The 246,594-nt window shown below is 33.3% G+C and overlaps 17 protein-coding genes and 1 non-coding gene across 31 annotated transcripts; 8 read left to right on the top strand and 10 right to left on the bottom strand.

Annotated features, from left to right (window-relative positions):
* The first annotated feature begins 4,042 nt into the window (after nucleotides 1-4,042).
* On the top strand, nucleotides 4,043-14,226 carry LOC123708057 (tetratricopeptide repeat protein 14 homolog). Of its 3 annotated transcripts, none has more exons than XM_045658533.1 (19): nucleotides 4,043-4,254; nucleotides 4,368-4,679; nucleotides 4,930-5,006; nucleotides 5,268-5,390; nucleotides 5,594-5,814; nucleotides 6,906-7,046; nucleotides 7,191-7,867; nucleotides 8,023-8,249; nucleotides 8,492-8,661; nucleotides 8,873-9,019; nucleotides 9,132-9,203; nucleotides 9,402-9,587; nucleotides 9,966-10,053; nucleotides 10,249-10,416; nucleotides 10,895-11,118; nucleotides 12,136-12,318; nucleotides 12,624-12,860; nucleotides 13,133-13,258; nucleotides 13,579-14,226. In XM_045658533.1, exons 2-19 carry the CDS (start codon nucleotides 4,376-4,378, stop codon nucleotides 13,718-13,720), a joined length of 3,513 nt encoding a protein of 1,170 aa, XP_045514489.1. In that variant the 5' UTR covers nucleotides 4,043-4,254; nucleotides 4,368-4,375; the 3' UTR covers nucleotides 13,721-14,226. The 3 variants fall into 3 exon arrangements, with proteins under 3 accessions (XP_045514489.1, XP_045514490.1, XP_045514487.1); XM_045658534.1 differs by having other exon boundaries at nucleotides 4,044-4,254; nucleotides 12,181-12,318; nucleotides 13,552-14,226; XM_045658531.1 differs by having other exon boundaries at nucleotides 4,044-4,254; nucleotides 13,552-14,226.
* A 778-nt stretch (nucleotides 14,227-15,004) lies between these two features.
* On the bottom strand, nucleotides 15,005-16,458 carry LOC123708986 (mannose-P-dolichol utilization defect 1 protein homolog). Its single transcript, XM_045660048.1, has 4 exons — nucleotides 16,035-16,458; nucleotides 15,759-15,957; nucleotides 15,418-15,622; nucleotides 15,005-15,299 (listed from the first exon to the last, which is right to left on the bottom strand). The coding sequence occupies exons 1-4, from the start codon at nucleotides 16,120-16,122 to the stop codon at nucleotides 15,045-15,047; spliced, it is 747 nt and encodes a 248-aa protein (XP_045516004.1). The 5' UTR covers nucleotides 16,123-16,458; the 3' UTR covers nucleotides 15,005-15,044.
* Nucleotides 16,459-17,071: 613 nt separating this feature from the next.
* Nucleotides 17,072-20,385, top strand: LOC123708063 (UPF0430 protein CG31712). The gene is made up of 5 exons (XM_045658542.1): nucleotides 17,072-17,325; nucleotides 17,591-17,747; nucleotides 17,882-18,082; nucleotides 19,101-19,184; nucleotides 19,691-20,385. The coding sequence occupies exons 1-5, from the start codon at nucleotides 17,165-17,167 to the stop codon at nucleotides 19,850-19,852; spliced, it is 765 nt and encodes a 254-aa protein (XP_045514498.1). The 5' UTR covers nucleotides 17,072-17,164; the 3' UTR covers nucleotides 19,853-20,385.
* Nucleotides 20,386-20,460: 75 nt separating this feature from the next.
* Nucleotides 20,461-24,964, bottom strand: LOC123708060 (tubulin glycylase 3A-like). 2 transcript variants are annotated; one of them, XM_045658538.1, is made up of 6 exons: nucleotides 24,825-24,964; nucleotides 23,820-23,899; nucleotides 23,644-23,724; nucleotides 22,448-23,561; nucleotides 21,865-22,380; nucleotides 20,461-21,411 (listed from the first exon to the last, which is right to left on the bottom strand). In XM_045658538.1, the coding sequence occupies exons 2-6, from the start codon at nucleotides 23,856-23,858 to the stop codon at nucleotides 20,675-20,677; spliced, it is 2,487 nt and encodes an 828-aa protein (XP_045514494.1). In that variant the 5' UTR covers nucleotides 23,859-23,899; nucleotides 24,825-24,964; the 3' UTR covers nucleotides 20,461-20,674. The 2 variants fall into 2 exon arrangements, with proteins under 2 accessions (XP_045514494.1, XP_045514495.1); XM_045658539.1 differs by having other exon boundaries at nucleotides 22,448-23,552.
* Nucleotides 24,838-28,566, bottom strand: LOC123708061 (tubulin glycylase 3A-like). 2 transcript variants are annotated; one of them, XM_045658541.1, is made up of 11 exons: nucleotides 28,511-28,566; nucleotides 28,077-28,224; nucleotides 27,672-27,868; nucleotides 27,276-27,451; nucleotides 26,769-27,209; nucleotides 26,437-26,648; nucleotides 26,031-26,121; nucleotides 25,795-25,965; nucleotides 25,475-25,728; nucleotides 25,064-25,404; nucleotides 24,838-24,980 (listed from the first exon to the last, which is right to left on the bottom strand). In XM_045658541.1, exons 2-11 carry the CDS (start codon nucleotides 28,198-28,200, stop codon nucleotides 24,930-24,932), a joined length of 2,058 nt encoding a protein of 685 aa, XP_045514497.1. In that variant the 5' UTR covers nucleotides 28,201-28,224; nucleotides 28,511-28,566; the 3' UTR covers nucleotides 24,838-24,929. The 2 variants fall into 2 exon arrangements, with proteins under 2 accessions (XP_045514497.1, XP_045514496.1); XM_045658540.1 differs by lacking the exon at nucleotides 28,511-28,566 and adding an exon at nucleotides 28,347-28,395.
* A 637-nt stretch (nucleotides 28,567-29,203) lies between these two features.
* LOC123708110 (serine/threonine-protein kinase 26) lies at nucleotides 29,204-99,903 on the top strand. 5 transcript variants are annotated; one of them, XM_045658623.1, is made up of 12 exons: nucleotides 29,204-29,638; nucleotides 48,734-48,955; nucleotides 89,444-89,660; nucleotides 91,904-92,196; nucleotides 92,555-92,700; nucleotides 93,019-93,164; nucleotides 93,624-93,736; nucleotides 94,322-94,489; nucleotides 94,986-95,078; nucleotides 95,341-95,451; nucleotides 96,905-96,975; nucleotides 97,341-99,903. In XM_045658623.1, exons 1-12 carry the CDS (start codon nucleotides 29,627-29,629, stop codon nucleotides 97,348-97,350), a joined length of 1,602 nt encoding a protein of 533 aa, XP_045514579.1. In that variant the 5' UTR covers nucleotides 29,204-29,626; the 3' UTR covers nucleotides 97,351-99,903. The 5 variants fall into 5 exon arrangements, with proteins under 5 accessions (XP_045514579.1, XP_045514578.1, XP_045514576.1 ...); XM_045658622.1 differs by having other exon boundaries at nucleotides 48,731-48,955; XM_045658620.1 differs by lacking the exon at nucleotides 29,204-29,638 and adding an exon at nucleotides 42,691-43,323.
* A 1,003-nt stretch (nucleotides 99,904-100,906) lies between these two features.
* LOC123708752 (integrin beta-6-like) lies at nucleotides 100,907-136,263 on the bottom strand. The gene is made up of 7 exons (XM_045659616.1): nucleotides 136,011-136,263; nucleotides 116,920-117,105; nucleotides 115,927-116,231; nucleotides 114,834-114,912; nucleotides 114,167-114,548; nucleotides 112,980-113,193; nucleotides 100,907-102,446 (listed from the first exon to the last, which is right to left on the bottom strand). Exons 1-6 carry the CDS (start codon nucleotides 136,155-136,157, stop codon nucleotides 112,985-112,987), a joined length of 1,308 nt encoding a protein of 435 aa, XP_045515572.1. The 5' UTR covers nucleotides 136,158-136,263; the 3' UTR covers nucleotides 100,907-102,446; nucleotides 112,980-112,984.
* A 2,234-nt stretch (nucleotides 136,264-138,497) lies between these two features.
* On the bottom strand, nucleotides 138,498-143,410 carry LOC123709049 (integrin beta pat-3-like). 2 transcript variants are annotated; one of them, XM_045660137.1, is made up of 9 exons: nucleotides 143,263-143,410; nucleotides 142,612-143,009; nucleotides 142,397-142,547; nucleotides 142,037-142,317; nucleotides 141,425-141,765; nucleotides 140,863-140,994; nucleotides 139,782-139,956; nucleotides 138,905-139,262; nucleotides 138,498-138,759 (listed from the first exon to the last, which is right to left on the bottom strand). In XM_045660137.1, exons 4-9 carry the CDS (start codon nucleotides 142,064-142,066, stop codon nucleotides 138,548-138,550), a joined length of 1,248 nt encoding a protein of 415 aa, XP_045516093.1. In that variant the 5' UTR covers nucleotides 142,067-142,317; nucleotides 142,397-142,547; nucleotides 142,612-143,009; nucleotides 143,263-143,410; the 3' UTR covers nucleotides 138,498-138,547. The 2 variants fall into 2 exon arrangements, with proteins under 2 accessions (XP_045516093.1, XP_045516092.1); XM_045660136.1 differs by having other exon boundaries at nucleotides 142,037-142,547.
* Nucleotides 143,411-143,896: 486 nt separating this feature from the next.
* Nucleotides 143,897-148,095, top strand: LOC123708818 (integrin beta-PS-like). The gene is made up of 8 exons (XM_045659729.1): nucleotides 143,897-144,044; nucleotides 144,285-144,694; nucleotides 144,827-145,316; nucleotides 145,382-145,716; nucleotides 145,800-145,910; nucleotides 146,090-146,297; nucleotides 146,443-146,836; nucleotides 147,525-148,095. The coding sequence occupies exons 1-8, from the start codon at nucleotides 143,913-143,915 to the stop codon at nucleotides 147,728-147,730; spliced, it is 2,286 nt and encodes a 761-aa protein (XP_045515685.1). The 5' UTR covers nucleotides 143,897-143,912; the 3' UTR covers nucleotides 147,731-148,095.
* On the bottom strand, nucleotides 148,000-158,842 carry LOC123708820 (integrin beta pat-3-like). Of its 2 annotated transcripts, XR_006753658.1 has the most exons (7): nucleotides 158,695-158,842; nucleotides 158,044-158,441; nucleotides 157,469-157,979; nucleotides 156,856-157,196; nucleotides 156,293-156,425; nucleotides 149,083-149,218; nucleotides 148,000-148,289 (listed from the first exon to the last, which is right to left on the bottom strand). XR_006753658.1 is itself a non-coding variant. In XM_045659731.1 (6 exons), the coding sequence occupies exons 1-5, from the start codon at nucleotides 158,815-158,817 to the stop codon at nucleotides 156,338-156,340; spliced, it is 1,461 nt and encodes a 486-aa protein (XP_045515687.1). In that variant the 5' UTR covers nucleotides 158,818-158,842; the 3' UTR covers nucleotides 148,005-148,289; nucleotides 156,293-156,337. The 2 variants fall into 2 exon arrangements, 1 of the variants encoding a protein (XP_045515687.1); XM_045659731.1 differs by lacking the exon at nucleotides 149,083-149,218 and having other exon boundaries at nucleotides 148,005-148,289.
* On the bottom strand, nucleotides 150,047-174,298 carry LOC123708817 (uncharacterized protein PFB0765w-like). 4 transcript variants are annotated; one of them, XM_045659725.1, is made up of 22 exons: nucleotides 173,790-174,298; nucleotides 173,673-173,714; nucleotides 173,569-173,601; nucleotides 173,476-173,499; nucleotides 173,379-173,402; nucleotides 173,195-173,218; nucleotides 173,004-173,027; nucleotides 172,914-172,937; nucleotides 172,768-172,852; nucleotides 172,513-172,598; nucleotides 172,319-172,438; nucleotides 171,291-172,139; nucleotides 171,015-171,201; nucleotides 169,480-170,939; nucleotides 169,218-169,346; nucleotides 168,890-169,091; nucleotides 166,133-168,804; nucleotides 165,401-165,658; nucleotides 164,968-165,115; nucleotides 164,483-164,618; nucleotides 164,091-164,205; nucleotides 163,430-163,695 (listed from the first exon to the last, which is right to left on the bottom strand). In XM_045659725.1, exons 1-22 carry the CDS (start codon nucleotides 174,135-174,137, stop codon nucleotides 163,579-163,581), a joined length of 7,107 nt encoding a protein of 2,368 aa, XP_045515681.1. In that variant the 5' UTR covers nucleotides 174,138-174,298; the 3' UTR covers nucleotides 163,430-163,578. The 4 variants fall into 4 exon arrangements, with proteins under 4 accessions (XP_045515682.1, XP_045515683.1, XP_045515681.1 ...); XM_045659726.1 differs by lacking the exons at nucleotides 163,430-163,695; nucleotides 164,091-164,205; nucleotides 164,483-164,618; nucleotides 164,968-165,115 and adding an exon at nucleotides 150,047-150,266 and having other exon boundaries at nucleotides 165,624-165,658; XM_045659727.1 differs by lacking the exons at nucleotides 163,430-163,695; nucleotides 164,091-164,205; nucleotides 164,483-164,618; nucleotides 164,968-165,115 and adding an exon at nucleotides 150,047-150,290 and having other exon boundaries at nucleotides 165,648-165,658.
* On the top strand, nucleotides 159,329-163,433 carry LOC123708819 (integrin beta-PS-like). The gene is made up of 8 exons (XM_045659730.1): nucleotides 159,329-159,476; nucleotides 159,716-160,125; nucleotides 160,258-160,747; nucleotides 160,815-161,149; nucleotides 161,215-161,325; nucleotides 161,505-161,712; nucleotides 161,858-162,251; nucleotides 162,940-163,433. Exons 1-8 carry the CDS (start codon nucleotides 159,345-159,347, stop codon nucleotides 163,143-163,145), a joined length of 2,286 nt encoding a protein of 761 aa, XP_045515686.1. The 5' UTR covers nucleotides 159,329-159,344; the 3' UTR covers nucleotides 163,146-163,433.
* A 98-nt stretch (nucleotides 174,299-174,396) lies between the features above and the next one.
* On the top strand, nucleotides 174,397-177,339 carry LOC123709054. Its single transcript, XM_045660146.1, has 6 exons — nucleotides 174,397-174,732; nucleotides 174,840-174,962; nucleotides 175,044-175,895; nucleotides 175,969-176,077; nucleotides 176,659-176,831; nucleotides 177,257-177,339. The coding sequence occupies exons 1-6, from the start codon at nucleotides 174,514-174,516 to the stop codon at nucleotides 177,272-177,274; spliced, it is 1,494 nt and encodes a 497-aa protein (XP_045516102.1). The 5' UTR covers nucleotides 174,397-174,513; the 3' UTR covers nucleotides 177,275-177,339.
* Nucleotides 177,328-181,064, bottom strand: LOC123708393 (lipase 3-like). The gene is made up of 5 exons (XM_045659068.1): nucleotides 180,930-181,064; nucleotides 180,133-180,331; nucleotides 179,077-179,438; nucleotides 178,550-178,708; nucleotides 177,328-177,705 (listed from the first exon to the last, which is right to left on the bottom strand). Exons 1-5 carry the CDS (start codon nucleotides 181,062-181,064, stop codon nucleotides 177,328-177,330), a joined length of 1,233 nt encoding a protein of 410 aa, XP_045515024.1.
* A 1,578-nt stretch (nucleotides 181,065-182,642) lies between these two features.
* LOC123708109 (protein abrupt-like) lies at nucleotides 182,643-188,290 on the top strand. The gene is made up of 6 exons (XM_045658617.1): nucleotides 182,643-182,889; nucleotides 182,977-183,168; nucleotides 183,452-183,589; nucleotides 183,944-184,277; nucleotides 185,044-185,158; nucleotides 185,250-188,290. The coding sequence occupies exons 1-6, from the start codon at nucleotides 182,707-182,709 to the stop codon at nucleotides 185,464-185,466; spliced, it is 1,179 nt and encodes a 392-aa protein (XP_045514573.1). The 5' UTR covers nucleotides 182,643-182,706; the 3' UTR covers nucleotides 185,467-188,290.
* LOC123708108 (neither inactivation nor afterpotential protein C) lies at nucleotides 187,646-197,886 on the bottom strand. Its single transcript, XM_045658616.1, has 17 exons — nucleotides 197,833-197,886; nucleotides 197,420-197,767; nucleotides 197,235-197,339; nucleotides 195,522-195,901; nucleotides 195,240-195,330; nucleotides 194,731-195,012; nucleotides 194,095-194,483; nucleotides 193,480-194,028; nucleotides 193,096-193,388; nucleotides 192,611-192,909; nucleotides 191,471-191,751; nucleotides 190,795-190,944; nucleotides 190,469-190,572; nucleotides 190,188-190,256; nucleotides 189,685-189,872; nucleotides 189,354-189,550; nucleotides 187,646-189,062 (listed from the first exon to the last, which is right to left on the bottom strand). The coding sequence occupies exons 2-17, from the start codon at nucleotides 197,723-197,725 to the stop codon at nucleotides 188,303-188,305; spliced, it is 4,443 nt and encodes a 1,480-aa protein (XP_045514572.1). The 5' UTR covers nucleotides 197,726-197,767; nucleotides 197,833-197,886; the 3' UTR covers nucleotides 187,646-188,302.
* Nucleotides 197,887-199,979: 2,093 nt separating this feature from the next.
* On the bottom strand, nucleotides 199,980-226,245 carry LOC123708392 (protein Wnt-10a). Its single transcript, XM_045659067.1, has 6 exons — nucleotides 226,163-226,245; nucleotides 221,780-222,015; nucleotides 209,574-209,860; nucleotides 201,182-201,313; nucleotides 200,685-200,806; nucleotides 199,980-200,336 (listed from the first exon to the last, which is right to left on the bottom strand). Exons 1-6 carry the CDS (start codon nucleotides 226,243-226,245, stop codon nucleotides 200,102-200,104), a joined length of 1,095 nt encoding a protein of 364 aa, XP_045515023.1. The 3' UTR covers nucleotides 199,980-200,101.
* A 17,690-nt stretch (nucleotides 226,246-243,935) lies between these two features.
* On the top strand, nucleotides 243,936-244,006 carry Trnag-ccc. Its single transcript has one exon. It is a non-coding gene; the product is annotated as a tRNA-Gly (tRNA).
* Nucleotides 244,007-246,594: the final 2,588 nt, after the last annotated feature.

Raw genomic sequence — 246,594 nt, 5'->3', positions numbered from 1 at the left:
TTAATTGTAGTTTTATAAACCGTTCGTCTTATAAAATCCATTAGGTACGTGATTATGTTTTGTTCTTTTTATTTGTCCTTGTAAATAATATTCAGAAAGGACTCAAGTTTTGATATAATGTAAAAATGTTAGGTAATAGCCAATGACAATAGCGCAAACGACACAAAGCCGCTCGGTATATTGTGTCAAGTCGCACAATGCCAGCACATACAAACACAACCAATTTACTTTACTGTTTAACAAAATTGACAAGCAATTAACAACCTTATTGTACTCTTATACAGACGAAGAGTTATGACAGATAATCCTAAATGGCCATAAAACGTGTTCAATAGGAGAACAATATTTTAACTCTACTTGTCTATATGTAGTAGTTCTGTAAAAATAATGAAGTAATGTTTTGAAATTTTTGTATGTAAATAATTTATTTAAAATAAATCACTCACTTTAAAATATAGAAGGATCAAAAGCTTATCAACTTATAAATTACCTCAAACTAGGCACTAAAAAATCACTAAGGCCTTGACCTGCTGTAACTGTTTCTAGCAATATAGCTCCAGGTCTAAGAAATTTCTATGCCCCTCTATGATATGTTAATGACAAAAATAATTGATTAATTCGTGTTTTTTATTTTCTTTTTAATATAGGTTCGGTAATAAAATTAATAAAACAACTAAAGCGTCAAGAAAATATAGTTATATTAACAAAATTAAGAATATTCTTTGATGCTTAGTGGAAAACAAAACAAAAATCCTCGTCGGTCTTGGCATATCTATCTCATATAGTAGCTAGCTATCTTCAATAATAGAATTGTTACAGTACACATTTAGTCATACTATCGATTGAACACGATTTGGATGACTCACCGACAAACTGTGATATTTTTGATGATCACTTTTTTGTGGACAGCAGTACGTTAACTATCAACACAAAGATTAATTAATTTAGTCAACTATTATACAATTAAACAATATTTAAAATTTTCTTAACCTACAAAGTAATTATTAAAAAGAAAATCAAAGCAAATTCAAAGAGTTTGGTCCCTATGGCAGTATCTTTAACGCTGGCAGCATTTCCTCGCTGTATTGCGATACTTATCTAGTAAACTAAAAAAAAATCAGTGGCGCTACAACCTTTTTAGGTGCGGGCCTCAGATTACTGTATCTATTTCATGAGCATTTGTCAATCTAATAGACGATCAGCCTCCTGTACTTGATACACGCCGTCGACTTTTTAGGTCCAAGGCGATGTTTTCCTTCACTGATAATACAAATGCGCACATAGAAAGAAAGTCAATGGGTGCACAGGCGGAGTTCGATCCTACGACCTCGGGGATGAGAGTCGCACGCAGAAGCCACTAGGCCAACACTGTTCACTCACTCACTCAACTTCGCAAACTTTGTTCATATTTTTTTTATATAGCAACTAGCTGCTTCGTTTCTCCTTAATGTGGTTTAAGTTAGCCTTAATACCGTGACACGAAATAATAATTTCACTGTATTATCGTCACTATAATTTGAATTTGATTTACACTTCGGTCAAAAATTAAAAAAGTAGAAATAATTGAATTTCACGGATATCTTTACTACAAAATAAATTTCATTTATACTTTAGCCTCAATAACACGTGGTAATCATGAAATTGAATTGTAGCTTATATGACATGTTTGTCGGTTTACCATAGCAGTGCCATCTATTGATTACTTACTCAATCCAGTCGAAAAGTATCGACACCTATTACAATCTTTTGGAGTTAACAGATAATTGTGACTGTCAATTAATTATAGACAAATACTTTGCAATAAAATAAAATTGCGACTATAATTAAAGATCTAAGCTATCCTATCTCTTAAGTTGGACCAGACTGCTCACGGTGTGCCAATTTAATTTAAAATCGGTTAAGTAGTTTAGTAGACCATCGCGGACAAACATCGTGACAGGACATTTATATATATTAAGAGTGCCCCATAATGATTACTTTAAGCTAACGATTCAGTGTGCTCGGATATATATCTCTAATCCGCAATGAACAGGATTAAAAGAGTTATGATATGAACTTCTCACTATTTAATTTTTTTCCACCCAATGGATATTAAAATAACTATAAAATGTCTAGGTAAGATCTCTATATCTGTTTCGTAATAATTTTAATGAGCAACTAATTTAATAAGCCTTCTGTGCCTCACACACGCCGTCTATTTTAGGGCTATGCTTGTTGCCTCACGATGTATTCCGTTGTACCAGCGAGTGTTAATTTTATTGTGCACTTCGATTTCACGACCATAACGTTGAGTGGAGCACAATCAAGCCACTAGGCAAACAATGTTCACATTATAATACCGCAATATACCTTTTTAAAAAATAAAGTCTTGTTTTTATTGTTTTTTGAAATAACGCGAGCACTCACGGCTGTAATAATATAGCGGCGTATTTGCTTTCGATTTTGTTTGACTTTTGTTTGACTTTTTTTGATGCTAAGAACTTATTGATTAATAAAAACACCCTCCACAGCCCCGCTTTTATGGGCTGTCGCGGTGTATGGCACTATAGATCAGAAGATTAGGACGGGATGCTGTCTTCCTTTGCGTCCTACCCTTGTTTATATAACCAAGGGTAGGACGCTTTTCGTCGGATGCTCCAGATTCCGTTGCTGAATCTGTCACCGAAGCTTCTGGTGCTGAGTTTGATCCGGTCGTAACGCAGGTGTATTAGCTTTGATCTAACTTTCTAAAATTCTTTTGTTGCTCCTAAAATACAATAAATGTACAATATTTGATGATATTGAATATGTAGGTGTTTCGTGGGATTTTCGCTGCCGGAGTTGCGTCTATGTATTAAAAAAAAAAATTAAAATTTTGTGTAATGTATTGAAATCCGTAAACAAACCGTACATTTTTTTGCGATTTTATGACCCGTTCATTTTCTAATTTTCTATTGGTTAGTAGTCACAGATTCTGCTTAAAACATCGATTTTATTTGGATTTTTTGGAAATTTGGCTATATTTTACAATCGAGGTAATTGTTTTAAAGTACTATTAATTACTATTTACTACATGTTAACTGTGAGTAGTGTTGGCCTAGTGGCTTCAGCGTGCGATTCTCATCCCTGAAGTCGTAGGTTCGATCCCCGGCTGTGCACCAATGGATTTTCTTTCTATGTACGCATAGAAAGTAACATTAGCTCGAACGGTGAAGGAAAACACCGTTTCCGTGAGGAAACCGGCTTGCCTTAGACCCAAAAAGTCGACGGTGTGTGTTAGGCACAGAAGGCTGATCACCTACTTGCCTATTCAATTCACAAACGATCATGAAACAGACACGGAAATCTGAGGCCCAGACTTAAAAAGTTGTAGCGCCATCGATTTATTTATTTACATGTTAACTGTTACATTATTATTTAATTACATGTTAACTATATTTAGGTTAAGTTAGGTCCGTATTTATGACAACATCGATTCAGTCAAACTCAACTGATGTGTTACTAGTTTGTTTTACCCCTAGAGTGGAGGGAGAGCAGCCCCCACCCGCTGCAACTTCCTCAGCTTCGGTTTTTTGGTTGCATTTGGCGACCAGCCGTAGCCGCTTCGGCTTGCATGATGTCTGTGCTTTGGTACGAGGATGCAGCCCGCATTTCTCGTAGCGCCGGAGCTGTCCAAAAACCATATTATTATCACATATAAAATATAAATAAAACTATAATAACTTGACTTTTGTTTACGTTGTTTACTAGCATTGTACAACACAGAGATAGATGACGCCTTATTTCCTTTCTTAAAATTATGAATGTTATATTTTTTTGCGTATGGTTCTTTAGTCACTAATTAATAATAGGAAATTATTTATACAAATCTAGTTAATATTATTATTATTTTAGTCAATAAATTAACTCATACGACGGAACAAGACTAAGTTTATATTAGTGAGCAATTAGCGTAACTGCTATGGCACAAACATAGTTTATTTAGCTTTCTGTGTAGTCTGTGCTTACAGTTGTTAAACTATGTTAATAAATAGTTTGCGCTGTTCTGTGGGTCGGCGGTCCGTGTGGTGAACCCTGACGACTAAGTACTTGAGACTTGTGTGGATTTTACTGCGCCATTTTGTTTGTTGCAGCGAACTGTCGTGCTAAAGAATTAACCGATTGGGCATCGTTTAAGTAATTTTATTGAGAATTAGAGTTGTGTTAATTTGGTGTCATGTTAGTGGACTGAGAATTGTTGTGTAAACATTTAATTGTCATTTTGACCAACGCGAGGTAAGTTTTCATCTCTGCCTCAGCACTCGTGTTTTTCATCAAAGATGGCGGAATAAAGAATATAATACTCTAACCTTACATTAACATTTATTATTCGCCATTTTATCTTCTAGGCTCGACAATGGAGCCCTCGTTGGTTGCGTCATTAGTGGCGCAATCGATTAATTACCATGGTCAGCAGTTACAAAAGTCGTGGGAAAATGAAAGAGGAGAAGATGATCTTACCAAGGTCGGTGTTGGAGCTCTGGACTTTGCTGTCTACCAGTCCCGGCACAAGCACCTTACTTTTCAAGACAGGGCCAAAAGGTTGAAGCTCCATCAATTCATTGCCAAAGAAGCAAATTCGTTGTTCGACTCATCTTTACTAGACGAAAGCCCGTCATCATCGAGTTTAGTAGGAGTAGAAGCTACCGCACCTGAAGACAGTGAGTCAACATTAATGCTCTATATTATTTTAGTATTTTTGATACTGTACCTTTATAACCAAATGCAACTGACTGTATTACTACAACTAAAAAAAAACATAAGTTCCCAGATTTACTATTAAAAGGCCACATGTATTACTGTGATCAGTCCAGATTTTAAAAACTAAGTAAGCTCTGTAGTTAAATCCAAGTCCTTAGTCAATAATCAAATTTTGCTTATCCGTTTTTGTATCCTGTTATATTGTTTCAGACCTTTATGCTTTGATGCCTCCATTTGAAACTTTCCTTAATGTTGATAAGTCTGCAAGGCTACGTCATTTTTTTGATGTGAGTATGGTTTTTAGTGTATACTTAATTCTACAATATCCAGTTTCTATAAATACTGGCATTATCCAATACTACTCTATTATTCATTTAGTTTTTTTACACATAAGGCAGAGTAAAAGCCGAAAACAATTGATACTTTTTTATAAACCAAAATGTAGAATTAAATTTTTAAATGAAGGTTTTACTAACAAATATACAGTTATGATTTTGCATTTATATTATACAAAACCAGAAATTGCTTATGAAATCTTTGCTTAATAGAATGTGAAAACTGGAGAGTTGATTATTGGAGCTGTCATCAACAGAACAGCATCTGGAATGATGTTGAAAGTCCTTTGTACTGCAGGGCCTACCTCGAGATATGTCGCTGATATTAATGTAAAGGTAACTAAAAATATATTCCTTATTATATATAATATTAATTTCTTTCTGTCATGTATATTTATGTGGTGTTAGTTTAAAGGCGTGGTACAAATGAATAATTTTAATGACCATTAAAACTATTGTTTAAAAAAAATTATAACATTCTGAAAGCAAAATTTAAATCTTAAATCAGCAGCGACTAACTCAATTAAATATTTTAACAGGCATTTCTACCAGTGTCCAATATCATACCAGCTGTCGACAAGAAAAATGTCTCAAGAAACTACTTAATGAATGACACAGTTTGCTGTGAAGTGATTGAAGTAATCCCAGACACGGACAAAATGGTGTGCGGCATGAAGGGAGTCACTAGAGGCCCTGATGATCCACCGCCTAAGCCCCCTTTAGGCCTCCTGAGCACGGATGACTTCCCTCTTATTTACAAGTATGTATTAGTTATTATGCAGTTGCTAACTGTCAGATTCACACTTGCAGGTTTATGGATCACAGCTTTCTATGTATTACTTCTTAAATATGAAGACAATGAAAACAAATATAGAATGTGAATGTATAACCATAAATATATCTAGCATATACCAGATGGATCAGCAGATTTGATTGACGAAGTTAGATATGATGTAAACACCGGTGATTTTATTTTTCTGAAGTTGATACTTTAAAGAAAAGGTTGCTTACAAGTTATGTGTGATATGTATGTCACGAATATAAACACTTTTCAGTTTTAAAACACATTACACCAATAATGAAATTGCACCTGTATGTAAAAGTTAAATAATTAAAGGATCACTTGACACTCCATGAAGTATTTTCAAGTTATTTTAGTTGAGGATTATTTTTTAATTTAAAAGTAAAAATAACACAGTATCAAGGTTAGTACAAAAGTGTAGGGTTATCTGTTGTCTGAGAAAGGAGACCATTTCATTCTGTATTAAAGTTAATGTTTAACATTCCAGCATTATATCAAACAATTGATTGGACTTTATTGTAATCAGCATTTTTTGGATGTTGGCGTTATTTAATTATTATCCAGTAAGGAATAATAACCAAGCATACAGTTTTAGCCAGAGCAGAATTTTTGGATATGGAAAAAAAATTATCAGCAGTCATCATCTACAATATGCTGTAACCAGGAATTGCAAATACCCTTGTCAAAAGATTCTATTATTTTAGGATGTTTTTTTCTAGGTTTACGAGTTCCAAATGTCTAAATCTCCATTGTACTGTGACTAGCTGATAATCTGGTAATATTAATGTCACATAGTTGAGGCAGCATCACATATCCTATGATGTTTATTTATGTGTGAAAGCAATAAATACAAGTTAAATAACATTTTTTGAACAGCTTCATGGAACAGGTGAGGATAAGTATGTGAGACATGGCAGTTAGGTTACTGTTGAAATTACATTATGATTAAATTCAACCAATGCTACGTCAATATAATGGCACTGTCAGATACAAAAAATGGCATTTGTTTTGGGTTGGCTTTTGGCTAACACTGAGTTGTCTTTGTGCAGGAAAACCATGGAAATGAAGGGAGAAAGCTATGAAGCCATTTTAGAGAAGAGTCCAGGCTTCAATAACCCAAACTGCGTACAATATCTGTCAGAGCTTCTGGGAATGTCAAATATGCACTGCACCAACTTCATGGCTTTAAGGTATTTTTTTTAATTTCTTAAGAGATGCTAAAAGAAAGACTACTATACGGAAATCATTCAAAATTGGTTGATAAAAATAATTATATCATAAATTTAGAAACAATTTGTAGTATCCTGTAATTAATCAAAATATTCTTTCTACAGAGGGGGATTCCCTACAACCGAATATGCAGATGAATTACGACAGGCACAAGCAAGCAAATGGGCTTTCCGGTCAGTAGCTGAAGGAATAGAACATTTCAAAGCTGGCAGGCATTCAGAAGCTTTCCAATGCCTTAACAAAGCCCTGAGCATCGACCCTAGGAATGTTGAAGGATTAGTTGCACGTGGAGCCTTGTATGCCAATAGTGGAACATTCAAAAAAGCTATAGAGGACTTTGAAACATCATTGAAGCTAAATCCAAACCATGCCAATGCACGAAAGTATTTAGGAGAGACTTTAGTGGCATTAGGGAGAAGTTACGAAGATGAAAATAAAATTGCAGAAGCCCAGAAGGCCTACGAGGACTGTTTGGCGATCATTCCTTTTCATGAGGAGGCACAGAACTCCCTTGACTTCTTGAAGAGTAAGACATCGTCAGCCAAACCACTGATAGAGCCTACAGAATTGCTTCTCCCTGGATTGACTGGTGCTAAGTCATTTGAAATGAAGGAGACATTGAAGCAGTTGTTGAATCTAACTGAGAAGAAAGATAAGAAAAAGAAGAAGAAACGTGGGAAGGGAAAGAAGAAACGATCAAGCAGTTCGTCGTCATCATCCAGTGACTCCAGCAGCTCGAGTGATTCCTCTGAATCATCATCATCGTCGTCCGACTCTAGTGGTATTATGAAATTCATTATTATAGAGAATCTTCAAAATTAGTAACAGTTAACAATATGTTACTCTTATGAGTTTAAGTTTTAACTTTCAATTGATCAAAATTTCATTAAATGCATTTCATCTTTAAATTAACGAGTTATTATATTTCTAACAAAGATTCAGAAGGGCCAAAGAAGAAGAAGCGTCGTTCCCAATCCAACAACAAGCGGCAGAGGTCTCTATCTCCTCTCAGCAAGAGAATGGCGATGTTGGGAGATGGAGACACGGCGAGAACTCACAACTCTCAGTTCAACCATCCCTACGGGTACCAGCCGCCGCCGCCGCCAACCGCTGAAGAACAGCCCCAGATGAGGTCGCAGGCCGATATCGACTATGAGCTTAAGGTACACTCAATTTAGACTAAAAATTCAACAGTACAAATTTAATTCATTAGTATTTCAACTAGTATAAGTACGCCAAAATATTTTTTATTGTATATTAACGAGCTTAAAAATTAGTTTTATTTCTTACAAAACGAATATAGAATTGTGATCAAATTCATATAAGGATATTCCTTCACTATTCATAAACATAATTTTATTAACCCATATTTTTATCGGTAATTTATTCAAATCTTTGAAAATAGGTACGCAAGTTCCTTGAGATGACCAAAGAAGACTCGGACTATGAAGATAAAGTTCGCAACTTTTTGGAAGAGACTGCTCAATACAAACGGAATCGTAAAATGCAAGAGCTTGGACAACAGCCGCAGCCCACAGCTGACCATGACAAGAAGAAGAAGAAAAAGAAAGACAAGTACGTAATTTTAGTGTAATTTATCATATTAACAATTATAATCCATGATTGACTAACTTCTTGATTGAAAAACAAACAAAATGCGTAATGAATTGAAAAAATATGTCCTGTAATTGATTAAGAGTCTTCAAACAAAATATCGACATATCACAGTTGATAAATAATACAATTAACTAAATATTATTGTTACAACCTAAACATATTTTTATAGAAAGAAGAAGAAAGAGTCGAAGCGCAAACGTAAAGAACAAGAAAGAGAGGAGAAGAGAAAGTCCAAGCTGGCGCGAACAGCGAGTTCGGATTACAATATGCGGGAATTGGAGAATATTGGTGATAAGAAACTTAGGGATGCTATCAGGTTCGTTTACTGCTACATTATTTTAAGAAAAAATTCTCAATTATTCTAAGCTTTTTATAAGAATGTTCCTTGTCATTTAATGTTTCAATGCTAATGTGTATATTTTTTTCAGGAAAGAACTAAAGGGAAAATCTAAACGGGATTTGAGCTCGGAGGGCGAATTCGATAGAAAACATGAGAAGAGGTAAGTTAAAAAAAAATATTTTTTTTTTAAATATAATAATTCGCTACATGGTGTTAAACAGTCCTGTCTTGTGTAATGATGTTGTATCTTAAAGAGATGTTCAATTATATATGTATAGAAATTATTGTGTTTTCAGGTCGTAAAATGTTATATTTTCGTACTTTCAAATTTCAACTTAGCAATGATGATATTTTTTAGCCGAATGCTAGACGACATGCATGGCCTGGAGGAACTGGAGTCAAAGTTGAATGCTTACCACTCCATGGTGGAGAAGGAAGTCCTTGGGAAACGCGACCGTTCCTCTCTTAGTCCTATTGACCAGGCCCCACCACCACCACTGGAGAAGCCAAAGTGGAAGATGACTATGGGTGCTGTGAAGGAGCCGTGAGTTTTTATTTCCTGTTTCATTAATGAAAAAGTATTCAAAACACTTTTTCTGTTGGCCTTTTTATATCTTTGAAAATGCAGTTTTACCATAAAACATTTAGTTATTAATATTAAATTTGATTAAATTATCAAGGTACATATTTTATTATCAAATAAATGTGGTGAAGAATAATCATGGTGTAACATGACAATGATTCAAACAAAGTTATAAGATACATTTAAAGATTTTGTATCATTTACTGCAAAATTATGAAACAGCAACAACTATTCCTTGCAGCCTCAAGGGTTACTTCGAGGTTCCAAGATGTGTTACACAAACATCTCTACCCTGTAATGTACAATCTTTTTAAAAATACATTATAAATGTTTTTCCAGAACTAAAAAGAAGGAAACGCCGACACAAAAGGGCTACAAAGAGCGCTACGCCTTTGAAGATAGCTCGGATGAATCACAAGATCATAGGGTGAGTTGAGCATTAGACTAATTATAAAACACAGATTGAAATTAGCACCTTGTACGTATTATTAATTCATTCTATATGAATAAAAATTAAGAATAATAGTACGTTAGAGGAATGTCAAAATTGAGATGTGACATTTAAAATTCTTTCATTGTTATTGACATTGAATTAATATGATAATTGGTTTAAACAACCCAGGGCTCCCCCAACGACAAAAACGTGTCAGTCCGGCGTGCGATGGCTATGAAGGAGCCTCCGCCTCTGCCCACTGCACCTCCGCCGAAGAGCCGAGAGCCTGATCCACCAGGCGTTGACCCTCCGCACTCCCATCACTCGCATCATCAGCATCATCAACAACACGCGCCGGTGATTATTTATACATTTCTCACTTTATGTAATTTATTTAATAGATAAATCGATGTTGCTGTCTCTCTTTAACCAAACACTGAAAAAAAATGTTCAAATTAGCAGCGCTAAATGAAGCGAATCCGGTGGCTCATATAATCTTTGTCTATTTGGTTGGAGTCACAAAATCATTGAACTTTAGTTGACTTTGAGAAATTAATTGTTTCTGGAATTCTTATAAATGTGTATTGATATTGTTAGTCAATTGGAATGGCAAAAATTGATACTAAAACATCTGTTTAATCTCAAATATTTTAATGTAATGTTTCCGATTAAGATAAATACGAGAACATTACATGTGATACGAATTATATATTATTTTTAGAGTATGATTATAGCAATTTTTTGTTTATTTCCACTTACCTTTTAAAATTCAGCTAACAGGCAAGTCATTAAAAAAGAGTATTGCTTAATTTATAATCAAACAAAAACATTTCAGCCGGTGCGCAAAGGCAACATAGTACTCGACAAGTTCGGGTCATTCCGTTTGGCTCAAGAGGGTGAAACGCCAGTGTCAGTTGGGGAGCAGCGACCCGAACAATTCGTGACTCGGATCAAGCCACCATCGCCCACATCGAGGCGCCCTAGATCTCCGCCATCGCCTAGACGCCGAAGTGGTTCCAACTCCTCTGATGATAGGCACTCGAAGAGATCTCGAAGCAGGTTTGTTATCTACATAATTTACACAGGCACAGGCTGGTCTTGTGATAGTTCTCATTTAGAGGAATCAAGGGTTAATTCATGTATTGCATTGCGACTACAACAAAAAATTATTAATCGATTTAAGGTATTTATAACATCTAATTATTTTAACACATAGTTGGTAACTAATTGAAGATATATATCACAACTAGCTGACCCCACAAACGTCGTTTTTCCATGTATATTATTTATAGGAAACATATTTTTACTTCAATAAAAATATATTTTTTTATAGTACATGGTGTACTATAAAAAAAAATGGGGTTACAATTAAGGGTGGTATTTTAGAATACTGTATCATAAAAAATAAAAACAAAAAAAAATGTCTTAAAAATAAAATAAAAATTTGGGGTGGACACCCCTCATCACTTAGGGTTTGAAAGATAGATAGTAGCCGATTCTCAGATTTACTAAATTTGCATTTAATAAATCATAAGCTTCGGTCGAGCTGTTTCGTAAGCGTATGGGAACTAACATTGTGACTCGAGAATTTTATATATATAGAGATTTATTTATTATAAATTTGCATTTTTTTTATTCATATTAAATTATTAACTTTTCCGTCGTATATTATAATTACGAATAAGGAAACATTTTTTTTGTGTGATACTGGTATAAATAAATGAATATAAAGATAAAATATAAAGATTAAACATAGCAAATAAAAATTACAATTGTTGTAAATAAATGTTTAAACCGCTTTAACGTGCATTTCTATAGACAAAGGCTATTATTCGAAATCAATGTGGGTTATCAGCGTAATAACTTCAAACCTTCAATTTTCAATTGTGTAGAATACAAAATATTTAAAGTATCTAAAAAATATGGATAAATATTACTAAAATGTTTGAGAACGAAACCCAATTTTGGTACTCCCTGGGTTTTGGCTCTATAAGCCTTAGATCACATAATCATGTATCAATTACATAAAAATTGCATTTCGAAATCCCCTGTTTCCTAAAATCCGGTCATCCACAGATCCCGACCACGCAAGTACAGATCAAGATCCGGTTCTCGCTCCAGGTCTGGATCCAGCCAGAGTGGGTCCATGGCGTCCCGTCGCCGACGTTCGGGTTCTCCGCGATCCCGCTCCCGTTCTGATGCCAGCCGTAGTTATTACTCACGGAGTCGGTCTCGCTCGCGCTCTGCATCGAGAGACAGGTACAACTATATGCTCATATATGCTAAAAAAATCTTCTTTTAACCATAAGATTTTGCTATAGACGTCGTATATATATATATATAATAGTCCAAATATATATTTTTAAAAGTACCTTATTCAAAAAAAAAAAATTATACTTCTCAGCTTTTGATGGTGGACTTATACGAACTTGATAAATGATCGCCAAATACTGCAAAAAAGCAAGCTTCCATTTTTTGCTTACGCATATTTGCTCCCATAGTTTTTCCAAAATCTGAAAATATAATGGGATATAAGTATCACCAATAATAATAATTTGAAATAGATTCCCTCGCCGATTTAACCGTCGCGGCAACTGGCGTGGCCGTGGTGGCTACGAGCGTGGGACGTACTATCGCCCTCGTTTCAACGCGTACAATGGTGGTGGAAGGGGCAGAGGCCGAGGAGACTTCAGGAGAGATGATGGACGCCGATTTAACCCCGAATGGAGAGATAACCGATCGAGAGGTGGAAGGCCTTTTAGACCCAGGAGAGGGGGAGGTGGACGTGGCCGACCTTTCAGGTATGTCCAATAACTGGCAACTTTATTTGCTAATTATAAAAACATTGTCTAAATAATGTTTTATATACTAAATGTTTAGTATAAAAATATTCTTATATATTTGTAAATTTAATCAATAATTTCTTTGGTAATCAGTTTCTAATATATCATATGTCTAAAGGAGAATATTACATTTAAACAAGTAAACACTTGAAGTGAGCCAACTGTTTGGTATTAATTAATTTAAAACAAAAAGTTATATGTGGATAGTATATAAATTGTTTTTACTTCAGGGGCGGATTCCGTGATTTCCGCGATAATAGACGCGGGGGTGGACGTTACTCGCGTTCTCGCAGCCCTGACCGTACCCGTCGTTCTCGCTCTTACAGTCCCGAGAGGAGGGACAAGGACAGAGATAGGTTAGTATCAATTATTTTTAATATAATTTTGTGTGAATAATTGAATAGTAAATTATTCTTCAGGTTATAATTAGCACAACTTATAATTAAATGGCAGTATTTGATTAGCCTATAAAACTAAGTTTTTAGAATCAAGCTCATCAGGTACTAAAACTAGGTCGTCAAACAAAACGATCCAATTTATTAGAGGAAAAAATTAAATAAATATGTATTATTAATTACATATATAATCACGTCAATTTCTCAATACTAAAATGAGTAAAAAAATGTATTTTATTAAATAATTTTTAAAGCTACTCTCGTTATTCGGAACGCGGCAGTCACCGTAGTGAAGGTGAATACGAAGAAGAGAGATACGTCGATAGGAAGGAGTATGACGGCAAGTGGGCAGATGGTAATGAACCTGACAGGAACCACACTGAGGAACAACCCGAACCACCCCCACCAAAGGAAGATATCTAGACTACGGAGTTATGTATAAACCACTAAAGTAGATTTGTCATTATGTACCACCAATCAGAATGTGTTATGCACTTAGATATCTGTATTCTTATAATATGATTGCAATCATTTCATCAAATTAGCATATTAGTAGAAATTTATTTCATACTTATTAAATAAGTAATGTAAATGTAAGCCCTAAAATAGCAAAATTGTTAATGAAATAAGTTATACCCCAATAACTAGTACATATATAGAGGACATTATAACAGATACAATAAAAATCGTACATTTGATTTGCCTTCAAAGTCAAAATATGAAATCAATTTAATGTAAGGGCTTGACATGACATTGAAATTAATTTTAAGTTTAGAATTGCAATGCACATCATATTTGTAAAAATATAACAAATGCTAATTAATTTGTCTTGGTTTCCATTTTCTCCATGTCGTAAGTAATTTTAATTGTTCATTCCAAGAAATTTTGGTATGTAGTCAACACAATGTGATTTCAAAATAAAAATAAAATACTATTCACATCTTTTATTTTTTTAAATTGTTGTTTTTAATTATGTTAAGATTTTTTTATACTATGTATATTATTAGTGTATGCAAGGTAACCTAAACATAGGCGTATGCCCTCAGCTCTGTCGTAATTTTGGTGTTCATGATGACCACATACGCGACTTTTTTAAAAATCTTGTTCAGGGTAAGTCGAAATTCTCCCACGAGCCACGCTGATACGTAATCTTGAAAAATTATATACCTTATTAAAAGAATTCTGGATATTGGTGAAAACCGCTATATTTCCTTGCAGTAATTTTTAAAGCTAACAGGCAGATATAATACAAAAGTTAGACATGATGTCGCTGAAGAACATCTTTGTAGGATCGTCTTGTATTATCAAGCCCTAATTTTTTTTCTCTAGAGGATGAATCATATATGGTTCAGGAAGCGTTCGTATGACACGTAAATAACGTGGCATTCCATGCTAAACGATATTTTCAAAATGTGTTCAGTTGATATAGAGATTGCCCTTCTACAACCTCTAAACTTTACTACTATATTGTATACTGTGTTTCAAAAAGTACAATGTAGTTTAAGATATGTAACCAGTAGTTAGAGAAACTTCGTCAACTTGTGGGTAGTGTTAGACATTGGTCTGCCCAGTTTTCCTACCCCAAGTATGCGTTATTTGTTACACACAGAAATGAATGAAAGATTCATCATGTGAAAATTTCACATGGTCACCAGCGTGTTAATTAAATTAATCTGGACAATATGAAAGGAAAATAACAAAGTCTACTAAGATATAAATACTTTTTTATTAATCTTAAAAACCTCATCTATGTGCGTTTCTTCTTTTTGTTCTTGTTTTTGGTAGATACAGTTGTGTCAACATTCCAATACCAAAATAGTTGGAAGACAATAGCACCATTGGCTATAGTTGATACACAATATGTGACTATAATTATTAGGTCTCCTGTTTCCTGGATGGATGTGAATATTCTTGCAATACTGCCCGCAAATAGAAGGAAACATGTCACCGCTGATAATTGACCAGTACTGCCATTCTTGTAGTTAGTTATAACTTGAATTGCCTGAAATAATTATTTCCATTAAAGACATTCCCTGTTTCAATTTTAGACCCTAAAAAGTTTATATTAAATAATTGTCTACATAATAATTAATAAATAAATATTGATTTTTATAAATTACCTTGGCAACTAATATAATAGGAACATTAACAGCTTGCATTGTCCATAGAACATCAACAGGAGTATAACCACTGACTAATGCTGAGACAACAGCAGGATATACAGACAAAAATAATGCAGCTTGCATTGGAGACCCACCATAATGCAATACAAGAGCTGCAATTGCAGCTGTTTGAAGAGCCAGAAATGTTCCTTCACCCCATGCACTAAAAATATATAAAACCACATTATTTATAGCATAATTAGACCAGAAATAGTTTCAATATATTCCAAGTATTTCTATTCATATTTTGGATAGCAATTTATAACTGACATAAGGTTCATTATGAGCATAATACCTACCTGAAAGGAAAATTCATTACATAGCTGTAGGTAAAGTTGGCAGTAATCGCAAATAGTTCAAGAGAGACACCATAAATATTGATCCCTTTAGCACTCTTGCTATTAAGGATTTTTAAAATTTGAGGGACTTTTACTAATATTGAGCCAGCAATTATACCTATACCCAGACCTTTGCTTAGACTACTTTTAAAACATGGAACTGAAATACAGAATATTGGTTAATTTTAGAAACATTTGATATGTTTACGCTTTTCTTACATAATGATTAGATATTACCATCCAGGAAATTGTACTTTAAAAAGTATTCGTTGAAGCATTTTTCAGTCAATAAAGATATTAAAAATCCTTTTATAATATCACCCATTATGTAAAACGTAGAGAATCTAATACTTGTTAGTCCTTAATGATACAATATTTAAGATACAACTTTCTTCGAAACACACTCAACTTTCTTCGAAACACACTCAACTTTCTGGCGACGAATATAGATACGGTGATAAGTGATAACGGTATACTACCCTGCACCAAATAATTATTGATGTGAGATGTAAAACATATTTTTTATATATAATTTTGACATAGTAAGTGCGTGAGTCTAAGTATTATTAGGTTGTTTATTTATTAATAACACATTCGTTAAAATAACATTATCAAAAATATTTTTAGAATTAAAAATAGTCGATAAAAATCCAACTTTGTAATTGTAATATTCGACAATTTTTTTACCAATATTCATTGCCATTTAAAAATATTGGTAAAATTCAAATTTAAGCATTCTAAATTCACAATTATTATATAGAAGATCCTAGAGATTTTCAAATTTCGATCACAGTTATGAGATATTGAAATATGAAAACTAATTAAATGAGTTAAAGAGTTAGTAGTATCGCCAAAGAGATACATATTAAAATAATAAAGAAACATCTACATAAAATACATTCCCAACTTTTTCGCAACATTAGCTATCATTATGGTAACATTGACTAGATCTATCTATTTTGGTTTCTCTAGTAAACAGTGTGACGTGTACAATATACTATATTGCCAGTACCAATTACTAAATACATTATTATGTTGCCGACATACATAGCCATAACTCTAAATTCTAATTTATTGAGCGTTGCTGATACTAAAAAAATAATTGCATTTTGCATAACCAAGAAACAGACTAATGCTATGAATATTGATTTGCGACATTATAACGACTAAATTAGGTTAAGGCAACAGACTGTAAAATATCAGAAACGACAAATATATAATCTGAATAAGATGTCCATAATATAATGTAACATGATATGTCAATTGTCAAAGCAGCATCCAAGAAGGTGGTTGCGAAGGTGGTGTTACAACTTAAAATGCTAATGCAGTAAATTGAAATATTTAAAATTTTACTTGAAAACATCTGCATGATAATGGGACGTTCACGCTCTAGAAGTAAATCTCCTCGGCGTCATCATAAAAGCAATAAACATTCGAGGAAGAAAAGTCGTTCAAAAGACAGATCGTCCTCTCGCAGTAGGAGCACGAAACACGCCGAAAAGTCAAGAGAACGGAGTTCAAAATCACGGTACTTTTTGAAGTCAAATAACGTAATACCAGTAGCAATAACTAAGTTTTGATAACAGATTAATCGTGGAAAGCTTTCTCATCACTATTAGTTTTGTACTCTCACATAGAAAACACAGTCAGTTATTTATTGGTCTAAATACGTCTGTTTCACTTACTATGTTGAAACAGAGAAGTAGATGACTTATTTCTATGCTAACTATAATCTGCTCCTTTGTTGCAATTTATGTATGATAATTAAATTGTTTCTCTATCTCGTTTTTCAGAAAAAGGTCACATTCTGTGTCGTCAGCATCAACCACTGATGGCTCATATGATGGTAGTAGGAGTAGAAAGAAATCCAAATGCCGCAACAAAATGGATGAAGTTGACCGCCTTGCAGAAATGGAAAGGCAAAGGCGTATAAGAGAAGCAGAACAAAAAGTAAACATACCTTTGAATTCTTTTCAGATTTTTTACAGATCTATGTATTAGAAGACATATACTTACATTTTTATATAACTTATACCTAATTTATTTCTATTTAATAACAAAAGAAAAACACTTGAAATTTTCAGGTAGTTGAGGAAGAAGCTGCTAAAAGAATAGAACTTCTTGTTAAGAAAAGAGTAGAGGAGGAATTAGAAAAACGAAAGGAAGAAATAGAAAGAGAAGTTGCTAAAAGGGTCGAAGAGGCCAAAAGAAAGATGGAACATGAGATGATGCAAGAACTAGAAAAACAGCGGGAACAACAGAAACGAGAGGAAATTGCTCGACAGGTAACTGTACTTTTTAGCACAAGTCATGTGTAAAAGCAATTCTGGGTTGTTGCTGTTACATATGACAAACCTTAAAAATGCTGTTGCAGCCCAAACATTTTAGCATACATCATTATCTTATAAAATATAACTTTTATAAACTAATTAGTATTTCGATCATATCTGTTAAAGGTCCGGTCAGGTGTAGTTCGAGTTTACAAGAACTTTTTATGTCAGTTTAATATTCATGTGATAGTATCATCTGTGGTTGTCACCTAATAAGTTTCTTAAACTTAAGAAAGGGTTTTAACAAATAACTTCATACACAACTATTATCCATCTCTCCTGTTGTCTTACAACTATTATAATACATATTAGATAGAGACAATTATAACCTTGATTTCCAGTAAACATTATATAAAAAGAAATCTTTATAAAATCTGACAAAAAATATTGCACTTGTGACTGGTTTCATCTTGGCAAGTACTACCTATTTCGTAATAGGTGGCAACCTTAACATTTGCATACATTAGACAAATGTCTCACTCAATCTGATATCACTCTGAGAATGCCATTATGGCTACCAGCTAGCATTTTAAAATTGTTCGTTTGACTGTCCTCGGCAGTCATGTAGTGTATAAGTCAGGTCAGAAGACTGCAAGACGTGATGCTGTAAGAATTTTAAGGAGTCGCTGCTTGTGGACCCTTCCCTGAAGCTGAAGGTATTTTTTGAATCTATTTTTTGTATAACAATTTTTTGTTTCATGCTACTAAGGATTATGTAAATGGATCTATGTTTTCAGCAAAATTTGTAATTACATTTTATTCTATAAACAAATTATTTCGCTGAAGTACTTGTTGTTTGGTGTGAATGATGTGAACGAAAGACTATGAGTTGTGAGATCACAGACCTCAGACCTCCAACAAACAATGGATAAAGGACTGATTCTGTCATGATTTAGGCATATTGGTAGATGTACTGCAATTTGTGACACAATGGGATGTAAACAGACGTTAACATATTTGTTTTATTATACAGGCTGAAGAGGAACGTAAAAGGAAAGAGTTGGAGGATATCATGGCTGAAAATAATAAAAAGATTGAGGAAGCTCAACGCAAGCTGGTCAGTATATTATAAATTTAATTTTTAAATATAAATTCAGATGTATTTATTTAATGTGAACTGGGTCACTCTACAGAAAAGAACTAAGTTGGTAAAGGTTTTTTACTTAATGTCTCCAAAAGTTACTGGGTTGTATACATTTGAAAATCAAATAGTGTTTCGAAGGCTAATCTAATAATAATTACTAATTTACTAAGATTAAATTTATTATGATGAGCCATTTCAACCTAAAGTACGGAAGTTATAAGCTATTATTATTATATAGAACACATAGAGAACAAGGTTTTAATAGTCAGAAGACTGCTGAATAGCTTGTGATGTGATCGCTATTTTAGGCCTGTTTTTACTTAAGCTATTTTGTTTGTTAGCTATAAATAGTTAATAAAAATAATAAATACATAACAGTTTTATTGACTAGTCAAATGAAGTTTGATGTTTACACATATAGTACTGGCCAAACACATCTGTATAGTTTTTGGTGCTTACAAGTCTTTTTAAAATCCTAGGCGGAAGAAAGGTTGGCTATGATAGAAGAACAAAGGAAAATGGACGAAGAGAGACAAAAGTTGAAAAAGGAACAAGAGAAAAGAGTAAAAGAAGAACAAAAGAAAATTTTAGGCAAAAACAACTCCAGACCCAAACTTTCATTCTCCTTGAAACCACTTTGATAGGTGATGGCTGTTTACCTGAGTATAAATTCAGATACTTTCCATGTAGGTCTCCGTGCATTTATAAGTGTTAAATTTCATTTTTTACTTGGTTTTGTCTGGTTTAATATATTCTTTGGATACTTGTAAATATACTGTTAAGTATCATAGTACATAGAATATCTTGGATTACTATAAGTTGTAATTTTGTATAAAAGATAGCTAGCTAGGTTCACCAACAAAATAATTCAGTAAAAATTATTATTAACAACCGCGTAAATTTAAGCCCAAATTAACGAAATCAGATTTAGGTGGTATCTGAACAAAATCTTTTTCTATTTACATAGATTTCCAAATACATAGACAGCTTTTTTTTGTTTGTTATACATGCTGCTTAATATCTGAATGTAAAAGTTTTTTAAAAACTGCAAATTAGGACTAAAATTGTTTGTATGGTATTTTAATAACTTTTATATAGCAACACTAATTAGAAAACAATCCCTTTAATTTTAGTAATTTTATTTATGAAGTAGAAAGCGTTCTTGATATTTTGTGTATTTTATCACTGATCTCCGAATAAATGGAAATTTTGTTATTTACTTTGCTTATTTGTGAATAAGACAGCATTATTCATTGACTTCATTTTATTAGGTTTAATTTTAATAAATTTTGATTTCCATTAAGAGTTGTTTTATTTCTAGTTTATAATTTCAAGTGGGTTTCTATCAAAAACAGTATTTGGAAAGTTGGTAGCTTCCACTCTTAAGAAGCTTGCTTAGTTCTCATTAAATATATCTGAATGAAATAAGAGCAAAATGTTTACTAAGAAAGAACAAGCCTCGACTAATTAAGGTACTCCTTTTCTTTATCCCTCATAAATGATATCAATCTCGAGGCCGCTATTAGGACGGAATCGTTTTGTTTTGTAGATACCAAATTAAATTCTGGGTCTTTGTTAGGTAACGCAGCGGTCTCCTGAACTGCGCACAATTTAAGGATCTCTGTTTTCTTTTTAGGATTAAATTCGATAAAACTCGCTTTGCCCAGAGGTCCATCATCTAATGCGCTAAAACTGAAAGAGTTTTTTAAGTTGGTCTTACAAGGTGTTGTTTTAAGATCTGTGACGCTACATACACTTTGAACGGCAACAGATGATGATTTGGAGCATGAAGCGGAAGTTTTACTTTCTACTTTAAGCACATTTTGAGAAGAAGGATTGGAAATATCATTTACAGGACTCAGTTCATTTTCCGTCAAACTGCTAAGTGATAACTGTTCGCGTTTGTTTGCTATTTTTTCGTCAGATACGTATGTCTGTACCATAACCGTATCCTCGATGTCATAGAAGCGTTTGAGCTTATTTAGAATTGCTTCTACATCTTGCTCAGAACCGATTTCAGGATCTTCATATGATTCTTGAATTTCAATGTGGCCTTTGTAAAAATAGTCATTGGGAAGAGAATACCCCCGCACACCAAGATCGGTTGCACTCCCATATTTTGGTAGAGTCATTGGCTGTCTATATATGCATTCAAAATTACCCGTTGAGGATTCTGGATTATTTGCATAATCGATTACAACTGCAATATTAACACATCACAGAATATAGATTAGGCAACAACTTACAGGAAAAAAAGGGATTTACCATCCACACCATTTTTAGAAAATTAATTACTGTAAATTGACTTACGTAATAAATATTAAATACTATTACGTAATAATGAGCAGTGTTGGCCTAGCGGCTTCAGCTTGCGACTCTCATCCCTGAGGTAGTTGGTTCGATCCTTTACTAATGGATTTACTTTCGATATGCGCATTTAACACTCATTGGTACGGTAAAGGAAAACATCGTGAGGAAACCGGCTTGCCTTAGACCCAAAAAGTCGACGGCGTGTGTCAGACGCAGGAGCCTGATCACCGACTTGTCTATTAGATTGACAAATGATCATGAAACAGATACAGAAACCTGAGGCCCAGACCCTAATAGGTTGTAGCGCCACGGTTTTATTTGAAATTTAATGCATATTTAGTACCTTTTATTATATCTGTTATAACAGCTGGACATATTCGTGCTGTCACTTGTGTTGTACTGTTAAGATCTGGACATGAGTTTATTTCTATCAACCATGGTTTATATTCGTTGTCCAAAATGAAATCACAACCGTACAACTCAAAGCGGTTTTTACTAACTGAGAGGGAGTCTTGACAGCTGAGCATAATCCCTACAATCGATTTCTTCATTCCAGGGTAAATAATAGAATCCCATACGTCATCTCTTCCAGTTTTATTCAAATAACTTTTGTATTTATTTAAGTCCCACATATTGCTACTAGGTAGTTCTAAGTGACGATTTTTGCAGTTGCTATATTTTTTTTGTACCGCATTATTCGTCAAGTGAATTGATTCGTGATAGTTTTTAAGATTATACTTCTGCGAACTGAACTTTAAATAACAGTCTCGGTACATCCATATAACTAGAGGATACGTACTAGTTACCAAATAGTATTGTCGTATGTCAAACTTTGTATCATGAATAAGCAGTGGCTCCTCTGAAATAATAAGATATTAATACATTATTAGACTATTGTAAGATTACTGTTGGTAAGAGTTAGTTACCGATGTATTTCTGAATAACATGTTTCGCATTGGCTTTGCACAACAAATCTGTGATAACTCCTAATTTAGATGCCATTCTTATGCCTCTTCCTCTAGAGCAATGGGCAGGTTTTATTATCCATATATTATGACAGCCCTCGCAACTTAGCTGTGGCCTGTATTTGTGAATTTCTTTTAAAAGATATTTGGCATAACTTAAATATAACGGCAATTTGTTCGTTTTGTCTCTTGTAAATACTTCGTTTCTTGCAATGATACAATAGTACTTCTTTAAAAACGAGTTCCACTGTTCGTCATTTACAGTGTTAAGTTCGCGATCTATATCTTTATGCTGTTTACGAAATAGGTATTCTTTACACCTATTCAAGGCAAAAACAATCACATTTATAGAAATTTTGCCAATATGATTGAAAATGGGTCTCTCATTGGCCACCATTGAAAGAGTCCATTTTAGCAAACTAGTACACGCCGTAATTTTGTAATCATGTATGAACCCTTCAATTTCACCTGGTTCAGGTGTGTTATATGATCGTGGTCCTTTGACTTCGGCAACGTCCTCGATGTAAAACCAATAATTTCTTTTCATTGAAGAACATAAGCCTTGTTTAGAAGTCCACACAGCATCAAGTTCCAGTTTATTAATTATCGTCGTATAGTCCTTTGACATGTCTATAGTTGTGTCTCGTCTATCGTCACGAGATCTCCAAATGAAGTTAGGATTATGTTTATCTACGAAATTAGATAGAAGCAATCTTTCAAGTTCACTTTGTATTTCTAATTTGTTTGAGTATGCACCATTTCTTATTTTTGTTAGATTCATGCGGTTCAAAGGCAACTTTTCCACCCATCCTCGATCTAATAAAGCTTTTCTGACGGCATTGCAACTGCCTTGGATTGAGAATATTTTTGCTTCTTTTATAGCCTCTGCAGCCTTCCTTTTTAGACTTGCATATTTAGTTGATTTTGCCTGACAGCTACAGATTAAGTAGCTTTTTTCTTTCGGTGACAGGCCGGCAGGAGATAGCGTTCTTGAAAACTCCATCCGTATCTTTTTCTTTTGATCAAATTTATGGAAAGGAGTAAATATGCGTCTCACGCCACCCTTGTACAATTTCTGTCGAATTATTTGAGTGTAAAACAATTATAACTAAAGAGTAGTACTAGAGTAACTTGTAAGAGTTTAATTTTTGTAATACCTTTACCACTCTTGGTCTGGAAGCATTTGTGAAGTTTTTTTGGCCAGTGAAGTGGGGATTTGGAAGTAAACCAGTGATTTTCTAAAAGTTGCAATATGTATATAACAGTATATAAAAACCCAAGATGTATCAAAAATATAAAAGAACTTTCGTCTTCATACAGCAACCAGTCTTACCCTCTTTCTTTTGCCGAATTTCTTTTTTATAATTGGCATGATGAAAATATTATTTCACCATCATTAGCCAGGTATTTGATCTGTTGAAATAATTTTAATGATTATTAAATAAATTTGTGTGATAAAATAATCTCTTTTCCGTATTACACATAAATACTTACTAAGTACATCTATAGTTAACTAGCTAACAACTTTCGCTATTTTATATACCAACTATACACTAGATTCTACATATATTATTACATGTTAAATTTTATTTAGTGTAACTTCCCTTTTATATAAAATAATCTTAATTCTTAATATTTGGTATTTAAATATTATTTCTTTATCCTTATTGCATGATTTGTTTATTTGTTATAAAATTACACATTTTCGATTAACAGTGTCACTCAAATTATTGTCAAAAACACAACATAGACCGCCATTTTTTTAAAATATTTTATATACCTTGTCTAAACTGATTAATTAAAGAAGTCAATCTAAGTTTTTGGGATAAAATGGAAAACTAGGATAGGATACATGAACACACAAAACTAACAAACACATACAACGTTTATATTTTAAAATTTTCAGAATATGACAACAGATTTTTAAACAACAATACCTTCTACTTTATTATTACCAACTTATATTCTTGTATTATCTCTTTTTAAAGATGATTTTGCATCAAGTAATGGAGCAACTCGATATGGGGCATAATTAATAGAAGTACAACTTTTAGACAAGGTTATTGATTTATTTTGGTTTTCATTGTGGAGTTTACAAATACTTCGACCTATGGCACTTAACTTTTTAATTGGATTTGACTCTTTTCTATAGTCACCTGAAGCTACAGGTTCTAAAGTTTTATGACTATTTTTAATAACTGATTTAGATTGAATTTGCCCACTACCCTCGTTTTTAATCAACATTTTGTTTTGAATAGAAATAGTTGATCGAAGTATGCTTGCAGTTTCACGTTCCCATTCAGCAGGATCTATATAGCAACGCTTATTACCAACAGACCTGTCAATTTTGGGCATTTCAAACTTTTTCGCGGATTCAGTTCGGTATTTTGTAATTTTCGTGTTACTTGATTGTTCATCTTCGGGTCTGCAGCAGGAGTGGGGCTTAATACGTCGTTTGGATTCTAAATTTTTTTCGCGTCTTCCTCGATGAGTCCTACAAGAGAGCGCAGATGATTTACGCTTTTTGGGTGCTTTAAAAATGTTACTTGAACTCACAACATTAACAGTTTGGCGTACCGTCAGTGAATCCCGTTGACCTATTATAATGCCATCTTTGTTGGTAGGTAAAGCGTCGTATGGATTGAGCCAAGTTAGAAAATCTGTAATTATCGGTCCACTGTATTCTGGTGGAACCGGTTGACCAGGATCAAGTTTAACATCTCCTACTGGTATTGGTGTAGGAAACGGAGTTACAGACTTGTGCTCAGTTTTCTTCTCTTTGGATTTCTTTATAAGTCTTTTACCGTTAATGCATAGTTGTAAACCTAGGTATGCTGGAGCTTTTGGTATAACCTGCCGATAGACTAGTTCAAAGGTACCTGTATCAGCTTCAGGATTGGAACGTCTGTCTAAGACGACTAAAAGAAAGGTATCATAATTAATCAACTTTGTTGAATTAAAAACATTTTTTTAGAAAATTTAAGATACCTTTTATGACATCTTCAAGACATTGCGGACACAAGCGCGCTGTTACTGAAGTAGTCGGTGCCAAATCTGGACTCGAATTGATTTCAATGAGCCATGGTGTAAAATCGTCAGTTAACATAAAGTCAGCTCCGTACAATTCGAAGCTATTTTGCCTTTTATCCATAGACTCCTGGCATGCGAGCATAGCGCCTATCAAACATTGTTTAATTCCTGGATAAATTTTCGAGTCCCACATTTCATATTGTCCTATCTGTCTTCAAAATTTTAATGCCATTAATTATAGGTTTCTAATATTAACGAATATAAATGATAACATTTACCTTAGATAAGCTTTGAAAGTATGACAATCCCACATATTTTCATCAGGCAGTGCTTTGTCCCTTTCACCGTTGTTCTTATATTTTGTTTGGATTGCATTATTTGTGAGGTGAACGGATTCGTGATAATTCGATAGACTGAATATTTGAGAGCTAAATCTTAGGTAACTGTCTCTGAAAGGGTTAAAACGTTAATAATAGTAAGTTTAAATAATTTATAAGTGATTTCTTACGCTTACTTGTAAACCCAAATGGTTAGAGGCTGACAATTTGTGACTAAAAACCACTGTCGTATGTCAAATTTTGTGTTGTATATTACCAAAGGATTTTCTGAAATAAAACATATTAAACATAATTAAATAAATATAGATGGGCCTGTTTCTGAATCTGTTTTACGATCAATCGAACAGGCAAGTAGGTAGGAACCCTCCTGTGCCTGACTCACGCCGTAGACTTTTTCTGTCTAAGACTGGTTGATGTTTCCTTTACCGTTCGAGCGAATTTTATATGCGCACATAGACAAAAAGTCCATTGGTGCAAAGCAGGGGATCAAACCTACGTTCTCAGGGATAAGAGTCGCACGTTGAACACTGCTCATATATTATATATAGTTCAATTATTTCTCGTTTCTTGAAAATATACTACCTATATATTTCTGAACCACATATCTTGTTTTTTGGGCTGGAACATTAATGAGGCCAATAATATCTTTTATATTGTTCATTAGTTGTATGCCTTTTCCGCGACATTTGTTGCCAGGTTTTACAATCCAAATGTTGAAAACTCCATCTATATCCATTTGAGGCCAAAATTTTACCATAGTGGCTAGAATTTTAGACGATTTCCTTTCCAATTGCCTGAAAATATCCATAATTACGCTGATAAGAATGATTTTAATTATTATAAATTAACGATATTTAATCTGTAAATGATTATATTTTAATGCATATTGATTAATTACTGATTTAATTACCTACCGTATATTTATATTTTTGTCTTCAATAAATTTTGCATTTTCATGTACCAGGAGATAATGATGTGTAAGGAACTGATCCCATTCATGTTCCCAAACATGTTGAGCTTGTTCCTCGGTATCATCTATATCCTTATGGGAGAAAAACGCTACGTATTCATTGAGTCTTACTATCGCAAATTCTACGGCACTTAATGGAACCTTTCCGTGGGGCTGTACAAGATGTTGTTCATTTTTGTCTTGAAGTGTATTCGAGAGCCATTTCAGAACACTTATACAAGCCGTTATTCTGAAGTCATCGATAAATTCTTCAAGGCTATCGGAATTATAAATGTTATAACAGCGTGGAAATCGTGTTAAAGCTACACCTGGGTCCGTGAACCAGTGCATTTGGGTCAGGGAAGATGTTAATCCTTCTTTCGTTGTGAAAACTGATCTAAAAAATCTAGAAAAAAAATATCTGTTAGTAATTTAAAAGGATAATAGATAGATAGAGCAAATTATGGTTTACCTGCTGATAACGACGTCTTTGTTACTAAGTAACCAATCGTATTTGTCCCGCTTTGTCGTCCAGAGGAAATCTACTGAATGGTGTTCCATAAATTTGTATAAAATCATTCTTTCGACTTTGGTCAATTCTTTACCCGATACTTTTCTAGCGTCGACGGCTGGTGGTGGATGTCGAACCTATTTTAAATAATAAGTAATTTTACCGTTATGTATCAATGTATTAAGCATGAAAATAGTAGCGAAGATAATCTGGGATGCATATTTTGAAAAACACCTCGAACAGTTATGAATATAAATAAAATGAAGGACTAACGCACTGAGCTACTTAACATGTATATTACATTTCTTAAAACCATAAAAACCCATAATATGCTGAAAATTGTGCTTTGAATTTTACCTTATGTGACTCGTACTTTTCTATCCAGCCACGCTCAGTAAGAGCTCGACGCACAGCAGGGAAACCACCCCCCTTAATCATGAACACTTTGCGGTCTTTCATCGCAGTATCAGCTATCTTCTTAAGTTCATTCCATCTCTCAGGACTGACCCAGCTCTTGTACTGCTTTAGTTGTTCGATGGAAGATGTTGTTTCAACTGCAAAAAAAGATCTTCTTAATTTAGGTAGTTATTTTGAGTATTCAATTGAGTAAACCTTAAAGAAGTTACTTGATTTATTCCGTTCCCGATTCTAGAACTTTGATGTAGGTTAAACACAGACACCAATAAAAAGATTGTCATTTATGAAAACTAATGCCGAGGTGGAAGTTTATGGACGTTTAGATGTCAAATCCACTCTACTAACCTAGACCATGATCAGACTTTGAGATAGAAGCTGCACTTGACGGCCGTAATTCCTTTTTGCTTATACTTTCCTTATGAAGTTTCGAGTCAGATACGCTCTCCTCCAAATCCATAGTTATAGCCATGTGAAATGCTTATTGTTTGGTGTTCTGAAATATAGTTGCGTCTGTGACATGTTTAACTTATAATCAAAACGTCTACATAGAGCGGTTAGTGCCTTAAGACTACCAACCATTGGGTCACGTATTTGCGTTCTGAAATATTAACCTACTTTATGTAGCCTACATTTTCTTCCTGTTAGCTGTTGCTAGGGCCATCGTGCCGAGCTCATCATGGCACCAGCGGCCCTATGTGACGTCATAGGATGCCCGTCCTTCGAACTTCGAAAGGTTTGCTAAATATATGCGGAAATAAACATGCTTGTATTAGTCTTACCTTGTAAAATGTTTTAGTACAATATACAATTTAAAAAACAGAGCTTTTAGCTCGATTTAGAAAAAAAATTAATTTACAAATAATTTATTTCGTTACTTCATGTTGACTTACTTACTTTGACATATTCTGTAAAATATGGGAGCTATCAGGCACAGGCGAAGCAAAAAGCTTTTATATTTTAATAAAATGGCTCGTATGTGTTATTGTGATAATTGAAATTGTATGTGGTATGTGGGCTATATAGGTACATAGTCTAGACATAGTAATCTAATAATAGCTGTAGACATGTAGTAATCCGTCAGTCACGTTATAAAGCAATAATCCGTCTCTCTTTTATTAACATTTCATTCGGTTATCGAACTATATTCTCATATTCAAATGTATTTTATTGTTTCTAATATTATTAAACCACGAAAGAAGAAACCAATCACTATAATATTTATTTAAACAATTGCTAGCTATTTCAGAATTAAAATAAGCTTAAGAGTAAGAACGATAGAACCTTAGGCTTAATTGGTAAATATTAGTTTCCCGCCACATAATTTTATATCGTGACAAAGTCATTATAACGTTACCTTCACAGAATACATTTTATTTTGGCGTGAGGTAACATAGTCAATTGTTATTGACAGTTACCAATGTGTCAATGAAACTTTGACAGATGCGAATCCGTGACATGAATTGAAAGCAAGATGGCGAGTTCATCTCCCGTTGATCGTTCGCTTCGTGTAACTTCTACAAAATAAATTGTCATCTGAGACAAACTAACATTTTATTTTTTTTCGATTAAATTTATGATTTCTTAATATTTTTAAAATTAGAAATACGTGTTTTAGTGCTATTAATAACTTGGGATAATTTAAAACTTTGATGTGCATCTATCCCACCTGAGGAATGTTGGTTTTTTTCAGTGATTTGTGATTTGGTCAGGTGTTTAGAGTTAAATTTTGTTCTTGCGCAGTGACTAGTGAGTGAAGCTAGAGAGTTTAGATGTGTTTGTGCCGTGGGGATGTTAGATGTCGGAATTGTTTCCAATGTTGGGAAACAAAAGCGTGAACTATTTGTTTTGATAGAACGTGATAAATTAGATAAGTCACCCTGGATCCGACAGGAGTGATGGCCTGTGAGGTAAGACTTAAAATTTACTCTAAATTCCTTAAACAAACTTCTTATGTTTTTACATTTTGATGTAAATAAAGTAAAACAGGACTAGCCAGCAGACTATCTAATATCTATGTCAATCTTCACATTTATGATATTATGTTAGTTTAAGACATCTTTATACACAAACTAGAAAAGTAAGCAGTAAAAGGATATCTAGGTTCTTATCAGAATATACAAAGGTATACAATATTATATTATTAATTTAATAATGGGTAATATAATAGTATGTGGAAATATATTATACTGAAGTAGGTAAGTGGACAATTTAATCATTGATGGGCAGCCATGTGATACAGGTTTTTGTGCTCACTTGTGTATTTGAAATTGTTATTATCTACTATAAATTGTTACAAAAATGTGTCATACCAGTGATATCTATGTCTTAGTATTGATAAAATCATATATCACATAAAATAAACACATGTTTGGTTATAAGAGATATGCATACCTATTTTGCACTTTTTGCAGCGTTTATATTAAATAATGATAAAAAAAATTAAACCAAAGCTTTCTTAATTTTTAATAAAAATTTATATGTTGATATATTTAGTAATGAATCTTAAAATGTTTTAATAATCAAATTAATTTATGCAATTGTCACATTTAATAAAACAAACAAAAACATCTTTAAAAGACTCAAATCTTGTTGCTGGTAAAGATAACACTTTGGAAGAAAAACCCTAATTAGTTCATAATTCACAAAATTTTAAGTAGAATGTGTCATGACTGTACAGTGTTACTATTTTAGCATTAAAATTTATTTCCTTGAGATTGTCTATATTAAACCTTTAACTCTTTCTTGCATACCTTTTGAGCATAAATTTGATATTTAAAAGAAAAAAAATGTAGTTCTACATGTTTTATAAGAACCATAAATCAATGACCAATTTTAAATGTTTGATGTGAGAAATAAATTAATTGGTAATATTTATTAGCTTTGCCTAGGTTGTTATTGTTTTTTTCTATTTTGGTATGTAATATCGGCCAAGTAACCACAGCCATTTATCATTTGGTAAATGTTTTTTTTAAGAAATTACATAATTGTAATGTTTACCCAAGAAGAAACAATATTATCAAATGTAGTTCTAGGACCTTTTGTTAGTTCATCATTGCGAAAAAAAACATTGTCCTTCATTTGGTAATCTTTACATTAGCCCTATTGTTTCATAATTGTAACATTTTGCTTTGAGATTTCCCACGATTCAATTGTTATTTTGTAAGAGAGCGTGTGCGTGGCTCGACCGCATAGGCGCCGATATCGGTCGTGAGAGCACACTGTTACGTTTTCGGAGGTCAAATTTTACCGTAACGTTAATAAAATGCCTACTTGCTGACCCTGATAATCTTTAAAAAACACTGGTATTATATACCTCGTATAGAACTACTTCTATTATACTCAGTATATAGGTTTTCCTAATGTAATTTTTTTATAAAGAATAATCACGTTTTGCCCTTTGTGTGAAATAGCAATAAAATTACAATATAGATTTATTTAAATTTATATTAATTAGGTAAATAAAAGACGATCTTGTCTTTAGTTCCTACTATGTAATGCTTTGATTGCTAAGTAATTATGTAACATTCTTTGTAAATTGTCATTCATAATTAAAGATAATTAAGTAAACCAGAAAACATTAGAACCTTTGAGTTTTTACGGTTACGGTTGTTAGGGCATGTTGTTTCGACCCTAAGCAATTATTAATATGCCTAAAACTCATGTCACGGTGTTTGCGCTGTGACTAGAACGTTATCTATATGGGCCGTTGTTTCCTCATAGGGCCTCCGATTGCACCCGTACATGTGCAGCTCGAAAGCCATTTTAACATGAGCTGTTGTGGCTAAAGAATAAAACTATTTTATATTGTAAACAACAATGAAAGGAGCACAGGAAAGTGCGTTCATAAACTGGTCAGGTTAACCAAACAAATGCAGTAAGGTAAACGTGATGCATTTTCGTATGACGTATGATGAAATTCGGTGTGTTTTTGTCCTTGTGTTTTGAGAGTTTTGTATATAGAAGGGTTTCAATCGAGTTGAATCGGTTCACTTAAAACTCTCCTTAATTATACGAGCGCGGTAATATTGATTTTAAATTACCCAACGCTTGTTTTCATTATTATGTTACTTGCAAAACGTGTTAAGGCCAAGTACCAAGTATATTATAATAAATCCTTGAGCTGGGGTTGACAGAACAAAGGACTTTAACTTGACGGTAACTAACAAAACTTGAACTTGTTTCGTCTACACTCGACTGCAGAAATGTAGAACGTGGTTGTAGTAATAAGTAAGTTAGTTAGTAAGTTTTTAGGTGTGTAATATCTATTTGTTAGTAGCCTCTAGTATAATTACTTGGCTATTCAACAATAAAGTTTCGTTATTAGAAACTGTATAATCTAGTTCATTGGTAGCATTTTGTGTTTCTCTTTTTATGACGCCTAACGTGCAGTTGATTAACAAAAAGTCGATTCGATATTATTGTCAGTCATCGCGCAGTTTAAACATTTTCAGTGAAGTAGTCGTGCGCATAAGGACACTGACCCGGATTTAACATAAAATAACTACAGAAACTAACGAAATCAATAGGATTGTGTATCAAAAGGCTTGACAAACTTTCTAAAATATAATAAAAATAACCTTCAGAAGGGCAGTGGTAACTCGACATAAAAACCTCATGCATATACAAATGAAGGTATTCTTTGTTTCATAGTTCTGTGCTATACGTTATAGAAGTACCTGATTTGTTTAACCTTTTTTAAAAGTAGTTACCCTTTATTGAAGTTACAAATGTCGTTTGTTGGTTGAAGAGCTTAGAATGCCGCAATGTTAAAATATGTGTTGCTTACTGAAACGGAAACAAATAGCCGTCTATGGATTGCATCAATCTTAGTAAAATCATATTGTTCATAAATTCTATTTCAGGTAGAGCTAAAATAAATTGACCTTTAATCCCAGTTGTTCGTGATTCATGTGACTTATACCATTGGTGCTGGCGGGTGAAAGGTGGGGTACCGTTTTGTTACAATTTGTCCCCCTTTTTGTCCTACTTACAAACCATTTAACAAGTCGCCACCTATGAATTATTACGGGTAGGGAGTCGTACAGTAACTATAATATAGTGAAGCCTCAAACGGCCAAAGTAAAATACGACATTAAAATAATATAATGGGCTAATTTGTGGCTACTTTATACGAAAACGAAGACACCAATTAGCAATGTAAACTTGATATTAAACTAATGTAAAATTAAATTCTATTTTCATTAATTTCATAACACTCGGTAAAGCGAAATTGTGTTTCAACCGAAATAAAGTTAGTCCAAAATAATATTTCGGTGAAATTTCATCGCGCTAGATTGTAATGTAAATAAATATTAAATGCGAGTTATTCGGTGTATATTTGTGATTTACACACGTTGTTGCACCTACGCCATTTATGTAACTTGCGGAATTTTTATTTGTAATATTTTAGATGAAATTTTATCGTTTACGCGTGGGATGGGTGATTGATTCTGCGGACTAGATTTCTTAATTTGTCGGATTGTGATATCATTATTTTCCTATTCAACTTTTTAAATGCCTGATATTTCAAGGTTATGTTAGTAAAGGAAGAGTTTTTATTATACTTTCAAATATGAAGATTACTAATTATATCTATGGCGGGAATGAAAGTGTTTGACCTATTTATACATAAACAAAATCAAGGTACATGTCGACTTATCACGATGATCTTTAACAGTAATTGATATAGAGTACGCATAAAAACGAAATATCAAGTAACAGCGACCGAGGAGAACTCGTGAGAAAATGTTACAGGTACCACAAATTATATTATGGTGATTTTATTTCCAGTCCCAGTTCTATCAATATTTATAACTTCGCTAGCAATAGAAAACAGCTTCCCTAATAAATCGTGCAACTGCCCGGCAAGTTTTTACTGTCCGAGTTTGTAAATAAATAGTATTAAGCATACGTTAAGCAATGATTATAATTCGAATTCTTTTAGTTGGGCCGTAAATGTTAATATATTACACAACATTTAGCGTTTAGCAAGTCCATAAACAAGTATTTTCTTAACTTAAATATGGTGCTTCCGCGTTAACACACTTGCCGTATATATATATTTCATTATGGTTTCGCTTTGGTGTCGAAGGCCGATGCATATAAAAAGTCTGCTTTATATTGGGTTACAAATTTTCGATAATAATTGTTAATGCGTACTATCATCGGATCTCATACATTCAAGTTTTAATTGGGAATAGGTTGAACATATTTCTGCTTGTAGATTTTAAAAGATTTTAGTTTAAAATATATTTTTCTGGGTATCCCGTACTTCGTAAAAGCACTTGCAATTGATTTATTTTCTTTATGTTCATAAACTCACTACTACAGACACCTACCTACAAATATATATATATATTAAACATCAATTATAGATATTGAACGGTAACTAATAAATTTACAGTATGATAATATGCAATGATGCCACATATTTAAAATTTCTATTGTAAGCTAAGTAATATAATTGCGTAAATATTACATTTGTAAGGGATTATATAATTGGTAACGGGATATAGCATATTATGATTTTAATGTCGGGAAAGGTATTTAAATTATAATAAATTATAAAAATCTGTTTTCATTGCAAAAGATTTTTGAAGAGGTTGTACTATAAAATCAATGTTAAGGTGTTACTGATCATTATTCTTAAATATGTTGGAAACAGCTATTAGTGACAAGGTCGTGTTACGTGGGTTATTATTACATCCGTCTCAGGGAATGCAAAATTACCTCTTTGCAAAATGATAGATTACCTACTTATTATGTCATCAGTTTATACACATCTTGTTCTGTTAAGAAAACTATGCAAAGTGCATAGCAGATGTATTCATCGACTTGCAGAACCTGTAGTACCATGTGGCTATTATCCAGATCTAGAACCAATTTAATGGCAACTATAAAAGTATAATATATAAAAGTAAAGTATTATACGAAATGTGTTCTGTACGTTCAATGCAAAATTTGAAGAAATAAATATCAATAAACTCGATTAAAGTTTTTTGTCGTAAGTACGTGTACGTGTACGTGTACCAAGGACAGTTTTTCTTTGTGATTATTATTGAGACCAGTTTTTCTCTAACATAAAGTAATTGGAGGAATATTAGGAAGTAGATTAGCGATTGAAATCGGTCCTTCGCATGATAAGTTCGGAAGTAATTGGTATAATTATCGTAACTTGCTCAATCATATTGCCTGTGGCGGTGTATTAAAAATCGATTTAATCATTCAGAATGGATACTTTCAGTTACATTCGTATTAGTAATTGTACATTGAGACATTTCCTTGGAAAAGTTTAGGTATTGTAATGTCTTGTATGAATGTTTGTTCTATAAACCGATTTCCTTTTTTTTTTTTCTCTAAAATAGGGGGCAAACGGACAGGATCCTATTGAGAGATGGATTTTTGCAACTACTTCCTTGGTTGATGTTGCATGAAATTTCATGTTAAACCCTGTAACAGGTCGTAGGGCTTCTGCTGAATGATAAATGTAGTAGGACAATAATATACAACACATGCGCAACATTTTTTAGTGGTAAATACAGAATTTCTAATGATATACTACTTGTTTTCCATGTCCGTCTACCCTTGACCTTAAACTTCATTGTTTTGCACGCGATGAGTTGTATGCAAAGTGCGTAATAAACACGTTTTTATTAGCAGTCCTATCTGTTTGAATATATAATAAAAAAAGAGAGCGTAAAAACTAAATGTAGCAACGTACGCAAATTTCCATTAAATTCTTTACGTAAAACGATAGTTAATTCCTAAAGTTATTATTTGACGATTTACTATTAAATAAATGGTGGCGATTTTGTAATACGTTGCTCTACTTCAATGACGGTGTTTTGTAAATATTATTCCCATTAAAACGCACACCCACACACTTACACACCAACCACACACCAATAAATTATAAGTAACTTGTCTTGGTTAGTGTATTATGTTCTTTTTATATATCTTTTTGACTAATTTAAAATTTGTAAATATTATCTTAAAAATAAATAATTGCTGTGGTAAATCAATAATTCTTAAAATAATAAAATTTTCTCGAATGTTCTTCTGAGACCGTCGAAGTATCAAGACGGAAACATTTATTTGTTTATTAATGGTGTAAAATACACTTTTTATTAAGCATTAACGACGCCATTACAGATTACAAGAATTCATAGAATATATATTTTGCTAACTGTCAAGAGGGCGGGTACAGTCTGTGATTTGACACATCTTTAAAGTTAATATTAAGTTAAGGTTAAAGCTTATATTAATACTAAATTTAAAAAAAAATCACACTTTTACGGTTATTATAAAAAGACGTTAATCACCTTACATCTTTCAATAAACAGGAACTGGACATGACATTTCAATAGGTATTTACAACATCTTGCAAAATGGCTGTAATTCATGCTAATTGCTCGGTCAGCAATGTCGCAATGACCTTGCGCGAGCGCAGGCCCCTCTTGTAATACTTTTCATACCATCTCGCTCGTCATCTTATTATCTCATTGTTTGAACAAATACTTTTTAAGTTATGTAATTACACCTACCAAAAAATTTCCGCCTTTAAACAAAATTAGGAGATTATTAAAAATAATTTCTTACACGGCATAGGAGTCTCATATTAAAAACCCCTTTTAAACCACCTCGAGTACTATGTGTAATAACTGGTTAGATTTTTATATGAAACCAGCATTCTGCTTTACTTTTGATTCTGGTAAAAATGCGTTACTTAAAAGGAAAGTGACACCAGGAATGCACAGTTTTTCTATCGTAATCGCTTCACACCCGCAACTCGTCAGTAATTATATAATACAGGCGTGTAATAATTTCGTAAAATAATTGCGCTACACATATAGTTAATACTGATTGCGGCCATTTAATCGGCCGTAGATTGCGTGCTCGTGCAATGTGGCCACTTTCAAAAATTACTTTCGCTCTATTGTTCCGATGTTTAGTTGATAGTTTTTCTTATAAATGCGTGTAGCGATATACTGAATGACAATGTCAATGTAGCTACCAGGATTGAATATAGTCGAGTCTTTGATTAAGCTCTGGACGGGTGGACACTTTTATGATGGTGACCATGTCAGTTAAGTTTCAAACCCTTGATTGTAGAAAGGATCTTGAGTGACCAACAGCAGGATTTGAGTCATGGGGGACATTTTACTGCGCCAAACTCTAATTAGTCAAGGAATGTGCATGTTTATAGTAATAGCGAAAAGCATTTTCTGCCGCGCACCAGTTCTATTTGTTGCCAGCTTTCAGTAGATATATAAAGATTTCGGATTCTATACGTCTTATACGGCCTTCAAGAGAAAAGAGGGAAGGTTTACAATTCCCTTCAAGGTCCACAACATACCCGCAAAACCCCCGGTGTTGCTGGTATCAATGGGTAGAGTTAGTACTTTATTCTTAGTACATGTTCGTTTGTATCCTGTCCGATAAAAAAATAAATGCGTTAAAGTTACATTTCATTGATGTATTTTATGAAAGACGATTTTGTACGTGTCATAACAATTTTATATCACATCCAATGTTATATAATGGCTCCCATTATATAGCCGCTTTCTAAGATATAAGTAATGAAATACGATGTGAACTTTCGTCTCGGTGTGGTTAACCGCATCACCTATCATAGTTTAAGATGTGACATTTATCAAGCGAGCCTATATTAAGATGTTTTAGTCCTTACGCAATAGTTCTACTGTAAGTTCTAGATTGAATATTATAAATATCGTCTAATGAGCTATATATACCGCAAGGTACTATTTTGAATATGGAACTCGTAAAATACGTTTGGGATTTTAACACATTTTTAAGATTAATATATCATTGAATTTACACCTTTATTATTTATTATTGCTACACTAGTAAAATAGTCACGCGTTTTATCAAGATAGAGAGCTGTCTTAGTAAATACCTATTCTAAAAATATTTAGGATGAAAAGCTTATATCTGAAGAATATGTAAAGATATTTCTGCCTACACATCTTATATAAATATTTCATCAAACAAAAAATATTGATAAAATATCCTTTCATAATATCTTTGTGCTACCAATTCTCTTTGCAAAGAAATACCATTTCTATAGATATTGTATCTATATTTTATAAATATACAACAGTATATCATATTTTATTACTTTACATACCTTATCTTTATATTAATTTTGATAGCCACCACGATATATGATTTTAGCTTGATATCGCTACTGATATTGAAATGGAATGATTTCCGCTATATATAATATATACATTTGTATCAATATTTAGAGTAGGGCTTTATCTTTTGTGAATTAACCGACAATTGTCTTACTAGTTTCCGGCTGTGTCTCCCTATAAAATTAGTTTCATAGTTTTGTAATTCCCGGTGTTTTGGATTAGTATATAAATATTCACACACAAAACAAAAGTTGTTAAAAGTAGTATTTAAGTTTTACTATGCATTTTATGTTACAATGCTTATTGAATGGAATTTTTTTATATGATGATATGGGAGGACCAAGGAGCTTATGGACCCTTAAAAGGCAGTTACCGCAGCCCATGGACATCCATGTTAGTAGTGTAAGTTGTCGGCTTTTAAGTAATGGTACCTATGCTTTATTTGTTTGGAAGTCGTATCTTCACGCCAGTGGTAGCCGTTTCGCAAAATTCAAAGCCTAGAGAAGGAGTTTGTAAAAGACTTTCAGCCATCGAGTTAGTGTGTCAAAAATTTATAATCAATTTTAATTCAATAACTGTCACCATTGTATGTTGTTTACCATATTATACGTGTCCCCTCCTGAAAGGATTGATGGCCCGTTCACTATTGTTGCAATTTACGTCGATTTTGATTCATCGAAATGGATTGTTTGGGTACCGAAAAATGCATACAAAATTTAACAAAAATGCTCAGAAGTTTCAATTGATCATAACTCAAATATCAGGGTCAAATATTTAACCTCATTTTTGAAAATAATTGCTACATTAATATGCAGTAATTATGGCATCTTGGTGCAAAGTTCAACTATAAACTGTAGAATACAACTTCATACAATCGTCTCAGTTTGTTCAAAACAGAAACTCAGTTTCAAATGATGCTCGATCGATTGTCTTTCTTCGTGGCACAAGGTGGAAATAGCTGTTTTCGGACCATTGCCGCTGCACTCACTGCACACGGGCCAGTTACGTTGAATAATCGAGTGCTCTTAAATAAGACGCCGTTGGAATGGAAACATTTTATTGGTATTCTATTCTTGAGGATCTGATTTTATCTTTCAATGTTCCCACGTATGTACGGAGGGAAACCTGTGGTACTCTCAATGGCTATAAAGTAAAGGTTTACTCTATGCATTTAGGTTATTATATTTTACATAAAACAAAAAGCTTTTAAACTTTAGAAGCGATTTAAAAACTGAGGAATTTTGGACTCGTAACTTAAAATATTCTTAAGCAATGTTAAAAGGTTACGCAGAAAGCCTTGTAATTAAATCACCAGAATAATAATTTTAGCTTAAATTGTTTAAATCTTCAAACCTTGGAAGGGTTGATTATCATTTATAAAGTACCTTTTAAAGTATTAAAAGGGAAACCGGTTAAAGTTATGAGGTTTTGATTGAATTTGCTGAAGCCATTTCGATAAGTGGATAACTTCTCACTTATTATTATTAGGTATTTCAATTCTTTTGTTTTTAGTATTTATATCAATAAATCAATTAATATTGGTTCCCGTACCCGTTCCTGTGATATGGGTATGTTATTAAATACCCATAGTCAATAATTAATTAATTTGTTAATTTCATCAACATCACCGTGATGGCTGGAAGTCTTCCGCAGTCCGCTTCACTAGACACTTTCTTTTGCGAACTAGCGGACTGTGGTATTGCCTCTCCGTGGGGGTCTTCCCTGAGAGAGACTACCTCCAACTATTCAAAGTGAAAGTGTACTCCTCCCTTAATAATACCACTTACCCACCCACTAAAAATGGGTGTCCATGAGCTGAGATGACTGCCTTTTTGGCAGTCCCGTAGGCTCGTTTTCCCCCCTATTATATTAAAAAAACACTAAGGGAGCGTTCAAGTATTACGTAACGAAATTTGAGGGGGGGGGGGTCCTCTTGTAAAACGTTACGATATTATTTTCGACTTTCCAGTACTTTACACCACATAATGGTAAGTTTTAGGTATAAAGAGTCACTGGGGTTTGTCACAAAACGTTTTACTATTGGATACAGAAACGTTACGGCGTGTTTCGCGTGGGGGGGGGGGGGGAAGAATCTCCAAAAATTGCGTGACGTAATACTTGAACGCTCCCTAACTTCGTCGCAATAAATGTACCTACATACAGTAAACACTGGAGGAACTCAAGCAGGGTTGCTAGTTAAAATTATGTATATAGCAATATCCACCACACCGGTCGGATATTGCGCTCTCATAGTGTCGTACTCGCCTAATGCGTTTCCTATGTGAGGCAAATGGTATGTTTTTTGTCGTTAGGTAGTCAGGTGCAAAGTATCTCGTAGTAGCTACTTTGATTTTCCCTCTTAATCGTAACTTAACAGGTATCAGCAGCTTCCTCGATAAATGGACTAACATATAAAAAGTATTTTTTTTCCTTTTAAATAAGAGCAACGGATATAAATGACTAGGAAATACGTAGTGAACGGAACAATGCAGTCGGTCATTTTAATACTAACCAGCTCTAGTTAATCGAACTCAATTCTCGAGCGATCAAAGGCACGTATGCGGTGAATCGGAACTGTTTCGATATATTTTCTAACGTTTTCCCGTCCAATAACAATGTTATTTAATGGTAAATGAAACTGCACAGCCATTGCCACGTACATTGAATACTTTACGTGCACATAAATTTCGGACCTACAGTGTTAGGCGATTTATGTTCTACAGCGGACACAGATATATCTCGTAGGTATTTCGTCTATTTGCTATTGAGGAATGTTTAGAGACTGATAAGTAATTTAACAACTACAAGATGAAGTTTTAATTTAAATAGATTAACACCTACTGGTCCCGACTGATTTATCAACCGTTGTAATTTTATTATGGATGAAGGAAAGAAAGAAGGAAAGAACCAGCGATGAAACTGTTGCGTGGATAATCCGTTATTTTTAACAGCCCACGGCAGAGCTAGTTTGCGGTCATAGCTGAATAATTAGTTATAACATATGTTATATATCGAATAACCTGATTTTAGACTTACATTTTGCCACACCTTTTAAAGTAGGTAGATTTTTTCACAGCCTTGTGTACATTATTCAATTATCTGCTATAGATAGAACGTGGAATGTCATGAATCATGATAACATTATCATGTTTTGAAGTGAAGATCAATGGGTAGTTGAGAAATTTCATTTAAGTAGACTTTTCGTAATACGTACAATTGCATAGGTTTCGTGTCATTTGAAAACTGTTTATTCCACGTTTTTATTAAGGTGCATTTTTCAATAAATAGCATATAAAATATACGTGCTGTTATCGTCTTTTGAATTTATTGTTAAATGATTTCTTGCTGATCGTTGCCAGTTCTAGTCACGCGTAGTCGTCGTCTATCGGACGGCTTAAGAAGCCTATAATAATACCTTGTTTTGTATTGTTTGTATTGTGTGTGTTTTGTAAATGCCATGTGATCGTCTAATCAATGCGAAGATTGCTCTCAGCATCTCGAAGCGACGATCAGAATGCGGAATGAAAGCAAGAGCGTTTGTTCCAAATTCCCGAACGTATCTTTACATATATGCACACCTGTTGCACCTCTCTTGTCTCGGTATTTAATTTGCTCAAGTTTATTTCAGTTCTATTGACAACAAGACGTTCATTTTGTGTTCCCAAAAAGGTTGTAACGGTATTAAGGCCCAAATAAACAATTTAGGTCACGTGTCGTACGGTTATGGTGATGTGAATCGCTGCCGTAAAAGTATGGAATGTCAGCAAACCGTCGGTATTCCAAGCACGAGTGTGAGGCCGGTGACTCCTCAGTACAGACCTTGCCACTGCCACGAAATGTTGTTAATGGAATACTAATCCTATGTACATACTATGTCTTGAGCCAAACATTTACAACAGGTCAACGAAAGTTTTGTAATGCTTTTGTCTTGCTGACTTTCGCGCTCGTTAACGGGAACGTCTAATACCAATTTGTCATTGTTCCTACATTTAGTTCTTTGTTCTGAGAACAACGTATCTAAATACGCGTTTCGTGTACCATTATTTTAACATGAGGCCATCTATTGTTTTATGTTTAATCTACAGACAGCTATGATTGTATTGCAAATTGTGCCTATTAACTTTCCCTTTCACGTGGCACTCTCCTGTTTATCTAAGTTACAGTTTAAGATAATCGAAGATAAAAAAGAACGTGTTATGTTAGAGGCTGAATAGTAATGACTGTGATTCTATTCCGCCCACGACGCAAGGCTAATGTGAATGGAATCGTCGTTTTGGTAAGCAGTATAACGTAGAGATTCAGTTGCGCCGCCGCCGCAAGCAGCTGGTGCTGCACGGTCTGTTGGCGCCGCCTCCCGCCACCCGCGCAACCGTTGCGCCCGCGCGCTCCCTTGCGAAAAATTATAACGCAATTGCCAGGACGGACGATGTGGAACGTTTTACGAGCAATGCCAGCACGCAACCAGTCTACACTCAAATGCGTTCTAACTCACACGCTATCCATCACTATGGATTACTCGTGTCGGGCCTGATTTCTCCTCTGCTGTTTGTCGAACTGTGAAGTGGCTGTCGATCAAGTTACCATTGGATTACGAAATTCATTGAGTTTAACTCAAGGAAGCCCTTACAGTGGCAGTGTTTGAAAGTGTTAATAAAATGTATAGTTTTGAGATTTCCATAATCGTTCTCCTACCCATATTAGAATACCGATTCTAATTGAGTATCTATGAGTATATATGAGTATCTCTTGGATTGTTTTTGGTGACCGCGTTTTTTTTAATAATACGTTTTAAATGACTTGAGCATTAGTGCCCTTATTTGTCGAAACAATTGTCGATCAAAGACAAATTAATTCTAAACGCGTCTTGGCAATGTCCGGTGGTGCCTTGCTTTCGAAGTGTTCACTGCTTCAAGCAACCTTAATATTTCAAACCGTGGTATGGTTCACTCGTTTCTTGTCTATTGCGCGATAATCATTTAAATTATAAAATATGTCTCTAATCGGCTAATTAAAATATTATCGCTATAAGGTCGATAACGGGGACCAGTGGTTGTGTAGTGCTAAGTGCTTTCAGTTGGCAATCACGATTGATATGATGAGGTGATTGGTGAATTGAAATTAGTGCATGTGAGTGATAAGTGATTAAAATGTGGGGTGCAGCGGTTTCTACTCCTCCACATTATCATTACGTTCAAGGGCACACCGTCCCTATACAGCAACGTGGTCCAGCGGGTCCTATTTTGTCTGGACCAAATGTTAGACATTTAAGGCCCCAGTCTTCATACTCGCTTCCTCACGGTAGCAATGGACCCGGTCGTTGGAGTTGGTCTGGAAGCAATGCGTCTTCGTTTGATCGAAGGCAGATGAAGGCTGTGCCTCCTCAGCCAGCCAGACCTGCACCGAATCGACCGTCACATAATAGGCATGCCGCGAACGTAAGTGATTATAAAGTTTATAAAGCATTAAACCTTTACCGTCTACTACTTTATACATTAATTCGAATATTTTTAGTTTGATATCGAATGAAATTAAATTCTTTCTATTATAATTCTATAAATGTATAATTCTCTTAAACATAGGAAGGCGAATATTTCCTAGGCGTGTTTAATTTACCGTTTTCATATTACAATTTCCAACTTGATTTCCTCGTCTTTCGCAATGCGTGTCGGATGTCGAATGCGCACGCGTCACCCGACACGAATGCATTTCTAATATTCATCCATGGTATGTCGCTTCGATACTCGGTTAATGTAATTCACTGTGAACTTGCTGTTATTCTGCATACTAATTAGCAGATGTATAATACATTATTAAAACATTAAGTATATTGCGTACTGGTATTAATAAGTACGTACAAGCGAAATTTATATCTAAGCAAATTGCGGGTTGTATTTAAACAAGGTGTTGGTTTTTTAAAAGAAATAATTCCAATAACTAGAATTAAGATAATGACTATTTTCGAATCAATTTTAAGCCATCAATAGACGAGTCAAATAATGTAAACACGTTGTATTGTTTCAAATGTATAATGCTGCATTTTATTCCCTAAGAAATAAGTGTCGAGTAACGTCACAATTTGTTACAATCTTTATTGCAGTAATCTCTGTATTGTAGCAATAAATCACCTATTCGCATGTCCAACGATGAAATAAGGAACTACTTCCCTTTCATTATACAGGATGTTCATATGTTAAATTGACAAGAAACACGAAAATTTATACGATTTCCTTACTAAAATAAAACCTTTTCGAATATCATGTTAAATGATACTGTGATAGCCGTTGATAAATTTGTTAAAGTGAAACGCTTTTTAAGCCTGGAACACCATAATTACTTTTAAGTCTGTGATTTCGTTTAAACTGAGGTCATGTTGTACTAACGAGCTAGAACTGGCGGTTTCAGGTCATATTAATATTGAAGGTGTCCCGTGAGCCAAAGTAAAGCGGAAATCTAGTAATAGGTAATAGCTAACAGATCCCAGCAAATAAATAAAAATAATAACAGAAAAAATTTAAGTGTTTTGATACTACTTTGGAATGGGGTTTAATCAGATATGTTATATGACTTGTCAACATTACATCATAAATGTTATTTCTAGACAAATTTTTTCTACAGGGTACACAAAATACATGGATTAGTTTTTTTTAATTTTCTGGGCTGCCCAAATCACTAGATTTCAGCTTGACATTTATTAATGGGACAATCTGTATATTTCACCTAATTCGTTAGGGTTATTTTCTCTGTAACTCCAAAATCCAAGTTCGTATTATTATACATGATTATAGCAGCGTAGTGCCAGTGTGGTACTTAAATTAGACAAAAATGGTGACATTATAACATAAAAACATTTCGAATTTGAAAATTGGTGGAACAAAGTTTTAATAGCAGTTGATTGGCGGATGTCAATGAAGTTATTCGGTCGTGGACGCCCTTACGCTGCAGGTAATTTATCAAGTCCCGCTCGTAGTTGAGGATCGAGGTGATATTATTTATTTAACTGTCCACAAAATCCACAGAAAAGATAAAATGTGTATTTGGCTAAATAAAACTTAACTCAAAAACTATGTATTTCTTAGAATCAAACAATCTGGTTGTATTATACTATTTCACATCAAAAACAACATAAAAAAATAAACCCTCTAGTTTAAAAAAAATATTTTATGTCCACAGAAGAGATTTATTTTCGGTTGACTATTAATTAAATATTACTATCAATCAAAGTGAGCTCAGCTCCTAATTCATTTATAAAATAAGAGATCATAAAAACAAAAGATTACGAAACTATACTCTAGCGTGTTACAAACGTCATCGCTTTTAATTTGCTTGTAGTAAGTACGCTAGAATATAGGTTCGTCATCGTCGCTGTCAAAGAAGTGATTGAAAAATGTTATTTTAGCCTTTAGGTAATCATAATCAGGTACGTCTCTACCCATTGCGAACGAATTGTTACATGCTTTTTGATGCAACCACCTATATATGGAGCACCTTTGCCATGACCTTACTAACTGTAGTAACATTTATACTGTTGAGATCCTTTAATTTGTGTCTTATAAAGTTTACAATTATTAACAAGAGCTTAGATTTGTTTCGGTACTGCGTTGTTGGGCCGTCAAATAATATGTGTAATTCTCTTAAGTTCGGACTAATTTCTTTAATAAGATTGGTTTAATAAAGTTTATATCTCATGTAAATAAAGTTTATATTCCAATTTAAGGTAGGCACAGATCATCAGTAACTGACCACAGAAAAGTTTGTCCACGTAAGGGTAAACCATCAAAACAAGCGTCATAACACGTGACATTTATACGTTAGCTCATAACGAACCTTGTTTTTGGTAAATGGACGCCAATAACAATCGATATAAATATATTTACGTATATTTCAATAAAACACTTACCGTACTATCGACGTCACAGAAAAGTCTTTCGCAACCATCTTTGACATTAAAGTAAAACATAAACTAACAAGCGAGATTTTTATTTTTATTGACGGAGCTCTTGCATACACCGCATGGACTAAGCTATACTTGAATTGACAGGTTGAAATAAAACCAGTTAATTTTGGGACAACGCACACATTTTTTAAATGTTCTGTTTATGACCCACATAACAGAACCTTGAAACGTGATTAATTATTATTAATACCAGATTTATTAATCGCTGCTTAAAGACAGCGGAATGACGCTTTTAAAGCTTATTAAAATACATATTTACCGGCTGATGTAAGTTATTAATTTACGAGTCTGTGTACGGCTGTCTTATAGTTATAAGCTCCACGGTAGCTAAGGCAGTATTACTCATCTGTATTTCAAAAGCTAATGCGTATTCATGAAGGTTTATGCAATCCAATGTAGGTGGAATAAATCAAATTTATCAAAAAGCCCACGCGTTAAAGTTTAAACACTCATTTGTTTATTATTTGTCGATTGCACAGTTCGATCAGCCCCTGTTAATCTTATTTTGTAGAATTTAATTGACGCTAAGAAGTTGATTAAGCTATTTAAATCACTAAGGGATTTCGATTTGGTATTTGTTTGACTTCACTTGGGTGATTTATATACTATTGATTGGGTACATATTTGTTGTGTACCGCGTCAAATAAAACTGATCTACGGTGCTTATTGCTGTGTTTGCACATCTTACGCTTGAACTGTGTTTTAAATACACGACTCAAAATAATTAAAATCTGAGTAAATTACATATATGTGCTATTGAGAAAATCACAACGTTTTGGCAGATGTAAAAATACAAATTACGAATTTTTAAACCATTCGAAATAGTAGTAATATTAAGAAGATCGCTCAGAGTAACCTTATTTTACTAACTTGATTTAACATTGTGAATTGAATCTACAGCTTTCAACTAGTTTGCAAATGTAATGATAATAAACTTGTTCGTAACTCCTAAGTACGGAATTTTAAATAGTCATTTTGACACAGAACACAGTGTTTAAAGTAAGACCAACCTATTTAGCTGAACAATAATTACTATACTGGTATTTTTTTCTATATTGATTATTGCACCGTCATGTCTTAGTAGCTAACGCCTATGGTGTGTAACACGGAGATCCTTAATTCATTTACCAGCTAATTAACAACTAAACCTTAAATGTGTTGTGCTGTACAGAAGTTGTAGATTGATAGATATATGACTTGTAGATATATGTACGTCTCGTGCAATTTAGATCGCAGAAATTCACACACAAAAAAATTTCGTTTTAAAGCAATCAAATATTCTGTTTAAAGTATAGAATGATTTGATAAGTATTTTATCTACTAGTCATTACATTTAATATTAATCAATATTTAGACCATTTTAAAATCGTATGTATTCAATTTATTATCAATATACTGAATATAAATTATTATTGTTTGTGAAATGTCTCATGACGAAATAGTTATTGGCGATAAATTAATAACAATGATAAATGTAATCAAATAACATTGAACACGTAATGGAATTTCTTATTTAAATACGACGCTAATGTAATAATTAATGTAATATAATTATAAATAAAGCAATTCGGCTAAATATGTAATTAATGTGCTTTTTTTAATGTCGATATCATGGCAAATAGAATTAACGCGTTTTGACATGTGTCAATCGAAAATCGGTGAATGATTGGCCTGCACCATTCCTCGGGGTCAGAATATTTGTAGCTTTTATTTTTGTTGGAGACTTACATCTAGTGAATCGTAAAGTTAATTTGCTTTACCGCATTTAATATATTATATAAAATCCACGTCCGGCGAAATAATTCTCATGTTTGTTAAGCTTTGAAATATCCCGACAAAACTCAATAAAACGTTTTTGTTCGTATGTGTCTCTCCCGTTTTAGGATCCTTCACGAGCAGAATTTTAACAGAGTGATAATGTTATTATTGCCGCCTCTTTTTCACGATGTCTTAGAAAAGGCACGTATTGTGTTTTAAATAAGAATTTCTAACGTATATAAGCAGGATATAATGTTTTGTCTTGCTTATATTTAGTGGTACAAAAAGTTAGCTATTAATATATATTAATAAAAAAATGTTGACTACTGTTTAATGTTGAATATTGGCTACATTCAAACGCAAGTATTTCTACCTTATATCGTATTCAAAGGTATATAGAAATACTTTAACATTCATGATATTTTAATTTTTAAACACGTTTTGACGTCAAATAATGTTTTTATCAAAATGTTGTAATCTGATACATCTTAGTTAGATATAGTTTTAACAAGCACGGCATATTATCTCATTTTCTTATCTTATTTGTGTACTAGATATTCACGAGTTATATGAATGAGTGTGGATCCTGTCATATAAATAACGAACAATTATTTCACTGTATTGTGCATTTGAATACCGTAGAATGCTTATTAAAGGTGTCACGTAGAGAAATGTTGGCCCGTCTTCTAAAGCGAACCTTGACTCTGGCGACGTCAGCTAAATGCCGAGGGGCCTCGAAGCTTTTTCAAAGTAAAGTTTCATATTTCATTCATATTATATGATTACAAGACTTGAAATTGCTTGAGCGTAGTTGAAACTTGGATTATATCAGGACATAGCTGCACTCGATAAAAACACATTGCGATATTTAAGTTAATGATAGGAAATTGCGTCGGTAAATTGTGACTATTATATGATTAGAGTAATCACAGCGTCTATAAAAACTTAATCTAGTTTAAAACATTTCACAATAGACATACTGCTTGGTATCATTTATTTATATCGCCAAATTCCAATAATACATATCAAAACATCTGGAGATTATCTTTCATAAAGATAAAATTGAATAAAATCTTTGCAAATTTTAGTGTTTAGTTTTCGGGATATTCAAAAACTCTCCCTTGTTCCAGAAGGTCGACCCGGAGCTGATCTTCACAAAACAAGAGAAGATCGGCAAAGGTTCCTTCGGCGAGGTGTTCAAAGGGGTCGATAATAGGACGCAACAAGTTGTCGCTATTAAAATAATCGACCTCGAAGAAGCCGAAGATGAGATCGAGGATATACAGCAGGAGATTATGGTGCTGTCCCAGTGTGACAGCCCATATGTCACCAAGTATTATGGATCATACTTAAAGGTAAGTTTTACTATAATCATCGGCATAGCAACGATCACGGATATAAATAATAAAAATGGGTTTGTGTAAGCCAGCGCCATCGCTTCGACTTCCACCATTACATTTCAGATATATATATCCAAAATTAATGATTGTTTAATAATTCAGTAGGCTGACTCCCTTTCATACTAATTCCGTGGCTACGATCGCTTGTACGACAGCAAAACTCTTAAATTGCACACAAATAAGCCAGAAAATAATATCAAAGATACCAATATTATACTTTAAGTAGCTCTATTTATCAGTTCCGCTCGATGTGCGCATCAATCATTGTCTCAGGGTCTGTTTATCTCCAACTTTTTCGGCAGGATCACACGTAATGGGTGCCATTATGTTGTGTGATTGACATATTTCGGGCTCTTTTAGTTTCTGTCGAAAAAGGGTGATCGAAAAATCGGTCAATGCTTGGGTGTATTTTATAACATAGTCTGTGCTATGTAATATTGTGTTGATAATCGAATGTAAAATGTTTAGCAATTGCTACTTACTACTCATTCAGTAGGCTGTACACCTACACTCTAAGTACATTACACTTCCACGCAGCACACAGCAAATTCATAATATTATACACAAAAGGCCAGAAAATACTATGAAAGATAACATATTTGTGATGATTGATGAAGAAGAAAAAATCAGTCAATCGCTAGGTATAATCTATGAAATGTAATATTTCGTTGTTAATCGAATGTATATCTTTAGCAAGTGCTACTTTTAATGAAAGCTTGCAAAGTATTCTTGATATCTAAATTTATGAGTCATCATCAAATTTCGTAATAGTTTGCTTTAGCATGGCTTCGCTGGCTTACGTTGTATATACGATTGTGAATTGCGTTTGCGTGATCTATGGTGCAGTAACAGTCACGAACTCTTTGAGGTCAGAACACGACGTCAACATTAAACCAGTTCGTTATATTTACATAATTCTCAATGCATTTAATGAGACCCTAAGTTTTGAATTTAAATAAAGAATGTACAATTTATACCTGCTACCATAACTTGATCTAAGTCTACTACGCGGAGAACGTTCTTGGGTCTCTAAATTGTCGTCTCAGCCCACGTCAATGCAGCTATTGGTCGTTCATTGAGCTATTCCCATGTGGAATCCCACGATCTGTTTGGGTGTCTCATGCTCAGCGAAATCTGTACATTTGCGCAAAATAAGATAAACGCGACGAAATACTAATAAGTGACTCATTGCCAAGCTTACCTGATGGGAGAGTCATGTGGGTGTTGTCAATGGCGTATTAAACAATAGACTGTTGATTGTTTCATAAACATGACTATTCATAGAACATAAATTCGGCGTAATATTTACGTTCCACGTTTGGCGATGTCCCGTTATATTTCTATACCGCTTTGTTGGGTTTATTGATTGTAGTGGCTTGTGGTCGGCGTTTTATGTTATTGTGGGATAGTGGTTACAATCGCTCGATAGGTTTTCATATGTTAATCCCTCTAAGCACAGAATACGTGGCACTCAGCCAGAAATTGACGATGCTTTAGTTTTGTGAAATACATTTTCAGTTTTATCGGCTTGTTAATGTTAAAGACATATTTTCATTGCGTGAGGAACTAGGTTTAATTCTAAAAAGTATGTTTTACGCCTGCTGATGTTTAACATTTATTAAAAATAAACCGATAATCATCATTGCAAACACATTATGGGTTTCAGCTAATTTATAATGAAGACCTACTCAGTAGAAAGGTTTTGATGCATTTCTCGCTTTGTTGATCGAGTCGGGTGTGCTATTGCAATCTTGACACACTTTCGAAAGCTGTTGTTATGCGTGCCTTGCAAAATACGATGCAATGCAAACGAGTCGGCACTCGAATTCGCAATACGTCATTTTATAGGCACTCGCAGTGTTGCGATACTTTATAACGCATTAGTTGGAACCTTCCGAATAAGTTTACATCATCATCAGTAATACTAATCTCGTTTCTTATTTCATCAAATAATGGTTACGACGAATGATTCGTTCAATATTAATGTTTATTAAATCTGTATAAATAAAAAATAATCGCAAAATCTGCCTTGAACTTTGAGAAAAGAATTTAAAATTAAAATTTACATTTTTATTCCGGAAATGCGAGCAGTTTCTATGGCATAGCATAGCAAAATGTTACATTTACTAAAATGGCAGGCTAAGTAAAAAAATCGCAATTATGGTGAGTCGAAGTTCTCGGGGGCAACTAGTATGTAAAAGAGTCAGGAATTGGTCACTGTGTGCTTTGCGAGTAAATAAGTACCTTTTTGCCTCTGTGAGTAAGTGTTTTGTGCAGATGGAGACGTGGAGATCTAGGATCTACCCAGAGCAACAACATTATTTCGTAACACATATCTGAGGCTGATCTAATACTTACTATGACAGTCATACAAACGTGTACCTCATTCTTTTGATTATATATTGGGTTGTATATTTGACTATTTCATTTAAATTTTTGTGCACATAAATGCTTGTTTGTCCTGTAGAAGATGTATATTAATTAGTTATTACAATTAAGAGCATTGACATTAGTATGCGAATATTAAAATTTTCACTCGAACACACATTTCGCTCGACGCTGATAAAATTACAAAACTCATCAATGCTAATTTATGTAAACTGACTGTTCAATATATTTGACAATTGCCTGAAATAATGTGGATTTTTTTAAAGTCCTCAGTGGATAAAATGTTTTTTATATATATTATTATTAAAAAAATATTTTAACTTTGCGACGTTGTCTCAGCGTCGATGAATTTAAAGTACCGTCAATTGAAACGTACTAGCCCATGTATCCAGCATATATGTATATAAATAATAATGTATCGCAAAATATGTTGCTAAGCACAAAACTCGACGGCTGGACCAATTAGAGTCTTTTTTTATTATTTATTCCTTGAACGATGAGGAAAGTTTATTTGAGAGGAAAACTACAAAACAAAATGAAAAATGTAGTTTTATTAACTACTTACGATTTTATTGCGAAAATTCTGTAGGGTAGCAAAATGTTTCATATGTCGGTATGTAGCGACTAAAAGCAAGAGCTGCTATTATAATTAAAGAATTATTAAACGTATTTTCAATTCTTTATTATTGCTATTAAATTTCGTATTAGGTACAATATATCGTAAAGCTATCGATTTTAAAGTGTCATGTGTTCGGTTACAATAAACAGTTTAGTACAAAGATTTATAACGCATTATTGTGACACAGTTTAATGACGTATGAGGGAGGGTGGCTCAATTAGTGAAATGAACTTGAGACACGTGACAAACATGTTTATGGCTCTTGTTACGCCCAGATCCTTTTAGTATCGAGTGCTTTGTCTTATAACCTTGTTAAAACTATAGTCTAATGTATACTGCGAATAGCGTAGTACATATTAGTTTTAGTATTTGTGGTTAGTTTCGAATTTCGAATTCTCCTATTACACTGTACAGCACGCCTAGTTATTAAATTTTATTTATTGTAACTAATTAAGTGCAATCGTCAGGAAAGGGCATATCTTGTCTTATGTACATTTATATACATATATTTTTTATACAGTACCTATGTTGATATAATATAGCAGTTTATAAATATTATGAATCACAGAGCCTAAGCAGCAGAGATCAGGGTTGAAAAAATGTTTTTAATTTTATAAAACAAACTGTTTAAATGGTTCAAACATTTTGTTCTCTTTAGGATTATGGCATTATTCCATCTTTACAATTTCACAGTATTAACAATAACGATAAATGGTTGAATATTTATTATAAATAATGTTGTTCTATATGCACCTTATTATTATGTCCCTGTATGTTCTTAGTAATGTTGATTTTGAAATTTTGTGTCTCATATGTCATATATTCACTTTCCAACCACTAAGATTTATAAAATTCAGAACTACTAAGGAGTTTAAACATAAATCATTTCATTAAAACCGAATAAATAAAACCTTCTTAATGAATAGATTCTAGATGTATAGGTGAAAATCGCAAACAAATTCGTGCCATTGTTTTTGAGGTTATCGAGAACACATAGACATATATGCAGCGGAGGACTTGCTTTTATATATTACTCGTTGATCTGCGACCACTTCGTTGTGCTACCATACCATAATATAAAATTTACCACTTTTTCACTAGAATTCTAGAATTTATCTTTTATTTTTTTCTCCGAGTTATTTTGCGAATTTTACTTCCACGAAATGAAAGGCTTCGATAATAAAAGTAATTTTCCTCTGACAGTCACAATTAACGTGACTCAATTAGTACAAGAGTTTCCAAATCGGTTCGGCTTCACAAACTTTACCTCTTTATAATATTTATGAGGAATTTGGGTGCGACGCAGTCAGTAGGTAGTATGCTTATAAATATAATATTCTACTTTTACGACTAACATCAGGAGATACAGACCTTGAATGCTAAGCTCACTGGTGATTTACGTCATTGCTGTGTAAATGATAAATAACTATTAATATGATGTAAACGCGATGCGGACATTGTGGTTTTATGTATGACAACCAAACCTCTATGTAAATACATTTAGATACATTAAAAAAAAATATGGCGCTACAACCCTAATTGGGTCTGGGCCTCAGACTTCTGAATCTGTATCATGATTATTGGTGAATTTTATAGCCAAGTAGGTGATCAGCCTCCTGTGACTGAGACACGCCGTTTGCTTCTGGGTCTAAGGCAATCCGTTTCCTCACGATGTTTTCCTACACCGTTCTAGCAAATGTTAAATGCGCACATAGAAAGAAAGTCGAATAGTACAGCCAGGGATAGAACCTACGACCTCAGGAATGAGGGTTGCGCGCTGAAGCCACTAGGTCAACACTACTTTTGATACATTCATATAATTCCTAACTAAACAGTTGGACGATTTTTTTGAAGTATTGAAAATGATATAAAGTTCTAGATTAATAAAGCAGGAAGTCTGTATAATTCTGGAAATTGTTGCATGGGGTGTATTAAAGCGGATGTTAAATGCGAGGTGAAGGACGCTGACTCACCGGCCATTCGACCTTAAGGCAAAATGTCGACGCACCGCTTCACGCTAAACGCAGAGCTTAGAACGGGTTCTAGAGAACATCGTTATTTTTAAGTCTTTTACGGTCCGTTGTTATGTTACTTGAATTCTATTATTGGTAGAAAATATGGTTATGGTATTGGATGAAAAACATTCAGGTTGTGAAGTCCGGATGTTCTACATTTGAATACGGAAACTATTTCAATTTCAAAAATAGAATACTGGTAAACAATTACACAAATCGCCTTAGTAGTTTTCAAATTTACGTTCGGATTTCTTGAAAGTTGCAAAACAACAAGCACAGTAAATCTTGCAAGTTACTTGGAGTGCAAGATGTGTTAAGGTATTCGATAATACATGGTATTGTTGGATTGTTTAGTTTGCCTTTACTTTAAAAAACTATATACAATTTTTTTTTATTTAAAGTGGTTGTGTATATTCCTGAATTTTAGGGAGGACTATGCGCCTGCCTGAAAGGCTGGCAACGCATCCACTAAATTTAGTGGGTGTCCATGCGATGAGTGCCATTTTTGACGTACCGTAGGCTCGTTTGACCCCTGTCCTAAAAAAAATCTTAATGGACTTGTAATAGAATCTTTCTTAAGCTACTTCAAAACTCCTTAGGTCATAATTTGGAGGTGATGTGTATTTCTTTTGCCTGTTTTGTATATCATCAAATATATCCGAATTTATTACTAACAAAGTTATATTACTAACATATTTCGGAGAGTTCATTCAGATGAAGTTAATTAACAAAGAGCCTCCCTGACCTATTCACGAATTTACAAACGGTCATGGTTTGTCAATGGCGGTCAACCCTGACACGATATGAAACATATAATAAAGACTAATTTTGTTCATACTGGACTTAGGGGTCGACGAGGGTTTCGTAGGTTCAGGACTCAAGAGTTAAGGATAGTTCGCCCTTGACTTGACTGCAATGCGGTGTTAGAATATGCTACCTTAGGCTGTAAGCGTTGAATTCCTATAGATTTGTTGAGATGTTTTCATTATGATACCAACAATTCCTGCGTCTGTAGATATTATTTTTTTTATTTACAAGCGGACCTAACAGATGAATCAGCACGACAGAAAGCATACACAAAAATTTTATCCACATCGGCCAGGCACATTTTTTATAGAGATTTCATATTGCTGTCTTCTATAAAGCAATTGCACATCAATTTGATATATTGTCAATTGTTTCCGCAGCGTATGCGATGATACGCGGAAGTTTTCAATATTTTTTGAGAATATTTTATATCCTATGCTCATAAGGGATAATGTAGGATCCCTTCTAGGAAGAATTTTTCGAATCTTTTCAATCTTTGCAAACAATTAATACTTCCTTTGATATATTAGTGTAGTAGTCAAATAAACAAGTCAAACAAAAGGTGTACCAAGAGTTAAATTAATCAAATAAAATATATTTTTGATCAACTTTCGTAATGAGTCTTCTTTATGATATGTTTTAGTAATTAAACCAAATTCTGAGTAAATTATATTTGGCTTAAAACTGGAGTATTACAGTATTGCGGCTTACGAAACGAGGCCAAGTGATCGAGCAGACGTTTTAATATTTAAGATATAATACGTATATGTTTGTTACGAATTTCTATAATTTGTGTAAAGAAAAATTTGTAGCGCCTTTTTCTAGTACAAAATACTATTTGATTTGTTTCATTTAAAGGCCTACTAAGAACCACTTTAGCTATTATGCAGGCAAAATATTATATTATCCGACAAAATACTACCTGGAAAATATTGTTAGTGATAATGCCACGGATTTTTAAGAAATTCAAAAGATATCCATTTAAATATGAATGTATATATATATAATGAAGTAATTAATACAAATAATATATAAATATATATTATTATATAAATTAATAAATTTTATGTACATTCAAACATGCCATTAGTACATTCCATGTTCCTATATGTGCGTGCGTTCATCAAATAAACTCAGTGTTTAGACATTTTATATTTTTTATAGAACCGAGGCAAACGGGCAGAAGGTTCATCTGATGTTAAGTAATACCGCCGACCATAAACACAGTCTTTGGCAGAGGGCTCGCGAGTGCGTTGACGGCATTTAAAAGCCTACTATGTATTTATTATTATAACTTAGTTATACAATACAATTACTAAAATTTCAAATAGTACTGTGGTTTTCCCTCCGTACTGCTTAAAAAACTGTTTTTGGGTTTCTTAATGAGTTTTAATTAAAATATTATCTTACTAATAGTCACGAGGTGCCAGACAGTCTTTTAAACGGAACATTAATTTGTTGTATCAACACTCTAAAGGCGCTGTAAACATGAAAATTGATATTAAAATATAATAAAAATCTCCATAAATCTTGATGTCAAACGATATAAAATTTTACAAGGCGAGCAGCAAATTTAACACGACGTTTTGAAGATAAATTTTAAGATGGATTATGCAAAACATTGTCACCGTTTGATGTGTAAGTATAAAATTTCTATTAAAAATCTGACTTAGAAAATGTTTTTACAACCAATAGTTTTACAAAATATTTTTTTCCGTTAATGAGGCGGATAGAGTTGACTTTGCATCTGTACTCAAAGTCAGATAATTAGAAAGTTGCTTCATTCAGAGTTGAAGGAATCGTTTAGTAAAGGCGATAAGTGGACCAGAAGTCAAAAATGTAAAGATTTTTTAAAGATCAGCGATTTCGTAGCTAATTTGCCAAACCTACGTTGGTACCATCACGCAACGCGCCTTAATTACGTATGACTTATAGGAAAGTTAAAATATTCTATAAGAAAAACATGATAGAGATTAACCGTGGTACATTGATGTTGTTTATAGCCCGACCTATGACATACGACATTACAGGCGTTTACGGTACATTAACGGCACTTATGAGATGTAATTCATCCGTTACTATTTGTACGATAAATCCTTGAGATACTTCCGTGTATTGTGTTGACTATAGCATTAAGAAAATTTAATGAGAATGGTAATTACTTTAGTAATTTATTACATGTATATTTATAAATATGAAAGTGACGAATATAGACAAATCCAGTGGCGCTCCAACCCCTGGATCTTGACTTCAGACCTTTGTAATTGTTTCCTTGATCTTTTCTCCGTATATGTTACTTAAGTTTATTAGCATTCTTTGCTAGAATAAAGAGAGAAACAATTTATAAGAGTTTCTAAGTAGACATCATTTGTTTTTACACAATTTTTATTAAAAATATAATCGTGTTTAACTTTTTAAATAAATGTTTGTTTAACGCGGCGTCAAGTTTAAAACAATCCATAAGTATGCTCTCCACTCGAGGATCCGGTGATAACGTTTATTTTAGGAGTTGTATTGTGCAGAAAGAAAGGCGCTCGCCATTATACTTCACAAAGTATTATAAAAAGTTTTTCTTTGGTATTACCGAAGCGACACTCGACATACGACAAAATCGCTTCCGTCCTTTCAATACAGCTGTGGAGGCATTTATGCGTTGACGAAAATGCATTTCGACAAATAAAAACCTGAACATTTGATTTACACTGCAAAAATTGAGGTATTGAATCATAGTCAAATCTGTACCTTTATAGTTTTAGATAGGGTATACCGCGTCGTTTGTACGGCCTATAATTTTGAGACAGTATTCTATGACTATCAACGCGCTATGTTACGCTATATAGCAAATATTTTTCACAATACCCCTGAGGAGCGGTCACGAATTGAAACAACAGTGTAATATTCCACGCGTCGATTCATGTCATGCCCGGATAATCTCATTAGAAGGAGTAGAGAGGCTTCCTTAATAACTTAAACGCTGTGGCCTCTAATACCTTATCACGAGTCAATAATGCTATTGGCGGTTCAATGCAATTCTACCTCGTACTGTCTTCATCTCAATTGATGTAAGTCTAATTTGTTTACGTTAAAATCATTGGGACGAACCAGAAGTTATTACTATAGAAGTGTCCTTAAATTGTTGCACAGATTAGATTTTTTTATAAATAAAGTATGAGTAACCCAAGTGAAAAAAAACAACAATAAGCACGAAAATTTAAACAGCAGTTAATAGTACACGTACACATAAGTCTTGACAAAAGTGTAATTATAAAGCACTTAACAACAGCGTAAAATATACCTAATAATTAAAACGTACTTCGTGTATTGAGCGAATCAGGTCATTGGTTAAATTTTAATGTTTGTAACCTGGTTATAAACGGAGAGTGCATGCCTGCAGTCGGGGGTTATGCTATTAAGGAAAATTAACGTTAACTCGATAACGAGCGCTTTCGTCCGATCGGATTTAACCCGTAAACTCGTTTTATGGTACCTGTTTTCCATCGAATATTCAATCAATTGGTGCTAAGATCAATGATGAGTTAATTTTCTTTTAACGCCATCAGGTAATAGTATTTTCAGTTTATTCCATGGAAGAGATATGTGTGCTGAAAACGGATGTGTAGCCGGCGTACATTCATCGCTTTTTGTTAGCCATTCAATCTGGACTGAATCTGCTTTCGTTTGGATTCAATTATAATCATTGCACTGCCTGTTTCGTCGCATTTGACATCCGATAAATTATTTCAACGGTAGTCGCTCTCTGATTTATAACCGAATGAAGATGTTACCAAATTGTTAATTGGTATTATTCAATTCGTGTTAATTAATGCGGATGAAGTTTGCCGATTACATTTTGTGTATTTTTAACCTAAATGTTTGTTTCGTAATAAGTGGGCCGGGTCGTTATCCTTCTGCGACCTTGCAGCCGCTATAAATTTAGTAAATTGACCGTTGCGCAGGAGGTGCGCATGCGTCACTGGGGCCGATGCTCCCAATACAACATAAATGCTCACTGTCTCCACGGAAAGAAAATAAACCTATTTATCAAAGATGTGTTTAGGATATAGTATCTAGTACATATATATCTAATGTTAAAGGCTACTGAAATTTGTTAATTTAAATAGCAAACATGAGAGAACCACTGGGGATGCCAATGTTACCGATTAGCGACGGAACCGGATTGGTGCGCTCGTTATACCTGGTCTAAGATGTAATCCCACCTGTTGTAGACTAGTTTTTACAGCTACAACTGTAATGTTGATATGTGGGCATTACCTCACGACCACAACCGGTCCGGTCTATTATTTATAGGATTAAAAACACTATCGCTCTTTTATAGTTTGCAACGCCTGTTTTGTCTTCCCGCGATTTGACGGCTTTAAAATACACCAGTAGGTAATAGACACAACGATTATTTGAATAACGTTCTGTTGTTGGATTGTAAAATCGAATGTAAATGTTGCTGTAAAGCAGCAAATATTTGTATTAAGATGGTGCAAATATTTGATGGTGTATCTTTTAACATTTTAATGAACTGATAATGACTCTGGATGAGGTAAAAAAAACTTTCCAGAACAATGAATTACTCTATTAAAACATATTTGCAAACTATTGTTAACATATATGTCCATACTTATTGGTTTTTTTTGTTACAAATAGAGCAATTCATTAAAAACCAGTGGGTAGCGTTTCAACCGTTAGTATCCTTAGATTTCTGTATGATTTTCTTGACATTCGATTGACATTTGTTTTTTTGTGCCTGACACACACTGTTGAAATTTTTTACTTCAGTCTATTGGTGCACTGTTGGTTTGAACCTACGACCTCAGGAATATGAGTCGCAGACTCAAGCCACTAGGCAAACACCGCTCTTTATACTTTATCTATTGAAGATAAAATCGATAACAACGCCTGTCATTTTCCTTTTATATGACTGTCATGGCAGGTGATTGAAAGGCTTCGGCACTCATACATCGCATAAAAGGTTGGATAGGTTTTGGGCTCAGCTGACTGTTCGCACGGAAAATTGAAAATGTTGCTTTTGTTATCGGACCTTATTCCTTTTACTCATACTTGATTACACTCGCCACGTGCTGCCGATGTGAAGAATTATGATCGGGATTTCCTACTTTTTTGTTGGGGGCGTTGAAGCGAAAAAACTCGCGGACACAAGTGATTCACCGGTTTATCCGGTGTCTGAGTTTCAGTTTAAGATAAAAGAATTCGAAAACCGACTGCATAATTATTATCTAGGTCGGTACGAAACGATGTTAATGCGGGACAGAAAGCAATTAGGCCAAGTCAATAAAACATCGCTATTACCGAACAGGGGTCGTTTCTCTGCGACTGCTGCACTGATGATGAAAATCGGCAGTTATTTTTATGTCTTTGATATTAACGATCACAGGAGTCTTGTATGGCGATGAGAACTTTCGAATTAATTGCAACTCGTTACATTTTGATTAGCATAATAGTAAATTCTTTGTGTGTCTTATATTGATTTATTCGGCTTTATAATTGCTGTATATTTGTCTCTGACTTGCCGATAGGGAAGATAGAGGGGTAATGGAGGAAGATATACAACACCAACACGACTTCAGTAATGAGGATAAAAGAAGATTTGACTGTTTTTTGTTATTCTCGATATTTTCACAGCAAATATGGGAAGTTTCAAGGTTTAATAAGTAGTTTTAAATGATTCAGTTAATTAGGGTTGCCCGGAAGAGATTGCTTAGTACCGAAGGCCGCTTGTTGCAGCTTGTTAATGCTTTTAAGCATATTTTTTAAATTATCCATTAAGAATTAAAAAATATATAAAAAAATGACGGTATTGCATAAGATAACCTTAATTATGTTAAAGGATAAGTGTTTTCATTAATGTACAACGGAAGGTATGATTAGTCTAGTCCGGGTTTCGAGTAGGACGTCGTCACGATGTCAAGTGATAAGTGCCGTTGTACTGAACCGCACAATGCGCTCTCACTGCTTTGTTCCGCATCTTTGTTTCACTCGACAGTGCTGTGAAAAACTCGGATCACCACAATCAACCGATTTTACCAATGATCTTCCACGGTAGATATAATTCAGTGTTTCCCGTCCAAGTCCGGCCATTTAAAAGTGTTTCTTGTCTACAAGAAGTTCGTCTACTGCTTGACACCATGACGTACATAATTGAAATATTGGTGGTGTAAATAAGACTGACTTGACTGTGTTCTAAACGGGCTTTTTCTTTTCATAAGCTCTCTTACTGTCAAAATCTTAAAGTTGTACAGTTGGTTTTGTTTTAAAGGCAGTGAAACCAATATTTTTTGCCTACATGATTGATGTATAACACATCCCCAAAGGGATTATGTAGATGAGGCCTTGCGTCGTGACAGTAATGAGGTGCCAAGGTGCGGAAACGATCCATTCTCCTCGGTCCCCGCAAGGGGCTATTTGCGATATAACACGTGTCGTTACTAGTGCTCCCATTTAGCTCAGGGTCTAAAAATATGTAAAACTCTCCGCTGAATGTCTATGCCGTTACATACGTTTCAGTTAACATCAGGTTTTTATAGTTTGAAGGTCATGGCGACAGGCGACGTTAATTATTAAAATAGTTTCTTTTGATACGAAAACCGACTTATGTAAGCCGACTTGTTAGTAAAAGGATTACACGGCACTTGTGATTGTAGAAATGTGTAATAAAACTAATTTGTTTCATTTTTCTTTAAATATACTTCATTCTTTCTAAAAATTAATAAATGCCGAATGCTAAGTTCAGGAAACAGTATTAATTTCTATATCTTCAATAAAATTTCTGCAGCTGGTCTAAAGGTCTGAAGCATTATGCTTTAGAAGAATTACATTAATAAGTTAATCGAAAGTATATTTCTCCATTCACATTAAAGTATTATTTGAATATTTTGACGTTGGTTTCATTAGTGTGATTTTAAAAATTAATACTAATAATAAGTTTTACTTAAAATATTGTTAAATATGAATTGGTTAAAAATATGAACAAAACAAAGTTGAATATTGCGTTGATTCCTCAAAATGTCCTTGGTGGTTTACCATTTACTGATATTCAAATATTTCGACAGTTGTAATTTATATTATATTTTTTGGTTATTGCCTATTTAATCAACTAACAATATACATCTATGTCGGTGAATACTGTCATTCTTAAACGTCTATTAATTGTCTTATCACGTTCGTCACAATAATTGAGGTTTTTTTTTATAATTATTTATTATGTAATTAAATTAATATCTAAAATATGAATTCCACCTGTTCCACCTTAAACGCTTATAAGACACTTCTTGCCGCGCACTTTATGGAACCAGCTGCCATTGCAGGTATTTCCAAACCGTTACGACTTAAGCACTTAACTTTAAATGAACCGCCTGCTCCTGTGCCATAAAAAAGTAAGCGTTAATTGTTATTTCATACCGATGGATATCCAATATTCGAATAGAAATTTTATAAGTGGATTTCTAAAGAAAAGCAAATGTCAAATAACCATTCAAAAATCGAGACTCGTAGTAATATCGAAAATTAACGAAAAACGGCGCCATGATTCGTTTGATTTTGATTGGCTAACGAATTGGAAGGTGATAATGTTAATAACATAAGACGTTGCGTTCGATTGTGATTGGTCAGAAAGTGCGATGACTGGAGATGCTGTTAACCAATCATAATCGAACGAAGCGCCGTTATATCGTATTTATTTTTTTCATTCTCACTAGTGCAGTCCAATTACAAACACGCGACACTGTCTTTTCGATTGACTAATAGGAATCAAAGATTTCGTCTTTAGTTTTACATTTTCAATCCCAGAAAACTTCTCGAAGGCCCTTTCAAAAGTACACCTTTAATAGATAGTCTATTCAGTTATTTTGAAGTCGTATTAAAAGGAAAACATCACCTGTAAATGTATGAATGCCCCACGGGACTTAGAAATAATTAAATACATTATTAGTGTCGAGTCTCAAGTCAACGACCTCAGTTCGCTTGACCGGTCGGTCGCGATCTGATTGTTCAGCCAATAAACGATTTGCATGTCCTTACGATGTTCGAAGACAGGGCTTTGTTATAAATAAAGAGAATCTATCTTACGTTAGTGGATCATTAAACGTTTATTATGCTTTGACTCAGACAGTCCAAATGGCCCTAAAATTGGTCTTACTCTTTTGCTCTTTGCTCGTGCTTTTAAACGTGATATCAAATTGAAGAATTGCTTTTTATGGAATGGAATGTATTCATGATTTCAAGAAACAATTTTGGGTAGTTGGCCTGCTAGAAGCTAGCAAAATTAATTTACGCATTTTTTAAATCATCGTATTGGCTGTGTGTCCAGGTTGACTTCATTCCTAGTAGTCTCGTTCATTTGCGTCCCATATTATTAACTATTAGCATACAAATAAAACAATGATATCGTCCTACATTTCGTGGAAGTCAGTACTTCCGTCTAACAGTTTGTCCTAATTAATTACAATGTTAATTCTGAATACTAAAGTGCAATAGTGAGTATGATACATATTGCTTACTGATATAATTTTATGTTGTTATTGCGTAAAAACGAAATAATTCTTTTTAAAGGTATATTTTCATATTTTTTTTTATAACATATTACACTTATTATATAGTCAATGAAAAAAAAAGTATAGATAAAGCGATTCTGTTTGTGCCTTTGACGTAAACAATACTCTTAAATGGTTAATCCAATTGTACTAATGTTTAGACTTATGCAACACCTAATGACATAATTGTTCTTTATGGTTTTCCTTGAATACATATCAATACTATTTTACGTTGGTGTGTTTCTTACGTTTGTGTGATTATTAGTAGGTTACAATAAATGTCTAGATATTCTGATGCCGGGTCAAAGGGGTGTGGTGGCACCTTGGACAGAACTGAGACGGCCGGCAATGCATTTTGCAATGTTCATGGGCCCGAGCTACAATTAAACATTTGCATATCTGTTTCAGTGGCATATAAGTACACGCATTTATAGTCTACCTTCCGGGAAATTAATATTCCATTAGAATGATGCGTTTAATATAAATTCATATGAATGTCTTCATCTGTGTCAGCTGCATAGGTTTGTTACACCAGGCACTCGCGAGTGCGTTGCTGGCCTTTTAAATTATTTACGAAGATTCGATTTACGAAGCCCTTTATTACCGTCTTACCGAGCAGTGTAGGCCTAGTGGCTTCAACTAGCGAATCTCATCACTGTCGTATCGTTCGAGCCACGGCTGTGCATCAATGGAATTTCATTCCGTGTGCGCAATTATCATCCGCTCGCTTCAATGGTGGAAGAAACTGAGCATTACTTTACTACTCGTAAAAATAAAACAATTTTCCCATAAAAGTTATTACTTTGAACCGCCTCTTAATATCAACAAATATTGTTATAGTGGCTTGTAAGTTAAAGTATTAATACACATGAGTTATGCGTAGATAATTTAGGAATAAATTATTGGGTAGATATTGATCAAGAGTTTGGATGCATTCCAAATTAATTTTATGATGCATACATATTTTATGATTCTAATTACTGTAATGGATATTGGAAAGTTAAATTATAATGCACTTTTCGACTATGTCTGTTTGAAATCGTAAAAGGGTGTGGTAATGAAGCGGACACACTTTTTTTTTTAAATTATATGTTTAGACAATAGGTCGATCAGTCTTTTTCTACTATACAGATCACAGGAAATTAAAGGAATAATATCTATATTACAGATGCAATATTGAAATATAGAACGTTTGCAATTTTTTTAAACTGCACGAATGTAAATTCAAATTTGATACAAGCCTTTATGGGAATGACCGCAGTGAAACTGAACGGATTGTGCCATGAATGGGATTCAATTTCCTTCCCCTCACATCTCTTCCGTTGGCTTATCGCAACAATGGATCGCCCCCCAGGGTGGTACGTGAAAGGGCCTAGTATCATCGTGTGTGGTTATTCATATTACAATTACGTAATTCTAAAGGACAAGTTGGTGGTTAGGTTACTATGTGAATTATTTTTTATAGAACAGTGGGCAAACGGGCAGGTGCCTCATCTGTCATGTTAAGTGATATGGACACTCAATGCTAGAGGGCAAGCGAGTGCGTTGCCAGCGTTTTTAATTAGAGATTTACGAAGCAGTTAATTACCGTCTCAAGCTTAAACGTAACGCAAAATATTTAGTTCTTGTCACTTTGCGAATTAATATAAGACTGACACATTAGGATAATTTAAATTGATTGTTAAAGGAATATTTTTTAAGTAACGAAAGTGGTATTAGTTAAAAAAAATATACAAAACAGGTTATACAAGTTATTATATTATTATTAGGCAACCGGCGGCCTTATCGCTAGCAAGCGATTTCTCCCCGCAACGCTAGTATGTAATAATATATATCATATGAACTGTACTGCTCCATGTACTATGTAGGTTCTATATACCTTAATAGAGTTGAGAAATTGTCGTCAACGATTGCATCTCGTGAACAATAATAGAGGTAGTTTCATCGGAAACAGCTGTTGATTTATGGCTCGATAGTTTGCTGAAACATGTTCGTGTTATAAATAACTGAAATATTATTTTGAGTTTTAATAACGATGTTTACAGTGTCAGTTAATAAATTTTAATATTCACGCGTGGTTTATCCGTTCTTATAAAGTATTTTAATTATTGTATAAATATAATTGAAATTCCTGCCACATCTTATGGATAAAACATTGACTAAGCTTCCAAGTCTTACCTTAATGTTAGTAAATTATTATTTAATATCATTAAAATCTATATTCAGTAGTAGCCGCATAGTACAGTTATCATATAAAAACAACTTATGTATGACTGTATAACGTCCTTTTTGTATTTTCTATATCTATTACGCTAACACGTCTTAGTTGTTATGTTACATTCTTACATTACAAAATATGTAAATTTTCTACTAGATCTTGATAGCAGTTACGCGAATTTTAATTCGACCTTCTTTTGATCTAAAATTTACAAGTTGCGTCAACTAAAGGCACAAATTCTGTTATTGCGGCGTGAAATTCTCCCAATGATAATTTTGTGGTTTATTTATCTACAGTTGTTGATTACAATGTAATTTATCGCCTCTTTATTTATACATTAAGGTAGAGGTCGACGAAATATGATTTTATGTTTATTGTTGACATATTATTAAATTTTCTGTGATAGCAATAGAATGCAACAGTTGATGTAATCATGCTTTTAAATATTGTAGGGCGTGGCGATCCAGGGTTAAGAACCTTTTGATAGTTTATTTAGATATCCATGACGAATGTAACCAGAAAGAAGCTCATTCGTTCCATCTAATCATTCAATTTTTCAGATCATGTTTGAGGGATTAAAGAAAATACCGCCAATATTTTATCTCTTTGCTTACTGATGTCAGTATATATTTACACATGTTCTGGTCAGGCGCGTGTTCTGGCCATTCTTAAAGGAAACACTAGTTATTCCAGTCCTCGAAATAGACTTCACGGAAAGCCTTAATTGGTGAGTTTTAATTTGTATTGCCAATTCCGTTATATTGGAACTCGTTCGGCAGCCCTTTACGGGCTATATAAAAACCTGTCTCAATTATGCGAACAAAATGACCGTTATCGAAATTTTCATTATTCTCTTCGACACTGTACTGATGCCTAATTGAATTTCTCGTTCGGTATTACAGTCGCGTTTTTCTGTCGCTAAACCCAGATTTTAATCAAGTTAGTGCAGGCGCCATAATCGCATTACTTTATAACGGATGAGTTTAATGTGCACGGGAATTTAATAACACGATTACCTATATAACATTTTTATAAATTCTTTCGTTAAGCGGAAATTCGCGATTGATTTCAATCTACCCCGGTTATACTATAGGATATAAAAGAAGTTTGTAAAAACTGCTGCGTTTATTGATTGAGACCTGATACTTGTGCGTATACTCGAAAATTATCTCTTGATGGCTTTATGTACCGTTATTGTATTCAGATGCATTATCCACGCTATGAATCAGCATATTGTTTACCGCCAACGTGTCTCCCACCAGACTTATTTAGTTAACGTACGTGTATGCGAAAATTAATTAGTCATCGGTAATTGCATTATTGTTTGTTGCGATGAAGCGTGGTTCAATTTTGTCATACATTATGATATTATTATCATTATATCAGTTGGTTGATGAATTAGTTTGTGAAACTACTGCACTAATAGGTTATAGTATATGGATCGTAATGTGTGTTAGTTTTCAATGTATACCTGTTATAAATCTAAAATAATAAAAAAAACCTTTCATACTGTCTAGCTTACATGCTAAATATAAAGAAAATGTGTCTATAGTAATGTAATATTTAGTCCCTAAAATCTTAAAATCTTACTGCTAACGGTTATTTATTGATTTACAGCTTTTCCTTCGACAATGGCCTCCTCTAAATGTTACCTATTTTGGCTTTATCTAGCGGTCCGAATGCGCATTGGGCACGCTGCCTTATATATTGTCCTCCCATCTTCGTATCTGCCTGCCTCTATTTCGTTTCTTACTTCGTGGATACCACTCCGTTACGATTATGTTCGACGTTTGCTTCTTTTCTCTAATCATATGATCCGTCCATCTCAACTTTCGTTTTCGGTATGTGGTGTATGCCTTTAAATTTTGTTTTTATTAACATAGCCTAATTTTGTATTTCGATTTAATAAAGATATTTTTAAGGAACATTCTAAGACACAAATATCTTAAAGTATATACGTTGTAACTTGTATTATGTTCACATAGTTGTTTTATGGCCCATGGCATACTTTAGCTTGTCTACATGCAATAATCGATGCGTCAAATCATTATCGGGTTGCAGCAACCCATGTTTAACCTAAATACAGCACCGCAGGCGGCCGTCAGTGACTCAACCGATAAAGGGCTGCTCCCCACAGTAGATAAGAATAATCCAATAGGTTCAATGCGATCTTGTGAGAACTTGAAATTCTATATGGTAAAGTACGGTTTACAATGTTTTGTTTGCCAAGTATTGTGTTACCAAGTATGATACTAAGTATAACCGCTTCATGTTTCAAAGGTGTCCTAACGCCAGTTATGGAATATACCAGAGAATATCCAGTTTTGCAATGAAGTGGTTATCTAAGGTCCCTTTTTCAATTATAGTCTGGCAATGAACATAAAATGAATCTCATTAAAATGAAAATGCAACTCATCAGCGAAGTCTTATCAACCTTAGTGATGAAGTTCATTAAAGGCGATAAAAACATGTATAGGCGTCTGTTTATTTCACGACAAAAACTTAATCACAGTTTCTGGGTCAGCTAGATCCGAGTTAAGCCTCTGATTGAATCGACAACAGTGTTTTTAACTGTATTATTTTTGGTTTCTCTTCTATTTCATCGAGAGTATTAATGTTCTTTTTTATTTTGTGGGCTGATTGGTTACGAAATTTAGTCAGTTTACCAACTGGTCTCTAAGGTTCTTAAAATCAAAATACATTTCCTTTCTTAGTAATGGTGTCATTAATAGTACATTACGTTTTTATGTTTACGTAAGTTTTCTGCACATAAAATATATTTACTATTCAAAATTTATTCAAACTCTTCTAGTTTTTACTCTACTCTACTGCAATAGACGAACATAAAACAGGGTCTTTTACGAATACAGACTACTTGACTAGCTTAAAAAATAATTTTTATTCATTACGATAAGGTCCTTATTGATTTTGCTTCGACTAAGACATGACCTTACTAATCTCCCTTCCATCACGTCCTTCTTTCGAGTGCGTGGGCCGACAACAGCCTTTCTATTCTACAAGCCTCTATCAAGAGATGTATTCTCTAGGCAATCGATAACGATGACGCATTAACTCGCATCCAGACACTATCACAATATCACAATATGTAGATAACAATGATTAGTAATTTCATAGAAAAGTTTTATATACATGTTATACAATTTTCAGAGAGCGTTGTCTCCGGAGATTTTTATTTTACAAATATAGATTTAAGGGATATTATACAAAAGGACATATAAAATAATTACGTCTAAGCTTTAAAAAATTAAGTCGTTTTTTACTATGAAAAAACTTATCGATCGATCGATACTATTTCTATCTATAAGGGTAAATGGATTATATTAACCTGGTCCTAATTAAACTATTTATAATGAATTATTTAACTAAGTTTGAGCAGTGTTGGCCTAGGCTTCAGCATGCGACTGAGGTCCCCTGAGGTCGTAGGTTCGATCCCCAGCTGTGCACCAATGGATTTTCTTTCTATGTGCGCATTTAACATTAGCTCGAACGGTGAAGGAAAACATCGTGAGGAAACCGGCTTGCCTTAGACCCAAAAAGTCGACGGCGTGCGTCAGGCACAGAAGGCTGATCACCTACTTGCCTATTCGATTAACAAATGATCATGAAAACAGATACAGAATCTGCGGCCCAGACCCAAAAAGGGTTTTAGCGCCATTGATTTAACTAAGTTATTTTAAATTACAAAAAGGCCAAAATGTCGACGGCGTGCGTCAGGCACAGAAGGCTGATCAACTACTTGCCTATTCGATTAACAAATGATCATGAAAACAGATACAGAATCTGCGGCCCAGACCCAAAAAGGGTTTTAGCGCCTTTGATTTAACTAAGTTATTTTAAATTACAAAAAGGCCAAAATGTCGACGGCGTGCGTCAGGCACAGAAGGCTGATCAACTACTTGCCTATTCGATTAACAAATGATCATGAAAACAGATACAGAATTTGCGGCCCAGACCCAAAAAGGGTTTTAGCGCCATTGATTTAACTAAGTTATTTTAAATTACAAAAAGGCCAAAATGTCGACGGCGTGCGTCAGGCACAGAAGGCTGATCAACTACTTGCCTATTCGATTAAAAAATGATCATGAAAACAGATACAGAATCTGCGGCCCAGACCCAAAAAGGGTTTTAGCGCCATTGATTTAACTAAGTTATTTTAAATTACAAAAAGGCCAAAATGTCGACGGCGTGCGTCAGGCACAGAAGGCTGATCAACTACTTGCCTATTCGATTAAAAAATGATCATGAAAACAGATACAGAATCTGCGGCCCAGACCCAAAAAGGGTTTTAGCGCCATTGATTTAACTAAGTTATTTTAAATTACAAAAAGGCCAAAATGTCGACGGCGTGCGTCAGGCACAGAAGGCTGATCAACTACTTGCCTATTCGATTAACAAATGATCATGAAAACAGATACAGAATCTGCGGCCCAGACCCAAAAAGGGTTTTAGCGCCATTGATTTAACTAAGTTATTTTAAATTACAAAAAGGGCATGTAGTTATGGAACATGTACTTACTTTTGTAATAAAAAAATGTGGTTTAAATAATAAACACGAGCGTATCACAAAGAAGCCTAATAAAGTAGCAATACAATATTCTCTCTCACATCCTGGCTTGTTTATTTATCTACGTGCTTCAAGCGTCATATGCTGAGAAATATAACTAGCGCAATATTAGCTTTTGATGCAATATTTAATTCCAATATCACTCGTGTGGAATACTGAATGCGAAATAGCTTCATTTTATATTGTTACGCAAATGATGTAATATAATTAGGAGCGGGTGGAATTTTATTTGTGAGAGGAGGCGATGTCGGCTGCAGGCACGCCGTCCGGCTGACCTACATCACGTTATTTATACTCCACCTGAGGATTTTTGAGTGCATTCTAATGTTTCTCTACATTTTTACGTCCACGGAAAATTTTGAATGAGGATGCTTTGAACGAATGCCAAGCTTAGATTTGAATTACGTAATAAATTGGAATATGCTACTCTCACAAGTTGTAGAGCGATTATGTTTAGACGTTTACATATTTAATGATTGCTAATAATTCATATTCTGGTGTATTGAGGTGTTTATTGACTATTATAACAACCCCAATGGTTGACCCCTCGGACGTTGATCGAACGAGTGAATAAACATGATGTATAGAAACCATCAAAATGTCACCGGAGTCGTGTAGTCAAGTGACCGAAAATGTACTGTGTGTCATTGTAAATTATCGTGTCAACGTGATAACGTGATAGAAATGCACTACCTGTTTATTATTTATAAGTTAAAGAATGCAAGCCTTATGAACACTTAATTCTGATTGTAAAATATAAAATATTGGTTTCATTAACTGATGTCATTTCAAAACTAACTATTGTGTAGTCAGAAAAATTTTAATCCTATTGCGGTAAATTGTATGCACATTTTTGTATAGCGGTCTGGCAATGCATTATCATTATCAAGCTTCATACTTCTTCTTATAGTGCCATCTCCTTTGGTTGGAAGGATTGCGAAGGTTGGAATTCATCACGGCTAGTTCAATTTTGGATGCCGCGCTTCTAAACAATGACCTTTGCGTGCTTTGGCGTCTGCGGCCAGGTCTACTTCTAACCTGCCACTTTGCTTTGTATAATTAGTTGAAGGAGCTCGTATATTTCGGTGTTACGTAAAACGTGTCCGAATATTTTTCCAAGATATTTTAAACAAGCGTCATACACAAAAGCCAAAAGAATTTTAGCCTTTTTAAGGCAGTTAAGCATAGAGACGTTGCCAGTATGAAAACGTATGACAATAGCCGGCATCTGCCATGCCGCAGTAAAATCTGGCAGAATCTAGGCAATGCCTATTCGCTATTGTACTCATTGACAATGAATCCGGTGCTAATTCAAGGACAGTGTGCTATTGTGCTATTAGAGGCACTTTTGCTACGCTTTTCGAACAGGTTTCACCGTAATTGTTATAATTTAACCAATGAAAATATTGTAACAATGACCTCGTTTTTTTCAAAATTTCTTGTAGACGATTTAAGATTTTAGAGTGGTGTAAGGGTTAGTGTGCTATGTTAAGCCGTTTTTAATTATTAATTAGGTCAACGTTGATATTATTACATTTATGTGATTGTATGTTTGTCTGTTACGAGTGGTCCCTTCCCGACAAGAAAGGCTCGTAGGAGGCCTCGACACACACTAACGGATCCGGACGATCCAATTACCGTAGCAAACAATAAAAGCCGCCCGCGAGGCCAATAATAATAAAAATAGCCAATCACAGAATAGGGTAAAAAACCGCCTTCACCGGGTAAGGCGAGGACCTTTACTTCGCACTTCGCTTACTCCAGTGAGCTTCCGTCCTTCCCTTCAGGCGATTGACCACCCCACGACGGCCCAAGCCGAGGTTCGAGTCTCACAGGAGATGCCCTTGCGCTAACCGCGGGATAAAACGCCATTCTGGCCGAGCTACGCTCGCTAAAACAGCCCGAAAAGGCCAACAGCTAGATTGCATTCAAAAAAAAATCTGTAACGGGTAGAAATTATTATATAATTACAGAATGGGGTGAATTTTTTTGAATATGTAAACTTTATGTCGTCAGAACGTTGACGGATAATTTTTACAACAGATAATGCTAACTTAATAACCTTTTAAATATCAAAATAAAGTGCTGATTTTAATTTATAACTATCGAGATAGATTAAGAACGAGTTTTTAGTCGCCGGTGGTCGGAAGCCATAAAGTTTGAGGTGGTTCCGGTGTGGGAAGGACGGCCGGAAGGTAACGCCTTGAAGATTTCGGCTCTTTAGTAAATGTCAATGTTCTTGATTTATTGTTGTGATAATAATTTCCTTGTTGAGGTAGGGCATGTCTCCGGTTATTGTATGAGATATTATGTTCCTGGTATTGTGGGAAGCTGACCAAGTAAAGTTGATGCCGTTTTATATTACGCATTCTTAATCATGTCCATGTAAAATCTTCATATATACAGTTTGGAATTTATCTACACCTGTAGGGGAACTCCCTTAAATACTGAAGATTGCAAATTTTATTAAAAGAGTAACAAAGCATTCGATGATTTTTGAAACTGACTCCTGGATTACTGGCTTCGACATGATTTAAATGGCAAACACTTATAGGTACTCTGACTGACCCTGACCTATGTCAATGTTCAGAAACAAATTGAAGACTTTTACTTTCTTAATGGTCTATTGGTACTTAAAGTACTATGTTAAATAAATATTAGTCGTTATATTAAGTAATTAATTCTTTGGTATTTTCAGAAACATACAAAATGAGTAAAACCTATTCATTACTACATAATTTTTTAAAGGATTTTGGAATGGCTTTGGAGTCGACATTCTTCTACCACTTTTTCTTAGAATATCTCAGAGAGTTTTCCTTAAATGAGAGCCTAGACATCCTTATTGTCATATTAGATATGTAGCTTCTAGTATCTATGCAAATATGTTAATATTAATTACCTATTCAGTGAAATGAACTAAATAATAAGCGGGCATATTATTTTACTCTAATTTAAAATTGTCACGACATTTAGCGATGTATAAGGTACGATTAGGATAACGTAGGAAGTGTTACACAGTTGTTCCAGTAATAGTATATTTATGTTTATCAATGTTTATAGTTTCCATACCGTCAGTATGTTTATAGTTTGCACTTTATTGCTCGTGAAATTCGCACTGACTATTCAAGTTTTACGATGTTTGTTAATCTTTTATTCCTCTGTTACAGGTAACGTACATCTTTAACGCTCATCCATTTCATATTCAAGGTCTGTTACTACACAATAACACTGTCCACTTGAGTAAATTCAACTGTTTGTTCTTCGCGTGTTTTACTGTGCGTAGGCTTCGAAATTCAAATACGACAGTATCAACTCACGCATTCAAGCTATTTAGTACATTAGCTACGTACACATTAAAAAAAATGGTTTAAAAGATAAATTATCTTAGCTGTTCCAATATTAAACGAAACAGACCCAGAAACGTCTATAAAAAGTTATGTATTAAAGATTGTATATTGCTTAAATAAAGTTGTAATAATCGAAGCATTTTATAATGATTAATGATATTGATCAAACTAAACTTAAAAACACGTGTAAGCATACATGCTAACTCATTCATGTATGTACGAACTAAAACTATTTTATTATTTCGTGTCAGTCGTATCATTGTCATAGAACTAGTACTTGTTCATTTCTGTAGTAATGATAGAGAATTCTTTAAAACCTTTATTGTGTTTACGAGGATCCCTGTTTTTGGCAAGAATTTTGGTTTCTATGTGAGCAATATACTTATCGTCTCGCTAACATGCACAGTGGGCGCTTCAAAAGGACGTACAATTACGTGAATAAACTTTGCGAAGTTCTTTGGTGCAAAGGCCTTCGGTTAATGTACCTTTAATAGTCGCGTTTATTCGGACCGCCGCGTCGGCTACAGAGTGCTGGGCGATAAATTGTTTACGTCTCCTTGCGTCCGACTTGACGTCCCTACTTATTTGACGCTTCGTTGAAAATTTTCTGCCGCGTTGACCGCGATTTTATTGAGCTGTATCTTAACGTTATTGGTGCTTGTCACAAGAGCGGTGAATGTTTTTCTTTTATAATAATAATAATAATTTATTGCAAGAATACGGTACCAAAAGGTGGTACAATAGTAATTTCGCATATTCTGCCATGCAATGGCGCGCAAATTTGTCTTTAAATGACTTTTACATTTTACATTATTAGTCATATTAAAATTGGTCAATTCTTATATTATTTGTATCGTACATATCATATCAAATGTTACTAAATTTATATCAACTTCAGTGTTTCACGCAAATAATCATTATAATACATTTTTTCCTCAAGTCGATTTTTAAAGACTCTAGTCGGAAGATCTTTTAATTCTTTTGGTAAATTATTGTAAACCTTAATAGCCATACAAAAGGTTTTTTTTTAAACGGTTCCAGATTGATTTTTGGCACAGCCAATTTCTGCCCATGTCTACTTCTTACTTCGACTTCTACATTCGACTTAAAATATGTATGTTTCTGTGCACGATAAGATTTACTTTTAGTTTGAGTAAGACTAGAGTTATTCATTTATAAATGGATGAATGAAGGCCGAAATATTAATTTGTCAGACAGACATGAACAAAGAAAGTGAAAGATAAGGAAAGAGATATCAAACAACAAAATGCATTTATATGATAATAAAAATTGTAGTTATTTGCGGACATTAATAATGATTTTTTAGTACGAAATTCCAAAAGATCATCCTACCTGCAGGTAGGATATAGGAGGTAGGCACCTAACATCTTAATACTTTTTTTTGGTTCTCCGATAACCGGCTGAAAAGCTATCATACTTAATGTTTTACTATTTGCTTGATTTGACCTGTTTTTATTAAGATATTATTTGGATGTCCATTGGGACATTTGACCTTACATTATTAAAACGATTTATTGCTACAGATATAACGTAATAATAATATCGCCTTTCCAGTAGGAAGTCCTTAAACATGATAGTTATGACAGTGTACAATGGTAGAGGCTGGTTAGCAAGCCGTAACAAAATGCACAGAGCGATACCGCGTACCGTTATTTATTATTATTATGTCGCAGCCGCACGCTATACGTACCTTACACAATTAATATTAACAATGTTCCTGAAATACTTGAAAAGATTGCGGTGGCAAAGTGGATATATCAGTGGTTAGTGCTTTTTATTGCCTAACTAAAGAACTACAACTTGCTAATTTACAAGTACATATTTTTAATTATTCTATAAATTAACATTAATTATTACAAATACTGTTGGAAATTTTAACTATTTAGTCACATTATATTTATGTTTTATAATGTAGGTAATATAGACACCTGTGTATAGGGTGAGAAAGTGGAGGGTACGTAATTAATAAGATTAATTTGATAATAAAAGTATTTACGGACTATTAATATTAACTAATCGCGTGAAGTTAAAGCGCGCGTAAGTATTTCAATAAAGTAATTGTATTAAAATTGAGTCAGTCTTTGTTTTTCTAATACTTAATATGTGGATACAGTAAAGCTTCTAAGACGAAAAGGCTTTTCAAATTGATGGTCTACGTCGAAGCCTTAAGATAATAACGGATTTAGTGAACCTGCAACAAAACGATCCTAATGCTATGTCTGAAAATCTGGAAAAACCATTTTCCTTATTACATGCTTTAGTAGATTCAATTTATCAACATTATTTTCTATTGTATTGTATAATATTTTGCATTCAGCATACACATTACACGTATGACCCTAACGACCAACAATATATTAATATTATTAAATAAATTAAAAAAACAAAGTCTAAAAAAATAAATTAATTAAAAATGACAAATTAAATGCCTAAAGTCATTTAATTAGTAATAATAATACTCGTTATGAATATTAATTGGTCACAAGGTTATTATAAACAAAACTATATTTTGAAAATATTAATTACGCGCATAGCTAATCAGCCAATTTTTAATGAACTTCCTGTTTTGAACGAATATTGATATAACAGCTTATATAATGCTGATAATGATGAAAATATATAGTATAACGTCATATAAATCTCCATATGAAGGTTAATTGTATAACTTTTCCTTTACTCCGCTAATGAGTAGCTTGTTTTTGAAATTGTGTTAATAGTTGAGTAAAATTCGATTTACAATTATTAGTTTTAATTAAATTTGGTATTGCTGTGTCGCAATTACATATATTGTTCACCATATTATTTCTAGTAACAATCTGAAGTCCCAATTAGGGCGTGGGACATTTCTGCTTCTTTATTTGTCTTTATAAACAAGTAGATCGAACAACTGTACCTTCCAGATCTAAAAACTATTGTGGGAATTCTCGGAATTGAAACTAGGAACTTGGAATGAAATAATTGAATTGTCCAAGATGAATCAGTGATGAAGGCAGTTTTACAAGATACATAGAAACCAATAAAAATATAAAGCGAACCAAGGAAAGAGCTACGTTTGCTATATAATATTTGGGATATCATACCTTCCATTATTAAATACAACGGGTGTAAATTTTATAAATACTGAAGCGATATGAAATAGGCGTTAGACTAGGCTAATCATAAATCATGTTTATGCAATAAAACAAATTAAGTAAATATCTTACTGTCATAAAACCAGCTTTATTCGCACTGAATATATAACACAGATGAAATAATAGACCATTGTATCGTTAGAAAGTAAGATGTTTCGTAATGAACATTCATTGTGATAATGGGCTGTTAGACGACATCACACATAGGTGTTTGCATAGGAGGAGTACTGTGTACGTTGTTGTTGATAATGTTTACATTTGCATAGGAGTGAAAATTTAATTGTTTTGTAATTATATCAACCATTTTAGTGATTACACAAACTTTCTTTGAAACATATTTAATTTAGACTTAGTTATAGTATAGTTATAAAGGCGAGATTCAGAAACGAGACTTAGCTCGAACTATCACTCGTGTATGTCAAAATCCAATACATTTTTAACATTCGTTGATTATGTAACGAATTAAGTATCACCTCAAACAATGTGTGTGTGTACAAGTGTACACACGTAAGAATTGAAACTTCTTTATGACATTATTTTTGGAAAAATGTTCTTCTAAATGCAACTTTACAGAAATTGGTTAAATAAAGTTAAATTAGATAAAGTTTAACAAAAGGCTTTTATTATTATAGACATGAACAACAAATAATACAATTATTTCGTTTTACCTTATTACTACTAAGATTATTACAGAATTTCATCAATTGTAATAGAATTATTACTATCATTGTTATCGTTATAATATATTTTTGTTATTAATGGCTTCGAATCTCTTAAAATTAACCGTGGTAGGGACAAGTTTTTTTTTACAATGCTGATAAAGGAGTTACACTTCAATAAACGTTAAAACTTAAAATTAGTTATATAGAGCGGTCAAAAATCTATGGGAATTTATTATTTATTAAAAAAGAGACGGTGAAAAGGTTTTTTATTGTGCTAGAAGGTCGCAGATTCTGTCTAATGATGTAATATTCGTTTTATTGCATCAAGCACTTGGCAACTGAGTAATGATTTTCAATGACAATTTGAGGCACTCCTAAATGAAAATTAATTGGTACTTAAGTCGCACAGTGTATTCTGTATTTAAACATTACGGTTGCATACAAAGTTTCGAGTTAATAAATTTTTATATAAATGAAATAGACGTCAAATGCCTATACAGTAAGATTACTGTATAGGCATTATTAGGATTATTCTAGATAGAATTGCAACAATTATTTATACTTAGTCTTTTAATATAGAAACTGGAAGTAGTATTGTGTTGATTGCTAGCGATACGAAGAGCATCAAGAATATATTGTTGGAAGCAACCGTATTGGATTGAGCGATAGATGTGCATACACGATGATTCTAAAACGTAATTACACGGTAATTTTTGACACGTTTATAGCCGTAGTGATTTAATAACACAATAAATAGTTATGAGGCTTATGAATAAGTATATAAGTAATGAAACTGTTACTAAGCTCCATGTTGAGTGTACAGTTTGATAACACCACTATTTTTAAGTGCACTTATTATCTTTGAGTATGGAGATATACAGAGTACATGAAATGACTAGTGTTTTTATCCAACCAAATACTATTAATATCAATATTTCAATCACATTTGTCTAACACAATAACGGTTTCATTATACATCTTGATTATATAAAAAAATGATTAACAAACTATAACTACTTTTAGGAGCCATTAATCAAAAAATGTGCGCGTGTCTAGTACACACGTAAGAAGTGAAACTTCTTTATGACTTTATTTTTCGGTAAATGAACTACTATATGAAACTTTACAGAAATTGGTTAGATAAAGTTTAACAAAAGGATTTTATTATCATAGATATGAATTAATGAAAATAATACAATTATTACGTTTTACCTTAGTAGTGTAAGATTATTACAGAATTTCATAAATTGTAATAGAATTATTACTATCATTGTTATCATTATAAATTTTTTTTTAATTAAAATCTTCGAATCAACCGTGGCAGGGACAAGAGAAATACTGCGCTTAACGGAAAGAACGCAAGCAACGACAATAACGAAGTTCGACTAAACGAAGAACGACTAAAAAGCAATATATTAACATGTACGAAAATAAGCAATAAACATAAACAAATACAATATTATTTACTAGGCGGTTACGTCTAGAATATAGTATTTATATTATAATTAATTAAAAAAAATCAATGGTGCTACAACCTGAAAGTCTGGGCCTCAGTATTCTGTATCTGTTTTCATGATCATTCGTTAATCGAATAGACAAGTAGGTGATCAGCCTTCTGTGCCTGACGCACGCCGTCGAGTTTTTGGGTCTAAGGCAAGCCGGTTTCCCCACGATGTTTTCTTTCACCGTTCGAGCTAATGGACATTTTTTTCTATTATAATTAATTAAAGAAAATTATTTTTAATTAATGATGAAAAAGTTTCGACAAATGAAAGAATACATATTTCTTCATTATGAGAATTTTGTTGTCATTTATACTCAAAAGACTTTAATCCTCTCGAGAAAATTAAACAATGTTTAATCTCTTTTCTACAACCTTTCAAAGTTTTAATAATGTTGACTTAATAGGAAAACCCCGAAAACTTTTAATCAAATATTTTTCGTTGAGAATTTTAATCAAGAAACAAAGAAGCTTTGTGAATTTATAAGCAGGCGAATGTTAAAGTTTGTAATTACAATATTATAGGCTGCAGTTTTGCAAGCTTAGCGCGCAAAATACGTGCGATTCAATAGGTTGCTTAATGGTGTATTTGGAAGAGATCACAAGCGCTAACAGTAGTCCAATAGAATTCGTGCAGATTACTACACATACGAGGCACATAGAACAATATAATTATTGTTCGTACCTTGCTCGAATTATCTGCATTAATCGCCAATGTTTCGGATTGTATCTAACTATGACACCAATTATGAGAATATTGATATTTTCCGAGAGATGTGGGAAATATTTGATCAGTTTTGGCTTTCTATACTGTCTAAGTTTTTTGTTTTAGAAGATACAGCTTAGAGTACTAATAATTAAATAAATAAATTATAATTATATAAATAATCGATTCCAGCCTTTAAAGAGCAAATTACAAATACTTGAAAATACTGTGTTTGTGCTAACGTTGTTACTCTGTAGCATCTAACAGTAGAGATTCCGACGTTTTTGTATGCGGTATTGGTTAAATTCTCTCAACATCCGCGCTTTATCGCAATCCTGTAATCATACGGATAAAACCTCACAGTGTCGTCTCGATCGCACTCACTGTCCATGTTTAAAGAGTAGCTTTGATACGTAAGCCCTAACGAAAGAGATCTAAGAGCCTTAAGGATTAAATTAGATAAAATATATTATTATTATGTAAGTTTACTTATTCTGAAATTTTTGTAAATTACCCTTGGCTGGAATTTATTGTTTAATTTCGACCTTAATCAAGTTGATGCTTTGGCACTAAAAGTATTAAAATACCACTTGCATATACATACACAACTAAAATGGTAATTTCTATTCAGATTTCAATTCTTCTCTTTGTCAAAGAGTGGTAAGGCCAGCTTCTTTAACTAATTACGGAGATCATTGAAATTAATATTAAAGTTGTGTAGTAAGTATACTTCTGTAATCTTTGAAACGAGCGTACGCACACAAACATCACAGTTCACGGAGACTCGTATTAGTGGGTGCATTGCCGACTTTAGAGAGAGGAATATGTTAACTTTTTAAACAATTGGTGGTCGTATCTACCAGGGAAGACTTCCGCCGCGAGTCGAGTCCAAATTTAGCTACTTCGCAAAATATGCAATATATTTGAATAGTGAATCAGACCGCAGAAGCCTTTTGGGGTATCTATAATAAAAACAAAGCAGTTATAACCACCAATTAAGGTCTTGTGTATGCTTTTTCGAAACATAATGAAATGCTGTTAAAACAATTAATACTCGGTTGATATTAAGTAAGAGTTGCTGAAATATGAAGCGAAACCGGCCTGTTGAGTCAAGGACCATGCTTCAACCACATTCACATTGGCAATGATTTGCCAATCGGCTCTAATCGCTCAATTATATTGTGTTTATGCGTAATTAATTGCAATGTTAACGTTGCAGGGACATTGAACTGATAAACTGATATTAATTATTCTAGAAAACTCGACTTATATATATGGTTAACAAGAATACATAGCACTTTAAAAGATGCCCTCAAATACATACAAACAAATGAATAAATATAAACGATAGATTCTGCATTACTTATGTAGCTATGTACATGAAGGCTTTTTTTCAAAGTTCCTTCCCGCAGTTGTGCATGAATACACAGTGAGAGGTAGGTTTATTATTATGAAACCTGTAGTGGTTTTACTATTGACATTAATTGATCCACGGTGATACAGCGTTACAGACATTGAACTCGTTTTAAGAGGGGGCGGGTGAGGAGGTACACAATGTAATTCCTGATGATGATGTTAACATTTATAAAATACTAACTGAAGCTAAGATCCCTAATGGGGCTTTGGCGCTAAACTCAATATAAAAGCTTCATTTCATAGTCTCCTCCTAAATCAGTTTTGTCTTAAATTAATGAAAAAGTGTTTCCAGTGATTAATGACTTGCCTCTTAACAGTTTATGGTGGTATTAAGACATAAAGCTCATTCATTTTTCATAAAATTGAGGAAATATCACGTGCCCGGTCAAAAACGATGCAGGATCTTGCCAGACACTTCTACTTGGAATTCTAAAAATAACGTTAACAAATCGTTATCAATAGATAACACTGAATAAAGAAAACTACGTCGTTTAAATACTGTTATATATACATTAGAAACTAGAAAAATACAATATTTGAAATAATTAAGCCTAAATTATATTTTAATTGCTGTCACTAGTGACAGAATTTCAACGTCTTTCGTGATTGGAGTGACAGCTGTACTAATAATTAATTTGCCCTACAAGACTTCTTACTGTTACTTTGACAATATTATTTAATACCAGTGAATAGTTTGGGCTTAGATTCTAGGTCGAGACTTAGCGATAACATATGCTTCAGTATGCCTCCTGAATGTGACATACGTCTAAGTCTTGATTTTGAATAATTCTACCCTACGGCGGGTACCTCGCGCCTTTATGAGATTACGCTTAGGTCATGCTACTTTATAGCGATAATATCTGTTTTAAATTAAAATTATCTCATTTGTTAAAAAAAAAACTGAATAAATATTTATCACAATTTATAGAAATTATCAATTTTTCCGTATAATATTAATAATATTTTTTTGTAGTGTTCTTTGATGTGCAGTTATTTTCACAATCATATGTTAGAGTTGGCCGCAAATGTTTTAGATTAATACTGTTCAACCTTTGTTTATTCTAGAAAACTCGACTTATTTATATGGTTAACAAGAATACATAGCAATCTTAGATTGCGTAACAAATGTGTTTCCTTTGTCGTGTCTAATGCAACGCTTATTAATTCCAAATGACCCAATTTCATCCTAAATCGTGTACTGCACGTGGCCATAATGAGTCAGCGTATTACCTCGGCATTTGTATTCAGCCAATATCTGAAACCCCGTGTGGGTGAAGTACTATTGGGGTTTCATAAGAATATATACTTTGGGGACATATGGTTTTATATTGATGTCATTGGATGATAAAGGTTTACATTGTATTAAAGAGTTACGCAAACTAATTTAGTAATTTATTTGAAATCCAATTAGTAGCGTTCAAGTGTGAGCAAATCAGCGCGCAAATTATAACAAAAAGGTAACTTATACATTTGTCCCGTTTTTTAGTGAAAATTCTTGTTTTTAATCAACGAGAGAGCTTCTTACCATTACAATATTTGTTTAGTTCAATTCGAAAAACGGTCTGTACTAACTGATATAGTAATGTCTCCTAGTCTTTGTAAAACGTTGTATAACAGAATTTATACGATTAAATTGATGAATATGTCTCGTCTTAATTCATATTTGTACAGAATCTTAATGGTTCGGGAAAGAATTCCTGCCCTACCTATAAAGACGATTTAGTATTGAATGCCAATTGTGTCGTTTCATAGGGTGAGCCCCGACAAAGCCTTGAACGTATAATGGAATTTTTCCTTTGAGTTTGGAATATTTATCATAATTCAGATCGTGGCTTATTTTTAAATAATCACGTTGTTTTGAGGCAACCTTTATGCATGCCTTTTATCGTGTGTATGTGTTATATTTTAATATAAATAATGTTGTAAAATATATCTAAATATCTACTTGAGGTCTACATAATCTATACCTTTCAAAAATGTAAAAAAAAGTATTTAATAATATCACGATAATGGCCGTAAACACACACGTACACATGAAAAGTAGCATAACCCAATATAAAGTTTTTACCGTGAGCTTAATCCCTAAGGCGATAAAAAATTGTATTGTAGTATTTGAGTTATCAAGCATCGAAATGGTGAGGTCAGTTAATTTTTTTTATTATATGTAAACGCGTATACAGGTTGAGTCAATCAGAAATTGAATATTATCTTAATAATATGTTTATTGATCGCCAAATACTTGCTTATAAAATATATTTTTGATAAGATCTTTAAAAAAATACATGCCTTAAACTACAAGAAAATATGACGTTACACATTTGACACTCATACTCATAAATTATATTAGAACATAGAAATTATAAACGAGCAAGAGAACACATAAATGCATGGAGAAAAAAAATGACGAAAATTTATACTAAATTTTGCGTAAATGAATACAAAATTACAGTTCATTGATTTGATCGAAAGTCTATTTAAAATGGTCCTTTATTAACTATGTACCCAGTATCCAGACACATTAATTCAGTCTAGAACAAAGTCACCGAACCCTCGATGTCTCAACATTAAATGGTGTCTACCGTCTACTTTAAAATGTAAGGGTTTCAGATTTTCTTTGTCTTTTATTGTTAGAATTTCGCAACTTGAAAGTGGAAAAAAATAATAAAATCATACGTACAGTTTAACTTACGTATAAATCTTATCTGTCTGTAAAACCCATGAACAATTAATTAACACGTGAACAAAATGCGTGAATTACTGCGTTACTATTTAGGTTGGAATTCTTTAATATGAATCAGCGGTATGATTTACGAATTACGTTTTTATTGAGTTAGCACAATTGTTTTTACATTCCTACAATTCACATTGTTATTTATACCATTATTAATTTATTTTTGCGTAATTCGCTTGACCAAAACTATGTACATCACATTGATAATACAATATATCCAAAAATTAGTACTTGCAGTCCATAAATGAAGACAATTTAGGAGTGTGTAAGGTATTCTAAAATGATTGTTTGTCACCATTTCATACATTTTACTGTTTGTCAAACATTAAACTTTTTATGTTGGCACTCTCAAATGTTATTTGCAGTTTTCGCCTTACGATCAGCGCGGCGAGGGTCCTTGTGGGGATTTTATGGCACGGTACTATCAATGTTTTATGGCGTTGCGCTTATAGGGGTTTATTAATGGCCTCCTTTAATACTTTATACTTTGATAACGTAATCCAGCTGGTTTTAGATTTATCTGGTTTATTGAGTTGAAGTCCTCTTGCGCTGACACTGATCATTCAACAGTGTAACAGCTTTAGATCTGAAATGGTTGAACAGAAATATGTCTTAAATTAACCTTAGCTATAAAATGCCAGTAGATTAAACCTTTAGCTTTTATATACCTTGTATTTATCCAAGTGTGAGTTATTATATAACCTTTAATGCGTTCTCCCTAGATGTCAAAGTTACGCAGTCTAATAAGTAAATATGTACATCATTTAGAGGTGGATACTTCGAAACACGGCCTCCGAGGTATAATTCCGTGTAATCCAGCCTTTAGTTGGGACCAATGCCCGAAATGACAAATGAACAGTATGTAGTTACTTTTGTAGCGTGGGCAAACTTTTCGGACACGAAATTGTATGAACGAAGATTTATTACTGAAGTTAGCAAAATGCTACAATGGTATTTTTGACAGTTTATTCTTATTGATTACATTTCATGTGTGATTTAGAAGTTTTTAACTATGGAAGATGGCGAAAATCGATTAAAAAAGAGGATATTTTCTCTTAAAGTTTGTTTTAAAAATGGAAAATCCAATTTCCATTACTGCAGGTTAGCTAAGGGAATTTGTTTGTACGAATGCTGTAGATTTGAAGTGGATTGATTTAATTTTGTTGTTGATTGAAATGTTCGACTCCCGAAGACAAATACTACGTGAATTGGCTGGATATTTACTAACATTTTGTCGCATCAGCTGGTTTCGTAACGAAATGTGACCTCTCGAACGATAATGGAATGGTAAATAATAAATGCCATTTCAATTTTCTGTTCGCAAACACTAGAAGCGAGTTTAATTATTTGACCTTTTAACTAAATTTAAATTTCATGTACCCTCTGGCATCCTATCTTCCCATTTGTACCTTCTTTCTCTTAGCGCGTATTGGCCATAACTCACCGATATCTAGATTGAGCATTTGGATAAACGAGCTAAGTCTGAATTTCCGTATTTACACTTCATAATAGATTTTCCTATAGTTTTTATAATTTAACTTTTTTATCTCTTCATGTACGTTATGTTTGCTGTAAGTGCTCGTCAAATTAAATATTGTATTTTAATGTATCAGTGAGACGAGCGGCAAGATTAATAAATAATCTCTTTCTATCAACTTTTTATATATAGCAAGAATAACAAACATCACAATGTTTTATCATAATTTAAATAATTTCATGTACATCGGCATATTTGTAAATGGAACGTTCCGTAACTTTGTGATTACTTTCTAAACTGTCACTAACTAGTAACTATTTTATCTATACTTCTAGCAATGCGTATGTATAAAAGATATATCTCATGCAATGTCTTGATTTTAGGAAGCTGTAATGCCTTGGGGTACATAGTAACGTTATTATTATGACAATGATATTTCAAAGTAGCGGTTGTTTACTTACGTTGCAACTAACGTTATCCAATCATCCGGTAAATTATAGAGGCTAGAGGAAGTAGGAGCCCTCTGACGTTGCTATGGTGACGCTCATCTTGAATTAGTTAAACGAATATTCGCCCCTCGCTACTAGTTCGATTGCGTGCAAGCCTCCATGACTACTGAGATATAAAACCTTTTCTTTATAGCGTACGTACAACGTATGTTTCTGCAAACGAAATTCTTGTTACGGTTTTCGCATGAAAACAGATTCAAACTCATAAACTCAATTGTCGTGCCAAAACAATTAAATGTTTCTACCGAACTTAAAATGGGACCATAATGAATCAAGTTATAATTAATTAACGAGTTTGCAGACGCTTTTCATAATAAAAGCTTGCCGTGGCCCGTGTTCAAGTAACGTTAAATCTAAACTGAAAAGTTTGTATAACATTGTTAGACACACCCCTATTTGAATTTCTCTAGGATTAATAGTTCTGTATTCTTGTTTTACTTTGGTGGATGACGCGACGGAGAGGTCTTTGACCGACGCTCCATGTTGCCATGGTTACGGATACCTATGAGACAAACTTGTGTCTCAGCATTTTTTATACCCGAGGGATATTAAATTATCTGCCGTAATCTGTATGCCGGAGCATATCTAGAAACGCGTAAGAGTGCAAACCGCAAATGTATTTTAAAAGGCTTTCGTGCTGACAAACCCGTTTAATCCGATTATGCAAATTGTCTTTCATTTTAATCTATTTATGTGTTTAACCTCCTATTTTGTTCTATTTGTAAATTGCTCGGTATTCATTATTTTATTCGGTCATATTTAATTTGCTTAAGTTTCCTTATTTTTCAAGAAAAAGAAAAACATTGAATCTTTGTATTATCAATGCAAAGTCAAAGTTAAAAGTTCGACGATTCAAGTTATGGATTTATGATGTACATCGACTACATGTACTTTTAACACAAATCATCTGTAGTGTAAATATCTAATATAAGCTATATATGCAATGGAAAACCGGAATTAATGAACTTACCAAAGTGAAACCCCAATCAATAGATTAGCTTTGCAATATACTAGGTTACGTATTTATTCGGATTCAGAAACTGAAATACCTCAGTATGTCTTTGTCTTCGTTTTAAATCGGGCTTTGATGGGTCAAGTGAGGTTGTTAAGGGATATAAGAGATTTTGCTTTGACATATAGGCCCAGTTTGCTTAAACGTAGGCCTTTGATAGCCATCAAAGAATCAAGTCAAGTTTACTTACTAAAAATCTTATACATATATGTTTAAGACTGTTCGCTATTCCACATTTTGTTAGCACAGTTAGACATATATTCTTTAAAAATATAGTGATTCGTTATGAGTAATATTCTCTTATTAGGAATATATCTTTGTCCTGTCCCAAATGAAGGAGAATTATTATTTTTTCTTTTTTTTAATAAGTGACTTAAATAAAAGTATTGATATTATTTCTAAGTAATATTATCTGATTTAATACCAGACTCAATTAGAAATTGTGATTGAATGAAAAAAAAACTAAACAAATAACAAACATTAATCTTATCTCGCCAGAGTAAATGTTACTTTGCGTTGCGGTATGCCGCCTTCTGACGACTTGAGTATTGTGTTTGTTTTTCTCATTTTGTTAAACATTCGTTGAGGTGCCGACGCACTGCGGTCGCCTGATGAGGTATTTAATAGAAAAACTTTTATCTGTAAATCAGAAAAAGCAGTAAGTGTTCTACTGCTAAGCAGCAGTTACAGCATTTACTGCTTTTTTAACAACAACAACAACAACTAGATTACGTCCTAGTTGACTATGAATCGTATAAGCCTTAAAGGAATTGTAACCTCAAATACAATAAGAAGGTCTTAGGTCTAATTCACCTCGCTGTGCGAGTTTAACCTTCCGCAGTGTTTGCAAGAGTATATAAAATGTCATGTTTACACACGTAATCCGTAGGTATTTGCGTTACATCATCACAGCGGACAATTTCTTCTCCCTTATGTTTACATCATAATTTCATTAAAATTACATCCGCGGAAACCACAGGCGGTTTCGGGTTATGTGAAAGCAGATATTGTACGGCTACTTCCGATTCAGGGTTACCAAAATTGCAACAGTTTTTATATCTTTATATAGTCATATTTATTTGGTCTGTGACGTCCTTTGTGATGAAACGTGTTTGACGGGCTTATACTGCATATTATGGTAATGTTATTCGGAAGGTTGAATAACAAATATTGTCTTTTTTTCCTTGCGATTTTCTTTGTACCAAGTCGTCATCCGTTATTTAATATTGCTGACATATGTATGTGTTAAGTAAACAATGTAGATCTCACTGTTTGCAATACGTGTAATACTATTATGATAAATTTCGTGTAGGTTGTTTTTTGCGTTTATTTTAGTGAATATTTTTTTATTGGAATTTTCATATAATAGGGAACTAAATACAGTATATTATTATTCCGTAATGTTTCATTATTTATAAGTTTAGATGTATGTATTCAATCTCTATAAACGAAGCCTGCAACATCAATCTAGTTGTATGAAATGTAGATCACGTAGTAAAATTATGGTGCAGAGGCCCTATTACGAAAGCCGATGGGGCGTGAATTGCGCCGGAGCCGCGCGCGACTGCTTTTCCTGCCATTGTCCTCTTCCGTATGACATTAACATGCGGATGCAACATACTCTCATATAATGCGCTATTATATTATCATGACCATAATTTTGGCTGCATCCCGTTGCGCATTTCTTGTGCCAAGACTTTGCTTACTCTGTTTCGAAGAAAATTCTGAATATTTATTAAAATTAACCTGTCTTCTAAAGTATTCAAATGTGTTATATTTGTACTTACTACTTGAACTGACAATTAGAGAACTAAATATTAAATATTGGTCATTATATTACTAGGGCCCGAATGTTCTGAACGATGCTTAAACAATTGTAAAACTTGTTCTAGAATTATAGGATACGATAGGATTTTTGAAGGCGGTTAAAAAAAATTTCGTCGAAACCTCATTGTTATAATGTACCATCCGTTTTTATTGTAAGAGGGAACGCTTGATGAGGGTCTTTATTTTTAAGGGTTTTGAAGCATTAAAAAGAGTACGAAAATTGTCTTTCAGAAGTTCTTATTAAATACAGACCTGATAGACTACTTCTATGTATAGGTAAACATATATATTACTTAATGACAAAGTTGGCAGAGACGTGAACAGTTCTAAATAACAGGCAATAAATAATATTTCCATAATCACGATAATGAGCTTTCTCTGAATATTAAAATCAATATGATTACATACCAAGTGTGAGTTATAACGTGTTGGAGAGCAGACGTGTGCGCATTAATCTTCATGAGACGCGATCATGTTATCCGCTCGGAGACAGTTCCATAATTGAGCTAACGTCTGCTAATCTCTGCACATTGAATAAGTTTCCATATTAATACACAGTTATTAGTATATACATATATGTATATACCTATATATGCATATTAGTCTGAGTTTAATTAATTTAATGCATATGATAATTTTTCAGAAGGCACCTACCTTCCTTTACGTGACGACGTCAAGGGAAACAACTACCCTAATTTCAAGAAATAATTAGGATTCTTGTTACTAATCATAAGATTACATTTTTTATACCAAAAATGATGTGTATATTTCGTAGTAAGAGCATTCTAATAATATAAATTATAACACTTAACTTTAGAGCTTTAAAGACATTTGTTTCATGACATTTATTTCTACAACCGTTCAATATGGTTCCAAAGAACAGAGAGAAAATATAGTCTTGTGTTAATTCCAGGGAACAAAACTATGGATTATAATGGAGTACCTTGGCGGCGGCTCCGCCCTGGACCTGATGAAGGCGGGCAGCTTCGAGGAGATGCACATTGCTGTGATACTGCGGGAGGTGCTACGAGGCCTCGACTACTTGCACTCTGAGAGGAAGCTGCATAGGGACATCAAAGCTGCTAATGTACTCCTCAGTGAAATGGGTGATGTCAAGCTGGCGGATTTTGGTAAGCAAACAGATTTCACAATTTGTTACATTTGGTATATTTTAAACTACCGCGGATACATAAACAAACATACAAACATAATAGACTTTATTTGATTTTCTTTCATGAGGTATAAATACGATTTGATTGCCTTATCTGCCTCTACACATGGACGTCAAAAATGTTCTCGACAAATACATGTAAAATTATTTTAATCAAAATGTATTACGATGTATTATTTATACTTTTACCTTATGGAAACAATTGTAGTGTAGAAGAGCCAGTGCGGTATCTCGGACACGATTGTAGTTCTAGAACAGACTAAGACTATTGATTAACATTATCTTAGTGTAAACTATGTACTAGTATTATAGAAAAATTAAGTCAGAATAATACTTACTAGTAATAGTTATGGCATTGGTTGGATTCGGAACAAATATAAAATTCCTATACACCTATTCGTATTCGCTTTGTAGTCCGCTAATCGCCTACATTTGGTACTGATGGATCTTTCATTTCCACGAGGAAAGTCGTTACGTTACGATAAGATTGTAATAAAGATAGTTTGTAACTACACCGTAGCTTGCGGAAGTAATGTTATGTCGGGGTTGCATGGGGGGCATGAACGTTAATTAGTGAATCGAAGGCATGTAAAAAGCGAACTTAAATTATGTAAATTTGTAAGAACAAAATGTTTGTATTATACACGTCGTCTGTTATGTTAAACCTACAATTAAACAAATAATTTATTTATAAAATTGTCTTGTTTTTTTTGATAGTATGGAGTTATGTAATCTTTGCTCACAACATATATTTACGGTATTCAAATCTAAGGTTCACAACTCTTCAACAATAAATAGAGAGGCTACAACCATCCATAAGATGGTACCCCATTCAAGTTGTGATAAAGGTACGACATGAGGTGCGACACACGATAAATCTGAGAATCATAAATCACTATCGACCAGCTGAAAGACCACACCTCTTTCTTGACATCGACCGCAGAGATTGATCACGAAAACTGTTGTTATAAATGTATGGGTGTAGAAATAGAAATGTCTCCGTGTCAGAACAATCCTTCGATCGCAATGACAAGGATTTTACATGGAAAAATTACCATGGAACGTGGTAGTAGCTTAAATCTACGTTTTATAATAAGGTCGACAAAGTAGCCATTAATTCTTTCGAATTAGTGTTATTAAAATGTTAGATTAATACCTAATAATGAACTGGTAAATTTTTTAAACAGTTTTGATTAAAATGGAAACATGGAATTTACATTCATATTAATATTCTGAATGCACTCTTTAAAATTTCAAAGAAATATAATTTTCTATACAAGATGTTATATCTCAAGGGTTCGTCTTAAAATACTATATAAAACTTTCTAAATGTTTTAAAAGAAAGTTAATTTCAACATTAAACAGTTTCAACCTGGAGAATATTTTTAATTTAAAAACTTTTAGCTTTGTAGAATATTATATTTTATAAATTAAATTTAAACTCGGGATAAATACACATAAGTATCATTATTTAAAAATCCATGCTCCTTATTTGTATGTTTATGAAAAGTGCATAAAAATCTGCCTAGTTTATTTTATACAACGAACATAATATATACTGTATGTAGTTACTCGCCCTGGAGTATTTGAAAGCCTAAATATATTTATTCATCATATGTGAAACTGTAATGGAAGTATACCCTTCAATTTTCTTCAATTAATCCCGCTGGCTGTCGGCCAACATTCAATATTTGCGCCATTTGGGACGCTGTACCAATACATCGTCATGTCCTGTTTGCAACTTGTCAAGTGTTGCCAACGGTGAACTTATTATGTCTGAGGAAAGAGTTAGCCTTTGAGGCAAAGTGTTTGAAAGTTGGTATTATCGAACTTTCATAAAAGTTAGAGGAAGCGTGCAATTCCGACGCGCTCATGTTATACGACATGCATATTTCTCTAGTTAAATGGCATGTTGAAATGAAGTTAATAAAATTGTTTATTAAATTTTCCGTATAATTAACGTGATAAGTAAAATTATTATTCATTAACACAATAACGCAAAATTAAATAACATTGCCGCATTTGTTTTGCTTAAAATAAGGAAAAAAGGATAAAAAATATTAGCTATTTAATTGACTCCTACGATCCACAAAAATATTACAGTACTTACACAATTATTGTGTACAGTTTTAACTAATATAATACGGAATTTATGATATTTAAAGTAATATAAAATATTTAATGTTGTAATAACAATTACAGGTGTCGCTGGACAATTAACCAATACAACAAGTAAGCGAAACACATTCGTCGGAACACCGTTCTGGATGGCGCCCGAAGTCATCAAACAGTCATGCTACGATAGCAAAGCAGACATCTGGTCACTGGGCATCACGGCCATAGAACTCGCCAAGGGTGAACCGCCAAATTCAGAACTGCACCCAATGAGAGTTCTCTTCCTAATCCCCAAAAACAACCCTCCACAACTTACGGGCAGTTATTCGAAGCCATTCAAAGAGTTCGTCGAGGCGTGCCTTAATAAGGACCCGGAAAATGTATGTATTTGAGGTTTATTTTATTGGTTGTCCCTAGGGCTTTAGCCACGTACAAGACGTAATTTGTTTTGATTGCAGCTATATAACGTTTTATATGAAGGATTGGAGTTTGATCGTTTTGTGATTGCCGCGAAAGTTTATTCGAGAAAATTGTATACATAGTATTTTATTCAGTTTTGAGAATTTTGTGAATATAATATAAATTTCACTGTATCAGAGGTGATTTATAGACATATTTCTAAGTGTTTTATAATATTACTTAAGCCAAACAATCCTGCTGAACAGTTATTAATTATGAGGCAATTTCGATTTTAATTGCGACTTATATTTTATTAACTCGTTATCGTTAACATTTTAGAGACCGACAGCAAAGGAGCTGCTAAAATTCCAATTCATCAGAAAGGCAAAGAAGAATTCATACCTAATGGATCTTATAGATAGGTATAAGAAGTGGAAGTCCCAGAGGAGCGAGGAGAGCGAAACGGAATCTGAGAACTCTGATTCGTGAGTTTTTAATATTTAATTATAAATAAAATAAACAAGGCATTAATATATTACAGAGGGTGGCCTTTCTGGTTAGTATAGTTGCAACAAGGGGTTTGGCTTCAAATTAAATACTAAGCCTAAACACGTTTGTATTCTGTATGTACTAGATGTCAAAAATTTATCTTAATACAAATTTGATAAGTTTATTAAACAATTACACCCCGATTGAATGATTTTTCAAAAGAAAAAAGCTACCCATTTTTAGTTCATAACTTTGTTTTGTTTAATTAATATAAAATAAAATCATTAGCTAAGTAAATGTATTTAATTTTCCAGTGAAGACATGAGTCGCGGCGATGGCGAGGCAGATGAGCCTTGGATAATGACGGTCCGCGGTGCAGCCGGAGCACGTGCGCTTCATGCGCATACGCACGCATCCGCCAACGACGACGACAAACGGCGTACTCTCCATGATGAACCTGGTTAGTTTTAAATAATATTTTTTTACTATGTAACCCAGTTACTTGGTCTTTTTCAAAATCTAAAACAAATAATATAATAATAAAATTGTTTTATAAAATCTACTGTAACCGTACAGCGAGTACTTGTAAGTATGGTTTGATCTTACAATAAAATATAGCGAGATGGTTGAAAATAACTTGTTTTTTTTTTAAATATTAAACTACATATATATGATTATCCCACATCTAATTGTAATTCATTCAAAAACTCATTCTCTTTAGTTGTGAAAATCTACCTGATGTCACAGTTTAAATAGTATAACTAGACATAGACATAACATGTATTACTAACAAAACACACATAAAATAACAATAATCAAAAAATAAATAAAAAAAGAATAATAATAGAGAGACAACAGTCGCAAAACCCAAATAAGAAATAAATGTATACATGTAAAGTAAATGTATTTTTTTTTTCAGCTCTCGTGTCCCCAAGTTCCCCTACAGTGCCCAAACAGAATGGATCTCTCACACGCGGAGACGAGTCGCCTATTGAGAAACCTCTCAATAATAACTCACACGACAATCAAACTGTATGTATACTTTACAAGAAATATGATACTTTTAAGTTATATTATAGCAATTAACCTATGACCCACTTTGTTTAAAGTCCCCTATGTGAGGCAGAGGGTTGTTGGTGAAACGCCAACTATTTTGACTAGTACTGTTATAAAGAACAATAATCCTTATTGACCACATATTTTTATTTAAAAATAATGTTTGCTAGTGTATTGTAATAATTCAGTTCATTCACAAATTAAACCAACATAATGTCTTACGGAGTCCTGATGTGACTAGCCGTGAGGGGTGCAGGGGAGGTCTTTGATTTTCTTATTTTGTTTACGTCAACAGTAATTATTTACTTTTTTACACATATTATCCACACATTCCTTTCGATTCCTACACAAAGACACGTTTAGTACGTATACAATATTATTTTTGAGATTTTTGAGTTATTTTGCTGACAACAGGCAGGGGTGGAGAAGAAATTGGGGAACTTGAACGGCCCCTGATCATTATGTGTTCCCTCTTACCTCTTTAGTAATGTATCAGAACTTGTAAACCGATTAACGAAGTTTCAGAAGTGTATATCATAACATAATGAATTATTTTTTCAGTCACGCCAATCTCCAATAGTACCAACGCCAGTGGAGCAGCGCGTAAAAGAGAGGGATAGAGAGCGCGAAAGAGACAGAGACAGGGAGAGGGAGAGGGAAAGAGATGATAGGAAGGAAAGAGAAAGGGAACATACATCCAACAGGGATAGTGGTGTTTATAACAAACCGGTCAGTTTATCATGATTTCATTAAATTTAATAAATATATGTTCTCTTTAGAATCGTTGATAAGTTATATTGAAATAGTATTATTAATTATATTAAAGCTAGTCATAATATCGACAACCTACACAGTCTGTTCTTGTGATCATTCAATCTGAATTAGAAGATCTTACGGATACTTTTATTAAGGCCGGCATCGCACTTGCGAGCCTTCTACCAATGTGAGTGCCCATAGGCGGCGGTATCACTTAACATCACATGAGCATCTTACTCGTTTGATTTGGATTAACTTTAACGCAGACACGAGTCTTCAACTATATAATTAAATATATATAAATATAATTACTAAGGTTAGCTTTGACAAATCAGTTATGCGGCTAATATATTTAGTAAATAAACGTGAAATCAGGATTTTATCATTAAAAATACCTTTATACTTAGGGATATCCTTAATTTAACGTATTAGTCGTAATCAAAACCTTATCAAAATTTGTGTATTCCAGGCTTCTCCGTTAGACCACAGAGGGCCGAGTGAGGAGAACAAAGTCAGGCGCCACGCCTACTTACACCAACTCATTAATCCGCTTCTCAATGAGGTATGATATCAACTATGAAGTATGAACCCTTGATTAAGGGTCTGTCCTCTCAATTGTGATGTTCACACTCAGGGCTTTTTCTCTAAGAGTAACCCGGCCTGATGACCTGTATACTGCAAATTACTTTAAACACATAAAAAATTACCAAATAATAAATAAACAAATGCAATCTGAATGGCCGACGGACCTAAGATCGTAAACGAATATAATTATTATTTACTATCATTTCATTTAGTCATAAAAATATGTTTAATAATTCCAGTTGTCCCGTAAACACGGTCCTTCGAGCGTGGCAGCCATTGAAGAGTTGCGTCGAGCTTTCGAAGTCGCCGAACGCAGCGCGCCTCATCTCACACGGGCTTTTGTTCAACAGGTATTTATTATATATTTTGTTTTATGTGTTGTTGTATAGAAGGTCACATTGCACTGAGACTAAAATCTGAGTTGGGCTCATATTGAAGATTCTGTTCGTGTTTTATTTGAATTTGACTTACTAATATATATATATTTTTAAACACATACTATTTTTAAATCCTACTTTTTAGTTCTATTGAAGTGAAACTTCTTTATCGGCGGTGGGGAAAAATACCGTCACATTTTTTCGGTTACGCGTCACATTTTTCCGTTACGCGACATCTTTTTCTTGTCCCTACTACGGTTGATTCGAGATTCGGAGCCGTTAATATCAAAAATATACAGTAACGATAGTAATAATTCTATTACATGGAATGAAATTCTGTAATAATCTTAGTAGTAATATGGTAAAACTAAATAATTGTATTATTTGTATTCATGTCTATGATAATAAAAGACTTTTGTTAAACTTTATCTAATTTAACTTTATTTAACCAATTTCTGTAAAGTTGCATTTAGAAGAACATTTTTCCAAAAATAATGTCATAAAGAAGTTTCAATTCTTACGTGTGTACATTAGTACACGCACACATTTTTTTATCTTGAAAGTGTTCAATCAGAAGTTGAAGTAGAAAAACACATCCAGTTGGGTCACAAGAGCTTTTACTTGCCTCTTCAAGCTCTCTTTTATATACAGTAGAACCCGTTTAAGACGATCACGCTTAATACATTTTTTTACGCCAGTCTTTGCAACTTGAGACTATTTGCATACATTTCTTAACGCTTAATACTATTCGTCATCCCGTTTAATACGCCCCAGCCCGAGCCGAGAGGTCTAACTGAGCGCTCTAACCCCCCGCCCGCACGTGAAGAACCCGAAATACTGCAGGGTTTTCCTGCATATTCTTCCATTGATGACAATGTACGAAATTCAATCAATTGAAGATCAAATTGAGAATGTAAATAACACACAAAACGAGGCCGTTAGTGATAATGATGAAGACGAAGATGAGTCAACTCCGGTTTTGTCAAATGCCCAGCCATTATCAGCTGTTAAGGATTTAAGACACTATGTGGCTATTTTGGATCAAAGCGAAGATGCACTACAAAATTTGAATTATGTTAAAAATATTTTAATTGCTAATGCATTTAAATCTTTCTGTCAAACAAAAATCAGTGATTATTTTATATAACGTAATTATAATTACAATACGTATTTAATGTTATTCATAAATGTATAATTGAATACCTATAAATACCAAAATTAGAACATAATACATAATGGTATGTAGTACGTTTTATTTTTCCTATCCCGCATGATACGCTTTCTCGCTTAAGACGCGTTTTTGGTAGGGTCAGTGAGAAATCGTCTTAAGCGGGTTTTACTGTACTTTAAATCTTAAGTGAAAAAAAAAAAGATTTAAAAAATAGTGATTTATGTATGGTGACTAATGTCCAATATGTGATTCCAGGTGGTCCAACGAGTCGCGACCCAAAGCCATGCGCCTACGCCGGCACACAACTCGCACTCTCATTGGATGAGGTAGGTACTGTATCTTATTTTCTCCCTTTCTACATAGTTTAACTTACATTGAACTATAGTAATTTAGATTAGATTGAATCTGATTAGATTTCATATCAAAGATACAAAAAACGACACGATGTCGCGTTTCGTGATTAGTCAATCGAAAATCCAACCATTCCGTAGGACGATTGTATTACTCTATTGTCTATGTCTATGCATTTTATATTAAAATCGTACATATTGGATAAAACTCAAGACTTATTATAAAACGTCATTTTCATATAAAAAAAATGGTAACCATGGCAACTAATACCGCTACACATTTTGTAATGAGATCGTATCTATATATAAATATTATTAATAACTAAGTGATTTTTTTTCAGGGACAAGTAACTTGATCAAAACGGATGCGTCCACTTAGCTGTGCTCTCGCTTCCTTCAGCGGCTACACTGTACCAATGAACCATTAGGTACCACACCGGACCTTATATAATCTATAGATAATTCATTCCTATAAATATCAAAATTAAATCTTTATTACTGTAAAGAGAATTAGAATTTAGAATTCATTTATAATTTTGTACCTTATTCTCGTATATCGGTTAAAATGTGGACCTCGGTCTGTACCCTTAGAAACACTTGTTATAATCTTTTAAATTTCTGTACTACAAGAATATTTAAATGATGTAATTTATTTAAATTTATATTGTTTTTTCAGCATTTAAACTATTTACTTATAAAAAAAACCGTAAAAACCGGTTTTATGTATGTATTAGATGTTATATGTTCTTAGTTGTTTGTTTGATTTCAAAGGTTATATTATAAAATTGTCTTCCCTTATTGTCCGGAGTGTAGCCGCAATGGAGTCACAAAAGTTGCAATGCCATAGAGAAATAACGTAATCAATACTTAAGAATCTTATTTAAACTAACCGTGCACACGAATAATATTCTGCGTTGATTTACTAAAAATATCGTGTCTACGGTGTGCAACTATGTAAATATGAAAACAGTTGTCTGTTTTTTCTACCATTTTTTTTTTCATTTTAGGGTTGTGTCAGTAAGAGAATATTAGAACAATTTTGTACTGAATTTTGCTTTTAATTTTGTTTTGCCGTTTCTTGTGTTTTAATTGTTCTAGTACTGTGTGATAAGGGGCTGAGTTTTTCGATTTTGTCTCTCACGGGCCGTAATAGCCAATCTCGCGGTGATTTTGAAAGGCTACTGAGACTGGCAGTTGGTAACTGATACAATTCACTTAGTTTAATTCGTGTTTCTTTGTACGTCGCAGGACTACGCCAATATTTTTGCCATACGTTCGTCTATCCGTTGGTTATCGCTTATTTTTTGAAATTGTAACGTATTTTAGTGGTATTAAATTTGATCGTACTGAATTTTTCGCTAGTTTCTTAATGCCGTTATGATTGGACGCTGTTTTTGAATAAATCAATTTGTTTATATGTATTAATATTTCTATGTGGTCTGAGACTTAGATCTGTGGTTTAACTAAAAAACCAATGGTAATAGCTAAGTAATTAAAAACAAACAGTTATATTTAACTGTCCATGGAACAGACCCGTAATTGAGATTAAGAAATTTGAATTCGAATACAAATCATAGTGTAAAAATTGCTCTAAGGTCCTACTTGTATGTAATCTACAGTACTAGCTTTATGACGAACTGTTAAGCAGAATTTGCCATACAATTTGTTAATATCATCTTATTATAAAACAAAAGATAATTAAAAAAAATACAGCGTCCAAACAAAACCGGCACCTAGTGTCATTCCAGACAAAAGACAGATTTGTCAGCATTTATAGATTTTATTATTTCCTTTTTAAATTACGTCTGAAGGCGCATCGTTCTCTTTGTTATATTTATAATGTTCGAATCACGTTGCATTAATTTGGGGATGGATTGTTTAAAATGACGCCTTATGGTGTATGTAAACATGCTTATATGCGACAATATTTAGCGATTCGATATAGATATAAAAAAAAAACAATTATTGCTGTGTAAAATATGTAAACCATATGTAAATTGTGTAGTATATAAAGAGAAGCTGTTTATTGAAGTGTTCTTATAAGTGTATGAAGATATATTAGCAATAACTCGTGTTGTGGAAGAGTTGCGGGATTATAACACAATCATATCTAAAAACGGAATTTTGGTTAATTTGTAATAAAAACTAATTATTTAAATTTTTTATAGTTTTTTTTCATTCTGATGAAATCGCTAAAATAGAAATCGCCTGCAAAACATTTGCGCATGCTAAAGGCGCAGTTTATCTAAAATAAATTGATCTCGTAGCTCTCCCATGCCACGTCTCGCCTTGTATTTTGTTTTGCCATGTGCGTCCAGCATGGAAGATGTTATGTTAATTTTGTTTGGAGAAAAATCAGAAAATATTTTTCCACTCGATATTAAAGCGTGTAGTGTTAGCGATGGGCGGATAATTGTTGATTATTGATTAAATTAGGGTGTTCAGGCGATAGTTTGATCGACGAGGCCGGAAGGACCAAATCGACGTTGCATATAAACGCCTCTTAACTGTTACAACAGTGAGTTAAAGAGGAACGTAGCGTGAAAGCGTCAACGGCCCGTCGGTAGTGGTTCGTAGTTGTTACCGATTCGCGATTTGTTCGGGTGTATGTGAATGCATAGTTATTAATATTAATTAAAGTCAATAGTGCTATAAGCGGCCTCGTGCGTCACCCAACGCGGGTAAAACATTCTTATGAAACATCTGTAACTGTGATATAAAATAAGCGTTCGTTGCGAAATGCATATGGCGGAAGTGGTGACGCGCGGGAACGCTCTTTAAAGCCCTCCACAGTGCACTTGTATTACCATCGCGTACCGAGACAGCCAATACGGCGTCCATTCTAACACGTTTATGTAGGAAACAAATTTGACTCTGAAATAAATGAAGTTATTTAATTTTGGATGTTTTTGTTTTATTTTCCTTGTTAATACTAAATATTTTATAGGTCTTAATTGAGATGTCAATGCCGTTGTTCTAATAATGCTTTGTCTGCTAATTATATCATAAAAGATAACCAGAAAATGATAATGGTTTTATAATTACTTGGTTAGCAGTTAATGGGTAGAATACATGTCTTAGACTATTCAAATAGCAGTCTTTGCACCTAGTAACAAATAATATCTAGGTTTAAGGTAAAGTATCATTATTTTCTTAACTTGATCTGTGTAATTCAGTCACAATGCTCATTTATAGATCAAGGGGCCAGGCGCAATACCTTCTTGGCAATTCCAAACCTAAGTAGTTAAAACACACTAAGTACGTTTCTCATTTACCCTATCTTGGATGAATATAGATATGAAAATGATATTAGTTTATACCAAATGCATTTCTTTGTCTATTTATTTATTTCCTTTGGATAAATGGATAATGTGTACCTGCAAGAACTAGAAACAACTATTGTTTATAGTATTATTATTTTTTAGACACAAAAACGTCACAGTAGTGAAGGTTAATGTGACGAGTGAAGAAAAACTACACGAGTTTCCATAAGGGTATAGTAACGAAATTGCACTAAATTATTTTCCAAAGCATATTGCGTCTTCGAACCGCTAACACGAACGAACGGCTTACGTAAAATAACTATTACTCATGGAGTCAATAGAATAAAACCTGTTTAAGTGTTAAATATTTATCTACATATTTACAATAGACATCTTTTCATTATCAGAAATTATTGAAGCTTTATTTCTATTAAGAAGTTAATTTTTATTTATAAAAATGTAGCACTGTAATAGGGAAACATTTATGGATAGCTACCTGACCCTGACTTTTTTAATTCTTTGTTGGTAAGTACTTCTGCTTAGAGATCACTCTAGGAAAGGTTCACTAATAAGACCTCTTCTGATACTATGAAGTCACAAAATACGGTCAAATTGGTCAAAAAACGCAAATCAAACAAATAAACGTTTCTTTATGTTTTATTGACTAGTTGATACATACGTTTCAAAATTTGCAAATGTATAAAATCTACCTTACAAAACATACAAAAATTACAGAACAGTCTTTTTGGCCAGATTCTTTACCGAGAAACGTATGTCCAGTAAAATTATGTGATGTTATTATATTAAGAATTTCCCAAAGAGTACATCAATAAAACTAACTTAGACGAGATTGTTAGTAATATTTAAATTAGGGTTAACAATATATTTACATTATAGCTATCAAGTACAATGCAATCATAGCCTATATACTTATTTATATAGATAGACAAATAATAGTTTAATAATTTGCATTATAATATGGTAAGCTTCAGTTCTATTATTTAATCTTAGAACACACACATAATATTTGTTTATACTTTTCTACTACTACTACTAGATAGTTCATAATATTACCAATATATACTATTCTATATTGGAACTGGTTATAAGCCGTGTATATGAAATAAGATAGGCTTAAATGTTGCAAGACAATTTTTTTATTTATGTTTAAAATCAAGTACTTTTTGAGTAAATCTTTGTGTATTCGAAAAACGATATTCCAAAAATACAATTCTAAAAAGATAAAGATCAAAATTAACGTCTTAACGATCAATTAATTTTCAATAATAGGTATTTAATTGGAAGAGATAACTCAAACGTGATAAATCAGAATTCGACACCTTTCGTGTGTCAGAGTTCGTATAAGCCGTTAGTCATAAGTTCCGTTGTTGGTATTCATCCCACACGTAGGAATACAGCCTTAAAATTCACTACAGTAACCCACTTTCATACTTTCTCGATACTGATTCATGCGAATTGATTATCATTGCAATGTAACTGATGTTTCTATCTCATTAAAGTTTTGAGCAGCTTATGAACCGACAATTATTTAGGCATATACATCTATATTTTATAGGTAACATAACTAATCTAAACATAAAGGACGAATAACTCAATAATATACTAGGCACTTTAGGTGACAGTGGCATCGATTCTTAACCATCTAACGCCTACTTATTCTGTATAAAACAATAAAACCCGTCTACGTCACCCCCCATACGTCATATCACGTCAGCCCCCCAAGAGAAATATTTAGTACCTTTTCGCTTAAGAGTTTTCAGACCATGTCACCTGAAACGGGTTTTACAGTTTTGTGATAAGGGAATTAACATAAGCACCAAGATTTAATAAAAAATCCTCATAGTAAAACTCGGTATCTGAGATCACATTGTCATTTCAAAGAGTATTTTTAGTTTATCCGTCCAGTTATTACACTATAAGTAATCATGAGCTCACTAATGGAAATACTACCTTTCTACGCAAGTGTTAGGCCACGATGCGTCAACCTATTACATTAAAAATCAAACATGAGTCACACATTACTTAATCATTTTAAATATCACAGAGATAACGAACTTAATATATATAAACTGCATGGATACCGGACGATCTCAATTTTTTCATTATAGCTCGTAACTGTCCACGATGGAATTGGATTCTCGGCCTAAGGTGCAGCCGGGTTACCTGTAAACAAATAAATTTCTTATAAACGTGTGCCATTTGTATTAGTCATTTAGTTTCGTGACGCAGATTGAGTCATCTTGAGCGATTCATATAGGTATAATAACGTTTTCCTCTATGTATATACTATACATATATGTAAATCTTAGGAAGCGTGGTAAAAATCGACTCATAGCTTCCTCAAACATGAGATTTCGTTTAAATTGACAATAATTTAATGATCACCGATTTTGTCATCAATTACGTAATGTCTAGAAACGTGTGATATGATCTTGTTATGTTATCAGTAGACTAGAATAGATTCAGCGAATGCATATGATCGAATCTGAATACCATTTATTGATTGAATTTTCTTTATGTCTATTTGATGCCTTTCTCAAAACAATTATTTTTACGGGAATGGAACATACGTTCTTAATAGACCAAGCGCTTAATAGATTCAAGAAAGCAGTCAATATAATATTGAGTTCGCAGAATACAAAATGTAAAACCAGATAAGCGGGATATTAGATACATAAATTCAATTGTGATAGTGTATAAACAACTCAATTCATTCTATTAAAGTATATTGAGTAGTTTTTACGACCCAATAAATAACACCTGATTGGTTCGGAAGGGAATCATTTACAACACAAACACGGTACTGTATGAAGACATCCTGCGATGTTTGACCTTTTATCTGGGTTCGTATCAGACAGACTGCATAAATGACCACGTTCATATTTAACTAGGGCTGTCAAGCCTGGATATCCTTATCTTTTATTGCTTTTTGTGGAATCATCGCTGATATTATGATGAACAACTTCAAAATAATGCAATTTCTAGACAACAATTCTATTTAAATTTGAGTTAAGGACTATATAGTGAGTAGTAATATCATAATGAAAAACTGTAAAGATTAATACCCAAGTTAAAAGTTTGATATAGAAATATATTTTTTGTACGATTAACACGCCCTTGACACCTTTTAAACTTACTTAAGTTTCACTTAAATACTTAAAGATCAATTTGGATATTAAGTTACTTGTCTTTTAATTTTAACACGTAATAATTTAACTAATTTATTTTATTGTGTGAAAGTTTAAGGCCAAATGGCATATTTGCATACTATCTCTCGATATATGCAACCTTGTTTTGTATTTTGATTTGCATAAAACTATATGGGTGGTTGAAATCTTGGGTGGTTAATTGCGCACTTTAAGGATGTAATATGTTGACATCATCGTGGAGATATTGGTTAGATTTTAAAATCTTTATATGAATTATATATATATGCCTACCCACATCCTTGTATTTCTAAAATAATTAGATTTTCATGAAACAATAGTCTCGCCAGTAATCGAACATAACAACGTGCATTAACCACAAAGGAATTAATGCTGTTAACATATTTACATAGCACCAAGTTTACCTAATTGCAAGCAATAGTTCTATGTTGTTCTCTTAAAAGCTATTTTGACATCATGTAGCATTTAAGTGCTTTAGTTAAAAGATTTTGTACCTAACAATTAATATTTTTCCATGTAATCATTATCATTTAATTCGCAGCTGCTTTATTCGATTGAGAATCAATTATGTATCGCGTTAAAGATGACTCACTACGAACGAATATGTGAATGTTTGTTTTCTGTTTGTACGATCGAAATACCTCAAATAACCAAAACGGAATGTCAACGAATGTTGAATTCAAATAAAGCGAAATGATTAATTGTACATGTGTTTACAATCAGCTGCTTATCTTTATTACCCTAATTTAAATACTATAGTAACAAATGTCCATTTGGACGAAGCATCCTAAATACTGTACAACGTTAACGATAATACGACTGCAATTAATAGTTTTTTTTTAATATTCTTACACCTACGAAATCGTTATAAATCAAAATCATTAAATGTTTTATGACAATTGACAGCGACTTCGTGCGCGTGGAAACAGGAAAGTGTAATTTAAAAGAACTGCGTACAGCGCCGGGAAGCGACTTTATTTTACACTATGCACAGATTATCAAATATATCAGCTTTCTAATAGTTAGTCTAGACTATATACAAATCAAACTATACAGAATTGAATTGAAGTGAAACTAATGTTTGCAGTTAATATTAGATACTTAACTTACACAAATTGTCAGTAAATATACAATCTCAACGTTATCAAATCTACAACGTATCTTGAAATATGTATCATAGTAATTGTATGTTTGAGAACTGGATTCGTCCCACACAGTGTCGGGCCAACGGGATACGAACACAAATTGCCGATGCGTGGGCGTCCGATACAGGTACTCTTGTAATACTAGTACTTGCTATTGGCTTGTTAACTATTAAATGGACATGAAATACAAGATTTAGAAAGTGTTAGTTGCAGGAATGCAGATTGCTAAAGATTTCGTTACAATTAGTTTATGTAATTCATTTTATAGTTTTTTGTTTTCAAAGTCAGTAAGTGCTAAAGAATCAATTTAATAAAATAATATTGACCATGATTAATTAATTTAATTGGTGTCATAAAATCTTCATAGCGTAGTATTACGACTTAAAGATAGAACGCACAGCAGCTTAAATAATAATTGGTGTTAAACTTAGTCCCCTTTGACTAAGTTTAACACGAGGTTTCCTTATTTAGACAGTTATATAATCTTAGAAATAAGGTTACGTTATTAAGAACCATGGTCCTAGTGCCTCAGTTTTCCTTGTGCGGAAGGTTGATCGCGATCGAGTCTGTCGCGATATTCCCATGACAATTTTATGCACGACCGGCCTATATATATCTTTGTAAAGAAAAACTGATCACCATTACTTTCTATATATTCTCATTTCTCAAGACATAATCTGGTTTTGAGATTTGCTAAAAAATATTCCATTGAATAAAATAGTTTAACCATCTTTAAAACTAGAATTCAGTTTCATTTACGTTTTGTAAAATGTATACAGGCCCGTAAATTATGCAACGTTTACAACGAAGACCTTTCCCTTAGCAGACGCAAATTGTAAATTCGAATAGGTAACGTAATGGTATAGCGACGGTAGATTTTGTATAGAAAAGGCGGCAAAAGAGCGGCGCTCTTGAGAAATATTAACATCACAGTGTCGAATAGAATTGGCGGTCGAGCTACAAGTATCGCAAAGTTCGTGCTACGACCACTGTTCTAGTCTTGTTCGTCAAACTTCTAAGAAATCTTACGATTCGGATTTTCCGTATTGTTATTAAAACTAATTTTATTGTGAATTTTAGTCACGTACTCAATTAAATGAACGCATTGTTATTGCAATTTATATGACTAAATCAGAATTATGCACAAGATAAGGCGCGTTCCTAACACAATTATAACTTAATTAAGTTAAACGATGAGTCCATTAATTTATCTAAACGTTTAGGTATAAAAATTTATAATAACTATGATCTCGAATGCGTCTGATGGAACCCCGTACCAATGATTAGATTTCTTTCAATTTGAGCAATTATCGTTTGCTCGTACGAAGGAGAACATAGTAAGATAATTGGTATGTCTTGAATGAGATTCAGAGTTTCGACTTAGCATTTCATTCGAATCCCATCAAATTGGAATCATAAGCTAAGACCCAAATCGTAGAAGGGGATTTTTAATTATATTTTCTGTAGCACTTGTAATATATTTTAAGATTGTATTCGTCATTAATAAAATAATTATCGTGAAGGTTGTTCTTTAATCTGATAGGTTATAACTCTTTGTTGCTCAAATTGATTAATATTGCTCCGGTCGGTGAATTCTCTTGGGATTAAACTTTCTATTACGAAGATAATATTATTACTGTAATAAATCGAGTACCGGTTGAGGTTACTAAAATATTTTAATTTTATCCTTATTAACATACCAATACAGCCTTTTCACCATTACCAATTTTGGAATTACCTGTCGGAGAACCCTTGCAAAAATTAAAATATACTAAGTTAATTTTTATTTATAGTTTTCGATTATATAATTTACGCTTGTGATAAATGGCAAAAGAATTTACTAAATCAAATTAATTTCGTAATTATTTTTCGACGACGTAAACGTAATATTATCAAAATTAGTTTACTAAATGCAATATAATAACAATTGTGGTTTATTTCATGACGAGTGTAACTGAAGTGAGGTCATTGGTTAGTCAACTGTGGTCAGGGGAAGCTTGACACATGTTCTAGACTTTAAACACATGCTTCCGGAGATAGAAAATATTAATATTGCTTTTCTAAACCTAATATAGGTGATAAATAAAATTAAATAGATTTATTCTAGTCTTCTTTAAAGAAAGACATCATTATATTTATATTAAATTTTCTTAATATATTCAGCACGTTAGATATGTTTTGCTTTAGTTTACTATGCCTACTACAAAAACCCCCGAATCCGAAACGATGATCCGTACAGCGAACCTAAGACCTCCTCCATACGACTGCTTTGTCTACTAAAACGTAAAAGCAATAGGAAAAGGTAACCGCCGAAGTAGGGATTTCAGTCCAGTACAGGAAGTTCCGCAATGCAAATCCATTTCTCACACAATATCTATTATATATAAATCTCAACTTCTTAAATAGCGCGTTTCTTGTCTGCTTTATAAGGTGTTATATCAGAAGGAAATGTCTATATTTTCAATTGATTACCTTTTATAGAATGTCGTTTGTCGCCATTAGACATAACATTAATGATCAAAGATTATAGAGACGAAGTTTCATAACAAGTTAATTTATAAATGCGGCTGAGGAAATTATAGGCTTTGTTCAAATTATCTTTCAAGTTTCAACACGGTTCTTATTCAGAGCTGTGTAACGTTTTTGTACTCTTAAGAATTGCGGGGGTCATGAGGGGTATCTACGCCTTGTTTCATCAACGTACGAGCCTTGTTAACATAAAATTTCACTTGATTTTCTTTTGCGAACTAGCTAGCTATGGCAACGGCTCCTAGTGCGGGCTGATCCGTAGGAGACCTTCAGTCCGTCCGTATGACCTTTGTTTAAAAAAGAGGATGCACCCCTCTTAACGTACCTACTAAAATGGACGTTTATAGGAGCTGTCTGCCCTTTTTGGGCGTCCCGTAGGCATTTTTTGCCCCCTATCCTATAAAGAAAACCTCCGTCGCAACAAGACGTTCTCCGGTACAAAAACACAATATTCAAGTTAAGATTGCAATCACTAGAGGGAGTTACAGGTTCTATTCTTGAGCATCAAGGAAAAATAATTATGGAATTCGTTATAATTATTCTAGTATTAATTGTCGTAAGAAAAATATAGTCTCACTCGTTAGTGCTCTACTATAGAACAGAACTTGATTCAATGTGAAGAGAAACATTCTTTGCAATTACTTGTCACTTTACACCAAATACCTTTTAGTTATAATTTGCTTCATAAAACATAGACTCGTAAACCTGATTTACACCTTATAAGGCCATCATTACTTTAAAATGCCGATAAAATTGCTATATTTAAGGATCTATTAAGGACATAATTTTTACGTTTAATGACGGGTATTTAGACACTTTATACTTTAATCAACCTTGAATCTATAAGCAAGGACGAAACTTTTACACTTGTTTAAATTTGTTATTATGACAGCAGATATTTGCAGTCTATACAATTATATTAAGGAGAAGTGAAGTAGTTTGCGTTAAAATATTTAAATAATCCAGTAACTAAAGTTTATAAAGGAACAATATTTTTATGTACCATTTTAAATTATCAACTACCCGCATGTTTGCTTATATATGTACTATCTACAACTTAATTTAGTAAAGTAAGGAAAATACAGTGATTTAATTTTACCAAATATATATTTTAATCAGATCAATAAAATCTTTGTAAAAATAATAAATGGTTCGCTACATTACATTTCACACTAAGAGGTTATCTATTACCTCCTTTAAAATTAAAATGACAACCTAATTTGTTCCTAAAAGCTTCGACGACCGAAATTAATCTTGAGAATAGTTGAAACAAGTGCAATTTGTGACTGTCAAAGGAAATCTACCGTTTTGGACGTATTCGTTAATGTCCAACATTAGAGGACATTTAATAAGATTTATGAGTTAAGATAATTTTGTATTGAATTAGAAAGTAATAAATGGTCACTCAGTTGTTATAAATATGTCGTTGTTACATTTTAGAGTTGTGCAATTGTGACATTGACAATTATAATTTTCGATTTTTAGACAGTGTTGCCTGCACTGTTATTTCGTTTTGAAAGGCAGAGCATAACAATAGATGATCATGTCACTCCAAAAAAAATAGCTTTCTCGTGGTTTTAAACTCTCTCTCACACACACACACATTTCAAAGTCAAAAAAAAGTCAATCTAATCCTCCTGTGCTTGACAAATGCCGTTGAATTTAAGGGACTTAGATTTGCCAGTTTCGAGCAAATGTTAAAATGCGCACATATACCGAAATTCCATTGGTGGGGGGATCAGTTCCCGGGAACCGAAGAATCGAACTTATGACCTCAGGGGTCAAACGCTGAACCCTCTAGGACAACACTGCTCCAAAAAAATATTTGGAGTATAATATTTAAATGTAAAATTGAAGTTACATACGATATTTTTATGAATTGCGATAGCATAATATTTAAAATCTAGCGATTTATTTTTTATTTAAGTGTCTCCTTTTACTTCATGAAAACAAGGAAGTCTTTTAAACCATAAGAAATGGAATATCCTAGACAGTTAATCTTGTTAAAGGAAATAAGATTAAACTTATATCTGTAAAGGTCAAATAATTGCGTACATTGAACTCCGGAAGGCTGCATGCTTCCCCGGTGAGTCTTTGGAGACGATAAACATGACAAATAATTGTGTCTGGGCTGATTTGCCTCAATACGCACTTCACATATATATAACACTTGACGGAGAAGAAGAGATGTGTATCAAAAATATATAGTCAAGACTTATATAGAAAAGAAATAAGACTACTTACAATCTCAGTTTATATTTTTTTAACCTTCACAACGACAATTGCAATAATTACTTTGTAAAAACTAGTTTCAATAAGGATATACGTCTGGCGCCATAGTTATGAAAATTAATAGTATGATACAAAGAATTTCATTATTAACAACATATAATTACGAACGCATTAAACCCTTATCGAGCATCCGACGTCAGCGAATTCCTTTCTAGCTGTAATTGATTTATAAGACATAATAATAAAACATGATACATATAACATATATGTAGGAGATTTTAACCCTATAAAAAGTTAAATTGGCATTGGTTAACATATATTCTCTTTATTTTTGTTGATGTTGTGACCTTTTGCGTATAGCGAGATAACATGATGCACATTGTAAGTATAGTAAAATCTGAATATAAAATCGTTGATGCTAGCATGATATTTTATAATAATAATGACCGACAGATGTACTCCTGGACACGTTTTTAAATTAAAAAAATGGTAAATCTAAACTATTCTCAATTCCACTTGTACTTAAATCAAAATTGGTCCAGCCTTTTAGGAACAGTTTCAAACGCACATAATATATAACAACAGGTGACAACTACATCTGTGTAGAAATTTTGATGTACTTGCCTGAATAGCATCACAAGATCCTGACTTGGATTGATTGGGGGATGAGAAGGTAAACCATTGTGATTGGTCAAATGGATGTCATGACGTATCACGTGTCAATGCGTATTGGACTGATTATTACTAAAATAAATTAAAATATGCTTTTTGAATAATTGAAAATCAACAACAAGGCCAATATATAAGTAAATTTAATATCTTGTCTCCAACCTACTTCGAGTTCGCTTTATCTGTTCTTGTAAAGGTTATGAACTAAATACGCCGAAGTTGTGCAAACAACGACATTACCAAATCATATTACATTTTTAATTGTGCTAGCACTTGCTAGTATTTAATTTTTTGTGTCAGACAATCGACCCATGGAAGTAAGAGAGCTATAATAGAGACTCCACTACTCTGCGCACGCTTGTGTATATAACTGCGTAGTGGCAGTGTCTTGGAAATATTTTAATTACTATTAAGTTTCCTGTTAGAGAAACCCAATATATATCCACGAAATTTTGTAAACAATTTTGTTATTCAATGGATTCTAAATAACAAAAAATTAATAAAGAGCTACATTTGTTTAATAAAATGTAAATATTAAAATATTAATATCTAATAGACATGACACAGATGTTTTTGCAAATTTAGAATAGAAGGATTTTAAATGCTCTTTCGAAATTAAAAATTGCAGACCAAGAGATAAGATTGCAAATAACAGCTATTACACTCGTGGCGATTGGAATACGTGACTCGAAGCTCGACTACTCGACCTCTGTAAGGCGCTACCACATTTAGCATTGAACATTAAGATATAATTTATTTTAATAACAAGCATTATTCTTCGAATTCAGGTCCAAACAAAATCATTTCAAACACTAGGTTCACCGTCACGTGTTAGAATACAGTACTCTTTGCTAGAATTCATTACAATCTGTATATATCATCTTAGCGCAAAAACGTGAAATTGACGTTATAGAATATATGTGTCAAAAACTGGAACAGTTAACGTATTTAAAACTATACGAACGTCGTTTAATTAGCTTAGATAGATCCTCTATTTGTGAATGATTTGAATAGTAGGTACTATGTACAGTACCATAAAAATTATTGCGCAATGTGTCGGGTCCGCTAAATATATGAATAAATGCTTTTGAACTGTCAAAAAATTATTTAACAATATTGACGTTAACGATTACTTGAAACTATTGTAAATTATAGTGCATTCATTTGTTTGGGAATTTTTTTCACCTTTAACTATTAATCATCAAATAATAAAGATAAGTCTTATTTAGATTTTAACAAACGTTGACGCAAGTTATCTCTAATTAGGTAATATAATTCCGTTATAAGTTCTCATAGCGTCACGAACATTCCAAAGTAAAAAAGGATCATCGCGTCGACGCCATATGTGCCAAAGTCCTTGCACACTGCACCTTAGTGTGAATTTTTTCGTACTTACTCTGAATCACTTCATGTTTAATATAACACGATCACCGCTCTACTAGTATAACGCATTTCATTGAAACTATCACGGTTGAAATACGTCTGCACTATGAAAAGCATTTCAACTTTCATTTACTCAATAAATAAGGTGGTGTGGTAGTGAGACTAACTTTACATATCACTACTTGCAATGTTGAATTAGAATTTCTTTTTGTTGAACACAGATTATTATCAAACAACTCTTAACAAGACTAGTGGCTATAAACACTATTAAAACAATTAACTCGTGAGTCACAGGTCCAGGATTATGGTAAGGTCAATTCAATTTATCCATCAAAATGGTTGAGGGTTTATGATAAGAGTAGCTATGATATCAAAAGGCAACTGCCGTATGACTATTTAAGACTATAAAAACCTAAAGCAAAGCAAGTCAGATATATGCATTCCCCGATTCATGCCGTGGTTTTCAAGATACCAGAAAGCAATATCAAATCCAATAATTTAGATAATTTAATCCAACAAATATCTTCTTGAAACTTGAACATATTAATTATTTTACTAGAATTCATATTATATGGATTACTATTATTATAAGCAATGCAACATCCTTGATATGATTCGTATGGTCTACGTACGAAGATTATATTAAATAAAAAAAGTCTTTGTTGAAAAAGTTGTCCAATGCGATATAACAAATAGACAGGCTTATTATAAAGCCTCTATTCTAAAATAAAATAACTCTCGTACTTGGGTTAAAAACGAAGAAATTATCATACGTGTATACGCGTTCAGATATCCCATAGGATTTCACTTTATATTGCGTAAAATAAAGCTCGTGTAGATTGATGACTTCATCTTGTTTAACCGGTTAAGTTTGATCATGTAAACAACTGTAACTGTACATTTAACCATTTAAAATATTCAATCCGAGGTACGTATGTATAATTTAAGAAGTTAAGAGTCAAAATTGTGTAAAATAGATGCATCCAAAACAAATAAAAAAAATTAATCTAGATTAGTTGTCTATTGAAGTGTGTTAATGCTCCATAGTAGATTGTGTCTTAAGATATTGGATTTTAAATCGATTAGGTCTTCTCCTGGTTGACCATAGTACCATAATAATAACGAAAATTGAAAGGCATCTTCAACAGAAGCATCTATTGCCAAAGTCAAGTCGAAATGTCGTAATACTAGGCAAGCCTCTCGCACACATTCTGTATCAACATATCAGAACAAATATTTCATTTGTAGATATTTAGTTTTGAAAAGAGTAAAAAACATACACAAGTTAAGAAAATTCTTATTTTTACATAATATAATTAAACCGACTCACCTCGAGCGTGAATTGTTTATATAAACAGAAAAATAAACAAATTAATACAGAGATTGACGTGTGCACGATCGCCATCTTCAGGTTTTTCAAAGTAGAGTTATTTTTAATTGATTAATAATTGCTCTACCATGTTCAAATGACTTATCAAATAATCGTAACGCAATCTTTAACACGCCATGATATTATATCACCTAGCACCTATAATATTTATGCAGACTGTTAAAAAATGTTTAACACTTACCAAAACTACCACTTTCCATAGGTTGGATTCTTGAAAGACGACGTTGGTGGTTTGTATAAAGGATTTTCTCCCGTGCAGTCTTCGGCACCAATGTTCTGGTACATTGGGTCATTGAGGGGCAGCGCTGGCGGCCTGTTCTTCCACACGAGGTATCCGGCCGTTGCCGCAACTGCTGCCACAACTGCTATAATCCCTAGGACTATTGGCAGTGTGACTGAAAACAAATAGGTTTATTTTAAGACCAATTAAAAAATAACATTATAAGTACAAGCACCTCAGCGACTAATAAAATCCGAAATTATTAAATGATAGCAGAACATTGTTGCTTTTCAATGATATCTTTAACTTAACCTGTAATATTTAAAAATAAAATCAATAATAATAATCCTTTAAAAGGGTGAGTTGTTACTTTGGTATATTTATTTAATTACTATTAAAAAAATTATGTTGTAAAATGTAGGAATGATTTTATATTGATAGAGTAGTGTAACCAGAAGTTTTATAGATTAAATATACAAAGCTTCCGTATTTAAGTTTCCTTATTAACCGTTTTTATGTTGGCTTAGATACATATAAAAATAAATCCAGCCGTATTATGGACTTGTGCCACAGACAAATAAACAGATAATCACTCTATCACAACACTAATGATGTTACCATTCGACGAAAAGAGAAAGGTATACAGCTGGTTGGGAATTGTATATGATAGACTGAGATGAAAATATGAAAGAAAACAGCTGGTGGTCGAATGCAGATTGTGTACATTGCACAATGCTTTGTTATGTTACCATAAAGTTGGTTCATAAAAAATGTTTATGAACAAAATTTTGATGACACAGTGGAAGCAAACAGAATAAATTACAGATGACAGCTAAATATATTTGTATAATTTACAGCTACTGTCTGGGGATTTTTGAAGTGACTTAAAAAGAGTTTGATTACGATTTGTGGCGTTGTTTGTACAGCATTTTTATATTCACTAACATATAACATATACAATATGACAAATATTCCGGTAATACAGGAACATGTTCACCCTAAGTTTCAATGTATCGAGAGATCAAGCTTTACAGTGAATAAATTTAATTATGGTATAGTTATAAGTGCAATATCAAGAAATATCAAATTACTTTTACGTCGTTTACAGTGAACGGAAAAATACTGAGTCAACACAAATATAAACTCACCATTCACTCCTCCAGTGACCTGCTTCTCTTCAACCGGGTCACAGGACTTCGTGACCATATAATACGTCTCTTCATTAGCTTTCATCGCGACGTACTCAAAATGGCAACCGTCCAACGTATCGTTACACGTTATCCATACATTTCTATTGAATTCATCCTTCTGCTCCAGTAGAGATTGATTGAGGTGTTGTTTGATAAGGGGGAAATGGCAAAACTCGCATCTCCCAGGCACAGGGTTGTGGAAGCAATCATCACAGTCATTAGTTGCCATGCAGATGTCAGCGCAGAAGTTGTCCTTTTCGAAGTACTGAGATCCAAGTCGGTCGGTAAAGCAAACACATTCGTCGCAAGGACCGCAGACACCGTTACCCGAACATTCGACCTGAAATATGGGCGTGATAAGTCCAGAATATCAATACTTAGATAATATATGGAATAGGGATATCTGTACACATTCAGATATAAAAATAATTTATTTATAAAACTTAACTGAGAAATATTTGAGAATAATACGAAACTAAATATAGAAAAGTATTTAGCGGTCGCTTGATACACAAATAAATCTCTTTTGCATTTATAATTAATATTATTTAAACACATTGTATACACAAGACGGATATTTTTTTAGTACACTTAACGTTTGGCCTCTAATAATTAAACAACATACATCACTTCGCGCCGAATCCGTGCAAGGAACATCACCACGCTTCTTCTCGCAGACTGGCGTTTCACAGAATGTACCGGACCTGTTATCAATGAAATTAAATAACATTAACCAAATATTTTTAGAGGATTATTACAATGAGAGTAAGAGGAGTATTCAAATTAACACTATAAGATCTTTAAAATTATTAATGCCCTTTAAATCAGGAGAGGCATTTAAAATAACAAATTAATATCCAAGACCTAATGAAATTCTATGGCTTTTGAGGTTAGTTTAGTTTTAGTTACGTAGGTACGTAACCAATAGGTATTGAATTGAGTTGAAAAGTATATGACATTGAGAAGAATTTTTGTACAGAAATTTCAACCTACACTGATTTTTTGCTTGAAACTAAGAAAGATCCGAAACTAAGAAAGCTTTCAAACATCAAGACAAAATCTAGTAAACTTAAAAAGTGATCTGCTCAGTACAGTTTTCAGAAAGGTCACAACAAGCTTCATACATTACAAAATTCCTTGATATCTTTATTCAGAATATAACCGCTCATTAGTAAAGTTACGTTTTAATGATGCCGCCATGAAAGTAGGCCTGTGAAGTCATTATGACTTCGCAGTTGTAATAAACAAGGGATCTTTTGTATGGCTGCACTCGGAATTAGTTAATGGACAATAGCAATGAACATATCAATGTAAATGTAATCAATTACTGGATGTAAGCTTCCAATTGTAGAAGTTTTAAAATTTAACGGCTGTTTATATATGAAAAGTACATAGCTACTTAATACTGCTAAAAAACTGTAATTTTTTATTAAAGTTTTGTATGGAGTATAACATAAACATTATATTCAAGGTGAAGAATTATGTTTGCTGTAAGCAAATGTTACTCGCATAAATTGAAGAGCAATCCAAGACTAAAATGTATTGTATCAAAACTTCGCAAATTTGGTGCGGCCTTTTGGATTCCACTGCCTAAGACAGGCAGGTGTCCTCATAATGCTTTTCTTTCACTGTACGCATATGTTAATTTGCGCACTATAGAAATAAATCCTTGGCACCTCACCAGGCTGACTGTGCATGTTAGATGCTAATTATCTTACCATCCGTTATCACAAGAACATACTCCACAGGACAGGCTTCCCCTCCCATTGCATTTCTTCGCCATCAACTCGACCTTAGAACTGCATGCACAGGCACAAGGAACATGGAACTTCATGACAGCCTCTTCACTAACATTCTGGATATTTAGCTTCACATTGAAGTACTCATGGGTACTGCCTTTGATGGAACAAAAGTTTGTTTCAGGGGACACATCGAGTGTGGTAGTGCAAGAGCCATCACTACACGAGGTGGTCTTTGTGACGAACACGTCAGATCCTTGCGTTGAATTAACGACGTATTCCACCTAAAAAGTGATAAACTTTAGGGAAAGGATTGATGACATTCATACTGGACTCAGTCAAAACTAGACCCTTGATAAGTTTCAGAGACGAGTATGAGTCCTGTATGGTGTGAACTTGTATTTTTACATACGGGAGTTCATCCTAATTCTCGACTCGGAATCTTAACTTAAAATCTCTAGTGCTCCAACAACCGAAGTAGGTAAAATCTATATCAACTGAATGTTAAAATGTTTAAAGGAGTATAATTTTAGTAAAATAGTTGTTTAGCCATACCAATTATATTTAATATTCAAGATATGATGCCGGGCCATCACAAAATAAGTGTATGAATTGCCTTAATATAATTACGTTAAGGTAATTGAGGATATTAAAATTGTGTAATTATTATGGTAGAAGATAGAGAATAGTCTCATAATTATAAACATATTACCGTGGATGATTACTCAGGCATTATTTACTCATGTCATTATCATAATAATTGTACTAGTGCATGTATTTTTTCAGAGTATATTATATGTAAATGTAAGTAAGGCCAGATTACGGAATAAAAAAATATCTATCCCAGGTTAACGGAATAGATAAGGTTGAAATGATTGGCACTAGTATTTATAACAAAATTGGCATAATTGTATGAAAGATAGTTTTTTGACTTATATATAAATAATTTCTCTATGCTGAATCAAGGCATACCTTTGGATCGCTTTCACTGGATCTGTACTTGATTGCGAGGTTGTGTTCTCTGCCAGACCTGACGGAGTTCACGGCATATTTTGGGTCGAAAAACTGGCCGCTTTCTGCCATATTACTGTCCGTGGGAATACTTTCTGTCATGCCTTGACACCAGTTATCGGCGAGGTCCAAGTGGCATCTTGTGAACTGAAAAAAAATTGTTAAAATGTAAGCAATTCTTGCTCATCTGGTTGTTAAACCAGAAACTATTTTATAGGTAGGTTCCTTTTATTTATACAGCCAACTTCAATGATATATATAAGAAAAATAATTAAACATAGTCAAAGATGGAATACATAATATATACAAAAATGTTTTTAAGACACTAAGGAAGGAAAAATATAAAAGAAAAAAATTGGAATGTATATAAGCCTAAACTGTGGCATTTTGGTATAATCTATAAGTTTGAAGACCATTTCTATTTTGACCATTTAAAGTTTTTGAAAGCTTCCATTATTTAAAATGACCATACATAGTTAGGGTAGTCCTACTGAGATACACACCATCGTAATAATTGTTTTTATATGTAACAATAAATCTTGAAAGGAACAAATAAAACATACTTTAGATCTATACTCGCAAGGATAAATGAAGGTAATGAGCTAAATTCTCTGCACACGGCGAAGAATCCTTTATAAGGAGTTGCTGGTATTCAGTTCCAAGCAACGTAATTGCCTGTTTGAGTTTAAAACTCTTTAATTAACATTCCAGGCTTACAGATCCTGGATGTTACAATAGGAATCTTCAGGTTTTAGAAGCTTTAGTATTTTATGGCTAAGGGGAGAATAGCTTGATAATTATTAGAAGAATTACACAATCCCATCGATAAAATCTGTAAAACTATTAATAAAATTAGTATAAGCATTATATATGTATGAGTTGTCTATTATATTAAAAATATATAAACCCCGAGATTCCGAGTATCCCATAAATGTATGTATCACTTTTTATTAAATCATGGATACTAGACACACAGATCACGATATAAAAATATCCTTAAATTATTAACAAAATCACCGTCTGTATTGTTTTACATAATAACAAGTGTTTAATTATACAAGATATCATGTTCGATTCGAGCATATAATAAATCGATTAAAATAAGTGCATAATGTTTATTGAATTGTTTTATGAGCGCGACAAATTATGGATGTCAAAACCAGTTTTCGTATGCGGCATCATTCTAATAAAATATATTTATTCTCACATTGTGGGTAATTTTAGTCTATTGCTAACCTTATCTTTGTTTGTCCTTGTATAACTGTCTTTTTTGTTTTTGAGTATATTCGTTCTGAAATGTTATTCATAAGTGTAATTAATCATTTATCTTTTAGCTAGAGTATGTTATTTAAGTTCAAATTATATAATTGAAAAGTATAATTTTAAGGAGCTTCGTATGTTAATAATATATTAAATATAACCACAATAAATATAGCCGTTTTATGCGTGCTCATAGTTGTCAGCCAGACAAGCGTCACATCCCTTAAAAAGGTTTTATATAAAACTAAAACTATTTGTGAAAAACAAAGACATATCACGTATCTTCTAATGTTTTTTTAATGCCTGTTATCCCGTGTTTGTATTGTATAATGTGATTTTTCAAATTCCTACACTAATCCTATTAATTAAACGCAAATGTTATTCAATTGTATTAAATGCATGGTTTATTCCAATATATATCTGTGTTACTTGTCAGTCGGCGCCGCTTGGACGTAAACGATTTTACCACAGTTTACGAAACCACTTTTGTTTTTAGTAATTTTATCATTAACCTTTTATTATGTCGATCCACGTTGATTATAATTGTTTTTTTTAATGGTAGTTTGCTATTAGTATAAGTCGTTTGTTTTAACCCAAAGAACGCATTTTCTTCACCCACCGCTTTTCACCCTTCAGAGGTCCTTTTATCTTAAATTACTTTCCTAAAAACAAAACGTTTTAAAACTCACATCACATATATTCTATCTTTTCCATGTGTCCTATGAACCTACAGAATTTATGGAACGCAGTTTGAGCACAGGGCGTTTTACCCACTGTAGTTGCTATGTGTTTAGACTGCAAGCTATTTTATGAGATCAGTTGAACACTTTCTAGTGATATATGGGATTAATTAAACTTGCACGTTTCCATATTAAACTAGACAACCGTCCACGTCAGTTGAAAAGTTATCTTAGCAATATCTTACAAATCAGTCGCCGTACCGCGGCGTTAACAAAGTCGCTTTGGAAGATTATAATATCAAATAACACTGAAGGATTAGCCCTTTCAGTAGGCATGTATACTATCTTACGAAATGCTGTTAAATTTGGAATAAGGTGATCTAATAAAGACTATCTTAATATTGCATTTATTTTATAAATTGATCTAGTAGAAGCATATCAGTAGCAGGTGGTCACAACCGGTTGGATACTTGTTATGTACTTTAATAAGCCGTTCAATTGAGCGATAAACTTGGCTCGGGATTTCTTTAAACCGATTTTTCTCCACATTAACCTTCGACAATGCAAACTACAACAACATATATAAGGAAACTCGATATTTCCAAATCATTCAATTTATAACAAATAAGTATTTTATGAAAATAAATTTGTATAATTAGTTATCTTACGTATTACCATAGAAAAAAAATTAATTATGATTTAACATGTACCACAGACTAGGTATATTCTATTTTTATCAATACTTAATTTATTTCACTTAACTTTTAAATAATAATATTATTATTCAAGCACAACTGCTGACGCGGCTGCAGAGTAGACGGAAAATAATAAACGGCTCAAATATAAGTCTTTCCTCCAAGTTTGATGTTGTTCCCTTTGGAGTAGACACTCTTGGGCCATGGGGTTCAAATGAACAGGCGCTAATTAAAGATTTAAGTTGGTGTTTGGTAGATAGTACCAGTGACCCCAGAGCTGGTGCTTTCCTTGCTCAACGAAGGTTAAGATTGTAGTGAATACTGTATATTTGTGTGTTGGAAACAAATATACGACAATACTTCAATGATTTTACTAAACCTATGATTGCAGGTCATTAGCGTTCATTGTACCGCAGGATCTGTGAGAGAATGATTAATTGTAGTTTTGTTAGAAAGAGCCGTTATTGGGTAAGTGAATTGAAAATGGAACGCAGATCCGAGAAGCAACGGTAAAGTCGAGTCGAGTGGTGTAATGTGATTTGGAGATTGCAACGCAATCTTATGATTGCGATAACTGCGTACAGCCGTAATTTTATCCTAAAGCTATATCCTAAGCTATATTGATAATAAGCAAACGGCTTTGTTTGTTTAGATTCCATAGTTGAATAGTGCTACGTGTTTCAATTACTAATTCGTTATCAATCTCAACATCGATCTTGTCTCTAAATAAAATAGTATTTTTTATTTGACTCCATATAAATAAACTAAAAATATTCGAGTACTTTAAGTTTTACATTAAGTTTATGTTATTATATTTAATATAAGACCACGACCCGCGATATAGTGGTGGCCTCCTCCAAATTCAAAATTCTTTTATTTCCAATCTTTTATTTTACACCATATGGAAACTAAGTGTACAACGTTTTTAAGTAAATACACAGAAGTGACTGTTCAGATACGTTACAAGTTTTGGTTAAAATACAATAGTAAAGAAACCGGATAGTCTGGAAATGTATATCAGAGAAATCTATACATAACAGCGAATATTGTAAGTAAATATATTATAATTGTTAAGCAAAGTGCTAGTATCATTCTACTCTCCTTGCAATATGTATCGTACGAAGAAGCACTTACTAAAGCGGCGTATGTAGGCCTAATGAACGATGGAAGTATGCAGATTTCCTGATTAAAGAATACGCGTAGGTTTATCGGTTAATAAGAGAAAGTACCGCCTAATGTCGTTAGGAAACAATACAGTTAAGGGCATTAAACCCTTAACCGAGGGTGTGTGGGAGTAGATCTGTTTAAATCATTTCAATGTTCTGTACGTGTCACTCATATAAATAATGAAAGGAAGAGAAGGTTTGAAAGCCTATTAAAATACTGTCACGTTGTTTATGTGCGATCTACTTTTTATATGGTGAGATTTATGTTGTACAGATATTGTTTCTTGAGAATGGAATTAGTTTTATTAGGTTGTCGATTCAATTACATCAAACTTTGTTTTACGATTGAAACTTGATTAAACGCGATGGATTTCAGAAATAAATAAACGCATTGATAGAAAACACTTTTTTTTCGACGTTTCGCGTGCTTTACGGCGGGCGTGGTGACTGTAAAATAATTATAAGTTTATAATAATGCATAACTTCAATCTGGTTAAAAAGTGTTTTATTTCAATGTATAAAAGCCATGTTAACAAAAGACAATACTATAAACTAACACCTTCAAAAATTAAATATATTTATAGTTTATTTCGTAAGAGATTTAGAAAATTTTACTTGTTTAACGAATCTTTATTTAATTATTTCGTAACCTACCTACAGCTAAATAAAATATATGTAACAAAAATCATTTATACTAAAAGTATCGCAAAAAACAGAATACATAATATTTAATGAGTTCTAACATTTACGAAAGGAAAAAAAAATTAAATATTATTATCGGAAGGTTTCTGAACCCTGTCATAAAGTATTGATATTTTTAACATATTAATAAAACTGAAAAATATCTGCTTATCGCATTAGGGCTTGCTATGTCACTATTGTCACAAATATCCAGGCACTCTCCAATTTCAATTCCATATAAACTGCAACAAAGGCATCAAGAGCTTTATGAAGGCTGTGTAGGTGGTTTATAGCCTTAGTGTAAAGTTTCCATTCTGACACCCACTATCACTGTTGAGAGTACTACGTACGGTACAACTACCGAGAAACCAGTTATAATGAAAAAATGAGTAATATTTTGCTTGCTTATAATACTCTATATTATTGAATAGGTTTTTATTTTAAACGATTTTTGAAAACTAATACACATTAGATGATCGAACTTCTTGTTTTCGAAAATGTACTTGTTTAAGATTTATTTTTTAAAACAATGAATAAATGAATATGTTTCCATGTGTCACCGTGACCACGCACGCAGTAAAGCACGCGAAACGTCGTAAATTTTTTTTAAATTATGTAAATAATTATAAGTTTTTAATAATAATACATAGCTTCAATCCGTTTAAAAAGTGTTTTCTTAAAATGAATTTGTTATTATGGTATATCAGAACATGGCCATTCCAGTAATACTGGAAATAGTTACTTTACAGTTAAAAATGAATAACATAAATTAAAAGGGATGCTTATGAATGACTAACAAGCGATCTTTTAGTTAGCTAGTAAGGAAAAAGTAAGGCTGAAATATTACAAATAAATACTAGCTCGATATTTCTGTATATTTTGCCTCATCGTAATGGTACATTTTTCTTTAAGAAATGTTACTCCATCCAAATAACAGTGTTTATAGAAACAAAAGCCTATCGCTATTGTATTGCCAATAATGAATTCACCCGCATGTGATGGTAATTTCATACTACATTATGCATTTAAATAATATGTTAATCGGCTTAATCATTTTATATACTTAACAAGAAAACCTTTATTTATAAGCGCTTTGAATAAACACAATTCTGCAATATTTTACTAAAACTGTATTTCTAAACGCAATATACATCTAATAGAACCTTGTTCAATTGAAATATGACATATAATTGGCAAATATATATATTTTGTTATATACCTGAAATGCTATATTTTTTAAAGTACTTGTCAGTATTATACATTTGATGCGTATAAATTTTTGCCTTAACCGCTGAAGACATAGCGGTGAACTTTGCTAATGTCATTAACATATTAAATTTAGGCAACCTATAAACAAGGATGACTAAATAAAAATACTTCCTAGACATCTTGGCACTGAAGTCTGAATGGAACATTAAAAGGCCATTGCCCCAAACCCCTACTAGACGGTAAATAAGGGAGAACTGAAAAGCTACGTAGACGTCTGAAAATTGTACAAATTCTACGAAGCTGGCGAGAATCCAGACGTTCTGCAAAACACATTTATTGTAAAGAGATCGATTCAATTGTTTTAAGTTACAAGCGATCTTAGAACTGTTATAAAAATGAGAATCTTTAGTATTATAAAATTAAATATTGTGTTTATTATGGAATCAATGAAATATGCAAATTCTATGAAAAACTATTTTTACACCCGGTGGAAATCCCCCGCACCAAAAGCGTCAGCTGTATTTATGTTTATCCTCATGCAGTTCAATAGCATTCTACCAGGATTTCACAATACCTTAATGACGTTTCATCAATATCACCTTGATGGCTGGAAGTCTTCCACAGTTCACAAGGCACTTTCTTTTGCGAACTAACGAACTGTGGCGTTGATTGCAGGTGGGGGTCTTCCCTGAGAGATACGACCTCCAACTATTCAAAGTTAAAGTGTACTCCTCCTAGGCCAGCACTTCACCCTCAAAGGCCGCCAACGCAACCACTAAAAATGGGTGCGATGACTGCCCTTTATGGGCGTCCCGAAGGTTCATTTGCCCCCGTTATTATATTAAAAAATCATTGAATATTACTATGTGAGATTTATATTTCAATATGATTTGCAATTATAGAAAAATGATAATCAATATACTGAGGAAAACTGCATAGTATCCAATCGTAGTATATATCAATGATGAATATTAGGAGCAGTCAATGAACTTGAACTAATACGATCTACATACGTAAAAATGTCATAAGTAATTGGAAAATCTCCAATCCCCTTTTTAGCTCAGCAGAACTAGGTTAAAGATCATTAGAAATACTTTCCAACGATTAAGAACGTTATTTTATTTATTACCAAATATACAACTATCTTTATTCCATAGGAGAATAAATAGTGTATCATTTACTACTCTAAGTGTTCTTCAATTGATTGTAGTTTATTGTTTCCTTTGATATAGATTAAAATTATTTTATTTTTACAAATTCATATGATTAAGTGATTAATTATATGTACATATTTGTTTATTGGCGTAAAAAGAAGTATATATTTGGTACGTAAGATCTTTATAAGCTGTAAATCTTTCTCAAGAAATAAAAACAATATTATTTACAAAGGTAAGTTATTGTTTTTTAATTATTAATATATGTTAGCAGTATAATGTTATTTTTATCTCAAAGACTAATTATCATAATGACATTATGCTAAGGGTCTGTTTCACAATGTACGGATAAGTTCTACATAAGTTCGAAATAAGCTATTTATACTTATATTAATATATCCTACGTATACATATACATTGTTGCGTTTCACGACTGTCAGATAGCGCTATACGTCACATAAAGTCCACCATAAGTCATGAGTCCGATAAAACAAGAAGTTTCTTATTCGGAACTTTTATTTTCCAAATAATTTCTGTCTTGCATAGCTATTTGGTACTTTATCCATACATTGTGAAACAGACCCTACATATACATAAGTTATACATAGAACATTCAATGGTATTGTTGCGAAATTGCTAAGGGAACATATAAAAAGGATTGATTCAGAGACAGTATTAAGTACACACCGCGTCTTTCTTAAGGTGCCTGGTGTCATATATTATTCTGCCATTAGTGACAGCAATTAAGATTCAATTCCGTGGTCTTCAATAGCCGTTTGGTACAAATAAACTGTGTTCTTGTTACCATTATACGACCGGTAAGATATGATAAAAAATTTAAAATTTAGAGTTATGTAAATAATTATATGTTTTAATAATAAAACATAGCTTTCATCCGTTCAAAAATTGTTTTTCTTAGTGTGTAAAAGCTATTTTAACAAAAGACAATACTAAGATATTACATTTTAATCGCAGGTATTTATTTTTATATTATAGTTTGACGAAGTTAACTGTACGGTTCCTAGGTATGCTTTAAATAATAGGGGATCACGTACAAACCAAAAATGCTAATTAATTAAATGTTAATAGCTATGAAAATTAGAGGAGAGTTTTTGCGTTCGGCTATACTCTCAGGGCGTAACTCTGACTATTTAGGTAATCGCTTATAAAACTAAATAAGCTCGGGTGAGTAAAATGTACAGTCTTGGCTCATGATGATAGTAAACAGGAGTAAAAAAGCATATAATATTTTTTATTGTATGTTATAAAATCATGTTATTAAGTATAAACTCTTAATTATCAAAAATAATTTTATAGTTAAAATCATGATATAATATTCTTCTTTTTAAAGCCATTTTAAATGCCATATGTAGAAGGATAATATGACCCGGCTACTAATTAACTTTATCTAGATTTCTGACATATGACAGTGACACTTTTAAAAGTATTTTTTTGAATTCAAGGTTTTTCAATTCATTTATATCGTACAGTATTTTAATTATTGCATCACAATTATAATTAAGTCGATCACTTAGACCGAACACGGAATTGCATTAACGCATTGCATTACATTGTACAACGCGCCCTTTAGTACCAATTTTAACCAATTACCAATAAAGGTATGTTACGCAAACATGATAATTTCTCGACCATGTTTTATGTCGTGTTAATAAGTCAAAGGTAAGTGGAACGTTTGGGTCGTTAATTGTATTGATTGATATTGACACAGTTTACTGAATTCAGTAGAGAAAACTTGGAACTTTCTGTATACTAGCTTTATAGAACATACGACTTCGTTTGGGTAAAAAAAATATATAGGATTCTTCCATAATAGCTTAAAGGCATATTATTTTATAATGACGGTCTGCACTTCACAGTGATATTAAATACTGTTTCTGCACAACTATAAGTATTGTCTACTGTGGACTTGAAGAAGTCATAACTCACACATTTTGTTTTATGCAGATTGGAGAGATTCGAAATGTTACGCATGCGTAATTGGTTGTTTAAAGGCGTGAAAAAGGTTAATTCTTATCTGTGACCTACTGAATTAACATTTGAGCGACCCATTGCGGTCAAATCTTCTTGGTTTTGTATCAATGCTGATTTAAAACGATATAAAAATAGGTATAACAAAAGCTTAGTACATAAAATATACAAGAAAAACTAAATAAACAGTAAATCTAACATTTATAGTAAATTGAGTATTATATGTATGCGCGTGTGTGCGTGAATAGTCAAATTAAAATGGCTGCCGTCTTCACAGACTATCTCACCATAGTTAATATTTTTTCTGTAGTTTGCGAGATCTATATTTATGATATGTCATATGATAATGTAAAGAAATATAATTATAATAGTCTTATTTGAATCTAACAACAGAAAGATTTAAGTTGGCGACTGGTAGATAGTACCGTTGCCCCAGAGCTGGTGCTTCTCTCGCTCAACGAATCAGTATCGCAATATAGCGAATTCTGCCAGTGAGAGAGGTACACTGCCACAGGGACCAAACTTTATAAATAAGTTTTAATATTAATTTTATTAATTTTTATTATTACTATGTAGGTAAAGATAATTGGACATACTCAATATTTAATTGTTATGATTATACTAATAAATATAGCTATATAATTCAAAATAATACATAACAGAAATACATACTTACATAATTACATACGGACATAATTACATTTATAATTAAAGAATGACGGAATTGCTTCTTATTTTTAAGTCCGCAAATGATTAATAAATTTTAAGTCACTGTAGTCCTTTTATTGTGAGTTCATTCTAAAAAAATAATTCGCAATTTAATATAGAATAAAATTGCCATTATTAATGAATATAATAATAATAATAATCAATGGCGCTGGTTCTGGGCCTCAGATTTCTGTATCTGTTTCACGATCGTTTGTGAATTGAATAGGCAAGTAGGTGATCAGCCTTCGGTGCCTGACGCACGCCGTCGACTTTTTGGGTCTGAGACAAGCCGGTTTCCTCACGTTTTCCTTCACCGTTCGAGCTAATGTTAAATGCGCACATAGAAAGCAAATCCATTGGTGCACAGCCGAGGATCGAATCTACGACCTCAGGGATGAGAGTCGCACGCTGAAGCCACTAGGCCAACACTGCTCTTCAATTTACTATTAATGAATATACTCGTGGTTATACTTTTCAAGCGACTCCGCAACAAAGGTGCATCGCGCGAAATTTTAAATACGAATATAGCATCGGTGTATATGATCCTATGTTGCTTACTTACTTACCTACATACCTACTTACTAACTTACTCTACTGACGCAGCGAATCAAAGTGAGCCTTGATACTAGAGAACTGTCCTATGTCCTAACATTTAAGGATTATAAGTATATGACAACGGAGTTTAAAGAATGTTCTTAAATCCCAGCTAAATTATTTTAGCAATAGTAAAAGAATTATAGTGATCTTTGATCGCAAACCAGTGTGACCAGTTTATCCGTGACAGGTCGAACACCAAAGACATTAATTGCTTGAGATCATGTCACGGACATGCCAATTCAGCCGTTGCAATTTTTTACCAGCCTTATTCATTATATTTTCAAAAAATTTGTCAGATAGACATATATTTTAAGATATTTACATTACAATATTGTTACGGGATATACGCCACACAAACGATGGCTCGATTTTTATTTAATAGATTATATAGAAGGATTTCAATACGAAAAAAGCTAACGTAGCGTGAATGGTAAATGGACTAAGAATAAAAAAATATTTGAATCAATGTTTCGAGATATTACTGCATTCACCTCTTAAGATTTTTAAATACTATATGTTTTTTAGCACCTTCTCAAATAAAAACAAAAGCATCTGACTCAAACCATAAGTATTTTCAAACGACATAAATAACACTTAAACTTGTAAAATATAACGCACTTCATGACCCCTGACTTATTAAAAAATTCCACTTTTGTGTCAAGAAGTACCCAACTTGTGTTCAAGTCTAAGAGATGGCGAAAATTTGTAAATATGTTATTTATATAACATTAAGTTTCACATACTTCATATCTGTATTCTGTATGCTTTTTCATGTGAAGCTGAATGGTAGAAAAACCACAATTTCGAAAAGTGCTAATAGCCAATTTAACAATCGGTATAATACACTATTTAAACTAGTGTATATATTTTGTAAATTGTCCGTATAAACATATACAATCGCTATACAGAGATACCAAAATAGCCACTATTTTCTGCTAATTTAAGGAAAGTAATAATAAGTATCTATTTTTGTTGTACTTTTATTTATGTATTTTGTTAATATTATGAGTTCGGATGTAACTTTTATTTAAAAATAAACCATAACAAATGTGAAACACAATCAAATATGACTCTTAGCCTATCATACGATTGTTTATATTTAAGGGTACTTCAAATTCTAATAAAATATTGAGGGTTTCGTAACCAGATGTTTTTTATTATTATTTATTGCTTAGAACTTATACATATTAGTATTTATTTAAAACAAATTTAAAAAGTTTGGTCTCTGTGACTGTGCATCTTTAAGCATTTACTCACTGTATTGCGATTGTAATTCGTTGAGCGAGGAAAGAATTAGTTCTGCGGTCATCGGTACTAAACCCAACGGCGGGAATTTAAGTTTTGTTTGTTAGAAGCCACACAATAAAGTTTGAATTTCGATACATTTGCTTATTCGAAAACTTAATTGGCTTCTTTGAGGTAATACGATCACGATTTATAGGTTTCGCCAATCGACATTATAATGACGTAGAATTGTATAATATTACAAAAGTTATGTGTTTTTGTAACCTTAGGATATAGACGAATAAATAAATAAAATAAAGAGAAGCTATACATTACCAAAATACGTCCATCACTATTTAGTGACAATTACTTCGAAGTTATAAGGAAAATCCGTTTAACATGAGTCAACAATGACGGGTGCTTATTATAGCTACATATTTATAAGAAAATTTTAAATGAATTCCCGGTTTTTCCTCGGTTATAAATAATTTAACACAATTAGCTATCTATTAATGACGGCTTATAAATGGTCTAAATTAACCTACATTACCGAGATTCTTTATATTATAAAAACCAATTGAGTAAAATTAAAGGTTTGTCTTCTTTTAATTAAGGCCTTCATTTACATATTACCCTTATCATAAATGTTTAGCTTTGATTGAGAGATGTCATAATGACTTACTTTTCAATCTGTCTTGCCATGGTAATTTGACAGTGACAGTTCGTGCCCTAGCACCCTAGTTAATAAGTGAAGTTCGCTTGTCTGGGTATTAGTAATGTCTCAAATAGATATTTAATGTTGCTTATGCTTATAGTCCATCTATTTATCAAATCAATATATTTACTTTGTACGTTACATTGCGTCACATCCGATCCAGCAAAGCTTTTTACAGTGATTAAGGATAATAACCTACTTGCGTTATGATTTATTGTGGGCTGGTAATTATTGTGCGGGTGTCATGTTACCACATAATACTGGCATTTCCAACGCCTTTGACCCTTTATTTTTGATTGAAAATTGGGTAAATTTCACTTAATGTTATGTAAAGATTGTGAAATTAAAGTAATTGGTAATGGTCCAACAATGTATTTATTGTTTATGTCTAATTTAAAATACACTTTTGAATTACTGTGTTTATTTTTCAAAATTTCACAATTGTCTTTTTGTCATTGAGTAGAACTTTAAGTAGTACTTGTGAAACAAATTTACAACATGTTCTTAAGAAAATTATATTGTATGGTTTCTTTATGCCAAGTTATACAATATTAAAGAAATAGTATTGAAAAAGTTATTTCTAGATGAAATTTTGTATCTATATTCATATACATATATATATATATATATATATATATATATACATATACATCCCTCTTACGCGACTATTTTAATGACTATTTATAATTGTATTATTTTAATGTTGTAATTTTTTTTATAGTGAAATCATTTTCATCAAAAAATCTTACTATATTTTTTAAAGTAAATTTTGAATCGTTAAATATATTGCGTAATTAACCAAAAACATTAACAGATTTAGGTTAATGTGTTATTTATATTCCCAGTATCGGATATTTGTGAGGTGCAGTTACACGCTAACTGGAAAACATACAGGGGGAGTACATTGTACACACTTTGTAGACATTGTTAATAACGTTAATTGAAAAAAGAAATGTTACGGTGAAGATCTATTCAAGTTCTTTGTTTTTATACGGCCTTTTGCTCTTACGTAATATGTTTTAACAATCATTGTTTAACTATGAAGTATATATCGCTGTATTTAATTACGGTTTAACGTGGCAGTTTGACCTTGTGGCTTCAGCGTGCGACTCTCATCTCTGAGTTCGTGCATAATACTCGCTCGTACGGTGAAGGAAAATGTCGTAAAAAAACTTGACTCAAAAAGTCGACGGTGTGAGTCAGGCAGAGAATGTTGAAAAACACAAGAGACATAGAAATCATCACTCGGCTCAGATCTAAAATAATGTGACGGCAGTGTGTTAAACTTGGTAGTTGGTTTATCGTACCGTTTCTATAAGTAATTAGTATTAGATTAATCAATATCTAGTATATTTTGTTACAATTTGATTGAATTAGAATTCTATTCTAAAATTCAAATTTTATTGTCGTATATATGCATGTTTATTATTTAATTAAAATATTACTCATTTATAGTTAATATCAATATATTGCTTAACTAAAAAAGTACCAATCTTACTTCTTAAATGTTTGTCTCACTACGATTAGCATAAAGCACTCGAATAAGTAAAATATTTTTAATTGAAAGATCTATTTGTCCAAAAAATATATTTTTTTCATCTGGTATCCCTAAAACATATAAGTCTCTCTGAGTTTGTTGAACGTCTAGACACAGTTCATGAAATAATCTTCTTAAATCACAGGTAGAGACGTGAAAACGCCTTCGAACGAACAACTACAACTTATTAATATTGTACCTATAAATGATTATAGTGAAACTGACGCAGCAATGTACCTAAACCCTCATTGTAGTTAAAACTATTGCCATAATATTTAAAAAAAAGCCTTATTGTGAGATACTAGGACTTCATAGATTAAGGAAAGTTTACCATTCCAATTTAACAAAATAATACAATAAAATTGCTCTACATTTCGCTGACACGTGAGGTTCTTGACCTGACAACAATACAAACATCACTGGCATAGTAAATCAACTATTTTCTTTATAAACAATTAAATGTACGTACGACCACACACAGACTAGTCCCTTAAGGACATTTTGTTCAATTACTTTATGCAAATATCTATGGCAGCCAGCCAATGTGTTATCCTTAATCGAAAAATATTAATAGAGATTCCGTAAGGATGAAGTAATTTCTTTAGCTTTATATACTGTCGCTTACATTATATGTATAAATTGTAAATATAAAAAGATTGGAAAAACTTTAGATTGCGATAAAACAAATGTTTCGTGTAAATAGGTATATCTTCGTTCTTAGGACTATTGCTTTTTATTGAATGGTTAACATGACTTGACTACGTACTCGGTAAATTCTAAAATTTGATTTAAAATTTGGTACATTGACAATATGCGGATACAACCCTTTACCGAAACCAGACCCGGAGATCCCGTATTCTTATAAAATCTAATCTCAAGGCTTCGAAACAATTTCGTATATTTTTATAGGATTCAAAACTATAGTGTGACTAAAGGTAGAACACGTTTACGCGGTGGCCTTAACCATGAGTCATGGAAAAGAATGATATTACTTAAAATTTGCTTCCAGTTAATCCTTTATTTTTATAAGACAGTCATTAGTTTATTACATAGATAATTTGTTATTCGCCGGATATTGGAAAATGGGGTGCCTCAGGAAATTCGTGTATCGATCCAATTTCGGACCACTTCGTTATTAGTCGCAATGTTAACAGGGATTTGATATAATAATTTCACACAAGATTATTTATGTATTATTTATTTTTAGCTATTAATCGGTTATTATTTCAATGTTTCAATACGTGTAAAAAGCATTTATTTAACATCGTTTGCGGTAAATCGCTGAATAGAGCGACAAATGTCAGTTTGACTTTGACACGTGGTTAACTGTCAACGTTGTGGTTGAAGTAGATACAAGTATAACTTAAGTGTTACGTTTTTATCTGTAGGCATAATTCTAATTCAAAGTCGATACTAAGCCTAATTCTTGATTCTGTATTGTCTTTAGGTATTTAATAATGCTATATGAAAACTTAATGGATTTTCCGACGTCCAAGTCTTAGAAAAATCGTTATGTATTATGAGAGCTAAAAGAGTGATGGGATACAAATGTCAAATTATGGATTGTACCACCACAAATACAGTATTCAGTTCGCACTGTATTAGATTAACATTTTTAACTTTAAAACGTTATTACTCTTACAGGCGTTATAAACACATTAGCAAAATCATTAGCAATGCCTCGTGCTTTATTAGACGGTGGCTATAAAAATACAAACAAATAAAGATCTTAACTCAATCACATAAGTATCATTGCAGTTAATTTTGAATAAATAGTTGTATTTGAAGTGGTTCAAACATGAAAAATGTGCAATTTAGGTCAATATGTTTCGTAAGATATTGCCTAATATGTTTGATTTATGAAGTTAGACCATCATTAACCTAAAACTATATTTTATGATATGTACAGATTGTCAATTATGATAAATGTATGAACTCTCTTAATAAGCGCTTATGTGTTTTATGTCATTTTTAGTCTTTATAAGACCTAAGAAGTTGGTTAATGAGATTGATGATTGGATATGAGAAAAATCGTCACTAATATTATTTTATATAGTAAATACAAGACAACAAACAACGCAACACTGTCACTAAAACAAACCAAAAATTAACCACATTACATCAATATTGGTTTAGTGATTGTATGATATCGCATTAGTTGTAAGGAAAATGTGATACAAATTTTTGACACCACCGTAAATTAGTTATGAATTTGGAAACTACGTTATCATAGCAATGAATCATACGTGGATATTTTGATTTACTTTGCCAGTAGGGTTGCCAACTACTGTTTTCAACAATAATAAACTGTGTTAAATACTTAGACGCTCACACCAATGTAGCGCAGTCATTTATTAGTAAAGTCTACAGAAAAAATTAAAAAACATAACTAAAATTGTATCATCTACATCATCATCTTCTTTCTGTTCTTTCTGTTTAGGAATGAATGCTAAACGGGAAGATAGAAATAGAGCATTTTAATTTTCGTTATAATTGTGATGAGGTGTATGAAGTTTTTCGAAAGATTGTAAATTAGTAAGTTGAGCGAGAAACTCTAAATAATATGTATTTAAAACAATAAATAAATAAAATCGTGTTTAAAATTCTCCATAGACCTGAATATACTTTATTTCTTGTAAAAAAATTGCAAACCCTATGAATGATGGTGTCACGAATCGTTCATAAGAATATAGTTAATAAATATGCATAAAAAACTCAGTTTCGTATAGCGCAGGTTGAAGCTATCGCGGAATATCCTTAGCTGAGCTGAGCACACCTCACATACACACCCTCACGTAGATACCCTCTCGCTCACACCACACAGCAGAGATAAATTATATATATAGTATTTAATAATTCTATAGATTTTTTCTTTCGTTAATGTTTGAACCATTTTATATATATTATGTACGAGTATTGCATCTTTGTCTAACTGTTTAGTATATTGTTTTTTGTTGTATATAATTTATTTTCGGATTACGTAATATCTAAATAAATTATAGGATCACCTACTTGTCTATAAAGACACCGAGCATTTTTTAATATTGATATTGACTAGGTTCTAGAGCAGTGTTGGCCTAGTGGTTTCAGCGAGCGACTCTCATCCCTAAGGTCGTAGGTCGATCTCCGGCTGTGCACCAATGGACTTTCTTTTTATATGCGCACATTCGCTCGAACGATAAAGGAAAACATCGTGTGTCAGGCACGACGCTAATCGATTGCCTATAAGAGAAATGATCATGAAATGATCAGAATTCTGAGGCCCAGGCCCAAAATGTTGTAGCAACACTGATTTTTTTAGTAGTATGAACTTTTCCTACAATTAAGTTAACTGTCTTAAGTTAAGCTCCAAAGAAAATAAGGCAAATGCTTGAAGAAATATGATGCTTATAAGATTATTGTAATTTTATCCCTCCTAATATTCTCTTTTTATAAATAATATATTTCCTGGGTTGTTGAACTTTTTTTTCATACGTAAGGAACATTTTCTGAAAGAATTAGTATGTAGAAGTCAGTTGCAAAGTTAAAAAAAATATTTATAAGATTATTTAATTCATGTTTAGTAAATAGAAACATTCTAAAAAAATGGGACGTCATTTTACAAAATCAGATTAATACATCGTATAATTTCAGAATGATTTTTCGTCACTTTCTGATTCGACAATTGTTAAGTCACATATATTTTTAAATATCCCTAAATATGTAACTCATGAATACTCCTTAATCATAGTTTCGTTTGGCCTCTAAAATTATCAGGACGACCTTCCGTAACTTGGTAATGACACATTAAAGAATGTTTAACCTATTTTTAAGTAAATATAAATTACATAAACATTATATATGTTTTAAATATAGCTAAACAGGTAATGTTAATTCATAAGATCAAAAGTAAAAATCATTTATTCGTTTAAGTAACATATGTACACTTATGAATGTTAAAAAATGAAATATATACATTAAATGGTTCTAATGGAATATTCTATTGAACATAAATGGAATATTACGAAAACAATTAGTTAAGTAAGATTTAACAGTCGCAAACATAACCCATAATATAATTAGAAGATTATGCTTTATGGATAGAATTTCAAAAGTATTATATATAATATTGAGACTGGCTGCTTTAGGAGATATTATCGCCCAATCGCATGTCTCCTAAACCGATGGGACATTTGATTGTGTATTATAAAAATAATTTGACACCGTTTACTTTAAACTTTAACAACGATATTAAGTGACCATTGACAGTAATGGTATTTAATAACGATTGTTATAATTGCGATACAAGTTAAATCTTTGGTAACATATTGTATTTAATTTTTATTTGAAACTTATGTTCGTATAAATATGAACCATTTTTTTCTATAAACTTAATTAAATATGCATGTAGCAACGAGGACAAAGATTCTTTTAACTTGCTAAATTGCAAACGTTTACTGCATCTCTATAATTTACTGTAAAAAAACAGGTGACAAATAGTACTGACCATTGAATAAAAACTCTTAATGAGGAAGTACTAATACCTACATAAGTTAATTGGTGATTAAGCGTTTAATTGTTGATAGGTTACTCAATTTATAGAAGGTTTATTGACATTTTATATGATTAGTCATATTTAAATTTATTACGATTCCTGGTACAGAATTCGATCCAAATCTATACTTCCTAAGGAAAATTTATGAATTATATAAATATGTGTATTTATGCCTTTTTTCACCCTTTTTTTTCGCGTAATTTGCACAGCCATGGCGGAAAAAAACTATAATAAAAAAAACTTTTAAACAATAATGTCTATCAAAATGTTGTGGGCTAAAACGGAAGAGTATAAAGGCAACGCACTCGCGAGTAACCATAGATGTTTTTTGCAAATCGTTGTTAAGATTTTATAAAGTATTAATTATTTCTATATAAGATTTCCACGATCTTAAATGGCAATTGGATGGCAATCATTACATATGGCAATTAGAAAATATGAATAAAAAATATCTGAACAATTGTGCACTTGATCGCCAGTCAAGTTTATGAAGTCAATTGTTTCCTTCCGTTCACTTGGGATTTTTTTCTTGTCTTAATAAATATCCTCAATATATAATAGAATAGTCACAACCTTTTGTACCAAAATCAAATGAAAAATTATTAAGAATATTTGTATAGAATTTCATCAAGGTTGAGGGTAGCCAATTTGTTATTTCTGAATAACGTGACTCTATTTAGATCAATAAATAGATTGTTTGCATAGATTATCTTATAACAGACTTTTGTGAATATTGTTTACATAATAGTCACGTAGGTTGTTAAAAGCGATAGACCCTCTTTAATATAACTCTACTTTGGTACACTTAAATTAGCATTAGTAAGATATTTTGCCAACCTCTGCGTCTTCGCGCGCAAAACTTATCGCATTAAATTTATGTAATAATTATAGAAATAAACTTACTTCATATGGATCGTTGCACCAATGTCCACCACATCGGATGCATTCGTCACAGCTCCTTATTTCTCCAATATTAGAGCAGTCGCGATAACTTGCAAAAACTTCCCGACATGTAAAAAGCAATAAAACAGCAAACCACACAACCGCCATTTTCAAGAACTCACAAATTATTTTTTTCACTAAAATAAAAAACTCTCGTAATTGAACGGTCGCGTTCGAAATTCAAATAAGAGTCGACGCGCCAACACCGCGGCGCGTTTGGTCACAGACTGCGTTAACATCGCTCGCGACACTCGAGATGAATCATCGTTTCGTATTGAGAAAAATTCGAGGAAACTGCTTTTTCTTTTTAGCGATCTCATGATTTAGCACAAAGCATGACGGTTCAACACTTTTTGTTGATATTGGCATTTAACCTTTGAGTTTAAAAATAATGAAGGAAATTTATAGGTAGTTTAGTTCTGTTTAGTTAATAACTTAATAGCCGTTTTGCGTCTGTTATCAGCAAAATATTGTGTTTACGATGTAAATTATTGCGAGGTGTTGAGATTACAATTTTACGTTTTATGAAATTTCTTTAGTTTTAATTTGCGATTAAAAATAGTTTTTATTTATTTTAATGAAGTGTCTCTATGAAGACTCTATACAAAATGAAATTTAAACTTTAAAAGAAAAAAAGATAGAGTCAAAGCTTCTACTACAGTTTTCTACATCATAGTTAGATGTTGTGTATTCTCTTTGGATCTTCAGATTATTATTTACATGATTAGGGTTTTCTCCAGTCCGACTTAGTTTCTGTGTCTAATTTCTCAATTTCTTTAGTAATGGGTGATGGCATGGCATCCAGTTTTCAACAATTTGCATCTAGGCGTATTGCAGGTCAGTATTAGAGCAGATCTGACCTTAGAATCTGCCTTCCTGAGTAGAATTGGACTCTGATAGTTAGTAATTTTCCGTTCCTTATATACTTCCAAACACTGATTTGTTTCGTTAGCGCGTTTTAGAATGTTGCTGCGCGTGTAATTTTGATAGGCGCAATAATTAAACGACTGTGTTTTTCCTTTTTTGTTTTCATGTTGGCAGTAATTTTAAATCGTGAATTTGTATTCTAAATTTAATTTTTAATGAATGTATTTAGTCGGACATTCTCAGCGCCATCTGCGGGGTGGAGATTAAATTACAGGTATTACAGGTGAAACAACTTTATAGAACACGTTAGCGTTACACTTTTGTGACCTTGTAATTAAGAATTTAAAATTAGAATTCAAGGAAATTTATGATTGTTGCCTGGCAGTAATATGCGTTTATTACATTCCAGTGGTATTCCAATTGCATTTCAAACTTATTATTTTACAGGTTACGTATTCAACGTCACCTAGTGTGAGTTACTTGAACCAATTTAAGACCTGGATCGCATCCTGAATCTCATACTTACTTAAATAGGAAATGACTTGAATTCCAAACCTTTATTCGTTTACAAACAAAAATAATGACCTGACGGATTTAATTTCAACTTTTTTTATTTACAGCTTTACGACATCTAGGGCGTAATTGAAGAACTAACTTAGTGCCTAAATACCAAACCAGTTCTAAAATTTAATATTTGCAGAGCAGTGCGTTGTTACCCCATATTGGTAATACTTAAAAAAGATGACGAAAAATTCGGTAGCTTTTAAAATTAAATTAATTTTTTATTGTATACATAAAAAAAGTTTATAACAGTAATGTAGTAAACACACTGGATACAGTTTTCCGTCCACAGGCCGTAGAACAGATTTAAAACTTACATACCAATGACATAAATAACATAAAATTATATTTTGCGTAAAACGCCACAAACCCATTCAAAATTCTGTGCTCCATACGTAGCCTAAGAATATACTTAAATAAATCTGTGAATATACTTAATGGCTTCAAAAGCATAGGGGCTACACCTTTTTTGTCATACAGAAGTCTTACTTGACAAATGTGTTATTCAGAAACGAGATTTAGCGCGATCAATGATTTCATGTCAAAATGAATACAATGTAATGTATTATACCTTAACATAAGGTAGTCAGACATAACGCCAAGTCTCGGAACTCTAAATACCCATAGATGGTACCCTCACAATGTGTTGTAAAGTAAGTTGTAAGTTTTAATTGTGGTCATGGACAAAAAAGTATATTGGTGGACAGCCAGTACGATCTGCATAATTCTAGGCTAACTTTTTCCTCCATAAAAATGAAATTATTTTAATAATTTTATGAAATACAAGGCAAGGACCAATTAACTAACTCCTGTCTCGGTATTTTTATCATCTTAATGGATAACAAATGAAGATAGTTACAATATTCCTAACACTTTATAAGTAGCTTATGTTGATGAAATTGAAAGAAAATACAAGACGTTAATCAATAATTTAGAACTTAAATAAAAACAAACAAACAACAAACGTATTTATTTATAGAGCCTTTTATTTGGTAATTTAACAATAAACAGATAATTTGACATCTCTATAATTCTAAAATAATTCTCTAAATAAAATCTCTAAAACAATTTTAATTTATTTCCGACCCAAACGTAGGATTCTCAAATTTCGTAGATGCGGGCTGATAATTTGGATTCTCGTGGCTTTCAAAATTTTCAGATAGCAATTTTTTCTCAAACTTCTCAACTTCTTGCTGATCTCTCCGTTTGGTTATGTATTTGTAGATTATACATATTAATATACCAAGTAATATTATACTGACTAAGACGATTCCTCCGAGCGCTGTAAACAGTATAAAGATGATATGCTAACAATAAAAATCACAATTATTATGTCCGACCTAAAAGGTTGTAGCGCCATTGGTATGTATGCGACATTTTCAAAGAACAAAGAAAGCGTTTTAACTAAAAATTTAGATAGTACTTACTTAAATGACTTTTAGCGCAGTTCAATTCCGATTGTATAATGACATCTATACCATACCGGTCTGAAGCATATCGATACACCATCTGCGTATAGCAACCAACATCCACACTAACGTCAGGGCATTTCGCCCAACTCTCCGTAATGTTGCTCACGACTTTAACGTTAAAGTGACTACAGTCACATTTCTTCTTTCTCAGGTGGCATAAAGCACATGACTCTAGGTGTTGGCATTGTAGAATGTGGCATGATGGGCATGGTGATATGTGACAATGCTGATTTTGTTCGTGGCGAGCGTCCCATTGTGATATTGGTTCGCATATGCACAATCCGCACTCACATTTTCCACGGTTATTGCATATCTGGAAAATTATTGCATTGCCGTATAAAAAAATATAACGTTATTAAAGTAGGTTTAAAGCAGTTTAAAATATGTTAACATCTAAAACTACTTAGTATTTTACAGTGAGCAAGTACATGTGTGCAGTGCCTGTTTTATTACTATTTAGATGAAAAAGTTGCAAGCAAATATATGAGACAAACTATGTAGACGTATCCAATCTGTGCGTTTATGTTATTTGATAATGCCTTTTTAACATAATATAAATGCTACTTTCAAGACTACCATTTACGAGGAGCTTTACCTAGTAATAAATGGTATTGTGCTGTGTATTTTGCGCACACAAACAACCTTAGTTTTGCCACTGTAAGATTTTGCATTATTATTTGGTACATTTTTTTGTGGTTCATACTTTGTCAAACGCTAGGTTAAGAAATCTAGCGTTTGAAACCCAAGAACCAAGGAATTGAGCTTAGCTAAACAAAACAAAACTCTTTGAGAGTTACCAAAATATTTAATAAATATATTGTAAAAGTCTTACGACATCTCCATCGGAACAGTGGCCTACAGAGGTGGGACACGAACAGTCAGGACGAGACCAACCGTCATTGCACCTACAGGTGCCACAATCGCATGTCCCTAAATTCGAACATATGAGCCCGTTTTCACCCCTCGGGCAGCTGTCTTCGTTACACTCACAAAATTTACCTTTGAACCTGAAATTAATAAAATCGAGGAAGAAATTAAAACTTTACCTATTTTATGAATTCTTCAGTTTATACTAATAGCTACACTCTGTACCGCTTAACACATGAATGTGGTCGGTACTGGTTTGCTTAATTAATGATTTTAATTACACTTTTGCGCCTTAACGTCAGAATAATCTGGAATGATTCAGTGCGTTGGTCATTTCTTGTATAAGTATGTAGCTTGATATATTTTCCTTAGTTACATTTTTGAATGCACGCATACATATTTGAAAACCAATGTATAAGTCAATCCTTTTACTGGCATTATTCGACATATTTAAAATATGTTATTTTATCTGACAATCACAACAAAATGAAACCATGAAAATCGGTCCAGCCGTTCTCGAGTTATTGTCTATTTCAGACAATATATCCAAATACATTTTGTATGGTTAAATATTTTCTTAATTATAAAAATATCTGAATCTATAAAATTATCATAGTTTTTCTTGTCAAACTACATTGAAAAAAGTGTTAATATTTAGGTACCTAGTGACAATTTGAGGAATATTTTAGATTTTCTCATGATATAGTCATAATTCAAAAATATATATTGTCTCTATGTAGAAACTCTCGGGCCGCCTGAAACGCCTGTTAATGCCAGGTAGATACTACCAGTGACCCCAGAAGCTTTCCTCGCTCAACGAATAATATCGTTATTCAGCGATGAATTGCTGGCAGCGTTCAAGGTCACACAGCCACAGGGACCAAACTTTTGAAATTCGTTTTAAAAAACGAAACAAAAAATGTCGAAATAAATAGGTACATGGGATTTAAGGTTAGGATAATATTCAATCGAATAACGGTCCCAGACCCACATAATTTATACATGACACAATTTATAAAAAGTTATATAAATGAAATATCAATTACCTTTCTTTACATATACATGATCCGCAGACACAATCACCTAATCCGTTACAAACTTTGTTAGAGCCCGGTTGACGGCAAGTGTCCATTCCCAAACTGACGATATTGCCTTTGCACTGACAGATATCCCCAGTACTGAAAAACATATTACAAGACTAATTAATTAATAAGTTTCTAATAATCGATAGTAGTTTCCCCACTTCAAGAGAAGTTGGTATAACTCTTGAGATTCAAATACTTATTGTTTATTTCTCCGACTAAATGACTTAGTGATAATGACCTATATTTATATTTGTCTTCCTATAGTTAACTTTACCTATTAAAAACAACAATTTTAGTTTTAATGTCTCGACTGTATATTTCATGTGCTTGAGAGACTGGCGACACTTGTTTATGAGTTAAATATCTTAGAACATTCCTTTTTAAATTCGATTTTATATGTGTAATAATAAAATAGTAAAACATAAAACTTTACTACGTTACATTGATAATTTTATGTTACCTTGTTGTTAGATGCATATCCTCCTTTAATAACTAAGCTGAGATAAACAAAACAAATACTGACCTGCCCTCGTTACATTCGCATATTCCGCATCTCTTAGTACCGCTAGACGAACACAAGCTTGAGTTTTCTTCGCGTTTACAACCACATGACTCAATCATTTCAACGTTTATTGTCAGTTCTTCCCTGATCCCTTCATTTACCAAACCTATGCTGATATTTTTATCAGGGAAATACTTTAACAGTTTTATAGTAGCTTTTATCTTTTTCTCTCCTCCCGGTCTCATTTTACACGGTGGTGAATTGGTGGTTCTTGAAATGCAATCCGGATTGAAAGATATATTAAAATAGTCCCGGTATTCTGAATTCATGTTGACTCTTAATTTCAATTGGCTCGTTATGTCCTAAAACAGATTTTAATTTGAAGCCTACACACGCTTGTATCGATCCGGTTTCTTGTAACCTTTTTATTTAGTCCCGTTCGCTGATTGGGAGTGGAGTACATTTCTACGTCTATTTTTTTTTTAATGTCAAGCCAAACTCACTGACCACTAATGCCGATAATGAAACACACTCTCGGATCTCTACATTGTATTCTGTTTTGTGAAACAGTAATTTCCCTTTTTTCTTACTCGTAGGTGAATAATTTCAAAAATAATTTAAATATGTTCTTACCTTATAAATACTTTTTAGAATGGTCGGCATACCATCTTCAACGTTCGGTTGCTCAAAACTTACGCATTTGGATCCTGACACGCCTTCAGTTAAAGTTTTGTAAATATTTTTATTGTCGTTATTAACAGCAAATATAACAGAAATCTCCTCATCAGCTGCTAGTTTATTTATAATACTTATAGATGGATAATCTAGTTCTAATTCTTTAGAATAATAACCACTGTCGCTGTGACATTTTCCGTCAAAAGGTTGGGAAATTCCTCCAAAACCACCATCACCTGCTGCGTGAAAGGTACTGTCTGTTAAAACTATGATTATTTTTCTCGACTCTTTTCTCCAGCCAACTAAATCATTACACACCATTACTTGTGCAAGCGCATCTAATGTTCCTTCTTGGGTATCATAGTTTAAACCGAACTCTGTACTATTTACTACATTTTGAAATTCTTTAAAGTCATGCGTCAGCTTCAAGCGATGTCTAAATGAGTACGCTAAACTACTGTTTATTAATCTGTAATAGTAAAATTACGTAAGTATTGAATAAAAATAAAAATATAGGTTAACCAGACACTTACGTTGTGTATGGTAGAGTGTTTTTATCCACGAAAGTTCCCATTCCTATTAGAACGTTAGTTGACATGCTCTTCATAGTTTTATAAATGTTTTCACTTTTGTCTCGTGTTTGATCTTTCATAGCTTTCATAGTTGTTGATCCGTCCATAAGAAAATACAAATCTACAGGGTAGTTATCGGCATTTTTAAATGAAAATTCAAAATTTTCTTGTTGACCTGGTCTAAGCTTGATTTTAACGCTTTGTGGTTTTATCTGAATAACATGACCAGCCTCTGAAGAAAATTTTTTATTTTGTCCAATTTCCATGGTACTATTCGGATTTATTGTGTTGCCAATACACCAATCCTTGGAGTCTATATATTTTTCTGCAGTCATACATCGAGGTCCATTATAATTGTCCTATAAAGAAAACATTATAAAAATCTCTATTTTCTTAAGTACGTTATATATTTCAAGAGTTATTTCTCTCTTAACATAGTTAGGTTGATGATAATGATATTTAATGTATTCAAGAGAAAGTGCTAGGAAAAATTATACACTCATCGGAACATTTAGATTCTTAATTCTTCTATGACTTTTATATTTTTTTGCCGCACTCGGTTGTTTGATTCAATATTTTTTCATAATTATACTGTAATCTAAGGGAACTCACCAAAGCACACCAAATACACTGATTAGCGTCTCTGATACACCCTTCGCAAGTTAAATGCTTTTCACATGAATAAGAGCATTTAATTGCATAGAAAACACAGAATATTAGTAGTATAATCTTCATTGCACAATAAAGCAATAGTGATTTGAACAAATTATTCTGAACTGAATACTAAATGTGATACGTGTCCTATACTTTATATTTTCCTTAATTAATAATTATTATTAGATTACATGTTACAATATTATTTTGTATTTATAGAAATGAATGATAAATAACTACGTTAAAGAATACTCATTTTGTAATATTACTAAGATTTAAGTTTATTTATGAAATTCTTATCCTTAATTATTCTATACTATAGGTATTTTTTTTAACTTAAGAAAAATAAGATAAGCGTTGTATCATTGGACATTTCACTTAAGTAATAAACATAATATTAAGGAATAGTATTTATAACAATAAAAAACTATTTTATTTATAGCTAGATATTTTCAAAACGGGAATTATAACTGTATGTAATTTGAATTGGAATATGCGAAATAATGACGCATACATTATGTTTATCTTCCCATAAGCCAATAATAATTCTAACATTTCCTTAACCAAGGCATACTTTATAGGATCACACATTATATCAGAACTTAGCAATGAAGGTCGTGTTTTTGATATGCCTTTATCTTAAGTTAAATTTAGTAGATTGTGAATCGAATTGTAAAAATTTTAAGACATGTAGTGGTTGTATAGGATACAATCTAGACAAATGTGTTTGGTGCTCTGCTGTAAGTACTATTAAACACTAGTGTCATATAAAGCTAGAATTACAAGTAAATATTTCTGTGCAATAGACATATCTACATGTTAACAATTATTATTATTTTTGCTCGTCAACATTTTTCACTTTGAGATACCAAATTAAAGAAATATCTAAATTGATATTTATTCATACCACAAGGTGCCGTGCCGTGTATGTACTTTATTAAAATTGATACATCTATTTATAAACGTTATCTTATTTTCAGAAAGAACACGATGATCGACGTTGCCAAACCTTAGAGTATGCTGAACAAAACAATGCTTGGTGCAAGGAAAATTACTATAATCCCCCACAGATCTCTAGTTTCAATATCGTTCAAAATGACACATTTAATGTTGGTTTAAATGGATCTAAAGTGGTACAATTTACTCCTCAAATATTACAAATAAAAGCACGTCTAAATGCATTAATTTCTTTCAAAATGAACTATAAACCTGCTAAAGATTATCCATTAGATATATACTATGTCATGGACTACTCTGCCACAATGAAGAAGCATACCAAAACACTTATTCAGCAAGCTTACAAAATATACGAAGAATTGACAAAATTGACAAATAATGTTCGTTTTGGTATTGGAAGCTATGTAGAAAAACCAGCGATGCCATTTGTGAAGTAAGTAATTTCAGAAAATAATCTAGCTTCACATAATATCCTGCCATACATCTTAGATAGACTAGAATTTTCGGTGGTTTACTGACCACACGTGCAGCATGTTAGTATTTATAATAATATTATAATTTTCAGTTTAGCTCTTGATAAATCATATTCCTTTAAAAACCATTTGTCGTTAACTGACAACGTGACACTTTTTATTAAAAATATTGGCGAACCAGACGGCTCCAACTATGATGACCCAGAAGCTGCCTTCGATGCTATAATGCAAGCAATGGTTTGTAAAGATAAAATAGATTGGCGAAACAATGCAAGGCGTATCATTGTTTTATGTACCGATGGTGTATATCATACTGCAGGAGATGGAAAATTCGTTGGAGCTATAAAGCCTAATGATATGAAATGTCATCTTGAAAATAATACCTATTCCGAATCACTAACGTATGACTATCCTTCAGTGAGTCAAATTAACAAAATTGCTACTGAAAGCAATATCAAGATAATATTCGCTGTGGACCCCAAAGTTCAAAGATCTTATGAAGCGTTAGAAAAGAAAATTATTGGCGCTAAATATGTTCCCTTAACCGGTAATATTGTCGATACGATAATAAACGAATATTTGGTAAGTAATTAAATCTGGTTTTTTTCATATCTTTACAATTTCACTTATCTCTATATATCTTGTAGGGGTTAGTAAGATCAGTGGTAATTGATTCAAATATACCGCCTCCTATTCAATTAGCGAAGATTGTACCCGATTGTACAAAGAGTGGTATTTGTCAAATCAAACACGAGCAATCTTTAGAAATGGAAGGCTTTTTAAAAATAAACTCATGTCCATCCAATGAGAAGAAAATGAAATATTCACTGGAAATAGGTCCAGTATCTTTGGATGAAAAATTGAGAATAGAACTAGAAATTGATTGTCATTGTGACTGTGAGGCCGAGGGAGAAATGAATTCAACTTTGTGCAGCGGCGCTGGTATATTACAATGTGGAGTATGTAAATGTAATGATGATAGGTAAGAATAAGGATAATGGATATTATTATACACACCTAAATACTTGTAACACTGGCTATGATACTAATTTTTTCTGATTTTAGATACGGCAGTATATGTGATTGTAAGGGAACAGACACAAATACAATTAATTTCGATAAATGTAAAGCAAATGTTGATGATGCAAACTACTGTAGTGGTCGTGGAATATGCAGGTGAAATTTTATTAATAAAACATATTATAGCCAATGCGCAGGAAATGTAATTTCGCATAATAATGACTAAGGCTACGCTAAAAATGAAACGTTTCTAAGACTCAAAATAGCCTCTTCGTGTTGAACCTGTAATCCTTTTTTTAAACCAAGAGTAGACCTTTTTTTCATTAATGTCTTAGGTGCGGTAAATGCGAAGAGTGCAAAAAGGGATTTTCTGGGGATTTCTGCCAATTTGACGACAATGCTTGTCCTCGACCAGGTGGCCTTCTATGCTCAGGGCATGGTAGATGTCAGTATGGTACTTGTTCATGTGACCCAAATTGGATTGGCGATGACTGCCGTTGCCCGGATGATGAACGTAGTTGTATGGCACCCATTTCCAACGAAGTAAGAGTAAATAACGTATTATTTATTATTTCAACATATACTGAATATATAACAACATAAAGTCGATATTTAAAGTGAAGAAAGATTGTGTGGATCTATAACTGGTAATAACGGAAGGTCTTTGTTCATTCAAGTGTTATTTTAGGTGTGTTCTGGAAGAGGACAGTGTAAGTGCGGAGAATGTGTCTGTCAACGACAGAATGGTACATCGGAAATATGCTCCGGAAAATTTTGCGACGATTGCGAAGAATTGACTCAGAAGCGTTGCAAAGAGCTAGAGGACTATGCCTTATGTAATTTCTATAATAACAAAACAAAGTGTGATGAAGAATACAATCAAACGACAACGGGTGTCATACTTGTTAATAAGACAGAAATGCACGCGCCTGGGCGTGAACATAAAGCAAAATGGTGTCACAAACTTTTAAAAGATGACAAAACATTAACCTTCCTATACTATTATCCGCTAGCATCTATTAACACATTGGAAGTTGTAATTCAGAATGAATTAGATGAACGAGCTAAAGCTGATGTTTGGGGTATGTTTTCTTCGCTATAAGCCTAATACGTAATTCGATTTCTCTACTCTTAATATCTAATTAAGCCTCATTGCAATCTTTCGTCTTTTTCTGTCAAACGTGTGCAGTTACGAAAAGAGGCAGATAATTACTTAGATAAAACGGACTTATTTAATATACTAGCGGACCCGACAAACGTTGTCCTGCATCATGTTTCAAGTGATTAGGATATTAAACAAGTTATGAAAATACCGAATGCAGCGCCATCTTCCGGGATGATTTGTCAATCTAAACGATCAACCCAAACGCATACAAAATCATTCAAATCAGTCAGCCATTTAAGAGAAATTTAGTGACATATACGTACAGTACAATTATATACATGTAAGCTAAACTGTTTAAATTAGATCAAACTGCATACGGTGTGCAAATTTGATAGAAATCGGTTCAGTAGTTTTGGAGTCCATAGCAGACAAACAACGTGACGCGTAATTTATATATATATATATTAAAACTAAGAAGTGAAGATGTTTCCAGTAAGTTCACATATATATTCGCTTGCGTTCTAATCCTACTAAAGGATCAAATACAATATCCTCCACTAGAAATCAACTATTTTGTGCTACATACATTTTTGTGTGCGTCGATATCCCAATTATTTATTTGGGATTAAAATTGTAATCGAATCTTATACAATATACCATTCCAGTTGCTGTGGGAACTGCAATTGGTGGTGTATTATTAATTGGTCTCCTCATGGTGATTGGTTGGAAGCTTCTCATTGACGCTCATGATAAAAGGGAGTACAATAAACTGATAAAGGAGTCTGCTGCGGCCGGTTACGATGTATCAAATCCATTGTATAGAACCCCGGAAGTAAATTTTACTAATCCAGCTTACGATCGAAAAAATTGATCAGAAATGGAACTACTATTATATCGGTAAGGAATCGTGAGGTGAACATCATTATTACTATTTCGGGCTCATGAATTGGAAAATATCAGTGCAGTTTTTAAGTCTTTTACTTTGTAAACTTTCAAGTCGATTCAAGTTAACTCACTTAAGTCAAAAGCGTATTAGATTTTGACATGCGAGTTCGATCGTTCGCGTAGTCTCGACTCTGAATCCTATCCTTTACAGAAACTCTTATTATAAATTATAAGAAAACAATTATGATTCGGAATGTTTTATACTAAATCGACACCCATATATAATATTAATACATTTATTAAGAACTTTTAAAATTTTTAATTACATTAAATAAGTATAAATAATATTGTAAAATTAATAAAAAATTAAATTTGGAAACACGAAATTTTTAAATTACACCTACATCTTCCATATCCCCCTTAAATCTTCATTTCTTATGTGTCTTCTTTGTCCGATCGTGGGACCGCCTCAAACGGATCGGATGTTCATCCTGCAAATGCTTTTTCTCCTTTCGTTCTCCTGCATCAAGCTTTGCTGACACTGCCTGAAACAGTAAAAACCGAGTTTTTATTACGGACGAAACAAAGGTATTCAACTACAACCCTTTTAAAAGATCAATGAACCGTGCAGATATCCAAGAGGTTATTACGGCACTGGGCAATTATTATTTTTTATTTTATTATTTTTAATATTTACACATTCCTTAGATTGTTAATTAGATATTATCTAAATACTACATTAATAAAGCAATATAAAAATAACATTCTTTGAATCGAAAACTAAAAAGGTATATATATAAGGTATTATTTATGCTTCTATAAATAGTTTTCTGGTAAACTCATAAACTGATTTAATAGTATTTTATTTTATTTGAAATTTTATTCGAAATGTATGGCGTAAATATTGTGCATAGGCAAGTTCTCCCAAAATGTGTGCGGTGCATATCAAAATAGTTAATTTTCTAATCATTCATTCATCCTCTTATAACAATTCATGATAATGGTTAGTACATCAATAGAAGTATTGATTTTATTAAATAATCTACAAACTTTATCATACCCTGTAAAAATGTCAATGTCGTACGTATGTAAATTTTGGGGTTTTTCAAAGAAGAAGAAGAGTTTATTTATTTCATCAATACAAACTAAAACAACACATTTTTCAATCAAATTCAGATCAGCCAAAATCACAACAACTCACTGGATGTAACAATAAAAGCCTTATTAGTGTTTCATTCTAAAGGAACGCAGTACGAAAACGTTTAATCATTTTTCATAGAAAAGCCTGGTTGATGGTTTAAAACTTTTTTGTTATTGCGGCTGAGTGATAAAACATACGAATCCTTTTCGGGAACAGTTGTATATGTCTGTAGACTGGTATCCCTGGAAGCGGCTGGCGTGTTTCTGCAAACTGCTTCGCGGACTTCCTCAAGACGACGCCTCTCTACAGCCACCTTACGATCTAATTCTGCAACTGAAAATCCTTTTTTTAGTATGTTAGAATGTTTCTTTCACGCGTTTCTGTTCCTCTCCTCTATGGAAGCGTGTATAATGACATCTTCGTTGAAAACATTTCAATGTAATGCACTCCACAATTCTTTATCCTCTTACCATATCCATCTACTTTAACGTCATCTAGGACTGTAAATTGGCACCATCCAAAAAATAATATAGCAGTCAAAGGTATATTAGTAAGCCGCAAAGACAGGTTTCTATAAAATGGCTTATCTTCTATAGTAAAAGATCTATCTATGATATAGATATAGGTATAGATGATATATGTATAAGTTGTATCGAATGTATAGAAATCAAAACTCTTCAGGTTTTGCCATCATTCGAAGTTTTAGGAAAAGACTAACCTACTATGATTTTTTGTTTGTCGCTGCTTATTCATTAATTCGTTTTCCAGAGAGTCGATGCGTTTCTGGAGAACCTCTTCCTCACTCAACATACATTTCCACATACGACACACTTTAAGGTGTAAAAAGGCTAACTCTTGCGCATCCAACGCTTGTAAAAAAATTCTTATTAACCACAACATTTTATATTATATTACCAAAATAACAACTGTCTCTTTGTAAAACACGAAAAACTATTAAACTTATTTTATACAAATTCTAGGGAGTCTGCGTGAGTCTGTACCATACAATATATACGTTGCACAAAGAGGTATATAATGCAATATAATTTACATTTTAATTACTGTTATTTACCCATAATTAGTACTTATCTTTTAGTAACTCGTGTATTAAACTATACACAATTGTTTCTTTATTTAAATAGTGTGTAACTCACCTCAACATTATTGTTAATAATTTTATTGGCGATATATTTGGTATAGGCTTGCTTGTTCAGCCATACGCCGTTGATCGACATCGACTTGTTCGAAAATAGTGCGAATTGTGTCAGATATATTCGTATCCAAAGTGCAAGTACAAGGTCCGTGTGAGCGAGGTTTAGGTTTCACATTAAAAGCCTCAATATTCGTCGTCGTAAGCGTTCTTGTGTCACTTCTCTTATGCCTCAGTTTTCTTGTGTCCGGGAATTTTGCGTTGAAATTTTATGTTGCGCCTTAACACTCAATCCGTATAAAACATCTTGTTTAATTAATATTACAAGAGTAATCGATCTTATTTTAGGAACTGTATTACGAAATAAATCATGAAGTTTACTGTAAATATGAATCTGAATAAGATTTACCTCCGTGGCTTCATTTTCACCTTGCAATTTCATTTTTAAAGATCTATTTTCCTTTTCTAATTGTTCAACTTTACGCATAGCTTCGATACTCATTGTTCTCAAGTTTTCAACCTCACTTTCGTGACTTTTTATAAAATCTTGAAGAGTCTCATCGTGTAAGCTTTGAATGCTTTCAACGCCTTGATTATGCTCATTTATTATATTCTTAATGTTATTGTCATATTGAGTTTTAACAGCTTCTATTTTCTTTTGGTAATATTTTTCAATACTTTCCAATGTATTAGTTAAATCTTTTATTTTATTTTTCATATTCATGTACGTTGTCTAAGCCTTTAGCCATTACACCACGCTCTATTGAATAGGACGACTGCCTGCTTTTCTCATTTTTGTTTACTTCCGAACCGAGTGCAAATGTTGCATTACCGAATGCAAATGTATTTCTATAATCCGATAAAGATTTTAATAGTGAGCTACAAGACCTAGATCCACTTTGATTGTTACCATCTTTAATAATATTATCACTATGACTCCTGTGAACACTGTTATTTTTAAAGTTTTTTAAATTAACTTCTTGTTGAACCAAAATATATTTTAAACCGTAATTAGAGTGCTTTGGACCTTTTTTGTTCTTACTTGCATTACTAGTGTCATTCGCAATATTTTCTTTTGATGACATACTTTTAATATCAAGGTTTGTAGTTTTTTGAAGTTTTCCTTTATTGTGCCTGTCAGCACTTAACTCAGTAGTAAACCTTTTGTTTTCACTTCTCGGCGGAGATGTTTTTAAGTTATCTTTTTTTCTCTTAACAACTTTTTTATTTTGATTGGTAGCAGTAATCTTATGTGAAGAATCCAGTTTATACGATAAGTCGTCTCGCATTTCACTAATTAAGTCAATTGGAGTAAAATATTTATGACTATCTACAAAACTAGAGAGGTCTTTAGCAGGAGAATTTGTAAGAACCGAAATATTGTCATACTCATCAGGCATTGTAATAGGCGAAGTGTAAATCGCCACAGTATACGAATCAATCAAAATCAAGCTTTGGCTTGGCACTGTCGTCATCTTGATAACTAAGTAATTCATTTTCTTTAGTTGTGCTTTCAAATATTTGATCATTTATAGTTACTTTTGTTACATCATTAAAAGTTCCAAGAATGGTAGAACGCAATGGATCTGGTAATGAAGACTTTGTATGTGGGTCAGATCTATTTATATCATTCTTCTTCTTCTTATCCGGTACACTGTTGACAGAGCGGTCGTGATCGCTATTTAGTAGTGGTAATCAAAGGAGCAGATGTGATGCGCTTCACGACGTTTCGCCATCGTTGCCTATTAGTGGTCATCCTACTACACTCATTGAGTGTACCTCCTACGGCAGACTTGATCTGGTCAGTCCAACGCGTAGGTGACCTTCCGCGCGGTCTAGTGCCTTCTATCTTCCCCTGGACGACAAGGCGTTCTATGGACTGAATACCACGCCGAGATACGTGTCCGAAGAATGTAAGGATGCGAGATTGTACTATTGAAAATAAACGCTGCTTAATACCGAGTTCTTGAAGTATCGAGACATTTGTACGAAACTCGGTCTACGAAACCCCAAGCATTCTCCTCCAGCACCACATTTCTAGAGCGTCTATTTTCTGTCTTTCCACATCTCGCAAGGTCCACGTTTCGGCCGCGTACAGAAATATGGGGAATATAAGAGTCTTCACGAGCCTGATCTTCGTGGCTTTTGTTATGGTCCTGTTTCTCCATATCTTTTGCATCTTGTCCATAGCCGTTCTTGTGATGCCCATACGTCGTTTGACCTCATCGATGCATCCGCCATTGTTTGAAATCTGAGCCCCAAGATAAATATAAGATTGGACTACGTTGCATTTCGCGATTTGAGTCACTTGAGGCGAATTATTTCTGGCACGGTCAACAATCATTACCTTGGTTTTGCTGCGATTTATCTTAAGTCCAAACTCATGGCTCACTCGTTCCATCCTTGACAGAAGCTCTTCCAAGTGTTGCGAACTGGATGCAAACAGAGTGGTGTCATCCGCGTAACGTAAGTTCGCAATCCGGTATCCACCAATTGTTACACCGTCTGTCCAGTCTTCCAAGGTGATGCGCATTATGAGTTCGGTGTACACGTTGAATAAGAGCGGCGATATTATGCACCCCTGGCGTACTCCGGCATTTGGATGGAAATCACCTGATAGGACATCATCTGTGCGAACCGAAGCTGTGCCCTCTTCATAAAGCTGTCTTAATAGGTGCACAAGATGTTTTGGTGTGCCCATATCTAGCAGGGTCTTCCACAATACCGGCCATCTTACCGAGTCGAAAGCTTTGGAGAAATCAACAAAGCAAATGAACATGGGTTTATTAAATTCTCTTGACTTCTCCATGATCTGTCGTAATATGAGTATTTGTTCCCGAGTGCCTTTTCCCTTCACAAAACCGGCCTGTTCTGGAGCGATCTCTTTATAAAGGTATGCTTTCAGGCGCTCGTTGAGAATATGTAACAATATTTTGCTAGCGTGTGATATCAGAGCAATGAGGCGGTAATTGTTACATTTCTTCGTTGAGCCTTTCTTGTGCAGGGGTGCAAATATGGTATGTGTCCATTCCGAAGGCCAAACTCCTGTCTGCCACACCTTATTACAGATGAGATGAAACATCTGGTCGCCACGTTCTACTAAGGCTTTAATTGTCTCTATAGGAATTGCATCTCTACCAGTTGCTTTTTTACTTTTCAGATGTTTTATGGCAGCTCTTACTTCGGACAGAAGGATGTCTGGTTCCAAATTATCTGGCTCTGGTTCTGTGTCTATAGACTGCCGCGACTGCGGATCCAGGAACAATGACTGGCAATAGCTCCTCCACGTTTCCGAGATTTTGTCGAGTTCTGTTACCACTTCATTTCTGTCGTTCTCGATAGCCCAGGTTTTAGCAGGTAGAGATTTTGTAATAAGACGAATTTTGTGGTAAAGATCTCTAGATTCGTGCTTCATAGCATGTTTTTCAAGTTCGTCACAAATGCTATGTAGGTGCGAATTATGGTCTCGCCTGCAGCAAGCTTGGATGTTAGCAGACAGTTGATTCAGTTCTCTTATGTCTGCTCCTGCGGCTTTCTTAAGGCGCCTCTCTTCTATAAGGGCAAGGGTACTCTCCGTCATCCAGTGTTGACGTTTGCGCGTTTCTGATCTCGGACTGGACTCCGTGACTGCATTTTGGATGAGTTGTTTAGCCTTATTCCATAACGTGTCTGGTGTAGGTTCGTTGTGGTTCATAACTGTCCAATCCTTCCAACTCCGCTCAATGGCTGTATTGAATTTCTCGATATCTGCTACTTCAATCCGTCTTGTCTTTTTGAAGGATCGAGCGGCTTTGAGCTTCAACCTCATCTTTGCGATAACGAGTTCATGATCAGAACCACAATCAGCCCCAGGAAGTGTGTGGGCATTAAGAATAGAGGTGCGCCAACGTGATCTTATCAATATGTAATCGATCTGGTTTTTGGTACCTCCTCCAGGTGATGTCCAGGTGAACAGTCACACATTTACTGTACTGGGCAGAGTTTGCGCCAATTTTTGAGTTGAAATCACCCATTATTATAAGTAACTCTCTATTGGGGATTTTAGCAATTGTTGCTTGTAAATCTTGGTAGAAACTCTCCAGTACGAGGGGTAGAGCTTCACTGGTGGGGGCATATGCCTGTATTAGATTGATGTTTACAGGTGACGCTTTGAGCTTCATTGACATAATGCGGTCGCTAACTGCCTCATACCCCATTACACTGTTATTCGTATGCTTAGGAATAATAATTGCTACTCCGTTACGGCTACTGTCATCGCTACTGGAAAAGTAGACGGCATGGGCGTCGGTAGAGAAATGCCCGTTGCCTCTCCAGTGTGTTTCTGTTAGACCGCAAATGGATAAACCACATCTGGTGGCTTCTCTCTCCACGATATTAAATTTACCGGGTTTAAGCAACCCACGAACATTCCACGTGCCTATCTTCTGGATTTTTCGCAACTTTATGGAGTTTCCAGTAGCATTATTTCCACGTGAAGCCTGGTCTCTTACTCCATCATGGCCGGTAGTCCATTTCCCACCGCTCGCCCCGGACGCGGCGCGGCGCCGCTGGCTAAGCGGTTCGCATGGCAATCGTGATTCTTTTGTGACTACTTTCATAACGATTTTCTCGGGAGATTAGCTGCAGTGGTTTCCCGTTGCCTTCTGCGCCAGTTCTTTTAGGGGCTATTTGAACCCTAAGGCCGCTGTAGCCTCTTCTGACCTCTGGTCAGGAATGTGGTTATACCGCCACTGCTCGGTCGCCATTGCCTCGTCTGTTATCTAGCAGGGGGACCACGGTATAGGATTACCGCCGCGGATGATGTGTTGTCCGCGCGTGCAGGTGACGTTGACAGTTGGGGCCGGAAAGATGTTAACTCTGTTCTCCCCCATTACCCCCCATATATATTTATATCATAACTATCCTTATATATTCAGAATAAATTATTATCTGTCGATGGGCCTGAAAAGTCATATGTTTTAGGTTTATTTCCATATGCATATTCTTTACTGTCTTCATTTGATAGGTCAAAGGTCGATTCTCCACCCGCGCTTTTACTACTATATTCTGTATTATGTCTAAAATTTGAATGGGTATTATATATGTCTATAATTTTATGATAGGCTCCAATATCATTCATTATATTTACATTGGGTCCCGGAGAAACTTTCCCAGGAATTGCATCAACCTTATGGTAATTTTCATCGCTATTGTTGCCAGATATGATACATTGCTCTAATTTAGTTGGACTTATTTTTTTTATTTTATAATCTAAATACACTTTTTTTATGAAGTCTAGATTCGATGAAGTTAATAATAATTCATTATGATTAGAAAAATACGGTTTATATTTATTTGTAGATCCCGAGGCAGTCTTAGGACAACATTTGTAACATTTTTTTCAATAATACCATTATTAGGAATTGTGTTAACTTCTTTCTCAGTTTGTTTAAATAAATCAGTTTGACAAACTTCGTCAGTATGATTGACATCAGTTTGAGTAATCGTGGTTTTAAAAGGTTTATTGTTTATATCGTCAATGCACTTTCGTAAATAATTAACTTCCTTCGATTTTTTCTCTAAACTCTTGGAAATTATATCTATGTCTTCAATTTTCTTAGTATTATCTTCTGATGCAGATAAAACTTTTTCTTGCAGTTCTTTGATTTTACTTAATGAATTTTTATACATATCTTCCAAATTGTGTATTTCAGTCTCTAACTTAGTTACATACTTTTGCCTAACTTCATCTATTTTTCAAACATCAGTTTTTGATTAAGCAATTTGGCATCTAAATCTTTTATGATTTCTTGATCCTGTTCTATTTGCTCTCGTAACTTAGCCTCTAAAACAATTAACTGATTTTCCATTCTTTGTCTTTCTTTTATTGCTTCTTCTTTTTCTGCTAATATTTTTTGTTTTTCATTTTCTACAATTTTTTATGCTTCATCAGCTTTATTTAATAATAATTTTGATGAGTTCTGAACTGTGAGGAGTTTTTGTTCTAAGTTAGCACTCTTTGAATGCTTAGCTGCAATACATTGACAATACAACGAATAATATCGTTATACAGCGATGAATTGCTGGCAGTGTTCAAGGTACACAGCCACAGGGACCAAAAGGAAATTTATTTTAAAAAACGAAACGAAAAATAGTGAAAGAAATAGGTATATGGGATTTGAGATTAGGATAATATTCATTCGAATAACGGTCCCAGACCCACATAATTTACACATGACACAATTTAAAAAAAGTTATATAAATAAAATATCAATTACCTTTCTTTACATATACGTGATCCGCAGACACAATCATCTAATCCGTTACAAAACTTTGTTAGAGCCCGGTTGACGGCAAGTGTCCATTCCCAAACTGACGATATTGCCTTTGCACTGACAGATATCCCCAGTACTGAAAAATATATTACAAGACTAATTAATTAATAAGTTTCTAAGAATCGATAGTAGTTTCCCCACTTCAAGAGAAGTTGGTATAACTCTTGAGATTCAAATACTTATTGTTTATTTCTCCGACTAAATGACTTAGTGATAATGACCTATATTTATATTTGTCTTCCTATAGTTAACTTTACCTATTAAAAACAACAATTTTAGTTTTAATGTCTCGACTGTATATTTCATGTGCTTGAGAGACTGGCGACACTTGTTTATGAGTTAAATATCTTAGAACATTCCTTTTTAAATTCGATTTTATATGTGTAATAATAAAATAGTAAAACATAAAACTTTACTACGTTACATTGATAATTTTATGTTACCTTGTTGTTAGATGCATATCCTCCTTTAATAACTAAGCTGAGATAAACAAAACAAATACTGACCTGCCCTCGTTACATTCGCATATTCCGCATCTCTTAGTACCGCTAGACGAACACAAGCTTGAGTTTTCTTCGCGTTTACAACCACATGACTCAATCATTTCAACGTTTATTGTCAGTTCTTCCCTGATCCCTTCATTTACCAAACCTATGCTGATATTTTTATCAGGGAAATACTTTAACAGTTTTATAGTAGCTTTTATCTTTTTCTCTCCTCCCGGTCTCATTTTACACGGTGGTGAATTGGTGGTTCTTGAAATGCAATCCGGATTGAAAGATATATTAAAATAGTCCCGGTATTCTGAATTCATGTTGACTCTTAATTTCAATTGGCTCGTTATGTCCTAAAACAGATTTTAATTTGAAGCCTACACACGCTTGTATCGATCCGGTTTCTTGTAACCTTTTTATTTAGTCCCGTTCGCTGATTGGGAGTGGAGTACATTTCTACGTCTATTTTTTTTTTTAATGTCAAGCCAAACTCACTGACCACTAATGCCGATAATGAAACACACTCTCGGATCTCTACATTGAATTCTGTTTTGTGAAACAGTAATTTCCCTTTTTTCTTACTCGTAGGTGAATAATTTCAAAAATAATTTAAATATGTTCTTACCTTATAAATACTTTTTAGAATGGTCGGCATACCATCTTCAACGTTCGGTTGCTCAAAACTTACGCATTTGGATCCTGACACGCCTTCAGTTAAAGTTTTGTAAATATTTTTATTGTCGTTATTAACAGCAAATATAACAGAAATCTCCTCATCAGCTGCTAGTTTATTTATAATACTTATAGATGGATAATCTAGTTCTAATTCTTTAGAATAATAACCACTGTCGCTGTGACATTTTCCGTCAAAAGGTTGGGAAATTCCTCCAAAACCACCATCACCTGCTGCGTGAAAGGTACTGTCTGTTAAAACTATGATTATTTTTCTCGACTCTTTTCTCCAGCCAACTAAATCATTACACACCATTACTTGTGCAAGCGCATCTAATGTTCCTTCTTGGGTATCATAGTTTAAACCGAACTCTGTACTATTTACTACATTTTGAAATTCTTTAAAGTCATGCGTCAGCTTCAAGCGATGTCTAAATGAGTACGCTAAACTACTGTTTATTAATCTGTAATAGTAAAATTACGTAAGTATTGAATAAAAATAAAAATATAGGTTAACCAGACACTTACGTTGTGTATGGTAGAGTGTTTTTATCCACGAAAGTTCCCATTCCTATTAGAACGTTAGTTGACATGCTCTTCATAGTTTTATAAATGTTTTCACTTTTGTCTCGTGTTTGATCTTTCATAGCTTTCATAGTTGTTGATCCGTCCATAAGAAAATACAAATCTACAGGGTAGTTATCGGCATTTTTAAATGAAAATTCAAAATTTTCTTGTTGACCTGGTCTAAGCTTGATTTTAACGCTTTGTGGTTTTATCTGAATAACATGACCAGCCTCTGAAGAAAATTTTTTATTTTGTCCAATTTCCATGGTACTATTCGGATTTATTGTGTTGCCAATACACCAATCCTTGGAGTCTATATATTTTTCTGCAGTCATACATCGAGGTCCATTATAATTGTCCTATAAAGAAAACATTATAAAAATCTCTATTTTCTTAAGTACGTTATATATTTCAAGAGTTATTTCTCTCTTAACATAGTTAGGTTGATGATAATGATATTTAATGTATTCAAGAGAAAGTGCTAGGAAAAATTATACACTCATCGGAACATTTAGATTCTTAATTCTTCTATGACTTTTATATTTTTTTGCCGCACTCGGTTGTTTGATTCAATATTTTTTCATAATTATACTGTAATCTAAGGGAACTCACCAAAGCACACCAAATACACTGATTAGCGTCTCTGATACACCCTTCGCAAGTTAAATGCTTTTCACATGAATAAGAGCATTTAATTGCATAGAAAACACAGAATATTAGTAGTATAATCTTCATTGCACAATAAAGCAATAGTGATTTGAACAAATTATTCTGAACTGAATACTAAATGTGATACGTGTCCTATACTTTATATTTTCCTTAATTAATAATTATTATTAGATTACATGTTACAATATTATTTTGTATTTATAGAAATGAATGATAAATAACTACGTTAAAGAATACTCATTTTGTAATATTACTAAGATTTAAGTTTATTTATGAAATTCTTATCCTTAATTATTCTATACTATAGGTATTTTTTTTAACTTAAGAAAAATAAGATAAGCGTTGTATCATTGGACATTTCACTTAAGTAATAAACATAATATTAAGGAATAGTATTTATAACAATAAAAAACTATTTTATTTATAGCTAGATATTTTCAAAACGGGAATTATAACTGTATGTAATTTGAATTGGAATATGCGAAATAATGACGCATACATTATGTTTATCTTCCCATAAGCCAATAATAATTCTAACATTTCCTTAACCAAGGCATACTTTATAGGATCACACATTATATCAGAACTTAGCAATGAAGGTCGTGTTTTTGATATGCCTTTATCTTAAGTTAAATTTAGTAGATTGTGAATCGAATTGTAAAAATTTTAAGACATGTAGTGGTTGTATAGGATACAATCTAGACAAATGTGTTTGGTGCTCTGCTGTAAGTACTATTAAACACTAGTGTCATATCAAGCTAGAATTACAAGTAAATATTTCTGTGCAATAGACATATCTACATGTTAACAATTATTATTATTTTTGCTCGTCAACATTTTTCACTTTGAGATACCAAATTAAAGAAATATCTAAATTGATATTTATTCATACCACAAGGTGCCGTGCCGTGTACATCTTTATTAAAATTGATACATCTATTTATAAACGTTATCTTATTTTCAGAAAGAACACGATGATCGACGTTGCCAAACCTTAGAGTATGCTGAACAAAACAATGCTTGGTGCAAGGAAAATTACTATAATCCCCCACAGATCTCTAGTTTCAATATCGTTCAAAATGACACATTTAATGTTGGTTTAAATGGATCTAAAGTGGTACAATTTACTCCTCAAATATTACAAATAAAAGCACGTCTAAATGCATTAATTTCTTTTAAAATGAACTATAAACCTGCTAAAGATTATCCATTAGATATATACTATGTCATGGACTACTCTGACACAATGAAGAGGCATACCAAAACACTTATTCAGCAAGCTTACAAAATATACGAAGAATTGACAAAATTGACAAATAATGTTCGTTTTGGTATTGGAAGCTATGTAGAAAAACCAGCGATGCCATTTGTGGAGTAAGTAATTTCAGAAAATAATCTAGCTTCACATAATATCCTGCCATACACCTTAGATAGACTAGATTATTCGGTGGTTTACTGACCACACGTGCAGCATGTTAGTATTTATAATAATATTATAATTTTCAGTTTAGCACTTCATAAATCATATTCCTTTAAAAACCATTTGTCGTTAACTGATAACGTGACACTTTTTATTGAAAATATTGGCGAACCGGACGGCTCCAACTATGATGACCCAGAAGCTGCCTTCGATGCTATAATGCAAGCAATGGTTTGTAAAGATAAAATAGATTGGCGAAACAATGCAAGGCGTATCATTGTTTTATGTACCGATGGTGTATATCATAGTGCAGGAGATGGAAAATTTGTTGGAGCTATAAAGCCTAATGATATGAAATGTCATCTTGAAAATAATACCTATTCCGAATCACTAACGTATGACTATCCTTCAGTGAGTCAAATTAACAAAATTGCTACTGAAAACAACATCAAGATAATATTTGCTGTGGACCCCAAAGTTCAAAGATCTTATGAAGCGTTAGAAAAGAAAATTCTTGGCGCTAAATATGTTCCTTTAACCGGTAATATTGTCGATACGATAATAAACGAATATTTGGTAAGTAATTAAATCTATTTTTTTTTTCATATCTTTACAATTTCACTTATCTCTATATATCTTGTAGGGGTTAGTAAGATCTTTAGTAATTGATTCAAATATACCGCCTCCTATTCAATTAGCGAAGATTGTACCCGATTGTACAAAGAGTGGTATTTGTCAAATCAAACACGAGCAATCTTTAGAAATGGAAGGCTTTTTAAAAATAAACTCATGTCCATCCAATGAGAAGAAAATGAAATATTCACTGGAAATAGGTCCAGTATCTTTGGATGAAAAATTGAGAATAGAACTAGAAATTGATTGTCATTGTGACTGTGAGGCCGAGGGAGAAATGAATTCAACTTTGTGCAGCGGCGCTGGTATATTACAATGTGGAGTATGTAAATGTAATGATGATAGGTAAGAATAAGGATAATGGAAATACTTGTAACACTGGCTATGATACTAATTTTTTCTGATTTTAGATACGGCAGTATATGTGATTGTAAGGGAACAGACACAAATACAATTAATTTCGATAAATGTAAAGCAAATGTTGATGATGCAAACTACTGTAGTGGTCGTGGAATATGCAGGTGAAATTTTATTAATAAAACATATTATAGCCAATGCGCAGGAAATGTAATTTCGCATAATAATGACTAAGGCTACGCTAAAAATGAAACGTTTCTAAGACTCAAAATAGCCTCTTCGTGTTGAACCTGTAATCCTTTTTTTAAACCAAGAGTAGACCTTTTTTTCATTAATGTCTTAGGTGCGGTAAATGCGAAGAGTGCAAAAAGGGATTTTCTGGGGATTTCTGCCAATTTGACGACAATGCTTGTCCTCGACCAGGTGGCCTTCTATGCTCAGGGCATGGTAGATGTCAGTATGGTACTTGTTCATGTGACCCAAATTGGATTGGCGATGACTGCCGTTGCCCGGATGATGAACGTAGTTGTATGGCACCCATTTCCAACGAAGTAAGAGTAAATAACGTATTATTTATTATTTCAACATATACTGAATATATAACAACATAAAGTCGATATTTAAAGTGAAGAAAGATTGTGTGGATCTATAACTGGTAATAACGGAAGGTCTTTGTTCATTCAAGTGTTATTTTAGGTGTGTTCTGGAAGAGGACAGTGTAAGTGCGGAGAATGTGTCTGTCAACGACAGAATGGTACATCGGAAATATGCTCCGGAAAATTTTGCGACGATTGCGAAGAATTGACTCAGAAGCGTTGCAAAGAGCTAGAGGACTATGCCTTATGTAATTTCTATAATAACAAAACAAAGTGTGATGAAGAATACAATCAAACGACAACGGGTGTCATACTTGTTAATAAGACAGAAATGCACGCGCCTGGGCGTGAACATAAAGCAAAATGGTGTCACAAACTTTTAAAAGATGACAAAACATTAACCTTCCTATACTATTATCCGCTAGCATCTATTAACACATTGGAAGTTGTAATTCAGAATGAATTAGATGAACGAGCTAAAGCTGATGTTTGGGGTATGTTTTCTTCGCTATAAGCCTAATACGTAATTCGATTTCTCTACTCTTAATATCTAATTAAGCCTCATTGCAATCTTTCGTCTTTTTCTGTCAAATGTGTGCAGTTACGAAAAGAGGCAGATAATTACTTAGATAAAACGGACTTATTTAATATACTAGCGGACCCGACAAACGTTGTCCTGCATCATGTTTCAAGTGATTAGGATATTAAACAAGTTATGAAAATACCGAATGCAGCGCCATCTTCCGGGATGATTTGTCAATCTAAACGATCAACCCAAACGCATACAAAATCATTCAAATCAGTCAGCCATTTAAGAGAAATTTAGTGACATATACGTACAGTACAATTATATACATGTAAGCTAAACTGTTTAAATTAGATCAAACTGCATACGGTGTGCAAATTTGATAGAAATCGGTTCAGTAGTTTTGGAGTCCATAGCAGACAAACAACGTGACGCGTAATTTATATATATATATATTAAAACTAAGAAGTGAAGATGTTTCCAGTAAGTTCACATATATATTCGCTTGCGTTCTAATCCTACTAAAGGATCAAATACAATATCCTCCACTAGAAATCAACTATTTTGTGCTACATACATTTTTGTGTGCGTCGATATCCCAATTATTTATTTGGGATTAAAATTGTAATCGAATCTTATACAATATACCATTCCAGTTGCTGTGGGAAGTGCAATTGGTGGTGTATTATTAATTGGTCTCCTCATGGTGATTGGTTGGAAGCTTCTCATTGATGCTCATGATAAAAGGGAGTACAATAAACTGATAAAGGAGTCTGCTGCGGCCGGTTACGATGTATCAAATCCATTGTATAGAACCCCGGAAGTAAATTTTACTAATCCAGCTTACGATCGAAAAAATTGATCAGAAATGGAACTACTATTATAGCGGTAAGGAATCGTGAGGTGAACATCATTATTACTATTTCGGGCTCATGAATTGATGATGAGTGCAGTTTTTAAGTCTTCTACTTTGTAAACTTTCAAGTCGATTCAACTCACTTAAGTCAAAAGCGTATTAGATTTTGACATGCGAGTTCGATCGTTCGCGTAGTCTCGACTCTGAATCCTATCCTTTACAGAAACTCTTATTATAAATTATAAGAAAACAATTATGATTCGGAATGTTTTTTACTAAATCGACACCCATATATAATATTAATACATTTATTAAGAACTTTTAAAATTTAAATTACATTAAATAAGTATAAATAATATTGTAAAATTAATAAAAAATTAAATTTGGAAACACGAAATTTTTAAATTACACCTACATCTTCCATATCCCCCTTAAATCTTCATTTCTTATGTGTCTTCTTTGTCCGATCGTGGGACCGCCTCAAACGGATCGGATGTTCATCCTGCAAATGCTTTTTCTCCTTTCGTTCTCCTGCATCAAGCTTTGCTGACACTGCCTGAAACAGTAAAAACCGAGTTTTTATTACGGACGAAACAAAGGTATTCAACTACAACCCTTTTAAAAGATCAATGAACCGTGCAGATATCCAAGAGGTTATATATAATATAACATTCTTTGAATCGAAAACTAAAAACCTTATATATGTAAGGTATTATTTATGCTTCTATAAATAGTTTTCTGGTAAACTCATATACTGATTTAATAGAATTTTATTTTATTTGAAATTTTATTCGAAATATTGTGCATAAGTTCTTCAAAAATGTGTGAGGTGTATATCAAAATAGTTAATTTTCTAATAATTAATTCATGCTCTTATAACAATTCATGATAACGATAAGTACAACAATAGAAGTATTGATTTTATTAAATAATCTACAAACTCTATCATACCCTGTTGCTTTCCTGTTTAGGCCATCGTGGGCGCAAAGAACCAGAAGACACCAGGTCTCCGCTCGACAATTTCTCCTTAGGTTGAATGTTGCAGGAGATCGAACAACATTTACACCTAAACATTTTTTAGCAGCATTATGAATGTGAAGAAAGTTTTAATCGCTGAGACAAAGTAATCTCCAAAATGACAATGTACGTATGTAATTTTTGGAGTTTCTCAAAGAGAGTTTATTTAATTCACCAATACAAACTAAAACAAGGCAGTTTTCAATCAAATTCAGAACAGCCAAAACCACACAGCAACTCACGAAAACGTTTAATCATTTTTCATAGAAAAGCCGGGTTGATGGTTTAAAACTTTTTTGTTATTGTGGCTGAGTGATAAAACATACGAATCCTTTTCGGGAACAGTTGTATATGTCTGTGGACTGGTATCCCTGGAAGCGGCTGGCGTGTTTCTGCAAACAGCTTCGCGGACTTCCTCAAGACGACGCCTCTCTACAGCCACCTTACGATCTAATTCTGCAACTGAAAATCCTTTTTTTAGTATGTAAGAATGTTTCTTTCACGCGTTTCTGTTCCTCTCCTCTATGGAAGCGTGTATTATGACATCTTCGTTGAAAACATTTCAATGTAATGCACTCCACAATTCTTTATTCTCCACAAGACTTTAACGTCATCTAAGACTGTAAATTGGCACCATCCAAAAAAATAATATAGCAGTCAAAGTCAAGTTTCTATAAAATGGATTATCTTCCATATTATAAGATCTATCTATGATATAGATATAGGTATAGATGATATATGTGTGTATTGAATGTATAAAGTATCAAAACTTTGCCACCAGATTCGATGTTTTAGGAAAAGACTAACTTACTATGAATTTTTGTTTGTCGCTGCTTATTCATTAATTCGTTTTCCAGAGAGTCGATGCGTTTCTGGAGAACCTCTTCCTCACTCAACATACATTTCCACGTACGACACACTTTAAGGTGTAGGAAGGCTAACTCTTGCGCATCCAACGCCTGTAAAAAAATTCTTATTAACCAAAACATTTTATATTATATTACCAAAATAACAACTGTCTCTTTGTAAAACACGAAAAACTATTAAACTTATTTTATACAAATTCTAGGGAGTCTGCGTGAGTCTGTACCATACAATATATACGTTGCACAAAGAGGTATATAATGCAAATATAATTTACATTTTAATTACTGTTATTTACCCATAATTAGTACTTATCTTTTAGTAACTCGTGTATTAAACTATACACAATTGTTTCTTAATTTAAGTAGTGTGTAACTCACCTCAACATTATTGTTAATAATTTTATTGGCGATATATTTGGTATAGGCTTGTTCAGCCATACGCCGTTGATCGACATCGACTTGTTCGAAAATAGTGCGAATTGTGTCAGATATATTCGTATCCAAAGTGCAAGTACAAGGTCCGTGTGAGCGAGGTTTAGGTTTCACATTAAAAGCCTCAATATTCGTCGTCGTAAGCGTTCTTGTGTCACTTCTCTTATGCCTCCGTTTTCTTGTGTCCGGGAATTTTATGGGTTCCTGCAGTGGAAGAAGAGTATAATATTCGGGCCAACTTTATAACTTAAGAGTTACCGTTGGCGGAATTGCGTGTTATGGTTGTCAGTTTGACACACGATTTGACTTAAAAATCTGCAATCCACGTATTCTTACTACTATAGTATAGTAAAGTATTGTAAAATTAGAGTATATAATGAATTGTTTCTTTTCTGTCCTATCAAAATTGTAGCTGGCAAAACAATTATAGTAACTTTATTGGAATCAGAAGTTACTGTCTTCTATATATAATTAATAATTATAGTTATTTTAAGTATTGTAAATCTTATAATAATATTTGTCCACAATGCGAGGACTTAATCCGTATAAAATATCTTGTTTAATTGTTTAAGGTGGCATTTATCTACATATTACAAGAGTAATCGATCTTATTTTAGGAACTGTATTACGAAATATATCATGAAATTTACTGTAAATATGAATCTGAATAAGATTTACCTCTGTGGCTTCATTTTCACCTTGCAATTTCATTCTTAAAGATCTGTTTTCCTTTTCTAATTTTTCAACTTTACGCATAGCTTCGATACTCATTGTTCTCAAGTTTTCAACCTCACTTTCGTGACTTTTTATAAAATCTTGAAGAGTCTCATCGTGTAAGCTTTGAATGCTTTCAACGCCTTGATTATGCTCATTTATTATATTCTTAATGTTATTATCATATTGAGTTTTAACAGCTTCTATTTTCTTTTGGTAATGTTTTTCAATACTTTCCAATGTATCAGTTAAATCTTTTATTTTATTTTCATATTCATGTACGTTGTCTAATTTAGCCATTACACCGCGCTCTATTGAATAGGATGACTGCCTGCTTTTCTCATTTTTGTTAACTTCCGTACCGAATGCAAATGTTTTCCTATAATCCGATAAAGATTTTAATAGTGAGCTACAAGACCTAGATCCACTTTGATTGTTACCATCTTTGATAATATTATCACTATGACTCCTGTGAACACTGTTATTTTTAAAGTTTTTTATATTAACTTCTTGTTGAACCGAATCCAAAATATATTTTAAACCGTAATTAGAGTGCTTTGGACCTTTTATGTTCTTACTTGCATTACTAGTGTCATTCGCAATATTTTCTTTTGATGTCATACTTTTAATATCAAATTTTGTAGTTTTTTGAAGTTTTCCTTTATTGTGCCTGTCAGCACTTAACTCAGTAGTAAACCTTTCGTTTTCACTTCTTGGCGGAGATGTTTTTAAGTTTTCTTTTTTTCTCTTAACAACTTTTTTATTTTGATTGGAAGCAGTAATCTTATGTGAAGAATCCAGTTTATATGATAAGTCATCTCGCATTTCACTAATTAAGTCAATTGGAGTAAAAGATTTATGACTATCTACAAAACTAGAGAGGTCTTTAGCAGGAGAATTTGTAAGAACCGAAATATTGTCATACTCATCAGGCATTGTAATAGGCGAAGTGTAAATCGCCACAGTATACGAATCAATGGATTTTTTGTCATATTCTGAATTTGTACCATTAGATAAACTTTCAGAAGCAACTCGGGGCAAACTCAAAGTGAGCTTTGGCTTGACACTGTCGTCATCTTGATAACTAAGTAATTCATTTTCTTTAGTTGTGCTTTCAAATATTTGATCATTTATAGTTACTTTTGTTACATCATTAAAAGTTCCAAGAATGGTAGAACGCAATGGATCAGGTAATGAAGACTTTGTATGTGGGTCAGATCTATTTATATCGTCACTATCCTTATATATTAAGAATAAATCATTATCTGTCGATGGGCCTGAAAAGTCATATGTTTTAGGTTTATTTCCATATGCATATTCTTTACTGTCTTCATTTGATAGGTCAAAGGTCGATTCTCCACCCGCGCTTTTACTACTATATTCTGTATTATGTGTAAAAATTGAATGGGTATTATATATGTCTATAATTTTATGATGGGCTCCAATATCATTAATTATATTTACATTGGGTCCCGGAGAAACTATCCCAGGAATTGCATCAACCTTATGGTAATCTTCATCGCTATTGTTGCCAGATATGATACATTGCTCTACTTTAGTTGGACTTAATTTTTTTATTTTATAATCTAAATACACTTTTTTGATGAGGTCTAGATTCGATGAAGTTAATAATAATTCATCGTGATTAGAAAAAGACGGTTTATGTTTATTTGTAAGATCCCGAGGCCGTCTTAGGCCAACATTTGTAACATTTTTCTCAATAATATCATTATTAGGAATTGTGTTAACTTCTTTCTCAGTTTGTTTAAATAAATCAGTTTGACAAACTTCGTCGGTATGATTGAGATCAGTTTGAGTAATCGTGGTTTTTAAAGCTTTATTGTTTATATCGTCAATGCACTTTCGTAAATAATTAACTTCCTTCGATTTTTTCTCTAAACTCTTGGAAATTATATCTATGTCTTCAATTTTCTTAGTATTATCTTCTGATGTAGATGTAACTTTTTCTTGCAGTTCTTTGATTTTACTTAATGAATTTTTATACATATCTTCCATATTGTGTATTTCAGTCTCTAACTTAGTTACATACTTTTGCCTAACTTCATCTATTTTTTCAAACAACAGTTTTTGATTAAGCAATTTGGCATCTAAATCTTTTATGATTTCTTGATCCTGTCCTATTTGCTCTCGTAACTTAGCCTCTAAAACAATTAACTGACTTTCCATTCTTTGTCTTTCTTTTATTGCTTCTTCTTTTTCTGCTAATATTTTTTGTTTTTCATTTTCTACAATTTTTTTTGCTTCATCAGCTTTATTTAATAATAATTTTGATGAGTTCTGAACTGTGAGGAGTTTTTGTTCTAAGTTAGCACTCTTTGAATGCTTAGCTTCAATACATTGACGGATTTTATTAAAAGAAGTAACCACATCATCAATGCTACAATCATTTAAACATAAGCTGCTATCGCCGAAACAATTAATTTCTAACTGTTTAATATTTTGTAACGTAATTGATCTTTCGTCTTGTAAGTATGCAATTTGCTCAATCAGATTGTGTTTCTCTTTATGGAATGCTTCTGATTTGGTTTTTGTATTCAAAAGTTGATTTTCTAAGCGCACATTATCATTTTTCAATACTGCTAATTCCATTTCTATTTTATGGGTCGCTGTTGAATCTGAAAAACAGTAAATTTTATGAAAAAAAGATTGTAATGTTTTATTCGGTGTTAATACAAAAGTTTTTATCGTTTCTCAGCTTACGGTGTTCTTCTAATTGTTTTAAAGATTGAACCATTTTTGTATGACTAGTGCTTAAAAGTTGTTCACTAGATTCAACAGCATAAGCAATATTATTGTTAAGATGGGTCACTTCTGCTTGAAGTTCATTTATATAATTTTGCAATGTAGCAATTTTGCTATCCCGCGCTATTATATCTTCTTGTAAATTTAAAATGATTGCGTCCTAGAAATAAAAATAAAATATATAATTTACGCATATAATCATTTAATATTTGTTAAAGATAATATATAACATACAACCCGCGGCATTGTGTAGACCGGTATCATTCAAATTTTTACAATATCTTACCGATTCATCTAATTTGTCTGCCAGTTCCCTTATTTTCTTATGACTAATGATTTTGTCCTTTTTCATAATTTCGATTTCTTCTTTAATTTCTTCGAGATATGTTTTTGGAGAACTGCAGGCTTCACTCATCTGTTAAAACAATTACATTTTATTATAAACTAATTAGACTTGTTAGAAATTTTATCTGTATTAGTTTAGGCGTTCGGAAAACCGGTTATCAATTTGGATAACCTTACATTGTATTAATATAAAAAAAAATTACCGCAGCACGAGCACTTAAGTCCTGACAATGATTGAATAAGTCCACATTTTGTTGTTTCAATAAGTTGTTATCTTTTGTTATTTCTTGTAAATTTGTTTTTAGCTTATCCAGCTCCATTTTAATGGTTTGGTTTTCTGCTAGCTTTTCGTCACACATTTGTTTTAAGTCGTTAAAATTTAATTCTAAATTTTCATAGTATTTTAATTTTTCAAGTAAACTATCACTTTCTTTTTTGACTAACGTTAAATCATTAAGAACGTTCAGATTTTCATCTTTCAGAGATGTTATATCACTTTGAGCAGTGGATTCTTTTATTTTCATTTGCTCGAGCTCGTGCAGTAGTTTTTTATTTTCTTCAATTTTATTCTCCAAATTTTTATGCAAATAGTTAACTTCTTGAGTTTGATCGTTAATAATACTATTAAGATCTTTCTTTTCTACTTCCAAGGTTTGACAACAGACCTCTAAATCAGAAAGGTTTTTATCTAAATTGATAAATTTACGATTCTCCTTTATTAACATCTCATTTTCTTGTTTGAATCTATTGAGTGACTTTTGGATATTTTCATGATCTTCTTCTTTGCATTTTAAATCATGTTGCAATGCACTGCGTTCTTGAATAAGTTTTTTATACAGGACATTTATCTTTACAAATTCTTCTTTTAAACTTTCGGATTGGTTAAGACGTTTATTTAAATCTTCACTTTCTTTCTTAGTTAGCTGAAAAGAATTGATTAAATCATCAAGCTCAAGATTCTTTATCTTCAATTCGTTTTCCAGCGTTCCTTTCTCTTTCAATAAGATTTCATATGAATATTTAAGGTCATTATACTGAATCGTTAGTTCTTCTAAATCTTGTAATTTCTTTCTTTCTTTTTTCTTTAATTCATCATGTTGCCGTCTAGATGTATCAAGAGTATCTTTGTAATGAATATTTTCATCTAAGAGAGTGTGTAAACTTCGTACGCTTATATCATGTAATTTATTTATTTCATTTAGCAAAACAGAAGTTTTATTGTTTATGTTATCAGAATTGTCGTCATGTTGGATTTCATTTATCGATATGGGTTTATTTTGCTCAGGATCATTGTATAAATATGTTCGAATTGTATCTAATATTTCTCGACTTTCATGCTGTTTGGCTTTTAGGATGTCAATTGCTAGGTCGTTTTCAGTTTTTAATGATTGTAAGCTTTCAGTATACATGTCTTCAGTGTTTTTTAAAGTATCCAGAAGTAGAATATTTTTACTATCCTTAGCTTCTATCACATCTGTCAAACTGTTAATTTCTATTGCCTTTGAATCGATTATTTCCTTAAAGTTTTCGAGTGCCTTATTTTTGCCTTCTATTTCTTTAAATAATAATTGATTTTCATTCTGAAGATATTGAATTTGGTTTTGGTAATCTCTTGCATATTCTTCAAGACAAATTTTAGAGTGTAGTAGTTTATCAGATTTTTCTATAAACAAAAAAAATGAATATAAAACATGTGATGTTAAATAATATCTCATTCGAAATTATGTAATTTGCGCACCCTTCCAATTCTCAATTTCTAACTTCAACTCGTTGATCAATTCAAGTTTTTCTTCAAAATTATCTTGAAGTACTTGTTTTTCTTCTTCATTGCACAATAAAGCTTGTCTAAGATTATTAATCTGTTCTTTCTGGGTTTCAATTTCATTTAACAACTCTACTGATTTTGATGTGTCTTCAGAAATCATCTGAAAATTAATAATTTTAATGAACTACACCATATATTTTTACCTATAGCACTTAAAATATATCAAAATTATTAAAACAATATGTATACCTCGTGTCCTTGTTCAATGAACTTATCTATTTGAAGGGATAATGATTTTATTTGTTGATCTTGACACGTTATTTTACACTCATATTCCTTCAACTTACAGTTCAATGAACTTTTTTCCCTTTCAAATAAGATAGTTAATTCCTGCAGCTTCTTTTCCAAAGCGATATTTTCATTTTGTAAGTAATCTATATTATTGCACTTTATTCTGTTTATTTCAGATTCTGCTTGAAGTTTAGCCTCCAGGTTACACGTCTCATCAGACAATATATAGTAACGTTCCTTTAATATATCTAAGTCTTTCGAACGATTCCGGTAGTACTCTTTTTCACTCCAAAGCTGATTATATTCTCGCAAGTGTTCTTGCATGCACTGACATTCTTTTTCAAGCTCTGTATATTTTTGACAACGTAAAAATAAGCAATCTTTCTCATATTTTAAATTATCATAACATTTGACCAAGTCATCGTAGTTGGCTTGTAAATCTTTTAATCTATTCAAACTGTCAGTGTCTAAGTGATCGCTCTCGAGAAGAAACTCATCCTGTTTATCATCGGATTTTACTATTACACTTTCTTTACTAAGTATTTCTTTCATTTCTTGATTGTCTATTATATCGGCTACCAATTGCGCTCTTCTATCATCCACGCTATTCTTACCACACTCCGCTGTCGTTAGAGCGAGAGTTGTCACTATTTCAGCACGATAACAAGAACAGTCTTGCGCCGAGGACGTTTGTTCGTAGTCTTGGGAACACGGAGCGATAAGCGCAAGACAAAACTTTTCCAATACTTTCATTTTAAAAAGTATTTTTCCTTTTATATCTATACTACGGGTGTCTTTTTCAGCAGTCTGAAATAGATTAAACGTACATATGTAATAATCATCATGTGAGTTTTTATCACCCTGTTTTTGTGTGTTTTTGCTATTAAAATTAATGAAAATTAAAAAGGAACAAAATTTCTATGTAGTAAAAGATCTTCTGTCTAAAATTGTCTGCACATAGATGTTATATAAGAAATCAAAATTACCAATAAATTTAGATAATGTTTATATTTCCCATTTTGACACAGCGTCGAAAATATTTTCTCTAATGCTGTATAAATATGAGCATAAAGGCAATACGGTTCACATATGTCAGTTTCCAGAACCTGTAACAAGTGACGTATATGGTTAATAAAGACGGAGATACCAAAGCCAAACGTTTACTATGAGCACTTCTTACAGCAATCTTATTCTGCATTGCATTTAATTTGGCATCTTTTCTAATAATCATATCTTGCATGTCATCAATTCTTGGATCAGAGGCATCTATAACAAATAAAGTTTAATTTACAGTCGTGAAATTCAAGTTACATATATTGATCATGTGTGTTCACTTTCTAGGTATTGCTTTTATTTATAATTTTTTTGTTTCATGTTTATTTTCAGTCAAAAAATAATCAAGACCTTTTGGTGGTTATTGTTATTTGACACTTACGTGTGCTTGCGTCGGCTGCATATAAGACTTCACCTTGTCCAACTTGGTTGCTCTTAGATTCCAATTTTAAATTCGTAAATTCCCACTGTAAATATACATTATAGTTGTATGAAATATAAGATTGAATCAAATAAATGTTTACTTACCACTCCACTCCGCGATTTTCCGCTCTAAAAAAAATTGGTAGGTTAATAATGCGATAGTAGGAATGTAATAAAAAAAAATATAACATCTACCTCATCTCCTTTTGACTTTTGAGTCTGAAACATCAATAATATATATTTTATTAGTTAGAGACTACACCGAAACCCTACCATAAAAAATCGTTATTTTAAAGGATTCTTAAAATTCGTCTCCTAATTAGATATATATTTATAACTATTTAATCTACAATTTGAGAGTTTTATGAATGATTTTGAGTACGTACCTCATCAACAATCGACCTCATTGTCTGAAAAATAAAACTTCTCGAGTAAAACTGTATATATCGACTGATGAAATAAAGATAATTTTATTTACACGGCGATATAAGCTCATCCAAAATACTTAAAAAAAAAATCTGTGAGATTTGCATATTTCCTATGATTTAGAAACCTAAGAATAAAACTCACCTCATCACCTCTTGATTTACCAGTCTGTAAATAAATAAATTGTAAGTATTGTTTATCAGTCAACATATAATGTATGGAGTATATTAAAAGGCTATACCTCAAACGCTTCGGAATCAATTCCCTGAAAAATAAATTATTAGTAATTATATTTCATATGAAACTTAAAGTTTTAAATTGCACTAGGGTTTACCTCTGTAAATCCAGATAAGTCCAAATCCAAGCACTGAAACACAAAACGTTATTATAATTTAAAAAATATTATAAAATAATTAAAAAGAATTTCATACTACTGACCATTTCATCCAATTCTTTGTTAGCAGCTTTAATTGAAGCATGCTGAAAGAGGAAAAATTATTAACATTCTCAAGTTTTGTACTATGTGATAAGAAATTATCGGATTTTATTACTTACAGCACCCGCTATATCGCATTTTTGGTCCGATGTTAGTTCTAGCTGGTCATAAGCAGCCAGCATTTGTTCAAACTCTTCAATCTTGCGCTTGAGGCGACCTATTTCAGCATTCTTCGCTACCATTAAAGTGTTGACAATCACATCCGTAGGCAAGTACTTCGGCCGACATGATTCGTTATTTTTCTTAATAATTTCGACTAGATGTTCAGCCTTGTCGGAGCAGAAGTGGGACCAAGCTCGTGCGTCAGTGCATGAAGAATAGGCTTTTAACTTCCCTTCATTCCGTGATGGCAAATTGTACACATCATACTCGTTAAAAACTCTTTCCCTTTTCGTTATGAAAGACATTGCCGACTAATAAATCAATTTGTCCAAACACAGTTTCCTTAATTACATCTCATCACCATCCATTTTATAAAACAATACAATTGTGAAAAGCTTTAAACTTATGTTAAAGTGTAAATAATGGTCGAAAAATTGCAAATATTTTGATGTGTCATTACAAATCGGGACGGAACGGTAGTTTGAAATGGAATGTCATTTTTGAACTGATTTATTATTTTTTATTTCGTAAAATTAATGACCAACTACTTGGATGGTAAACATCCGAACTGTCAAAATCGATTTCCATTTTTTGATAGATATTTTATTGTGAGTGACTAATTAATTACAAAATTAAAAGTTACAACTAAATAATGTTGTGAATTATCATAGGATTCAATCAATGAACTACAAAAGCAATAAGCTTCAATTAATATCAAGAAACGAAGGAAAGATTAAATCATATGATTCTGCTACCGACGTGCGGGCATGGAGTCATGATCTACAAAATCGAGACTATTACCTCAGGGATTGGATGAGAAGTGATATGCCTATTTGTGTTATTCCTGTCTATACTGTCACTGGATTCTTAACAAACATGACGCGACGGAATCACACTAAAGTATAATAATTAGTTTTGTATATATATATATAATTATATATATATATATATATATATATTATATAGGCTCAAAATTAAGATTAGATTTATCAAATTGTATTTCGCAGCTAACCCCAAGTTGTCGGCCCGAATGCAAATCGAAGTTAATCTTGGAAAGTGTTTGTGCCTCATGTCACGCTATAAGGGAGTGCCTAAAAAATGACGAAACATTTGAAAAATACTTTCAAGAAGTAAGTTTCTACTTGATTAATTTCTCAATCAATTATGGACTACTGGTGTTGATAACCACTAAAGCAAATGTTCTATTTTAGGAAGAATTGGAAACGGGTCACTGGCCATGCGATAAATGTTTAAGTGCATTAAAGGGTATAAAAATGTTTTGGCGAATTATATTAGATAAAATATTTGGAATAAATATGGACATCGAAAAGGAATATAACAGCAGTATATGTAGTAGTGTACGTAGTATAGCCAAGAGCTACTTACACGAAATAAATGAACAAACCATTTATTTAAGAAAAATTATATCAGAGAAAGGTAAATGCGATAGCTATGAAAAACAATCAGATACAATACGTGTCAAAATATACAGCAACGATTTCGTTATTCTCACGCCTAAAGAAAGCAAACATAAAATTGTAGTTGTCGAAAAGTGTGTAGAAACAGATGCGCCTAAATTATTAAAAGATGAAAAAGTTAGTCAAGGCGTTACTGTTAGATTTAAAACCGTTGACTACGGTTGTCAGACCTGCGATGTAAACGATATAAATACCCACAAATATATGAGTAATTCCAAAGATAATTCTCAGAACACAGAATTAAATAAAGTAACAAAATTGGACTGTGGATGTGAGACGTGCGATCTTAAAGATAACGAGATACAAGCATATAAAAATAATATAGAAATTCTCCAAAATAGACTTAACTCGCATAGTATTGAACTCGCTAAAGCTAATAAAGAAAATATATCATTAAAACTAGAACTACAACAAATTTATCGAAACAACACTTGGAGCTCTTATCAACCTAATTTCACGCTGTTTCAAGAAGCACTCGAGAATGTTCCACCTCCTTTTGAGACTTTAGATGAGGAGGATAATGACATTGTTCCTAAGCCTATAGATTCAGAGATGGTCATAACTTTAAGGAATTGCAAAAACGAGGTAAACAGTTTTCTTAATCATACCTTGTTTTTAAAAAACACATTTTTTGTATCGACACTATCACTAATTTCAGGCTTACAAAAATATATCATTGCTACAAGTAGTACACAAATCAAATACTGCAAAGGAAAAGAAAGAGTGTTGCTGTCATGAAGATGATCCAATTAAGATTTTAACAAAAGGTAACGTAAATAGACAAAACCTAAACTTCTTTACTCAAGTTAATTACAGTGTTTGCCAATAATTTGCCATTACGGGTCACCCCAAAGAGCAGCGGTACTTTCTTAATTGTATAAATAATAATATTGTCTTTACGGGGTTACGCAATCACTGGCGTCACCAGTTACGAAGCCCGCACTAATATAAATTTTTTCCTTATACGTATATACTAAATACTTTTTTTTAAATAACAATCTACTTTTAATAGAATTCCTTTATTCATATTTATGTATTTTTTCACGAAATAGATCACTCCGGTGTATTTGTATAATATTACGGGCGTACTTAGTCGGTCGTTTAATAATCTTTAATGGTAGATTATTACTTATCTTAAGAGCTACGCTTCGGGATCACCTAATTAGCTAACGACTATGTTTTCTTAGCATATACCATGATAATACATATGATAGCTTCCGATTGGATCGATTAAATTTTTTACTGAATATTAGTTTAAACATATATTATAAGTTTGTACAATCGCTATCTCCGCCACAGTATCGCATCTCTGAACCAGCGTCATGTTTTTCGCATGTTTATATTTCAGTACAAAACACATTTGGTAATATAGTAGACAGAGAAATGGCTATTATCAACGAGAAATGTAGTAACAAGAACGCAACCATCATAAATTCTTCTTACGTCAATGTAGAGTCGGCAAAAACTCGGTCAGCAGGTTCCACGTTATCCCTTCATTCAATATCTTCGGAAACCGTTTTTGTAAGTTATTTATTACTACATGGTGTAGTTTTTACTAAGATTTTAGGTCCATGAAAGAGGTCAGAAGACTGTTTAAAACTCATACCTATTGAAATTTTATATGTTTAAACCCGCATAAATACTTCGTTAGTCTATAGATCTTGACAACTGTTTAGATCGAAATTTTTAAGTAAACTCACATTCATTCTGAAGATATTGAATTTGGTTTTAGTAATTCTTTTCATGTTCTTTAAGACAAATATTATAGTGAAGTAGTACATCAGACTTTTCTGTTACCATTTTACAATTATTTTACGTATTACGTATCGAGTATTTTAATTTCTAGGTTTTACAACTTCTAGAAGTAGATTTGGAAGGAATATATTAGATTCTAGATTTGTTAAGTGTTACGTAATCTTATAAAGTAAAATTACACAATCTTTCAGGTTACAACAACGGACTAACTAGAAGAAATGTTTGTTTAAATGAAAGTCTTGTCTATGAATAAATTAATTTATTAAAATTGTGCCATTATTCGTATTATTCTATCGTATATAAGTTTCTTAGCATCGTTTGCGAACACAAAATCCAAATGGTTGAAATTATCTAATGGGACTCTGTATTTTCCCACCACAGATTTGAGTTCCTTGAATAATTTGTCAACGTCTTTTGGTGTCGATAGCCAATCATTATCAGCATAGTGAAGGAAAATTGGTACTTTGATTGTACTAATATTGTATGCGGGGGGCCTAAAAGACCCGTAAGTTCGTCTGTTTGTCCACCAACCGTGGTCGAAATAGGCAAATTTTCCGGACTTATATAATTGTCCGAAATGTATGAATTGTCTTGTGGACGCTCCGGCTGGTGTATGGCCCATAACTACGGGTAGCATAGTCTGGAATGATAATATTTGAAATAAGTAGAAATTAGATATATCAAAATCTCTGTACCGGTTTAGATGGACGTATTAGATAAAAATACTCAAATTTCTACGTTCATTATATACAAATTATGAGTGTTGCCTCCGTACGGACGCACGTTGGAGAGGAGATATATCTAATTTTTATTAATTATTATAGCCTCCTTATATTGATAATGAATAATATATTTTAAACAAGTATATCCTATGATTAATTATTACATATGTGCATACATAAAAAAAATTATTACTATTTTATTTATCCTTAAATTTAAATTCCAATCATAATTAGTACTTTCAATGTCTATAAATTTTAAGTAATAAATAAATTAGAAAATAATCAAAATTATAAATCATTATGGACCCCTCTACGGCTAAAGGCCTCCTCCATTTTTCTCCATATCTGTCTGTCTTTTGCTTTGGTGATCCAGTTTTCACCACCATGTCTTTTTATTTCATCAATCCGTTTTCCCTTTGGTCTACCTCTTGATCTTTTATTTGTTGGTCCTTGCCAGGTAGTTGCCCTTAGTGTCCATTTTTCCTTATCCATGCGTGCAATATGACCCGCCCAGTTTCATTTTTGTTTTTGAGAGTATTCTAAAGCGTCTATTAATTTTGTTGTTTTCCTTAGTTCTGTGTTTCTTTTCCGTTGATGACTACAACCCTACATATTTCTAATATTAATGTAGAATTCGATTACATTGGATATATCCAGAATAATCACCTCTGGATATTGTCAAAATGTTAAAATAATAAAGATTATTTGCAGAATGTATTTTTTTGAAAATTAAAAGATCTTTGAATCGAAGATAAAACCTACCTTGTTCAATTGTTCAACATCAAAACCGCAGAAAAGAAATAGTAGATTCGTACACAGAGACTGTGTGATGGCTTCTTCAATACACAACTTTTCACCGGCTAATTTATTCAAATTTCCATTTGGTAGAATTTCATTTGCCCCAATTAGCTTCAATATTTTCTGGAATAAACGTCTTTAATGGAATTGGAAGGAAAATACGGTTAAAAATATCATATCAGCGAAATTTGTACCTAATGCGTCAGTCAGTTAACAAAATTATCTTCTTACCAATGTTTTATATTTTCATTGTAACTTTTGCACTTATGAGATTTTTAGCAGTTTTATTTCTGTTTTATATAGAACTGGTTGCCAACGAGCGAGAGGTTCACCTGATGTTAAGTGATAGCCCATGGACTCTCTCAATGTCAAGGCTACATTGTGGCACACTCTTTTCTTGAAGGACCAGAGGCGCATTGGTTTGGATACTCCAATGTGTAGCCCTGTGTGATGTGCTGTTTGTTGTATTTTTAAATAAATAAAAAGTCTACCTCTAACGAATTTGTGAAGGGTGCCACAGCTCGAATAACCGGACTACGAATATTACCAACGTATGCTATAGGTGCCATTGCATGCATTGCGGTAAACTTTTCGTTATATTCGGGTCTCATTGACGTCATTACCCAAAACGCTGTTGTGCCTTGCGAAAATGCAATATATTGCATTTTTTTTACCCCAGTTTCCTTTATAACATAGTCAATCATCGCTGGGAGGTCATAATAACCGATCTCATGCCAACTGAACTTCCAGAATGATGACGATGTAGTTTTAAGTGAGACATGTTTTCTTGAGTATGTATTCCCTCGGGCATTGCCCATCCACACATCATAGCCTGCTTCAGCTAAGAGGTAGGCTGTAAGAGTGATACTTTTAGGCTAAAACTCGTCTTTAATTGTTAAATAATACAACCCTTGAAACTATATTTAACTTCGATTGATATTTTTTAATATCACCCAAATTTTTTATTGATTATTTAGACAAAATAATCACATAACACATGACATATAAATTCACAGTAATTCTAATATCGTAACATCATTACTATAATTCTACGAGCTTGGATCTGATCGATCATGAACCTACAGCCGAGGGACGTAAAATTAAATTATTTTAATAATTAGTAAATATTTGGACAAATAATTAATCCGATTTGTTTGCAATCACATTTTTAATAGAACTATTCATAGATTGTATGTATCATTAAATACTTGAGAGATATAGACATTGATGATATACTGTATTTATTTATTGCCTTTTGCTTCGATTATAAAGTGTAAGTTCATCAGTAAGCGTTGGCCTAGGCTGTAGCGAGCGACTCTCATCCCTGAGGTCGTAGATTGGATCCCCAGCTCAATGACATTCTATTTAACATTCGCTTGAACGGTGATGGAAACATCGTGAGGAAGAAGACACAATAAGTAAACGGTGTATGTTACAGGTGAGGCACGCATATAACTTATAAATCCGCGTTTGTATAATTAAAAATGATTTATTTTCATTTAAAATCATAAATACTTCACGTTATTTAAAAAAAATATACAACTTACCTAGCCCTTTATCTGGCCTCATAAGAACGAATTCGGCTGAAGATGAGAGCAAGCCATGTTGGAGGAAAACCACGGGGCGAGTTCCCTTTATGGAGTTTTCTTTGCCATATGGAATTCTATGCATTTCCAATACATATTTGTCTTCGGTGTATACTCTGTGTATTTCGCAGGGGTAGCCATATTTCTTTATGAGGGTAAACTGAAAAGGAAATACGTCATTTAATTTGTCGATCACTGAAATTTTATTTCCATATTGTAAATGAGAATATTTATTTTTAATAATATGTGTTGTTTTTTTTATAGCTATGAAATCTTATCTGTCATGTCTAGTGTGTATTTTTAGGAGCGTATTTTTTCCAATAGTAACATTTACATTTATTTCAAACACACAAGGTATTTAAAATATTCTTAACCTACATAGAAATATTAAGAATTATTAAAATGTATTTATAAAAAAATATTACAAAGTGAGGTCTCTGTGGCCTTTATGCTGGCAGCATTTCCTACATTTCATTAGATCGTTTTAATTTGCCCTAAATGATTTTATCACAAGTAATAAAATGTACCTACTATCGATTGCCTATTGTTTAATGTTTTCCTAAGTGTTTCCTTAGGTAAATAATAAACACTATATATATATGCGATTTATAGTATTTGCAAGTCGCAAATGAACAGCAATTCATTATTTTCTCCTTATGACGTTCGTCGAAAGCATTATCTTATTTAGGATTATAGTATAGTAAAGTAGTAGTTCATAGTCGAACTACTAGGAAGCTCAATAAATAAGAAATACGTACCGTATCCAAAGTTGCATCTTCGATAATACTTGGATCAGTATTTCTTAATTCAAGAAACTCAAGACTATTTGATTTTGTATAAGAAAAAACTACCGATAATACAAATATTATTTTCGTAAATAACATTGGATTCATTCCAGATAATCGTTGGATTACAATAACACAATAACAGCTACTGGTTAGATTTGAACGATGCGCATGCATACATCTTATCATTAAGAGTATTTATTTTAAGATTAAGATTACTGACTAGATTCGGACTGTGGATTTTCTCGATTTTTTAAAAATGTGAGTCTTACCAATAAATACCCAGATGTCTAACGAAAAAATTGTCAGCCATTTTGAGTTTATGCATAACCCTGTATGCCATTTATTTAATATTTCTCATATATGAGTAGATAATAATAGTTTAATGATGAATAATTAAAAATTGATTTTTTCGCATATGACCTGAATCGTTGAATGCACATATGCATCCAATACAATGGGAATTGAATATAGTACCTAACGCGTGGAAATACAAATTATGTTCTATTGTACCAAAACTAAAAACTTCACTTTAAACCAAGTAATCTTGTATATAGATAAGGTGGTAGGGCTTCTTTAATCTTAACGATTTTATTCGGCCCTGTTATGCGGGTTAAGATCATAATATACCAATTTACATGATTGCCACATCTATAATTTTAAATAACAATTAGCCATTATCAGTTTAAGATTATGAAATTAATTCGAATATTTGGTAAGACGACCTTATTTTTATCAATAATTAAAGGGTCGAGCATTTATTACAAAATTAAAAATACTACAGTCTCCTTATAGAATATTTATATTACATTAATATAAAATAACAAGGCAGACGTATCAAGACACAAAAAGACTGATTGAAGTATAAAGTATAAAAACATGTAATGAATGAGATTGAAATATATGAGACACCTTGATAATTGCTGTCTGAGCCAGTATTTCACAACTTGAACAGTTAATATTGAGTATGACATAGAAACCGCACTCAAAGTCAAAATTTCATAAATTCCCGCTTTTTAGGTCAGCAGACAGCGGCTGGATAATAAAGTCGACAGTTAGAGATATGGAGATTTTAAACTCGATCTATAGAAGTTATCTCTGAAACTAATCGCATGTGTACGATTTTTTTAAATATATCCAAATAAATCACTTGAAATTAGAATTACAGAAAATATTAATATTTGAGCTGCATTTTAAATTAAATTTAACCAGAGAAACCTATCTAATGTTTGTACCTAACCTAACATAAAGCTAGAATTTATAGTGATTCTTGAATCGTTACCAAATAGTTTAAGATTAGTTTATAGTACGCATTGTTGTCTTGCTTTCATATATAAGAAATAAAACCTAATAAATGGCAGTTGGACTATGGTCACACGAATGGCAGTTTCGGACACCTTGTTTTCCAGACAGCAGTGGCCTACTCTGCGCCACTAGTATACTTTATTAGTACCTTTCATCCACTGTTTGAATTATTTAAGAAAATTACATTATCCAATCTTCCATCTTGAACATGTGTATATGCATGTTATTCCGATCTTAAAATCAATTAAACTTTATACACAATCCGATCATTTGAATCGCTGGGTTGTCATATTGAAATGTTAATTGTCAAAGTAATAAGCAGTATTGAGTATTATGTACTCTGTGGTCTGTATTCTTTGTAGTATTGTAGTAACGCTGAATACTCGGTGCGTTGTTTACTTTTTGTATTTTTTTATTTTTTACAACTTTTGCATGAAGGAATATCATGTCGAATCAAGAAATTAGTTTAAAGTGGAATGGCTATCAGAATAACATATTGTGTAACGTCAAAGAGCTTTTTAAAGACGAAGGATTATGTGATGTCACCCTGGTGTCTGAAGGGCTAAGCTTTAAAGCTCATAAAGTGATACTATCAGCTAACAGTCCCCTTTTTAAAACTATCTTCCAGGTAAACAGTAGAACATTATTGTAATAAGGTATGCGGAAACATTTTGCAAATTGTATAACGATTCTTACGCCCACATGTTTTCCGTAGCAAAACCCCCACAGGGATCCAATTATAGTACTTCATGACATCAACACGAATTCTTTAAGGACATTACTAACGTTTATGTATAACGGCGAAGTGAATGTTACTGAGGAATCTCTACCAATTTTGTTAAAAACAGCTGAAACACTAAGAATCTGCGGACTCTCCACGGGTAGTGAAGCTGGCCGTGATGCTGAGGTAACTTATTAATTGTATACTATTTCTTATTTATACATATATTATATTCAGCTATATTGTTATTCATAGCATTACAATATGAGATTTGACTATGTGTAAAAAGGTAAAATTATAAAATATTAAGTACCTTTATCTAACTCTATATAAAAAATAAAATTGTTTATTTAATAAAACATTATGTGTAAAGACCACCTCACAGTATTTATTATTTACAAAATTAGAAATGAATGATTAAAAAAATTTAATGGTATGAAAAACTTCCACATGTTTATAATTTTTTTAGAAATCAGCTAGTACTACCCAGACAAGCTCGAAAAAACGTAAGAAGAGTGAACAAGAGGACAATAATAACAAAATTAAAAAACCTTTCATTAACACGAAAGCTGATACATGTAATTTAAGTCTTGATACTAAAAACAATGTAAGTAGCATTAATAAACTTATTAACACAGACATTACACTATTATAAAAAAGTTTAACAGGCATCAGGAAAAAGCTAGGAAAACATAAATTAAATTTAAACCTGGGTACATTTTTAAAAAAGATCTTAGAAATGAAGAATAGTTTTGCATATTAAAATAAAACCAAATTACTAAGACATCCAACACAACAAAACAGTGTAAATGTTTATTTATTCACACTTCGTTACCTTATACAGAAAATGTTTGCTGAATATAGATCCATAATCTACTACTACTATAATAAGAGACTATTTTGGCTTAAACCATCTGTCTAGATAAATATAATTTTGTTCATTAATAACTTACAATTTCAGAATATAATGCCAAAAGTGGAACCTGTTGATTCGCCTCTTACTGATGACTCTGGTGAAAACACAAATGATACTGACATAGCGATTCTTGATGACAATATTGATAAGAAATACTCTATCACCTCTTCACCAAAATCCCACTTTAGTGACACTAATGGAAAGAAGTGCATTAACGAAGTCAGCAGTACTCAGCCATGTTTAAATACTTGTGATAATGATGATAAAGAGATTGAGATTGATAAGGAAGTGGAAACTGTAATTCAGAGTGGAACAATAGTGGAATCGCTTAATATAGCCACAGAAAATTTGAACTTGTTGTCAAATGAGGATATTAAAGGTAAGTAGGTTTAGCTAATTAATTAGCATTATTCACTCTATCACTGTGTCAGAATATAAATGGCATTGTTTGTGGAGTTTTGTATTTCTTAGGACATTTGATGTCAATATAATAAAATGTACACTATCCTAGTTTGTTGCCGAGTCTCATTTCAAGTTGGGCTGTCATATCTCAAACCCCTGCAAAGTATGTAATTGATAATTTAATTTAATTATGTGTATTTTATTTATTTGATGTGGGGTCACCTGCATCTTCTACCGCATTTACCATGGAGAGTGTTCAGCCAATTCCAATTTGACTTAGGGACCTTTAAGAAAAGACCGTACCGATTCTTAAAAGGCCGGCAACGCACTCGCAAGTCCTCTGGCATTAAAAGTGTCCATGGGCGGCATCACTTAACATCAGATGAGCCTCCTGCCCGTTTGCCCCCTATTTTATATAAAAAAAGAATCAATATTACATATCATGTCATAAGAGTGTTTTAAATAGTGCCTCGTAATATATACATATATAGAAAAAAAAATATTCCAAAAGTGTTCATGAATTTACAATACTTATATAATTGATATTATTACTTATTCCTTTTTTTCCATATTTTTTATATTTTTCTATTTTGTTTATTATGTGTGTGTGTGTGTGTTTCGTTAGTATTAAATTCTATGTCTATGTCTAATTTCTTTTTAATCATCATTGATATATAATGAGGATAAAAATTGATGTTCATGGTTTAACAATATAATTTTGAACTGTCTGCATATCTTTTCAGATAAGTCTGGTACCTCCTATGCAAACCCATCATTTCCCTGCCCGTTCTGTCCTCGAGTCTACAATAGCTGGGGATATCGACGACGACACGTAAAGTCTCGACATATGACTAACAGGTATAAATTATTATGTATTGGGTTTGAATTACATATGCTCCATTAAAATATAACTGGTTTTGTCATTTAACTTTAAACATCTAAATTCCAGACTATCCTGCAAATGGTGCGTATCAGTATTGCCAACAACTGGAGCTTGGTATTCCCACGCAACCAAAACCCATGGGGTTCCCCACGAAGAAGCCAGAAACTCGCTCGTTGTGATGGTAGAAGCTCACGCTGTATTGACCCTGAATGAGCCTAGTGTAGCCCAATTATTGGGACAAGTAGGCATGGACCCTAATGGAACTGTGAGTGAGAAAAATTAAATAGCTTTTAAAAATTATCACCAGATGGCACAAAGTTATTTGGTTACTATCAATTATCAAAGTAAAAGTTCTGATAAAATAATTATATGTATACAAAAAATGTCAATAAAGTAACTATGATATAAAATAACAAAAAAAAAAATTTAAAAAGATAGTATCTTCGAATCCTAAAACAGACATAACTGACATTATACAGACGATTTTCGCTTCATCTTCAACTTCATCAACAATATACAAAAATAATATTTTACTTTAATTAGATATTTATAAATTAATACCAATCGCATCGCGCAAATTTATCAAATTATAGTCAAATTTCTTTAGAAGTTAAAAATTTAAAAAAAATCTTGTAGGCTGTGGCAGTTGGCTTTAATTATATTTTCTGTTTTTTATAAACATTGTTTAATATTGCATCCGGACCGGTTTGATAAGGGCGCCATCTGGTGGTGGGATTTTAATTTGTTTAAAATCGTATTGTGCTTTGTAGGAAGTTATATTTAAATTTTTGACAGATATATGAGTATGGTGCCTTCTATACAAAATGGGTATTTCTTTAAAGAGTTTACGAACGGCTGTAATTTTATGTGTAAATTTTGGTCTGTTTTGAAAATCGATAAATTTACTTTCCAAACAATGGAAAACCTTTCTGACTTAAATAATAATATATATTTATTTCTAAACCATACTTTGCGTTTTGAGCGTTTAGTTTCCTATAAGGCACAACATTTTGGATTTTAAAACTTTTTCGTATGAATTTTTATATCATACAAAATATATGTAATAAGAATATTCAGTGATATGGCTCATTAAAAATTTATATACTATATTTTCGATGTATTTTATAAGTACGGCGAAAGCAAATTTATTACTGTAGGTATATTATTATATACATAATATCTTTTTATAAAAATTCGTCAATTAAATTATTGTCAATATATTTTACATTGGTCACCGTTTCGAAAATGCCAAAGGTATAATTGCAATGCTTCAGTGATTTTGTTTTTATCCTATTGATAAATTTAATGCGTTTTATGTTATCACAACTTAAAATATAGGTAAAGTTACTTTACTTTAAAAATTACTTTATCTAAGTTTGGCTTAAAGACAGTCTAGTATGTTATTCATAACAATTAAACATATTTAATCTAATCTTTTAACGGTAATTATTGTCTCTGTGACAAAAAGAGACTGGTGTCTTTAGTCAAAGTGCCATTAACTCCGTTTATTTTTTATGAATTACGAGGGGTTGCCTTTTAAGCAAAAAAAAAAAAAAAATAACACATTAAAAAAAAAACTTTGGCATCAGCATTGTTAGTGAGATACGCCTGGTCTTATAATAATATAAGTGTGTGTTTAAGATATAACTATTTTGGTGTTCTTACTTTTAATTGATCGGTGAGATGAAATTTTAAAATTAATATTATCTATAATTCGATTCGAAAACATAAAGAAAATATTAATGTAACACTTATAAATTTTATAATATTTCGTTGGGCGCCATCTTGTTTACATACGGCGATCGTATTTCTACGGAATAGATTGATAAGTAAGGTATGTACGCATCGCAACTGTGTTCATAATTGATTTTGCTTATGTGTGAAATGTAATGATGAAAGAGAAAGCGTGAATGACAATTGGTACGTCGATTACTTATTTATCTATACTTGTGAATTGCATAAACATTAATTTTGATCTCACTTTACTCAAGTCAGAGTTTAGATTTAGGAACGAGTTTAATAAAGCGTGTGTCATATTGTATTTTATACGAATAGATGTAAGAATTGAACCTATCTTATGAGCAATTAATTAACCAAAATATTTTTGTAATTTGAGAATTATGTTTATATATCGCCTCTGGCTTAGGCGTATATATTGACGAAACTTATAATCCTGGGTTTGATTTACCGAGAACCGTGTAGTTTGTGGCTCTAAAGACTGATCACCAACTCACCTGAAATGATTAAAACAGATGCAATAAAATCATGCCCCATTCGGGATGATTCAAATTCAAAATAAGTTAAGTATTGTGTGTTGAATGTAAAGTGCAATTTCTTTTAACAATTAAAACGGACTATGGATAAGAAAGTTTTGTCGATATTTTTGTCAGATTTTTTCCTTACATATGTACAAAATAATAGAGAAATAGATTTTTCAAACATTTTATTCTCAGAAATAACATAGTGAATTATTTTGGATAGAATTCTGAAACATATCAACTCGTACAAATGATTGATGAGCTTATTCGTAATATTTCTAATCTACAACAATAAATGTCCTATACGACTATACTCGCTAACACAAGTCCATAATAGCATAGACATTTTGGCTAAATACTCTTTAATATAATAATTTAATTTAAGATGACCACTTAAATTAGGAAATATAAGCAATATTTTTAAGTAAATTTAAGTTACCAAAGCAATGTTCGATGTAAGATCTACATAGTCATATAGTATATTTTTGTATGATGATCGCACGGTGATTCAAAATTGTAATAATGATAAATTAGCGTTTTTACGTAATTATATAAATAAAGTGAACGGGTTTTATCGCTCTTTGATATATAATATTTGTAATTAAATTGACGATTTGTGACACTAATATCAATCAAATACAATAATGCTTATCAAGATTTTTTAAGTATAAGATTTGATACGTGTTTAAAGTTATATCAAAGGGCGATGTAATTCGTTTCTTTAAAATCAATTAAAAATAACAATCTTATGACCTAACCTGTAACTCATGGCTTTAAAGTTAATCAGATGTAATGCAGTGAGAATGTATTTTAAGACAAAGGAGATTCAAATATATTTTTTACGAACTATCAAGCGTTTTCTTACAAGTCCGTCACAGTTCCTTCTACAGAAATGCCCGGTGCTATTTCAACTGTTTTGGTCTCATCTCTGTTGTCGATAAAGTTGTTTTTGGGCTTAAGATAGTCATCAGATCTCGATACCGCATCGTCATAATTGTACCTACCAGAGGGGGATGTAGGTGTGGTAGGCGCAGACGCCATATTTCCGCTTTCTGAGCGCCTTGGACCTCTATAGGTTTGTTCCGTAGGAGTTATTATACGCTTCGGCGGCGCTTGGGCTCTTTCAAAACCACCGTCATTCTCTCCATAACGCTTCATAGAAGCTCTATTTTTTGGTGTTTTTTTTAGCATAGCTTGAAAATTAAACGGAGGGTTGTCATCGTCAGTGTTTAAATCCCCCGTAGATTTGGCGAGAGCTTGCAGCTCGCGTATGGGATCACACGCCTCCGAATCAGGGCCGTAAAAGCTAGTACTGCGTCTAGGAACTGTAGGTTCAAAGGTGTCTTCGTTATTTGTCGCCCACGGCGTTGGGGGCTGATAGAACTTTTGTGGAGAGGAGACGTGTTTCTTATTGTAGAGCACGGGTCTATTGGGAGCGTACTCCATCTTGGGCTCGTCCGGAACCTTGGGCATAGGCTGCGTGGGATCTCTGCAGAAGGGCACGCTAAGGAGGGTCTGTGTACTCTTCGTTCTGGTGGTTGATCCTGAAGAACTAAACCGATGTTTGAAAGGTTCGTCCCACTGCTCGTGGTCTGAATCGTATTGACTGGCAAATGTGTCGCTATAATGAGAAACCAGTAGGTTAGAATTAGGGGACGGCACTCTGCGAACTTAAATGCATTATGTTAGTATAAGAAAAAAAGAGTGATTCTAACCACAATGAAGACATGAACAACATAATGAAAAATAAGTCGCAGTTTACCTTTTAGATCTAATAATGTTCCTGAATTAGGAACTAGCAAAAATCAAGAATATGGTTAGTTATGAAAAAAATAACTATACGATGATTTACCAATTGGAAGAATATTTTTAGATGAGCCATATAGTCGTAATTAAGAACATTGATACGTACTTGCTTTTCACTTTAGGATCGCACATGTGCGAGGTGTCGAAATATTGAATTTCGTCAAGTCTAAAGGGCAGCTTCCAGACAGTAAGACGCGGGGTTCCAAGGAATTCTTTCCTGGCATGTGGATCAATACGTTCAAGTAATACTGATGCATTTGTATTCAATAACCCTTCAACTAAAACTTGGTTATACATGTGTATCTGGAATTGTTGAAATATTTTTGTAGGCGCTTTTAAAAAGTTTGGTTTGGTTGGAGAAAACAAGCATATCCGTTTTGTATCAAAAGTATTTTTTTATTTAGTCTAAGTCTTTTATTGATCAATATGTCATGTACCTGTTGTGAGAAATTAACTAGGTCCTGGTAACGAAGAGCACGATACTGGAGTAGAACTTGGAAAAGCGATCTACTCTTCCACTTTCTCGCAAAGCGCTTCAGAAAAGACGACGTTTCTTCATCAATTTCGCCAGTTGATTTGTTGACTATTGGACCATATGCCTTTCGGACAACGAAACCTCTGTATGCTAGAACATAGCAGGTATTTTGTGTTATCAAATGCTGTGTATATGCATATCTAATTGCCTAAAATTTTATACGAAAAACCTTGGTAGCTAGTGTGATTCTGTTTTTATTTCTTTGCTCAATTAATATTTAGACGAGAGACCAATAACTGTCACCTGTTTTACCGAATTTATCTAACCGTGTTAAAGTCATGTTAACTTAGGTATGCAAGTAGGGTTTGCATACCTATGTGTATGTTGCCCGTACACTGTTTTCAATTAATAATTTCAAAGGTCAAAGTATTTTTGAGGACTTATTTTAAACTTCATTAAACGTACCTTTCTGTATAACCAAAGCAGCCTCCTCATCGTTCATGTTTGCCGACTTCTGTTTTTTTAATTCCTTGACTGAAATAGATGGATGATGAAACATTTGTTTGTATTTTACGGTGTATAGAAACGGATGGTATTGGCTAATCTTTCTGGACAATTTCTAGCATAATTTCAGTCGTACATTTCATTGTCTAAAAGCAACGTCACGTAAGCAGTTCTAGCCAAGTTAACAAACTCTTGAACCAATATCCGTCCGTCTCTATGCATTAGCCCCTGTATTCACTCACTATGCATAGCCTTGGATTTGCTTTGCACAGCTTTCCGCTTCGCTAAGAAGGTACGCATCATACTTTGAACCTTAACTATTTTCTTCACTTGTGTCTCATACAACCTGTTAATAATAAATCAATTATTTGATATGTTTCTTAATTGGACTTAAATATAAAGCCATGGTGATGCAAGAATATATTCAAATGGGATACCAAATGAGTGAAAGGAAGACCAGAGAAACATCTGCAAGAAGCTCTAGCTTTGCGCAATTAACGCACTTTTATGTAATGTATGTGCGAGTAAAATGTATTGTTGATTTGAAATCTACATATTAAAATGCTACCTGGATAAGAACTCTTCGTTGTAATATTTGAGAAATGCTTTCGATTTTCCTAACTCCCATCCTTCCATTTTCAGTCTGATCATTAAGAGACGGCAATTGTCTTTTGTTTCGTCAACATTTTCATCAAAATCAAAAGCCAGGAAACGGTATCTGTTAAAATGATTTTTTATCTTTATTCATATTCGTCACTAAGTACAGATTAAAAAATTAAGAGCCTGTCGTATGCGTCGGGAGCCAAAAAAATCAATATTAATATATATCCTTCATCAAGTAACTTACCACGTCCACTTAGCCCATATCATGACCTATTGGGTCTATATCTAAAAACTTACCCACACACACACACTTTACTTTTATAATATTACTAACTAAATGTATTATTCTATCAGTGATTATTATGAGTGAAACATAATTAATATTAATTTGATAATGTAATAATATGTTGTAATAATGTGATAATGTAGTTAAAAATAATATAAGAATTGACTACGATGATGTGATTCATAATGTAATGTAATATGTAACTTGTATGTAAAAATGTACTAAATTAGCACGCCATTATATGTGGCAGAATATGGCTAGACTGTAACACTATCATATTTTTGAACCATAATCATACAAATAAATTATTATTACTATTGAAATATTGACACGAAAATTAAATAATATGGAATACCTTTTAATGAATTCAGCGAATGGAATTCGATACGAGAAGCCACACTGACGAGCTTTTGCTGTGTCCAACACCGCCATCGCTCTCAATTGCTGCTTTACGACTTCAGTTTGAAATCCACGAGGATTGTCATTTAGATCTGTTCGGACACATCGGACAAAATGTAACCCGTTGCTCGTCGAAAGTTGCTTTAGAATTTCCAAACTTGTTACTCTGTATGTCGCAGCTGCAGTTCTCATTCTTCGCACTTGCGAGTATTGCCCCTTTGACACTGTGTTGAATTTCTGAAAGTATATAATATAGTATCACATTAAAATAATTAATTTATGATTAATTAGGTAGGCAAGGCAGTTACATACTTGCCCTTTCTACCAGATATAATTTTGAACGTGAAAAATAAAATATGTTTATTATGGAATATAAGATACATCCATTGAATTTGTATCACTGTATGTATTATTCCACTTCATTGAATTTGTATCGCATACATCCCTACTCATCGGCAAAGAAGACAGAGGGTGTAGGTCGAGAGAAAAAGCGTGCGTAAAAAACGCGTCGGTACTCTTTTAAAATAGCACTTATTTTAATACAAATATCGAATTTAATTAGAAGTGGCCTGAATAGCACTAGTCCGAGGATCTTTTATCAACTAGATAATCGTTAACTGTAAAACCCTTTTTTAATAGCTTTATAGCTTTACTTTAATACATGTTTTAAATTTATTTAAAGGCAGAGATAAAAGAGCCTCTGGTATTTTATATAAGACAAGTATCCCTTTTCCCAAAATAATTACTAACGTAAGATATTTTACTACGGGGTATTTTTTTAACATGGATATGTTCTATTGCAGTAAATGTTTGTATTTATACATAATATTTTCATAAATATATTGCGAAGGAAAGGTAAGTAATAATGTATCACTGAGAGATTCCCTAGATTTTAAATTATAGATTGTACGAATAGCCCACTTCTGCAGGATGGAAATAGTTTCGACATCAGCACCATCACCCCATAATAATAAGTCATTAAGCTGTTAAAGTAACTGCAATAAACAAGTCTAGCTGTATCGACATCAGCGAATATTTTTACCGCGTAAACTACAGATTATAGAAAATTAATTATTACAATTACATATAAACTCACCCTAGCTTTGATATTTTCTTGCTCTTTTTGTGATTTTGTTCGATTAGCAGAAGATTCATTTTCGTTTGGAGCCAAGGTAAGATTGCCGGTCTTTGTGAGCCTGTTTTTAAATAACTGCTGCATCGTAAGATTAGTCGAGGCTCGCATAGTTTCAGTCATTTCAGGTGGTAAAAAGTCTTTATTCTTGTCAGCCATTTCCCTTGTATCATAATTGACTTTCCCCGTGTAGTGAGCAACGCTGAATTCGTGACTGCCAGCAAGCTTCACGTATGGCCCTTTGCAGGAAGCTCTTACTGTGCCTAAATAGAAAGAAAACCATTAAACAATTTTTAGTTACAGCAACAATTAATGGGTTTCCTTGAGAATTAGAAGAAATATTTGTTAAATTGTTCTAGTAGTTTTCAAATATATTTAAACATGTTGTAGATGTATCTCGTTTTATAAAGGATGAAAATTGTGTACACATATGATAAAACATATCTTACTCATAATAAAATCCTGTCCACCTCCTGTACGGCTGGCTTCATCTAAAATGTGAAATATGCCATGCGGTTTCGCCAATAGTTGATCAACCGAGTTCTTATTATCGTAATAATGTAAAGGTAAAACTGGCACTTCTTCTTCCTCTTCTTCCTGCATTTCCCAAGCAAATATTTTTTGATTGTAGAGAAATTGCAGCTGTTCATTTGTTGTGTTTACAATTAACTGTTCCAGTCTATTTCTGTGATAGCATTCAAAACCAAATATGTCAATTAAACTGACCGAATATTTGTCGCCACTGTAATAGTAATGATAGCATTCATTATTCTTAAATACTACTTATATATAATACTTATTAAAAGGGTTTTATAGTAAGTAGGTATACATACAAAACTTGTCGCATAAATGATAATTTCGAATTAATCAAGTTTATCATCCAATCGACCAATCTTTTGTATAATGTACTTGCTAAAGTATCTCTTGCATCTCTAGCTTCGTCAGTTGAATGTTTACGTTTTACGGCATTTCCGTTTTCTATCAAACAGTAGTTAAGCAAAGCCCACATAAACTTTACCTCATCAAGAGATAATAGTTTTGCCACCTTTTTAGCTTCGTCTGGGTTTTCTATTTCCGCCGAACCAGATTTACCATCCCTAAATCTTACATTACCAAGAACTAATATCGCTGCTAATACAGTTTCAAAGAATGTGATTTCATCTTCTTGCCAATCAAGCAACTTAAAATACTCAATTATATCCTTGTATCGTTTAGCATTGTCTCGAGGATTTTCCCGCGCACCTTGAATGCCTCTTATTGAATCATCCAGTATTCTCAGATACCTGTGCTTTCTATTTCGTTCTAGATACAGTTCACTCAGTTTATTATCAGCTTCTTTAGAATCATAAAAGTAATACATTATATTGAAATTAGCATGTGACCTGAAACAACCGTTACGTTTCAAATACGCGATTCTAAACATTTATAATTAATTGTGTTATACATACATATCAGTAGAGGACACCCTCCATTTCTCAAGTTGATATAACCAAAATATGGCACCACTCAATTTTCCTGAGCTTCCGTAAGTGACTTGTATGTGGAAAATTCCTCGCGTGGAATTTGAGTGTATTGGAGTAGCCGCACTTATGCAGGCAAGAATTATAGTAGTTGCATTTTGTATTCTCTCTCCTGTGTTATTTTTCATAGCACCTAAGAATGTTAAGTGCGAAAGTGCATGGAGTACACTTGTCGTCTTTCCGGATTTACTTTCTCCAGAAAAAACTATGTACTGCTGTTCATTGTGATGCAAAGCATTCTGGTAAGCGCTGTCAGCGACAGAAAAAATGTGTGGCTCATTATCTGATCTAGATTTGCATTCATACTTTTTGTGATACTGTAAACAATTCAGATTACTATTTAGATTAAAATTTTCGTGTGGGTTTATTTGCTAGGAATAACCTAAAGTTAGACATTTATTAGGCAAACACTAGAGTACCGACCCTTCAAAACAGACAACAGTCTAGGTCTAATTAGTCTGGGTTCACTATACCTATGTTGGTGAAAAGTTTCACAACACCTGTTCAGTATTTTTCAAAGATTTATACTGTCCATTAATTATTAATACATGGTTATATATTTACCTCTTCATTATAAATGTCGTCAGAAGAGTTAGGATTAAGTATTAACAAGATATCTCCAATGAAAGACATAAAATATCCCTTTTCTAATTTAGTATGTATTTCACTTAAAATATTTTCCTCAGTTAAGCATTCTAAGGCAGCCAAGTCTTCTACTTGCATGGTTTCGGGTTCGTGTCTGCCTTGCGTAATAAGAAGACCGTCTTTAATAATGCGTTCTGGTTTTCTTGGTGGTGTTTCTTTTTCTTGCAGGTCATTAGCTAGCATTTTTATTTCCGTAGAAAGCTGTAATGGGTTCAGAAAAGAAAGTATTTTATGTTCGGCGTTTGAATTTAATAGCAACTATTCATTTAATTGCTATTGGAAACTATTTAAACGGACGAACATCAATCAGTGGGTGGTAAATAGCAAATAAGTTATCATTATACACATCATACCGTTTATAAACACCACTTTCTTTAATTTGGATTTAAAGCACATATAATAATATTTTACTATACAATTAAACTCACATGGAAATCATTTTCTGGGACGGATTGAATGAATGGATGTTCTTCCAACTCCATAATAAATGGTCTATGTTCTGGATTTTTTTCAAGACACCTGAAAATCACCTACCATTAGCCTGTTTAAAGTGGTGGTTGAAGGGTTTGAATCGCGAAGAAAACATACGTAGTTTGAACAATATCTTATGTAAAAATGTGATCTAATTTCCTAGTGGAAATGAGTAACGTCTATTCATTTGAAGAAAAGGATATTCGTTCTATGGGTTATAAGAATAAATTTATACTAACTCATTTATAAAATCATTAATTTCATTTGAGGACATCGCTGGTTTCATTACGCCTGGGGGTGGATTTCTGACAATTTGGAACAGGGCCCCAGTGGGATGCATGTTTTCGAAGGGTCCCTTTCCATCAACCATTTCAATCGTTGTGATGCCTAGGGCCCACACATCAACCCTGTTGTCATATCCTTCTTCACCTCCGGTTACAATTTCAGGGGCCATCCAACTCGGCGATCCAATATAAGATGTCGTTTTATCTAAAGCGTCTTTTAATTGACAGCACAATGAGAAGTCGCAGATTTTTATTTCGCCATTGTTCTTTATAAGTATATTACTGGCTCGTACATTGCGATGCATAACTTTATTCTCGTGGAGGTATACAAGTGCCTAAAATGCCAAAATAATTTACATAAGGGATTTTTATATGATGACCTAGCGAAGTCTGAAGAGGATTCTTTGGGTTTGAGGATGCAGAAGGCTAATAACAGACCACCATATAAACCAAAATTATTGGTGTATTACATTTAATGTGGTTGGGAAAAAAAAACGAACAAATGTATAAAACGTGTGTTTTACAATGATTTAGTATTACTAAAAACATCAGTGAGGTACAGTTATATATACCATATTCTCAATACTTAATTCGTATCTCGACTCAACACTTTGTGTTATATTGTAATAACAGTGAATATATTAAATGATTACATTGTTAAAGGGAGCCAATGGCGGGAGTGAGTCTCTTTGACACGGAGTGATGGAGCGACCGCCCTAACAAATGACCTGTGACGCCTCAATGACGCTACCATCAACGTCACTCAGAGGTCCACGCCCATGTGATTCATTGGAGCTATTTGCATACGCCAGCCTGTCCCATATACTGATATATCAGTCGCTTAATGTGTTCCTTGCACGTTTTATTGTAGGGATGTCAATAGTACCAAGTAAATTATTAAGAGCTGATCAAAACCAATAATTTCATTTTTTATAATAGTCTATAGGCTTGCAATACCTATGTCGTCATAAACCAATAGTATACAATTTAATTAATGAAGTCGTTAACGTTTCTTGTAGTTTAATATTGATTGGTATGTATTAAAAAAATAATCTATTACTGTATAACTATATTATTTATGATATAAAAATACACAAGACAACACGTAAAATGAGGCATCGAGCATTGTGAGCCAAGTGGTTTACATAAAGATAATATCCATTTGACTCGTTTTAATTTAGCAAGAGCTCTAAATAGCGTTATGGCTATTTCGGTCTGTATAGACGAGGTTGTAAGGGATATTTTGTGGCAGCAGGAACGAGTCTGAGGTACCCGCGGCTACCGCAGCAAGGTCGTATATCTTCCGTGTGCGAGCATTATTTACGATAATTGAGCGATGCTTCGCAATGGGGGGGCATCACGGTGTTGTAGAGCGTCCAGACATTCACATCGACAACTTGGAGCGTTCCGTCTCGAATCACATCGAATAATGCGGCTGCGTTTAAGTAATGGCCCTAGATTTTAGTACGTGGAGGATTGCTCGGCCATATTTTATTCCATGTCGAGGGCAACAATCCCAACTGATCCGAAAACAATTGAGTGTGCATTCAAAGTAACTACCAATTGATTCAGCCTTTGAAAGCTCGACTGGCAGGGCCTTTGTTTTATAAGCAGCGTCGAGTTGTATGTGACGAATGACATGTTTATAGTCAATCGGATTGGACTCACCTTAATCGTATATTTGAGGATGTAAGCGATGTGTTCTTCGGACATTTTTTTGTCCACCGCATTCAATTTTCTGACAATATCGATGACAGATCCGAATTCGCATAGCTGGGGAGTAAGCGATTCATTATATCGAATGCGATAGTATATAACGAATTCTGATAATTTACGACTTGTAAAGAACTTACCTCAATGACGAACCATATTTTCTTGACATATTCGGATCGTTCGCAGAAGACACCGTAAAAGTCGATAATATTTGGGTGTTTCGTAAAGTCTCTTAATATTTTACATTCTTCATGAATGTGTTGTTCTTTTGTGTCTGTTAAATTGATTACTTTGACGGCGACCGATTTGCCAGCAGCCTGATCGTCGGATGCTTGAAATACTTTACCGAATATGCCAGATCCGAGTTTTTTTTCAATTTTATAGCGATCATGAGGGCTTGATAACGATGACACGTTCAAGCCATCTCTCATTTTAACTTCGTACATGATTTACTGACTCATGTGTCCCTTTCAATACTTTAACTTAGTCTATAAAATGGAAGTAAAATTTGATATAATATTTAATTGATGGTCAAATAAAAAATAACACTTACCGTGTCCGTCTACCACGGTTTCACGACTAACAGTGAAAAATTGAATAGGCAGCTGCGAACTCTGAAAAGTGCTGGGGCTTCTCGGAATTAAGTACACTTAATCCGTTTACGATACCACTAACACCATTATGGACGGTGAATTCCGATTGCGCATACACATAGCTATGCGATGATTAGTTTTAGAAATTTCATTGTACTAAAATACAAATATAAAAAAAGTTTATGTATTCGAGTTTCATAATCGGACATCGAGGCAGAATACGAAATTCCACCCGTATCACCTCGATGTCCGTCGTTCCACAACTGAGCGTTTTTGAGGCAGTTGTTGCCGCACACATATGTGGAACCAGCTGCCCACTGAAGTAATAACATACCAGGGTCCTTCAAAAAAAGATCATGAAAAACCGTAAATTCACTTACGACTCGTAAGTCTGGCAAAAAAAATTACTAATTTATTGACAAAAAAATAAATTTCATAATAGGACTATGTATGTGTTGGAAAAGATATATTTAATTACATATTATAAAAACATATATACATGACTTTATACTATAAATTATTTTAGAACTGTATTTTTTACCGTTTGTAATCCTAATATAACAATTTTTTATTCAAGAGAGTTTTACTTATTTGCTAATAGTTTAAAAAATCAAACGGCACCTTTAACTTTAAGGTAAAATCAAATCAAATTTCTGTACCTATCATTTTCGTGATCATTTGTTTCCTCTTTATTTTTTGGATATAAGGCCACTTGTCGATGATCCACTTTTTGGATATAAGGGTTTCGGCCGGGTGTCTCGCGATGTTTTCCTTCCCGGTACGAGCGAGTGTTAAAAGCGCACATATATAATTCATTGGTGAACAGCTGGGGTTCGAACTGTCGACTTAAGGGATGAAATTCGCTTGCTGAAGCAATTTTAATTACAGTATTTTAATATCAACACTTAACGTTAAATACTAATGCTAGAAATACATGCGCTGGATAACAATCCTTCCAAACACCGAAAATGTAATAACGAAAATTATAAATAATTTATAATCAATGATCAAGTTTGTTTTAAACAAAATGTTTGCATCCTATTGCGGCATATTTAACGTAACTTCAAGTACTTATGGACGTAATCGATCTCTTAAAATCACCGTTACGATCCGAATTAACATCTTTGTGAGAATTTTCAAAGAGCGAATACAATTGAAGTATTGTCAGTAACAATATGTCCATTGAGCTGTCAAAAATATTACATCACTAATCTGTCATGTTTGTTTGTGTTTCCGCTTCACATAATTTGAAGTGATAGATTAGTGAATGATAGGCACTTCTTATAAGTGCAGATCGAAAATATTTTAGTTTATTTTGTTGTTAAAAGGACGTTTATTTTGCTTAAATTTTGCGACGTTAGAACTATTTGACCAACCATAGATAAAACCATAGAAACCCGATTTGTATTACTAATAACTAAATATAATTTCAATTGTTAATTCTGATTCACATTTAAATTAGACATTATTAAGAAAAATACTGTCTCCATATTTTTAATCTAAAACCTTTACAATATTTTATGAAATTTTCGTACCTTTATACCTGTTTATGCCTCAACACTGCGCTGATACGATGGCAATATTGACTATTGAGAAGAGATTTTTGTACTGAGACTACGAATATTAAATAAACACAAGTGAGTTTACCACTTTTATTTGAACATTTGATACAAAATGCATTAGCTAGGACTATAATAAATATTAAATATTATACAGAATATGGAATTAATATTTACAAGGCGGAATGTTATAATAGTCTACATTTAATACTGATAACAATTCCTATGTTAAAGCTAAGACATGTAAGACTAACTAATGAAGATAATGGTAAAGATTAAAAATTTATGTTATTTTAATTTAATCTGTGCTATTTTAAATTAGTCTAAATAATTATCAATTTTTTTATTTATTCTATTATCTTATGTCTAAATCATTATTATTCCACAATTTACAAACTAATAATTCCATGTATTTGTGCATTCCAGTTAAATTAAATCAGTTTAAACGAAATCAATTACTCAGCGCAATTAAAATGTATATTAAATGAAGATTGTCGCTTTTCCATTCATTATCGTTTCTTTACATAACGGTTTCTTTTATTTGTATTTTATTTGTGTGTTAGTTAGTAAAGTGTTTAATTTGTACATGGCTTTGAACGCATGACCGAGGGTTGAAAATCGCTCGAGAGATTTTTAGAGAATTAAGAGTTTGCTTTGCATTTTACCGCTCCTATTTACATACAGCAATCCACTTATCGTCTTTACACTTTTGGCAATCGACTTTACAACACCAATGGAACGTGCAGTTGCAGGGCTTAACGCTCGACTTCCGAATAAGATCGTGACCTCTCCCGCAACAGAGGAGGTCACAGGAGCCCGTCCTCGAGGTCCTTCCGATGCGACACACCCGCCCCGATGTTCCTGGGGAGTCGAGCTTGGGATCCGCCTCGCAGAAGCTCGGAGATCTATAAATATTTGTTATTAGTATCAAAATTATTAATTCCAATAATAATTAAAACCTTAGAATACCTATTTTTATTGATTTGTTAAGTTTATTTATTTTCAATTCTATACGGAAAAGGGTGAAAAACTTATAGATGTAATGTATTTACTGTGAAAGTGTATTCCAAAGAAAAAAAATTTTGTAGTCTAGGTTTTCCTGCAAAATATTTATAAGTCATAATAACTGCTACGAGTCGTAGAATAAATAAAGTAAGCTTTCTACTTGGATTTATTTTCTCTCTTAATCATGTTATACTGGATTTTTTTGATATAGAAGATGAACAGTTTTTCTATGCCTTTTGATTCCTTACTTTTCAAAGAACAGTAAACTTGTCTTTGGTGCGGGCCTAGCTCTACTCTTCCTTCTGCCGCGAGGTCTGCCTCGCAGAACTGATACGCCGTTGTTGAGACCTTCTTGTGCTACCATTAGAGCCTGTAAAGTATATAGATCCTTGAAAATTAGTCTAATCTTTTCTTAGATATTGCTTTAGGTAAGTGTAATTTAATTAGGTAATTTTGATACATTAGAATTTACAGTCGCCTACTATATCAAATTGTAGTTATAACAAATATATCAAAAGAACGGTTGCAACGCGGTGACAATATGTCGGATAAGCTAACAATAGAAGGAACCAAGACAGTTAAGAACATTTTAAACTCTTTTGGATTTACGGTTAAGTTTAAGTAAGGTAATTTTAGTCTTATCTGTCTTATTTTATATTTAAGTCATATGATTTAGATTATTGAAGAAGGCTTCTAACGCCATCTAGTTTTTATTATGTGCAATACACCATAGACGTATACTTACTTTACGATATTGTTTTTTAATAGTAGTGGCAACAACCCTGAAATCGGGAGTGGCTCTCCAACAAGTTCGAAGCTGGCAGCTTCCAGATAATCCGTGGCACTTACACCTCACCTCCATGTGTGATGCAAGGATCTAAAACCACAGAAAAAAGTACAAATCTAATTTTAAAAAATACAGATGATTAAACGTTGAACTTAGAATTATGAAAACGAATTCGATTATAATATTTAAAGATGATGGCAGTCTCTTTCCACGTGCTTTGCATATACCTATACTAAAGATGTTAATTGCAAGAAAAAAATAGACGCGCTGGCGAATGTCTTTATATAATGCATATTGCATATCTTTAATCTAAATTGCTATTATAAGATTAAACTCATCAAAGTTTCACGCTTCAATCCTGAGCCATATAAAAACATTGATCAATCTGCATAAATGACGAAAGTCACAGACTAGCTAAAATATATTTGATCATACCGCTGTGCTATTCTTACATCATCTCATACAATGTCCATTCGCATTCATTTCGATATATTTATTGCATCGCTCAGTAATTTTTCAAAGGCCTGAATCATAAATCTGAACGTGACCACATCTTGGCACAATTACCGCACCACCCACCTAGCTCATAACATTTACATAATTAAACGCCTCACTGCAATCACGCTGACGTCTTAATTTCGCGAGCGCCGCAAGCGAAATAATTTCCCAAATTGAAGCCGTACAAAAATTCAAATAAATCGGCGCAAGACCCGCCCTACCATCCCGGTGCCTTAATGGCGTGGTATTAAGACAGTTCGCGATAGAATTCGCCACCCAAGACGTTTGTAATACGACATAATGAAGGTGGAATATTAAAAATGGAGTCGAACCGCTTATTATGTTCTCACCTCGGCGGGCTGTTTGTGAGATACGGTGGGTTAATATGGCCCCGGAGGCCGGCGCGTTCGACCCTATCAATAGTTTCAATAATGCCACTTTCTACACTTTAGCTGGCTTCGGAGCGGCTAATTGTATGCTTTATTGATTTATGGCTTTACATTTTGTGGTCGATCGCGGTTTATTTAAATATGGTATAGTCTTAAACGTACTTATACAATAATTATAAAATTAGTTTTGAGTCTATTCATTTCTTTATAATGGACCTAGCTATTGACTTCGCACTCGTTTAGTTTATATAAACTTCAAAGTGATGAGGTTTCATTTTGCGCCTTCAGGCTTAAAACGAATAAAAATAATTTAATATATCAACTGATAATAAGTTTATATTAGATAATTTTATGACGAATTAGAAGGAAATAAAGACAAATATTTTTATATTGATATTACTACTTACGTGTGTATATAGTGGACACGATCTCTATTATAATTTTAACTATATAGTGAATATATGCAACCATTTCACATAATATCACCCAATGGTCATTTATTACGAGAAAATAATGAATGCAAATTAAAATCACTAACTATAAACTCAATAACATGTCATCAGGTACTTGGAATTAAATCATTAGCCAGTATTAAGTGTTTATACAGTGCCGATGGATGTACTTAAAATAATGGTATTTTGAAGAGTAAATATGATGTCATTAAGAACTCGTTTATGGTAGCAAAAACTAGACAAATAATTATAGTACGAGAACCCACCATTAAATACAATAGGCCAATTAAAAACGCTCGAACTATGTAATTTTGTTTGACGCGTCTTTATCGTCGAGGTGACTTTGTCTCAAGGTTCTCTATTTTGGAGTTGGTTAAGTTAGGCTATATATTTTATAAATTGCAAAATAGAATGACGATTTAAAATCGTTGAGTAATTAAAAAAAATAACGTAGGACATTAAAATCGGTAATTAAAATAACGGTAACCCATCAATAAAAGCACCACATAAAGTGTCGCTTAACTTAACTAATCGTGGTCTTGCCTATCGATAAAATGAGCATGCAACAATTTAGCATCAGCCAATATCATGAATCGTAATCTAGCAAGCGATTAAGTCTGAGTAACGCTAATAGGTTTAAGATGGCCAAGACTAATCTGATGAACAAATTAAACATTACTTAACTGCACACACCACCATCTGTGGTATGGAATTCTCCATTCGAATCGCGGCTCTATCAATTTCATGACTCAACTATAATGTAGACTTTAAATGATGAATTTTAGTACAAAGATATATTAATTGGAACGAGTAATAAACATATTTAAATAATTGTTTTATTAGTACTTTTAAACTGGAATGGAATGTAAAATCGAAATTCATTTATTTTTGTTCTTTTTCATGTTTTGATCAACGAAATGAAAATCATAGTGTATACGTATTATTATGCACCCAGATTTTATCAAAATATATTAGTAAATAAATTTATTATAAAGAGTTTACACTGTTAAGTGTAAAGTATAATGAACGTCAATGTATGTTGGTATTTAGATAAAACTTTAACATTTCATTTCACATTGCCTATAATACAGGTTATTTCAGACCACTTTTGAACGTTTTTTATTAAAGTATAAGGAATAATTTACGTAGTATTGAGTAAATATTTATTAAATACTGTTGTATCCGTCTAATACCTAAAGTCTATTTTCATACTTATTTTAATTTAATAAAAAATGTTTGAAATCTTATTTACACCATGTCGTTCGTTCGGTTCGATCACGTAATACAAACATGGCATAAGCCTACAGATAATAGAATTAAATTCTTTCACTGTGACCTTAATGTTCGCTTCTACTAAACAAGAACTCCGATACACATCAATATGTTTTTTTATAGAACAACAAACTGGCTGGATCTTCACCTAATGTTAAGTGATACCGTCGTTTGAGTTTTAAGAGTTGGAACGCTCTTATTATGAAGTCCAGTCAAAGTCAATTTGCTTTGGAAATACTTCAGTGGTTACAAAAACTGGCTTAAGATTGCCCTTACATCGTTAGAATTTTGAATTTGAAAACTTTCGCTGTTGGTAACTTTTCAAGCAAGGAAAACGGGCGCCAGTTTTTATTGAGAACATTATCGCGAATGCTTTTTCAAATAATGTCTTATTAAGACAGTTATTGTAACAATTCTTCTACGGTATTGTTTCAAACTTCTGGTTCTGTTTAAAAGTACTCATCGAAAAATATATGCGGCAATAAATGAGCGGCAAAGGGTTAAGGGACACAAAACTATAAATATAAGAATTTTAGTGATTAATGCCTAAAATAATAAGTTTAGTTAACGGACATAGAATTCGAGTTAAAAATTATAACACACTGTACTTCTATGAATCAAGAGGTTAACAATAATATAATCCTTACTAGCAGAACCCATTTCACGTTACACTAATCTGTAATAGCTGTTAAATACTACTGGCGTCTTTTAAGTTAGTAGATGGTTTTTCGGCTCCAAATAATATTTGAATGTGACAATTGACATTATCAAGCAAAATCAAAATAAGGAACAGAAGCGGCGGTTATACAAATTTTTAAGGAATAGGCTGTGAAGGTCATTGTCATTGTCAATTGTCATATTATTTTTAGAATCCAACAATTTCATTGCACATAAAATGACTTTTGAGCACAAAATTGTACACAAACGTAGTAGGAGAGACATGTATTAGTTGATAGGCGGAAGAGGGAACAGGGAAACACACTTTCTGCACTTTCACTCAAACAAATTGTGAGCTGGGCGCTGATTACTGGTTAGGGCTTGGGCAAAATTTGTTGCAGACTTCTATTTGTTAAACATCAGAAATCTTCTTGACTTTTATGTGGTAGCAAGAAAAGTCGATTCGCAAATTTGCCGCCCTACGCTCCGCCCTACTCAGCCTGGTAAATATGAAATATAGATATAGAATATATAGAAGAATTGTTTGATACGCTATCAAACAATTCTTCGTAGACAACAAAATGTACCACTAAAGACAGCTTATACAAATTAAATTTAATAAGAAAACCACACCTAGACAGCAATTTATCGTTTTATCATGAGTGTATAAAAGTGTATAATTAAAATCAAATCTACACTGGCTAATATCGAAATAACAAAATATTAACTCATCGAATAGATTTTTTGTAACATAATTATCACCTCGGCTCTCCAATGCGGTGCCTAATTGTGGTGGGTTGAAATGCAACATCTTTTATAGTCCCGCTGAGGAAGCATGGCCACCGTTACACCGAAATGTATCAATCATAAAGAGAACTTGACTAACATTGTCTTGAATGTTTTATACCTTCAAAAATCTCTGTGTAACATACAAAATGTATGTTATATGAAAGTTATATGTATGTAAAGAAGAACTTCACTATCCGGCTCTATTGTTTTCAATTATAAATGTGTGTAACACTGCGCATTACAGCAGATATCGTTAGTTTCGCGAATTAAAAGTAGTTGAAGAAATTTTATAACCTTAATATGTTTTAATGTGATTAAATTAATTATTTTGCACTGTTTTCTTTAAGTATAGCCTAAATACATTGGCAGCAATTTTGATGTATTAAAGGAAGGCTTTAATTGATTTCAATTATTTTAAAAGGTTGAAAAAACTTTTATATTTCTCTTGTGGCCTCAACTTGGAGAAACAATGCAAAAATATAAGTTTACCTACAGGACACGACCTCAGAGTTCGTGAGTGTTCTAAGGCAGCTGTCAGGTTCTCTGACAATTAAGCAGCCTAAACTAAAACTATTGATATGATAAAGCTTAGCTAGATAATATTATAGAACTTTCACAAGTGAGTCAATATCTTAAAATCAGAAACGTGTTTGGCGGATACTCGGACTCATTACCCAACTTTTTGAACATGAAGATTATATACGATACACATCGGTGTATTTACGTTCGACTTTATTTTGACATTAATATAAATATCATCGCGGGTTATTACGGCGAGCGTGTCTAACTGAGATCTCATGGGAGGCTGTTAATTATATCCCCACAAAACAAAATATTAGAGGGCGAACAATAGTCAAGTGTGGGGTCGGACCACCGTCTGTGATACATATTTGTAGCTAATTTCACTCTTGATAGGTCGGTGATGATTAAATTTTTATTGCATGTTTTACTGATTGAAAATGTATTAATCTTTTTTGTCGGTATAATAATTATAACTTACTTTGAGGTTATGTTATTTTCTGTATCCTTAAATTATTTTCTAATGCATTTTGCGATCTGCATTTTGAGTAAGGTTTACCTTTACGTGAATTGAAGGATGAAGTCAACGTCAAAGTCACAAATCATTTATTCATATAGGTAACACAATGTACACTTTTGAACGTCAAAAAATGAAATATACATTAAATGCTTCTAATTTTACATTTAATGCCAGTTCTCAAATCAAGGGCGTAGAACGGAAGAGAAGAACTCTCACTAAACTCTCCGCCACTGTTTTTAATCGCTAATTTTTTGTTTGTTTTACACAACGTTTGTAAGGAGCTGCAACCAGTACACCATGTTCCTCATGACATCTTAAGTAATAAATAATAATAAATAATAATAAATAAATTATTATTGTTATATATATATATAACTTATACATAATATATAAGTTATATTATATAATTATTAAGTAATACATATTTCCAATTATCAACCTATTATGTTTCCTGAGAGTTTGTGAACCAAATACGTAAAAATACTTACGTAAAATATTATAAATACAACATTATGTTCAATCGTAAATTAGGTAAACAATAAGTTGACACGCGAATTTATTATTTTGTAGAAATATGGTTTATAAAGTTAGGAAATACTTAATAATATGTATCGCTCTTTTCCGTAAAAATGGAAAGATTTTCTTAGCTGTAAAAGTAGAATTCTTTAATTTATTGATCAATGATCATAAATGCAACTTTGTAACTTAATTACTTAGGCCACAGTGGTAGGCTATAAACTGTCAAATTTAACTATGTGTTTATTTTAATTTATGCAATAAAGGTTTTTGCTACTGGTCAAGACAGCGTTATAATCGACAACATTAATTATGTTAATTTATGTTCATGTGTCTGTTTAAAAATTTTACTTCGCACATGGATAATTAGTAACAAAGTTAACTTTTAACGTTCATTAAGATATTGTGTGTAAGCTAATAGAAAATGAACTTTCCCTGTTTAAAATTTATTTAGTACAAATAAACAATGAAGTCGATATTGCAATCGCCATTGATAGTTATACCGTAGCGACACTGTTATTTGTGGTAATGTGGAGTTGGAGCTCCAAGCGCTCTCTTCTCTCAACTTCCAGGTCTGGTTACAATGTGTACAGCTGTTAAGAGAATTGCTTTCTTGAAACGATTTTTAATTAATGCTGGTTTTCAATTGTAGGGTAGATTTTTTTTTTAATTATAGGTAACTTTGTGAGAAGGTATGGTATATATTGTATATTAACCCGAATCAATGATTAAGAGTCCAGGACGTCTGGTCCATACGTTACCATGAAGCGAGCAAGTTAATTACATGCTTGCTAAGAGTTGGTCTATCAGTTAACTGCATAATAAACAAATGAAAAAACAATCTTACTTTCGTTAATGGGCACAAAATACTCACAATTTGACAGCTTTACCACCGGCCAGTAACAAATAAACTTCTTCCTATAGTATTAAAATTAAATAGCAGTTTAGATGCAATTATCTCACTATAAATGTCACTAGCGGCCGCCGGTCGAAGCCACGATATAAATTAGGCGTCTACTATATAATTAACCACTATAAACGAATCACAAATTAAATAATTTATACCTATACCATATTAAATAAAAACGATACAGACGCGATCAAAATCATAAATGCCATTTGACAAGACGTCAGATTAAAAATCTTATTGTCTTGTCATTTAAATGCGTCATAAGTGTAGGTACATTATCTAATCGTGTTAGATTTTATACCGGCAAAGCAACATTGACATGTTTATTATTCAGAAGCTTATTAAATTATTACTTGGTATTTTAGCTGTGGATTAGTTGACGGACAATAACAAATCAGTAAGTGATATATTTATGTGGCACGTGTGCGCGACTGTACTTAATGATTTAGCGGACTTAAGCCACAGGCTATGTTTTTTATTAGATGTTCATGTGAGGTTGAATTTAAATATTAAGGTTATTTATGATTAACCGAGTTTTAGGTCGCGGAACAAAAATATTTGTTCATTCAATGTATGCCATAGATTAAATATTATTATTAATAGTCTGGTGTAGGTAAGAACCAACTTGGCTCGGCTAGGCATTGATGAAATCAATATGTTTATTAACCAAACGTTCTGTCCGTAAACCGTCCGTCAGTCAGGCCGTAAACTAAATCTGTTTGAGTACTTCGGCAATTATAATTTTTCTTTTCGATTACACCTACATTTCTGTAAATAATAGGGCGCGGCTACTTTACTAGGAAAGGCTTATTTATCATAAACGAAACTTCGACGTTTCGACGATAACACACGAAAGTATTTGCGGTATTGACTGTCTCACGTTTAATTTTTCCCATTAAAATTTATTTCAAGCAGATTGTGATACTGATAAGTTTAATAGTAATAAAAATCGATTATATATCTAGTGAATATTATATTTTATACCACAGACGTAATTGAGACCACCCAACGACCGACTCCATCTCTTCAATGTGCATTAACGCTTTGAAAACAATTGGTAACGAGTTGTAAGCAAGTTTTAAGACATTGTTTAAAAAATATTTTTCTTGACATTGACATTTGCTGAAAAGTTTACCGTAATGTTTTTTTAAGAACAGGCAGGATTACCTGAAGACTCGTTGCCAGTCTTTAAGGAATGAGTACGCTTGTTAACCTACATTCTAAAGTATATATGCGTTTTTACTACGAACGCAAATTCCTTTTAGAAAAATACGTTGTGTACAAAAAGTTTTTAAATTAATTTCAATTTTCATTTCCACTTAGTCGTTAATTTGATATTCACCCTCACGTTATTGCGTGTAAAGAGAAAATTGGAGAGCATTCGAATAGTTCAGTCTTTTGGCTCAAACATCAAACGGCTACTCATTAAGTCAATCTCACGACTTAGGGATTGAATAATGTAGGTTTTGTTCCGTTTATAAGAAAGTAAGATTTGAAGGAAATATTACAAATAAATCTTACGCTGTAGCAGAATAGAAGATGCAAAGGATAAGTCTTACAAAAAATATATACCCTTATGTGTGTATTTAAGGTATAATTATATTTTATAAACAATTTAATTTTAAATTCGTGAATGAATAACGTCTTCTGAGTTAGATTTTTGGAGATGTTATAATAGTACCTTCGTAGTACTTTAAAAGGCTGGCAACGCACTCGCGAACCCTTCAGCATTGACTGTGTCCATGAGCAGTGGGCATCAGTTAGCATCAGAGGAGCCTCCTGGCTAAATTGCCTCTTGTTCTATAAAATATACGTAAGTATGACTCACCAATCTTCCTGCATTATTATTATGAACATTGATCTTCGACTGCAAATCATCTACTTGATCTCGTACGTCCAGGAACTTCTTCGAGAAGTCAATCCCATACGCCAAGTTGTGGGAGCATCCGCTCCATTCCCACTTGTTACGCCCACGCCCTCGTGGGTCGTGGGAGGCCCTGTAGCCCAGCTGGTCACAACCGCAGGAGAGAAGGCGACCTTGTGCGCAAGCGCGGGCTATTGCATGGGCCACACCCGCTGCTGTCAGCGCGTAGAGAAAGGACGTCTCGCGGAATCCTGGAAATTAAATTTCATTATAAAAATAGGCATTTTGCTTCGCAATTCAAAAAAAAAATGAGAGAGAGAAATCTTTGCACCACGGATCGATTATATATATATTAGATCTCATATATTATAGTACCTACAATTTCCATTATTTATTTCTTATTTTATATCTATTAACCTATGTCCGGCATACGATGTATTTTTTTAATATCAGCTTAAAAGCTATGCAATAAGGTGACAATGACAGGTCTATAACACGCCGAAAGTGGAAATGGGTGGGCCGTCACATTGCCACGAAAACCTTTGACTGGCATTCTCAAGGCAAAAGAAACCGTGGCCGCGAAAAACAGACCTGGTAGCGAAGCATCATTGCAGAGGCGAAGGAAGCGGGAATAACGCTAAGTGAAATCCCAGGATAGATCAGGCTGGTTTTCTACGCCCTCTGCCCCACTTGGGGGACATAGGACTTTAAGTGACACACGAGAGTGATAAGCATACAAGAGCTATATAAAGTTTAATGTTAAGAATAGAGGGTAGAACTTTATGAAGGTATTTAAAATAGGAACAGAAAAATACGCTAGTACAGTGTTAAACGGTATTACCGTCATTAACAATTATGTAGCAAAGTATCATTTAATGCAGCGAGATTCCTTCACAATAAAACGGCAAAGTCGTAAAAACGATAATTTTGTAATGCCTATAATTAAGGGCTTTTATGTTTACAAGTACTTTAACTTTTATTGTGAAACTTTATGATTCAGTGGGAGATATCGCAATTAAAACTGCGTAAAATTAAATCCATTTTGACCTTTTTTGAAAGCGCTACCGCAGCAGCCACGTACGCGCTGTTGAGTAATAAATAAACGCTAAGAAAAACACTTTTTGAACGGATTAAAGCTACGTATTATTATTAAAAACTTATAATTATTTACATAATTCTAAAATTTAAGTTTTGTCGACGTGGTCACTGTGACCACGCACTATGAAAAGCACGCGAAACGTCGGAAAAAAATTAAAATTTAGAAGTTTTGAATAATAATACATAGCTTTAATCCGTTCAAAAAGTGTTTTTCTTAATGTGTAAAAGCTATTTTAACAAAAGACAATACTATAAATAAACGCTTTCATTTGGCCTTAGAGTTCTATATTTAGTCGATCATTTTTCTAATATCATTTCTAATAGGAGAGCCTTGTGTGTCCCTTTCAATTTTAATGATTTAGACATACAGGTATCTCACTAAGTGTATAGAAAATTCATTTGTGTACAGCTAGGGTTCAAACGCATAGTCCCAGTACTTAGCAGAAGTAAACATTGCTCAGTTTATAAAATAAAATTTACTATTAAAACCCAGCTTACTGATTTCAGCAACGTATATAAGAATTCTTTAATATTTATGTCAACTCGGAATGACTAATCCCTTAGAGCATCTCGATCTCAAAGGCGTAAAATACCATCTTAGTAGTTCAAACCATATTCTTAATCTTGCCACAAATATCAGAAACCTATAATCCAAAGATGTCTCTATATCTCAACTGGTATCTGTCAGTCTTTCCCTTTGCCGCAGCAGAATGCGGAACGCAGGATCAAAACATTTATCTATTTTATGCAATAAATTAAATCTCGGGGCTATTTGAAGATAAACTATTGGATCGGACAATGTAATCTTTTTACCTTAAAGAGAACGCTCGTCCATTTGCATTTGAGTAAGGTCAGTTAATCGTTGCATGTTAGAATAATGCGCAATTCTTGCAATGTCTTTGTGCGAAACTGAATGGGTATGAAAACAATTTTAAGTTCTCTAGTGCTTTAATAGGCAATTAAGGCCCTGTAAACGTCCGACCACCTGCTCACCGATACGATTTCTAGTTTTTATAGTGTTTACGGTTATCTGTAATTGATAAATGTGCGGAATTCTTTTCCTTATACTACAAGCAATATATTCTCTGTGCAATCTTAAAGTGTCTTAAAAAGTCTTGTTGCTTTAAATTAGCTTTGATATAGAGTTCTAGTCAATGTTTAAGAATGGTTTATTTACTCGATAATCTTTCCGATTATAGTTTCTAACGCAAAGCCCTAAAATAATAGAGTTAATATAAGCAATAATTATTAAGGTTTTTTTCTATTTGTAATTTTACCGGTCCTAAATTTATCAAGCACATTTAAATTATGAACTTTGTCTATATTTCCAAAGAGTAAATAGATTAAATAAGACTTTATAAGCTAAGCATTCGAGTCTGATGAATCGATATGAGAATCGAATAAATTAATTTATTGTATCGAGTGATTAATACGATACCTTATCTATGGATTAGAGCAGCAACTCTAATTGACGTCGAGATACGGTTGATTAAAATTAAAAAGTTTTCTTATGGAATTCGTGCTATGAGTTTTTGTTTTTTAGTTCTCAAGTCTAGTTTGTGTTTTGGTCATTATATTTTGAATGGAAAGGTGATAATTATTTTTAAGACAAGTATCAAATCTTAATAGTTTAAACTCTAAGTATTGTACTTAAGATTTGGATAGACTTTTATAAGATACATTTATGAATCCGCAAGTTTGGAATGTTTATATATACTTGTGTATCAGTATGCATAAAATCTGATGAGTTTGTTGCTTCTGTCGGGTTAAACGCGCTTATTTGGGGTCGTCGGGTTGAACAAATTTTGATTGAAAAATAATTTTGTGTCCCGAAACAATATTAATTTTAGCAAATAGGTATAGATGATAGTGATGGGGTTAAAAGACATTGTATAGCTTAGAGGCTTGAAAGTATCGTTGCAAAAATAATTTTCACCGTTATATTAGTATATTAATAAAGTTTACTTAAATAATAAGAGAATACAACCTTATTATGTATAAACAAAAAGTCGTGTCGCAATACTTTAGATATGAAAAATGTATCAGTTTACCTCGTTCTAGGTCATCAAACTTGCAGCAAAAACTAGATGGCAAATGATTTAGGACGACTGAAGTACAATAATGATAATCATTATAAATCAAGAGTTATCTGATGCAATGATGGCTTGTCAAGTGAATTAATACTTTGCGAGTGAAAAGCGTTTTACAACTTGCGACTTTCACTGACGCGTCATTCGACAAGCTTGACAGATGTCAAATCTCCTAATAATGTGTTACGCATCTATATCACAAAAAGAGAAAGGGCTATTTGGGACTCACTAAAAAACTGGGTCCTTGTCTACAAAATCCACCGGGGATAGTATCAACACAATCGCATCAAAAAGGTCATCGATATTATTCATTTAGAGAAAGGCCTAGATAATATACACGTAGAGAAGTCTAAGTCAACTGTCACACGCAGTCAACAATTCGCCTGTCAGAAGAGATGTCATACCTTCCAATAACAATTAATAAATTCTAGTATAGAGTGTCTACCTCTAGATAATAAAGTCGGCAGTGGGAACGGTCGTATAATATGAACAGTTCTTAATTCTTTATCAATAAGATCGAATGCATTTCAGAATGTTACGGTGTTACCATATACGGCCATTATTGTTTATTTATAAGAGCAGCTCGCTTTTTCCGAGAGGCCAGTGACAAATTTATATTTGCTGATGAAACGCGATAGTATCGATCTGAAACGATTTATGTCACGCTCGATTGATCGATTTTGATGATTCGAGTTATCGTCGAGTACGGTTATGGATAAATTTATAAGCTTTGTTTATTTTACGCGTGTAAGGGTGGTGAGTGAATCTGACTAGTTGTTCATGTAATTTTTTACATTTTTAATTTAGTATATGGTAGGCAAAGTATATAAAAGGTTTAATATACAGGTAATGTCGAGATCAATTGACTATGGAGAGTGCAAGACCCATAAAGGGTGATACTGATGACTCTGAATTGACTAATATGTTTGTTGTCATTACTGCGTTTTTTGATAGTGAATAATTTTCATTTTGAATTATGAATTTTGATCGAAATTTTTACTTATTCTTTCAGCTTTTTAAAAGTACACAGGGAAAAATACTATGTAAGGTAAAATAGAGAACAGTGGAGATGAACCCGTAAAGGTTGATAATGACTATGACTAAATAGGGATATAATAATAAGCACATACATACACATACACTATTTAGTATGTACACATAGTACATACTAAATAAAATGTTCATTAATAAAATTGGTGAAAATGGTATGTACTAACTCATAATATTTTTATCTGATTTCCAAAATTCACCTATAAGATGTTTTGTAATTTATCCGATTATGTCAAACAGATTCTGCAAACTAAAAATCGAGGAAATTAAGGTCGCGATCGATCATGTATCGAATTCCTTAATCGATTCAAATGAATTCGACTCATTCGTTCGATTTTTTCAATCGAATACACCGAATTTCGAACGGGTGACAGATTTTAAATTCTTCCCTTACACTTGTAGTTTAGCTTTTTGCTGTACACATCAATAATTCATGATATGTAATTATTTTCGGTACAGTCAGCGAAAAAAGTTGTAACATTTTCAGTTCCATGTATTTCTAATATTTATGTCTTTTATTAAAAATACCCATCGATATATTTAGAAAAGGTACAAGAGAAACAATTTTGTATAATTGTACATTATATTACATTAGACATATTTTAATTTCTATATTATTATTATTATATTATTATTATTTTAAATGTATATTGTATTTCACGTTTATAAAATTCCACACTAAGTTAAGGCAAAACCAGAGCAAACATTGCTACTTCTGGCTTATTATTTTTTTACTACTTTACTAAAAGATACTAACAGGTAAGTAACATGGGAAGATTTTGTAGTACAAAGCCTAAAAACTACATCTATGGACTGTACAAAATACTAGATTGTTTTATTAATACTAAGTAGGGTGAGTCGCAATTCCCCGAAGCTCGGATTAAATTGGCGAATCTCCATTCAACCGTATAAGGAATGGGCGCCGGCGCAGAAAAAAATCCACAGGCCTCTAAATAAACACAAATTTCAATTATCATATCGAACTTTTTAAATCACAATACGTTCAACTATATTTAAGGAGAGTTTGCACTGAGATATCGCAGTGCAGTCGCGCCTTATAAACAAAAGACCTAAGAAGCTAGCGCTGATTGACATGTGACGAGGCACTTCTTTATAAATGCTCAATACAGAGCCGCATGCCTGGAGTTATTATGATTATTATAACAGGATTTCTTAAAGTTTCCATGGTGCATGTGAATGTCATGAAACTGGAAGAGACCAATGAGGCACAGGCATGGGCGGTTCCCGAATTTGTGGGCCTCTGGGCTATTATGGGGATGCGTCCAGTAATAGACGCACACGCGAAAAAAAACCGACCAAAAACAAGCGGCGGGGAATTCCACGTTCCGTTCGATAGACGCGAATCGCACCTGGGTTGATTGCTCTCAAGGATACAAACCGTAAGATTGGATTTTTTTAAATTCAAAGTATCGCTTATTGTTTTCAGTGGGGACTCGGGGCCCTTTGTATTCACAGGTCCCTGGGCTGCAGCCCAAAAAGTACTTAAGTAGATACACCCCTGGATACAGGACCTTAGCACGTGAAGATCCATGGTCTCACGTGAAGACCCTTCGGGAATAAGGCGTGAATATACCTATATTTTTTGTAAAGGCTATATTGAATGTCGTAAACTGAAAAAAGATAAAACGCAGGCAAATAAGGAAGAAACAGAACCATTTCGTGATTTCGATAGAGATAGAGAGTCAGTCTGATCGATCCAATCCAGTCTGAGTTATAAGTAGTGCATATTGTTTCATAATAACCTTTTCAAATAAATAAAGACAATTTGTTAAAATAAACGCTTTGCGTATCGCAGTGGTCAGTTAACTTTAGAACTAATGCGCAATAATGCATGCGCATATTAAGGTTTTTCCAACGCACCTGAGGTGGTCGTCTTTTTCCATATTGCTACAGTTTTTGAGGCGTGCGCGCCGCTGAGATACTCCTGCGCACTTGATGTGATTTACGAGGATTTAGTTTCAATGTTTTTTTCAACGCTTCGACCATGCACTGTAAATTTTCTCAAGGGACTGAATGATTACGTAACTGCTTACATTTTTCAGATTATATAACTTTGCTATATTTGTCTTAAGTTTGTTAGTAAAATTAAAATAAATCAGTGGCGGTTCAAGGTTTTTAGGTCTGGGCCTCAGATTCCTGTATCTGTTTTATGTTTCAATTGTCAATTTAATAGGCAAGTAGGTGATCAGCCTCCTGCGTCTGACACACGCCGTCGACTTTTTGGGTCAAAATGAAGTCGACAATGTTACATGCGCACGTAGAAAGAAAGTCCATTGGTGCAGAGCTGGGGATCTAGCCTACGACCTCGAGGCTCACTAATCTGAGTTTGTTAATAGTTTTCTTCGTTTCGGCCATGGCAGTAACAATCTACTGACCATGTACGCTGGAGATATTTTGGAAAAGCGCAGGCGTAGAATGCACTCTCTATTCCACACTCACATACATCGATGGACTACAAGTTCGATACGAAAGCAAGTATAAATAATTACATAGAATAATCTCTGGATTAAAAACAAAGCCGCTCCCCACTTTCCTACGTTTAGAGTTAAGCTTAGACATACGGGAGTCATGCTCAGTAAAGTCTAGACTCTCTCTCGATATTCTCTCGGTAGTCTACTACTAAAAAAGTGATTTTGCGTTTCGACGAGATAACCTAAATTTATCGTTACTTTCACATATATTCCGTAAATCAATAACATTCATACCTATAAGAAAATACTGTCCAAATTAAATGGGAGATGAATTATAAAATTGAGGCATGTTTATGAACATACCAATACACATACGAGCTTATACACGTTTTAATTAACTTTTTACGAAAGCGTCAAGCCCAGAATTTTGTACCAATTAAGGTGGTTGGAACGTGTTTAGATTGTCCGTTGCGAATTGCTAATCACCAAAACCGAACAATGAGTTCACCTCACGGGCCCAGAGTTCGATGTTCGGCTGAAGGTCATTAGGAAAGCATCTCAGACGGACTTTTTCCGCGTGACCCGCGAAACAAATTCGCTTGTACCACAGATGGAAGCGATGTGATTAAAAAATCATACTTCATCGTGTTAAATTAAGTGTCTCGCTGAATATGCCAGCTGATACGTGAACCTGTATTAATAATAAAATGTTAGTTTTTTATTCGATTAAGAGCTTTAAGTTACATGCTAGAATGACTAATTACGGTACTTACGGTAAACCAATATAAAAATAATAAATATTTTTTTAATTAACACTTTATTAATAATCTACAGATTAAACAATATAATATAGCTTAATGTTTACATTAAAAATATATCCCAAAGGCATTACACCATTTACATACGAACATAATGTACTAATAAAGATAATGTACTAATAAATTGCTAGTTGATGTGCAATGTGTGGATATATATGTATATACCCAAACACCTAAAAACGCACGTAAAAATCTATTCGACTTGCTAATTACCTTCAAAATCAGGCGATGGGAGTTAAAATGGAACCTGTAAAATAAATATTACCTATATTCTATTATATTGCGCTAAATAAATAAATCTACTAAGACTGCCTTTTTAATTACTTTTAAAGCTATTTAAGAGAAATTCGCATCATCATAACTTGATTATTTAATTTTCCTGGTTAGTCAACAAAAAATCACTCAATGTCAGGTATTAGAAGTACTTTGGACAAATTCATATTTTTATGGGCCTTTTGTGTGTTTTTTCTCACATTTAGAGGCATCTGAAGGAGCACGACTTGAAACGGTTAGATTTTATCTCTAGTCGAGCCCTTACATTGAGACATTTCAACACGTCCGCTTTTAGTTTAACCGAAATTGTTATTTTTCGCTGTCAATCATCATACCACGTACCCTTAGCAGACTTTAAACTTCAGTAGTTCCATCAAGTATTCACATTGAATATTATAAATACGTACTTGTTTAAATAAAACTTAATTAACGGATACAAATTATATAGAACACAGACCATGGACTGGTCGAAGATCTTTGGGTTTGAAGAACAGTACATGTTCCACATATATCATACGTCATGTAACTAACGTATTATAAATGTTTTCTAAGTCTAGAATCTATTGATTCACAGGCGCCATTAGAACGCACTAGCTTAGAACCTTTTGAGCAGTGTTGGCCTTGCGACTCTCATCCCTGAGGTCGTAGGTTCGATCCCCAGCTTTGAACCAATGATTTTTTTTCCTATTTAACAATCGCTCGAACGGTGAAGGAAAACATCGTGAAGAAACCGGCTTGCCTTAGACCCAAAACGTCGACGGCGTGTATCAGGCACATGAGGCTGATCACCTACTTCCCTATTAGACGGAAAAATGATGAGATTCAGAAATCAGTCCTAAAAAGATTGTAGCCCCTGATGTTTTTTTGCTTAGAACCCTATGAGACCTTTAATATGATCCGCACGCTAGGGCCACTAGGCTAATACCTCTGTTAATGGACGATAATTAATATTTAAGAATTTTCCTAGTTCTAGGACGGAGATTTTAATACATTGTGTAGTCAGTAATTCCGTTTTTCAGTTCGAAGAAAGCCTGCTGAGCGCACTTTTTTTCTATTGCGTTCCAATTCAATTCCACTTATTGGTCGTATTTAACATCATGGGACTGCTACGTCAATATAACTATTGAATACTATGCATAATAAGAGTAAGTTGCAATATTCATATTAACGCCACCTATCGCCAAAAATTTATTTAATATGTATTTGTTATATACTGCCGCTATAGTAAAGTATAAGTTTTGCTACGAAATTATTATTTGTACGGTAATAATTTTCTTTTAAACTTGGTATGTATAAGTTCCATGCTGTCGAGAAAAAAGTTATTCTTACCTAAAATAAAATAAAGCATAATTGTTTGATCATTCCGAAAAATATTAATAGCAAACCATCCTAAATAATATTACAAAATACCAGACATGAACAAAATAAGATATCAAATCTTTCCCACGACAGCCGACAGACGCCTCAGATCGTGTTTTTGCAGCATCAAAGTGTATTGTCTGTCACCTGACACGTTGTTGATATAAAATGCCAATAAACGTCACTTTTTTATGACACACGTACGTTCAGGTCACGCGCATGATTGTATCGCCGCCACCCTGGCTGGTACTGCCTTGTATCTCTAACAAACCTATCTCACTCACACTGCGCTAATCTCTCATCGACTATTAACGCTCGTTGAAAAGATTTCCAACAATTGCCTCATTAGCTCCACAAAAGTCGTTAAATTGTCGACATTTAACATCACGTCGCGAAGGTTGAGAAGCGGCACGAATTTTATTTTAAATAGGATTAAAGGGTAGAGCATCTAAGGCAAACGCGACTTCTGATAGGTGTAGGTATAAAACGCAACAAGGTCTATCGGCCTATATAGTCTCTTAAACGACGTACCAAGAATGCAAATAAATATAACATTTTACGCAATATGGTATATGAAGATGTCTTTTTTTATATGGAGCTTCGGAACAACACTAATATAATACTTTGGGAAGATGAACTTTCAATACTTTTTGGGTAATAAGTATACTGAAAAGTCAAATTTGCAAAGAGTCAATGTTGCTTTGGTAGTTTTAGTTTTATCACTTCGTGGTTACAACCAAACGAAGAAACGTATGCTTTAGAATGAGCTTATCTTAATTGTATATTTCTGAATACAGTAGTATATCATGGCCTAATCATATCTGCTGGAGTAAATTACTAAGACAACTACTCCGCCGGCTCTGCGACCCAAAAAGTTTCTTGGCCTCTGGAACGAGAAATTTCTAACGCTCCCTGCCTGTCCTGTGCCATCTCCTGCCTGCTGGCCAACAGTTGCAGCAGGTCCACTTCCACTCTGTCCAGGCAGCGGTACCTACTGTTCTCCGTCCACTAGGCCGGCTCACGTGAGTATCTTTTACCTACCAACTCTTCTATTTCGGGAAGTTTATGAACAAATTCCCTCTAAGGCAACCAATGTTTTTATTGACTTTCCTTATATACGAGATAAGCCAATGCGAGTAGCTTCTAGTCCATAATAAAAACGACCACAAAATCCGTTTCATTAGTAAAGCAACAGTCATTAAATCATTAACATTGTCCTCTTTACATAAGCGTCACGTACACAAGAGCGTTAACAACGTGTGGAGGATCAGGGAAGCGGAACAAATTCTAACATCCTAAGGCCTTTCTGAAAAAAGCCATCGGTCCGTAATCATTATCTTTCTTCAATCACCGATCGCTATTATCTTATTTAAAAGCATCTTAGATTTTTTCTTTCACCCGTCAACGTTTGGATTCAATCCAAACAATGGCCGAGTTAAGAAAGATGTTTAAGTATTTAGTTACGCTATTTTTTCACTATTTTTCAATTTAAACAGATTCGTGTTTGTAGGGCCGGAAGGTGTCGATACGCCGTGTTAGGATTGCCAAGTATTGCTTATAAATACAACAATACGCATTACGGGATAAATCTTTTGAGTACGGCTGGAAAGGATTTTCGCATTTTGTAACAAATTTCAAAGACCTATCATTTATTTAGAAAGATTTTATTGCTAATTTAATTTTGGAAGGTTTCAAATTGTTTATTTTATTAATGTATATCAATTTACATTTGAAATAACAATAGCAGCATAATTTATTGTATTAACAAATTACAAATAAGAAAACCAAAGCCAAATTAAAGCTATCCAAGTCAAAAGCTCAACAAATTACTGAAAGCTCTACATTAGATGAAGAAAAAATCCATCACATATCTTAGCAATAAAGTAATAAAGCGAACGTGAGAATCCGATGATGAACAGCGCACTCTTCAGTTTAAATATTAATTGCTAAGGGCGTCGTGGTCACACACGAAGCATGAAATCGCAGCCTCGGGAGCGGACCCACCTGGCAAGCGATTTGTTGTCTTCCATCCTCCATGCTCGTAAATTTCCATCGTGTGCGATGCTACAAACACAATGCCCTTCACACCCGATACATAAAGGGATCAGTAAATACTGGACATAATGCGGCCGCATTCCAGATTTGTAATATGCGTGGATAATTTGTTGTAATAAATTCGGATTGGAATGGTCAATTGCAATTGGTTTTATTCGTGATGAAGCAATATCAATGATGTAATCTGTGAGGGCTGATTGCTGATGTGTGTATTTATAGGAACTCGTATATATAACTGAGTGTATGTTAGATTTGAATTTAGAATATGAACATATTGCCAACGTCGATCTTCAACTAATCAAGAATTAAAATTAGTTGCAGAGTTGAGGTATAGGCATTCAAATACATAAAGGATAATTGAATGTACGACTTAAGTATATAACTATATAAACTAATGATTATTTATGGAATAAAACAAGTTTTTTTTTTCCAACTTTTTCTTGACGTTTGTCTATATTGCCACCAACATTGAGCAAAGTAATTACCTACTTGTCAACCATTCACAAGGCTTTCAAGAATAAACCCGTTTGTTTAGTATCGATTTGTACAGTTTATTGTGCAAGACCAGTGTCTTCGTAATTAAAAGTTTAAGAATACAGCCACCGTTGTACTGGCAGGTATAAAATTGAATTATTTTACATATTGTTTTTTATTGACGCAAGCTTCATAAAACTATGTACTTATGGAATAAATACCATAACTGAAAGTATACACGTATTCGTAGTATAAATTTACTTATTTTTATTACTTTAATTTAAAAAAGATATTTATTTCCACTATATTTCCACTAATAAGTTATTTATGAATTCATCAATTAGAACAAGGAACCAAACAGCCTAGGTAACTAAGTTTAATAGTAACTTAATATTTGGTTAGTTTAGATTTTAATAGATTTTTTATAAACTCTCTTTAAAAACCCGTACTGCTACTTAGAGCAGTATATGCATAAAAAAATAAAGAAAAGGAGAGTTTGTAACATACTTAAAACCACTCACCTCGTTTCATTAACGCGCTGGCGTGAGGATTCGAGCTCTTCAGTATCAAACTTGAGCAATTCCACCGGTGCCACCGGAACTGGTGCTGACACTCTTTCACAGCCAGCTGCAGGCCCTCGAAAGCAACAGAAGCCGTGTCTGGGGCCTCATGGCATATCGAGCGTTGTTCTCTTGTCAGACCACGTACGATTCGGCAAGTGAGAGCAGAATTCAGTCGGAGTGAGTTTTCTTTGGAGCTGGAAGGTATTATTTGTGTTTATATTTCATGTATGTATAATGTCGTCAAAACATAGTTCATTTAGCTGCGCAAATAATACTTGGTAGATAAAAGTAAACATCGTGAGAAAACGGGCTGATTGACGAAAAAGTATCAAAGAAATTTTATTCCTTTAAATTTAAAATAAACAATACTCCAGTAGTGCTAATATCTTCGGCTTCAGATGTATCTAGAAAAGAATCCATTGGGTACGGCTGGGATCGAAACCTAAAACCTCAGTCAAGGGCTTGAACTGCTTTAAACTAATATCCGAAACTCCAAGCGGGTGGTCGTACAAGTTAAACTTTGATCAAAACTATTTCCATACATTGAATTCCCATCCATACACAATATTAATTAGCATCTTGAGCCACAACTCACATACTTCAGAAATTTCGAGACCGGGAGCCCAACAAATTGTTCCATTAATGTTCGCTCGTGCGATACCATCTGTTTAGAATAAATTAATTATAATGATGTTATTTTTAATACCAATTAACGCTTTTAATATTAAATATATTGCTTATAGTTTTAAACACATAATTTACATCATTCATATTTTTAAGCTAATTCTATCTAGCCCGAAATTCTATTCTCAAAAGTTTTAGTAGCGCCTTTTTGCAAAGTAATCTAATTCTCTTATATTTCCGGGAGAGATAGGCACGTATATCAGATGGCGTTACATTTACGTGATTCAACACTTGCTCACATTATGCCTTAGATTCTATCTAATACGTGATTTTGGGACCTTAACTTTATTATTGCTTTGTCAACCTCTTTGTAGTATAACTAAACGTTTCCCGCGATGTGGCTAAGTGCGATTTTTCAAATTTATCCTTGGTAGGTCACCGGAATCACTTATATCATATTATTTTTTGTCCAATTTAATTATTCAATTGCCAGAATACTTAATTAAAAAACTGAAGTTGGACGGTATAATTAAGTTAAACATAATTGTGACCTGTGTGTCAACTGTTTGTCCATAGGTACTTTATGTGTTCTGTGTACATTTCTAGTTCACTTCTATGAATGAGAACAGGCCTTATCAGGCGTCTATTTGAAAATCATACACCGTAGTAAAAATATGGTTCTGTATATTGAAATAAAAAAGTTACTTTGTATGGAGAGAAACTTCAGTGTTGTCACCAAATTTTAATAATAGAAATTTTTAAGTATATCGAAATCCGAGGAACTTTACCTACACTTAGGACATTTTGCCAATGCACAGTCGGGAATCGAACCTTCAACCTCAGGGATGAGAGAAGCACACTGAAGCCACTAACTGGTATACTTTAATAAAACATCTGTGTCAAAATAATATATTTTTAACATTACTTTTTTTTATTCGTCTATTATAGACTGTTGTACATCTATATAATCTCGAAGACGGCTGAAGCAAATTGAGTACTTTTTCCTTAAATTTTGATGAAAGTTTTATAGAGAGAAAAAAGAGAGAAAAATGAATAGTCTGTATGGAATAGCTTAGCAAAATGTTATGGAACTACTAAAAAAGTAAGCTTAGTAAATATATTCCTTTATAAAAGCTTGCTAAAACTCGGCGCACTGATACATTGGTACAAGCACTGTACTTATAAAGAAAACATTCTCAAAGTGACAGAAGTATTAAAAAAACTAAACGAAAATCGATTTCAAAGTATGAGAAGAGCTATCCAGAGCGAGCTTATCAGAATGCTAAGTCTGGATATCGTTGAGTTTTGGCCTAGAGACTACACGAAATATAATATATTAATGCAAAACAAAGTTTGCGGGGTCAGTTTGAAAATAATAACACAATTAATGATCAATAAACAACAATAATGATAGAACAATGATCATTGTCTACGTATAAATTCAGTCATAAGTTTAATATATTTAAAAAATTTAAAAAAGGAACGCCAAAAAGTAATCGTAACAAAAGTTAAACACTGTTTTCCGTCTTTGCATAACTGTTTATGTTATCTTGTGTCTTCCCACGGAACGGGAATGCGGCCGTATCATTAAGGGATGCTCGGAAAACGCTTATGCACTTAATGAAACGCAATCATTATAATCGTTATTATTTTTTGCATCTTTCTATTAATGATAAGTTCATAAGTTTTTATGAAGAAAGAGAAATGTATATGGTTAAAAAACTTAAAATATTGGGGATCACCTACATACCTCTGATTCAGAATTATCACGGATCAAGAATGATGAATCTTGACCCAAAAAACTGGATCTGGAAATTCCTGAATGACTTTAAATCATCTTTTCTTGTTCACTGTAATGGAGAAAAGTCCTATTCGTCCGTTGAATTAAAATGTACTGCTCAATCATATCTTAAAATATTTCCAAAAAAATAGTTTCACGACAATTTCGCTTCTTATGAAAGGTGTTTACACCTTTCAGTTTGCCTCAAAAGGCGGTGAACGGAGATATTTAAAAAAAAAATCTTCACGATTTATCCAAGTATTTATAACCATAATAACACAGAGTTATCATCAACCCACAATTATTGGATGTAACCAACAGCTTTTTAGAGTCGTTTAACTCAGTGATCCAATTAAAAATCCGCGCTCAGCTTAATATAATTGCATCGAAAATTCCTCGGGGACGAGATAAAAACAATAATTTCGTGCTTTAAACGAACGCCAGTAAAAAATAATAAATCTGAGTCGGACTGATGAAACGTCTAGATACTCATTCAGAGAGGTTATTTCAATACAAATTACAGCTACTTGCCTTGCCTCTCTCTGCATACCGACAATTGTGCACATACTTTTCTCAACCCCCACACCATAGTAACAACCTAAATCGAAACACGACTGCAACAAATTACACTTTAATACTATACATTAAAGCCGTTAATCGCATATCAGGGTTATGCGCTTTCAGCGTTTCGTATAGAGCCTTAAATGCACTGATTGAAATTCCGTGTACCAACAATGTGTAGGATGGGTTGAAGCCTATTTGTAGCTTTATAATCTACAATGGATAAACATGATTTGTTGGCGTAACCTTTAAGTACCAATATAGGCAATTAGTACCACAGATAAGGGATTCTTAACGTGCAGAACAGAGTCATTTAAGTATTGAAATCGATCGCAGTGGAATTATTTCTTCTGATAAGTATGTATGGTCCATTTTTATCTTTTGCGTAGAATTTATTGGCTGCTTTGTTCGAAGCTATTAAGTTAAGAAGCTCTTGTGTTAGTTAAATATATTCATTATCGCTTTAAATTCTCGTGAATGGTGTCATTATTGTTTTGTGTTAAAGTTAGTTTTATATTGCACAAATTAACAGAATGAAATCATTTCGTCATGGTAACCCTTTACAATATTAGTACCAAAAAGTAATGAAGTAAAAAAATGGGTATAAAATATAACTAATTCAACTTGATTGGTTTTTTATTTATTACTATTGACATTATAATAATACATAAAAAGTAATAAAAATAAAATTAATTGTGAAAAGTGTGGTTTAAGTTGCTGTCACCAGCAACATTGATTTTCAGTGGGCCCATACTATATATTAAAAATACTATTAGGTTTTTTTGTATTAGAGGAAAAAAAAATATTTTTGTAAGAAATCGTTTAACAAAATAAAGTTTTCATATTTTTTAAGTTTAGCGATGGAAATGTTCGTTGTCAGAAATATTCTATCTTATTCAGGTACGTAAGTATAAGGTCTTTAATATCCGTCTAACTGGCGCAGGGTTTTGCATGACTCCTATTATTGAACAATAATTTATATTTGTCGTGACAACTTCATAAATTGCGCGAACCGCTTAGAGCTAATCGGCGTTGAGTATCAATCACATAGTTAAGTGGTCAATTATGCAGTCAATATTAATGTATTTTACGACCACGTGCAGTGGCATATTCATTGTAATTTACATACTAAACCCCCGGTCTATGGGTGGCCTGATACCTGATCGTCACCTTTTAAATTTGCATGCATTACTGTATTCATTAAACGGTCGTTGTCTACTTACAATTTGCATGATTAGTGCTCTGTTTTGTGTCGCGCACTGACGCCCCATGCATTAAACCACTGATTAGTTAGAGTACGCTAATACAAGCCAAATTACCAAGCTCTACGAACTATATTTGCGCCAAAGAGTACAATTTAAATCGCGATAACTCACCTCGCCATATTCAGGGGGACGAATAAGAAAATTATTATCGTTGGAAATGTCCAGGTCATTCTGCGGTTGTCCCCGGAACTCATGTTGGCAACACTACATCCTTGTATTGTTTCATTTTCCGTCACTAAGTTCGTACACTGTTGTAAAGCGGGTATCGTGATTCGAAATTCAAATTGTTTGGGACAGAGGTCACAGGCACGATTAATTCGCCACAATTGATTAGAATCAATTGTTTGTTTACGCCGTCGGCACGATGCCGTCGGGTTGTCTATGGCGTCTTTGGATGCGTTCGAACGCGTGGGACGAAAGGCGTGCTCTCCGCGCCGCCCAGACGACGGGAAAAAGATTAGGGGCGTACGGGCAGCGGCTCCACCTACTCGTTGATTATCCTTGTTTACGCAATTATTTGGATATTTCGGCACTAAACTGTTGACGTTGTAAGGTAAAGTCGTGTGTTCACGAAGCGGCCGCGATTGACAGTGGCACCCTGGATGGGATCCCCGCATATAAAATGCCGCCCCACGCTTTTACCAGGGTCTTAATTCCCTGTCGTAAGTTTAAAGAGCGATTTTATAATGTGATATTGATGTTGGTAACAGTAGTTTATTTACGAATTATGCTTTAAAAATTATTTTAGAGTTCACATTTTTTATCACAGAATTGTTGAAATAATAAGAACAAAAATACAAAGACGTTAGGCAATAAAAGCTACTTTTACAAAGTCCAATCATTAATTTAAGCAAAGAAATTATCTTTGTTTACGAATTGTTTTGGATATTTCAGTTCTAAACTGTAGGTATATTGTTTATCTAAATACGAAACATGAAAAGAAAATAATTTTAATCAGATTAATACTAAATGTCTATCAGTAACTTATTCCTATTAATTATTTTTTTCCAAAGACCCACAACTCATACCAAAATCTCTGCTTCATTATTATTATTATACCTATTAATTAAACATTTTTTTTTTATTGGGACCGAACATGTCAACTGCCCTATCACAATTGGGACATCTTTATAAACATTGATATATCAATCGCAAGGGTTGTGTGAACTACCCTTAGCTAGGGGTCTGAACCCTTTTGTTAGGGCATGTCGCGTGCCCAAAAACATCATTGAACATGTATAATTTACATAAATGATATTAAGGACGCAAATCTACAAGCTTTACATATTTTAATAGTTTTTGTAATAATAACTTATTAACAGCTATGTCCTATTAAAAGTACTTAGCAGCGATGATAGCAAATTTAAGGGCCGGCAACGAACTTGCGAGCTTTTTGTTCACGAACGGTATTACTTGATATTAGGTGAGGTTTTACGGTCTGTAGTGACCTACCATCCAGAATTAGGAATAATAATAAAATATTTAAAATAGACAATTATAATTACATTAGAACTTTTCAACTAGACTTTTTCAAAAAGGAAATCGCTATTAAACATAGTATAATATCATCGTATAGAATCAGTGATGGAAGAAGTACAAAATGAGTACAGAAGGAGTGCAGGGAATCTATATGACGGTACAATTGGTCACAAATTTTCCGTCCACCAAAACGATGACATTCATTACAATAATAAACAATTACTGTAAAACACTATTCTCTACTTATATACATAAATATTACGCACTTTGTGTGTATGTTTCGCAGGAGTTTATTCTTTACTTACTTCCAAATGATTGGCTTAGTTACATCAGCATTATGCGGAGTCAGGTCGCTTTGATGTCTGTGCCACGCGTCAACTCTTCACTGGAGAGTTCTCCATCTGTGAATTAGTTTAACAAATAAACATTGTTTCTTTTATCTTTATAATGGGCTAATTATTCTATGGTATGTTAAGTTTGATTTATTTGTACAAACTTGATTTCTTAGTCTGTTTAAGACTAAATTTTAAATCGAATTTAGATTTCAAATAGTCAGATATACTTTAGAAAACTTACAATAATTATAGTAGTTTTTTTATAGAATTTTGGGCAAACGGTTAGGTGTGCTCGGAAGTGCGTTGCCTGCGTTTTAATAATCGAAACACTTCTTTATTTAAGTCCTTATATCCTCGTTATGATTTACAAAAGTCCTATTTATTTATATGAAAATTGTGTTATGTGTGGTATTTGTAATTATTAAAATGTATCAAATTAGCAAAAGAAAAGCAAAATATTATGATACTTCATGACCTTAACTCTACGAAAGAACTTTCCAGACTTTTCAAAAAGATTTCGAATAAGGTGGTACACTTATAACAAAAATGCGAACACGTACTCGCAAAGCTGATTACCGGTAAAAGCAGTTTTTCATAATAAATTATACACACCTATAAAGTACTTGGCCAGTATCGCCACCTGGCACTATTTACCTACTATGCCTCGAGGCACAAAACGGAAACTCATAATACTAACTGTTCCTACAACGGTTTGACACCCTCAGGGCACAACTTAACATTCGAATTAAGCATATACCGCGTGAGAACAAATAATATAAAATTTAAGAGAATACACTGAGATTACATTCTTGCGGTTGGCAATTTTGTTGGCGTTTCCCCACTGCATTCACAGAGTAATTGATAATAACAGAAAATGATCCGTGTCAGCTGCCAGAGGCCTGTGTTACTAGCATTGTTCGATGTTTTGTATGGAAAGTGTTGGTGGTCTGTTTTTATTCATTTTCTACTATTTTATTGTTGTACATTTTATTGTTCCTTGTGGGAGTGCCATGCTGTTGCTTTCGGGCTTCAGCCAATCGGGCAGGCACGACCGGGGCAGTACCACTGTCTCACAGAAAACCGGCGTGAAGTGATGCAATAGGTTCATCTTATTGTACTCGCGTTTCGTGCGGTGAGTGAGACTCCCGGAGCCCATCAATTCCCCCCCCCCCAGAATATGAAGATGCAGTTTAAACAGAGATTACCCCAGGGGGGTACCACACGTTTCCGCTGTGGAGAATCCCCCTCTGAGCGTCCATCATCGGAACAATCAGTATTTGGTGGTGGATGCACAGGCTGCCCTTCGTATTCTGGGGTGGGCAAAAACTGCTCAAAAAACTATAGGTTTCGATCTCGGGGCAAACGGAAGAATTTACCGAAGGCATCCCCTTCCACGCTCTCAATGGACTTTACCAATGTTAGGGGGCTCAACTCTAATCTTAACGCGGTTCACTTTCACCTCGAAACTGCGAAGCCGGCCTTATTCTTCCTTACTGAGACTCAGATATCCTTCCCGGCTGATACTTCCTACCTCTCCTACCCGGGGTACAAATTGGAACATTCATTTGTGCCGCGGGCGGGAGTTTGCGTGTACGTCAGAGAGGATATCTGTTCTCGTCGCCTCGGGTCGCTTGAAGGAAGGGACCTATCTAGCCTCTGGCTGCGCGTAGACTGCGATGACCATCCGCGATTCTACGCATGCCTGTATAGGTCCCATAGCGGAAATACCGAAACTGAGCGACTCATTGAGCACATCCAAATGGCTACAGATTCCCTGCTCGAAGGGGTTCCTACCGCTGAAATCGTGATACTTGGCGATTTTAACGCTCACCATGCCGATTGGCTCGGTTCGGAAACCACCGATCACGCGGGAAGATCCTTTCACGACTTTGCTTTAGCTTACGACCTGTCACAAATGGTCCCTGCGATTACGCGAATACCAGATGTGGATGGTCATAAACCCTCTTTGTTGGACCTTCTGCTGACCTCACATCCGGAGACCTATCAAGTCTCTGTTGACCCGCCATTGGGTTCATCGGATCATTGTGTGGTCCGGAGTACTGTGCCTACTACGCGCCCTCCTCGGCCCCGTTTTTCGGGTTGTCGTCGTATTTGGCACTATCGGTCAGCAGATTGGGATGGGATGCGGTCTTTCTTTGCGTCCTACCCTTGGGGGCCTATGTGCTTTTCGTCGGAAGCTCCAGATTCCGTCGCTGCCTTTGTCGCCGAAGTGGTTCTGCAGGGCATGGAACTTTTTATTCCATTATCTGCGGTGCCGATCGGTGGCAAGTCACAGCCCTGGTTTAAGCGTTCTTGCAAGGCGGCATCGCGTCGAAAGCGAGAATGCTTTAATGCATGGGCGGAAGCGGCGATATCTCGTGATGCCAATACCAGCGAACATAAAAAAGCATATAACTCAGCCTCCAGGTCCTTCAAACGGGAAATCGCTAAGGCAAAGTCAGAGCACATCGCCAGATTTGGCGAGAGATTGGCCCAACTCCCTTCTGGGACCCGAGCCTTCTGGTCTCTCGCCAAAGCTGTACAAGGGAATTTTTGTCAGCCATCGATACCACCGCTGCACAGAGAGGATGACTCGCTCGCCCACACTGCGAAGGAGAAGGCCGACTTCTTGGGCTGTCTCTTCGCGTCCAACTCGACTTTGGATGACCGGGGGAGATCACCACCGGCGATTTCGCGGTGTGATAACTCAATGCCGGAAATCACATTCCGGCAACGTGCTGTTCGCAGAGCACTATCTTCCTTGGACATTCATAAGTCGAGCGGGCCGGATGGTATCCCACCAATTGTGCTGCGTACATGTGCTCCTGAGTTGGCTCCGGTCCTGACGCGCCTTTTCCGGTACCTGTACTCGCTCGGCACTGTCCCGAAGTGCTGGAAGACCGCTTCGATACATCCGATCCCTAAAAAAGGCGATCGCTCTGATCCATCCAACTATCGCCCAATCGCAATAACCTCCTTGTTCTCCAAAATAATGGAATCCATTATTAATGGCCAGCTCTTGAGTTATCTAGAGGGCCACCAGCTGATTAGCGATTATCAGTACGGCTTTCGTCGTGGTCGTTCGGCTGGTGACCTTCTAGTATACCTTACTCATAGATGGGCAGAGGCAATTGAGTCCAAGGGGGAGGCACTAGCGGTTAGTTTGGACATAGCGAAAGCCTTCGATCGGGTGTGGCACAAAGCACTGCTCTCGAAGCTTCCAGCCTACGGGCTTCCTGAGAAATTATGCGACTGGATCTCCAGCTTTCTAGCCGATCGGAGCATCAAGGTCGTCGTCGACGGAGCATGTTCCGACCTTAAACCCGTGAATGCTGGGGTCCCACAAGGCTGTGTTCTGTCCCCGACCCTGTTTCTTCTGCATATCAATGACATGTTGCAACTTAGCAACATTCATTGCTATGCGGACGACAGCACTGGGGATACTCTTTACACTGGCCGGGCAGGTATTTCTCGGGCAGTTGTCGATGAGTACCGGAACAAACTTGTGTCTGAAGTCGAAACTCTTTTACGTGGAGTCTCGGACTGGGGTAGACTAAACCTAGTCCAATTTAACCCCAAGAAGACACAAGTTTGCGCGTTTTCCGCGAAAAAAATACCCTTTGTCGCTACTCCTCTTTTCGAAAACACTCTTCTTGAAGCCACAGCCAGCATCGGAATACTTGGCGTTGACATATCGAACGACGTTCAGTTTCGCGGTCATTTGGAGGGAAAGGCTAAATTAGCCTCCAAAAAGCTTGGTGTGCTCAGCAAGGCGAGACGGTACTTCACTCCGGGCCACCGCTTGCAACTCTATAAAGCGCAAATACGGCCCCACATGGAATACTGTTCTCACCTCTGGGCGGGAGCTCCCCAGTACCAGCTCCTTCCACTTGACCGTATCCAACGAAGAGCGGTTCGAATCGTCGATGACCAATCCCTCTCCGAGCGGCTCGATCCTTTGGCGTTGCGTAGAGATGTGGGGTCACTCTGCATCTTCTACCGCATTTACCATGGAGAGTGTTCAGAGGAGTTGTTCGGATTAATACCTGCAGCTGAGTTTCAGCATCGGACGTCGAGGCAAAATACAAAATTCCACCCGTATCACCTCGACGTCCGACGTTCCACGACTGAGCGTTTCTCAAGGCAATTTTTGCCGCGCACCACCGCTATGTGGAACCAGCTGCCCACTGAAGTATTTCCGAACCAATTCGACTTAGGGTCCTTCAAGAAAAGAGCGTACAAATTCTTAAAAGGCCGGCAACGCACTCGCGAGCCCTCTGGCATTGAGAGTGTCCATGGGCGGCGGTATCACTTAACATCAGGTGAGCCTCCTGCCCGTTTGCCCCCTATTTTATAAAAAAAAAAAAAAAAAACTTTCAGTATATATTCCGATGTCCGAGCTTAGTTCGAGAGAAAATGTCGCTAATGCCACCGTTCGATAGAGGTTACTTTACAGTTCATCGTCATCATCAATGTCTATACAGCCTCCTGTCTAAGCATCCTCAAGTATATTCGTTTTTCGTATTTCGTGCTTCTTGCGTCGAAATTTGAAACCCCTATTGTTTCGACGTCATTGACAATTCCATCCCACTAACGCAGCCTCGGTATACCGGGTTTTCTCTTGCCACCAGGTTGTGAGTTAAATAAGTACCTTGGGGTTCTGTCGTCCGCCATTCGGTGCACACGTACCATGTTTCTTTAGGCTTTACAAAAGGCTTTTATTATCATAGACATGAATACAAATAATACAATTATTTCATTTCACTACTAAGATTATTACAGAATTTCATTAATTGTAATAGAATTATTACTATCATTTTTATCGTTACTATATATTTTTGTTATTAATGGCTTCGAATCTCTTCGAATCAACTGTGGTAGGGACAAGAAAAATATAGCGCGTAACGGAAAGATATGATGGTAATTTTTTTCCAACAGAAGTTTCACTTCAATACTAAAGATATCATAGCCTAACATAGTATCCTTAAGTAGTTTAAGGCAGTTCATTGTTTCCATTATTACCAGGAATTAATTTGTTATTATTTAAACAAATAATTCCTGACTTACTTCATCTCGAATATTACAAATTCCTCAGTGTACAAAATCTCACATTCATAAACATCAAAATAAAACATTCAAAGCATAAAACTTTATGCTCCCACGCAATAAACTCAAGGGAGAAGGATTTCTATGGCTTCATATGAGCGATTAGCGTGATACCATCCATATTTGTATAAGTGTTAAATGACAATTTCAATAGAATTTATACCGAAGTAAGTTTATGCTTATCGTTCTTATTTGGTGTTAATGAAAGATGTGTAAGATTGAACAAAGTGGAGTTGTGGGTGGTTGGAGTAACGTAGGTATGATGATTGCGTTGCAATAAAGTTTATATGTAAGTTCCAGCGTAATCTGAATAGAATAAAATTTTATCGACTTGTAACTTGGTAAGACTGGTCACCGCATCAATCAAAATGTCTTTAACTATAGTTCTTTAAATTGGTCGATTAGTAATAGGACATTAACTGTCGTAGTTTGCAACAATGTTTATATAAAAAATAAGATAAAATAGTGGCAAAATTCTATGAATTTGGCTTCAATTGCTTCCGTATCCAGCGTGTTTTCCATATCCCCCTGGCGATATTTTCCGGTTCTCAGACCTCGAGTGAAGCCTTGCTAAAATTTTAGACTGATGAAGGGGTAATCGCCGAAACTGAAGCCTTTTTTGAGCCTAAAGACTAATTTTACTATAATAATGGTATCGAAAAAGTACCGTCATACCGTTGTCTATCAAAAAAAAATTCTATGTTAGCCTACGAACTTTACAGCCCACCTGAAACATTGATATTTTTTAAGAGACCTATGGACGTAATCACAAAAATAACGTAAGCGTACCTCCTACTTTGAATTAGAGTCGAAACTTAAATACATACGTCATCTCCAATACGTTTTTGACATACGGGAGTAAAACTTAGCAGCTTCGAAATCTTACCCTGATTCACTTACGTGACTTAATCTATAACTGAATAAGCTCATCAAAAAAGACTACAATAACAATACAATACATTGGTACTCGCACTAGTTTAAAATTCACCGTAATACATATGGAGTAGTTTTTTGTATCTAAATACTACTTAAACCTAAGCTAAGTACAGCTCAAAATGATACAAAGTATTCACAATTCCCATATGGTTATGGTGTTCTCATGAACACAAAATTCTCATACGGCCGCGCTAATTATACAAAAGATTGTTGAGATGACGTCGTACACAAACGCAATTAGAAAACTTTAGGGGCCCATATAAAAGGGTCATAAATCAGCGAAGGGTCGAATGCGATATCATAGCGTTGGCGCTCACATAGCGTTAAACACGCGGCTGTTTCGAGCCGTTTGTATCAGAACCTTCAAAGGGACTATATATCAGAAATTGACGGATTTTAAAAATAATTTTACCCTAACAATGCTCCATTATTCCTGAGTAGCGTAGGCAACATTTATTTCTCAAATATTTAAAAAGAAAATGGGGCAGTCATGCATACAATATGTATATTTGAGATAAAAGGGTAATTTTAAAGTGAATTTATCAAAATTTTCAAGTAACTTGATGCATCGCTGCTTATCAGTAGCCGTAGTTAGAGACAGACGATACAATGTTCTAATATTTTTCTAACCACAGACAAATGTTTCAGTTAGTATTTTGTCCCACACAATTAAGTGTCCATCTCAAGTATTAACAAAACTGACAAATTCAACAAAAAGGGCTTGAAAATTTTGAGACGTGATTTGTGTTACAATCTTCTATATTGCAAGTATAAAATTTGCTTCTTGTTAAAGTCAGGTCAATCTTTATGTGGACATATTATAACTGACGTTCCTAACCTTCAGTGAACGTCGACCCCAAAACACATTATAATACAGTGTGGCTAATAGTGTCCGTACCTTAGCTTAGCTCAGTCGGGATCTCGTTAGCAAGTGTATGCGACATTTCACATCGACTAATTGCGAGCATTTACCCATCTTGATAAACTGCATTCAGCTTGTATGGGCAGATCATAAATTTGCTATGTTTTACACTATATGAAAGAAATAAATGAAAATTCGAATAGTTTTTAGTGTAAAAATACTTAATCAAACTGTTTACTTTATTTTGTTTTTATTTTAAGTGTAATAGAGTTGTCGAACAGCAGATGAAATGATCTGGCGTGTATCCTGAAAGGTACCTTCAAGAAAGTTACGTAGGTTGTACCAAAATATCTGGTTAAATTAAAAAAAAAACAGTTTCTTCGCCGGAAAACGAATGCTCACCTAAATAGTTTTAAGGGCTATCATTGTACTACGAAAAGTTAGTCCGTAGTTATAGTAGCATGTCAGTCAAATCCTTGGGTGGATAAGTGTCTGTAGCAATTATAATGATATTATAAATCTTGTTACCAATTAACATAAATAAAGCAGTTTGTAAAGTAAATTGAAATAATTTTGTACAAATTTAGGTTTTATTAATTGCCTTGAGAATTGCAATTACAATTTAATCGGATTTTACGACCGATGTATCAAAACTTTTGGCGTATTTATGGCATAGTCCTAAATTAATATCACTCAATTCATAAAATAAAATAAATCAGTAGCGCTACAACCCGTTTAGGTATTTGTTTATGTTTCATGAACATTAGTCAATCTAATAGGGAAGTAGGTGATCAGCCTACTGAGAGTGACTCACGTTGTCGATTTGGGTTACGATGTCTTCCTTCACCGTTCTAGCGAATGTTAAATGTACACATAGAGAGAAAGTCCATTTGTACATAGGTACATAGCCAGGGTCGCAACTATAACCTTGGGGATAAGTGTCGGAAGTTGAGAGGGCTAAAACCACTAGGCCATCACTGCTGCATTCAAATCCATAATCAGTGTTTTTAAACAAACGCCTCATAACAAACACTAATGTTTATCGTATTACTTGACATTTATTTTTAATTTTTGAATATAAATACAGCCTGTATCCCCATTAAAAATTTTCTCGAACGTTTCCTTTTTATTAAAACGCCATCTATCATTGTTTACAGTTTGTTAGTTTTACATTAAAACATATTATTAATTTTAAAAAATACATGATAGATTCACGCTATATACATTGCCCTAATGTTCCAGATTATATACTAGAACTCGATCAGCCAGTCTCTAGATAATTTGTCATTGATACGATCAATTTGTTGTCGATTTAATTGATTTAGTTTCGTTATTGAAGCCACCGGGTGCATGGACTATTATGGTTTATTTATTTTTCCTATAAATATAGAGATAGGATATTTTATTTATTAGTGTTTGATATCATCTTTGTTTTACAGGTAACCTGGGAGAGACTGTATGAAATTTTATACCATTCAGCATTAAAACCAAGTTCAATATACCGTTTACCAATAATACAAAAAAAGATTTAACGTAAATTAATGATAATTGATTAACAATTAGTTGCCCCTGCGGACTTCTTTTCCCCTTGATATGTTTTTTTTACTAAGCCTACGTTTTAGTAGCAACATACTAACATACGACACCTTTTGCTATACTACCCTATAGAAAACTGCTTGTCTGCAATAAAATGGTAAAAACTAAATAAAATACTTTTTTTCTCTAAAAGATAAAAATTGTTTTCTCATAATATTTAAGGAATAAATCAAAAATACTCGTATCATTAGTTCAGCCGTTTTCGAATTTTGCGCTTAGCAATATATTTTGCGATTCCTTTTTATATAGATTCCTCTAGTATGGTGCCTATGTCAACGGGACGAATTAATTTGAATAATTGAGGATATTGTTTTCACTTTATTTACCACTCACTAACAAATTTATGCTACATCAGACGCTATGCTTATAATGCTCAAGAGTGTACCTGCGTCTGGCTAACTTCTCCGAATTAAGTAATCGCCACGATAGAAAAACTACGAAAGCTCGAGGCGAGCTAAATATACAGTCTTAGCTTAGTATATAACAAATCAATCTCATGCAGAATATACAATAATTTATCATTTATACAGATAATACAAATTTGTCAACAGTTATTGATAAAATCTTCCTCGCTATAACAAAAGAAATCGAGGAAGACAAATGAAAAGATGGGATGATGATGTGCGAAGAGTAGCTGGTCCTATGTGGATGCGTAAAGCTAGAACCAGAGAAGAGTGGAAGCCCTTAGAGGAGGCCTATGTCCAAGGACAAGCTGTTTAACAAAAACTAACCGACTTGCCGATTAATTATTAGTCTTAATATTTTTTGTTTTTATTTTACTATTATTTTTTTTAGTATTTCACGTTTTTTATGTACTAGTATAAAACTACAGCTATAAAGGCTTTTATTATATTGATAAAATCTTTTAATTTATCACTAAATAGTTTCATCTAATATTGATTGATGAAGCTAAAACGAAATATATTTTTTTCGGTTTTATAATCGCCGAGTCGTTTAGAACAGGCCCTGTCCTCTAAAAGTAACCATAATTTTGAATGACTGAAGTTTAAAGGGTTGAGGCCTGGGCTAGATGAGGGTAAGTCTTCAGCTCTTATAAAGTCCAGAACGTTGCTTTCAAGCCAGGCTTGGGTAGTTCGTGCCTTGTGACCAGGTACAGAATCCTGCTGGAAAGACCACGGTATATTTTGAATGTGTACCTATTGCTGAGAGGTTTCACAACATGATCCAAGACTATATCTTGATACACATTGGCTGGAATTTCCACTCCATTTTCACAAAAATGTATGAAGCACAACCTCCCTGATAAGACACGCCCCAAAAAACCAACACTGATGCAGGATGATGACCACGTTGTACCTTTGCGATCACTTGAGTAGCTTCTTTAGAACTGTGAGCGTACACTTTATCATTTTGCATATTGTAGTGTTCTTCAATCGTGAAATTTTATCATCAGTAAAGAGGATATTTCTGTGCTTTTCACCTGCATATCGCGACAGATGGCATTTTGAATTAGGGCATGTCCTGTATCAATGATAAGCACCGTGCTTCAGGTCTTGTTTTATAATACCCGGTAGAGTCCTAGCGGGAATCATAATTTCTCGCGATAAGTGGTTTCAACGAATTCTGGCTTTAACAGCCTTATTAGTTCAAACACCTGTTCTTTTCTGGTCTTCGACAGACGAAGTGTTGTTGTATCTGTTGATAGTATGATATACGAACACACGGCTGATACCAAGTGTCTGGGATATGACCGATTCCATACCCCCCTTTGTGCAAGGCGATCACTGCACTCCTATTTTCTTTAACACCCCATTCCATATTGATATGTGATAATGAACACGAAAAAATATATGAAATGGCGCAAAATCGAAAGAAGGTACGTGTTCCAAACTCAAAATAATTTGAAAGTTGAAAAGTTTTTATATAATATGTGTTTATGGCCAGAGTATGTGCTGACTATGGCAACATTTATATTACGATGTATTTTATGACTTATAAATAACTCAGCACGCGGTAAGAAAATATATTGTCAGAAAAAAATATTTACGATTAACTGTACTAAAAGCAAAAAATATTATTATATTTTTAATCTGTATTTTTTTTATTACTTTACAACCAAACAAAGTCTCGTGTCTATTTAGCCTTAAGATTTATGTAATATTAATACCACTAAATTAAAAAACACCTTAGGGTTTCGACTATCTATTAATTAAATATGTATGTTGAAATAGTTACAGCTTTTATTAGAGATGCAATGAATCTGAGAAATCGGTCCAGTTGTTTTTGGGCTTAATATTACATACAAAAATACAATTCTTTCCTCTTAATAATATTATTACAGACATTTTACGACCACCAGGTGAGATCTGTCTAGTACAATATAAAAGTTTGTGGTTTAATTAGCTCCTATTGTGGTGATTCTATTGTACCATGTACACGACGAAGTATAACGTCATCTTAAACAATTTGACTTTTTCCTGCATGAGTAAGCCATACAATATTAACGCGAACATTAAATGAGGCTGCTAGCACATGAGGTCTTATATAATTATTATCTTATATATTAAATTAACAAAGTCATGGTCCCCTCCTTCGTATTTCTCTGGCACAAGCTAACCCATAAAATAATGAAACTAACGCATACTGTGGCATACGCATTCTAATCCCTATTATGGGGTAACGAGACTTGAAATGTTCTATGACAAATCTCGTTTTTGGAAAACAAAAGACAACCCTGAGAATATATCTTGTTAATATACTAGTAGCCGACATATTTCTAGATAATTCTTCAACTATAAATCATGAAAAATCTGTAGAATGAGAATTCATAGCATAACGTTAACATATTTCCAGGATGCCAAAATAGAAAAAATCCAGACAGAAAATTATTTTACTGTCTGTCATCGCCAAAAAAAGAAATGGAGTGCCTTCGAATTTCGAAATAAGCTCCCACTTGAATCTGGCGCGGAATGTTTCGACGTTGAAGTATTTCGATTTTGACAGTTCGGAATTTGAAATTAAAAAAGCGGGAAATTTGATGGCGGGGCGCGATGGGCGTGAAGGGGCGGGTCCCCATATTATTAACATACTCTTGCAAATATTATTGATTTCTGATTTCAATTGTAAAATAAAAGTTCACACGATTATAATTATGTCGTTAAATAATCAATTCTTCATACATTAATGAAATATGGATGTAAAGCTTGATCTATCGCAAATAAAATTAAAAGAAATTTGGCATTAACTTTCAATTAAAATCATTATAGTACTTCCTATTTCTCAGTCTACTATATCTAATTTAAACTCTTTATTAAAAAAAAAACATCAACGACAGATTCAATCACCGTCAATCCATTAAGAAAAAGAATAAGTCATCAATATCAATCATAACATCATAGTTTACCGAAAGTTGTTTGATCACTGTGGGCCAGCATCAATGATACGCAAATAATTACCTTATGACGTGTCAAAATCATTTTGTCTCAAGATGACGAGACGCGGTCACACGGAAACCTTTCGATGCTATCAAGGATCTTGCTAAGTTAACTCTGTATACACGTTAAGCCTTAACACAATCGCATAGAGTCTAAACTCCTATAATTGATATTTATTGTAGTCTGTATTCCAGCATATTGACGTGTCAATCCCTCGAGAGACGTTATTAAAAATGGCTATCCACCCGTGAGAATGATTTTAAGAGGTAACTATTAATTTGGGCGCGATTACAAGATTATTGGGTAATTGACAGTTCGAGTTTGCGTTTATGTAATTAATTTTTATTTAATTTTCGAGTTGTGATGGGAGATCGCTGCGTCATCTGCCTTTTGGAATGCGGTGCTAACATCGTTGTTTCGACGCGTTTTATATTTCGTATATCAATATATAGCATTGACTTCAACAAGACAATGGCCTTGCCAAGGTTCACGTTTTATGATGCCTCCCTTTGTATTGATAATTAATTATAATATTTTTTTTATCTGAGTGACTGTATTTTTTTTATGTAATAGCAGGCAATCGGGCAAGTGGCTCACCTGATGTGAAGCGATACCGCCGCCCATGGACACGCACATTGCCAGAAGGCTCGCAAGTGCGTTGCCGGCCTTTCAAGAATTGGTACGCTCTTTTCTTGAAGGACCCTAAGTCGAATTGGTTCGGAAATACTTCAGTGGGCATCTGGTTCCACATAGTGGTGGTGCGTGGCAAAAACTGTACGTATTTAGGTTCGTGTACGTTCTGACAATAGTATATTTAGGTAGCAGGTAAGTAACAGACATACTTAGCACGATATTTGTAAAAACAAAACGCATTTTAATAACTATAGGCATCCTGTGCATGTATGTAAATGGTGTAACTGCGTGTCAAATATCCATAAAAAAGGCGGGATTTTTTTTTGTAGAACAAAGGCAAACAGGCTCACCTGATTTTAAGTGATACCGCCGAAGGACATTCTCACTGCCGAGAAGCTCGCAAGTACGTTGTCGTCTTTTTAAACTGATGATTGATGATGATTTGATTTTGTTTTAAATAATATGTTGAAAACTGTTTTGTTTCAAGGTGATTTGTGATTCACAGTGAAAATCTACTGAAATGAATAATCTTCTTAAGCTTAATAACCCTGATGAGTAATTTAATATGATTTCACAATGAAGTCTTTACGGGGTGATAAAATATCGCTTTTTATAAATCGACTGAATATTTTAAAGTATATAGTTATAAGAAATTTTTTTTTATATTTAGAATGGAGGATATTTTTTACAAGACGGTGATAAGTAAATTGTATTGTCTTTTATTAAAATAACTTTTACTCATTTAAAGACAACACTTTTTCAACGGATTGAAGTTATGTATTAATATAAACTAATAATTATTTTACATTATTTTAAAAAAAACGACGTTTCGCATGCTTGGTGCGTGCGTGGTCATGGTGACGTGAAAAAAAAATTATGTGCAATACATAACTTCAATCCGTTGAAAAAGTGTTTTCTTTAAGTAAATTGTGATTATATCATACCAATACATACCAAGTACTTTAATACATTAAACCTTTTTTTTTATTTTCTGCTAAAATTTATATATATGTATGATGGCTATCTTAATTCTGATATTATTCTTCGATAAAATCAATTTTAGTTATTAACTCTTTTATAGTTCATGGGATGTATGAAAATTCGAGTCAAAACAGTTCGAGTCAACAAATTTAGTTTTTGACTTTCTTCATATGTTAAGTCGACGAAGTCTCCTAAAGGTAAGGTAAGTGACTTCTACCGGCATGCACAGACAAGAAACTTACCAGGTTGTTAAATGTAAAATATTACGAATAAAAAATTAAATTATTAATGTTTTTAGTTTAAAAATTAGTTTGCTATAGAATAAATTAATGCTCTAAACAGACACTTTGATCTTAAAAGACACTTACCTGTCTTCTGGTAATGTCCTTGGTCCATATCACTTAGGTTCCATCCTGGTCAAAGTTCCGAGGGCTCGCACGAACCGTTTCGCTTCATCAGTTCTTGGTCGCATAGGTATTGTATGGAACTTTACCTACTTACGGCACCAAAACTCAAACACATCATCACTTATCATATAGGTAATCAAGTACACATAAGAATATAAATTAAAATTACATTTACTACCAGTTCGCAAGTCAAGGGCGTAGAGCGAGAAGGACTGGCAAGAAACTCTCCGCCACTCTTTTTAATCGCCAAGTCTTGAGTCATACAAATTGTTTGAACTGGAGCAAATCAATACCAAGGATTAGGATCATTTAAATAATCTTCAAATGTATATTATACTGTTTAAGAGAAGAGCATATTTTGGGCAGGCGTGCTTCTCTCCTTAACCGGTCTCTTGCCTTCCATTAAGGGTATCCTGATTTATAAAAAAAGCCTTATTTTCAGTTCAGCTGTTCCTATTTAAAAATGGCTCCACTAAAAACTAATAAACGAATACCATAATTATGATATTAAAAACACATGTTTACAAATCATAAAATTGATAATATCTTGTGATAACCATTTTAGGCGCCCATTTGAGGCTATTAGCGATCCATTAAATAAGAAATTATATTAAATCCAGCCTACATTCCGTCGATATTCGTAAAGATAAGGTCATTACGTCCAGGTCACTTTTGCCACATAATTATGGCCCCTGCGTTTATGGACCTTAACTGTTAATTAAGCAATTTGGTATACTGTGTTTTTATTCGATATTTGAATCAGCGAAACGATTTTCGCTGTTAAGAAATTTCAGTATTGCTTGGAGAGTATGTCCATCTCTCATGGGTCTGGAACAAACGGTTTAAGTATGGATGGCGAGGTGATGTATACAGAACTAGATATAGAGATATCAGACCATTTAATTTTGAGTATTGCGCTAATTTGTACATTGTACTAATTTATTCAAATGTCTCAACCATGTAAACCTATATCTTTGTAATAAGTCTCGGATTTTTAGGGAGGTGGAAAATATCAACATCCTCGTAATTAGTATTATAGTTCTATTATAGAACTTTTTTCTAACCCGAATAGAGGCTTCCAGAAAATGTTAATAGTGAATCCTTTTAAAAGCATCATAATAACTATAAATTACGCAGAAAAACATCAGTTAACATGAGTAATAGTAGCAAAAATATTTCTAAATACATAAAACAATTAAATTGGACAATAGTCGCCTCAACCATAACTAATTAAGTGCTTGGAGATAGATCTTTTTTTTTAATAGACAGAACAGTGCGCAAACGGGCAGGTCGCTCCTCTGATGTTCAGTGATACCGCCGCCCTTGGGCGCCCGTAATGCCAGAGGGTCGCAAATGCGTTGCCGGCTTTTACGTATACAACAACTAAATAGACTACAAGAAATTATACTTAAAAAATGGGATTGTTTTTTGCTTGAGGGGTCTCAAAACGACACCTCGGCTGTATTCCGGAGTGCTGTATTATTTAATCTATCTTTAATAATAATAATAGAAAATAGTAAAAACCATTCATGTATGAGTTGTGTGTCTGTATGGTGTATATACCATTACGGGTAGGTATACTCCTCACAATGTTCTCCTTGTACTATTTATATAACAATGAATTTACATATATATTTGTAAAATTATGACCTTATCAAGTGTTTATTTCACTAATGTTTGGATGAAATCTAGCTCCGTGTATGAATTTTACTTGACACCTCATTTAAGTCTTATCAGCCACTAACCTACACAATTTACATTCAAAATATCATTAATGTCAGCTCACTTCGAGACTTCTGCTTTGTGTAAAGTGCATTGATAATAATCTCGGCTATTCTGGTTGAGTGAGATGCAAATAAGATCTGTGATGTGTGGAAGAGTGATAGACAATGTTGAATAGAAACATCAAAATTTTACAGCGTTTTTAATGCGCGCGCCGATGTGTTTACACTGGCTTTGTGTTCTGTGTAGGTGTTGATTGTTTATGTTATATTGAAATTAATAATTAAAAGAAACTATAAAAAATTGTATTTTAAATTAATGTTAATAATAATTATTTTTTAAGTAAAAGCAATGGATCACAAAAACATTACAGAATAATATTTTATACAATGTACTTGCAAAATGTACTGCATTTTCACCAACATATAGTGAGCACTGCTGGTGTAGTGGTATCATGCAAGATTCCCATTCTTGCGACCCGGGTTCGATTCCCGGGCAGTGCAGTGATTTTTTAATTTTTATCTATAAACCTTGACAACAATTAGGACTCCTTTTTTGTTATTTTACCATTTACAGTTTTTTGTTAACACTTTTATTTTGTACGTGAATTATTATTTTAATCTTAATTACGAAAATCGCGGTAGGTAGGTGTGGGAACTAAATGGTTTTGAGCGCTAAAATTCCTGACGAGCCGAAACGCAAAGCCATGGGAACAAAACAAATTAGGCTAATTTTATACTTTGTCGTATTTTCTGACTCATTTGTTAGTAACAGATTTAATAAATTTTATACACACATATTTTCCTCACTATAAGAAGCTATTGAGAATTAGTCATGCGTCAAACATTAGTGAGTAGTTGCGTTGATCATTTGTATTCAAATAATGTACTTTTTGTACCTATCGCGTTCAATTATTAAGAGGCATCACGTGCGCTAACCTTAAAGAAACTTTATATTAAAAAATACTTGTCTTGTCTACTTGACATATGTGAATTTCTTCTTTAGAAAAGTTAATAAATATATAAGCAGCGTTGAAAAATCTTGATTCATGCTTTAACTGCTTGATGTTCGAGCATTTTTCTCCTGAATATACTTATTAAAGAAAGCCAGTAGAGCTGCAATACAAATAAACAATAACAGTTGTACAGAAAACACTAAGCTGGCAACTAATAATCTAGGTTATTATTGAAATTATTAATACTAAATCATAATTTATAGTGAAATCTACTTCTTGCGAAACATAATGATTTCTTAAATATTGTATCGTAACAATTGATTGGTAAATTTTCTAAATAGCTTAATTTGCAGTTATTAGTTATAGCGCCATCTATCGGGCGTGAAGTGATTAACAACTTGAAAGTAAAACAAACGCATTGTATTGAACCTTTAGATTTCAAGTAGAATAAAACACATGTAAACTTAGTATAATTTTAGGGCTAGGTTCAACCCCGGAATTAAAATCAATTAAACATAAACAATTATAAACTAATTACATAAACTTTTATTAGCAAGCTCATAAAATATTAATGTTATTTTGTGTTAGGTTATTAAGAATGTGTCGACTCCATTTTAATAGGCTTAATAATGCAAGGACGAAAGAATGAGGGAGATGTTCCAGGTCATTAAAAATACATTTCTTTAATAGCCTGGACCAAAGCGTGGCCGGATCATGGTTTAGAAGGAAGATTATGATCTTGATATTATTTATTTATTGAAGTTTACCACAACATACATAATATTATATCTACGATATATGTTACAAGCTCTTTTATATAAAATGTATGACAATGTTGGTATAATTTAACTTGAAATTATTTTAAGTAGAAATAAAAATAAATTTTGTAGTAGCAATTTGTTTTTGATTTTTTGATAATATTATACACTTAATTTGTAACAGTATCTTTTCATTTACCTTTAAATATAATATATAGGTAGGGCATTTGTTCAAACTTTGCTGATTTGTACGAAGTATGTACTACGATGTATTTACTTACATTAATTTTACATATTTGTATAAGCTTATATTATTTCCATGCATACGTCTCGCATTCATAAGTCGTAAGATTGAACGTGAGAAAACTTCTAATAGAATTAGAAGCTTCTAATACGTTGTACATAATCTACAATCATGCGAAACTAGTTACATACAATTATAGATCAAAATTATATAAACTATTAAAAATAGTAGAACCTTTTTTAAATGTAATTTCCTAATCTCGCCGACGCTGTGGTGCAGGATCATATGGAACATAATTTGGTTACTTCCATCCTAATCATCAATCTATCTCGTTCATGAGTACGTCACACAAAAAAGTAAATCTAGCGATAAAATTACAGTGTTCAATTATGAGTTTGGTGTAACTTTCCTTCCTGTTCCTTGAAGTCGTAGCTTGGAGTCCTGTCTATCTGATTTTTTAACATTAGCTCAGGAAAACATCGTGAGGAAACTGACTTGTCTTAGACCTAAAATCTCGACAACGTGTGTCAGGCACAGAAGGCTGATGACCTATTTGTCTATTATATTGACAAACGATCATGAAACAACAACACAAAGCTGAGGCCCAGATCTAACAAGGCTTAAGAACCTGGTTAAATCGTGTAAATAGAGATACATCATTGCATACTTATATTTCTGATTAATAAGTCTTATCCACACTAATATGAGCCATAACTGAACAATAACCAATAAATATTTATAGCTATGTCAAATGAGTATTTAAAACCACTAATTATTTTCACAATTCGGTCACCGGCAAATCAACAATATTGTTCCGTTTTCACTTGACTCTAATGAGTGAAATACGACCGACCCGCATTTTAATTTAGCCTTCGACGTGTTATACATTTAAGGAACGTTGTATGTAAACCTAGTCCAGCCAAAGTTCTGTTACAAATGAAAATGCATTTTTTAAATCAAGTAAATTATTAAAACTTAATTGAGTAGTAGTTTTAAATAAGTAATATTATTCAAACTTATAATTTACCTGCAAAACATTAAAAACAAATTCTATTCGAAATGGTTACCTTTGACTTTTATATAGGCCTTTGATCTGTTTGCCCACGATTATCGATTTACGTGTTTCCAAGGGAA

Source organism: Pieris brassicae, chromosome 4 (genome assembly GCF_905147105.1).
Source record: "Pieris brassicae chromosome 4, ilPieBrab1.1, whole genome shotgun sequence".
Classification (NCBI taxonomy): Eukaryota; Metazoa; Arthropoda; class Insecta; order Lepidoptera; family Pieridae; genus Pieris; species Pieris brassicae.
This window is presented reverse-complemented; position numbering and strand designations above follow the sequence as displayed.

Coding starts and splice junctions, on each gene's coding strand:
- LOC123708057 (XM_045658531.1), top strand. CDS start 4,376: ATGGAGCCCTCGTTGGTTGCGTCATTAGTGGCGCAATCGATTAATTAC. Junction 5,007..5,267: donor GGCTACGTCATTTTTTTGAT/GTGAGTATGGTT, acceptor TTTGCTTAATAG/AATGTGAAAACTGGAGAGTT. Junction 12,861..13,132: donor GGACGTGGCCGACCTTTCAG/GTATGTCCAATA, acceptor TTTTTACTTCAG/GGGCGGATTCCGTGATTTCC.
- LOC123708986 (XM_045660048.1), bottom strand. CDS start 16,122: ATGGGTGATATTATAAAAGGATTTTTAATATCTTTATTGACTGAAAAA. Junction 15,623..15,758: donor GTAATGAATTTTCCTTTCAG/GTAGGTATTATG, acceptor ATATATTTTTAG/TGCATGGGGTGAAGGAACAT. Junction 15,300..15,417: donor CTATTATATTAGTTGCCAAG/GTAATTTATAAA, acceptor TAATTATTTCAG/GCAATTCAAGTTATAACTAA.
- LOC123708063 (XM_045658542.1), top strand. CDS start 17,165: ATGATAATGGGACGTTCACGCTCTAGAAGTAAATCTCCTCGGCGTCAT. Junction 18,083..19,100: donor GAGAGGAAATTGCTCGACAG/GTAACTGTACTT, acceptor TTTATTATACAG/GCTGAAGAGGAACGTAAAAG. Junction 19,185..19,690: donor AGGAAGCTCAACGCAAGCTG/GTCAGTATATTA, acceptor TTAAAATCCTAG/GCGGAAGAAAGGTTGGCTAT.
- LOC123708060 (XM_045658538.1), bottom strand. CDS start 23,858: ATGCCAATTATAAAAAAGAAATTCGGCAAAAGAAAGAGG. Junction 23,725..23,819: donor AATTCGGCAAAAGAAAGAGG/GTAAGACTGGTT, acceptor TGCAACTTTTAG/AAAATCACTGGTTTACTTCC. Junction 22,381..22,447: donor TGTTATTCAGAAATACATCG/GTAACTAACTCT, acceptor TTATTATTTCAG/AGGAGCCACTGCTTATTCAT.
- LOC123708061 (XM_045658541.1), bottom strand. CDS start 28,200: ATGGCTATAACTATGGATTTGGAGGAGAGCGTATCTGACTCGAAACTT. Junction 27,452..27,671: donor AAAAGTACGAGTCACATAAG/GTAAAATTCAAA, acceptor TATTTAAAATAG/GTTCGACATCCACCACCAGC. Junction 25,729..25,794: donor ACTTTCAAAGCTTATCTAAG/GTAAATGTTATC, acceptor AAAATTTTGAAG/ACAGATAGGACAATATGAAA.
- LOC123708110 (XM_045658618.1), top strand. CDS start 43,036: ATGTGGGGTGCAGCGGTTTCTACTCCTCCACATTATCATTACGTTCAA. Junction 92,701..93,018: donor GAATCTGAGAACTCTGATTC/GTGAGTTTTTAA, acceptor TTAATTTTCCAG/TGAAGACATGAGTCGCGGCG. Junction 94,490..94,985: donor GTGGTGTTTATAACAAACCG/GTCAGTTTATCA, acceptor TGTGTATTCCAG/GCTTCTCCGTTAGACCACAG.
- LOC123708752 (XM_045659616.1), bottom strand. CDS start 136,157: ATGGCGGTTGTGTGGTTTGCTGTTTTATTGCTTTTTACATGTCGGGAA. Junction 117,106..136,010: donor GGTGCAACGATCCATATGAA/GTAAGTTTATTT, acceptor ATTTTTTTTCAG/TTCACAAGATGCCACTTGGA. Junction 113,194..114,166: donor GGTCACTGGAGGAGTGAATG/GTGAGTTTATAT, acceptor ATTTGTTTTCAG/TCACACTGCCAATAGTCCTA.
- LOC123709049 (XM_045660136.1), bottom strand. CDS start 143,385: ATGAAGATTATACTACTAATATTCTGTGTTTTCTATGCAATTAAATGC. Junction 143,010..143,262: donor AGTGTATTTGGTGTGCTTTG/GTGAGTTCCCTT, acceptor TTTTCTTTATAG/GACAATTATAATGGACCTCG. Junction 139,957..140,862: donor TCATGTATATGTAAAGAAAG/GTAATTGATATT, acceptor TATTAATTTCAG/GTTCAAAGGTAAATTTTGTG.
- LOC123708818 (XM_045659729.1), top strand. CDS start 143,913: ATGAAGGTCGTGTTTTTGATATGCCTTTATCTTAAGTTAAATTTAGTA. Junction 146,298..146,442: donor TGGCACCCATTTCCAACGAA/GTAAGAGTAAAT, acceptor GTGTTATTTTAG/GTGTGTTCTGGAAGAGGACA. Junction 146,837..147,524: donor AGCTAAAGCTGATGTTTGGG/GTATGTTTTCTT, acceptor ATACCATTCCAG/TTGCTGTGGGAACTGCAATT.
- LOC123708820 (XM_045659731.1), bottom strand. CDS start 158,817: ATGAAGATTATACTACTAATATTCTGTGTTTTCTATGCAATTAAATGC. Junction 157,980..158,043: donor AACACTCTACCATACACAAC/GTAAGTGTCTGG, acceptor TTACTATTACAG/ATTAATAAACAGTAGTTTAG. Junction 157,197..157,468: donor TTCTAAAAAGTATTTATAAG/GTAAGAACATAT, acceptor AATCTGTTTTAG/GACATAACGAGCCAATTGAA.
- LOC123708819 (XM_045659730.1), top strand. CDS start 159,345: ATGAAGGTCGTGTTTTTGATATGCCTTTATCTTAAGTTAAATTTAGTA. Junction 160,126..160,257: donor CCAGCGATGCCATTTGTGGA/GTAAGTAATTTC, acceptor TATAATTTTCAG/TTTAGCACTTCATAAATCAT. Junction 162,252..162,939: donor AGCTAAAGCTGATGTTTGGG/GTATGTTTTCTT, acceptor ATACCATTCCAG/TTGCTGTGGGAAGTGCAATT.
- LOC123708817 (XM_045659725.1), bottom strand. CDS start 174,137: ATGTCTTTCATAACGAAAAGGGAAAGAGTTTTTAACGAGTATGATGTG. Junction 172,140..172,318: donor AACATTATCTAAATTTATTG/GTAATTTTGATT, acceptor AATCTATTTCAG/ACTGCTGAAAAAGACACCCG. Junction 170,940..171,014: donor AGAAATTGAGAATTGGAAGG/GTGCGCAAATTA, acceptor TTTTGTTTATAG/AAAAATCTGATAAACTACTA.
- LOC123709054 (XM_045660146.1), top strand. CDS start 174,514: ATGAACTACAAAAGCAATAAGCTTCAATTAATATCAAGAAACGAAGGA. Junction 174,733..174,839: donor CGCGACGGAATCACACTAAA/GTATAATAATTA, acceptor TGTATTTCGCAG/CTAACCCCAAGTTGTCGGCC. Junction 174,963..175,043: donor TTGAAAAATACTTTCAAGAA/GTAAGTTTCTAC, acceptor GTTCTATTTTAG/GAAGAATTGGAAACGGGTCA.
- LOC123708393 (XM_045659068.1), bottom strand. CDS start 181,064: ATGAATCCAATGTTATTTACGAAAATAATATTTGTATTATCGGTAGTT. Junction 178,709..179,076: donor CCTTCACAAATTCGTTAGAG/GTAGACTTTTTA, acceptor CGTTTATTCCAG/AAAATATTGAAGCTAATTGG. Junction 177,706..178,549: donor ATGTTGAACAATTGAACAAG/GTAGGTTTTATC, acceptor TTATCATTCCAG/ACTATGCTACCCGTAGTTAT.
- LOC123708109 (XM_045658617.1), top strand. CDS start 182,707: ATGTCGAATCAAGAAATTAGTTTAAAGTGGAATGGCTATCAGAATAAC. Junction 183,590..183,943: donor GTCTTGATACTAAAAACAAT/GTAAGTAGCATT, acceptor TTACAATTTCAG/AATATAATGCCAAAAGTGGA. Junction 184,278..185,043: donor GTCAAATGAGGATATTAAAG/GTAAGTAGGTTT, acceptor ATATCTTTTCAG/ATAAGTCTGGTACCTCCTAT.
- LOC123708108 (XM_045658616.1), bottom strand. CDS start 197,725: ATGTACGAAGTTAAAATGAGAGATGGCTTGAACGTGTCATCGTTATCA. Junction 195,013..195,239: donor TCCCAGAAAATGATTTCCAT/GTGAGTTTAATT, acceptor AACCCATTACAG/CTTTCTACGGAAATAAAAAT. Junction 194,484..194,730: donor ACGACATTTATAATGAAGAG/GTAAATATATAA, acceptor AATTGTTTACAG/TATCACAAAAAGTATGAATG.
- LOC123708392 (XM_045659067.1), bottom strand. CDS start 226,245: ATGAGTTCCGGGGACAACCGCAGAATGACCTGGACATTTCCAACGATA. Junction 222,016..226,162: donor GTCCCCCTGAATATGGCGAG/GTGAGTTATCGC, acceptor AATACCTTCCAG/CTCCAAAGAAAACTCACTCC. Junction 201,314..209,573: donor ATAATAATGCAGGAAGATTG/GTGAGTCATACT, acceptor CTGTGGTTTTAG/ATCCTTGCATCACACATGGA.